The sequence below is a fragment of the Macaca nemestrina genome, chromosome X, assembly GCF_043159975.1.
Source record: "Macaca nemestrina isolate mMacNem1 chromosome X, mMacNem.hap1, whole genome shotgun sequence".
Lineage (NCBI taxonomy): Eukaryota > Metazoa > Chordata > Mammalia > Primates > Cercopithecidae > Macaca > Macaca nemestrina.
In genome coordinates, this window is record NC_092145.1 from 12,157,339 (window position 1) to 12,445,696 (window position 288,358).

The 288,358-nt window shown below is 38.6% G+C and overlaps 3 protein-coding genes, 2 long non-coding RNA genes and 1 pseudogene across 9 annotated transcripts; 4 read left to right on the forward strand and 2 right to left on the reverse strand.

The window, feature by feature from the left end:
- Positions 1-5,834: 5,834 nt before the first annotated feature.
- Positions 5,835-215,782, reverse strand: LOC139360761 (uncharacterized). The gene is made up of 3 exons (XR_011618226.1): positions 215,542-215,782; positions 6,929-7,237; positions 5,835-5,946 (listed from the first exon to the last, which is right to left on the reverse strand). It is a non-coding gene; the product is annotated as an uncharacterized lncRNA (long non-coding RNA).
- On the forward strand, positions 32,212-41,286 carry LOC105485087 (sperm protein associated with the nucleus on the X chromosome N2-like). The gene is made up of 2 exons (XM_011747290.3): positions 32,212-32,383; positions 40,781-41,286. Exons 1-2 carry the CDS (start codon positions 32,306-32,308, stop codon positions 41,204-41,206), a joined length of 504 nt encoding a protein of 167 aa, XP_011745592.2. The 5' UTR covers positions 32,212-32,305; the 3' UTR covers positions 41,207-41,286.
- LOC105485085 (uncharacterized) lies at positions 65,400-105,856 on the reverse strand. Its single transcript, XR_989340.3, has 3 exons — positions 105,622-105,856; positions 98,622-98,713; positions 65,400-66,421 (listed from the first exon to the last, which is right to left on the reverse strand). It is a non-coding gene; the product is annotated as an uncharacterized lncRNA (long non-coding RNA).
- LOC105485086 (heterogeneous nuclear ribonucleoprotein H-like) lies at positions 65,933-67,303 on the forward strand (annotated as a pseudogene).
- LOC105485084 (SLIT and NTRK like family member 4) lies at positions 106,319-117,072 on the forward strand. Of its 5 annotated transcripts, none has more exons than XM_011747286.2 (2): positions 106,319-106,683; positions 111,287-117,072. In XM_011747286.2, the coding sequence occupies exon 2, from the start codon at positions 111,337-111,339 to the stop codon at positions 113,848-113,850; it is 2,514 nt and encodes an 837-aa protein (XP_011745588.1). In that variant the 5' UTR covers positions 106,319-106,683; positions 111,287-111,336; the 3' UTR covers positions 113,851-117,072. The 5 variants fall into 5 exon arrangements, with proteins under 5 accessions (XP_011745588.1, XP_011745587.1, XP_011745590.1 ...); XM_011747285.2 differs by lacking the exon at positions 106,319-106,683 and adding an exon at positions 107,338-107,535; XM_011747288.3 differs by lacking the exon at positions 106,319-106,683 and adding an exon at positions 107,747-108,096.
- Positions 215,783-215,847: 65 nt separating the features above from the next.
- On the forward strand, positions 215,848-223,109 carry LOC105485082 (sperm protein associated with the nucleus on the X chromosome N3). The gene is made up of 2 exons (XM_011747283.3): positions 215,848-216,038; positions 222,682-223,109. Exons 1-2 carry the CDS (start codon positions 215,964-215,966, stop codon positions 223,027-223,029), a joined length of 423 nt encoding a protein of 140 aa, XP_011745585.2. The 5' UTR covers positions 215,848-215,963; the 3' UTR covers positions 223,030-223,109.
- Positions 223,110-288,358: the final 65,249 nt, after the last annotated feature.

Sequence of the window (288,358 nt, forward strand, 5' to 3'; positions counted from 1 at the left end):
TTATGGTAAACGTGTGCAGACACGTTCACTGAGTCTTCTAGAAATGTTTGAATACTGTGTGCCGTGAGTATTGGCCCCATTTCAGGTTCATTTTCAGATGAAAAACAAGTGTCCCTGATTTCTGAATTGCTGCCCTTGCTGGAGCTGAAATCTCCATGGATATCCTGGTGTAAGAGCCTGACATTTCTGAATCAGGATTGTCGAGTCCTCCTATTTCTCTTTCTAACACTGTCTCCCTTAACCTTGGACAAGTTTGTCTGTGGGCTCCAATTTTCTCATGTAAATTAAGGGAGTTGACAAGGAAGGAAAATAAGTTTCACCTTTTTTAGCAATCACCACTGATTGGAAGAAGTTGTTTGAGTCACTGTATTCAGAAAGATTCTGAGTATCCTGGTTCAGTATGGTCACTGTCCTCTATCATGATTGCATTATAACACAACAGCTAGGTCCAGGGGTTAACAGCACTAGATTTGGAGTCAAACTTTTCTGGACCCAGTTATCAACTCTAACCATTATCATGTTACTTAACATCTCTAAGCCTGTAAAATAAGATGAATATTTCCTACATTACAGTTTTTCTGTAAAGAATGCATTAGATAATGCATATAAAGTTCATAGCATAGCACCTTCACACTGTAAGCCCATAGTATGTATTATATACATATATACATATATATATGTGTATATATAGCTAATTATCTTTATGGAAATCAGTTCACTTACAAGCAGAGGATTGTGGAGTGGTGCCTTGCCAGTACAATCTCTACACTGAATACTTGCTAAGGTGCTTTCCATCTCTGGAGTTACACTTTCGTGGGTACCAAAACAGCACAGATTGTGTGATTCAGCAAGTTTGATGGAATTTATGTTAAGAATCAGTGGGCTGTTGACAGCTTTCTTTAGTTAACTATGTCAGTTCAGTTTGTCATCCAACTTTTGGATTTCTTTTAACTAATTGTTTCTCCCCACACGGGAAACAATTAGAACCAGGAGGGATAAAAAAACAAACAAACAACAACAACAAAAAAACCAAGTGATTTTTGTTCAACGAGTAGATTACACAAAATTGATTTATATCAGCTTATTTATAATTAACTGGTTATCTTTTTCTGTGTCTAATGAATCTAGTATTTTTATGGTTTTCAATGAAGTTACAACTTCCATTTAAACATTTCTAACTCTCACTCTTCTGTTGATTCTGGTAAAATAATCATTTAACAATTTTTGTTAATGAATGCTTGTGTGTCAGGCATTTTCATAGCCATTAGAGATACAAAATCATATAAGACATTGCTCTTGGAGCATCACTTCCCTTCCAAGAAAGTCAGTATTAGGCGAAAGTGTCCATGCTCTCTCTTTGCCTAACATTGAAATGGTGGCATCATAAGATGGTGAACCATCCATTTAGCTGTGAACTACCCTACCCACCCTGTCTTACTCCCTATTTGTGTTGAGCATGTAGAGTGAGCAAATTATAAGCCATAGTTGTAATACATCACTAAAATTTTTGGTATTGTTACTTCAGCATAGTATCAATTACATTTATCCTTTTTTATATAAAGGCTTCCCACCACATAAAGATCATACTCTGTCCTATGCACATGAATTACTTTCTCTTCATTTAACCAAATATTTGCAGATAAAGAATATTTAAAACATCATTTATGCAACAAGGGGCACAGGCTATAACACCAAGAAAAATTTAGTCCAAATGCCAAATTTGTTTTATGTGTATTTTATATACAACAGTGCTTTTTACATAATTATTCAGTTTATCTTCTAATGCTAGTGAATATTATGCACTGTGTTTAGTGCATTTAATACAAAAGTGAGTGCATTTTGTGTTATAATAAATACATCCAATTCTTCAAATGCTTTCCAAAGAGAACATACTATTTTTACTTAGTTGTAGAGCTGAGTAATACCTGTGTTGATAATAGAGGGCTTGGTTATGAGAAATTGACTTGGGAGTATAACCAAGTATATAGATGATAACCAAATCCAAATCATGTCCTCTATAGTATGTTATTACATGGGTACTTATAAACTACTTTTCTGGTATTATTAAAATAGTGTAATTATTCCTTCATAATTAGAAAATTTGTAAGTATTCAGAAACTTTGGTCACCCTTTTGCAAAGAAAGAATAGAAATGTATAAATAATTTGTAAATGATAATAAATTTATAGACATATCTATCATTTTTATATACTAACAAGTTAATAAATTCATAGTCCATGTTGATTTCCATGTGCTTTTAATTGATAAAACTCATTATTTCTTTAAGTATCACGTGGAGATATTCTCCATAAAATTATACTCCAGGTTGAAATGGAAACATTCAGTAACATACTTGTGTATTTTGCTTTTCAATACCACCATATGATTATTTAGATATATCTGTGCAACTGGTGACATTCAAAGTTCTCACATTCAACTCATGAAGCTTATAATCTTGTTGTGCACACATAACAGGAAACTAGAAAGCAATTCACAACCTTATACCTTTATTAAAACTGTTATTGCCTTGTATTAAGGTAAACCTTTGTTTATAAGTCTATCTCTGTAAGCAGTGTATGGGCTCCTTGAATTTTGCCTCATATCACTTCCTGCCTGCAGTCCTGTTCCCACCTCACCCAATGTATTATCTCACCCTGCATCCAGTCATCTTCAGCACTTCAGTGGTCTTCCATTAACAACGTGCGTAATATCCAATTTCCTAATCATACCATTCAAGTTCCTCCCAGACCTGGTCCTTGGTACTCAACTTCTCTTCTTTCTTCAACCAAACACTTTATGTGAGGTTTATAAAAGTGTGGTCCACAAATTTACCTTATGAGATTCAGTTAAGATATTACTTCCTCAGAGAATCTTTTTACAACTCCCCTTGTCCCTTCTTCATGTTTTCCCAGTTCCTAACAATTCTTGGTTTGATAGTATAAAGAAATGAGCAGAATCACACCTTATTTACCATTTGATAGCTATAGCCTTAAAACAGACAGCCAATATTGTATTGAAGACAGATCACACCAGCTTCTGAGAGCCAACTGTATTCATATCTTCCTGATTCTTTATAGAGTGACATCATTTTGGTGGATTGAAAGAAGTCAGGGTGACTGAAAATGCCACGCAGATTGGTTAAATGATACATATTTTTTCCTTCTAGAAAGCTTGTCATTTCAGGATACCATCACACCACTGCAAAATGTTTGACTACGTCAGTAACGTGATAAATCGTGATAATATGCCATTAATTCAAACAAATGAAATAGCTAAATTATATCAAAATTCAAAAATGAAATTATTATTTTCTTAATTAAAATATGATGCTTTCCAAGTCACAGCTTCACAAATGGTTTGAGGATAATTGGTATTTTTTCAGTAATAGTTGCCTAAGAATTTGAGTAATTTTGTGTATAACAGCTATGGTAATTTTGTTAATTTAGTCATCTTGATAACTGTATCAGATTAGCTGTGCAGAAATCTCATAAATGTCAACATGTACTTTGGTGAGAGAAGGTTGTTATGACAAATGCGAAAATACATTCATTTAGTCCTACCAAAAAGCAGTCAGTCTGTACCCAACCAACTATTTTTGAAGTTTGCTCCAAAGAGAAGTTTCAAGCCAATAGCCCTTCTACCAGATAGCAGTTTGCATAGATCTTGAAGTACTCAAATCTCCAGCTGTGCTGCTATGAAAATACCAGACTGGGACAGCTCTGATCAGGAGTTTTAGAGAAAATAGTTTTCTCTCTATCAATTTCCATGATATATAAATAGTGTTGTAAGAGGATTCAGATAAAATGCTTGATTGTGAACTATCAAATATATAAGAATCCTTCTAGTGAAACTCAACTGTTAAATATTTGCTATGATGTAGTTTAATAATTCCCAAACATTAATTGATGTTGGCCAGCCGAGATGCATCAAAATCACCGGAACAGATGGTTACAAATACATATTTATGTATCCCATAATGAGAACGTATATATATAACATTATATTTTAACAGGTTCTCTAGATGCTTCCAGTATATTGATTGAAAGCACTAGTGTGGTTTTTGACACTGTGTCCTCTCCCACAAATATTTTGTTCTAGTTTTCAAGTTTGTCTTTTATTTTAAAACATATGCTCTCATATCTGAGTAATGACCATGAAGAGATGCCAGAATTCTTCAGTAATGTCAACAAATAGCAAAAACAATGTTTTCAGTATAGAATACAAAGTATTGTGCTTGCACATGAAAAATGAGTGGGGAAATTTAAGCAATTATCTCTCTAATTTGGCTTGCCTTTCACTTGATAAAATGTTCTTTCTGATGACCTGTCCACATAATTGAGCAATGGGTGCTGTGATCATTGACTTCTCCAGGTAATTTCCTCAATTCTTCTTTTCGAATATACAAGTTATTCTTTAATTGAATATACAAAATCTGGGGCATTGGCTTTTGTTCATTATTGCTCTACAAAAAGCTTTGCTTATTTCCATGTGATAAAACTACTACTTAATTGCTTAAAAGCTGGACACAAACTAGAATGTATTGACAGAATGGCAAGTTAATGTCTCAAAATATATGTGAGTACATAAACAAAAGTAAACCTGCTTTGTTAATTGATAGATTCATTTTCATATATACCCTTCTTTCCCTGAAAAAGATTTTACTTACCTCCTTTGAGTTTGCCTTTGTATTCACCCCAGAGACTGCATGGAGACTTTAAGGACAGCAGATGGACAGCATCACAGCTATGAGCCAATACTCTGCTCATCTTAGTAATGTGTCGTTCATTTAGGAAATACACACTAGTTTTAGAAACACAGGGTGTGTTTTCTTTAGTATCCATGAGTACATAACCATTCTCACTTTTGTATTTGGTTACACATATTTTTATCGGAAAGCCAGAGGTTTCTGTGTTCCATAACCATAGAACTGTTATATTACTCTGTTGTTGAATGCCTCTAAATGTCATTATAACACCATGTAATTTTTGTCTTAATTCATAAAACATTTTAAAAATGTATCTTACCACTTGGAAACCTGGGGAGTACCCTACTTCTGAAAACAAAAATAGTAACACTTAACAATACTACCAATACTTAATACAGGGACTGCTTTGACTGTGTGTGTGGGAGGGTGAAGGTTGGATCTGCGTTACTGACTTTATCATCTTGGTTCTAATGTCTTGTCCAGAACCACTCATTTAATTACTATTTTGAAACACTCATAACACAACATGGCTATAACTGTACATCTGTTGGGCTTTACTTGAAATTATTTTGAAGACCAGTTATAATACATGATCTGGCCTTCTTTTCTAAGTGGTGTCATTAATCCAAATTAAAATACTTAGTTAATGTGCTTTCTGCCATACATGGGAATTAATACGTCTTTTATTGACAGTGTAGATGATTTGGGATGATAGGATCAGGGTAGATTACATTATATTTATTTTCACAAAACTAAAATTAAAGGTTAAAATAATAATAATATGACAAATACGTTGGAACTTAAAGCATCTCTGTTAGACAGTCATATCAAATCATGATAATAGAATGGAGAGATCTCCAGTGCAGAAGTTAAGATCCTTGAGTTCTAATTTAGATACAGTTACTATCAAGCTGTGTGACTTTGGAGAACTTACTTAACCCCTCTGGACATCAGTTTTCTTGATTATGATATAAGGATATTGAATTGGATGTTCTCTATAAGCTTATCAAACTAGTGATTTCTATGGGAGAAAGTGAAATCACTTAAAATTGGTGCACTACAACAACAGGAAGTCATTCAGCATGACAGTTTGAGGCCACAGAGGGCTAGAAACATGACAGCAAATATTTTCACAGATTTATTTTAAAACAAACTGGAAATAATTGTTGAACAGGACATTATAGTGTTAGGTGTATTCTACAGTTTCAGCTGACAAAGCCCTTATAATAAGAGCAAATGTATCTAGAAAGAAAAAACATAAAAGCAGAATTAGTTGAAAAATACTTATTTTAAGTTGATTAGGCACAAAAATACCACTGCAATCCAATCTGGATTTAGTTTACAAAAATAATTGTAATGTGATTCAATCTAAAGTGGTGGTTCCTGCTGGACAAAGCCAAAGGTTAAAAAAAAAATTGATACAACTTTAAAATAGGTCAAGAACTATGAAATGTATTGTTCTCATCTTAGACTGTGAAAGTGTGAAAAATGAATCGGAACGTAAATACAGAAAATGCATACATTATTTGAAGGAGAGACTCAGCTGAGAAACATGAGATGTAGATTGAGAATGTAGCTCATCTTTGAGATTTAAATACTCACAAATTTCCACTAGTTGGGAATAATAGAATGGAGGAGCATTTAATACGAAGAGTCCTTTTAGAAAAATAAATACTTAAACAGTGCTACAGAATGACTTCCATTCAGCATAGACGTATATAATATTTCATCAGTTTGCTTCCCTTCATAGATGGATCATCTTTTTGCTAGGTGAGATTGGTTAGGGAGGGAGAAACCTAATTCATTCAAAATGTCACTGGCCATGTGAAAGACTTTCATACATTTATTCTGTCAGAGAAAACTGCTGGTAAATAAAAGATAGGGAGTAAGTTGAGTAAAAACATGAAAAAAAAGCATAATAAAACAAGTTTGTAATTTATAATTGTATACAAATTAAAAGATGTTATTAAAAAAAGACCTTCATAGATCCCTTTGATAAGAAGATCCACCCTAATTTCAGGAAACAAAACATTGTGAATCTCAAAAATAAAGTGACTGATTCACTTGTTTTCCTCTCTGCCCAAGCTCATAGATTCTATTCAATGTTTTCATTTTATTGAATTATTTCTGATGAGATCTGGGTCACTCTTGACACTCGGGATGTAATTAAGCCTGAACTCACTGTAGTCTAAATAATATTTATCTTTGAACCACATTATTTTACCTTTAAATAATTTTTATCACCATTTGTAGCCACCATCTTTGATGCTTTATGGTAGATGGGAATTGAAAACCTTGCTCTGCCACTGAATAGTTTGATGACCTTGGAAGATCACTTTCTTAGGTCCTCAATTCCCTCAAGTATAAAATGAAGATTCATAAGATCCCATTCAGATGCACAGCTCAGTGGATTTTATCTCCTCTCATGTGGATCAGCTGTAGGCTTTGTTCTGTGTATTTACACTTCTGTAATCTTTTGGAGGATCCAGTATGGATTTACTCATGAGCAACATCCCAAAAGAAGCATGGTGTTCTAAATGAAAAAAAAAAAAAAATCCAGCTATTCAAATTATCCACTATTTAATCATTTTCTCATTTAATAAACATTTACTGAGACCCTACTAATTGTCACTGAGATAGTGGGTTTCAAGTGTAATGTAGGAACAAATAAGAAAATAAACAATTATAATAAAATATGACAAAGGCATGATAGGGATACAGATCCTGAAGAACAGGTACTGCAGGAGCATAGAAATGAAGAAGCCAGATGATTTGCAAGTTTTCTAATTAAATAAAATTTAAGGCTTTTAAAAAAATAACCTATATCAATAATATGTAAATTTCCATTTTAAAAAATCCACAACCAAATGGATGAAGGGTAACTTTCATAGATTTGTTTAAATGGAAGATTACATACACACACACACACAAAAATGCACACATTAATGTGGTAAGGCTACTGTGAATATACAGCAAGCTAACTGGAATCAATATATCATATGTCTTTGAAAGTATCAACCATAAACAAACCAGAATGCACTAACCAGAAGCAATGACAAGAGGAGAGGAAAGAGAGCATGGCTGCACTGTCTCAGAACCACACTGACTATGCCCTTTGAAAGGTATACTGATAATTCATTAAAACCACAAAGAGAATCTTACATTACGTTTGCTGGATTTGACTACCTTGCCTCATGATATGACTAATTACCTGTCAAATTCAAATCTAAAATTATAAAAGAAAAATTACAGGGTACCTCTAAAGAAAAAATGTGGGGAAATTTCCACAGATCTTCCCCCCACTCTCATTTGAATAACTAATAAACAAACACATTTGTAGATCAAGTTAAAGAAAGGAATGAGAACTGAATCTTTCAACAGTTTCTACAGAAGTGAGTGGAATGGAAAACTGAGATAATTAATTAAACAATCTGGGAATAGAGACCTAGAAAGGCAGAATGAGCTTGGGTCTAGGTCACCTGGATGAGTGATCTATGTAATTACACTGTTTGAACAAATGCTCAGTTTTCTATTTCACTCTCCAGTTAATTTTGCAGTCCAAAAATACAACCAAGACAGGGTCCTTATCACAAAAGTAAAGTGTTATATTAAAACAATTTATTCAGATGCTTTCAAGTCACAGTGACTATCGAGGACATCTTTAGACAAAAAAATACTTTGCTTCCTTTATTTTTGTTAAAACATAGTTGTACAGTGTAGCTGATTCCTCTGATTCTCCACATCACATCTGCTCAGCCCACATCTTATTTCACCTGCAGCTTCAGTGGATAATTTCATGTGAGCTCAGATTCACCTCATGCTGGCAGCATCTCCCCTCAAAAATTTGCCACAGTGTCTCTCTACTTTCTTCCCGGGGCCTTCTCCAATAGCACAGGAATAAGAACATTGTTTCCACATATCACAAATGGGAGATTATTAGCCTGAAGAGTAATTTTTAACCAATGAGGGAAAAGAGATGTTATATTGCCTCTGTTCATCAGGTGGAAAGTTCTGGCAGTCATTCTCTGCACTTTTCAGAAAGTCTCAACACAATTGAGCCCCTATTGCCCACAGCGAGGGTCTCAGTTATATACCTTAGATTGGCATATTTATTTTTCCACCTTCCTCTCTTCTCTCTGCTCCCTTACTCCTGCTCCTGGTGACTCCCAAATAAACTACCTGCACTTTGGTCTTTATCTTGGGTTCAGCATTCAGAAGAATTTAAACTAAGATGGTGTGATACATTGTTTTGCGTTCATCAGAATTTCTTCTTCCTGAGTTTAAATGAAAACAATGTTTCTCAGTCTCCTGGAAGTAATGGTAAGGTACCTGTGATAGATTTCTGACTAGTGGAATGTCAACAGAACTAACCTAAGCTGTTTTTATAAACCTCAAAGTATAAGGAGAACAAATTCAGCACTGAAGATCTCTCACCATTCCTGTAGCACCCTGCTTTTCTCAACACTAGCTCGAGCACTTAGTATACACTACAAAATTGTTGCTTTATTTATCTTTCCCCTTACGCAAACATCACTAGATTGTTAGATTTTCACACAGAGCCTGTCACAGAGGAAACTTAGTAAATGTTTTTGAATCCATAAATAAATAAAGCCTAATTTCTGAGCAAAAGCTCACCCAAAATCTTAAGTCACTAAGAAGTTGCAAAAAATTAAATCCCCTTACTTTACCCTACATCCATTCTCTTGAGTATTTAGCCTTTCTCTATGAGCCTTTCTTATCAACAAATATTTTTGCTCAAATATTTTTCCAAAACAAAACCAAACAAAAACCTTCCTGGATTCTTTTTTATAGCATCCAGGTTACAGGTTATCCTTCTTATTCAATTTCACAGCCAGATGTCTTTAATGAGCTGTCTAAATTCAACATCTATGCCTCCTCACTTCCTACTCACTCTTCAACTTACTTCATTTTGGCTTCTGTCTGCACAAGTCTGTTGAAACTCATAAATGTCACTGAAGAATTCTATGACTCTAAAGCAAAAGAATATTGTACAATCTTCGTCTTACTTGACTTCTTAGCAGCAGCCTTCACAGTTGGCTATTCCCTTCTCCTCAAAACAGTGTTTTAACTTGATTCCTGTGATATCGCACTCATTGAAATTTCTTCCTCTCTAATTGCCTTTTCTCAGTCTGTTTTGGGGGCTCATGTTCCTCTCTATGATCCTTGAAATAAGTATTTCTCTAGGCTCTTTCATTTTCTCTTGGTGCACTAGTATTATGTGGCCTCACCTGTCATTTGTGCACTAATTATTCCCAAATTCATAACCATATTTCTGATTTCTCTACCCATTTACAGATATGTATTAGCTTTCCATCTGCTGGATATATATAATATATATTATATATTGCATATAATATATTTATATTATATATTATATATTACATAATATATATATTATATATTATATATTACATAATATATATATACACACAACCCAATACCAAATAGATAAACAAATAACCTTGTCTAAAAATAAGCAAAGAACCCTAATAGATATTTTTCCAAAAAGACATGCATGTGACCAATAGGTATATGAAAAGATGCTCAACACCACTAATCATCATGGAAATGAAAATCCAAACCACCTCACACCTGTAAGGAGGACTGTATGAAAAATACAAGAGGTAAAAAATGTTTGTGAGGGTATAAAGGGAACTTTTGCACACTGTTGGTGGGAATGCAAATTGGCATAGCTATTACAGAAACAGTATGACGATTCCTCAAAAAATTAAAAATACAACTACCATATTATCTAGAAATCGCACTTCTGGGTATATATCTGAAAGAAAGGAAATCAGTATATTGAAGAGATATCTGCATTCTCGTGTTTATTGTAGCATTATTCACAGTAGCCAAGATAGAAAAACAAACTGAATGTCCATCCATGGATAAATGGACAGAGAAAATGTGGTATATCTGCACAGTGAAATATGACTCAGCTATGAAAAAGAATGAAATCCTGCCTTTTGCACCAACATGGATGAATCTTGAGAGCATTATTGTAAGTGAAATAAATCAGATAAAGAATGCCAAACACTATGTGACCTTATATGTCGAAACTAAAAACATCAAACTCATGAAAACAGAGAGTAGGATGGTGGTTTGCAGGGTCTATGGGTCAGGGGAACAAGAAGAAAGTTTGGTCAACATGTACAAACTTTCAATTGTGAGATGAATGAGTTCTGGGGGTCTAATTTATAGGATGGTTACTAAAGTCAATAATACTGCATTATGTACTTGAGATTTGCCTAGAGAGTCGACACTAAATGTTTTCACGACACACACACACACACATACACACACACACAATGGTAAGTATGTGAGATGATGGATGTGTTAGCTAACTTGATTGTGGTAATCATTTCACAATATATACATATATAATCATCATAGTTTATGTCTTAAAGAGATACCAATTTTGTCAACCACTGCTCAGTAAAGCTAGCAAAAAATTTTATCTTCAACACACAAAATGACCTACATAATTTCTTGAGAACTGATGAATAATCTGGTCTTTCAAAATATCTTTTTAAAGACAATCACATCATCCCATTTTTAAAAAGTCTGTTGGTTCAAATAAATACAAGTTTTAAGAAACCAAATATATTTCAGCTACCTTAAGGATATGAGATCAGCCAGCTAGAAAAAAGAAAAATGATAAGTTAATTCTGTCAAACAACTTGAGAGTTTTTTGTTTTGTTTTAACAAAATATGCTAATTTGTTCAAATAAACCAGTTATGTTGGTACTGTCTAGCACAATGTATTTACTAGATGTCTAGTTATTTTTTATTATTTTCCAATGCTTCCAAAGTTTTGCCTTGCTTGCATGTAATCAATACATTATAAAGGTATTTCTTATTAAAGTCGCTTAAGCCTTAATTATTTAATTTTTATAATAATTTAATACATCGTGGACTTAACTCTCCTTTTAGACTCTATATGAAGAAAATGCAATCTTATTTATAATGTTAAAGAAAAATGTTAAGTCATAGTAAACTGCTTAGAGAAACAAATGCTTCCAAGGACTTTTGCAAAATCAACTTGAATACAATGAGTCAATTACAAATTATTATTATCTATTAATTAAATTGAAACTCATTAAATGTTCTATTAAATTATGCTTTCCTGATTATTATTTAAATTAATTAAAGCAAAAAATTCATATAAACAAATTGTAAATACTGAAGACTTTTCACCGATTTAGACTGGCTATCTCTCTAATGAGTCTGATTTAACAATGCTTTATTGTGTCTGAAAAAATACTTTGAAAAAGTAATGCACTCTCTATTGAATCTGTGCACTACAGATTTTTATCTTCAGAACAGTTGGATTTTCTGTATATAGGTATGGGTATACATTTATTTCTATGGAAATACTCAGGCATTTCTACTTAACCTATTTTCAATTTAGTCTGCATCATATATACTAGAGAGACAAACATTTGACCTCTTGTTCATAGGACCATTTTTATTAATAAGAAGTAACTGATTTAAATGAAATTTTCCCTTTTCTTCAGGTAACTCGCAAACATATTTCTCCTTCACAGTTAAATAAAAGAGACAATGAATGTGCCCTGGACACTTAAAAGTATTTGGTTATTCGAAAGTAAGGTGACACTCTTAAAATTTAGAAGACTCTTTCTCTATACTAAGACTTTCATTCTAATAGGTTCGGATCTGATAACATTTGTACATGGATTCACATGAAAATCATTATTAAATATCAACTATATTGAGTAGTTTTGAACATTGTCTACAAGTCACATCTGCATAGTCTGTGGATTGTAGACTTTCTGCCAATAGTTGCTATTTAATTTGACCTTGGAAGAGTTCCGGCACATTAAGCATGACATTTATTTAAGTGTTAAATTTATACTATGCTTTTCTGATCAAAAGTTCAAGGAACCAAGTGCAGTGGCATGATTTGCCATTATAAAACTAGTCTCATTAAAATTGTGATAACATGATACACATTTTTTTTTTCTTCTGTAGTGTCTTTGTCTGGCTTTGGTGTCATGGCAATGCCAGCCTCCTAAAATGAGTTGCAAAAATTATCTCTACTTCGATTTTTGGGGAAGAGTTTGAGAATAATTGATGTTCTTCTTTAAATGGTTGGTAGAATCCAGCAATGAAGCTGTGTAATCCTGTGCTTCTTTAATAGGAGGTTTTTATTGCTGATTCAATCTCCTTACTCATTATTTGTTTAATCAGTTTTTTAATTTCTTCATAATTCAGTCTTTGTAGTGTTATGGGTCTAGGAATTTATCAGTTTCTTCAAGGTTATTCAATTTGTTGGTATATAACTGTTAATATTAGTTTCTTATGATCCTTTGTATTTCAGTGGCATCAGTTGTAATGTCTCCACTTACATTTCTAATCATGTTTATTTTTATAGTCTCTGTTTCTCCTAGTCTAGCTGAAGGTTTATACAAACCTTTATCTTTTATCTTTTTATCTTTTCCAAAAAAGTAACAGTTTTGTCGGTTTTTTCTATTGTTTTTCTAGTCTCTACTGTCTCCTCTGATCTTTGTAAATTGCTTCCTTCTGCTAACACTTGGCTTAATTTATTCTCTTTTTCCAACTCTTTGAGGTGTAACATTAGATTATTTATGATCTTTATTTTTTGATACAGGCTTTTATCACTGTAAATTTTCCTCTTAGGATAGCTTTTGCTGTATCCCATAGTTATGGCGCAATGTGTTTCCGTTTTCATGTTTCACAGAATTTTTTAGTTTCCATTTTCATTTTGTCTATGACCTATTGATTGTTTAGGAACATGTCGTTCAATTTCCCATATTTGTCTGTTTTCCAAGATTTCCCCTGGTTTTGATTTCTAGTTTCATTTCATTGTGATCTGAAAAGATACTTGATGTGATTTCCATCTTTAAATTTTTAAATATTTATTTTGTTGCCTAACATGTAATCTACCCTGGAGAATGTCCAATGAGCACTTCAGAATAATATGTATTCTGCTACTGTTGGATGGAATGTTCTATATGTGTCTGTTGGGTCCATTTTGTCTAACATATAACTCAAGACAAATGTTTAATTATTACTTTTCTGTCTAGATTATCTAAAAGTGGGGTATTGTAGTCTCCTACCATTATAGTATTGCAGGCTATCTCTCCTTTCTGATCATTTAATAACTGCTATATGTATTTAGGTGATCCAATATTCGATGTAGATATACTTAAAATTGCTATGTATTCTTGATGAATTAGCCTCTTTATCATTACATAATGACCCTCTTTGTCTCTTTCTATAGTTTTCAACTTAAAGTTTATTTTGTCTGATGCAAACATAGTGACTCCTGCTCTTTTCTGGTTTCTATTTGCATGGAATATATCTATCCCTTTAATTTCAGTCTATGTGTGTTCTACTGCAAAAGTGAATAAGCAGAATATGGTTGGATCTTGTTTTTCAAAAAATTCAGGCACTCTTATGTCTTTTTTTTTTTTTTTTTTACCTTTTGTAAAATGCCGAAGTCATTTTCTCTTTTATTTTATTCTTTTTTTAAATTTTATTTTATTTTATGTTAAGTTCTGGGTTCATGTGGACAGCATGCAGGTTACACAGGTAAACCTGTGTCATGGTGGTTTGCTCCACCTATCAGCCCATCACCTAGGTATTAAGACCCACAAGCGTTAGCTATTTATCTTGATGATCTCCCTCCTACCACCCCCGCAACAGGCCCCACTGGGTGTTGTTTCCCTTCCCGTGTCCATGTGTTCTCAGTTCAGCTTCCACTTATGGATGAGAACATGCAGTGTTTGGTTTGCTGTTCCTGTGTTAGTTTGCTGAGGATGATGGCTTCCAGCTCCATCCATGCCTCTGCAAAGGACGTGATATTATTCCTTTTTATGGCTGCATAGTATTCCATGGTGTATATGTACCACATTTTCTTTATCCAGTCTATCATTCATGGGAATTTGTGTTTATTCCATGTCTTTTCTATTGTGGATAATGCTGCAATGAACATACATGTGCATGTATCTTTAGAATAGAATGACTTATATTTCTTTAGGTGTATACCAGTAGTGGGATTGCTGAGTCAAATGGTATTTCTGGTCCTATGTCTTTTTGTAGGCAAATTCAATTCATTTACATTCAAGGTAATTATTTTTAGGTGAGGACTTGCTACAGAAATTTTATAATTTGTTTTCTGATTGTTTTGTAAGTCACTTATTTCTTTCTTCCTCTCTTGCTCTCTTCCCTGTGGCTTAATAAATTTTTGTATTCTCTGAATACTTTCTTTTTATATTTTGTGCAACCACTATAGGTTTTTCCTTTGTGGTTACCATAAGGCTTACCTAAAATATATTTTTAACTTTTATGTTAAGTTCAGGGCTACATGTTCAGGTTTGTTACATAGATAGACTTGTGTCATGGGGTTTGTTGTTCAGGTTATTTTATCACTGGTTTTAAGCCTAGTACCCTTTAGTTATATTTCCTGATCCTCTCCCTCCTCCTACCCTCCACCCTACGAAAGACCCTGTGTGTATTGTTGCACTCTATGTGTTCATGTTTTTATAACAGTCCACTTTAAGCTGATAATAACTTTCCTTTAATTGTATACAAAACTTCACATTTTCACTACCTCCCTAACCTTTTATAATATGATGTCAACATTTACACTTACTTTTGTAATTTGTATCTCTTAACAATTTATTGTCGCTATAGTAGTTACTTTTAGGTTTTTCTTTTAATCCTCCTAGTAGGGATAAAATTACTTTTCACACTATACTTATAGAATTAGAGAATTTTGAGTGTGACTATGTATTACATCATTGAATTTTTTTCAAACGTTTTTGTTACTAATTAGCAGTCTTTCATTTAGATTAAATGACTCCCTTTAGCAATTTTAATAAAGGGGGGCTACTGGTGGCAAACTTTCTTCACTTTTGTTTGTCCTGGAAAGTTTTAATTTTATCCTCATTTCTGAATGACAGCTGTGTCTGTAAAATATTCTTGGTGGGCTGTTCCTTCTTTTGTTCCCTTCAGCACTTTGGATATATCACTCTATTAACTCCTGGCCTGCAGGTTTTTTGCCGATAAATTCCCTGAAAGTTTTATTGTGGTTACTTTAAAAGTGATATGTTATTTATCTGTTGCTATTTTCAGTGTTTTTCACCTTTGATTTTTGATAATTTGATTATAATGCCACTTGGTGCATCTTTTGGGTTAAATTTGATTGGTGGCATCTGAGCTTCCTGTATTCGGATGCTGTCGTCGGTCCCTAGATTTGGGAAATTTTCAGCCATTATACACTGAAATATCCTTTTTAGGCCTTTTCTTCTTCAATACCTCTTATTATGCAAAAGGTAAGTTCAATTGATAGTGTCTCATAATTCCCACAGGCTTTCTTCATTATTATATTGTGTTGCTCCTCTGATTGAATAATTTCAGAAGTTCTGTTTTCAAGCTCATTGATTCTTCTGTTTGATCAAGTCTGCTCTTCAAGCTTTCTATTGATATTTTTTTAGTTCAGCGATTGTGTTCGTTATCGTTAGGATTTCTATTTGTATTTTTAATTGTTTCTAATACGTTGCCAAACTTTTCATTTTGTTCATGAATTGTTTTCCAAATTTTATTTAGTTTTCTACCATTACTTTTTATAGTTCCATGAACTTCCTTAATATTATTTTGAATTCTTTGTTGGTCATCTAATAAATCTTCATTGCTTCTGGGTCCATTATTAGAGCTTTATTAATTTGTTTTGGTGGTGTTATATTTCCCTGATTTTTCTTTATTGTTGTGTCCTTATGTTGAAGCATGCACATTTGAGAAAACGGCTGACTCCTCCAGCCTTTGCAGGTGTTCCTTGGTGGTGATAGATCTTTACTATTTAGTCTATCCTAGGTTTCTGTATAAGTTGACAGTAATGCCAAACAGGCAGACCTTGGTGTCAGATTCTCTAGATGGGCTGGACCACCTCCTATGGTCTGAGGTTGAATGGTAATGCTGGCTGTATTCCATGGTCTGGTGAAATCAATGGCCGAACTCTGCCATCAGGTGATATTATTGCCAGTGATCTATAATTTTCTCTGAGCAGGTAAGGTTGAAGGCCGTCATCCCTGGCTCAGTGGTACTGTTGTTTAGAATCTGTAGCTGAGTAGGTATGTGTTGTGGACTTCAAGACTGGTTGAAGTCTTTGGGGTTACTACTCAGCCACATGGGTTGGGAAAACCCAGAGGCTCTGATCCGTGGATATGTTAGACTTGGGCTTGCCTCCTGGCCTAGGGTAGGCTTCAGCATAGCACTGAAATTTGGTGAAGTCACCACTCTGTGTAATTGGGGTTGAGTGAAGCCAGATGCTTTCTCTATGGGTAATTTCTGGCGTTCAGTTGCTTCCCAGTCAGAAAAAGACTGAATGTAAGCATTGGAACTTGGTTGGATTACCTATTCACTGCTAAGATTGAGCATGATCTCATGCTCACCCCACACGTAATCACTGACCTGCAATTCCTTTCTAACCTGGGGAAGAATTAATGTGAGCCCCAGAGCTTAGATTATCTCTTCACTACTAGGGTTGAGTGGGGTCCACATGCTCCCTCTATGGGTAATCACTAATGTACAGTTGCCTGTCAACCTGAGGAATACTTAACAAGAGCACCTAGGTTGTGTGGGGAAGCTTGCTAGGGATTCAAACCTGTAAGATCAATGGACCACATTTCCAGCAGTGTGATGCTGTTGGATAGCTTCTCTAGTGTGGTGCTTTTCTTGGCCAGAAGGCATAGCAATCATCTGGATCCACACACTGGTAACTGTGTGTCTCACCGGCATTCTTTATTTCTAACTGAAATAACTGATCTAGTGCTGCTAGTACGCCTAATGTTCCCTGTGGGTTGAGACATGAGTGACCCTCCTTTGAAGGGGCTCAGCGTGGTAGTGAAGCTTCATGGGCGCCTCCAACTCACTTTTCCCACTGTAGAAACCATAGGACCAGGCACTTTCTTTTTGTGTGGTGCTGCGCTAGCTAGGAAGAAGGGAAGTGTGATCAAAAAGAACCATTTGTCTTATAATTTCATTGTGGCTTTTCTTGGTTTTGCATCCAAGTGTCTCAGTCTCATTGCCACATTCTGGGATATTTGGGATGGGATTCTTGCCTGTGGGTAGTTGACAGTTGAATTTCTGTGCTGGGGAGTAAAGCACAAGAACTCCTATTCTTCCAATTTGCTGACATTACTGATCTTGTTTTGCCTTTTCTTTAATTTTATATACATTGAATAATACATGATGTAGTCTTTTTTAACTTCTTTCATGTAGCATAATTTTTATAAGATAAATTTATGTTGTTGAGTTCACAAGTCGTTTATCACTTTCAATATAGAGTATTTTTGCATTGTATGAATATACCACATTTTTCTTATCCTTTCCCCAATTGATGAAAATGGCTTCTTCCAGTTTTTGGTGATTATGAATACATTTACTCTCACCATTCATATAGAGGTTTTTGTGTAAATACAAGTTTTAATTTTCTTTACCAGGGAGTGGAATTGCTATTGGGTCATGTGTTAAGACTATATTTAACTTTATGGGAAAATGCAAAACTGTGTTCTAAAGTGGTTGTCCATTCTGCATCCCCACAAGCAATCTATGAGAGATCTCTTCACTTTGCATCCATACCAGCATTTGTTATTGCCATGTCTTTTATTTGTAACCATTCTAGTACATATTAGTGATATATAATTGAGATTTTAATTTGCATTTCCTTAATTAGGTAGTAGTATTTTTTTTCCCAGAAATGTGTATTCCATTTCTTTTGTCAGGCTGTTGTTAATACGTGGTGTTGAGTCAATCTAGTCAGTAGTCGAGCTCAAAATGCTTGAAGTATTATTGTCCTGGTAATCCTGTTCCACCCTCAGCTTTTGGCAAGCCTCGTATGCCTGTGCAGCAGAGTGTTCTCACTCCACATGCTTGCATTTTCTCAGCAGTAGACTGCTTTTGCTTGTTACTCAGTAAGAGGCTTGTGCTGTTGGCAGAGGAGGTCCTCATTCTTCAATTGCATCCTCAGTTTTTTACACTGTGCACATGAGTCCCAGAGATGGCGATTTCATAGTGCCCCTGCCCTCTTTTCTGGTGACAGTCAATCTCTATCTTTCTGTCATATCAGTCAGTGTATTGGATGGAAAAAAGTTTTCTGCCCTTTTTCCGGTGGTAGCTTATCTCCTAGGACTGAGAAGGTTTTCTACTCTTTTCCCAAAGGCAGATGAAACTTGTACCTTTCTTCCAGAAATCATAGGACTTTGTCCTGGGGCAGTAGGATTTCCTCCCCTTCTTCCTATAGCAGATGGTTTATGATTGGGATGCGAACCAAGTCCAGGGAAGTAGGCAAGATTTTCTACCTGTCTCTCAGTGGCAACTTATCACCACCTATTTGCCTGCAACACAAATAAAGGGCACCCTGTTAGGTCTTGTTGCTTTCAACTTTTCATATGAGCAGCTAGTGAAGGCCCAGAAAAAAACATACTATGAGTGAGGACAGACTCTCATTTTGTCTGAGTCTTTCAAGTACTCTAGATTAATTAGTAACCCACAGTAGATTTTTAAGAATCCATTAAAATTCAAGTTGTTTTCTATTTACCTGCTTTATGTGGGCCGCCCCTTTCTCCCATGCTCTCTAAAAGGTAAAATAGTATATGTTCTTTGCCTCTCCTCAAAGACAAAGGGACTTGTCACTCTTTGGAATTTAGTTCATCTAGTTGCTTTGAAACCTTTGCAAACTGAGCAACTCAGAAATAGTTACGTTTTGTAAATTATCTGGTTTTTTATTAATGTTAGGATAGAAGCAACACGCTCTTGCAGCTTTCTACATCCTAAGTGGAAATGTAACTTCTTTCAATCCATGCTTTTTGTATTTGGTCACTCAGCTTACACTAGATTTCTTGGGACAGACCATGCTACTTTGCAGGTCACTGCTATGGCTACTGTTATGCTGGGCAAAAGACACTCTATAGCCATCTCAAGTCCTCAATATACTACTGGCGCTTGCTCCTAACTGAACATGTTAACTCTGAGAAGGTTATGAGAACTCTGATGTAAATAGGACTTAATATGGACCATGAAAGGAAGAAAGGCTGGGGATATACCGTCCAGAGGGTATATGTAATGAAAAATGATAAGCTTTCTTCTCACTTTTTCATCCTCTTTATATCTGAGACATGTCAGCATTGATCCAACTATGGCACAACCTTCTTCGGGCACTTCCAGCTGATGAGGAGCGCTCCTCTCTCCACATGGTCTTTTTCCATTTTATGGCTGTGTCTTCATCCAAAATAACTGGCAGTGTAACAACTCCTGTGAGGTAATTTGCATGTGTCCAGAAGGAAACATTGCCAGAGAATCGCCCTCTGGCAAAGCCTTGGGTTATACAAATTGTAGATTTATAACCTGCCAAATATCAACAGGCTTTAGCAGTGAGCTTGCAAAGATGGTGTTTTCCTATGATTTCCAGCCTGTGATTTGTACTAGTCCAAAAACCCATTCCACTTTGAATAAATCCTTCTCCTCTCCCAATTGAGCTGATACCTGATGATTCTCCAGTAATAAAGTGCATTCCTTTGTCTTCTATGAACACATAGATATGTCTAGAAAAACTGATGTTTTGGGCCTTATCAGTTGAAAACATCTCAATGTGAATGAGTATATCATGACCCTTCCTGAGATTCAGGTGAGATAGAAGAGGTGCAGAAGAAAACATTGGTGGGGAATGGGCAGACCTTATGAACATAGAATAAAGAAAGGAGAACAGAAAGAAGAAAATAAACTCATTGAATATGTATTTCCTGTATTTGTGCCCAACCTAGCTGGTCATAAATTACTATGAGGAAGAAATGTTCTAAGTAGACAAGTATCTTGTTAACAACAGAAATGATGAGTCAGTCATTACCTTGCCAAAGATGACAAGGTTTCTGTTTATCCCGTTGCTCTAAAAAGAACTCAAGAGAAGAACTTGATGTGAGGTACTAAGCAGACACCTTCTGCTCTCCACACCTCAGTTTCCTCATCTGAGAAATGATGACATTAAATTTGAATATTTCTCAGGACCCTTCCATATGTACTGTGATAAGTTTCTAATTTGTGGTGCTATTTCATTTTGGTGATATGAAAGTTATTACTGTGGATACATAATATGAGACTGACATTTTAGACTGCTTTTCTAGCTTTGCGTTTGCTAGTTAGAAAACCACATATCAGTGGCATTGATTAGGTATTTCATTGCTTTTCCTTCCGTGATTATTGATCATCTTCCAAGTAAAATTTATTTTAAAACACTAAGGCAATGGTCTTGGAAATGAAATAAAGATAAATTGTAATTCTTTATGAAAAAAGTGGGTTTTATTTCAGACCTGGTTTCTCATCATCTCTTTTGGCACATGCTACAAGGCACTGTGAAGAAAAACTACGCATAGCCTGAGTAAAGAAACATCTCATATTCTTTTTACACTCAACCTCCTTGCCAAGAATAAGAAAAACACATGTGATACAGATGGAATCCTGCACTTTCTATAATAATTTTAATTATAATATCTTAATAAACAGGTTGTATCAAGTCACAAATATGTCCTAAGTACATATTTACCATATAAATATATCGATCTGTCTACTTATCTAATCTTTTATTGACTTTCTTTACTTGCATGGTCACTATCAGGAATTTATTTGATGCAAAATTTACTATAAAATCAAGATCTGAGCTTCCAGTACTGGAGAGCCTTCAATTGGAGAGTTAGGAGCTATGCTAGGCATGTTGCAAACATTATCCCATGTAGTATCCAAAACAACCAAACGAGTTCATTATTATTGTACCCATGTGTCAAATAAGTTATCCAAAGTTCATATAGGTAGGTGAATAAAAAATGATTTGAAAATGGCTTTGTCTGATTCCAAGTTGAGTGTTTGTTCCCTGCTTCCTCTCAGTTTTAATTGGCAGTGTATTTCTGAATCTTTTAAATTTATTTTTTTTTCTGATAACAAAAGTAGTAAATAAGTGTGGTGGGCAGAATTCTAAAGGTGCCTTCCCTCCCCAAGATTCTCATCCACTGGTTATTCAATCAAACATGAATTGAAGTACTACTGTGATGGGATTCTACACATATAATTCAAGTTCCAAGTAAATTAACTTCAATAGATGGAGATTGTCTGAGTGGACCTGACCTGATCAGGTGAACCCTTTAAAAGCAGTGAATTTCTCTGGCTGGTCGTAGAAGTGGAAGAGAGAGAGAGATTTGAATCATGAGGGAGATTCAGTGTGAGAAATCCTGCTGCTCACTGTTGAGACAGGGCCTACGAGAAGGCCCATAACAAGGGACTGTGAGAAGCCTGTAGGAGAAGAGCCTGATACTTCAGCTGAGAAATGGGATTTCAACCCTATAACCATAACAAACGGATGTAATGTAAGTCACATCTGAGCAGAAGTTTTAAATGTTATTGTGTGGTTCAGATTAAGCTCATAGTTCATGCTCTTCCTTTTTAGCACAAGGATAGGAATGCCTAACACAGGGGCTGTTCCTTTAGCCAAGGACCCAGAATCAGAACATGTATGGAACAGAGTAAATCAGAAGTAAGGAAAACTAAGCAGAGTCACAGTAGCTACCAGTGCCCTGAAACTTATAACATGCAATGCAATTTAAAAGTAGATGTTTTTTGTAAGTCATTGAGGTTCTGGGGCTTTTATGGAGAAAAACTACAAGAACAATACACAGTTTTCATCCTGCTTTTTCAGTTAATATTTTGTAATATATCAGTTATCTACTGCCACTTAAAATATCAACACAAGCTTAGTTGATTGAAAGAATACATACTTACCATCACACAGTTTTTATGGATCAGGAGTTTGATAACAGCTTAACTGGATCCTGTCTTTCAGCATCTCACAAAGCTGCAGCCAAGATGTTGGCCAATGATGTGGTCTTATCTGAGGCTCAACCAGAGGAGAATTTCCTCTCAAGCTCCAGTTGTTGCTGGCAGCATTCCATTTTTTGCAGGCTATCAGACTGAGGGCCAGAATTTCTCAATGGCCATCTGCTGAAGATACCCTTCACTTTTTTGCCATGTGGCTTTCTCTATAGGAAAATCTCACAACATGCCAGTTTGCTTCATCAAATCCAGAAAGGGGATTTATGTCCTCTAGCAAGATTGGTGCTATGAACTATGTAGCATTATCACAGTAATGATATTCTGTCACATGTGCTGTATTTTATTGATTGTATGAAAGGCATAGTTACTGACCATACTCAAGGGGAAAGATTATACAAAGGTTTAAACTCCAGGAGGAAGGGATCATGAGGGACCTCCTTACAGCCTGTTCACCGCAGATAGAATTTCTCATGTTACTAAGCATTCTTCAAAAAGGATGCTTTCTGCATTTATTAAAATCTTCATGTATATTTTTCTTTATTTTGTGATTGCCATAAAATATGACAAATGGTTTTTCTAGGGTTCACAAAATACATAAATTTTAGTGTTTACACAATACCTCATATGAATGGATAATAATGTAATTAATCAGTGTATTGTTCAATAATTAGGTGGTTTACTACTTTTTACTATTAGAATTATCTTTCTGATAATTGTGTACATCAATTTTTTCCATATATTTACTTATTTTCTTTATATTGCTAGGTGACTACTAACTAAATCAAAGAATATTACTTCTTTTAATGTCCTTAATGAATACTGTCACAATAATTTCCAGAAATGTATAGAAATTTACAGTTTAAATGCCTATCAGTAATGCATTGTCTTACCATAACTCAGCATGTGTGTGTCTCTTCACTAACAATAGGATTCTATACCATAAAATTGCTAAAGATTCTGCCAAAGTCCTCTAGACCCAATAAATGACTTTGGTAAAGTTTCAGGTTACAAAAGCAATGTATAAAAATTAGCAGCATTTATTTTTTTCTTTCCTTTTTTTAAAAATTTTACTTTAAGTTTCGGGATACAGATGCAGAACATGCAGGTTTGTTACATAGATATACATGTGCCATGGTGTTGCTGCACCTACTGACCCGTCCTCTAAGTTCCCTCCCCTCACCCTCCACCCCCCAGCAGGCCCCAGTGTGTGTCCTTCCCCTCTCTGTGTCCACGTGTTCTCATTGTTCATCTCCCACTTATGAGTGAGAACACGCGGTGCTTGGTTTTCTGTTTCTGTGTTAGTTTGCTGAGAATGATCATTTTCAGATTCTGATTTTTTGAGATATGTTCCATCAATACCTAGTTTATTGAGAGTTTTTAGCATGAAGGGGTGTTGAATTTTATTGAAGGCCTTTTCTGCATCTATTGAGATCATCATGTGGTTTTTGTCATTGGTTCTGTTTATGTGATGGACTACGTTTATTGATTTGAGTATGTTGAACCAGCCTTGCATCCCAGGAATGAGGCTGACTTGATCGTGGTGGATAAGCTTTTTGATGTGCTGCTGGAATTGGTTGGCCAGTATTTTATTGAGAATTTTCACATCAATGTTCATCAGGGATATTGGCCTGAAATTTTCTTTTTTTAATTGTGTCTCTGCTAGGTTTTGGTAACAGGATGATGCTAGACTAATAAAATGTGTTAGGGAGAAGTCCCTCTTTTTCTGTTGTTAGGAATAGTTTCAGGAGAATGGTACCAGCTTCTCTTTGTATCTCAGGTAGAATTCGGCTGTGAATCTGTCTGGTCTTGGGCTTTTTTTGGTTGGTAGGCTATTAATTACTGCCTCAATTTCAGAACTTGTTATTGGTCTATTCAGGGATTTGAATTCTTCCTAGTTTCATCTTGGGAAGGTGTATGTGTCTAGGACTTTAACCATTTCTTCTAGATTTTCCAGTTTGTTTGCATAGAGGTGTTTATAGTATTCTCTGATGGTAGTTTGTATTTCTTTGGGATCAGTGGTGATATTCCCATTATCGTTTTTTATTGTGTCTATTTCATTCTTCTCTTTTCTTTATTAGTCTGGCTAGTGGTCTATTTATTCGGTTAATCTTATCAAAAAACCAGCTCCTGGATTCCTTGATTTTTTGAAGGGATTTTCATGTCTCTATCTCCTTCAATTCTGCTCTGATGTTAGTTAGTCCTTGTCTTCTGCTAGCTTTTGAATATGTTTGCTCTTGTTTCTCTAGTTCTTTTAATTGTGATATTAGGGTGTCAATTTTAGATCTTTCCTGCTTTCTCCTGTGGGCATTTAGTGCTGTAAATTTCCCTCTAAACACTGCTTTAGCTGTGTCTCCAGGATTCTGCTACATTGTGTCTTTGTTCTCATTGAAGAACTTAGGTTTCAGAAGAACTAAGGTTTCAAAGAACTTACTTATTTCTGCCTTAATTTCATTATTTACCCAATAATTATTTAGGAGCAGGTTGTTCAGTTTCCATGTAGTTGGGCGGTTTTGAGTGAGTTTCTTAATCCTGAGTTCTAATTTGATTGCACTGTGGTCTGAGAGACAGTTCGTTTTGATTTCTGTTCTTTTGCATTTGCTGAGGAATGTTTTACTTCCAATTATGTGGTCGATTTTAGAATAAGTGCCATGTGGTCCTGAGAAGAATGTACATTCTGTTGATTTGGGGTGGAGAGTTCTGTAGATGTCTATTAGATCTGCTTGGTCCAGAGCTGAGTTCAAGTCCTGAATATCCTTGTTAAATTTCTGTCTCATTGATCTAATATTGACAGTGGGGTGTTAAAGTCCCCCTCTATTATTGTGTGGGAGGCTAAGTCTCTTTGTAGGTCTCTAAGGACTTTCTTTATGAATCTGAGTGCTTCTGTATTGGGTGCATATATAATTAGGATAGTTAGTCCTTCTTGTTGCATTGATCCCTTTACCATTATGTAATGCCCTTCTTTGTCTTTTTTTTATCTTTGTTTGTTTATAGTCTGTGTTATCAGAGGCTAGGATTTCAATGAGAGGTGACAACATGCTAGCAGCCCTCGCTGTGGGAGCCTTCTCGGCCTCAGTGTCCACTCTGGCTCTGGCAGTGCTTGAGGAGCCCTTCAGCCCACCACGGCACTGTGGGAGCCCCTCTCTGAGCTGGCCGAGGCCAGAGCCGGCTCCCTCTGCTTGCGGGGAGGTGTGGAGGGAGAGGCATGGGAGGGAACCGAGGCCGCGCAAGGCGCTGTGGGGCCAGCCTGAGTTCTGGGCAGTCGTGGGCTCAGTAGGCCCCACAATTGGAGTGGCTGGCCGGCATCGCCGGCCCAGGCAGTGAGGGGTGTGCACCCTGGCCAGCAGCCCTGGAGGGTGTGCGGGATGCCCCAGCAGTGCCGACCTGCCTGCGCTGCGCTCGAATTCTTGCGGGGCCTCAGCTGCCTCCCCACAGGGCAGGGCTCGGGACCCGCAGCCCACCATGCCCGAGCCTCACCCCATGACGCAGTGGGCTTCTGCGTGACCCTAGCCTCCCTGACGAGCACCGCCACCTGCTCCATGGCACCCGGTCCCATCAACCGCCCAAGGACTGAGGAGTGCAGGTGCACTGCACGGGACTGGCAGGAAGCTCCGCCTGCACCCCAGTGCGGGATCCACTGGGTGAAGCCAGCTGGGATCCTGAGTCTAGTGGGGACTTGGAGAACCTTTATGTCTAGCTAAGAGATTGTAAATACACCAATCAGCACCCTGTGTCTAACTCATTTGTAAATACACCAATCAGTACCCTGTATCTAGCTAACCTAGTGGGGACTTGGAGAACTTTTCTGTCTAGCACTCTGTGTCTAGCTAAAGAATTGTAAATGTACCAATCAGCACTCTGTGTCTAGCTCAGGGTTTGTAAATACACCAATCAGCCCCCTGTGTCTAGCTCAAGGTTTGTAAATATACCAATCAGTACTCTGTATCTAGCTAACCTAGTGGGGAGTTGGAGGACTTTTCTGTCTAGCACTCTGTGTCTAGCTAAAGGATTATAAATACACCAATCAGCTCTCTGTGTCTAGCTCAGGGATTGTAAACACACCAATCAGCACTCTATCAAAATGGACCAATCAGCTCTCTGTAAAATGGACCAATCAGCTCTCCATAAAATGGACCAATCAGCAGGATGTGGGTGGGGTCAGATAAGGGAATAAAAGCAGGCTGCCTGAGCCAGCAGTGGCAATGCGCTCAAGTCCCCTTCCACACTGTGGAAGCTTTGTTCTTTTGCTCTTTACAATAAATCTTGTTGGTGCTCACTCTTTGGGTCCATGCAGCCTCTATGAGCTGTAACACCCACTGTGAAGGTCTGCAGCTTCACTCCTGAAGCCAGTGAGACCATGAACCCACCAGGAAGAAAGAACAACTCCAGATGCGCCACCTTTAAGAGCTGTAACACTCACTGCAAAGGCCTGCAGCTTCACTCCTGAAGTCAGTGAGACCATGAACCCATCAGAAGGAAGAAACTGTGGACACATCTGAACATCTGAAGTAACAAACTCCAGACACACAATCTTTAAGAACGGTAACACTCACCGCGAGGGTCCGCAGCTTCATTCTTGAAGTCAGCGAGACCAAGAACCCACCAATTCGGGACACAGCAACCCCTGTTTTTGGTTTTTTTTTTTTTTCTTTCCATTTGCTTTGTAAATATTCCTCCATCCCTTCATTTTGAGTCTGTGTGTCTTTGCACATGAGATGGGTCTCCTGAATAAAGCACACTGATGGGTCTTGATTCTTCATCCAGTTTTCCAGTCTGTGTCTTTTAACTGGTTCATTTAGCCCGTTTATATTTAAGGTTAATATTGTTACATGTGAATTTGATCTTGTCATTATGATGCTAGCTGATTATTTTGCCCATTAGTTGATGCAATTTCTTCATAGTCCTAATGGACTTTACAATTTGGTATGTTTTTGCAGTGGTTGGTACCAGTTTTTCCTTTCCATATTTAGTGCTTCCTTCAGGAGCTGTTGCAAGGCAGGCCTGGTGGTGACAAAATCTCACAGTCTTTGCTTATCTGTAAAGGATTTTATTTCTCCTTCACTTATGAAGCTTAGTTTGGCTGGATATGAAATTCTGGGATGAAAATTCTTTTCTTTAAGAATGTTGAATATTAGCCCCCACTCTCTCCTGGCTTGTAGGATTTCTGAAGGGAATAGTAGTCTGATGGGCTTACCTTTGTAGGTAACCCCATCTTTCTCTCTGGTGAATCTGATGATTATGTGTCTCAGGGTTGCTCTTCTCGAGGACTATCTTTGTGGTGTTCTCTATTTCCTGAATTTGAATGCTGGCCCATCTTGCTAGGTTGTGGAAGTTCTCCTGGATAATATCCTGAGAGTGTTTTCCAACTTGGTTTCATTCTCCCTGTCAATTTTAGGTACACCAATCAAATGTAGGTTTGGTCTTTTCACACAGTCCCATATTTCTTGGAGGCTTTGTTCATTCCTTTTCATTCTTTTTTCTCTAATCTTGTCTTCACACTTTATTTCATTAAGTTGATCTTCAATCTCTGATATGCTTTCTTCTGCTTGACCAATTTGGCTACTGATATTTGTGTATGCTTCACAAAGTTCCTGCACAGTGTTTTTCAGGTCCATCAGGTCATTTATGTTCTTCTCTAAACTGATTATTCTAGTTATCAATTTCTCTAACCTTTTTTCAATGTTCTTAGCTTTCTTGCATTGGGTTAGAACATGCTTTTTTAGCTTGGAGGACTTTATTATTACCCGTCTTCTGAAGCCTACTTCTGTCAATTCATCAAACTCATTCTTTGTCCAGTTTTTTCCCTTGCTGGGGAGGAGTTGTGATCCTTTGGAGGAGAAGAGGTGTTCTGGCTTTTGCAATTTTCAGCCTTTGTGTGCTGGTTTCTCCTCATCTTCATGGATTTATCTATTATTGGTCTTTGATGTTGGTGACCTTCAGATGGGGTTTTTGTGTGGATGTCCTTTTTGTTGATGTTGATGCTAATCCTTTGTTTGATAGTTTTCTTCTAACAGTCAGGACCCTGTGCTACAGGTCTGCTGGAGTTTGCTGGAAGTCCACTCCAGACCCTGTTTGCCTGGGTATCATCAGCAGAGGCTGCAGAACAGCAAAGATTGCTGCCTGTTCCTTCCTCTGAAAGCTTCATTCCAGAGGGGCACCCGCCAGATGCCTGCCGGAGCTCTTCTGTATGAAGTGTCTATAAATCACTGCTGGGAGGTGTCTCCCAGTCAGGAGGCACAGTGGTCAGGGACCCACTCGAGGAGGCAATCTGTCCCTTACCAGAGCTTGAGCATTGTGCTGGGAGATCCATTGCTCTCTTCAGATCCAGTAGGCAGGAACATTTAAGTCTGCTGTATCTGTGCCCACAGCCACCCCTTCCACCAAGTGCTCGGTCCCAGGGAGATGGAGTTTTATCTATAAGCCCCTGACTGGGGCTGCTGCCTTTCTTTCAGAGATGCCCTGCTCAGAAAGGAGGGATCTAAAGAGGCAATCAGGCTACAGCAGCTTTACCAAGCTGGGGTGGGGTCTACCCAGTTGAAACTTCCCTGCAGCTTTGTTTACACTGTGAGGGGAAAACCACTTACTCAAGCCTCGTAGTGGTGGACACCCTTCTGCCTACTAAGCTGGAGCATCCCAGGTCGACTTCAGACTGCTGCTCTGGCAGTGAGAATTTCAAGCCAGTGGATCTTAGCTTGCTGAGCTCCATGGGGATGGGATCTGCTGAGCTAGACCACTTGGCTCCCTGGCTTCAGCCCCCTTTCCAGGGGAGTGAACGGTTCTGTCTCATTAGTGTTCCAGGCGCCACTGGGATATGAAAAAAATATCTTGCAGCTAGCTTGGTATCTGCCCAAACGGCTGCCCAGTTTTGTGCTTGAAACCCAATGCCCTGGTGGCATAGGGACCCAAGGGAATCTCCTGGTCTGCAGGTTGTGAAAAGCATAGTATCTGGGCCAGAGTGCACTGTTCCTCACAGCATAGTCCCTCACAGCTTTCCTTAGCTAGGGGTGGGAGTTCCCTGACCCCTTGTACTTCCCAGCTCACGCAACGCCCCACCCTGCTTTGGCTTGCCCTCTTTGGGCTGCACCCACTGTCTAACCAGTAAAACCAATGAGATGAGCCAGGTACCTCACTTGGAAATGCAGAAATCACCCGCCTCCTTCATTGATCTTGCTGGGAGCTGCAGACCAGAGCTGTTCCTGTTTGGCCATCTTGCCAGCCACTCCCTTTAATTGTTTATTATTCATTTGGATTGAAAATATAATTACTAAAGTTTTCAATAGGAGTTATTTTATAAAGTAAGTTGTAATCTTTCAATAGAAATAGGCACTAGATGTTTTCCTAACATTTGGATTAATTTTCCTTGGATGGTGATATACCCATCAAAACATTTTTGGTAAACAAATTTAGAAAACAATTTTAAAAGGTAATAAGATAATTGAAAGCTGTTATTTTCAACAATTGTAATCAGTTTCTGACCTGCTCTATTTGATACAGCATATGCCTTTTGGTTTTCTGTTTGTTTTGTTTTCCATAACATGATATGACAGGGTGTTATTCTCACTGTTAATTGCAGTCAAGAGTACAAAAAGTTATTAGAAGTTAGCTTGTGAGCATTTAATAAATGGAATTATTGAACTCTAGACAACATCTGGGGTTCACTAAAAATGTATACCTTAATAAGAATCTTCTTTTGATTTGTTAATGTTTAGATGACAGTCATGAGAATGCAATAAATACCTCGTGTCTGGAGGTCAGCAGGATATTTTTCTAGGCCTTTCTTGTTTTTCTGGTGTATAAAATAAAGTTATGTGAGCTTGATGAACAGAGGAACAAAATTCCAGGGTCTACTTCTCTTTTGTCTTATTTTTAATTTGTTTTTTTCCTTATCAAGTTTTGTGACTTCTTACAGAGGATGAGACAAGTGTCAGTCAACCTGTGGGAGAAATCTTGGGCCATGCCTTCTCTATTTTTGATCCTGTTTCTTACTGTCTTTTAAAATATTTTTAGATTTTTATTTTGAAACAATTATAAATTCACAAGAAGTTTCAAAGATATGTACATGGAGGCCTTTTGTACCCTTCAACCAGACTCCCCAAATAGTAAAATCTTCAATACACTACCACATTACACTATCAAAACTGGAACATTAACATTGATACAATCCAGAGCTTTTTAAGATTCAACACTTTCCTTTTGACTATTCTAGGCACTTTATATTTCCATATGAATATTGTAATTATCTTGTCAATTTATATTAAAAAGTCTTTTTTGAATTTTGATTAGAATTGAGTTGAATCCACAGATGAAATTGGAAATAACTGCCATTTTACAATATTGAATCTTCCAACTGAAAATCAAAGTATACATCCAAATTTTTTTCATATGTCATTAATTTATCAATGTAATTTTTTGTAGTTTTAAGTGTACAAGTCATTTACATCTTTGTTTAGATTTATCCCTAAGCCTTTAATATTTTTAGTGATATTTTAAATTGCACTGTTCTTAGTTTCAACTTTCAGTTGTTGAAATTAACTTCCAGTTCATTCTAGGACTACCATTGGTTAAAGCATTGCCTCTTCTAATATAGAAACTTCTCATATATAACTGCTAATATATAAACATACAATCGATTTGTGTGTTGATCTCTTACTTTGTAATTTTGCTAACCTCAATTACTGTAGAACCATTTTTTTAGATTGACTTTTCTACATACACTCTCAGGTAGTCTTTGACAAAAGATACTTTTACTTCTCCCTTCCAATCGGAATGCATTTTTTTTTTTTTTTTGCACTGGACACAATCTCCAGTACAAAGCTTAACTACGCCCACACTGGTGCACATGTTGGTCTTAGATTGTAGTATCCTGCATGTAACAACTTCCAGCACTTGAATATCCATTCCTTCCCCCACCCACATACTGGCAGAATTCATGTTGGGAGACTACATTTACTATGAACATACACCCCCCATTTGAAACAAGACTAGAATACACGGGAAAGAATGTTTATTCACTAAAGTTCTGACAGACTGAAGGCCATTGTTTCAGATTCTACATGGACATTGCGCAAAAGAACATGGGTTGAAATTTGCCTGGCAGTAGCCTAAAAGTAAATCGTCTTCAAGGTGCATTTGAAGGAACTGTAGGAGGGAAATGGGATAATTAATTATTATTTATTATATGTAACTAGTAATTAATAACTAATAACTAAATGTAGCCACACTAGCTTGGAGGGATTTGAGGTGAGACATGTAAAATACTAGGGCATGGTGGGTGCTGGAAGACAAAAGAATGAATCACTTACTAGGAATGGCTGTGGGGAAGGGCTTGAAGGAACCATCCTCTCGCTTCCATGTGAACCATGAACATTAAACATGGAGAAATGAGGAGCGGCGGCAGATCCATTTGGGATGCATCGTCTTCAGGGGATGCTGAAACAACAACAGCATTTGGTTTCCTCTACACCCCTTTCCCCTCCCCCGCAAGCCCAGGGAGTGGGCAGCAGTGGTGCTTTGTGATGCCAAAGCCACCCCAGGACTGCCATTGGCTGGGACGCTGCCTGTATGATCAAACAAAGCTCAAGGGCGTGGCTTTGCCTTGTCACCAGGAGGGTATATATAGGGAGGGCAAGAGCTCTGGGACATTCCCCTGGGAAGCTTCAATATAGCTGTGGAAGTCTGGACTCTACAAGAGCCTACTATAGACATTCTACAACCAACCACAATCATGGAACAGCCAACTTCAAGCACCAATGGGGAGAAGAGAAAGAGCCCCTGTGAATCCAACAACAAAAAAAATGATGAGGTAAGATTGTTAGGTTTTGAAGGGAAGGTGAGGGTGAAAGAAAGACACACTGAGAGGGGGTGGCTCAAACAGCAACACAGGAATACTGCAGACACCTGTGGAAGTGGGGGACCCGCTTAATGCCAGAGCCCACCGTTGCTTACAGGCTGGGGTGCTTGTAGGTATAGGTGGGAGGGGCCTGGGCAGTATGGCTTCCTGCCTGGCAGGATATTGATAAGATGGTTTTATGATCAGGCTGTTTGGTCCTTTTTCCAGTGGGATGTCATTGTGGTGTGTCTTGGAACTTTGCCCAGCAAGATATGATAGGAAAATTTCTTTAGTTGGGCCTTTGTCCGCCTTGTGTTACAATGATTAGGCAAGATTTTTCTCCCAGCCCGAACCCCCATGGAATGTTTCACTTTGACCAAGGTCTGCAAAATAGCAGGGGGCTTACTAAATGGTGGTTTGGACTCACATTCTTGCCTTCTACTTTAGTATAAAAGGAAGAGGGGCGTTGTTGAGTATCTGGCTGCCTCCTGCTGAATAGGGGAGCTGTAATCAGGGTTTGGGTTTTGAAGCAGTGGGTGTTGGACTTCAGAGTGGTATTCCTGGAGGCACTGGTACTGGACTTGGCAGAGGAGAAGGATGGTATCCATGTGTTGCAGGGTGGCTGCGTGGACGAGGGAGTTTGGCCTTCGGGAGATAAAGCAGGATATGAAGGTGAGTATACATGGGCCAATTGTAGTATCAGGAGGAGGAAGATTAAGGGCCCTAAGAAAGGGGCCACCTGCTATCCCAGTGCTGAGTGCAGCAGAGATGTTTAGTTCTGCTAACACTAGAATGAGATGTAGAGCCTGCTTAGTGTGTGTGGAGGAAGATGAGACAGAAGCTACTAAAGGAACCTGGATGGTCTGCTTGTTAGGCAAAATGTCAATGTCTAGACTGAAACACCAGGGTGCATGTTCCTGACCAATTGGCCAGTAGGCAGAGATAAGAGTTTGTGCCATAAAGGAAGAAGACACTGGGGGTGGACAGACAAAAGTTGTAGGTTATGGTGGCAAGCCATGAGAAGGTGGGGGTTGAATTCTGCACAAACCCTTTGTTTTAACTTTTATATTTTTCCAAGTTGAATAGCTGCCAGCAAGGGTAGCCCCTCTGAGGGCCGGATAGGAAATGGTGGTGGGGGAGGAGGTGAAGGCTGTGTGGTTTTGGAGAGAGAGGGGGAAATGGGTTTTTGTAACTATTAGCCACTGTGGTCCTGACAGGGCAGAAAGATACAGGTTGCAGTTGAGGGAATTGTTTGTGGATTTTTTCCAGGGAGCACCTTTGATTTGGATACATGGAGAGCGCCTCCGGCGGAGAGGGGAGGGGTTGGTAAGAGGTGTGGGAGGGGTTGGTAGGAGGTGTTTTATGGAATCCGACTTGTATCATGTTTAGCTAAGAGGCTATGAGACGAAGGAGGGTGACAGCCCTGTGTGTGACAGTGTGGGTGGATTTGATGGATTGGGGGGAAAAGGTGTTTAGCCGAGCAAGATTATAAACAGGTTGGGGAATGAATTGGTCAATTGGGTGAGATGCAGGTTTATTTTGGACCAGGTTTATGTGGCCAGGTTGACAGGAAGGGCTGTGAACTAATGGATTTGTGTGGACAAACAAGTTTAACAGTTGGAAGTAAAAGGGGAGTGTGACTGATTTAACGGGCAATGTGTGAGGCTGATGAAGGGGGCTCAATTGTTAGACATTCAGGGTGGGCACTTAGAATATCCCACAGACAAAGAGGACAAAGGAGAAAAAGGAGATTTGAGTAGGAGTGAAATTTTGGAAGGTGCCCTGCAGTCTTACCTCCTGCATTAGTGTGAGAAACTGGCAGGACTATTCAGGGACATGGGGAAGGGAAACCAGGAAAGATCTGAAATAAAGTAGGAGGTAAAATATTGGAAATTGGCGACGGAGAGTGTTATGGACTAGGGCATTTGTACTGGCAACTTCTGGAATTCTTGTTAAGTACAGTGAGGTTGGTCCTGTGAGGGAAGGAGAATAATTTGGGGGTGAACAAATCTCAACATGTGGATCTGGTGCTCTTTTTAGTTTGGAATGGTGCATTCAGTGTGGAAAGGATGTTAGCTTTGCCCCAGTCAGAGTAGTTAGGATAACCTGGTGAGGACCCATCCACATAGGTTGGAGAGGGGAGGAGGAGGAGTCTGTGATTCAGACCCAGTCCCCTGGTTGTAGGGACAGGGAGGAGTGTTTTCAGGATGGACGTTTAGGCTGGGTCAGTAAGCATTTGCATACTGTCTCATTAGGTGTCGGGTGAGGTGTAACGCCGGCCAAGTATTCCATATAGAAGGGGGAGAGAATACAGGGAGATCCTGGAGGATAAAGGGGCATTTGTACATGAGCTTAAATGGGCGTACACTGAGGGGCTTTTGGGAAATGACTCATAAACGCATGAGGAACAGTGGGAGAAGTGAAGTCCAGGTCATTTTATCCTTTAGGGAGAGTTTGGTTAGTTGTTGTTTTTTATACAATTTTTCCTGAAGATTGGGAGTGGTAAGGAATATGCAAAGCCCATTTAATGTTTAGAGCCTTTATCAGCTGTTGGTTAAACTGTGAAACAAATTGGCCCATTGTCTGACTGGATGTAAGAGGGGAGTTTAAACCGGTGGATAATATGGGTGAAGAGAATAGAAGCGATGGTGTGCGTCTTTTCGGTGGTGGTAGGAAAAGCTTTTATCCATCCAGAGAATGTATCTACCATTGTCAGAATGTAGAGGAATCATTTTATGGGGGGCATGTGAGTGATGTTGATTTGCTAGTCCTGCCCTGGTAAGTGTCCTCAGGCCTTGTGGTTGAAAAGGAGGTGGTTTGATAGCTTCCTGAGGGGAAGTCTGAGTGCAAAGGGAGCATGCCTTAGTAATATCTTTGAGATGGGCAGCTATGGTGGAAGAATGTATATAAGTTTTTAAAAGCTGGAGTAGGGGCAGTAACCGGCATGGAAATGGTTGTGCACATATAAAAGTACAGATAGTTTTTAAAACTTGGGCAAGACACTTTATCATTGAGGTAGAACCATTTTTTCCTGAATGACACCAGCCCTGGCAATTGGGATTTGTTCCTCCTGGGTATATACGGGGTGTATGCTGAGAAAAATGAGCAATAGCGATGGGGTTGTAAGGGCTGCTTGCCAGGCTGCCAAATTCTCGGTTTTGGCATCTGTAGCCTTCCGGTGTCCCTTGCAATGGATAATGGTGGCCATCAGAGGTAGTTTATCCACCCCCAGCAGCTTATGTATAAGTTTGCCATTTCTTATGGGGGTTCCTTTTGCAGTTAGGAAACCCTGTTCCTGCCAGATTAAGGCATGAGAGTGTAGGACATGGTATGCATATTTGGAATTGGTGTAAATGTTGACCCTCTTTGCCTTTGCTAGAGTGAGGGTCCTGGTTAGGGCAACTAGCTTTGCCTGTTGAGAGGTAGCATGGGGTGGGAGAGCACTGGATTCTAGGAGTTTATTTTCAGCAATGATGGCATAGCCAGCTGCTGGACATGGCTGCCTAAAAGAGCTGCCATTAATTAACCAGGTATGTGTTCCCTGCAAATGGGCATCTGAAATGTGCTGGAAGGGGGAGGAGAGGGAGTCTAAGGGGTCCAGACAGGAGAGAGAGAGCTTAGAGTCAGAAGTGTTTACAGGAAGGAGGGTGGCTGAGTTGAGAGTTTTATATCTCTGGAAGGTGATTAGAGGGTTACCTATGAATAAGGCATGTACCTGCTGAAAGTGGGATGGTAGGAGGGATAGAAGAAATTGATGGTTTATGAGGTCCTGTAGGTAATAGGAAGATACAATAGTAATGTGTTGGTAGAGAGGGAGTTTCCGTGCCTCTAAGGCCAGCGATGTGGCCACACCTGAGATTTTTAGTCAGAGTGACCAGCCTTGGATGACAGAGTCCAGTTGTTTTGAGAGATGTGCAGTGGCTCGTGGGGCGTATCCGTATGTTTGGCAGAGTAGTCCAAGAGCAAGGCCTTGGTCGGAATATACATACAAAGTACAGGGCTTGGGATTGGGCAGTCCCAGTGTCAGGGCAATGAAAAGGGCATTTTTTAGTTTTTAAGTGGGATTTGTTGGGGCAAGCTGGGTTTAGGGGTTTTAGGATGGGCCCATGTGAGGCCACGTATAGTGGCTTGGCCAGCAAGTCAAAGTTGGGAGTTCACAGCCAGAAGTATCCCACAAGGCCCAAGAAGGAGGGGAGGTCCTTTTTTTCTGTGGGGAAGGGGCCTGTCACAAATTAGCTCCTTTCATTGTGTTGGGATGGCTCAAGAATTAGGGGTTAGGACAAATCCAAGGTAAGTAACCTTGGTTTGGGCTACCTGAGATTTTGTGGGTTAGGCCCAATATACTCGATTATGAAGGAAGTTTAAAACCTGAGTGGTGTGTTGAATGGACAGGTTAAGGAACGGGCTACAGAGAAGGAGGTCCTTGACATATTGGAGGAGGGTACTAGGAGCAAGGGGAAGTTCAGCTAGGTCCTTGATGAGGGCCCGTCTGAACAGGTGGGGCCTATCCCGGAACCCTTCTAAGAGTACAATCTATGTGTAAGTCCATGTGTAAGTCCTGTAAGAGTACGGGACATGTGAGTATTAGGATTTGACCAAGTTAAAGCAAAAAGATTTTAGTAAGCCGGATTTAAGGGAATAGTGAAACAGTCGTCTTTTAGTTCCAATACAGAGGATTGTGTGGTAGATGGGGGAATATGGTAGAGTATATTGGTTGAGGACCACTAGATGGATTGGTACCACTGCCTGGTTAAGAACTTAGAGATCCTGGACAAAGGGGTAAGTCCTGTCTGTCTTTTGGAAAGCCAGAATAGGGGTGTTGTTGGGAGAGTTGACAGGCTTGAGAATTTGAGCTTGTAAAATTTACAGATAATAGGTTTTAGGTCCCTAAGCAAGGCTGGATTAAGGATATGTTAGGACTGATGAAGGAAACTGGAGGGGTTTTGAAGTTATTTTAAATGGGATGTGATGTGTGGCTATCGTGGGTTTAGAAACATTCCAAACTTCAGAATTAACAGAAGGTAACAGGGTGGATAATGAGGATGAGTGGGGGAAGAGGGAAGCATTTGGGTGTCAGAGTAAAATAAAAGGGGTAGAATTGTAGGAGCCATATTGCATGGAGACCTGGGATTGACTTAATATGTCCCACCCCAAGATAGGTGTAGGGGATTGAGGGATAACCAGGAAACAGTGGGTGAAGAGGGGTGTTGAATAGGTTGTATAATAAAGGACCAGTCTGGAGGCCGGGCACGGTGGCGCACGCCTGTAATCCCAGCACTTTGGGAGGCCGAGGTGGGCAGATCATGACGTCAGGAGATCGAGTCCATTCTGGCTAACACGGTGAAACCCCATCTCTACTAAAAATACACACAAAAAAATTAACCAGGCGTGGTGGCGGGTGCCTGTAGTCCCAGCTACTTGGGAGGCTGAGGCAGGAGAATGGCATGAACCTGGGAGGCAGAGCTAGCAGTGAGCGGAGATCGTGCCACTGCACTCCAGCCTGGGCGACAGAGCGAAACTCTGTCTCAAAATAAATAAATAAATAAATTAATTAATTAATTAAAGGACCAGTCTGTTTGTGCCTAGAGGCGATTCCATTGATTCTCACAATAGAGATCGAAGAACTGAAAAAGGGTCCAGAATATTCTGGTAAAACTGAGTAACGAGTTGTCCTATTGAGTATCCAATAGGAAAGACATGGGCTTACCAGAGACTGAAAGCATTACCCTGGGTTCTGTGGTGGTGATGGCGGTGGGGGCGGTGGACTCCAGGCCCCATCAGACTTCAGGTACAGGTGGTGAAGCAGGATGAAGAGTTTTACTGAGCACAGTTTGACTTCCAGTGTTGCTTGATACCACAGATGGGGCAAGGTTTCCAGAGTGTCCTGGGATTGGGCAGGCTTTTTCCCAGTGTTCATGTTGGACGAACTTACAACAGGCTCCTGGAGTTGACCGTTGCCAAGTTGAAGAATTCTGTATGCCTTGGGAACCCTGTTGAGTGGCAGCTATCAGCATGTGGTATTTAGCCTGGTCCTTTTTTAGGTTTGGGGTTTTTAGTTCTTCCTCTCTATTCTTAAAGACCTTAAAGGCCACTTTGATTAAGTCTCTTTGGGAGGTTTGAGGGCCATCCTCCAGTTTTTAAAGTTTCTTTCAAATGTCTGGGGCTGACCGGGAGATAAAGTGTAAATGGAGGTCGATTTTGCCCTTATTGGTATTAGGGCTTAAGGTGGTCTATTTAGTTGTGACCTTTGAAAGGCGGGAGATGAAAGGAGCAGGGGCAGCTTTATTTATGCCAGCTAGAAGGCATGATATCGTATGGCCCGGTTTCTGTCTGTCTATGGAAGTCGCCTGAAAATTCCAAGTGGGGTCAGTTCTGGGGACAGCTACGGTTCCTATTGGGTTATGAGAAGCATCTTGTTGGTGGAGGGTGTTCTCATGGGCCTGGGTGCCAATAAAGATGTGTTCCCTGTCCTCCAAGGTGAGGGTAGAGGAGAGGATGACATATATGTCATGGCAGGTAAGGCCATAAGATTTAGAGAAGTACAGAAATTCCTTGTGGAAGGAGGTAGGATCCATTGAATAGGTGTCAAGTCTCTTTTCACTATGGGAGAAGTCAGCTAGAGAGAAGGGAACTTGAATTCAGATTATGCCTTCAGCCCTCGCGACCTCCTGCAAGGGAAGGACTTTGGAAGACCTTTGGACACGTGCCTGGTTTTCGGCAAAAGAGGGTTGGGCATGAGACCTGGTTTGAGGTGGAGAAGGAAGGGGGATGGAGGGCTACAGTAAGGGGGTGGAGGAGCCAGATCCGAAGGAGAAGGTGGAGGGAATGGTGGTGGGCAGGAGGCTGAAGAATGGGTGTGTTGGCCAGGTTGAAATTCAGAGGAGGAAGCTTTGTCTGTAGGAGGAGGCCTTTTGGGGGGTTTCTCCTTGAGGAGGAAGATTTGAAAAGGTGAACAAGATTGGCAGAGAGGGAGAGTGAGCTGTGAACAGAGATAAGCAAAGCACTTCAGATCATTTACCATTGTGTTGGAGAAAGTTTTTTAGATTATGTTGAATTTGGAAGTTGAATGTTGTGTTTTATGGAAGAGGGGAGTGTATACTCTGGAAGGCAGTGAATACCCCTGAGGAAAGTGAGTACCCTGGAAGGCAGTGAATACCCCAGTGGGGAGCGAGCACTCCAGAGAGAAGTGAATACCCCAGAGGAAAGTGAGCACTCGATTCCTCCTGGGAGAAGGGACCCGGAGAGTCGGGGCAGCCCCACAACTATTCATGCTCCCCAGAGGCCGGAGCAGCCAGAGTGGCAAATGTTCTGAGGGTGTACCCTAAGAATGTAGGCTGCAGTCATCTGGTGACTGTGGAGACCTGTCACCCAGCACTGGAATATTTTGGAGAACAGGCAGAAATAGCGAGGAATCCAGAAAGGAGGAAGACGGACACTCACCCAATAGTTGAAGCCCAGTGTAGGATGTGATGTCCAGCAATGGCGGTGATCCTTGTTGCAGCTGCCTGGAAAGGGGAAGAAATGAAAAATAAGGTGGATTTTTTGATCAATATCTGGAGGTTAGCCCGGGGCTGGGGAAGACTAGAGAATAAGGGGAATGGAATTGGGAACAGGGAGTACACTCAGGATCTGGAAGCAGACCCTGGTCTAGTTTGTGCTGCTTGCTGCTTTCCAGGTTGCAACAGAAAACTCACCCATTAGAACCCAATCACCATTCCAGGTTTTGGCACCAAAATGATAGGTTTTGAAGGGAAGGCGAGGATGAAAGAAAGACACACAGAGAGGGGGCAGCTCAAACAGCAACACAGGAATATTTTAGACACCTGTGGAAGTGGAGGACAAGCTTAATGCCAGTGCCCATCAATGTTTACAGGATGGGGTCCTTACAGGTATGGGTGGGAGGGAGCTGGGCAGTATGGCTTGCTGCCTGGCAGGATATTAATAAGATGTCTTATGATCAGGTGGTTTGGCCCTTTTTCCGGTGGAATATCATTGTGGTGTTCCTTAGAACTCTGTTAAGCAAGATATGATAGGGATGTTTCTTTAGTTGAGTCATTATGAACCCTGTGGTCAGGTGGTTAGGCAGGATGTTTCTCATGGCCTGAACCCCCATGGAATGTTTCACTTTGACCACGGTCTGCAAAATAGCAAACAGCTTACAAAATGGTGCAGTTTGGACTAACAGATGACCCTACCCATGCTCCTCTTCTTCTTCCCCATAGATCTCTACCCTGATTCCACCTTGTTCTTCTCTGGCACAAACCCCTTCCTCAACCTGCATTCCTCCTCATAAAGCCCCCCTTGCTATCCAGTCTCTATCCTATTCACCCAAAATAATGTCTTTCTGGCCTCTCCCTGTTTTCTCACCAGATGCAGGAGGCACCAAACAGAGTCTTAGCCCCCAAACAGAGCTTTCAAAAGGCAAAAACAGTAGAATATCTAACAGTAATAGTGTATTACTACAGGAAGGGTAAGAAAATAAATTCAAATCAACTGGAGAATGACCAGTCTCAAGAGAACTCCATCAATCCAGGCCAAGAGGAAGAGGACGAAGACCTAGACTCATCTGAATTATCTTCACAGGAGGACGAAGACCTATACTCATCTGAAATATCTTCACAGGAGGATGAAGACCTAGACTCATCTGAAGGATCTTCACAGGAGTATGAAGACCTAGACTCATTTGAAATATCTTCACAAGACGACGAAGACCTATTCTCATCTGAAATATCTTCACAGGAGGATGAAGACCCAGACTTATCTGAAGGATCTTCACAGGAGGGTGAGGAAGACTAGTCAAACATGGAGAAACCAAATTGGACAAATCCTCACCACCAATGGCAATGATTACAATAAAATCAAGTTTGAGGAGCTGATGACTGTGTATATCTCTGCCTGTTTTCTGATGGTGGGGAGGAAGGGAAGGGAAGAGGTAGGCATTTGAGAAGGGAAGGATATGACATCCTGTAGTGTTGGCAGACAGACCCACAGGTTGACAGTTAGCCAGACATTGTAAATAAGGCCTGGGGGAGAACTTATTCCTAGAGACAAATTTTCTTCTTAAAATTTTATCTAACAGGAGAGGAAGAAAAGGGCTTGGTGTTTGGAGCATGTGAATGTGTAGAAGGGCATTTAAAAAGATCTGTATTGGCTGGGCGTGGTGGCTCATGCCTGTAATTCCAGCAATTTGGGAGGCCAAGGCAGACGATCACCTGAGGTCAGGAGTTCGAGACTAGCCTGTCCAACATGGCAAACCCCAGTCTCTACTAAAAAAAAAAAATACAAAAATTAGCTGGGTGTGGTGGCAGGTGCCTGTAATCCCAGCTACTCAGGAGGCTGAGGCAGGGGAATCACTTGAACCCAGGAGGTGGAAGTTGCAGTGAGCTGAGATCTGGCCACTGCACTCCAGCCTAGGGGACAGAGCGAGACTCTGTCTCCAAAAATAAATAAATAAAATACAAAGATCTGTATTGTATGTAGGTGACAGTGACACTCTTTCCAAAATGAAGACATCAAAATCACCACCTCTAGGCCACAGACCTCATAGTGGTTTGGGTTGCAGCTCAACCAATACTGTGAGCAACTGAAGCCCCTCATAAGGACCAAAAACCTCACCCTGCATAAAGTAAGACAGCATGTCACACACACCAAAATAATGGTGTTTGGAGGCCATGGTCCCAATACTAGGGCATTTCCTTGTTAAGAAACTAGTGGCCATTGTCTACTGCAGGCAATAAATGAAAGCATAGTCTACAGAGAATTTGAATATAATGATACAAGTAAAAGTTGGTATTTTTATTACCACTTCCATACACCAGCATTTCCATAGAATGTCAATGATTAAGAATTCTTCCCTTTAAAAAAATATTGTTTTTATTGAAGGGAATACAATAAAGTGGTTTGGCATCAATGTAGAGGGCTGAGTTACATTCTTTGAATTCATTGCTCAAGACCCTCTCCTGTTTGTTTACTCATTCACTCTCCTTTATTTGCATGATCCAGTTTTATTTCTCTTGTCTACATTGGCAATCATTGTAATGCATTTGATGTGTACCCTTTTCTCTGTATGAGTGTCAATACATGTTTTTTTATTGTTTGTGGACATTTGTTTTCAATTTATGTAGCCATTGTCAGTATTTAATGTTTCACTCAGGCCTGTTTTTAAGATGCATCTATTTATGTATAATCTGTTCTTCCCTTGTAAATGAATATATCAGGCACATTTTTGTATTTGGTAAATTTTAGAAAGATATTTTGATATTTAATTTTTGTACCCACCTTCTGGTCCATGTTTTAATTTATACCTTAGTGTTACATTTTCTTTCAAGTGACTGTAAATAGTATCATGTGTTTAATTTTGATTTCCACATGTTCAATGTTAGTGTATAGAAGTGTGATGGATTTTTTATTTCTATTTTAAAGAAATTTTGTTGTGTATATTTAAGGCTTATAACATGATATTATGGGATACATAAAGTAAAATGGTTACTATGATGAAGCAGATTAGCATACCTCTCTTCTTAGTTTTTAAGTGTGTGACAATAGCAGCTAAAATCTACTTATTTAGCAAAAATTCATGATGCAGTTTCATCAGCTTTAGTCCCCCTGTACATTAGATCTTTATGCTTGTTTATCCATATTGTGGCAAATGCCAAGATCTCTTTTCTTTAAGTCTGAATAATATTTAATTCTGTATAACTATAAATACACACACACACACACACACACCACAGTTTTAAATCCATTCATCCATTGATGGGCATTTAAATGGTTTCCATATCTGGGCTATTGTGAATAATGCTGTAATGAATGAGACAGTGCATATATCCATATGAGGCTGTGATTTCATCTCCTTTGGGTATATACCCAGAAGAAGGATTGCTGGGTCATATGGTAGTTACATTTTAATTTATTTAGAAACCTCCATACTGTTTTACGTAATGGTTATACCAATCTACATTTCCACCAAGAGTGTACTAGATTTGTTTTTTCTTCACACTCTCATCAAAATTATTTATTGTTTAATTGATAATAGCCATCTTAACAAGTTTGAAGTGATATTCTGGTTTTAGTAGGCATTTCTCTTATGATTAATGATGTTGAACATCTTTTAATGTATCTGTTAGCATGCCATTGTGAGAAATAATATGAAGAGATACCATACTGTATCTTTTACTCCATTTCCTCCAGTTATAAGATCTTGCAAAAGTACAATCAAAAGTACAAAAGTACATCACAACCAGAAAACTGGCATTAGTACAGTTCATCTGTTCAGATCACCAATTTTGCATGTGTTCATTTGTGTGTGTGTGTTTAGTTATATTCAGTTTTATCATATGCCTACCTTCAAGGGACAACCACCATATTAATATAGAAGAGTTTCATCAATACAAGGATCTCTCATTTTTCCTGTAATAGCTACACCCTAGCTTTCCCATCAAGTTCATAATCCCTAGTGACCACTATTCTCAGCCTATATAATTTTGTTATTTTGAGAATCTTATATAAATGGAATAATTTGAATTTGAGAAAGATGATTTAGGATATCTGGTAGGGGAAATTTCTAAGCAGCAAAGCATTCAAGATGTAACCCGGATTATTCTGAAAGCATTCAGTTATATGCATTCACAAAGAGATGGTTTGCTATTGGAACATACACTTGAAAGGGAAGCAGAGCATAAAAGTTTGGAAAATTTAGCGGCCTGATGATGTGATAAAAGAGAAAACATCATTTTCTGGGGAGGAATTTAGCACACTGCAGATATTTGCATAAGTAATGAGGAGCCAAATGTTAATCACCAAGATAACGGACAAAATGTCTTCAGGGCATATCAGAGCTTTTGGCTGCAGCCCCTCCCATAACAGGCCAGGAAGCCTGGGAAAAAAAAAATGGTTTCTCTGGGACCAGGGCCCCCGCTGCTCTCTGTAGCCTCTGGACATGGCACCCTGCATCCCAGCTGTTTCAGTGCCAGTCGTGGCTAAAAGGGTGGCTTTCCATATGGTTTGGGGCCTGCAGTGAACGAAAGTTAAGAATTGAGGTTTGGGAACCTCCACCTAAGTTTTAGAGGATGTATGAAAATGCCTGGATGTCCAGCCAGAAGTCTGCTGCCTTCTTTATAAAATTATAAAATATCTGAGGCCTTGCCAGCCATGCAGAACTGTAAGTCAATAAAACCTCCTTTGTTTATAAATTACCCAGGCTCAGGTAGTATCTTTATAGCAGTGTGAAAATGCACTAATACAAATACTTAACTGAGAACCTATTTCAGGTGAGTTGGTATATAGTGAGAAAACATAAAACTATTCAAAGGATAAAATAACTAGAATTAGATATTTTTCCTGGAGGTATAGCTTTATTTTTATCATTTGGATTACCCTTTGGCAATCTCACTTTACTGTAGTATGCTGTTCATTCCTATCAAGAGCATCACGTTTAGCTGCTTACAAAAGAGAGAACTTAAGCATAGATATCCATGATTAAAATTGTAACTAAATTGATTATGAAACACATGACAGGGAATCTAAATATTGCTATTGCTGGATTAAACAGGCAATGCATATCCTTAATAAACAACTGTGTTCTTTGATCTATATCTTACAGTCTGTAAAATATATTAATACTTCTACCTTAAAAATAATACATTATTTTGTGTAGTCATATAGCACTAGATGAGTGTCAACTGGGAACACACTACCAGAAATACCAAAATCTCTCACCTGGCTTTCTAGAATATTGATAACCCTCCATTTTCTTTCTTGATCTTTCTACCAGGTTCTTTCCATTGCTCCAGTAAACTAAAAAGTTTTAAAGACTTTCATGGAGTACTGACTTCTCATATGCCCCATTTCCTTGACCTCCAGCTCACCCCAACACAGCTTACAAACACATTATAAGAGGGAGAGGAAGCATAGTACATTGCAGTTAATGGCATGCACTTTGGAACCACTGTCTAGTTTTGTGATTTGGGGCAAGTAATATAGCCCCGTATATGCTTTACTTTCTCCACCTCATAGAGTTATCAGGATAATTAAATTAATGATAACTTATTTGTAAAGCACTTAGAACAATTTCAGGCACGTAACAGGTATTATGCAGAAAGTTTTAAAATCAACAAGTCTCTCTAGGCTTAGCACAGACATTACCACCTCCAAGAATCTTTCCATAATTTTGCTCTCACAAAACCAGGTTACATGCCCCTCCCCTTTAAATTCCTCCTCCGTGTGCTCTAGCTTCTCATTATATTCATCACACTATAATGTAGTTGTCAGTTGCTCTTAGGATTTCCCCATTGGAGTGATAGACAGGGAAGATGTTCTACAGCTGATAAATGGAAGTTTCCTTATGGCAGGAATTTTATCTTTTTTCCATCTATCAGATCCCCAGTGCCTAGGATAGTATCAAGCGCAGACACATGTAACTAAAAAAATTGTTGAGTGAATTGTCTAAATTTTTCATCTGATAAGTTTCTTAATCCTTTTATATGCTCACCTATTATAGTACTTCACATTACAGATACACAATAATAATAACATTAATAGTAATTAATCAATATATACCTGTCATGAACTGCCTTGGTCTGTTTTGTGCTGATACAACTGAATAAGACTGGGTAATTTATAAATACAAAAATGTTTCTCCCTTCAAGACCAGGTCATGAGGATCTGATGAAGGTCTTCTTGCTCTATCCTCACATGGTGGAAGTGAAATTTTCTGATGACATAATCTTACATGATTACAAATTTGCTGATAACATAATCTTACATAAAAAAATCTAGAGACTTTAATGGAAAACTGTTAGAATTAATAAATGAATTGAGTAAAGTTGCAGGATAAAAAATCAACATTAAAAATTAGTAGCATTTCTATGTATTGGTAACAAATAATCTGAAAAGAAAATTATGAAAACAGTATGATTTAGAGTAGTAACAAAAAATTAAATGCCAAGGTGTAAACTCCACTAAAGAGGTAAAATACCTGGATACTGAAAATGTAAAACACTGACAAAAGAAATTTAAAAGACACAAATAAATGGAAAGATTTTTCCTGTTCATAAATATTATGAAAATGTCATAATTGAATCTCTAAAAAGTAGGAAGATTTTTTTGTGAGGATCAGTGTCAAACAAATAAGACATTTATTGACTCTTACCATGAGCCATACACTGTTCTAAGGTCTTTACATATATTACTTTTTTTAATCTTCATCATCATTCTATGAAGCTAGCATAATTATTATGCTCATGTTATAACTGAGGAAACTGAGGTGAAGGCAATTTAAGTAACTTGCCCAAAGTCATACAATGATAAGAGATGGAGAGCAAGTCAGGGACTTTAGATTTTGCATTGCTAGCCATCACATTGCACCTGAAACCTTCTGATACATCTATAGTATGTTTGAAGGGAGGTTCAACTCAATTTTGAAATTAGTTCCACCCATTTGAATATATTCTGAAATACATCCACTTTTCAGTTAGGTTTCCGGGTTTCCTATGGATATAATTAATATTGTTAATAAGATGTAGCTTGTGGAACAAGCTCCCCGTAGAAGAAAGAGTCAAGACGTGATAGTTAAGACTTTTATTTGATTTCTGGCTCTCTCACTTACTGAGCAATTTATTTAATTGTCTTAGCCTCAGTTCTTCAGCAACCAAACCAACATAATTTTATTGGCTTTAGGATTTCTTTGTATGCCATTCAGAGTCCTAGTATGATTCACATGAAAAAGGAGTGATTGGGAAGGTTCAGTGAAGATATTATTTATAAGACATAAGAAACCAGCAAGGCTTCTGATCAGTAATGAGGAGCCATTATCACTCCTCAGCTTGAAGGATCAATGAAAAGGAGATACAAGAACCCAAAGAAATTGTCTTTCACTGTGGATAGTATAAGGCTGCTGAAGTGGAAGCTGGAAGCTTTAGTTGATGGGCACCCACAAGTTCTTGGTGACCATATGGGAGGAAGCCAGGAGAACAGATTCCTGCCCTTTCTCTCCTCCCTTGCTACAATCTCCTGTGTCTTTTCCACTGAATCCAGCAGAAGCCAAAGGGAAAGAGAACCAAGTTGTTGCAGCCTATACAAATCAGACCCCTGGGGTACCAGGAAAACAAGGGTGAAGAAAGGATCCACAGTACACACACTGATAACATTATAAGATGAACATTGCATGTGAAAATGCTGTCATGCAGCATGGGCTTAATAATTATTAATTTACTTTTTTCCTATAGTGGTCATTTTTTGTTTCTGCCAGCTCTGCATTGCATCCTCCTCTTTCCGTAAAATCAGCTTTCCTTTAATAAATACACTAATCCTGGGATAGTAAGAGGGCTCCATGTAAAAATATGTCAGTGCTTGAAAATTTTATATTTAGGGAGAGATTCTGTAGCATAGTGGTTTAAACCAAGGGATTTAGAATGAGAGTGCCTGGGTCTGAATCACAGTTCACTTACTAGCTGTGACCTTGGGTAATTTTTAGGAGCTTGCTGAGCCTCAGTTCTCATTTCTGCATAAATGGAGTGTAATACTAATAGTGACTCAACAGGGCGATTTTGAAAATTAAATAAATCAATATGTATATATAAGTACATTATATGGTGACTATTAAAAATAGATGAGCCTGTATGCAAGACTTACCTATTATTTTTCCATGTGGTCTTGTTAATATTGACGTTCAGGTAATCCACCCACTGCCTTCATGACTGAACCTCCCTTTGGATAGGTATGTGTCTCTGGCTGGGCCGATCTGACTTTTTCTCCTGAGAAGCTGAATTATGTACTGAATGACGCAAGGTTAAAACAAACTGTGGATGCTGAAGTCACACTGACAGCAAGGCCCTTAAGGAACTGCGAATTATTTCTCACTATGCAATCCCTGGAATTATCCTGGTTTTATACTTCCAGATTGGTCACTTATTCCTTCGATTTTTAAACAAATTTTTTTACTTTTTATATTTTAAACAACTTTATGGAGATACAATTCTCATATACTAAAATTCACCCATTAAAGGCATACATTTTAATGTTTTTAGGACATTCATAGAGTTGTACAACCATTGCCAAAATCTAATTTTGGAACACTTTTATCACTCCCAAAAGAAACACCTTACCTTCTTTGGTACTCACCCTTTCATTCCCTTCAACCACCTCTCTCTAGCGCCTGACAATCATTAATCTACATTCTGTTCCTACAGATTTTAGACAAGGGTGCCAAGAAAATTCAATGATGAAAAGGTAATATTTCTAAAATATGGTGTTGAGACAACTAGATGCCCACATGCAAAAGAATGAATTTTTACCCCTACCTCACAGTCTATACAAAAATTAATTCAAAATGTTAAAATACCTAAATAAAGGAAGTGAAACTCTTAGAAGAAACATAAGTACAAATTTTATTCCTGTGATTTGTGAGTCACCTAATATCCTTTCAACAATTTCCTTTTAGCGTTTTGGGTTTGTCTAAAATTCTGTTTTGTTTTATTGTTATTGTTGTTTACTTACTTGCAAGCACAGGACTCTACCATATAGCTCTCCACCCCTGACTCCCTTGCAGTTAGAATATCATAATACTGATAGGAGTAATATAGTGTTTTCTTCCTCAAAAGCATCCCCACTACCACCTACATTTCCACCCCAGCTACATGAAGGTGAATGTATGGCATGATTGAACTAAAACACGTTATCTCAGCTTATGTCTGATTGGATCTGAGAACACCATTGTAGGTATCTTCACCTGCCAAGTGGCAATTGACTATTTTCTTGAGTAAAATGCAACACTGCTAAGAATATTCGTGAAAGTTTTTATTTTGCAATTTGACTGTAAGATTCTTGCCTAATACTTTGAGCAGGACTGTTTTTCTACCTCTTAAGAAACAGACCGGACTTCCTGTGTTGTTGACCCTAGGTTATTACCCTTATTGAAAAACTAGGCCGGGCGCGGTGGCTCAAGCCTGTAATCCCAGCACTTTGGGAGGCCGAGGCGGGCGGATCACGAGGTCAGGAGATCGAGACCATCCTGGCTAACACGGTGAAACCCCGTCTCTACTAAAAATACAAAAAGAAATTAGCCGGGCGAGGTGGCGGGCGCCTGTAGTCCCAGCTACTCCGGAGGCTGAGGCAGGAGAATGGCGTGAACCCGGGAGGCGGAGCTTGCAGTGAGCCGAGATCGCGCCACTGCACTCCAGTCTGGGCGACAGAGCGAGACTCCGTCTCAAAAAAAAAAAAAAAAAAAAAGAAAAACTAAATTTAGGCTTAAACTCAAGAGCATTTTTTCTAAGAGTTTTCCTGAGTCGGCAATGCTAATCTCCATGGTATTTAACTAGTCAGTCTCTGGCAGTGTTTTGGCATGTGTTTTTACAGGGCTAAATGAAGTTGCAATGAACTTAAAATAAAAGACAAATAGAAGTTGACAAGTTGTTCAGTTTGGCACCGTGACCATTAAACTCAATGTAAGGAACCAGACGAGGCTGCTGTGAATTCTGGAATGAAAGAATGGAATTAAGAGGACTTATCACAAAAGAATACTAGTGACTTGCTACTTAGTGATAGTCTATTTATTAGGCATTTCAATTTAACTTGTATGTCAGCAATTTTAATTTTCCAAATAAACTGAATAAGAATATAAAAACCCTTTAAATAGAAAACCCATATATATCTCTCTGTGTCTGTGTGGTGGTGGAGGAGGAGGTGTTGAAGGAAGAAATCGATCTGATATTACCATCAGTAATATGGCATTCTTACCGTAAGAGGGTCAAGGATGAATACGTGTATTCAAAGATCTAAAACAAACAGGTCAAATGACAATGGTGTTTGCTGCTTTGCTGCTTGAATCATAAATGGTAACATTCTTTTACTTTGCACATTACCACAGCTGTTCATTAAATCGCATAAAAGAAAATGCAAATTGCCTTCCCCATAAAGTAAATGCAAGAGTATTCTCAAGGTTGGACCATCTTGCTGAGAAAGTGTACAACAACTGTAGAACTCAAATAATAATAATAACAGTAACAAAGCCTTCTGTTGTATAGGATGGAAGATGCACAGTTTCAACAATTTGCAGGATTCTTTTTTTCTCTGAGCAAGTCAATTGAACCACATGCTTGAGAAAACACATTTTTGATATTCTAGAGAAATAATTACATGATTTTTCACATGAGAAAAGTACAGATAAAAAACAGCAATGAGTGCACTGATATCCATCTAAAGAAGAGAATAAGCTTGTTGTTAAGTGTAGGCAATAAGACAGATAAGGATGTCAAGTAATGTATCAACATATGTGGGAAAAAAAGAAGAGTACGTAAAAATAGGAAGTAAACTAACCATCTCCTCTCCTGCTTTTTTCTTTTATATCTTTTGCTGCTCCTGCAATGAATTGTTTTTTCCTACCTAAGCATAAAATGCTACAGTCTCTTGTTATCCAGCCCCATATACATTTATACTTTACTATACCTTCTTCTTGATGATTCCATTTAGTCCTATGGCTTCATTTGTTATCTATTCCACATATACGTAACTTCTACATGTATAACTCCAGCTCAGACATTTCTTCTGAATTCTAGAACAAGTCTCCATTTGTCTCCTGAATGTGCCTACATGGGTACCTGAAAGGCATATCAAATTCAGCATGTCTGAAACTAAACTCATGATCTTCTTTCCCCAACATGCTCTTCTGGCAACTCCATCTCAAAATGGCACCACCATTCATTTATCTGTGAAAGTCAGAAACCCAAAGCTCATCCTTGATATTCCCATTTCATTCGTATCCCACACATCATTCATTAGTGGCAGAAGCACAATTTAAACCAATATAGTAACTTTCAGTTTAGTACAACTCCACTATTCCACAGAGTAATAAGGACCCCAGAGTCTAATAAGCAAACATTTAATAGATTTAATCTCATCAGACCTATTTTCTCTATATTTAGTCACCAGTATTTGTTCATAATGCATTCCCAGGGGGAGGGTAAGGGGACATGTACTAAAGAAGAATTGTGAAAACTGGGCAATATTCCCAGAGAGCTCATTTTAAAATGTTAAAAGTTCTAAATTACCTTTCACTTTGAAATTTAACTGTTTATTATAATGTTATGGGATACTGAGTGAGACTTTTCTAATTCTCCAGAATGAAAACCTCCAGTCTACAGCTGAGGATAAAGAGGCTCTAAGAAACCTATATTCTTAAGATACCTGTCAAAAATTTTGGCCCAACACTTTCCTAAGGACTCACTAAAATTACCAAGTGGTAGCACATATTGTACTAGTACCTCCAACAATCATCCCCAAATTTTTCCTTCCTCTAACTTATCAGTATATTTTTAAAAACTGCAGAAGAGAGAACAAAATAATCAAAGTCAAGAACAATTGTTGCAGGAGTGACCGGGGTTGTGTGCAGGTATCACCCAAGCAGAATGTACTCTTGCCTTGGTGCTGAATCAGGATACTGGGGGTCTCTTGCTATGCCAGATAGAAGCTTCATGTTTGCTGGATCGTAGAGTTGAGAGGCTGAGTTGGATGCTTCATAGGAGCACTGATGTGAGAGAGGGAGAGAGAGAGGTGATATAAAGTTATTGGCTATTTGCCAATGAGTAAAGAAGTATTTCAGTATTTCAACAATGTTTCTCAGAGAAGGGAAGATATTGGCATTGGGATATCATTATTCTCCAGGGACTGCCCATGCACTGCAGGACATTTAATATCTCTTACTCCTGGAAATTAAATGCTGTTTCAGTCACTCCGAGACAATCAATAATCCCTTCACACATTTTAAAAGGCTCCCTGAGTGGTAGGGCAGTACTCCACACCTTGTGACCCACTTCCATATGTACCACACTAGGGAACTATACAACTAAATAAATCCAGGGAGCTTCTGAAAATCTAAAACATGAGCCAAAAAAGGGAGGCAGCACTTTGATTCCTTTTTTGCAGAGGAAACCTGATGGCCAAGAAGAGTTAACAGAAAAGAAGCAATACAAACAGCAACAAAAATCATCACAGCCAAGAAGTAAAGAGAGACTTGTTAATACATTCATTTGCTCCACTGTCCGTCCTCCTCAACACCCTGAACGAATTAGGTCTTGAAGAATTAGGACAGGAGAAGTATCTACCTCAGATTCTGCCCTGCCACACCTAAACTACCAGCATTCCAGTTTAAGCTTGTGATGAAGGGAAAGGAAGAGAAAGAAAACTTTGGGGATTCAGGGGGAAGTATGCTGCTCAAGTGATGGGGGCACCAAAATCTGACAAATAACCACTAAAGAAATTTGTCATGTAACCAAACACCACCTGTTTCCCAATAATCTATGAAAAAAAATATATATATATACACACACACATGATCATCAGATTCTCCAAGGTTGAAGTGAAAACACAAAAGGTAAATACAGCAAGAGAGAAGGGACAGATCACCTACTAAGAGAACCTCATCAGGCTAGCAAGAGACTTGTCAGCAGAAACCCTACAAGCCAGAAGAGATTCAGTGCCTATATTCAACATTCTTAAAGAAAAGAATTTTCAGTGAAGATTTTAATATTCAGTCAAACTAAGCTACATAAGCAAATAACAAATAAAATCCTGGTGGGACACATTGGCTAGTGCCTGTAATCCTGACACTTTGGGAGGCCGAGGCAGGTGGATCACCTGAGGTCAGGAGTTCCAGAACAGCCTGACCAACATGGAGAAACCCTACCTCTACTAAAAATACAAAATTAGTTGGGCATGGTGGTGCATGCCTGTAGTCCCAGCTACTTGGGAGGCTGAAGCAGGAGAATCGCTTGAACCTGGGAGACAGAGGGTGCAGTGAGCCGAGATCGCACCAGTGCACTCCAGCCTGGGCAACAAGAGTGAAACTCCATCTCAAAAAAAAAAAAAAAAAGAAAGAAATAAGATTCTTTTCATACATACAAGCAAATGCTAAGGGAATTCATTACTACCAGACCTGCCTTACAATGCCTTACAAGAGATCCTGAAAGGAGTGCTAAATACAAAAAGGTAAAACTGTTACTGGTTACTACAAAAACACAATCAAGTACACAGACCTGTTTTATACAGCAGCCACACAAACAAGTCTGCATAATAACCAGCTAATAACATGATAACAGGATCAAATTCACATCAACACTCACCTTGACTGTAAATGAGCTAAATGCCCCAATTAAAAGGCACAAAGTGGCAAGTTGGATAAAGAACCAAAACCTGACAGTATGCTGTCTTCAAGACACCCATCTCATGTGCAATGACACCCATAGACTCAAAGTAAAGAGATGGAAAAAATCTATGAAGCAAACAAACAAACAAACAAAAAACAGGAAAAAAAGCATAAGCTGCTATCAGTTTTAATTCTTTAGTGAGGGATTTTTTGTTTGTATCAGTTTTAATTTTTATTAGTGAAGGTATAGGAAACTGGGTATACTTTTGTTATCCTTGTGGGAACATTGAAAGATTGAAAAAGAAATTCAATCATTCTTAAGGTAAATTTGACATCATATTTCAACAAACCTGAAAGGTACAAGGTAGCTGAGATGATTTCTATTGGTAGGCATTTACCCCAAAGAAATGATCAGAGATAAGCATAAATGTTGTTGAAATATTGTTCAAACATTGATCCAAGTGTTATTCACAAGTGAAGAAATTTAGAAACATCTGAAATGGCTTGGGGTGAATATACAAATAGAGTTTGACCAAAAAGTAACTGTGATATGGCTGTTAAAGATTTTTTTATGGAGAATCATTTAAAGACATTGGGAGATATTCATATGATTAAGCAGAAAAAAAAGCAAAATGTAAACCAGAATATACATTATTATACTAAATTTGCTTTAAAGTGTGTGTGTGTGTTAGTGTGTGTATGTGTGTGTGTTACACATCAGAATATTAACAGTGGGGATGCAATTCTTACTATTTTTACATTTCACTCTTGTAGTAAAAAAATAATATGCTTACAATAATGAATATTTATTACATATATAATTAGGAAAAATAAACAGGAAAATAGATTTATTTTAGAAATACAGAATTCATTAATTGAATGGTGGGACTGGGTGCATCTGGATATGAGGCAATCTCTCATTTAATAATGGTAAGGGTGTCTGGTGTACTGCAGCAAGAAAGAGAAGCTGACAGATGTGGTTGTGAGAAGCAAGGAAAAAGCCAAAGATGCATTTCATACAAACAATAATATTAGCATTAACAGATAGTTAAGGAAATGAGAAGTTAGAGCAAATTTGGGAAAAGATGATGATGTGCAAGATTTCACTGGTAATCTAATGTCTTGGTAACCAGCCATTGGACAGTGCAAAGGCAGTCAGGAATGACAAAATCATGACTTGAGAGACGTTCATCAGGATGTTATAAACAATATGGAAGTAGAAGAGGTTTCAGGGACAGAAATTTGAGGATAAAAACAGAGATATAAGAACTACACCTAAGGAACATGCTTCATTTAAGAGGTTTGTTAAGAGGAACCTATTAAAACAGTAGTTAGTGATAGGTGGAAAACCAAAACAGACTTTAAACTAACAAAGATCCAAAAAGACAAAGAAAGTCATGACATAATAGTAAAGGGCTCAGTTCAACATGAAGACCTAACTACCTTAATTATATACTCACCCAAGACAGGAGCACCCAGGTTCATAAAGCAAGTTCTTAGAGACCTGCAAAAAGACTTAGATAACCACACAGCAATAGTGGGAGACTTTAACACCCCAGTGACAGTATTAGACAGATCATTGAGGCAGAAAATTAACAAAGATATTCAGGACCTTAACTCAACACTTGACCAAATGGACCTAATAGACATCTACACAACTTTCCACCCGAAAACAACAGGATATACATTGTTCTCATCACCAAACGGCATGCACTCTAAAATTGACCACACAATTGGGCATGAAACAGTCCTCAGCAAATTCACAAAACAGAAATCATACTATCCATACTCTTGGACCACAGTGCAATAAAAATAGAAATCAATGCTAAGGAAATTGCTCAAAAGCATACAGCTTAATGGAAATTAAACAACCTGCTCCTGAATGACTTTGGGGTAAATAATAAAATTAAGACAGAAATCAATAAATTCTTTGAAATTAATGAGAAAAAATATACAACATATCATAATCTCTAGGACATAGCCCAAGTAGTGTTAAGAGGGAATTTTATAGCACTAAATGCCCACATCAAGAAGTTAGGAAGATCTCAAATTAACAACCTAACATCCCAACTAGAGGAACTAGAGCAACAAGAGCAAACTGCAAGCTAGTAAAAGACAAAAAAAAAAAAAAAAAAAATGGAGCCAACTGAAGGAAATTGAGAAACCAAAATCATACAATAATTTAATTTTAATAACAAAAAGTGACCAGAGAGTTATGTAATCTGTGCAGTACTTCATTAAATGACAAGAAGTGTAGATTCAATAAGTATGGTTGAAGGCAATAACTAGAGAAAAAATTAAAAATTACTTTATGTTTGTATCTCAACAAGTCCAGATACCACAAAATACTGATTGTAATGCACCTTTATCATCTCATGAATTCCCTTAATTCAGCTCTTTTCCTTCAGATTTAAATATAAAGCTATTAGACCAACATCTAAATAAAGCTAACAATTTATATCTTTTGAGAGACTTTTTCTCCCTGAATTATATAGGCAAATCTGATTTTATTGCTTTTTACTTTTATTTAGCTTTGAAGATATTGCATTTTTTTTTTTTACAAATTAAAAGTTTATGGCATTCCTGCATTGAGAAACTCTATCGGCACCATTTTTCCAACAGCACATACTCACTTTGTGTCTCATTTTGGTAATTCTTGCAATATTTTAAACTTTGTCGTTAGTGTTATAACAGGGTGGTATGTGATCAATGATCCTTAATTTTACCATTGTAATTGTTTCAGGGTACCACAAACCATGGCCATATAAGATGGCAAACTTAATAGATACATTTTCTGAGTGTTCTCACTGTCCCACTTCATCTCTTTCCCTCTCCTCTGACCTCCCCATTCCCTGAGACCTAACAATATTGAAATTAGGCCAGCTAATAATTCCACAATGGCCTCTAAATGTTCAAGTAAAAGGAGGAGTCACATGTCTTCCGCTTTAAATCAAAAGCTAGAAATGATTAAGTTTAGTGGGCAAGGCTTGCCAAAAGCTTAGATAGGCTGAAAGTTAGTCCTCTTGTGCCAAACAACTATCCAAGTTGTGAATGCCAAGGAAAAGTTCTTGAAGGACACTAAAAGCACTATTCCAGTTTCATTGATATGGAGAAAGTTTTAGTGTTCTGTACAGAAAAATTGAACCAGCCACATGACTCCCTTAAGCCGAAGCTTAATGCAGAGCAAAGCCCTTTCTCTCTTCAAGTCTATGAAGGCTGAGATAGGTGAGAAAGCTGCAGAGGAAAAGTCTGAAGCCAGCATGAGGTGTAAGGAAAGAAGCTGTCTCCATAACAAAAAAGCAGCAAGTTCTCATAAAAGTTGGGCAGTAAGTTATCCTAAAAATCTTGCTAAGATAACTGATGAAGGTGACTGCACAAAACAAAATATTCTCAGTAGAAATGAAACATCTTTCTATTGGAAGAAGATGCCATCTGGGACTTTAGTAGTTAAAGAGGAGAAGTCAATACCTACCTTCACCACTTCAAAGGGCAGGATGACTCTCTTGATAGGAGTTAATACAGCTTTTGACTTTAAACTGAAGCCGAGGATTATTTATCATTCCAAAAATCTTAAGGCACTTAAGAATTACGCTAAATCCATTCTGTCTGTGCTATATACATGGAACAAACATAATGTGTTTGCACATCTAATAGACTACAGTGGAATACAAACACAATTTTTGTTTTTGTTTTGGTTTTTTTGAGACGGAGTTTCAATCTTGTTGCCCAGGCTGGAGTGCAGTGGCGTGATCTCGGCTCACCGCAACCTCCACCTCCTGGGTTTAAGCGATTCTCCTGCCTCAGCCTCTCAAGTAGCTGGGATTACAGGCATGAGCCACCATACGCAGCTAATTTTGTATTTTTAGTAGGGATGGGGTTTCTCCATGTTGGTCAGGCTGGTCTCAAACTCCTGACCTCAGATGATCCACCCGCTTTGGCCTCCCAAAGTGCTGGGGTTACAGGTGTGAGCCACCATGCCCGGCCCTGCAAACACAATTTTTATATGAACCAGGAAAACGAAATTTTGTGTTACTCACTTTATTTTGATATTTATTGTGGTGGTCTGTGACTGAACCTTCAATATCTCCAAGTTATGCCTGTATTAAGGTTATGAGACGTGTGCAACAGTATGTATGATTTTCTGTTTTCCTCTCATGTTATTAGCTACATGTTTCCTCTCATGGTATTAGCTATACAGACAGTATAAAATAAATGTAAAAATTCAAATAACTGTACAATAAAACTTGATGTTCACTAAGAATTGCAACACTACTCAAGTTGAGCTGATGTTTGACTGGAAGCATCACTAGGAAGGGACTCAAAATATATAATACAGTACTGATTTTCTGGATGTTTTACATCCATTCAAAATTTGATGGATGATAGACAGTTTAGGGATTTAACAGTAAAATGTCTTAAAGTGTGAATTAGGCAAAATCTGAGCTATGAAATGTGAATTCCATGTTGTTAATAATAACCTATCTGTTGTTGATATGAGAGGGAGACAGCAAGGGGCTCGCCTGCTCTGTTTTACCAGCAATCTATACCCAAAAAGCTGAGGCCTGAAAATTCACTTGAAAGTCCTTATTCTTATAGATCAGTATTGGGATCTCTTTCATTATGCAATCCTCACTATTCAAAGAGTTGCCATAGACTCACCAGTCAGTTAAATCTTAAAGCTTTTACATTTTAAGTTCTAAAAAATTGGCCAATGGACTCCATTATGAGTCTCATTAAAAGTATATACATTCTTTTCAAAAGAATGAACATAGATACAATTTTGATTACAGTTGCTATTCATGGACCAGCTCCCAGACTATTCAACAACCCCAGATAGGATAGATCGTATTTTACAAAAATCACAGCACCAGTAATGATCTCATCCTGCACCTTCCTCTTACAACATGAGGTTCACACTCTGCCATTGAGAGGGCTATGTTCATTCTTTTTAATTCTGGGAAAACCTTTGTAATGACCAAGGAAAAGAACAAATTTAAACTCCTACTTCACAGTATAAACAAAATTAACTTGAAATGGATAGAAGGAACCTATATGTAATAGCCAAAACTATAAAACACTTTGAAGAAAATATTAGTGTAAATATTCATGATGCTGATTAGGCAAAGACTTCTTAGATATGACAACTAAAGTACAAGCAAGCAAAGAACAAATACATAAATGAAACTTCATCAAAATAAAAAGGTTTTGTACATTAAAAGATACCATCAAGAAAGAAAAGAAAACCCACAGGATATGAAAAAAAATTCTAACCATATACCTTATAAGAAACTAGTATCTGGAATATATTCTAAAATTTTACAACTCAATAATCAAAAGACAAATAACCTCATTTTTTAAATGGGCAAATGATTTGAATAGCCATGTCTCTAAAATGATATAAAAATGATCAATAAGCACACACAAAAAATGCTTAACATCATTTGCCATCAGTAAAATGCAAATCAATACCACAAACTTCATATCCACTAGGATGGCTATAACAAAAATACAGATCTTAAGTATTGCTGGGATGTGAGAGAATTGAAACATTGTGCCTTGTTAGTTGAAATTTAAAATGGTACCTCTACTTTGGGAAACAGTGTATAAGAAAAAGAACAGCCAAATAAGCTCAAAGAATGTAGACATAAAAATATAATAATAGAGTTAACAGCAGCAATAAGTAAAATACAAAAATTAAAGGATCACTCCTTAATTACGTGGTGACTCATGCCTGTAATCCCAGCACTTTGGGAGGCCAAGGTGAGATCACTTGAGGTCAGGAATTTGAGACCAGCCCGTGCAACATAGTGAAACCACTTCTGTACAAAAAATTTAAAAAGTGGCCAGTTGTTGTGGCACACCCCTGTAATCTCAGCTAATTGGGAGGCTGAGGTAGGAGGATCCATTTTCAGTTTCACGCAACACAAAATAAAAATCATAAGCAAAGTATTACCAAAGTGCGTAAAGCAATATATTCAAAGGAAAATACATTATAACTAAATTGACTTTATCACATAAATGCACAGTTGTTCTATCATTAGAGGCTGAAATAATGTAAATCGAAATATTAACAGAGAAACAGATTTAAAAAACATGATTTGAATGGCCTTTTAACATTTGGTTAACATCAAATAAAATAACAAATTCAACATCAATTTGTTATTTTAAAAAAACAGTAACTATTTTAAGAAATTGAGAGTATAAGAAAAATCCTCATAGTCTGACAAAGGGATGTGCAAACAACCAAAGTCAATACACACTTATCCGTGAAAGGTTGAACTGCTTCCCCTTTGAGAACAGGATTAAGACAAAGATACCTGGTTTTATCAGCTGTATTCAACATTATATTGGATGTTCTATCCAGTTCAGAAAGCAATCAAAAGGAAATGAGGAATGAAGAGTGTAGAAAAAAAATGTGTAACATTTTTGTGTTTAGAGAAGCCTAACAAATCTACAGATATATCATTAGGATTAATGAGAGTGTAGCAAATTTGTGGGAAACAATCAATATTCAAATATTAATTGCATCCTTTCCTTCCCTTGCTCTTCTTCCTTTTCCCTCTCCTACTCTCCTTTCCTTTTTTTTCTTTATGCACACAGTGGAATACTACACAATCTATAGCCACATATAAACATTAATGAATCATTTCACAAACCAAATGGAGGGCGAATAAAGTAAGACACATTATACACTATTCTATTTAAATAAAGTGCAAAATCTGTTTAAACTAAAGTATATATTTAGGAGTGCAAACCTAGAAGGTTAGACCGCAAAGAAAATCCAAAAATTATAGATACATATTTATTTTTAGTACTTACGCATTTTTAAAAATGTGCTACATAGTACTATAAAATAACAAAAGATCTCAAAAAAAATTATGTATGAGACAGAGTAGCATGGATAAAGAGGCGATTTCACCTTTGGCTCTGTATATTTCTGTGTTGTTTAAACATATTACACAAAGAATACACATTTTCTATGTATCATATATGTAATTTACTTTTAAATATTAATATAGATTTTAAAAACTATAAGAATACCCAAAAATTGTTCATATAAATTTTAAGAAAAAAAATATTTCAGAATGAGAGAAGACACAATGATTAGAGGCAAAACAAAAAATAAAAAGCTAAAACATTTGAGGGCCCCCATTAGTTTGATGAAGCTGAAGTAAAGGGCACATGTGTGGGGACAAAGCAGAGCTCTCTGTAATCTGATCTCTGAAGGGCTAGGGCTATACCACTTAAATGTGGTTTGAGGTCACCCACACTGAACCACATGGCAGTACTCTTTTTACTTTGACCCTGGTGCCCAGACTATGATCTAAACCTCATCATAGCTTGTAATAAATTCCATAATTATTAGCAATTCTAACAACAGAGAGCCAAAGAATTGATGAGGCCAGGAGAAAAGGTCTGCCCTTTAATCAGAAGCTATACATTCAAGTCACCTTCAAGGCAATTTTCTGGGGCAAACCACTGTCCATGCATTTATATGTGGTTAATGAGTAGTGAAAAGCCCTTTGGAATGTTGAGAGGCCCTTTTCATTTGCACACAATTAGGGTAAAAATGAAATGGGCTGATTAACATTGAATGACATTATTCTGTTATCTTTTCCTATCACATCATGCATGAAAACCAAAGGTCTCCTTGTCGTAAAAGGGACTAAATTGCTTAATCCATGAATTTATAAGCTTGCATTTTTCCCCTCAGAGAATTTGTCATGGTTTCTGAGTTCTCGAAAACTCCCAGAAACTGATAATGCAATCAATTGCATATGAAACCTCAAAATTCATAGCGCAAGACTAGTCAAGAAATTTAAGTTCAGAAGAGGAAGTATGAAAGGTAAATGGTAAATGTTTAATTTGGCAATTGAACCTTAAAAGATATATGTTTCCCGGGGATAAGGGCTACTGTGACCAAAACAGCATGATACTGATACAAAAACAGGCACGTAGACTAATGGAACAGAATAGAGAGCCCAGAAATAAGGCGACACATCTACAGCCATCTGATCTTTGACAAAACTGACAAAAACAAGCAATGATGAAAAGACTCCCTGTGTAATAAATGGTGCTGGGATAACTGGCTAGCCATATGCAGAAGACTGAAGCTGGACCCCTTCCTTACACCAAATACAAAAATCAACTCGAAACAGATTAAAGACTAAAATGTAAAACCCAAAATTATAAAAACCCTGGAAGACAACCTAGGCAATACCATATTGGTCCTAGGAATGGGCAAATATTTCGTGACAAAGACACCAAAAGCAATCACAACAAAAGCAAAAATTGACAAATAGAATCTAATAAAACTTAAGAGATTCTGCACAGCAAAAGAAACTATAACCAGAGTAAACTGACAATCTACAGAATGAGAGAAAATATTTTCAAACTATGCATCTGACAAAGGTCTAATTATATCCAGCATCTACAAGAAATGTAAACAAGTTTATAAGAGAAAAACAACCCCATTAAAAAGTGGGCAAAGGACATGAACAGACACTTTTATAAAGAAGACATACATGCAGCCAACAAGTCTGTGAAAAAAGCTCAATATCACTGATCGTTATAGAAATGCAAATCAAAACCACAATGAGATACCATCTCACACCAGTCAAAATGGCTACTGTTAAAAAGTCAAAAAATAACAGATGCTGGCAAGGTCTCAGAGAAAAGGGAACCCTTAGACACTATTGGTGGGATTGTAAATGAGTTCAACCATTGTGGAAGTCATTAGGGTGATTCCTCAGAGAGCTAAAGGCAGAACTACCACTTGACCCAGAAATCCCATTACTGGTTACATACCCAGATAAATATAAATCACTCTATGTAAAGACACGTGCATATGAATGTTCATTGCAGCACTGTTCACAATAGCAAAGACATGGGATCAACTTAAATGCCCATCAATGACAGACTGGACAAAGAAAACATGAGAGAGATATACACACACACACACACACACACACACACACACACATATACATACATATACACACACACACACATATACATATATATACATATATATGTATGTATCATGGAATAGTATGCAGCCATAAAAATGAATAAGATCATGTCTTTTGCAGGAACACGGATGGAGCAGGAGGCTATCAATCTAAGATAACTAATGTAGGAACAGAAAACAGATACTGCGTGTTCTCAATTATAAGTGGGGAGCTAAATGATAAGAACTTAGGAACATAGAGAAGGAAACAGCAGACACTGGTGTCTACTTGAGGGAGGAAGGTGGGAGGAGGGAAGGAGCAGCAAAGATAACTATTGGGTACTGAGCTTACTACCTGGGTGATGTAATAATATGTACAACAAATCCTCATGACGTGTTTATCTATGTAACAAACCTTCACAGTTACCTGCAAACCTAAAATTAAAATTAAAAAAAAAAAGAGTTTTAAAAGACTTCTTAAGCATGGTTTTATATGTGATTCTAGGCAACTGGACATGAACCGTCTGTAACTGTTTGCTCTACAACTATCCTGTTAACTGCTTCCAGCTTACCCACAACTAGGCCATGGGATTCATATAAAAAGCTTCATAACTCATGGAGTTCCTGTAAGCCCAAGCCTGCAGCCTCATTTTTTTTTTCCTTCTGCAGTCTTTAAACCATTTCATGTAGTCTCAGCCTACCTTTGTATTGAGTCTGGAGTTGGCTTCAAACCTTAAGGATTCTGCCTTTGCTGTAAGAGTTATCTCAGTTACCCATCTCCCCAAAGAAGGATGCAGTGCCCTAACCTACACTCTGTCCAGGCTTATGCAGGGAAAGCACTGCCAGGCAGATCTAGAATCACACTAGTCCCCACTTCAAGCCCTAAAGGTCCAAAGAGACAGAAATCGAACAATGTCTACAATTACTTCAAACTTTTGAACCACTGTCTTCTAAAGTGGAGGCCCTCAAACTACAGCCTAGTGTCGAAATCCAGCCCTTTTCCTGTTTTCATATGACCCTTGAGATAAGATTAGTTTCTCTCTATTTAAAGGGTTGTAAAGGAAGAAGGAGGAGGAGAACAGAAAGGAGGAAGAGGAGAAGGCAAAGGTGGAGGAGGAAGTGAAGCAAAGAAGAAAATGAGGCATATGCACTGAAGACCATATGCAGCCTACAAATCCTAAAATGTTTACTATCTGGCTCTTTACAGACAAAAATGTTTCCTGACCCGTGTTCTAAACCACAAACTTCGTCTTTTCAAGCCCTTGCATAAAATGCTCCCATGGCTTTTCCATCACTATCAGGATAAGGTCTATATTCGTCAACGTCTGACCCTAATTATCACTTAGTCCCTGTCAACTTGACCCCAACATACACTCCCTATTCACCGGGCCTGAATTACTTGCTCTTTTGTGAACATAACATAAACTTTCATCCCACTGTACCCTTTTTAAACATTCTCTCCTCTCCCTGGAATGCCCTTTTCCTCTGGCCCTGTTGGAAAACTCTTCCTTAAAGGCCCAGCTAAATTGTCACTTCTCTAAAGCATTCTCTGAGTACCCCAAGCAGAATTAAGATCTTCTCTGCATATCCACAGCATTTAGTTATGCCTTCTATTAGTTCACTTAATATATTACTCTCTGAGCCACCACTCGCAGCTGGGGACTGAAAGGTTTACCATTTCCATCTAGCTGTTTATATCATGCGGACAACCTAAAAGCAGTCCTAGGTTTGAATTTACTTCTGCTTCTATTTACTGTTTACTTAATTTGGGAAAACAAAAAGGATAGATCGACAGTCCCAAATTAGATGAATTGTCACACAGTTGAAAAGAATATAGTGCAGGCCTAGAAAATGGTTTGAGGAAGAATCAAAACCTTACCTGCAAAGTGAGGACACCTTAAAGATATTCTTGGGAAAGAAAAAGTTTTCATTTTATAGATATATGAGGCACTCCATTCCAAGAAAATTGATGCTATGCTAGAAAGTCTACACGCAGTACTGACATGATTAAAGGAATAAAAGGGAAAAATGGGAAAAGATGAAATAAATGGCTAGATACTAGGGGAATATGAAGAAATCCACATGAATGTCTACAGTGCTCTAAATAACATGACCATTCATTTGTAAAGATGAACTCAAAAAATAAAATTAGTTATACTCTACATACACTATTTAATTGTATGAAAATGGTCAATAAGATGAAGTTTTTTTTTGTTTGTTTTGTTTTTGTTTGTTTTGTTTTTGTTTGTTTTTTTGAGATGGAGTCTAGCTCTTGTTGCCCAGGCTGGAGTGCAGTGGTAGGATCTCAGTTCACTGCAACATCTGCCTCCCAGGTTTAAGCAATTCTCCTTCCTCAGCCTCCTGAGTAGCTGGGATTACAGGCAAGTGCCACCCCTCCCAGCGAATTTTTATATTTTTAGGAAAGATGGGGTTTCACCACGTTGGCCAGACTGGTCTCTTATCTCCTGACCTCAGGTGATCCACCCACCTCGACCACCCAAAGTGCTGGGACTACAAGCATGAGCCACTGTGCCCAGCCGAGATGAAGTATTAATATGGAAAAAGGTTCATGGAAAAGAAGTAGGTTGAAAATATATATGGACTATGACTTTTTATGTCACTTATTCGAAATAAAAGATAAAACACCCTTTATGTGTATATGTGTGTGTGTAAATGTCTACAAAATTGTACAAGGTATGCCTGATTAGCAAAAATGTTTCATTCGTAAATAAGAGAGGAGAGTTTGGGGTTGATAATACAAGAGAGTCAAAGGGCATTTTAACTGTTACCTTTACTTGTGAATTGCTTGACTTCTTAAAAATAATGAGCAATTTTTTGTCAATTTAAATTAAAACCAACAAAATGTACATTCACATCACATCCAGATCCTACAAGATATAACATTTCAACAAGGTCTAAAAGAATAGGTGATATATTCTCACTCATTTAGTTTTTAAATTGTCTTTCTTGGGTTTTAAATATACATAATAAAAGAAAATCATAGATGCTGAAATAAGTATTCCAAAGCTCAGACACAAGCTGAGAACATCAGAATTAAAACCACACAGGTTAAAAATTATTTTCTTTAAGAATGTTGAATGTTGGTGCCCACTCTCTCCTGGCTTGTAGGTTTTCTGCTGAGAGGTCTGCTGTTAGCCTGTGCAGCAAGCCACCATGGCACACATTTACCTATGTAACAAACCTGCACGTTCTGCACACGTCTCCTGGAATCTAAAATAAATTAAAATTAAGGAAACACACGAACTAAAGCCATTTCTATTAAAGGTGAATGAAACAAACAATAGACAGAAGTTGGGTTACCATGGAAGCAACAGAAATGAACATGTAGAAAAAAAAAAAAAGGAGAAGATTTTCTGCTCAGTCACGTCAAAGTCAGGTGTCTAGTCTGTTTCAGTGTCGGATCCTGTAAGAGATGATGATGTTGGGCACTGAAGGTGGACAGGGATTCATAATGAAGGTCCAGAGATTGCCCTAGTCTTGCTCAGCCAATAAAGTGCAGTGGATTTTTTTCTGAGTGCAAAATTTAAAATAGGGCTCCACGTATTCATTTCATATACAGCAGAGAAGGCAGACTGAGTGGTGAGACTTTTGCTGAACTTGAGAGCATGAGGTCAAATTGGACTTGAAAAAAGACAAAGAAATTATAAGACACAGATATGTTTCAGTATTCAAGTCAAACAACGTTGAGATGGATGCGGCGCTGAAGCACAGTGGTCCAGATAGTTCTGACACGGCCAATGATGGCTTTGTACTCCCCTTTGAATGTAGCAAGGAAGAAATTGTTCAGTGCTTCTCACGGTTGGAAATCATGCCAAATGGCATAAAACTGATCGTGGATTTCCAGGGAAGGAGTACAGGGGAGGCCTTTGTGCAGTATGCTTCACAGGAAATAGCTGAAAATACTCTAGAGAAACACAAGGAAAGAATAAGACACATGCATATCAAAATATTTAAGAGCAGTAGAGCTGAAGTTAGAACTCACAAAAGCTTATGGCCATGCAGTGGCCAGGTCCCTATGACAGACCTGGGGCTGTCAAAGGGCGTAACAGCATTAGCAGAGGAGCTGACTTTGAGCGGACGGGGTGTGGTGCTTATGGTGGAAGCTATGGAGGCTATAATGATTGTAATGGTTATAATGATGGCTCTGAATGTGGGTCAGATAGATTTGGAAGAAAATTCAATTACAGTTTTTTTAGGAATGTCTGATCATAGACATAAGGACGGTGGCTGTACCTTCCAGAGCACAATGGGACACTGTGTACACATGTGTGGATTACCTTACAGAGCTACTGAGAATGATGTTTATATTTTTTTTCCACTGCTCAATCGTGGAGAGTACACATTATAATTGGTCCTGATGGCAGAGTAACTGGTGAAGCAAATGTCGAGCTTGTAACTCAGAAGACGCTGTGGCAGCTATGTCAAAAGACAAAGCAAATATGCATCATAGATATGTAGGACTCTTCTTGGATTCTACAATACACCAAGTGGTGGTGGTTATGGTAGCCAAATAATGGGAGTTATGGGCTTGTCAAACCAGTTCAGTTACAGTGGTCCAGCCAGCCCACAGCTTCTTTGATGGTTATGGAGGCAGCTATGGTGGCTAGAGCAGCATGAGTGGATACAATCAAGTTTTACAGGAAAACTCCAGTAATTTTCAATCAAACATTACATAAATAGCCAAGGAGCAATGAACAGCAGCTACTACAATAGAGGAAGCCATGCATCTATGGGCGTGAACAGCATGGGAGGGATGTCTAGCATGTCTGATATGAGTGGTGGATGAAGAATGTAATCGATCTGATCACGGACTCTTGGCCAACTTTTCTCAAGAAAAAAACTTCAGTTTAACAGTTTTTGAAATACAAGCTTGTGGTTTATGCTTACTCTGTAAGTGGAAATCCGGATTGTTCTGCAGACTTAATTAAGGCTCATTGTTTTTGAACACAGTACTCCTCTAGGATGTAGCAGTGAAGTTGAGTAAACTATAACTGTTAAAAAAGTTTTCGTTTTTCTCAAGTTAGTTATATTGTACAATGTACTGAAGCAGTACACGTATTTAGGTTAAAGCAGTTGAATTAAGTTAGTCATTACCCTTATACCACGTTACATTGAATACAGTTTGGATGCGTGTTGAAATACATGCCTTTTTTTTTTTTTTTTTTTTGTAAAACTCAATATAGGAGCTGTGTCTGGAATTAAAGTAAAAATTTTTGGCATGTTTTTAAATTCTAGTTTCATTTAATAACCTGTAGGGCATGTATGTTTAAGCTTTATTTAAGTTAATGGGAAAAAATTAGAGATCCAATACCAATACTTTAGGATTTTGTCTTGGTGTTTACATGAAATTCTTAGGCCTTGATTTTAATCTTTCATTGTATTGTGATTTTCTTCTAGCTATACTGTACCACATGAAACTTGCCAAATAAATCTTTCTCTTTTTTTAAAATTTTTTGAGACAGAGTCTTGCTCTGTCGCCCAGCCTGAAGTGCAGTGGCACAATCTTGGCTCATTGCAGCCTCTGCCCACCAGGTTCCAGCGATTCTCCTGCCTCAGTCTCCTGGGTAGCTGGGATTATGGGAGCATGCCACCATGCCCGGCTAAGTTTTGTATTTTCACTAGCGATGGGGTTTCCCCATGTTGGCCAAGCTAGTCTTGAACTCCTGACCTCAGGTGATCCGCCTGCCTTAGCCTCCAAAAGTGCTGGGATTGCAGGCATGAGCCACTGCACCCGGCCAATCTTCCTGTTAAAAACTGATAGAAGAAGAAGGAGGAGGAGGAGGAGGAGGAGGAGGAGGAGGAGGAGGCAGTAGCAACAGAGGAAGAAGAAGAGGGAGAAGGAGAAGGAGGAGAAGGGAAAGGAGGGGGGTATTATGACTTGGCACAACTAGTAATATCAGTTTAGTATAGATCATCAGGGCTATCATATTTTGTAATCCTTGAAAATCAATAAAGTTGAATAGTTAATTTCAGTGCAGGCTAACTTAAAATGTAAAGTAATTTTCTCCTCTTTGATTCATAAATTCATTTATTCATTAATCCGTCAAAGAGTTACTGAGTGCCTAAGATGTGCCAGACCCTGTATGCTGGGTGTGAAAGATACAGAAAAGAAGTAACTCATGCCTTTCTTGTATTTAAAAAGCTCAGTCCAACCAAGGCCTTTATGTAGAGTCAATGACTTGTAAGAGACTCACTGGCTGGCTGGGACAATATTGTTCTCTTTATTTCTCCTTACTGTTGGTTAAGATTTCCCCTAAATATATTACAGATTCAACTCCTTTTATGTAGCAAGAACTGGCAGTGTGGAGTGGAACTGTTCACCACCCGTTCACCATCTCTGCTTTCCGATTTCCAACGCGGAGGTTGGCAAACTTTTAGTGTAAAAGGGCCAGATAGTAAATACTTTAGGCTTTGTGGGATAAAAGTCTAGGGCATTACATAGGTACTTCTATAACCATTTAAAATGTAGAAACCACTCTTAGCTTGTAAACCATATGAAAACAGGGCCAGATTTAACCAATCATTTGCCAACCCTTGTTCTAGTAGAAACATCTGAGGATGAGAGAGGGAAGCAGCAAAGTTGTTATTCCTACTATTTAAGGTCAGATATAATAAAGAGCAAAATAGGCACGGTCCTTGCCTTCACAGAGTTTAAGAGCAGGCACACAGCTAGTCCATAAAGGAGGTCTTCGTATCTAGTAGCAACTGTAATCCCTTGAGGGTGTATGTTTATCCCATTTCTCTTGCATGTCACAAAAAGAGCAGCTGTTTGAAAGCTTCTCTTACACTTACACCATCATTCTAAAATGAACTACTTGCATGTCTGTATCCTCACTAAGTTACAACCTCTGATAAGCCAAGGAGCATGTTTTATTTATCTTTATATTCTTAGTTCCTAGCACTCCCTGTGCCTTGTGCATATGTTATACACTCAATAATTGCTTGTCAGATGAATGGAACTAAACTGTTTTATCACATTATGTGTGTGCCTTTTTAGGTGGTCACTTGTCTTTTGCTAGAGTTAACTGTGTTGTAAAAAAAGACTCTGAATTCAAAGCCTTCACTTTTGAGAATGGAAGGGGGCGTATATTCACTGCAGTTGACATCAACATAAGGTCTAAAAAAATCTTTGTGACATCCTATATTTTCAGCTGGGATTTGCAACAAACTATTGTTTTCCTTTTCTCCAAGAAAAACTCTACCTAACAACAATTTTCTTGTTGGTTTCACCAGGAGACTGTTTGCACACTCCTCTTACGAGATCGATCAGGTCTTACATCTTTCTTTCCTTATTATTTCATAAAGGAAAAGGACAGCTTTTTCTTATGTTGACTGTTCTGTCTCTGTGACCTGTGGGTAAAACTAAATACACAGGTAGTGACTACTCAAAAGCTCGTCTGGATGGCTGAAACTGACATGTTTCTATTTGAACATGTGTGGAGTTAAACGTGCCCTTGTCGGCATAAAAGATGCAAATGCCTTTAAAAGTATACTCTATTTTTACCAGTATAAAAGTAATGCATATTCATTCTAGAAAATTTGAAAATAATAGAAAAATGGAAGGTAAGGGAATAGACTGTGTATATACTCACCATCTAAATATATCTGTTACAATATTTTTCTCAAGTTTAAGCTTTATGTGCCTCAGGTTTTTCATCTATAAATTCATTTATAAATCTATAAACAACAATACCTTCCTTAAAGTGTTGTAATGAATCTTAAAATAATCAATACATGCATAATGCCTAAAAAATATTTTTTCTTTATTTAAAAAACTTGTATTTTAGGTTCAGGGGTACATGTGCATGTTTGTTATATAGGTACATTTGTGTCATGGGGGTTTGTCATACAGATTATTTTATCATCCAGATACTAAGCCCTAGTACCCAATAGTTATTTTTTCTGATACTCTCCCTTTTCCTACCCTCCACCCTCAAATAGACCCCATTGTCTGCTCTTCCCCTCCTAAAGGAGATTTTTACACAGAGTACATGCTCAACAAATGTTAGATAAATAGTACTCCTCATACTGAATATTATCTTTTAGTGCCTTAACTTGTTTTGTTATCATTATATCATAATAACAAACATTCCTTATGTAATTAAAAACTTTACTTAACACATTTGGGAGGCTGAGGCAGGCAGATCACGAGGTCAGGAGTTTGAGATCAGCCTGGCCAACATAGTGAAACCCCGTCTCTACTAAAAATACAAAAATTAGCTGGGCGTGGTGGTGCACACCTGTAGTTCCAGTTACTCAGGAGGCTGAGGCAGGAGAATCGCTTGAACCTGGGAGGCAGAGATTGCAGTGATCTGAGATCGTGCCACTGCACTTCAGCCTGGCAACAGAGCAAGACTCCATCTCAAAAAAAAAAAAAAATTTTTACTTAACATAATTATGGTCCAATGCCTCCAACACATTGTTACAATTAGTAATAATACAGAATATTATATAAAAGAACCCCTAACTCTTGTTTATTTTATAAAACAAACTGAAATCAGTTACAAAATTCATAAATATTAACATTGTTTGAAATGTTGATCCTACTTAACCACAATTGCCAGAATAGCCTAGAAGAGTCTGTTCATGAAATATTTGTAGAAAACAGCTAAGTTTTCAACTATAGGTGACTCTAAGACCACTTATAAAAAGAGCATGCTTCGAAATTGTCCAAAGAAATCTTCATTTTTACTAAGCTTCAAATAGGTAATTGCATATTTGAATACTTATGGGAACTGAATCTGAATATTCGACTCTAAAGTAACCCATCAAACTTGCCATAATTTTCTTATATTTTCTCGAATCACGGACTATAGATTACTCTTCATCAGTTATTAACTTCTTTAGTGATAACATTTTTTAGTTTATTTACTGTTTGTCCTCAACCTTCTCCATACTTTTCCATTTCAGAGACAAATTCATGAGTAAAATAGCCAGTGGACAGGAGTTATTCATTAAAATTGTGTTTACAAATGCAAAGTATGATAGGTAATTCTGGTAACTGCCTAGATGAGAACTACATGAATGAAGAAATAACACCAACTTCCCGGGCAATAAATCAGCAGTTTACTTGAAGTGTCAGTTCCCACAAGAAATACAAATAGTAAATATTCATAACAAATAAGTTCAACTTGGTTAAGGGGTTAAACAAATGCAATATTTAACAAACATGAGGTGCAAATTTTTGTATAGAAAAGAAAAAAAAATAAATGAAATAAGTCCCAATCCTGGAAAAGACTGAAAAGAAATACTCTTATTTATGACTATCATAATCCTTTCAATGAATAATTTGGTGATGTATATCAGGGTAGATAAAATAATTATACCCTCTGGCCCAACAATTCCCCACATGGAAATTTACCCTAAGTGACTAATCAAAGCAGCGAAGCTATGTAAGATTGCTTTATTAACATGCCATGGTGGATGGCAGAGCAAGATGGCTGACATCGATGCAGCTCTCTTCCACAGAATGGAACCAAAATAGCATGTAGATATTCACACTTAAAATAGATTGTGAAAGAGGGAACACTGGAATGCAACAGAGCAGTGATGGGAAAGCACTGAAAGCAAAGAAGAAAGAAGCAAGGCAGCCTGCTTGGCAGAGATGTGCCAGGAGCTGGGACAAGGTCCTGTGTGGGGAAAGGGTAAGTGACAGCCCACCAAGGCTGTACATTTTGACAACAGACTCTTACAATCCTAGCTATGGGGAGAGCCCGTCCACTGTCATGGGTCTGGAGATGAGCACAAGAAGCTGTCTAGAGATCATGCAGGCATTGTTCCAGAGAGGGTACTCACACTGAACCCCACAGGCTTCTGAGCCCTGAGCAGCTACAGCATGGTATCATTGGAAGATCTCGGTCCCCAAAGGACTGTTTCCTATTCTGGGGCACACATTGCTCCTGCCACTGCTGGGGGAAAAGAAAAAAAGGCAGAAGGAGACCAGGCACATTCACATATCCCAAGGACAAATTCCACCACCACCACTGCAGGCTGCTGGGGGACTCAGACACAAGTAAACTGTGCCCCCCACAGCACTGCACCCACTGAGAGTGACCCCACCCTCCTCCTCAGTAGCAGACCCAAAGGGGGCTCCAGTCTCAGAGCCAAATCCCCAAAGGACTGCATCCTGCCCTGGGGCTGATGCTGCCACTGCCACCACCAGGCCAAGGATGGTGGAGAGAGGAGGGTGGGCATGTTCATGCACCCTTACCTCTTCTGGAAAGAGGCTGCTGTGGGACTGATGCTGGAGAGGATATGGAGAAAAGGGAACACTTATATGCTGCTGGTGGGAATGTAATTGAGTAAAATCACTATGAAAAACAGTATGCAGATTTCTTAAAGAACTAAAAATAGAACTACCATCACATCCAGCAATCCCACTAAATCAGTATCTCAAAAGGATACCGGTACTCCCATGTTTGTTGCAGCAGTATTCCCATAGATTTGGAAGCAACGTAAGTGTCCATCAACAGACAAATTGATGATGAAAATGTGGTCTACATACACACTGGAATACTATTCAGCCATAAAAAAGAATGAAGCCTTGCAGTTTGCAGCAACATGGATGAGCCCTGTAGGACATTATGCTAAGTGAAATATGCCAGGCACAGAAAAATACCATATGTTCTCACTCATACGCAGGAGCTAAAAAAGAGTTAATCTCATGGGCATAGAGAATAGAATGATAGTGGGAAGGGTGGGAGGGTGAGAGTAGGGGATGAAGAGATCCTGACTAGTGGGTAAAAACATACAGTTAGATAGAAGAAATAGACTCCAATATTCTATAACAAAACAGGATCAGTATAGTTAGCAACGATGTGTTATATATTTCTGGCAACCATCATTCTACTCTCTATCTCCACAAGTTCAATCGTCTTAATTTCCAGGTCCCATAGTTCAAAGTAGATAAAAGAGAGGGCATGAAATGTTACAAACCCATGACTGGGCACGGTGGCTCACGCCTGTAATCCCAGCACTTTGGGAGGCCAAGGTGGGTGGATGATAAGGTCGGAAGATTGAGACCATCCTGGCTAACGCTGTGAAAACCCATCTCTACTGAAAACACAAAAAAATTAGTCAGGTATGGTGGCACGTGCCTGTAGTCCCAGCTACTCGGGAGGCTGAGGCAGGAGAATCACATAAAGCCAGGCGACGGAGGTTGCAGTGAGCTGAGATCACACCACTGCACTCCAACTTAGGTGACAGAGCGAGACTCCGTCTCAAAAAAAAAAAAAAAAAAAAAAAAAAAAGAGAAAGAAATGTTACAAACACATAGAATTTACAAAAACTCAAGGTGAAGGATACTGTGAATACTCCGACTTGATCATTTCAGATTCTATTCATAAAACAAATGCTTACATATACCCCATAAATACACAAAATATTTGATGTCAGTAAAAAAGTCGTCCATGGTCACGTTATTTATTGTGGCCAAAAAACTGTAAAAATTTAAGTTCTTAGCCAAAGACATGTTCAGTATATTGCAAGAATTAAATTGCTACAACATAATATTAAGCATTTATCATAAATAATACATCTTGGGATCCTTTAAAAGCTTGGAAAACAGCTTGGAGTTAATATTTTGTGAGACATAAAATTGGATTAAAGTAGATACTATACATTTTTGAGGAATTGAATCTAAGACTAAAAATATTTACCTTTTAAAATGCAATAAAATAACTAAAACATCTAACCCAAAATTAAATACCATTTTTTTTCCAATTTCTCTGAATTGTTACCAGGGTGCATGATGAATAGTTTTATGAATTGCTTTTTCTTGTTTCCATACAGAGCATTTAGTAGATTTGTTCATGCCAGAAGTTCAAGTTGCCACTGAATTCACACAATCATTTATTTTGCTCAAACTTTCTATTTTAGAACTAAAGAACATGACTTTATTAAACTCGTCATTTCTATCACCAGTTCTAGCATTTGGCTTCATTTTAGAGGCTTTTTTTTCCCACAGAGAAACTTCATTTTCATAACTCTTTGATAGCTACTATGTGAGTAAGAGTGAATAGAGAAGCACACGACTGGGCAGCAACCTAGGCTCACACACTGGTAAGTGGCTTGCTTTGATTAATCAGCCTCAGAGTGTACATGCTTCAAACGCATGCATCTCTAACAAAACCTTCTTTACTGCATGCGATGGGACAAACATTTGCCATTCTTAAAATGTGCCAACCATTCATGATCTGGGAACTTTTTTTTAATACATACTGCTCCCTCTACTGGGCTATTCTTATCCTCACCTTCACATCAAATTGCTAGTCACCACTGAAGTCAAAGTTGAAGCATGACTTTCTTTACGAAACATACTCTGACACCTCCAGGGATGGCTATTCCTGGTATCTTCTGCGTGATATTGCACGTGAAGTCAGTACACTCCAGTCCTGAACTCTGCTTGCTTATGGCAGTGTTTGATGATATTAAGTATGAAACGTCATGACAGCAAAACCAGGGATCTATTTTCAGTTTCAGTTGAAGTTAAAGGGAATTTCTCACATAAGAGAACCACGCATAGTGTGTGATGAATAGTAAAAGAATTAATGCATCTGTATGCATAGAAGAGATTCTCACACATAGTATGCGCTCAATGAATCTTAGATAACGCTTTCTACTATTGCAGCTTTCAGAGAAAATGGACACCAACCTTGTAGTATTCAGGTTAAGGATGGGGAGAGTCACGGTATCATGTAGCCATCATCAGGGCTGGTAAGCAAGGGTTAAGAACTCTCCAAGATTAGTAATTAATGAAGACAAATCAGATGTAAATATTCCCATGCAAACAAAGCCTCATGGAACAGATGAATTGTTTCAGAAAGGATGGGAACTGTTCCTCTCACCATGCTGTAGACTGAAATCAGGGCCCTCTGCAGCCCTGGCAGAGGTGATTATAGATAATTATATAGACTAAGGTACTGAGATCATCAGTTCAGAGTGGGGGAACAGTTATTCTCAACAGACCTTCTTGTCATTATCATAAAGCTTCAAGTTAAGAAACCCTCAAATTATTATTATAGATATCCAGGTTGAAGAGATCTTACTGGTTACATCCGAGATCTGGTACCAGAAAGGAAAAAAACATGTAAAATACCCCAGTTATACATGGATATATACATACACATTGACAACAACAGAAAATAAAAGCCTGTCTAGATCAGTAACATCTTGTGCTATATCTATCCAGGCACTTCTCAGACTCCATTGTAATAAGTTGTGTACATGTTAATTGACATCTTTGCATCCTCTTTAAGAATGTTGGTATTTTACATAAGGGTAAAGTATTGTTTGTCTTGTATAACTCTATCAAATATAACCTCGTCTATGACTATAGGCATTCACACAATGAGGGTGAAATGGAAGACGGAAAATCAGTTGGTTGGAAGACATTTATCCTGAGATTCGTCTTCCCTGTGAGTTCTCTTAAGAAACTGATCAATTACAAGGTTGGCACCTTAAGTACCTTGTTCTACACTTCATGCAAAACTACTGAAAGCCTGTGGAAACAAAACTATTTTTATTAGTGCCCCACTGAAGGGTTGACAAAGGCCAATATTCCAAAAAGAAATTTACCAAATACCACAGAAGAAAAGGAAAATAAGCTCAATAATCTCAGAAAATGCTAACAGCATCAGATTTCTGAAGCTAGTATAATGTCATTCCATGTGTTCAGTTGTGCATATATATACATATTCAACCTTACTTATTTTTTCTATGATTCAACACAGTTTCAATTTTCAGCTCTCAGTCTCTTTGCCTTAAATAAACCATCTTGAAAATGTTGGGGTTCCCCTTGCCATTGAGTGACATCTAAGTTTTAGAATGCTAAAACCTACTCAAGACATTGCAGGGTAGAGGGCACATATTAACCTTGGTGGCATTTGTCCTTGAAGACACTCCTTTGTCCATGAAGACACTTCTTGAGACATTTGTGGCCTCATCAGTACAGATAAGGTGCTTATGAGATGACCCTTGCTCCACCCATGAAACCCCTTTAGGTCCAGTGTTGGCACACAGGACTCTCCCTGATGCCTTTCTACTACTTTGAGTTGAATAAGTCTCTATGAGGCACTCTCTAAGGCCCCACATGTCTAGACTGACTACACAGCCACTTATTCTCTCGGGTTTTGTGCCTCCCCAGGGCTTCACCTTGGAAGTAGAGTATTGAAACTCTGGCTCTGGAATATGACAATGCCGCCTTCCTCTCTACACAAGAATATATAATCTAACCTCTAGAAAAAACCTGTTTCCTCAAATCCCCAGCTCATATTGTTCTGTTTTCCCCTTGTATTTTTTTTTTTTTTACTACGTCAACAGTCATATTCAACAAAGCCAAACAAAGATGTTACAAAAAAAGAAAATTACAAGCCATATCCCTAATGAAAATATATGCAAAAATCCCCAACACAATACTAGCAAACCACGTTCAACAGCACATTAAAAAGATAATTCACTATAATCAAGTAGTATTTACCTCTGGGATGCAAGGAAGGTTCAACATATACAAATCAAAAAATGGTGATATACCACATTAACGGAATGGAGGACAAAATCTATGTGATGATCTCAATAGATGCAGAAAAAATCGTTTGACAAAATTCTACATGCTTTCATTTTAAAAACTCTCAACAAATTATCTATAGAAGGAATGTACCTCAACACAATAAGGGCTATATATGACAAGCCCACAGCTAACATCATACTCAATGGTGGAAAGTTGAAAGCATTTCCTCTAATATCAGGAACAAGGCAAGGATGCTCACTCTCGCTATAGTTGCCAACAACATGGTACTGGACTAAAGACAGATACATAGACCAATGGAACACAATAGAGAGCTGCAAAATCAATATGAGCATTTACAGTCAATCGATTTTTCATAAAGATGCCAAGAACACACAGTGAGGGGAGGACACTCTTATTATTAAGTAATGTTAACAAAAACTGGATATCCACATGCAGAAGAAGGGAATTAGACCGCATGTTACATCATATACAAAAAGCAAATCAAAATAAAGTTTTGAATATAAGAAAGACTTTACACTGTGAAACTACTATAAGAAGCATTGTGGAAAGACTCCATGACATTGGCCTTGGCAATGATGTTTTGTATATAAACCCAAAAACACGGGAAACAAAAGCAAAAATAGAAAAATGGGATTGTATCCAACTAAAAAGCTCCTGTACAGTAAAAGAAACAATTGACAGTGTGAAGAGACAACCTACAGAATGACAGACAATATTTGCAAACTGCACATTTAATCAAGCGTTAATACCCAAAATATATAAGGAATCCAAACAACTCAATAGCAAGGAAACAAATAATCTGATTTATAAAATGAGGAAAGGATCTGAATAGACATTTCTAAAAAGAGGACATACAGATGGCCAATAGGTATATGAAAATATTCTCAACATCACTAATTATCAGGGAAAAGAAAATTAATACTACAATGAGATATCATCTCCCATCTGTTAAAATGGCTATTATCAAAAAGATAAAATATAACAAGCTTTGGCAAGGATGTGGAGAAAAGGGAATCTTTATACACTGTTGATAGGAAAGTAATTTAGTACAGCCATCGTGGAAATCAGTATGGAACCTCCTCAAATTAAAAATAGAACTAATACATGATCCAGCAATTCTATTACTGTGTGTATATTCAATGAAAATAAAATTATTATGTGGAAGAGATATCTGCACTGCAATGTTCACGGCACATTATTCACAATAGCCAAGATATTGAGTCAACCTAAGTGTCCATCAAGGGGTGAATAGATAAATAAAATGTAGTGTATATATATACACAATGGAATACTATTCAGCCTTTTAGAAGTTGGAAATTCTGTCGTTCGTGATAACAAGGATGAACCTGGAGAACATTATGTTAAGTAAAATAAGCCTGGAACAGAAAGACAAATACCGCATGATCTTATTATAGGTGGAATCTTAAAACATCAAACTCATAGAAGCATAAAGTAGAATGGTGGTTATCAGGGGCTGGGGTGGAGGCAGCGACTGGGGACATGCTAGTCAAAGGATACAAAATTTCAGTTAGCTAGATGGAATAATTTCAAACGGTCTATTGCACAACATGGTGACTATAGTTAATAACAACGTAGTGTGTATCCCAAAATTGCTAAGAGAATAGACTTTATGTGTTATCACAACAAAGAATAATAAATGTATGAGGTAGTGCATACGTTAATTAGCATGATTTAGCCATTCTGCAGTGTATAATTTCAAAACATGTTGTACACCATAAATATATACAATTTTTATTTGTCAAAAATAAGTTTAGAAATAGGGCATATGATTTAGGGTTTCATTAACAGAATAAATATTTTTAAAATAGGCATATCAATTTCCTAAAAGCTTAATTTTTTTGAAAACTCTAGCTAAGAACATTTCATATTCTCTGCTTTCTGCTTTATTAGTCTTCTGAATAGTGAGTTTAAAAAGGGTTATCTACTTGGATTTGGGGTTGGAGATAGAAAGAAAAGTGAATTATTGAGAAAGAGGAAAATCGTAAATACTCTCTTGTCACTTTTTCCAAGACTTCTTCACCCCCACAAGGTTGGCACAACTTTATAAGCATCTGGTTGCCCTTTCTTCCCGTTTTTGTGATAAGTCAGATGAAAAGTTAAATCCTCTAAGAAAATTCACTCTTTCAAGGAATACGGCAGTGAATACTTTTGTAGAATAGTTCTTTGGGAAAATAAATAATTATCTTCTAATTGTTCTTAATATTTGAAAGTTTTCTAAACTACAGCCTATTTTTACCTTTACTTTGTCTGATACTTAGGTAATTGTGTGTGGATTTATCACTGATAACCTGGGTTATAAATTATAATAAAATTGCGTATGTGGGCTTTTTACTTCTATTTTAAAAGGTCAGCTCATTAAAAAAATTAATGCTTTGGCTGGGCATGGTGGCTCAGGCCTGTAATCCCAGCACTTTGGGAGGCCGAGTCGGGCGGATCACGAGGTCAGGAGATAGAGACCATCCTGGCTAACAGGGTGAAACTCCGTCTCTACTAAAAATACAAAAAAATTAGCCAGGCCTGGTGGTGGGCGCCTGTAGTCCCAGCTCCTCAGGAGGCTGAGGCAGGAGAATGTCATGAACCTGAGAGATGGAGCTTGCAGTGAGCCAAGATCGCGCCACAGTACTCCAGCCTGGGCGACAGAGTGAGACTTCATCTCAGAAAAAAAAAAAATTTGTTGATTTTGAAAAGATCAACAAAATTGATAGACCACTAGCAAGACTAATAAAGAAGAAAAAAGAGAAGAATCAAATAGATGCAATAAAAAATGATAATGGGGATATCACCACTGACCCCACAGAAATACAAACTACCATCAGAGAATACTATAAACACCTCTACGCAAATAAACTAGGAAACCTAGAAGAAATGGATAATTTCCTGGACACTTACACTCTCCCAAGACTAAAACAGGAAGAAGTTGAATCCCTGAATAGACCAATAGCAGGCTCTGAAATTGAGGCAATAATTAATAGCCTGCCAACCAAAAAGAGTCCAGGACCAGATGGATTCACAGCTGAATTCTACCAGAGGTACGAGGAGGAGCTGGTATCATTCCTTCTGAAACTATTCCAATCAATAGAAAAAGAGGGAATCCTCCCTAACTCATTTTATGAGGCCAACATCGTCCTGATAACAAAGCCTGGCAGAGACACAATAAAAAAAGAGAATTTTAGACTAATATCCCTGATGAACATCGATGCAAAAATCTTCAATAAAATACCGGCAAACCTAATCCAGCAGCACATCAAAAAGCTTATCCACCATGATCAAGTGGGCTTCATCCCTGGGATGCAAGGCTGGTTCAACATATGCAAATCGATAAACATAATCCAGCATATAAACAGAACCAAAGACAAAAACCACATGATTATCTCAATAGATGCAGAAAAGGCCTTTGAAAAAATTCAACACCCCTTCATGCTAAAACCTCTCAATAAATTAGGTATTGATGGAACGTATCTCAAAATAATAAGAGCTATTTATGACAAACCCACAGCTAATATCATACTGAATGGGCAAAAACTGGAAGCATTCCTCTTGAAAACTGGCACAAGACAGGGATGCCCTCTCTCACCACTCTTATTCAACATTGTGTTGGAAGTTCTGGCTAGGGCAATCAGGCAAGAGAAAGAAATAAAGGGTATTCGGTTAGGAAAAGAAGTCAAATTGTCCCTGTTTGCAGATGACATGATTGTATTTTAGAAAACCCCATTGTCTCAGCCCAAAATCTCCTTAAGCTGATAAGCAACTTCAGCAAAGTCTCAGGATACAAAATCAATATGCAAAAATCACAAGCATTCTTATACTCCAGTAACAGACAAACAGAGAGTCAAATCATGAATGAACTCCCATTCACAATAGCTTCAAAGAGAATAAAATACCTAGGAATCCAACTCACAAGGGATGTAAAGGACCTCTTCAAGGAGAACTACAAACCACTGCTCAGTGAAATAAAAGAGGACACAAACAATGGAAGAACATACTATGCTCATGCATAGGAAGAATCAATATTGTGAAAATGGCCATACTGCCCAAGGTAATTTATAGATTCAATGCCATCCCCATTAAGCTACCAATGACTTTCTTCACAGAATTGGAAAAAACTGCTTTGAAGTTCATATGGAATCAAAAAGACCCTGCATTGCCAAGACAATCCTAAGTCAAAAGAACAAAGCTGGAGGCATCACGCTACCTGACTTCAAACTATACTACAAGGCTACAGTAACCAAAACAGCATGGTACTGGTACCAAAACAGAGATATAGACCAATGGAACAGAACAGAGCCCTCAGAAATAATACCACACATCTACAGCCATCTGATCTTTAACAAACCTGACAAAAACAAGAAATGGGGAAAGGATTCCCTATTTAATAAATGGTGCTGGGAAAATTGGCTAGATGTAAGTAGAAAGCTAAAACATGATCCTTTCCTTACTCCTTATACAAAAATTAATTCAAGATGGATTAGAGACTTACGTGTTAGACCTAAAACCATAAAAACCCTAGAAGAAAACCTAGGTAATACCATTCAGGACATAGGCATGGGCAAGGACTTCATGTCTAAAACACCAAAAACAATGGCAACAAAAGCCAAATTGGACAAATGGGATCTAATTAAACTAAAGAGCTTCTGCACAGCAAAAGAAACTACCATCAGAGTGAACAGGCAACCTACAGAATGGGAGAAAATTTTTGCAATCTACTCATCTAACAAAGGGCTAATATCCAGAACCTACAAAGAACTCAAAACAAATTTACAAGAAAAAACGAAAAACCCCATCAAAAAGTGAGCAAAGGATATGAACAGACACTTCTCAAAAGAAGACATTCATACAGCCAACAGACACATGAAAAAATACTCATCATCACTTGCCATCAGAGAAATGCAAATCAAAACCACAATGAGATACCATCTCACACCAGTTAGAATGGCAATCGTTAAAAAATCAGGAAACAACAGGTGCTGGAGAGGATGTGGAGAAATAGGAACACTTTTACACTGTTGGTGGGACTGTAAACTAGTTCAACCATTGTGGAAAACAGTATGGCGATTCCTCAAGGATCTAGAACTAGAAATACCATTTGACCCAGCCATCCCATTACTGGGGATATACCCAAAGGATTATAAATCATGCTGCTATAAAGACACATGCACACGTATGTTTATTGCAGCACTATTCACAATAGCAAAGACTTGGAATCAACCCAAATGTCCATCAGTGACAGACTGGATGAAGAAAATGTGGCACATATACACCATGGAATACTATGCAGCCATAAAAAAGGATGAGTTTGTGTCCTTTGTAGGGACATTGATGCAGCTGGAAACCATCATTCTCAGCAAACTATCGCAAGAACAGAAAACCAAACAACACCGCATGTTCTCACTCATAGGTGGGAATTGAACAATGAGATCACTTGGACACAGGAAGGGGAACATCACACACTGGGGCCTATTGTGGGGAGGGGGAAGTGGGGAGGGATAGCATTAGGAGATATACCTAATGTAAATGACAAGTTAATGGGTGCAGCACACCAACATGGCACATGTATACATATGTAACAAACCTGCACGTTGTGCACATGTACCCTAGAACTTAAAGTATAATAAAAAAATTAATGCTTTAAGTTAAGAAAATATAAATTAATGAAACTATGCTCAACTACTTTAAATCAATTATAAATTGTATTTATGAGTTCTTTGCTAGGATAACTGTCTACCCTGAAGCTTCCAACTTCAAGTGACATATTCGTAACTATGAAATCTATTATAATATAGCTTTTCACTGATTGAATTCGTGATGAAATACATTATTATTTTTTGTTAGATAGGTAAAATTAGATAGAATTCATCTCATTAGAATACATCTTTAGTTTCATTGTATATTTTCCCAGCAAAGCACATGCCACCTGGTGGCTGAAAGAAGTATGTAACATAATAGGTTTCAAAAATACTGTGTGGAAAACCAAAGCTTCCACAATATCATTTTGAATCCATTTCTGAAACAGTGGCAAACATGTATTTTGGGGCAAGATGCACCACAGTGGCAAATCTTTTTTTTTTTTTTGAGACGGAGTCTTGCTCTGTTGCCCAAGCTGGAGTGCAGTGGCGGGATCTTGGCTCACTGCAAGCTCCGCCCCCCGGGTTCATGCCATTCTCCTGTCTCAGCCTCCCGAGTAGCTGGCACCCACCACCACACCCGGCTTTTTTGCATTTTTTTTTTTTTTTTTTAGTAGAGATGGGGTTTCACCATGTTGGCCAGGATGGTCTCAGTCTCTTGACCTCGTGATCCACCTGCCTTGGCCTCCCAAAGTGCTGGGATTACAGGTGTAAGCCACTGTGCCCCGTTGGTAAATCTTACATGTTCAAGAGCAGACACCCAGTGGTCTGTGTCAAATGGAGACATGAAACAGCAATACTCCATTTTAAGTATTTTTAAAATATCTTTCCAGAATTGTTTTGTATTTTGAAATATGTTTGTTTCTTTATGTCGTGTCCATTTTACTAACAAAAGTAAAATTGTTTACATGCAGAATTGCTTGTTCTGGTACACACCTAGAAAACAGAGGTAAATATCTATTTTTTTCTTCAACTAAGAAGGGAGGTGATTAGCCAATGTGGGAGGCATTTATTTCTTTCAAAATTTTTACTGGAGTAGGCCCTATGTGTTAGATGCCATGCTAACAGAGGGTAAGGTGATAGAGAGGAATCTCCAGAGGAAATCTCATTGTATTGAAAGTCAGAAAATCTGGTTTCTGGCTCACAGCCAGCTGGTTGTGTAAGCTTTGGCAAGCGTTAAGCCACCTGATGCACAGATATGTCACATATGCAAGGCCTACGTTTTAAGGCTTTAAGTGGATTGATTTTTGTGTGTGTGTGGCTACAATGGAAGTTTCTTGCATTTTTCATTTTTAATTATAGTAAAAACACATAATATAAAACGTATCCTCTTAGCCATTTTAAGCATATATTCGGTAGTGCAAACTATATTCATATTATTGTATAACAGATCTCTAGAATTTTTCATCTGCAAAACTGAAGCCATACCTACTGAATCGAACAACTCTTCATTTCCCCCTACCCCAGCCCCTCATAATCACCATTCTACTTTTTGTTTCTATGTTTTGACTATTCCAGATATCTAACTTAAGTGGAATCATATAATATTTATCTGTCAGTGAATGGTTTATTTCACTTAGCATGAAGTCCTCTAGACTCATCCATGTTTTAGCATGTGACAGAATTTTCTTTTAAAAAATGAAATAATATGATATGCCGTTGTATATACCACATTTTATTTATCCATTACTCTGTCAATGGACATTTGGATTGCTTCTACCTCTTGGCTATTGGGAATAATGCTGCAGTGAACATAGATGTACATATATCTCTTCAAGATCCTCTTTTTCAATTATTTTGGAAATACATCCAGAAGTGGGATTGCTGGATCATATGGTAATTCTGCGTTTAGGTGTTTTTGAGGGATCTTCACTCTCTCTTCCATAGTGGCTGCATCATTTTACATTCCCACCAGCAAGGCACAAGGGTTCCAATTTCTCCACATTCTTGCCAACGCTCATTATTTTCTGTTTTTGTTTGTTTTATAGTGGTCATACTAATGGGTATAAGGTGATATCTCATTGTCATTTTGATTTGCATTTCTGTAATGATTAGTGATATAGGGTCTCCTGTAATATACTTGATAGCCACTTTTTTTTTTTTTTTTTTTGAGACTGAGTTTTGCACTTGTTGCCCAGGCTGGAGTGCAATGGCGTGATCTTGGCTCACTGCAACCTCTGCCTCCTGGGTTCAAGTGATTCTCCTGCCTCAGCCTCCTGAGTAGCTGGGATTACAGGTATGTGCCAACACGCTGGCTAATTTTGTATTTTTAGTAGAGACAGGCTTTCTCCATGTTGGTCAGGTTGGTCTTGAACTCCCGACCTCGGGTGATCTGCCCACCTTTGCCCCCCAAAGTGCTGGGATTATAGGCGTGAGCCACTGCACCCAGCCTAACTTGATAGCCATTTCTATATCATTTTGGGAGAAATGTCTATTCAAATTCTTTGCCTGTTTTGTGAGCAGGTTAACTTCTTTGTTGTTTATTTGTAGGAGTTATTTATATAGTTTGCATATTAACCCCTTGTCAGATGTATAATTGACAACTATTTTTCTTATTCTGTACATTGATTCTGTTTTTTTATTCTGTTGATTCTTTTCCTTAATGTGTAGAAGTTTTTGAGTTTGATGTTTGTTTCATTAGTGTATTTTTGCTTTTGTTGCACATGATTTTGGTGTCATATCTAATAAATTACTGCAAAATCTAATGTTATGAAGCTTTTGTCATATGTTTCCCTGTAGGAGTGTTTTAGTTTAGGTCTTACATTTATATCTTTAATCCATTTTGAGTTTATTTTTTATAAGGTTTGAAGTGAGAGTCTAAATTCATTTTTTGCATGTGGCTATCCCAGCACCATTTCTTGAAATGACTGTCCTTTCCCCATTGTGTGATCTTGGCATCTTGTTATATTATTTGACCATATACGTGATAATTTATTTTGGAGCTCTCTATTCTGTTGTATTGGTCCATATGCCTGTCTTTATGCCTGTACCACACTGTTTTGATTACTATAATATTGTAATATGTTTTGAAATCAGCAAGAATGAGGTCTCCAATTCATTCTTCTTTATCAAGATTGTTTTGGTAATTCAGGGTCCCTTGAGATTCTATGCAAATTTTAGGGTTTTTTTTTCCTCTTTCTGAAAAGGGCTCAGAATAATTAACTAAATATTTAGGTTTTAATGTGTAGCTATCAGTGTTTTCTTAACCTCTTGGTTCACTCTAGCACAAAAAGCTGGCTACTGTATCTAATGATTCAACTTCCCTTCACTCCTATAAGAAAATGTATTCTCCACCTACTCTTCCATGATGATCAGAGCAGATTCACCTCTCATTTTCAAAATATCTCCACCATTCATTATTCATACCATCCTGGGCCTATTATAGGAACTTACCAAATCATTCATTTTTAGCCATGGAATCTCCCTGCTGTGAATTACACCCTAGAATCATTGTCCCACTTTATTTTGTTTGTGACTTTTATTCTGTTTAGCCAGCTGTCTCTTCCTCCTTGGGCTTGCCTTGTGCATGATATTCTAGGCCCTTAGCCAAGCACTAATCTTTCACTAATTAGCTAACCAACCACTAACCTGCTGCAGCTTCCTGCATAGGTCTTAAGCTCATCATCCTATCCCTAGCCCCAGGACACCTGATAATTTCCTTCCCTGAGAGTGTCACAAAGTATGCCACACCAAATATACTGGCTGAGAGAGTCACTGAGCTGCACAGTGCAATCTTTAAATGTATAGTCAGTTGAACTTAAGAAACTTTGGACCTTTTCTCAGGACTCAGTGAAGTCTGTGCTACATCTGCTGGCAGCAAGATCCAAAGGCTCACTAAGCCTTATTATTCTGTTATCATCAATAGTAAATGACTTGAGGTTACCTAAGAGGATGCATTCACTAAAAGTGATAATGAAATGACTTACAAATGTGATCAAGAGGTTTAGAAAGTTCAATGTTTTGTGGCTTATGCAACCAACCCATGAGCTGTAGAAATAGCATCTTAGTCCATATTATCTAAAAGTTTACCTTAGTTCACTATTCATTGATGGTTCTGTTACATTCAAGTAGTTTAATAAAATAGATCCACAATTTGAATGTGAAAACGTGCTTAAAAGTGTAAATGAACTGTGATGATATCTACTGGTTGGTGATAAGATCACTAACTGACAAATAGTGTGCTAATAAACAATGGAGAGATTTGAAGCAGCAGAACTGCATCAGTGTTTAAGGATGTGCACAGATTTTTAAATGATTTTTAAAAACACACAAAAATACTACTAAGAGAAATATTCATGGACTTGACTATGAAATTCTCCCAATCACATATATAGACATGTTGTAGTAAACAGATCCAAGGAAACTAGCATGCATTGAAAAACTATAATGTGGTAGGTGCTTTGTACATACGAGTTTACTTAATTATCACAATAAGCCTGTCGTGTAGATGGCATTATTATCCCATTTCATATGTGAAGCTTTTAAAGCTTAAAGAGGTTAAGTGTCTAAGGTCGCAGAGCTAATAGAAGGGCCAACACTAAAACCCAGGTCTGTATGACTGCAAAATTAAGTAGTTTTCTGCTATACCAAGGGTGACATGACAGCTTTGAAGGAAAAAGGATACCTACGTAGCTCAAAGATGACTGAGGAAGTCAGTATGTGAGGATTGAAAATAAAGCTGATATTGAACATTTTGAATATTTGTTTCTCGAAGCTTATATGCTAAAGATTTCTAACATTAATATTTTCATTATAAATACATATACATATGTATATATATCTTGACAGCAGCATGAATACACATGTACAGGTCTTTTACAAAAGTGATTGTACATTTTGTAAACATTCTATATATTTCATCACTCTAGCTTAATATAACTTCTTAAAGATAAGGTCCATGCTTGATACACAATTGACTTGGTTTCTGGCTTGTGTAGAAATGTGTGCAAGTCACTCAAATGCTCATGTTTCCCAAGGGGATAGAGAGAAAGGTAAGCACTTACCATCTATGTACCCCACCCCAGCTCTGGACAGATCTTGGTCTCTGCAAGCCCATTCACTCATTCAGCCAATGTTGTTTGATTACCTGTTGCATGCAATGAACTGTGGTAGGCACAATAGGAGGCATGCAAAGATGAAAAATAAGACAAAAAATGGCCTCTTGAATTTATCTTATCTGATCTACCAATCTGCCTGAAAACATCCTAGCTGTCCTTGGTTTATCAAATTTATCACAGTTATCTTGTCAGAGTGGTTAAGTATTATATTCATTCATTCTCATAAAGCTTGTGGGCTCCACACCTCAACCATACTGTAAGAGTATGGGACTCTAACTTCAACTCATTTAAATTATTATTGCTGTGACAAGAACATCTTAAAATCTCTCATTGAATCACCAGTGGTAGCAGCTTTACTTTTTAACACTAAGCAGCAGTTAGAAAATCATATCAAATATTCTGGCAATCTGTTTTAATACTAATTAGTTAATAATGTAATTAGCAAAGAAAGAAATATATTACTATTATGCTGTATTATGACTTAGCTGAAATTGCACATGCAGATGTATAATGTGGAATTTCTAAAAATTCCATTTAGAAAATTTAGCAGTGTATTTAAATATTTCTTATTCACAGGCACCCAGCTGTGATGGAGGAAGCTGTATTTAAATAGTCAAAATTGAAGGTGCCAGCAGATTTCAAACAGAACACGTGAAAGGGAACTTTTTATAAACTTTGTTTTCCTTCTTGGCGTGGATTATTACAACACACTGAAATTGAGGTGTGAGGTTTATTTTAACCATCTATGTACATTTAAATGTTACATGGTGCACTACTTTCTAAACGCACAACTGTCTGATAATATTCACTGGAAGTACTTGTCGACCTGTTCACCTGTGCCAGACACTATTAGCATAAGTGGTCACTAAATTAGTGTACATATTAGAGTTCACTGTAAACATGGTTTTACCTAAGGTGTGGCCATAGTTATTCAAAGCTAACATGCTTTATATACGATTACATATACATATATAATACATATTATATATATTTTATATAAATAAGATATATGTATACACATATATGTGTGTATACAATACATATATGCATATACATAAAATATATATACAGATTATAATGTGTATATATTATATGTATATGTGTGTACATATATCTCTTTGGGCCAGAATCTGTGTTTCACTACAGGAAACTGTAAGGCCGTTTTTAAGTACATTATAGCATTACTAAGCAATCTATACAAGTAAGAGTTCAAGCTTCCTCATATTAAGGCAGGCATAGAATCAAAAATGCAAGAATTATATGAATATTTTTTTCTTTTTCTTTTGGAAACACATAGTGGCAGAGAACAAAGGATTTTTTAATAGTATCTACTATTTATGGAGGGCCATGTGCCAAGCAAGATATTAGGTGCTTTAACAAGTAGTATCTCCTTTAGTCCTCAAAATAATACCATAAACTATTTTATCATGCCCATTGTATAGAGTAATGAAGCAGGGAGGATGTGTGACTTACCAAATATCACATAACTAGTAAGTAGTGGAGACCAGATTTGAATCCAATCTATTTGGCTCTCACATCTGCACTCTTTATTTTCCGTTATGTTATTTTATTTTATTTTACTTTAAGTTCTGGGATACATGTGCAGGCTTGTCACAGAGATACACATCCGCCATGGTGATTTGCTGCATCCATCAACCCATCATCTAGGTTTTAAGCCCCACATGCGTTAGGTATTTGTACTAATGCTCTCCCTCCCCTTGCCCACCACCCCCTGACACGCCCTGGCGTGTGATGTTCCCCTCCTTGTATCCATGTGAGAACAGAGGATTTTTAGGGTAGTAAAACTACTCTACATGACACTATAATGGTGGACACCTAGAACAATAGGTAAAAGACTCACAATTTACTTTGAATTATAGTGGATTTTGTATATGACACTATAATGGTGTCCATCATTATAGTACAACACCAAGAATGTACAACACCAAGAGTGAACCCTTTTGTAAACTATGGACTGGGCTTCATACTGGTGTGTGAATCCGCTGTAACAAATGTACGACTCTGGTGGAGGATGTTGATAAAGGGGAAGGTATGCATGTTTAGGGGTACAGGGATATGGAAAATCTCTACCGTCTTCTAAACTTTCCTGTGAATTGAAAACTGTTCTAAAAAATAGTCCATTTAAAAAAACACATAATAACAAGTTGTAACACTAGGATGAATAATAATTCAGTCAAATCATCGTTAAAGCATGATGAAGCCGACCTCTTCTATTCACCAATGGATATGAAATTGACAGAAGCATATATACTGTTTCCTTTTTTAAAAGGCATATTCACCATTGAAAATAATTGGAAGTTTAATTTTGTATGGTATTATACCAAATGAATAACATAAATTGCTCTTGGAACCTAGCAACCTATATCAGACAGTTAAAAAAAGAATTAAAAACACAAAATATGGGAACCAAACATAAAACCAAGACATGTACAGAGTAAAGTAACATTAAACACCATTTAGCAGCCTTTTAGCAAAGTACTCTACACGATTAGCTAGATTGCAAAATGTATAGAAGTTTAATCTGTTTTCTACAGGATATTCTTCTAAATGACTGAGGACAGTTAAACTTCTACTTTTGCATCATTCCCTTTTTACTTTTACATCAGTCCCATCAGTGGTTTCTCATCTGACATGGTTTTCAGAAACTCAAAGTTTCCTCCTTGATACTTTCTAGTTTAATATCTCTCTTGAAATATGGTAGCTGGAATTGAATACCCAACTCCAGATATGCTATGTCCAACACAAAACAGAAGAAAATTATTATTATAAACACTTATTCATTATTATAAGGCCATTTGCATGACTAAAGCCTGTTTTCATTTGTGGCAATGACACCCACTATTGAATCACATTGCTCTTGTACTCAGTTAATTCTGAAAATGAATCTATATGCTACAGATATAAGTTATCTGACAAGGTGTTAGGAAAAAGACCAGCCACTAGAATCACACAGCCTCCATGTAGCCTTGAGCAACTCAGCTCACCCTTTTTGGACCTCAATGTCTTCATCTATAAAATGGAGATAATAAAATTGCTTTTTCATAGGGTTGTTGGGAAGAGTAGGTAGAATTATACATGGAAATCTCCTCAAACAAAGTCTGGCAGAAGGCAAATTCAAGAGTTATAAAGAACCAGGGGCAGAGAGAGAGATCATGTCCATAGATGAAGGTTCATTAACCTAGAACAATAGGTAAAAGAATCACAATTTACTTGAATATGGAACCAGTATTCAAATACGGCTAGTAATGTTTTTGAGAAAAACCATTCAGTGCAGAGGCCAGAAACAGAGAAGAAAGTAAGCCTTCTGGGATCTGGAGATTTCCCAGGAGAGAGAAAAGAAATGAAGGCATGCAGGAAGCCACTTGCTTTAAGCAAGGAGATCATAAAAGTAAACTTTAGGTGGGAGAGAGGGACATACTATGAAAGTGATCCTGAAAGAGACTGAAATTTCCGCAAATTCAAAATTACAAATGAACTTCTGAAATACTAATATAGTGCTGGTGCAAGCCTGAATCTACTTTGCACCAGAGTCTAAGTGGGTAAACTTAGCATTGAATATTATATGACTATAAGTTGCAGTTTTTCTGAAATATTTATTTATTTTGAGACGAAGTCTTGCTCTGTGGCCCAGGCTGGAGTGCAGTGGTGTGATCTTGGCAGACTGAAACCTCTGCCTCCTGGGTTCAAGCGATTCTCCTGCCTCAGCCTCCTGAGTAGCTGGGATTACAGGCATGTGCCACCACACCCAGCTAATTTTTGTATTTTTAGTAGAGATGGGGTTTCGCCATGTTGGCCAGGCTGGTCTTGACCGCCTGACCTCAGGTGATCTTCCCGCCTCGGCCTCCCAAAGTGCTAGGATTATAGGCATGAGACACCGTGCCCAGCCCTCTGAAATATTTCTGATATCAAATTGTCTCTCTTAATATCAGACTGGGGCCAATTTTCATTTAGAAAACAGAGACATTATCTTATTCTGGCAAGCATAAGAATTTATAGAGAAAGACAAAGAGTGTAATAACTTTGAAAGATGGTTGAACTCTATATAACCAGTATCATATGATTTCCTAGAACTAGAATCTCCATGAGAGCAAGCACTGTTTAGTTCAACTACTGAAACCATAGGGGTTAGCACAATTCCTGGCATGAAGTAAGTGTTCAATGATGACCTGTTGAGTGAATGAAGGATAGACATTTGTATTAACTTATTAACCTCAATATTTTTCCCCATAGTGATTATGAGAAAAACACTTTAATCAAGAAGGAAGGGTATTTGGGAGGACAAGAAAAAGACCACCTGCTAAATCCTATTTTATAACCAGTCTTACAGTGAAAAGGACCCTCAGGGGCTACACTGTATTGCAGAAATGATAAAGATGAGAGAAACACAGGGTAATATATGGAAGCCTGTATAAAGGAAAAAAGATCCAAAGATCTTGTCTGGACCAAAGGCATTTAATTTGTGGAAGGGCAGTGTAGCTCCCCTAGATTTATCCATTATTAAATTTTAAAATTTCCATTATTAATATTTTCATATTTACCTGTTATACTGTAATCAACTAGACATAGCCTTAGTTTCTTACTATTGCAACTAAAAGGTGAACGTAATCTTAGAAATTATTATAACCGCTTTAAAATTAAATTTAAATATCTAACCAAAATCAGCCTGCTGAGTTCTCCAGATTTTCCACCAGGTACACAGATGTATGCCACTGCCTACGGTCCTTGCCAGTGTGACCACGGCACATCCTATGGTAAGAACAGGCCAAGAGATTTGGAAGGTTGGCATCAATAACTGGTGTAATTTAATAAACTATATTATGGAACAATATGCCTATGAAAGTCACCTGCCGTTGACAGTTTTGTCATCTCAGAAGATGAATCCTGATTACCAAGAATAATTTTTGTTGCTGCTACACAATGTAAATAAAATGGAGTATGTTCGGAACTGCCTTCTTGGTACTTCCACACTGCCTCTTAATCTTTTCATCATCAAGAGAAAAGAGTAATGGAAAACTAACTCAAAAAGGAGGAAGGCAGGACTAAGGAATCAGACCCTTTGAGAATGTCACTGTATAGGGAAGAACACCTACTGACTGAGTCCTGGTTACAGCAAAGAAACATGGCAGGAGTAGCGGAAGAAGGTATTCCTAAGAATTATTTGTAACCTCACGAAAGAAAAAGGGCTGTATCCGCTATCCCTATTTCTTCCCTTGATTTTTGTGTGTGTACACACACACACACACAAACACACAAACATACATAATAATTCATATATATGTATATATACACGGTGTGTGGATGTGTGCAAGTGCACACAATTTCTTTTTTCCTCTCTGCGATTTTCCCCCTTGTTATTTGATATGAACATTTTCGCTAGCAGTTAAGTTTACAATATAAGCTTTAGATTATAAAATGTTTAGGTGGAATTTAAGGCTATTTAATATCAGCCAGAGATGGACCTCATAAATGTTGGAACTTTGTGTTAGGGGAAAGGGGAAAATATCTTTATTTGGAGGAAGGATAGAAAGCATAGAGTTTTGTTTTATAGAAGTTAAATACTTGTAGGAAGTCTACAGATACTAAGTAATGAGAGTAGGCTGTGGTGATTGTTATTAAGCTGTTGTCTCTCAGCTACAAATAAACAATTCTATACATTGTTTTGTGGTGCTGGCACCAGGATGGGACTCTGCATACCACATCTCTCCTTTGCTACGTGGTTTTGCCGGTAGGAGCACTATTTGCCAATAGAGGGAGGCTACAAAATTGAAAGAGAAAGAAGACATCTGATCCTACCGGATTACTTGCTAATCCTGTCGGCCTTGCCCAACCACTGCCCTTTACCCTGCCAGTAGCAGTTAGTTCCAGTCTCAATTTTCCTTCCAAAAAACATGTTTCTGTTCATCCATCATGACTATATTAGTTACCTGCCTTATGGAGTCATCAAGAAAAAATTTTGTGCATCATACTGAGAACCAGGAGACACAGGTTTTTATAATTGTTTTTTTATTTTTGTCTTTTTCTTGTTCCTAACTTACAGACTAAGGTAACCTTAATCAAGTCAGCTTTGTGTGTTTCTTATATTATAAATAGTGATGTGCTTTTTATAATCTACAAGAGTATTGTAAGCATAAATAAGAAAATACCGGTGAAGATCCTTAGATTCAGAAAAGAATAAAATTTTGTGCTAAGATTCAATATGAATCTTGGAAATAATTTTTAATATTAAGCCTTTTGGAAAATATACAGGCAACAATCCAGATGAATGACTAATAAACAGAAAATCAGTCAAATAAAATTACAGCAGCAGTAGCAGGGAAAATATGTTTTTTTCTTCCCAAATAATTTATTTAAAGAAAAATTAAACTTCAAGTAGATTGAATAGCAACAGGGGATTTCAGTATAAGATGCTGAACACCAAATATTTTGGAATGGCTATTTTTTTGGCTTTCATCTATCCTTCTTTCTTTATGGAAGAGAGTACAAGAGGGGATGGGAGGTGTTTGTTTGTACAGTAAAGCTATGGAATTGAGAAGAGTAATGACAAATCTTGACTACTAAATTTCTAATGTAATCTTTGCTCAAACTCCAATGCAAGAATCCCATAAGAACTGTTTATTGGTGCTGGGATGAGGAAAATCACGAGTTAAGTCCTATGTTAGAAATAAAAACCAGCAAAATTTTTAAAAAGGGTAAAATCTCTTGACATCCATAAATAACAATTAGAAGACATCACTGTCAGGCTGAGGTAGAAGTCCCAAGGCTAAACGGCTATAAGAAGTGTATTTCAAGTCTGTTTTGACTTATTAAGACAGTCAAACTATTAAAAAAATCCACATTTTAGCCTTGTTAAAATAATTTTAGTAAGATTTCTCTCTTTCTTGAAATATTTATCAAATGACCCATTTAAATATTGAGGCACATCTGTGTATACTGGTTAAAAATAAAAAGAGATAATGTAAAACTAGACCTGCTTATATTTAAGATACTATTGCCAGCTGCTCTTATTTCCTGAGAACAAGTTTCAGTTTCCTAGTTGTTATTTCTCAATCACCACATATATATATATATATATATAATCCGATCTACCAATCTGCCTGAAAATGTCCTAGCTGTCCTTGGTTTATCAAATTTATCACAGGTACCTTGTCAGAGTGGTTAAGTATTATATTCATTCATTCTCATAAAGCTTGTGGGCTCCACACCTCAACCATACTGTAAGACTATGGGACTCTAACTTCAACTCATTTAAATTATTATATATATGTAGTAGAGAAGATATATATATATGTATATGTGTGTGTGTATATATATATATAGTAGAGAAGATAGTTTTTATTGTATTTGGCTCTCAGTTCCACTTGGGAAGCCAAGTCCCTAACACTATATACACTGTATACAGTTGACCCTCAGTATCAGTGCATTCAACCAACTGTGGACACAATGAGATTGCATCTCACGCCAGTCAGAATGGCAATTATTAAAAAGTCAAGAAACAATAGATGTTGGCAAGGTTGTGGAGAAATAGGAACACCTTTACACTGTTGGTGGGAATGTAGATTAGTTCAAGAATTGTGGAAGACAGTGTGGAGATTCCTCAAAGACCTAGAACCAGAAATATCATTCAATCCAGTAATCCCATTACTGAGTACATACCCAAAGGAATGTAAATCATTCTATTATAAAGATATATGCACACATATGTTCACTGCAGCACTGTTCACAACATCAAAGTCATGGAACCAACCCAAATACCCATCAGTGATAGACTGGATAAAGAAAATGTGGTACGTAAACACCATGGAATACTCTGCAGCCATAAAAACAAACAAGATCATGTCCTTTGCAGGGACATGGATGGACCTGGAAGCCATTATCCTCAGCAAACTCATGCAGGAACAGAAAACCAAATGCCGCATGTTCTTACTTGTAAGTGCGAGCTGAACAATGAGAACACATGGACACAGGGAGGGGAACAACACACACTGGAGCATGTTTGGGGGTGAGGTATGGAACGTATCAGGAAGAATAGCTAATGCATGCTGGGCTTAATACTTAGGTGATGGGTTGATAGGTGCAGCAAACCACCATGGCACATCTATACCTATGTAACAAACCTGCACATGTACCCCAGAACTTAAAATATGAATTTCAAAAGATCTTCATTAAAAAAACAATATAACAATAAAAATAATACAGTATAACAACTATTTACATAGTATTTACATTATATTAGATATTACAAGTAATCTAGAGATAATTTAAAGTATACAGGAGAATGGGCATAGGTTATATACAAGTACTATGCCATTTTATGTAAGGGAATTGAACATCTTTGAATTTTGGTGTCCTGGGGGTTCTGAAACCAACTCCCCACAGATACCAAGAGAGGATTGTAATATTCACATTCCTGAAAACAACATGAGGATCTTTTCCTTTTTCATGATTTGCAAAATCAAATTTGAGAAGACCCTTATTGTTTTGGTACCTTCTTCCATTTTATTTCTTTTGCATATGTGAACTACTTCAATTTCTGGCCCTTCCAAATGATTCAGTTTCTTATTTTATAGAACATTTCCTGTTAATGTACTTTCCAAATATGCCTGGCACATGGTAAATTTTGACTCTCTATTCTGGAGGAATATCAAAAATTTGGACTGTGTCATCTCCAGAAGGACATACAAGTTGTTGACCTTGCCATGTGATGGAAGGCAGTGTTCTGATTTTCTTAATTTCCTTGAATATGTGCCATGGAAGCTTACCATTATTGCCTTCAACTATAGTTATTTCACAACATTTTATAAAACCGAGAAATTTAGTAAAGTCTGAAAATGAGCGGTCAGTAAAGGGCATATTCAATCAATGCATTGTATAGTATTATTTATGATAACACAATACATTATATAGTATTGTTTATTATAACACAATATACATTCTGTAGTATTGTTTATTGTAACATGGTCTCATCTGCTTTATCACTAAACTAAGTGATCTAGGAGGCAGAGGCAGTTTCCTTCACCTTGGCACCCAAAGCCTGATGAATTATAGGCATTCAATAAAGATTTAATAAAGTGAACTTTATGGTTGAGCAGATTTTTTGTAGTCAGTCACCTCTACTAAAACTCCATATATTCTTGAAATTCTTGGAGTTCTTGGAGAACAAAAGGAAAGATAATTTTCTATTACTAGGACAGAATAAAGCATGCTCATTTGTTTTAGGTGTACATTTTGATTCTTCCAATGTGCAGCTATCAAATCAACCATTAGGATGGGGATGGCAAGGTTTGTTTTAATTCTAGAGAGCTTGTTTCTATGTGGTTCACAATGTGATGTGGCTCACTAGGAAGTCTCAGGATTAAATTCGCCCTTTCCCAGAAAAGCTCTGAGTACAAACGTGTTTAATTCAGAATTTTCAATCAGTGATAAAGAGGACAATATGCTTTGTTTTTTAAAAAAGGTAATTACTTGAAGTGGTTAATGAGTTAAGAACAAAGAGCTGCTTGAGAGTTACGTGTAATTTAGATATTGTGTGCACTAGTATGCTAAAATGTCATTTGTTTCTCCTTTATCCATTTTCCCCTCTAGGCTAGTCTGTTCTTGCTACTAGTCTTAATAAATGATAAAATCAGAATCTCAAATGAATTGGAGATACCTTATATAATATTTAATAATGAGCTGAAAAAGAGACCCAAATATATTCACTTTTTGAGCTACAATCCAGTTAACCATCAGTCCTTGCCAGTCCTTTGTTACTATGAAAATACTATGTGAAACTATTCCTTATAGAGTTACCACTGCTTACCAAACTCAACATGTTTTACATAAGACATGCTTACCTCAGAAATTTCTCTTTTACAAAATCTGACAACCTTTCACAAATGCTTTTAAACCAAAGAGAATTTGTCAATATATTTAATTTCGTGTTTAAATTTTGGTAGTAACGTTGAGACCCTCAAACTATCATGTAAATCTTCTGTTTGCAAGACATAATTGGAGAAAAGATCAGCACAACTCTGGCCGCTCACTAAATTTTAGATTGGAAAATGGCATTTCTTTTACCTTTGTCCAGATATCCTCTTAAAGTATACAAGGAGGGGTAGGAAAGAAAGGTAAGATTCCCAGAACCATGGTGCCCTCACAGGGATAGCCTGCCATATGTCATAGAGGACAGATTCTGAAGGAGAAAATCTGAATGACTTTCAACAAAATTCCTCTCCTTTCAAAGCTCAGGAAACTCACATCTCAAAACATAGGCAAAGAAATGAAAGGAATAATCATTATATGGTCCATTTGTGATTTTTTTTTTTTCATTGCCCTGAGTGGCTGAATCCTGTAGTTTGGTTTTCTGGATATTTCTTCATCCATAAAGATAATAAAAATGAAATTTCATAGAATAGCTTCAGCTATAAATGGAAGTAAAATGCCCAACAACTTGAACTCTATGGGGGAAAAAAAGTTGTCTAGCGGCCATCCTTAGAATTTTTTTTTACCTTAGAATTGTTTTACTAGAGAAGGTATAAATAGAATTGAGATGATGTAAGTTAGATGTCACCATTTCCAACAATGAATATTGTAAGAAAAGTCAAATAACAATGGATATAATAGGCACTATATCTGCCTGAATATTTATTGGATGATTGAGATTGACTTACTTTACACATAATTTATCACACGAATGTGATCTTAGGTATAATTGCACCACATCTTGTCAGATCTGACTTGCTTTTCTCTAAAAACAGCATATGCTACTCTTATGACAAAATAATCTTAGATAGAAGAATGCTAGTTCTTTAAGTCATTAAGTTTCTAAAAATATACATTTCCACTAGCAAAATGATAAAATTAGTGCCCCCAACTCACCTGAAATTTTTTTGCACGTAGATTACAAACATTAAAGCTATATACACGTTGGTTCCTTTTTTCCTTTGCTTTCTCTTTTCCTGTTTGTTTCCCTAAAAAAAAAAAAACCAGTGACAGGATTCAGAAAAAAAATATTTTTAACATTCTCTCCAGGGCCATTATGAGGAATTTTGTTGCAAAAATGATAATACCCACTTTTGTGGGTCTGACATGTAGAGAATGAGATTCTAGGTTATTCTGGCAAGCAAGGCAAGTAAGATTATTTTAAAAAATAGTAATGGAATCTGCAATCCTCAATTCTACAGAGATTATTGTTACAATTAACTTTTAAAAAACTAATAATATGTGAAATGAGAATAGAGAAGTAACTAAAGGATACCAGGAGGGGTAAGAACAGATGGATTTATTTTTAAATAATAGTTCTAGCTTTTGAAATAAACAAAAGATACATTGAATTAATCCAACCACTCTCTTCTACTTGCCATCCTTAGACTCAAGAAGAGAAATAATGTATGGTCTGAATTATTATTATTATTATTTTTGTATATGTGGAAGGCTTTTCTGTTTATCAATAGAAGGAAATAAAAATATTCTGCCAGAAAGACACAGTGCTAGGTGTTTCTCAAACATTATACTTGTTAATCCTCATAAACTCAGGAGGATTGAGTTTGTCCTGCCCACTTTACAGAAAGGCAATGAAAGCTCAGAGAAGTTAACCGCCTTAAATCATAGAACTACTAAATAGTGAAGCAAGAAATTAACACCAAGTTCATCTGGTTCCAAATTTCACACTCCTGAAACCCTGATAGATCTAATTTTATGTTTCCTGAATATTTACAAAACAGCAACAATTTCAAAAATTCTGTAATTAATTTTCTGAATAATTCACTGGAGATTCTAGTCTACCCTCAGTGAGCTCCCCGTGACTGGGTGTAGTCAAGCATTGAGTGTTCATCTGATAAAATACCCGTTTTGTGAGTGCTTAAACTAGAAAAACTTTAAGGTTCCTTCAAATCCTGTTTCTAATTGATAACCAAACTGTGCACCTGAAAGAGAAGAAATTCTCTGTGATGACACTTTTTCCTATACCATGATCCCTTTACATGGGACCTGAGGACAGTTTACTCATGGCAACCTTAGGTGGGTAGACATCACTCAATTTGCGTCAGAGTGGGGAATTAGCAGCTCCAAATTCAAACTGAAAAAGAAGGTAGTCAATCACAGATGCATGACACTAGCTTACACAGATGTTCTGCTTTCCTCTGACTCACTCTTTGAGGCTTGGAAAGGGATAAACTTTATTTTAATATAGCAATTGCAATACAGTCATACCATAACTCATATTTTTATATTATGCCTTTTTTTGCCTTGTTTTATGCCTCCGTTTTTGACCCAACCTTTGGATTGTTCAAGAGCCTCTAAAACAAAGGAGGAGGAGCTGAGAACAAGATCAACTTTTTATTTTTAATTTTTGTGGGTACATAGTAGGTATATACAGTTATGGGATACACCAGATGTATTGATACAGGCATGCAATGTGAAATAAGCATATCATGGAGAATGGGGTATGCAGCCCCTCAAGCATTTGACCTTTGAGTTACAAACAATCCAATTACTCTTTAAGTTATTTAAATGTACAACGAAGTTATTATTGGCTATGACCACATGTTATGCTATTAAGTAGCGGGTATCATCCATTCTTTCTAATTATTTTTCGATATTATCTCATCCCAGTTAAGATCACTTTTGGACGAAAGGTTGAAGTGTATATTTCTAAGGAAAAGTAATATTGTTATAAAAGTATCGAACAAAAGACCCTCAATATTTTTGCAAAACAATAATATTTTGCTAGCTAGGGACAACACTGTGGTTCCCAAGATAGAGTTGAACATGGTAAAAACAGAAAGATTTTTATCAACTTACTATCTCTCTGATAAAGCTTCGGTTGGTGTTATGGAACTTTTACAGCCCATAAGAGTAATTCTCACACTAGATTGTTTAGCTATTAACTTCCTATTTTTTTATTTTATGATCTTTATTATCTTTGAGTTGTCTGAGGGCTGTTGAGCTTGTGGCTGGGCCCTAATATTTGACAGTGAGATTTCTTCGAGTTAGAGAATATATAGAAAAAAAGACACTATTTTGTCAGCATCCCTGGCTTAGCAATATTCTAAACCACATAGGTGGTTCTAGTTGGCCATAGGGATAAGTACTCACTAGGGGCCAAAGTTACAAAGATCCTGCAAAACAACATACACCTCTTTATTATTATTCTAAAAATAATAATTTCTGAGTGAAATAGTATTTGAAAAATTAGCCAATGCCTTGCTGCACAGACTTTAATACATTTACAGATAATGCCTTAGTTTCTGAAAAGGACACCAGGTTACCAGCTGTACTATAAAGAAGTCTGAGGAAAATGGAAGGTCAGGTTAATTGATATAACCTAATCAAACAATCAACTAGTCTCACATTTTCCATTTCATTTGGTATCCTATTTTATAACAATTCTTTTGTCTTAACTGGAATAAGTCTAGGGATGAACACTACTGCTTTGCATGGTGTGATGGTTAATACTGAGTGTCAACCTGATTGGATTGAAGGATGCAAAGTATTGATCCTGGGTGTGTCTGTGAGGGTGTTGCCAAAGGAGATCAACATTTGAGTCAGTGGACTGGGAAAGGCAGACCCACCCTTAATCTGGGTGGGCAACATCTAATCAGCTGCCAGGGAATATAAAGTAGGCAGGAAAATGTAAAAAGGCGAGACTGGCTTAGCCTCCTAGCCTACATCTTTCTCCCATGCTGGATGCTTTCTGCCCTTGAACGTCAGACTCGAAGTTCTTTAGCCTTGCGACTCAGACTGGCTTCCTTGCTCCTCAGCTTGCAGACAGCCTAACGCAGGACCTTGTGATCGTGCAAGTTAATACTACTTAATAAACTCCTATATATGTATACACACACACATATATATATATACTATTAGTTCTGTCCCTCTAGAGAACCCTGACTAATACACATGGCTCCATTTGGTAATAGTGAAAGTTATTATCCCTAATAAGGAACATTTGAGACATCATCACAGATGCAGAATCAACTCAGGTATGAGAGTTGAAAGAGCAGAATGGATAGAACAAGGCTACTGTTGGCAAAGGGTAAAATCAGTTGATTCAAGAGACCTTGTCATGCAGAATTGATGTGAACTGTTTTTAATGTCATTTATTTGTTTATTCTTGTGCTGAGTATTCATACTTTAATACTTGAAAACATTTATGTCTCAAGTATTTATCTTTGGAAAACGTATTCTGCTTTCAAATCTATCCCTTTCTCTTTTTTTTTGAGACAGGGCTGCTCTGTCGCTCAGGCTAGAGTGCAGTGGCGTGATGACGGCTCACTGCAGCCTTGTCCTCCTAAGCTTAAGCGATCCTCCCACCTCAGCCTCCCTAGTACCTGGGACTACAGGTGCACCCCACCACGCCTGGCTATTTTTTTTAATTTTACTTTTTATAGAGATGGCTTTTCACCTTGTTGCCCAGACTGTTTGTCTTGGCATCCTAATGTGCTGAGATTATAGGCGTAAGTCACCATGCCCAGCCTGCTTTCAAGTCTATTCTGCTTTCAAAGTTAAAAATTCCCTAGTTCCCCTGTGAAAATGAAAACATGGTGTAGTGGAAAACTTCAAGATCCAGGGTCAAACCTTGACTGTCACTTACTCACCATGTGACCTCGGGCAAACTGTTTACCTTCCCTGAATTTATTTTATTTTATTTTATTCTATTTTATTTTATTTTGTTATTTTATTTTATTTTATGTTATGTTATGTTATGTTATGTTATTTTATTATTTTGAGAGAGTCTCACTCTGTTGCCTGGGCTGGAGTGCAGTGGCATGGCCACAGTTGACGGCGGCCTTGACCTCCTCGGCTCAAGTGATCCTCCCGCCTCAGCCTTCCAAGTACCTGGGGCTACAAGCATGTGCCACCATTCCCCACTAATTTTTGTATTTGTTGTAGAGAAGGTTTTTCCCATATTGCCCAGGCTGGTTTTGAAATCCTGGGCTCAAGCGATCTCCCCACCTCAGCCTCACAAAGTGCTGGGATTACAGGAATGAGCCACCATGCCTGGCCACCTAACCTCATTTTTAAAATAAGTATAATAATCCCTTCCTTGTTCATAGAACTAAGTGAAATATTTGTAGGCAACATAGCAAAGAAGAGGCACTCAACAGATAGTAGCTACTATTGTATGGGTTAGATTATGATCTGAAAACTTCCTTTCATGTTCTGAATTCCACGAAATTTGTAAAAATGAGCTATTAGTATGTTTTTCAAATTGTATAGATAGAAAAAAAGGGTTCCATTGTCATATAAGTTTGTGAAATGCCACATGCCACCCCCCTTTTCCCTTGGTAAACAAAAGTTCATTTAAACATAATTAATTGTGTTGAAAAACCCCAAAGTAAAAATAAAATGTTTAGCTTTATGGAACCAAGGGTCTTTTAACTTATTTGATCATGGAAACATTTCTTCCTAGAAGATATATTAACATCCTAAGAACTTTCTTGTATTCACTTAAAGAAATAGCAAGTGTGTGGCCGGGTGTGGTGGCACATGCCTGTAATCCCAGAACTTTAGGAGGCCGAGATGGGCGGATCACCTGAGGTCAGAAGATCGAGACCAGCCTGGACAACATGGCAAAACTCCGTCTCTACTAAAAATACAAAAATTAGCTGGGCATGGTGGCACATGCCTGTAATCCCAGCTACTCAGGTGGCTGAGGGAGGAGAATTGCTTGAACCCAGGAGGCAGAGGTTGCAGTGAGCCGAGATCACACTACTGCACTCCAGCCTAGGTGACAGAGCGAGGCTCTGTCTGAAAAATAAAGAAATAAAAATGAAAGAGAAATAGCAAGTTTGTGACTGTTAAAATGCCAGAATATAAAGAAATCTTCAATATTAAAAAAACTGAATAATCTGTGATACCTGGATACAAAAATTAAGGCTGATTTGATTTTGAACAGCAGCAAGACAAGGCAAGATAAATGAGGAATACAGTGAAAGTGAAAGATAACTGACTAGGGCCAAGATTTGGCATTATAATCACTTTCAGTTGTTTAGTGTTTTAATGACTTAATTCCAAACTGCCTTTGGAACTAAGGGTATTCAGGATCTTGTTGAAATTCTTAGTGCAGTTGTTTTTTTCCCTGATGGAGGGAGACACAGTATATCAGTATAGACCTACGATTCTGGTTGTACTCCTAAGAAGCCAAGATGAAATAAGGTAAAACATTTGGAGGAAGACTGTGAGGGTATTGCAAAACTCACAATATTTGAATTCTTACATTTTAGGAAGAACATCAAATTTGTTTTTTTTTTCCAATGGCCATAAATAGTGCTGGAGTTTTCTTAACACTTTTATTTATGTATGTATTCACTTCCTTTGTTAAGCTAGCAATTCTGCATCACTTCCTACTGTTCTATTGGGATGTCACCTGTAATCCTAGGAGACAGAAAAGGGACTGCGAGACTAAAGGATTGGGTTTTTAAATTACTTCGAAAGCAAAATAAGCAGAAAACATGGAAGTTGTTACTTCTGTTTTATTTTATGAGCGTCCACTTTATCTTTTTAAGTAGAAAAATATTTTATTTTAAAGCATTCATTTTAAAAAGTTGAACATTAATCACAGACAAGTTCTGAGGAATATTGTGAATTGTAATTTATCGATGATCTAGCTGCGGCTGCTTTCAGATTTGTCTCCATATCCATATGAAAAATAACATTTCACAGTTATTGCAGTTAAATATAGCCAAGTCTCAGAACAGTTTCTAAAGTTGAATAAAGATAGGCATTTAAATCATCTGATATTTACTGTCCAAATCTGGCCTTTTCAGTTATCACAGTACTTAGAATTTTCAGGTAAACTTTTTTTGCTCATTCTATTGACTCTTGTTAACATTTATAGTGAAAGACAAACATTTCACCTATCCGGATAAAATATATTCAGCTTCCTGAATTGTTAACATTTAGAATAAAGGCCACCTTGTTTTGCTACCCATTACTACTTTCAAATTGCATTATACAATAAAATGCAAATATGAGTTATTAATTAACAGGATCTGTTTTGTCCAAACGTGCAACAGTAGAGGGATTTTTCAACATTCTGCAGCTGTTACCTATGAAGGAAACACCATTCACTTTACTAAAAGGAGCTGCACAAGTACATATGTTGTTATAGACGAAAATTTAGTGTTTCCTTAAGCAATGCTATTTCATAATGGATTTCACATTGACTATAATAAATGTTACCAATGCTGCCTAATTTCTGTCTCTAGGTTGTTTTTAAAAGAGAGGATGATTAAAGTTTTCAAGGCAATGTGGAGTGAAGGTAGAGAAAGAGTTGTTCATGAAAGACACAATGTTTAGCAAGGTCATAAAGAAATATGCCCATATATGCATATCTATTTAAATGTTCATTTACATGTTGTATGTGCATCTCTGTATACATGTTGTGCCTGGCCAACATTCCTGTGAATATAACCTGAAGGAAGTACCATAAAATGACAAAAGAAGAAAAACAATAAAACATACATATGAATGACTACGATAGACGGTATAGAAGGTAGGCCATTATTCACAAATAATGCAATAAATCCTTTGCCCATCAGATGTTTTTACCTAGATTTGGGGCCTTTAAAACATCAACCAATTATGGTAAATGTTTAACTGTAGGAGTTCAGGCAGACAGCCAAATTCTGGTTTCAAAGCTGTTGCTAGTTTTAGCTTAAAGGTTTTTTTTTTTTTTTTTTTTCATTTTTAAGCAAGAACATTTCTGGATACCGGTTGTGCTCTATTGTGGCTAGAGCCGCTGGAATTTGAATAAGTGAATTGGGCAGCACATTGGTCCTGAAGAAATGGGCCTGGCAGTATTACCTGAACGTGGCAAATAGTAGGCTACCAAGAGTCCTAGGGAAATACTTCCCATTTATAACTTAGCTCTACTTACCTAAAGCTAGTTTATTCCCACAGACACGAAGAGTGAGTGGTTTTTCTTAGCCAAGCTCCTACAAAAAACAGCAAGGTTGGGGGATGGGAGCACATGGAATGTTTATGCCTTTTGTTTAGGAAAGCCAGGTGTCTGAAATACATACATGATAGCCAACTCCTCTGCTCCCCTCCCCCAGGTTTACTTATTTTCTTAACAAGCTTATTGACGAAATTATCAATCTGCATGTAACTGTTTGGAACATTGGCCCTTCCTTAGAATATCCCTACCCTCTTGTTGAAGCACTAACAGATAGGTAGAAGAAGGGGCCCAGACAATCCACACGTTGGATTTGCAGCCACTAGGATATTTCAGTCAGCTGCTAAAGTCTCTTTGGTATAGACAAGGAGGGGGCGACTGAAGTGACTTTTCTTAGTCAATTTCCTCTCCTCCTCTCCCTCTCCCGAAGGTATTCCTTGGGTCCCTTCCATTTCCCTCTTCACAGTCCCTCCTGAGCGGTCCCAAAGCTTCAAACCTTGTTCTCCAACCCCCTTTCCCTAATGTCTCCCAACTACCACCCCCTTCCCCAATCAAACTCCCCTCCCGGTCACCACCAAAGCCCGGAGAAGTGGAACGCACACAATGCCTCCCTTATAGGGCTTGAGCTGGGAACTGAGCATGCTCAGTAGCCAAAGTAGATTTTTTTTTTTTTTCTTTTGGTCGCAAGTGCGGCATCTCTCTCAGTCCCACGCCTCTCTTTCCTCAACCCCTATCCCCTATCCCCTGTCCCCACCCCCAGCTCCCAAATCATCCGGCTTAACCCGTTCCGCACCAAAGGCCCACGGAGTTCTAAGGTGCGGATAATTAACCCGACTCCTAACCCGGCTAAATAGTCTCACTTTAGGCTAAAGCCTCACACTTTCGCCTTAAAGCCCCCGGCCCCTTACGCGCAGACAGGTAGGGGGAGTGCGAATACTACTGGATCCTAGGAAACTGGTTCCCAAGAAGGCTCCTTCCAGGATCGACCGCTACGGAGAAGTATTCCAGGAGCCCTCTGTTCTGCGGGGTGACAATTAGCCAAAGGTACCGTACCCGTGATACAAAATCCAAGTATGATTGTTGCATTTGAATGTCATTGTTGTTGACTCATTCCTCTCCATCCTGTAATTATTCAATTCCGCGTAGGCTCGACGACCCTATCGATCTCCCTCGGCCCCCCTCCCCCAGGCTCTCCAGTGTTTCTTGGCTTTTCCTGGCTTCTTGGTTGCTCTCTCAAAGGAATGCCCCGTGTGTGTGTGTGTGTGTGTGTGTGTGTGTGTGTGTGTGTGTGTGTGTGTGTGTGTGTGTGCGTGCCTTCGTTATTAGGGGACTGGAAGAGAAGAAAAAGGCTCGAGTGTGTGTGTGTATGTGGTGGGGGGATGAAGGCAAGCGCGCCCTTGTTAGAGGACTGGGGTCTCCACGCCTGAGGAAAGGGGTCGCTCCTCCCTAGGGAATGTTTTAGGCAAAAAGAGGGGGCGGATACCGGGAGGAAAGCGCGCTGTCTTTCTGGGTGTGTGGGTAGAAGAGGAATCAAATGGGCATGTCTGGGTGGGGGACGGGGGTAGGAGCTCAGGAATGTGAGGGGGTCGAAGTGGTCGAGTGTTGGGAGGGAGGACTGCTTGTGTGCGGGGTGAGGGGGGAGTGGAGAGCGGGGGCGGGGATTCAGCGCGTGTATGTAAAGGTGCAGCCCGTGTGCTAGGCTCTGGGTGCGCGCGCGGTGTCTGCTCGGGTGCGCGCGCGCCACTGTCCGCCTGCCCGCCTGCTGGGGCTGCTCGGCGGGTTTGACGGGCGAGCGGGCGCGAAGGAGCTCTGTCCGGAATCACATACAGACCATCGTGGAAACAGCAGCGCAGGTCGCGGCGCCGCGGGCCCTGCACAAGACGCTGGGCTCTAGAGGTGGGTGAATTTCCAGCGGGAGCTGCACAAGCTGCACCGACACGCGCTCTGCCTCTTCCCCGCTCAGCTCAGTAGCGCGTGTGCGTGCGTGTGTGTGTGTGTGTGTGTGTGTGTGTGTGTGTGTGCGAGAGAGAGAGAGAGAGAGAGAGATCGCGCGCGCGCGCACGCGCGCGGAGGGGGCAAGTAGCTTATTATTTTTAGTTTGAGTCCTGTTCGTTTGGGGCCGGTCGAGTGGCCAAAGTGGCCGAGGTGGCTAATCCTGCCCTCCACCTCCCACTTGCCTGCCTACGGCGCGGTCGCATGCCGCTGAGGACCGGAAAGGATCCGGGTGTCCTTGGCATCGCTGCCCCCCCATACCCCGGGCGACCAGGGCGGCGGGGCAAGTGTACTGGTCTCGGGTGGCTCCGGCTGTCGGGCCGCTTGGCTGGGTTGGGCTATATTTTTACGCCCCACTCGCAGCCACTTTCTGCAGACGTGGATCTGAGGCTCGGGGCAGTGGCCCGCGGGCTAGTCGGAGACTGCTAGCGCTCGGCAAGACTAGGAATACCAGAGGAAGAGCCGGTGGGTAACTCTAAAAGCTCTGCAAAGCCAGGCGAGCGCTGCTAGCGCGACTTTGCAAGGTGCCTAAATGTTGAGCTGATTTTTGGCATAGTGAGAACAGGATTTATGTCGCTGGCCGGGGAGGGAGCACAGGCAAGGGGGAGCCTGGGCCGCCGCTCGCAGCCACAAAACCACAGGGTCCCTCTGCCCGTGGCAAGCAGGTCAGTAACACCCTAGTGCCAACGTCTTCGAGGCGGCCTGATCTGGCCATCTCTTCCTCCTCACCCACCGCACGCCTGGGTCTAGAGAGGTCCACTGAAACTCCAGCAGCTGCCCCTTGTGGGACGGGAGCGCGTGGAGAAATGTGTGAGCAGCGGGACTGAAGGCCCCCGCGACATCCCGCGCGGTACCCCGCCTCCGCTACACGGCCCGCCAGGCTGCTGCTTGGGCCCCTGACGCGGAGGGGGCTGCGCGCCGGCTCCGGGAACAGGGATGCGGCAAACATTGCGGTACGCGCCAGGGGCCCCTCCAGCCTCCTCGCCGCCCGCCCGAGGTAGCGCACCGGCGGTGGCAATGGCCGGGTCTCTCCGCGAACCTCTACCACTTCCATCCGAGCCTTAGGCGGGCCAGCGGGGTTTCTTTCCCGAGTGAGCTCTCCGGGAGCCACCTCGGCCCACCGCCCTGCAGCCCATCAGTGGTCTGCCCTCCTCAGGCCGCCTCTCTCCTCCCAGTCGCGGACTGCCAGGCGCTGCACTCTGGTGGATGCAGGATTTGGTTTTGGTAGGGCTAGATTTGTTCAGTCCTGGTGGGTCGTGGGAGCCAAGGGTCTTTCAGGGCACGGAGAGGAAGACGGAAAGACCGAGAGGGAGACGGACAGCTCCCAGCAGCCACAGAGAAGGCTCTTGGTACCCAACTGGTACTTTGTGGGTTTTTCTTTTCTTTTTTGCGTTTTTCCCTTGATGTTTAAATGTGCATGTTTCGGTGGTACCACGCGAGTGTGAGGCTTTATTCGCATGCATTCAGTGCCCCCTTTACTCTCTTCGTAGCTCCCCTCTCGGAGCTCTTTTTCTTCCTTTCTCCACATTTCCATGGTCTCTTGCCCTTTCAGTACCTCTTTTCCTCTCTCCTTGGTGGACCAACTGGACTCTTTCTCTCTCTTGCCTGCCCCTCCAGCTGCTTGTGGCTTCCTCTGTTTCACAAGAGCTGCATTTGGGAACTTCCTGGCTCGTCCTAGTGACTTTTCCCCCCTTGCTACTTAAAGTAGAAATTGCCAGGAGGAGGAGGGCAGCTTCTTATGCATTTTCAGATTTGTTGAGATTCCTGGTTCTTGTTTTTGTACTGAATTAGGATTACAAGGAATTTTTTTTTTTAAATTTTCTGCGTTTGGTTTTTAGTTTGGTTGCTTTTGGGTTTCTTTGTTTTGAGGTGGGTGGGGTGGTGCTTTAGTAACAAGAAATGACTCAACTGAACCAAAATAGCTGTCGAAAACCACATTCATAACAAGGCAAAAAATATCAAGTGAAATTTTGATTTTACAATGAAAGTTGCTTTAGGTGATGTCATAGTTAAGAATTATGACTTCTTTTTTGCAATGCCAATCATGCTCTCATGGTGAATAGGGGAAATGCACGTCTATATGGCAGCCAAATAGCATCTCAGCAGTGCTGGCTGTATTCTGAACCAAACTACTTAAAATGCAAATCCTCCTGGGTCATGGCTAATGGATTGTCTACCTTGAGACATGTTCGGTTTTACCACTAGCTGATTCCTCGTGGGCAAAATAAACAAAGGAGTTTCTGTGTGACACTTCTTTCTTTGCATCATTTCCTTATTGCGTGTCCCTGGGTATTCTACGTATTTAATTAATATTTGGAGGTAACGATATTGAAATTACACCCAGCTTCCCATTCACGATGGAAAAGACTAACGTTGCTAAAATAGCATCAATAAAATGCACGCTGCTTGTGTCGTGTAATCTTTTCCAGGAAGCATTGTGTATATTTGTATATATATGCAGGATTTAAGGACCCGAATACGATGGGTTATTTTGCTAAGCATTGAACTCTACCAACAAGTGATTCTTTATGTGTTTATAGTCAGGGACATGGGGTGGTAATATTAGGAAGGACGGGTGGGTGTTTGGAAGTGATGATTTTAGGACGAAAAATGTGCTGTACTGAACATATTTGGTGCTGTAGAAAAAGCTACTCAAAGATTGTGATGTGTGAACTCCTCTTCCTCAGCAGTTGCAGTCTGTGGTCAAAGTAAAAGAGATAAGCAGTTAAGCCGACCATCAGTCGGACCTGGGTTCAAAATGGTAAATAAAGGTGTGGGAGAGGGCCAGGGAGGCAAGAGAGCCAGTTCTCAAAGTGGAAAGGCTGCCTGGAGATTAGCTAAGCAATGCAGGAGTAAGCAGGTTACTCTGCTGCTTTCAGAGGCTCAAAGACAAAAGGCCTTTTGCTCCCTCTTTGGGAAATGACTGACAGGAAATTAGAGACTGTTTGTTTACCAGAAAATAAAAGTTGGCCATCCCTTACTCAGTTGTTTTTCTAGAACTGCACAGATTCATCTGTGTCTTTGAAGGCAGCAGTGTACAGGAGTAAACTGATTGACAGAAACGAGCTTACCTATGGGGCTATAGCACAAGCAAATCTCTTCCCAGGTCACCGTCCCTTGGTCTTTTAACAGTCCCTGCTACAGCAGCCCAGTCCTCCCATTTCCATCCTCCAGTGAACTCTGGGCTCTAATATGTTTTGTATTCAGCCTCTCTATCTAGCTGAAGCTTAGAGAATAGATATCCACTAATCAAAATGGCTTTGTGGTGCAAACTCGATGGCATACTTGATGGTCTTGGTCATTTGAAGTGCAAATAGGAAGCTTAAGGCCTGTGTTCAAGGGCAGGGTTTGATGGTCCACGTGGAAAAAATATTTTCAGATTGTAAGATTTCAGCATGATTAATAATATATTTTCCTATTGTTGGTTGTGTGTTCTGCACATGTGAATTTTGTATAAACCACAGGTATGGAAAATAAAATGGATGGCAGTTTTGGCGGTTATTATTGTTTGACTGAGTGAGAATATTTGGAGGTTTGGTTGCCTTAAAAATACAACTCTGGTAATTATAGCCATGTGTTCACTATGGTATGATTTAAATACAAGTAATTTTTCAAGTAATGACCATTGAAAAAATGTTTTCTTTTTATTTTTTAGATTATTTCTCTTTATTCAGAAGCATACAGTTGTTTGCTGATTGCAAGAAGATGTTTCTTTGGCTGTTTCTGATTTTGTCAGCCCTGATTTCTTCGACAAATGCAGATTCTGACATATCGGTGGAAATTTGCAATGTGTGTTCCTGCGTGTCAGTTGAGAATGTGCTCTATGTCAACTGTGAGAAGGTTTCAGTCTACAGACCAAATCAGCTGAAACCACCTTGGTCTAATTTTTATCACCTCAATTTCCAAAATAATTTTTTAAATATTCTGTATCCAAATACATTCTTGAATTTTTCACATGCAGTATCCCTGCATCTGGGAAATAATAAACTGCAGAACATTGAGGGAGGAGCCTTTCTTGGGCTCAGTGCATTAAAGCAGTTGCACTTGAACAACAATGAATTAAAGATTCTCCGAGCTGACACTTTCCTTGGCATAGAGAACTTGGAGTATCTCCAGGCTGACTACAATTTAATCAAGTATATTGAACGAGGAGCCTTCAATAAGCTCCACAAACTGAAAGTTCTCATTCTTAATGACAATTTGATTTCATTCCTTCCTGATAATATTTTCCGATTCGCATCTTTGACCCATCTGGATATACGAGGGAACAGAATCCAGAAGCTCCCTTATATCGGGGTTCTGGAACACATTGGCCGTGTCGTTGAATTGCAGCTGGAAGATAACCCTTGGAACTGTAGCTGTGATTTGTTGCCTCTAAAAGCTTGGCTGGAGAACATGCCATATAACATTTACATAGGAGAAGCTATCTGTGAAACTCCCAGTGACTTATATGGAAGGCTTTTAAAAGAAACCAACAAACAAGAACTATGCCCTATGGGCACCGGCAGTGATTTTGATGTGCGCATCCTGCCTCCATCTCAGCTGGAAAATGGCTACACCACTCCCAATGGTCACACCACCCAAACATCTTTACACAGATTAGTAACTAAACCACCAAAAACAACAAATCCTTCCAAGATCTCTGGAATCGTTGCAGGCAAAGCCCTCTCCAACCGCAATCTCAGTCAGATTGTGTCTTACCAAACAAGGGTGCCTCCTCTAACACCTTGCCCGGCACCTTGCTTCTGCAAAACACACCCTTCAGATTTGGGACTAAGTGTGAACTGCCAAGAGAAAAATATACAGTCTATGTCTGAATTGATACCGAAACCTTTAAATGCGAAGAAGCTGCACGTCAATGGCAATAGCATCAAGGATGTGGACGTGTCAGACTTCACTGACTTTGAAGGACTGGATTTGCTTCATTTAGGCAGCAATCAAATTACAGTGATTAAGGGAGACGTATTTCACAATCTCACTAATTTACGTAGGCTATATCTCAATGGCAATCAAATTGAAAGACTCTATCCTGAAATATTTTCAGGTCTTCATAACCTGCAGTATCTGTATTTGGAATACAATTTGATTAAGGAAATCTTAGCAGGCACCTTTGACTCCATGCCAAATTTGCAGTTACTGTACTTAAACAATAATCTCCTAAAGAGCCTGCCTGTTTACATTTTTTCCGGAGCACCCTTAGCTAGACTGAACCTGAGGAACAACAAATTCATGTACCTGCCTGTCAGTGGGGTCCTTGATCAGTTGCAATCTCTTACACAGATTGACTTGGAGGGCAACCCATGGGACTGTACTTGTGACTTGGTGGCATTAAAGCTGTGGGTGGAGAAGTTGAGCGACGGGATTGTTGTGAAAGAACTGAAATGTGAGACGCCTGTTCAGTTTGCCAACATTGAACTGAAGTCCCTCAAAAATGAAATCTTATGTCCCAAACTTTTAAATAAGCCGTCTGCACCATTCACAAGCCCTGCACCTGCCATTACATTCACCACTCCATTGGGTCCCATTCGAAGTCCTCCTGGTGGGCCAGTGCCTCTGTCTATTTTAATCTTAAGTATCTTAGTGGTCCTCATTTTAACTGTGTTTGTTGCTTTTTGCCTTCTTGTTTTTGTCCTGCGACGCAACAAGAAACCCACAGTGAAGCACGAAGGCCTGGGGAATCCTGAGTGTGGCTCCATGCAGCTGCAGCTAAGGAAGCATGACCACAAAACCAATAAAAAAGATGGACTGAGCACAGAAGCTTTCATTCCACAAACTATAGAACAGATGAGCAAGAGCCATACTTGTGGCTTGAAAGAGTCAGAAACTGGGTTCATGTTTTCAGATCCTCCAGGACAGAAAGTTGTTATGAGAAATGTGGCCGACAAGGAGAAAGATTTATTACATGTAGATACCAGGAAGAGACTGAGCACAATTGATGAGCTGGATGAATTATTCCCTAGCAGGGATTCCAATGTGTTTATTCAGAATTTTCTTGAAAGCAAAAAGGAGTATAATAGCATAGGTGTCAGTGGCTTTGAGATCCGCTATCCAGAAAAACAACCAGACAAAAAAAATAAGAAATCACTGATAGGTGGCAACCACAGTAAAATTGTTGTGGAACAAAGGAAGAGTGAGTATTTTGAACTGAAGGCGAAACTGCAGAGTTCCCCTGACTACCTACAGGTCCTTGAGGAGCAAACAGCTTTGAACAAGATCTAGGTCATGTAATCTTACTTCATACAGAGGACATTTATTTAATGATGAAAGTGCCTTTTGTTGACTTCTAACTTCCAAATACTATATTATCAATAGGCATAGAGGCAGGTGTTTCCAAGGGTGTCTCATTAACTGTAGCTGCAAAGATGTGTCAAGTAGAAGCGAATATGTTTAATAGATTTTACTACATAAAACCTATACTGTGGAGTCCTGTGGGGATACTGCAAACTCTGTTGCCAAAGGGATGCTTTATACACGTAATACTGAATTTAACCTTAAGAGGCAAATCTGTTTTGTATCCCAATGCAAAACCTTCGTCTCTTTGTGCTTTGTAAAGCAAACTCAAAAAAACTGGTACAGGTGTTTGTACCTCAGCTGGGTCCTTTATCTTGCACGTAGATTAAGTTGGTGGAACTGGAATAATCCTTTTGATTTGTGGCATTGTAACAACTCCGTGTAAAGATTATCTGAAAAGTAAAAAAACAAAAAAACAAACAAAAAAAAAAGCATGCAAAGAGAGAACATTCGATAGTATTTGTAAATTGGTAACCTTTATGGCCTGCATCTTGAAACTGCTGGATTTATAATGTTAAATTGTGCAAATACTTGTTTAAAATATAACATGCATTACATAACTATAAAATAAATTTGAATACTTTAAGCATTACCTGTCTATACATAAAAATCTAAAAGAAAAAAATCAACGTGAGTTAGATAGCATTTGTGATGATCTGAAGAAATATGTGATGTTTATCAGAATTAAACATGGCTCAAATTAAATTAACACTAGAGTTTGTTCTCAGTTAGGTGAAATACCCACAATCCTTAAAGGTTGTCCAAAATAAGCAGAGTGCTTACTGTGTGAGCGCACCCAAAGCTATTTTTGTAACATAATTCGTATTTATGAAGTACTTTGTATACTAAATAGAAAAATGTGTACTCCTTAATATGTATTTAATATGCCTGACTTGTTTTCCTGATCACAGTGAATTTACCAGTAAGTATAAATGTAGACAGAAAAAAATATACTAAACTGAAACAAGCTGATATGTACAGAAATATTCTGGACTTTGTGATCAGGTGTAACTTAAAAACAAAAAAAAAATTAAAAACAAAAAAAAAGAAAAAATACAAAAGAAAAGTTAACTCTGTGCTATTCTTGTGAATTTAGCATATTATCTTCAGATTTGTTACCAACTGTGCATTTAAAAATAAGTTCCTTAGTTTTCTAGTATTGTGTCTTGGGCAGTTGTTATTTGCCATCAGTTGTCTTGCTTTTCAGGATTCTATGAGCTTAATTCAAATAGTTTTCGCTACAAGTATTTAAAAAATAATGAATAAGGTTAATAGTTATATCTTGTATGCATCAGTATCCTGTTCTTTCATCATTCAGACCACTATCAGATAATCTAGTAGAACTGTAAACATCATGGTAATCTTGGCTATGAAAAAAGCCACACTGTAAAAATGCTTGCATTGGTTTCAGATGAGTTCACAGTCTGCAACTACAAATGATACGCCCCTGTGTTTGCTTTTGCTAAGATCTAAGTCAAAATTTGTTTAAGGAATAAAGTAACTGAGAATGGGTGATTTCGGAACTTTTGTAGGAGCTCCCGATTAACAAAGTGATATTCAGAAACACATTGTCTTCTTGGCCTGCCTGCATATATATATATATAGATATATAGATCTATATAGATATACATATATATGTGTGTGTATATATATATGTGTGTGTGTATATATGTGTGTGTATATATATACACATATGTATGTGTGTGTGTATATATATAGTGTGTGCGTGTGAGAGAGTGTGTGTCCCATCTTTTTTAATTACCTTATAAATCAGTAAGATAACCAAGAAAGTAAACATAGCCATTCCTCATGATTGCAAGTGGCATATTTTTTTGTTGCAGCTTCCAAAATGATATTATGTTTATAGTTGCAGTAGCTGTTCCTTTACTAATCACTAATTTCAGGGCTTTATGTGTTTGTTGCAAGACAAAAAAAAAAAAGAAGCTTGGCTTTCTTGGGTGTGTGTGTATGCGTGTGTGTGAGTGTGTGTATATATATGTGGGTATATATTCATACATATAGATAATTTGGAAATCTTTTTTAAATAGCAAAAATGTCTCCATGTGTATGTGCTGGTGCTCTTAAAACTTTAGTGTGTAATTTTAATTTTTATGATGTCTGTGAAAACTTTATATGAATATAAAATAATTCAAACAAATAATTGCTTTCTGATCTTGAAAGAAAAGACAAGATGTGTGCCCAACAGCTTTTTTCATCCACAGTTTCATAAGGACATTTGATATGCCATTACCATGCATGCACACATCCATGGATTAAAGGGCTCCTAATGTATACTGACAGGATAAAGATACAAAGGCTTCAAAGAAAGTGCTTTAGTTTAGTCTGTCAATAAAGTATGGCTTGAGGGATCTTAAATAGACACTTATAGGAGGAATCAGAAAGTTCCACTCATGATCTGGGGATAATAGGTCATTTGAATGATACCTTTTATTCAGTGTGGTGATGTTTTGAAGATGTTTCAAGGTTTCTGCAGAATTCTCAATGGCAAGAGTACCTGCCACCATCTCAAAAGCTTGCTGTAGCATATTGGCTATCTCATACTCTTCTGCTAAAAGGTATAAATGTTCAACTTTTTTTAAAAAAGTAATTTAACGTACGTGGTTATTTGGAGGTTCAAATTGTAAATGAAAGTAACAAATTCTTGGTTAAGGCTAATATATTTTCCTTAACTGAAGTCATTGTGCCTACATTATATAGTGTATACAATTTTGCACCTGTCTTTCATTAGTTCTAGTTGTACATTTTATGATAATGTAGTTAGGTATAAGTTCTGAGTTGAGTACAAGAACAGTTAAAATACTGTATCTACATTTTGTTGGCTTCAACTATAACCTTGATGTTAGTTTAACCCCTTGAGGTATGATATGTACATCAGTACAACATTTTCAGTGGAACTCGGATGCAAACCTATAAAATCCAAGAAGTGCTCATTTCTAATGTGGTCTGACACATCGTGGGCTTCTTGGCACTATGTTCATGTGTATGGACTATGTTAGAATGATTGCAAACAAATTTAGATCTTATGAAATCAGTGAAGGGGTTGAGATAATATATTGTGTCCATGTAATATAAATCAAGTTTTAAATTATTTTTTTATGAAATCAATAAAGATGATTCAATTCTTTAAAAGTAAGTCTTTGTGTAATTTTATGAGAAAGCAGCTATTAAAGTAGAGTGATTCAAGTCTATAAGGCAATTTATATTCTATATTTAGTTTTTCATTCTGAATAAACTGAAAAAATATATTAATTAGAAATTTATTTAAGACCATCTTCCTTTTGTTGCTTTTTTTAAACACTTTTTTTTTAAGCCATAAGGATGCATAAATTATACAGGACATGACCTTATGAGTAATATCAACAGGTATTTCAGAAATAACAGAACACATCTAGAAATGTATGGTGGTAATATTAATCTATAATATTTTTTGCATGATTTGTACATTGACATTGTATGAAATGAGCACAGTGAGGTTTTTTTTGCTGTTACTGTCGCATCCAAAGAGTTGGAGAGAAACTATGTTAAGAATGTATTTATAATCACTATTTTAAAATAAAGTAAAAAAAATTGTATTGTTTTTACCCTGATTTGATTATTAGTATTTTAGGTTAATTTGTAAGAGAAAAATCAAGTAATGCTGTAAAAGCTAATGTAAATCACAGAAAAGAACTGTTTTAATGACTTTTGTTTGCTTTTAATAACATCAAGGTATTAGAATTTATTAATTGCCATTTTTATGAAAGTATTAATAAAATTGTTTGCTACAATGATATTTCTGAAGCCACAGTTTGTTAAATATATTTGTCTTTCCATTATTTTTCAGAAAAAATAAAGCAGTAACCAAACTGATCATTTCACCCAGATTTGAGGGTAAGATATAGCTTTAGAATACTGTTTGTATTCAACTTAACTGCTAAATCTCTGTTAAAAAAAAAATGCTTTCTTTAGAAACATATTTTCAATCTGTGTTCCTTCCCACTGGCAGCCCCTTTGGAGAAGAGTCAGACAGTGCCAAGATCAACATGCTTTGATTCTTGCCCATTCTTTTGAATCAGTTGGATTCTGACATAACTTCAGATAAGCAAATCTTAACTATCTCAACAATCTTAACTATCTGCTCAAATACTTTTAGAAAACCTTCAGTACCTCTGTATTCCATTGCCAGTTTGCATGGTTACAGGTTAGTTACCCACTTTATGGAGTGAATTGTGATTTGTATTTGGTTCTTTTAAAGATGACCAAAATTATCAATCCGTCACTTTACCAAAATTATTACTGTTGTGGAAAATGAACTAATTGCATTATGGTTAACTTGAGGGCAGAAAGGAATATAATTGACTATATTGCCCAATACAGTGGGTTTAAGGTTCATATATTTATGGTAAGACAAGTAAAGACAGAAACAGAGAAAGAGAATATAAATTAAGATTGTTGTTGCTTTACACGTATACATAGGTATGCTGAAGGTGTGAACAGTATAGATAGCATATACAAGGACTTTTAGACTAAATGCCTTATGCATCTGAGGAGATACACTGCGGGATTGTGTTATTTTATTTATTTATGAGTACTGAGCACAGAGCTTTGGGTTCCAGCCACTTCTGTTATGTAGACAAGTGGCATCAAATCAAGGTTTGGCATCATTTCTCGTGCTCTATCCAATTAGTCACTGTGGTCAGATGGGCTGAACTAAAATAAAATATCCTGTTTGTGGCTTCACTTACCGAGAATAACTGGTGACATATATCGAGTTCACCTGATAATTGTTAACTCTCAATTTCAGATTTCCTAAGGATCTGTTCTTTATTTAAAAGCAAATGGGAAGTCAAATGAATTTTAATAACTTACTTTGTACAAAACTGCCCTTAATCTAATTTTGAATTTTTTTTTTGTTTTATTTATTTATTTATTTAATGTCTTTTCAGTTTCTACTGGTTGATAGGATTGTGTTTTAAAAGGGGGAAATCAAGGAAGGGAAATTGTGTTGTTTTTCTTATATGAAATGACTTTTTTTAATTAAAAAAAAATATTTTAACCTGTTGTTCTTATGTCTGCAGGGGGAAAATAAATTAGGGCTCTGAGGCATTTGAATATTTTAGACCAAATAATTGCTATTCAGAATAAAGATTCAAACTTCTCATTAATTCATAATTAACATTTCCACTGACAAGAGGACCCAGAACCAGGAAAGAATTACTCAACCCTCCACTTTAGTTTACTTTTGTAGACACTGCCTAAATAGAAATAGAAATTCTGGTGATTTCAGTAACATCAAAAATGACAAATTACCTGTTTAACTTAAAAAGGTCATGAATGAGGCCTTCAGAGAAATAATGTTAATAATATAATGAATAACCATAGGGCAGTGCCTTTAAATTAGCTATATGAAGGAAATAGTCTTTTTAAGTTCCTGAACAATATATTTCTCTTAGTTGGCACCTCACAAATACTAGGTCATGTCAGATGCTGCTGGTTAATAGCTGAAGGAAGGCATGTTGTGCAGTGGACATTGCTCATAGAAGTGTTTGAAAATCATAGTAAGCTTTGTTCTCCCTGCTAAGACTTGCTATGTATATTTCCATCATTGTTTCATGTAAACTGAACCATTGTGGTAAACTTTTGGAGTTGATATGGAGTAACTTTAATGCTGTTTTCACAAATAAAAGTTTTTTCTTATAGGTCACATTTGTAGCCATTCAGTGTGTTTATTAGTGTGAAATTAGTAAAGCTCAAGTTCAAAAAGAAATGCAAATAATCTGGTTTTTAGCTGATGCAATCATTGTATTAGTTTACATGTCTAGGCCAGGTCTACCTACACACATACACATGCGTACATATAAGAAAGATAGAGGGTAATATGTGCAAATAGTGAATTATGCACAAAGGGAATTGTCTAGTTAATGTAAACAAAATATTTCTACCTTGACCACCTAGATTTTTCAAATCCAAGTAGATTGGGACCTAAATGTTAATTTGTCCTGTTTTTTTTTTTTTTTTTTCCTACACTTGAAATTAAAACCTGACCACTTTGTCATATAGAGTAGAAATTATGCCCAGTTTATCTCCCAAGACTTCTCTGGATTTCAGTTATGTTTGTTGTCTTCAGATTTTATTTTGATTTTCTTTGTTAACATTTTTCATCACTATCATCCCCAAATTATATGCTTAATAAATATATAGTGCTGTGTACAATTTTCAGGCAACCAGCCCGTCCAGGTGCAAATCAATGCTGCTACTACCTTTCACAAACGTTATTCAGAGAACTGTATAGGGGCATTTAGAACCAAAATAATCAAAGGATGAGGATTGAATTAGAAATTATTGGAACAGGTATGGGTTTTTTTCCCTTAAAGAAGGAAAAGTTGTTTGAAGATTATGACTAAAGAACAGGATGAGAACAAAGGAGTATTAAGGGAAAAAATATTTAATTATCAGATAGAATTCAGAACTTAAATACTGAATAAAAGTATCGCAAAATAAGTCAAATTGTAGATTTCTTTCTCATTATTTACCTCAGCTTTATTTCTTTTAAACAGATATGAAATCTAGGCTTTGTCAACACAATAGTAGTTTACGGTTTTTATAGAACCCACTGGTCAATTAAAACATTTAGTTACCTTTGCAACCCCTATGGATTTTTTTTTCCCTTGATTGACTGACATCAAGGATTGACTGAATCTCAAAGCCTCCCGATACAGTTTTAGCTGTTAAAAAATGATAAGTAGCATTCGTGTTTAATGAGAATAAGAGGTGAAAAATGCATATCACAGAAAACCATCATGATAGGGAGCAAAATAAATGAGTACAAACATTTGCGTTCCCAGATACAAAAACCTGTGGTCAAAAAGCTGCTAGACCTTTTGGGTTGTTTTCAGAAATCTTATTTAAAAAAGAAAATATCAAGTGCCTATTTCAGAAGCTATTTCCTGTACGAATCCCCAGGAAGCCATGTATCTGCCATGGATCCCCTTGTTCCATGGCAGGATGTGTCACATTTGCCAAGTCCTCCCTGCTGGAAATTTTTCTCTTCTGCTGTTACAAACAACCAACACTGTCTATGGCATGGGCTAGCTTAGGGAGAATTTTTTTCACTGTTTTTTGGTAGGTAGTGGTAATACACGCAAAAAATCTAGGAGTCTCAATACAAGCGTCTATTCACCTTTGTAATATTACCATACTAGAGAGCATTTGGGTCTTGTATGTTTTACACATTGCGTCTTTGTTTTTATTCATCAGTTATCCTCTAGCCCACAGAAGCTACTAGTTATTTTATTCATCCCTCTCTTTCAAAGTAGAAGCTAATCACCATCCTGAAATCTCAGTTATTTATAGAAATGATCATCACACTTCTACGTGCCCATTTCCTTCTATAACTTCTAGAAATATAGAAAATTTAGTACAGTAAGTGATGGATTTAAAAGGAAGTCCTACTGACACACAAAAAAATCATGATATGAAGACAGAGTGACTTACCAGAGAAAAACAACTTTAGGAAATCATTTCTTAAGTTTTAGATTTCCTTGCTTTGCAATTAGACTTCAGTGCCTTCACTTTTGAGCTGGACCCAATGAAATCCGTTTTCACTCTGGGGCCACGCAATAACTAGAAATGATATTGCTGACATGTGGGCAGGTTTGCCATGTGTTGCCATAAACATGGCTGCTATTTTCTCCTTGCACTTTCTACTTCAGAAAATATTCATTCTCTCAGATTTGGCACAGCTGCTGAAATGCTGCTGTATCAATTCTCACCATGAAAATTCAAAAAGAATTTTTTTTCTATATGTAACTAAGCAGTTACACAAAAATGCGTATTGGAAACTGGATAAAAACATCAGGATAAAGAAGATAACTAGTGTGTTCATAAGAAAAGAGGGTTTTAAGGAAGCGAAATGCAGGCATTTTATTAAAAATTACATCTACCACCTCCCTTTGAACTTGTCGACTTTTTGAAGACTCCAGTGTATGCATTATAAGGGGAATAGGACTCAGTTTATATGCAGCATTTTCACTCTCTGCTCATTCTTCTTGGTTGCCTAGCCTGTGCTGCAGTGTAGAACGTGTGAACAGTAACTTTTGTTTTTAAATCCCAAATGCATATATGATTTCAGTTGCTCATTTGAATATTAACACATTGGACGTGACCAGTTTCTAACGTAATATTTTTACTACAGCCAATTGAGACTTCACTGAATGACCTTATTTCATCTGAAAGGTTATCAGAGCAGGGGTAAACTAAGAGGCTGTTGGTCAGTTTCAGTGTTTAAAGGCCATCACAGGAAAATGGAGTATTTTAGTATATGTACTCTGAATTTCCAAGTCAGATTATTTGGTCCTAATTTTTCTTCTCTTTTGAAAGAGTAACTAGGGCTAGCGAGGGGAAGTGACTTGCCCAAGGTCATAAAATTATTACGGCCAGTCTGGTCTAGGACCTGATTCTCCTCACTCACAGGACCATGTTATTTCCATTACACTGCTTTGTTTGGAAGTTCCGGAGAGGAAAATGAGCATCTGTGGGTGAGGCTTCAGGCAGACATTCCAATGCAGCATAAGGACATTTTCTGTAAGGTTTTAGAACGCTCTATAACTGGAATGAACTAGATGCAAAATACAGAGCTCTTAGTCCTTAGAAATGTTCAAGCTGAGGATGGTTCTAACAAGGAGGATGGATGTTATTCAAGAAAATTTATTTGAATGTGAGCTTGGACTAGGTGATCTTGGAGGACACTTGAAACTCTAAGACACTAAGGATTCTCTAGTGTATACACTGTAATCATTTACCCAGAAAGTCAAAACTATCAAATATGTTTCATCCAGAATATTTAATTAATTGATCTTTGTAGTTTAATGACCAGCAGATGATCTCTACTAGTAGAATAACAAATTAGTAACCCCCCAAAATACCAGGTAGGTATTAGGCATCATGATAAAAGGGACATAGAGTGAAATCTCCCCCAGTATGTAGTGTTTGTGTTTTAAGTGTCAGCATTTCAAAACGAACAGTCTCTGATGTTTAATTTTTTTACAAAGGAAAAAGAAATTCTTTTGTACATTGCACTGAAGATGGCACTGTAGTAACAACCCCACACTGGAAATGCTGAGACATGCCGGTATATGTTATTTCAATCCTAAATTTCAATTTTGACACTATTTCTTGAGCTTGGCAAGTGGAACACAAAGGTTAATATCTTGTAACATCATCTTTGCTAATTGGAGTGGGGTGCATTTTTTTATAATTTACTCTCAATAAGATAGAACTGAACTTTATTCCAAAGAATTGCAATTCAGGTTGCAGCTCAACAGACTATATTCAGAATAGAAATTGCAAATTATCCGACCAATAAAAAATTATTAGAAATATTTATTTGAATCTTCTTCCATAAAGATAGTTTTCCTTAAAAAAAAATAGTAAAGGAAAAATGAAACCATTCAGACCTCAAGGACTGTTTTGTTTGTTTATTTTTGGGGGATGTTATTAATTTTTAAAGATTGTGGGTACACCCAGGATGACTCTGAAATGCAGTTCCTAGGTTTTCTTTATTCCATCCATATCATTAACTAGAGCTCCATCAAATGTGGCTACCCTGCAATTCCTGGTTCCTTTAATCACAAAGAGTATTCCCTCAGGTACCAGCAACTCATTCAAAATTAGCAGTTTTATACTTTGGAGTCATACTTCACTTTTAAATAGTCACAGTGTTAAACATACAAATAACCTCTGCCCAAGTAATTTTATGTTTTAGTAGAGAAGAATAGAAGCGAATAAAAATACTTACTTTGACTTGACACTGATGTGCAAGGCACGTTGACCCTTCCACCCTTCCCTCTCTCTTCATCTCACGTGCCTTTGCATGATACCACTCTATCTGCCTGCTGCCTGTGCAGCCTCATAGCTCTTCACTCAAACGTTACTTCTTGGGACAGTGGCCTTATGCCCCCACCCTCACTAAAACTGTTTCTGTTTAACAGTGTTTTTCTGAAAATTCACATTCGGATACCAGATTCACATGCCGCTAATTCACAGGCCCATCAAATATGTCAGTACTCTGAGACATTTTCCAGAGAGGACATCAAGGAGTGGAAGACAAGACCACGTTAGTCGAACAAATAATGGTGTTTCAGGCCTGGGACAAGCAGTGGACCAGGGGACCTCCTTGGTATGCTTCAGTTTTACCATGGGTAAAGCTGGTACAGTTCAGACCAATAAGGAGAGAGACTGACTTCAACCTCTCAGGAAGTCCCATCTGATGTCTCCTTAGTGGCTTTCATTCATTCCACATTATTCATATTAGAGTGGAGGGAGTGGGAGCCAGTTAGGTAAGGCTCTCTTGTGGAAATAATATTTAAATGAAAGTCTTGAAGGGTGAAGTTCATATTAATGACTGAGGAGTAGGGTTGAGGAGGGCCTCTGAGGTTGAGAGAACAACACGGGCTTTGACTACAGTGTGGGAATTAACTCATTATGTTGTACTGGTCAGGTAGGCAGTGCCTAGGCCAAGGGTTGGCAAACTTTTTCTGAAATAATTTTCTGAAATAGCAAATATTTGAGGTTTTACAGACTATATTGCCTGTGCTTCGACTAGTTAACTGCTGTTGTCGCACAGAAGCAAACACAGACAACAGGTAAACAAATGGTTGTGACTGTGTGCCAATAAAACTTTGTCGTCCAAAATAAGCTGGGGGATGGATTTGACCTACAGGCCAGAGGTATCAACCCCTTGGCTAGATTCTGAAGGACCCTGAAGGAGTTTGACTTTCAGGTGCTTTGGGAAGTCAATGAAGGTTTTTTTAAAAGCAGTGCAGTGATATGATTAGGTTTGTTTCCAACAGACTTCCTTCTGCTTCTGGAGGCTGGACTAGAGGTGGTGAGGAGCAGAGTATAAGTGGGGAAGCAAGTCAGGAAGCTCTTGCAATAGTGCGGTCCAATAACAAACACAATCCAAGCTAAGATGAAGGAAGAATATGAGTTGTGAGCTATATTTTCAATGTCAACGCCGTAGCACTTGTCAATATACTGGATATGAAGGTCAAGAGTGACAGTGGAATGAAGGAAAACCCTGAGTTCTGTGCCATGAGCACCTGCGCTGATAAAGATGCCATTCTCTGAGATGAGGACCTCTAGGTTAGCGGTGGCTGTGCAGGGTAGGCATCACGAGAGTAAGAGTTTCATTTTGGTGGCCGGGCGTGGTGGCTCACGCCTCTAATCCTAGCACTTTAGGAGGCTGAGGTGGGCGAATTGCCTGAGCTTAGGAGTTCAAAACCACCCTGGGCAACAAACTGAAACATCGTCTCTACTAAAATAAAAAATTAGCCGGGTGTGGTGGCACACACCTGTAATCCCAGCTCCTGAGGAGGCTGAGGCGGGAGAATCGCTTGAGCTTGGGAGGCAGAGGTTGCAGTGAGCTGAGATTGTGCCACTGCACTCCAGCTTGGGTGACAGAGTGAGACTCCGTCTCAATAAATGAATAAATAAAATAAACTTCCATTTTGGACGTGTTAAATTTGAAGTGGCTGAAAGTCTTCCAATTGTCAGACTGGTGACTGACTTTGTTCAACAGGAGCTCTGAGGAGAAGCTTAGGCCACAGACAAAATGGAGAAGTATTATCGTTTTGAAACTGAAGGTCATGGAAGAAGGTCACAGAAGGAAAAAAACAAACAAACAAAAAAACAACAAAAAACCAAGACCCTGAAATGATGGCAGGTGCTTTAGAGCTTTCTTTTTCGGTGTCATCTGTACTGTGCGCATTCTGCATCGGAATCTCCTGAGGTGCTTGTTAACATTCAGACTCTTAGGCCCCATCCCAGACCTTCTGAATCAAAATTTTTGTGGTCAGGACCCAAGGAATGTCCATTTTGAAGTTTCTTAGGTTATTCTTATTCCCATTAAATTGTAAGAGTGTCTGCTGTTTAGGTAACTTAGAAGATAAAGTACCTGCAAAAAAGGGAAAGGGTGACCAGACAGCATGACAGAAAACTAGGAAGCTGTGGGGTCCTGGGAGCAAAGACAAAAATAGCTTCCACAAAGGACTCCGTGACTGACCATGCCCAGTGTTGCTGAGAAACAGCAGTGCTATCTAAGCACGCTTTTCTGGCACGGGCCCCACTGAGATTGCATGAAAGGCTGATGTCAGAACAGCTGTGGGACTTCACTCCCTAACAAGAGACAGAATCTTAGAAAGAAACTCCACAGAGGGAAGGGATGATGGATGAGAAATGGTACAGAATAATCAGGACCACAATACTGGGCAAAGTGAAAGCAAAGATCAGTGCAAGAAAGACTTTAGGATTCCAGAGGTGAGACATGGAAACAGCAAAGCCAGCAGCAGGATTCTACCCAGAGTAGGAGGCCAAAATGGGCACCTAGAGTCAGCATCAGACGGCAACAGGGGTGGGCTGTGGTGGAAGCTCACCACACTCTAGCACTTCATAAATGACTTTATGTCCAGTAGTCCTGCCCCAACAGAGATGAGGAACAAACAGAAGAATCTTGGAGCTGTAGCTGTTTTCTGTGGTCTTTGAACTGAAACAAATTCGGCCAGGAAAACCCCACTACCACCCCTACTCTGCCATGGAAATTTTTCCTTAATAGAGAATGCTTTTTAAATTCAAGTTAATGCACATTCACTGAATGCCTACTATGTGTTTTCTCTGGGCCGGATGATGGAAGAGACAGAAGAGTTATACCAAGTCTCAGCTCCCATGGAGCTTACAATCTAGTGAAGGAGGCAGGTATGAAAATGACTAACTAGAATATCACATCCTTAATGCCATAACATAAAGGGAATGTGGTACTTGAGCAGGCGCTGAGCTATAGGGCACAAGGAAGGCTTCATGGTGGAGGTACATTGTGACCTAACCTTTGAAGGATGGATTCAATTTTGATAGGAGAGGGACGTTCCAGCTGAGAGAATAATGTGTGTAAAAGCAGAGAGGGGTGGGGAAGCTTGGTGTTCTTGAGATATTAGGTGGTTCAGTGTGGCTGGAGCATGTACCTCCTGAGGGCTATATCTACTGCTTACCTGCCATGTCCCTCTGACTCAAAGGGACCCCAAGCTCAAAATATGACATATTGAATTCATCATTCTCTCTGCACAGAATATTATTCTAGTCTTTGCCATCCTGGTACCCATCCCCTCAGCTACCTGGATACTCCAGCCAGAATCCTGGGCATCATCCTCAGCCCCTCCATGTCCTTCACCCCACAGCAGCAAGACCTGGGGATTGTGAGTGCTTCTTACCTACCAGTCATTGTTCTAAGCACTTAGCATGTGCCATGTAAATTAACTCTTTTTTTGCCATTTATACTATTTATTGAACCTCAGATTGATATTTTGTAGTATATATTTGTAACATGTATGACATGATGTTTTGATGTATGTATACATAGTGAAATTATTACTGTAGTCAAGCAAATTCACCTATCCATCACCTACTATCGTTACTGTGTGTGTGTGTGTGTGTGTGTGTGTGTAAGAGCACCTAAAGTCTACTCTCTTAGCAAATACCCAGTATATAATACACCACTATTAAGTATAGTCCTCATGCTGTACATTAGATCTTCAGAATTATTCCTCCTAATAAATGCAAGTTTCTAACCATTTACCTCCTTATTCCTAGTTCCTCCCTCTTCCTGCTCCTGGTAACCAGGATTCTATATTCTGTTTCTATGCATTAGCTTTTTTTTTCTTTTCTTTTCTTTTTTTTTTTTTTTCAGATTCTACATATAATAAGTGAGACAATTTAGTATTTCTTTCTATGCTTGGCTTATTTCGTTTAGCATAATGTCCCCTGGGCTCATTGGCAGTATTTCCCTTTTAAAGGCTGAGTAATATTCCATTGTATGTATATACCACAATTTCTTTATCTACTCATATATCCACAAGCACTTAGATTATTTCCATGTCTTGGACATTATGAGTAATGCAGCAGTGAACACAGTACTGCAGATATGTCTATAGGTGCTGATTGTTTCCTTTGAGTATACACCCAGCACAGGAATTGCTAGGTCATATGGCAGTTCTAGTTGCAATTTTTTTAGGAAGCTTCATTATGTTTTTTATAATGGCTGTACCAATTTACATTGCCACCAATAGTGTACAAGAATTCCCTTTTCTCTATATCCTTACCAGTACTTATCTCTTGTCTTTTTGTTAATAACAATCCTAGCAGGTGTGAAGTGATAGGTTGTTGTATCTATTTGTATTTTCCTGATGCTTAGTGATGTTGTACACATTTCCATATATCTGTTGGCCATTTTTATGTCTTCTTTGAGAAAATGTCTATTCAGGTCCTATGTCCCTTTTCAATCAGGTTATTTTTTTTTGTTCTGCTATTGAGTTATGTGAGTTTTAAAAATTATATTCCAGATATTTACCATTTATCTGAAATATGGTGTGCAAACATTTTGTCCCAGTTTGTAGGCTACCATTTTCACTCTGTCAGTTGTTTCCTTTCATGTGCAGAAGCTTTTTGGTTTGATATAGTCCTACTTGTTTATTTTTGCTTTGGTTGCCTGAGATTTTGGCGTGATATCAAACAATTGTTGGCAAGATCAGTATCACAGAACTTTTCCCCATCTTTTCTTCTGGCAACTTTATGTTGTAGGCACTACAGTTGTCCCTAATTTACAGATTAGAAATGGAAGCAAAAGGAGATTTTAAAAATTTGCCCAAACTTGTACACTGGTACACTTGTACACTGGTTTCAGTGACAAAGCTGGAAAACATACCCAGGCATTTTGGCTACATATCCCACACTTTTCTGCATCATGGTGTATGGCTCCTACAAAATGTAAACTCTTTACCATGGTCTACATAACCAACATGGCTGGGCCTTTGCCAGACTCTCCAGCCTTAACTCACACCATAGACTCCCTTTCTTTCTTAATATTTTATGTGACATGGTGAACTAAATGGACAAGGCAGTTGCATCCCTCTGTCTAAAACAGCCTTTATTCCTCTCTTTGCCATGTTGACTTCTGTTCTTATCTTAGATATCAGCTTATTCACCACCTCCCCTAAGAAGCCCCACCTATATATCCCCATACCACACTGTGCTAACGCATTTCAGCCCTTGGCACCCGGAATCAAAAAGGCATGTTTTCTTATCTGTATCCTACAACTAAAATAAGAGCTTCTGGAGCACAGGATCTATATTCTGTTTATCTTTTATCACCAATGCCTAGCATAGTACCTAGAAGGTAGTATGTGGTAAACAGATATTTGTTGAATCAATAAATATATTAATGGTCACAACAGCAAATGAAATGTGAGATGGTTAGTTTGGAGTCAAATTATTAAAAACTTTGGATGGCATGTTAAGATGTTTGATTTTTTTTTCTGCAGGCAATGGGGAGCCATTGAAGATTTTTGAGAAAGGAGAGACACTATCTGAAATTTTTATTTTGGGAAGATGAGTCTGCTAATTTGTGGAGATTGGAGAGAGAATTTTGAAGGCAAGAAGATAATTAGGATATTACAAAGATAATTAGAAAATTAAAATATCAGTCAACTTTTACTGCCTAAAATACTGCCTTCAAACTCAGCTGCATATGCTGCAGTTTGGCTACTTCATCCTATGGGTCTGTAGGTCCATTGCATAGGCTCTGCTTTAGACTGCAGGTGCAGAGGTTGGCTGATCTAGGCTGATCTGGGCTGTTTTATCACCAAATTGAAGGTTCAGTTCTATATTTTTGCTTTGAAATGTCCAGGGGAAACTGGACATTTAGGGAAAGCTCTTCACTTAGCATTGTCACCAGTACAAGAAGGCAAGCTCAACTACACAAGTATATATCAAGTCCCTGCTTGTGTCTTATCATTGACCAAAGCAGGTACAAAAGGAAGCCCCACATCGATGAGGCAGAAAAAATAAAAGACTCTTCCCATGGAAGTTCAAGGGGAAGGAGTGACTGTTTCATGAGCAATAATCACCACAGATGCTATTGATATAGTACAGACCAGTAGTTGTCAGCTGGGAAATAAAAAGGCATGCTCCACCTTCAACAAGGTGAAACAAAATCTTAGGGAAGGGGTAACCACGTATATGTATTTTAAATCCTACCTTCACCCCTGCCTTTCAGAATCATTTCTAGTATGAATTATTGTTACTAATTAGAGTATCAAATCCATGAAATCTGGTGGGATGGAATAAAAGTTTGGAAAATATTACTGCAGATGATAACTGAATCAGGCCTAGAAGATGAGAGGAGAAACACACAAAAAGGCAAATAATTGGATTCAGAGGATAGGGAACAAGAAAAGTCAGTGAGGTAACTAACATAGAGATGGTTTGAACGAAGATAGTGAGGGAGAAAGGTGTTTATTCATTGAAGAATTAGGATGCATTGATTATGTACAAGCCCCTTATTCATAGACATGGATAAAATGCGGTACCTGTCACACATCTTACAGTCCAGTGAACACAAGACTTGTGCAAATAAGACATAGACACAGGTAAATATTAGGTGTTCTTAAAAGAGGTAAATGCCATAGGGAGAATAAGAAATTGCGAGAGCTTAATTCTACCTGTAGAAATCAACAGTGAAGAAGATGACAATAAATCTTAGTGCTAAAATATAGGTGAATTTGGGAAAGTAGCAGAGAAGGTCAGGGAGACAGCCTAAGCAAAGGTACAGAGATACAAGTGTCTGGGATGCATGTGAGGCACTATGTATGAAGGGATGGTGAGAAATGGTGCTAGGCATGTTGGCATTCTTCAGGCCTCTTGTGATGGCAAGAGAAAAAACCCAAACTGAATTAGGTTAGACAAAAAGGGAATTTTCTAGGAAGTGTTCTAAAGAACTTCAGGAACCTGTGTGAAGGACAGTGTATTAGTCAAGGTTCTGTAGAGGAACAGAACTAATAGGAGATACATATATATGAGTTCATTAAGTATTAGCTCACATGATCACAAGGTCCCACAATAGGCCGCCTGCTAGTTGAGGAGAAAGGAGACCCAGTCCGAGTCCCCAAACTGAAGAACTTGGAGTCTGATGTTTGAGGGCAGGAAGCATCCAGCACAGGAGAAAGATGTAGGCTGGGAAGCTAGGCCAGTGTAGTCTTTTCATGTTTTTCTATCTGCTTTATATTCTAGCCACACTGGCAGCTGATTAGATGGTCCCCTTCCAGATTAAGGGTGGGTCTTCCTTTCCCAGCCCACTAACTCAAATGTTAATCTCCTTTGGCAACACCCTCACAGACACACATAGGATCAACACTTTACATCCTTCAATCTAATCAAGTTGACACTCAGTATTAACCATCACAGACAGGGAAAGTGTAAAGCTGGCTATGATGTAATGACAGGAAGCTACTGAGTATTTCTCTTCAGTTGACATCTCTACTTGTCTCTATTTTTTTCCTTTTCTGCCACTCTTTTGTCTCAAACCAACTGTCTTAGTTCATTTTTTGCAGCTATGACAGAATACCACAAACTGGGTAATTTATAAACCATATAAATATATTTGGTTCATCATTCTGGAGGCTGAGAAGTCCAAGTGCATGGTGCCCACATCGGGTGAGGGTCATGCCATGATGGAAGACATCGCATGATGAAATCTGTGTGTAAGACAGAGAGAGGAATTGGGCTGATCACATCCTCATTATGAGGAACCCACTCCTTTGATAAACTAACCAATTCCCAAGATAAAGGCATTAATCCTTTCATGAGAGCGAAGCTCTTATAACCTAATCACCTCTTAAAGATCTTACTCCCTAACACCATTATAATAGCAATTAAATTTCAGCATTTGTTTCAGAGGGGCATTCAAACTATAGCACCAATCCATCCACAAATTATGTTAATTATGTCTTGAACATATATCCAGAAACTTCCCACTTCCCACTATTCCACAGCTATCACCTAGGTCAAAAGCATCATTTTCTCTTTCCTGTGTAATGCACTGGCCTTCACACTGGTGGTCTCCCTGCCTCTACCCTTGTACTACTTCAGTCTGTTCTTAACATGGTAGGCAAAGGGATATTTTAAAATGACGTCATGTCACTTCTCTCTTCTAAACCCCACAGTGGTTCCCCATTTCTCTCAAAGTTAAAAACTAAAGTTTTTATAATGGGCTATAAGTTCCTATGCAACCTAACCTCCACTACTGTTCTGACCTTACCACCTATGACTTTTTCCTCATTCACTTTGTTCTAGCTATGCTGTTCTTTGAAAATGCCATACATATTTTCATTTTCTGATCTTTATAAGTTTCTTCTTCATGGAACACTCTTCCTCCAGAAAGCCTAATAATTCACTCCTTTATTTCCTTCATTGAGTCTTTGCCTAAAGGTTACCTTCTCAACAGAGCCTACCATGACTGTTTAATTTAAAATTGGGCCAGTTGCGGTGGTTCACACCTGTAATCCCTGCACTTTGGGAGGCCGAGATGGGTGGATCAAGAGGTCAGAAGATCAAAACCATCCTGGCCAGCATGGTGAAACACCATCTCTACTAAAAATACAAAAATTAGCTGGGCGTGGTGGTGGGCACCTGTAGTCCCTGCTACTCGGGAGGCTGAGGCAGGAGAATCACTTGAACTTGGGAGGTGGAGGTTGCATTGAACCAAGGTCACGCCACAGCACTCCAGCCTGATGACAGAGCAAGACTCCGTCTAAAAACTGATAATAATAAAATAAAGTAAAATTACAACCAGACCCCCACACTCCAAATCCTATCTTTACCTTTCTCTATAGTGTTACATGATTAACTTACTATGTTTTTTTTCTCCATCTCTTTTTCTCTAAAATATAAAGTCCACAAGAGCTGGAATGTTCACATGTTTTCTGTACTTTATATTCCTAGCACCTAGATTGATGTCTGGCAAGAAGTAGGGGCTGAATAATTTTGTTGAATGAGTGAATGAAATTGCAAGGTGATAGTTCTAACTTTTACATCATAGTTAGAGGATACATTGGTGAAGGCCATAGGGTAGGGGAGAGACAAAGAGTTAGAAGAAAGGAGGTGTGGTCCTGGCAGAGAAAACGATTATTCCACTAGGCCCAGCTACAATGTGAATTTCCTGTGACACCTACCAGACCCTCAGTTAGTTGTGCTCCTTTGTTTACTGTTCTTTGAACAATCCTCCAGGAGAGCACAAATTTGCATGCTTGCTTAATTGGTAATTTACAAGTCTTTTCCCTTGACGGTGCTGAACTTTACCTGAGCCCTGTGCTCTTGGAAAAGAATAATAGTTAAGAAATACTTCTCCTACCCTTTTGTATTCCCTAAAATGTTTTACTGCCAAAAAACACTTTCCCCATATGACTTAAGACTCTGGTGAATGTACCCTTGAATACCTATGACAAAGCCAGAGAAAGACCCTCCACAGTTCCACCTTGTGTCTCATAATTGATTAGCTGAAATGTTTGTCTCCACTGACAAATCAAAACAAAATGCCCACTAACTTGACTTGACCAAATGTTGTCAGACTTTTGTTTTGTCCATGGGCTGCTGGTCTTTCACCCTCAGCCTGAAAGAGCCCTCCTTAAAGGCTTCCATTGAGACTAGCCTGGATTCAGAGTAAAACCTTATATCCAGTCGTGTCACCCTGACTCACTGATTCATCCCACTTTTCTTCTTTCTTTTTTTTTTTTTGAGACTGAATCTTACTCTGTCGCCCAGGCTGGAGTGCAGTGGCGTGATCTCGTCTCACTGCAACCTCCACCTCCCGACTTCAAGCAATTCTGCCTCAACCTCTTGAGTTGCTGGGACTATAGGCACGCGCCCTCATGCCCAGCTAATTTTTGTATTTTTAGTAGAGACGGGGTTTCACCATACTGGCCAAGGTGGTCTCGAACTCCTGACCTTGTGATCCGGCCGCCTTGGCCTCCCAAAGTGCTGGGATTACAGGCGTGAGCCACTGGCCACTGTGCCTGACCCTCATCCTACTTTTCTACAACCAGTCCTTTCTAGGTGTGTTTATTTCCTCATGTAAAAGAAAAATCTTTCGGCGGGGCACGGTGGCTGACACCTGTAATCCCAGAACTTTGGGAGGCTAAGGTGGGTGGATCACCTGCGGTCAGGAGTTCAAGAGCAGCCTGGCCCACATGGAGAAACCCCGTTTCTGCTAAAAATACAAAAAAAAAAAAAAAAAAACAAAAAAAAACTGGGTGTGGCAGCATGTACCTGTAGTCCCAGCTACTCAGGAGGCTGAGAGAGGAGAATCGCTTGAATTCAGGAGGCAGAGGTTGCTCCGAGCTGAGGTCACGCCACTGCACTCCAGCCTGGGCGATAAAGCGGGACTCCGTATCAAAAAAAAAAAAAAAATCTTTCCAGGCGTGACCATTGAAACACTAGCAGATCTCATGCTTGGAGCCTTCTCCCTATTACAACAGGCCTCCCTCTCTACTGCAGTTTTCTCTTTTCCCTCTCTTCCAACAGTTCTTTCAAGTAAATTATCTCCTTATCTAAGCTCAGATTTTTGCTTTTATTTGACATACTTGGCTTGATTATTTTGTTTTTCTTAAGGACAGTTGCCATGTATGATTCAGCACAGGACCTCAGTACTTAGCACCAGGCCTGCCAGTATAGTAGTTGTTATATATTAGCTGAATGAACTAATCCACACACATACACGAATGAATACATACTGTGTCAGTCGCTTGGAAAGACCAAAAAAAAAATAGACCTCTTCCCCTCAAAATAGACCTCTTCCCCTCCTTCAAAGATTCTGTACCTCAGTTCATTTCAGTAGCTTTTCTCTTAACACAGATATTTAGCATTGTTTAGACAAAAATCTCACTATGTAGCTATGCTACAGAATTAGCCTAAATCATGCATCTGCCTGTGGTTTTGGCAATTAATCCCCAATCTTAATGAGAAAGGAATAAAGTTAAGGTGTTTTCTCAATCTAGTGCAAAAGCTTGTATTTCCTTCTACTTCCGCAAGACCCTGGAGTGAGTCTGAGGTTACTGTTTTTAAAACTTTGAAAGCTGGGATGGTGGTGCATTACTCCTGCTTCTATTGGTGGGTGTACTTCACTGAGCTCAAGTTAAGCTTTTGTTGCAGGAATTTGTATTGTTTTAATTCTTTGCAGGCATCTCTGTGATGAAAAACCTGAGCATTGCAGACTATTTTTTTTTAACAGCTCTGAACAATTCCATTCAAGGCAAAGTCCCTGCACCTTCCTCTGTGAATTCTATATATTGTCTGTATGTGTATTAGTCCATTTTCACACTACTATAAAGAACTTCCTTGAGACTGGGTAATCTATAAAGGAAAAAGATTTAATTGACTAACAGTTCTGCATGGCTGGGGAGGCCTCAGGAAACTTAGAATCATGGTGGAAGGGAAAGCAGGTACATCTTACATGGCAGCAGGTGAGAGAGAGCATGTTGGAGGAACTGTCAAACACAAAACCATCAGATCTTGTGAAAACTCACTATCATGAGAACAACATGGGGAAATCTGACTCCATGATTCAATCACCTCTCACTAGATCCCTCCCTTGACATGTGGGGGTTATGGAGATTACAATTCAAGATAAGATTTGGGTGCAGACAAAGAGCCAAACCATATAATTCCACCCCTGGGCCCTCCCAAATTTCTCATCCTTTTTACATTTCAAAACTAATCATGCCTTCCCAACAGTCCCCCAAAGTCTTAACTCATATCAGCATTAAGTCAAAAGTCCACAGTCCAAATCTCATCTGAGACAAGGCAAGTCCCTTCCACTTATGAACCTATAAAATAAAAAACAAGTTAGTTTCTTCCAAGATACAATGGGGGTACGGGCATTGGGTAAAATACACCCATTTCAAATGGGAGAGATTGGCCAAAACACAGGGGCTACAGGCCCCATGCAAGTCCAAAATCCAGGGGGACAGTCATTAAATCTTAAAAGTCCAAAATGATCTCCTTGGACTCCACGTCTCACATCCAGGGCACGCTGACGCAAGGGGTTGGTCCCCCCCAGCCTTTGGCAGCTCCTTCATTGGCTGACATTTAGTGCCTGTTGCTCTTAAAAGTGCACAATGCAAGCATTCAATGGATCTACTAATCTAGGGTCTGATGATGGTTGCCCTCTTCTCACAGCTCCATTAAGCAGTGCCCCAGTAGGGACTCTGTGTGGGGGCTCCAACCCCACATTTTCCTTCCACACTGCCCTAGCAGAGGTTCTCCATGAGGGTTCCACATCTGCGGCAAGCTTCTGCCTGGACATCCAGGCATTTCCACATATCCTCTGAAATCCAGGTGGAGGTTTCCAAACCTCAATTTTTTACTTGCGTGCACCCACAAACCCAACACTACATGGACCCCGCCTGGGATTGGGGCTTGCACCCTCTGAAGCAACAGCCCAAGCTGTACCTTGGGCCCTTGTAGCACTAATGGAGTTGGAGAAGCTGGGACACATGGCACCATGTCCGAAGGCTGTACAGAGCAGGGGTACCCTGGGCCTAGCCTGGGAAACCATTTTTCCCTCCTAGGCCTCTGGGCTTGTAATGGCAGGGACTGCCATGAAGATCTCTGACATGCTTCTGAGTCATTTTCCCCATGGTCTTGGCTATTACCATGTGTTCCTCATTACATATGCAAATTTCTTCAGCTGGCTTGAATTTCTCCCCAGAAAATGGGTTTTTCTTTTCTACTACATAGTAAGGCTGCACATTTTCCAAACTTTTATGCTCTTCTTCTGTTTTAATTGTAAGTTCCAATTTCAAATATTTTCTTTGTGAATGCATATAACTGAACATTTTCAGAATAATCCAGATCACGTCCTGAATACATCGCTCTTTAGAAATTTCTTCCACCAGAAACTTTTAATCATCTCTCTCAAGTTTAAAGTTCCACAGATCTCTAGGGCAAGGGCAAAATACCTCCAATCTTTTTGCTAAAGCATAGCAAGAGTGACCTTTGCTTCAGTTCCCAAGAAGTTCCTCATCTCCATCTGAGACCACCTCAGCCTGGACTTCATCATCCATATCACTCTCAGCATTTTGGTCAAAACCATTCAACAAGTGTCTAGGAAGTTCCAAACTTTCCCACATCTTCCTGTCTTCCAAGCCCTCCAAACTGTTCCAACCTCTGCCCATTACCCAGTTCCAAAGTACCTCCCACATTCTCAGGTATCTCATAGCAAAGACCCACTACCCTCAATACCAATTTTTTGAATTAGTCCATTTTCACACTGCTATAAAGAACTTCCCTGAGACTGGGTAATTTATGAAGGAAAGAGGTTTAATTGACTTATAGTTCTGCATGGCTGGAGAAGCCTCAGGAATCTCACAGTCATGGTGTGAGGGGAAGCAGGAATGCCTTATATGTCAGCAGTCGAGAGAAAGTGTGTGAAGGAGGAACTGTCAAACACATAAAACCATCAGATCTCTAGATCTCACTCACTATCATGAGAACAGCATGGGGGAAACTGCTCCCATGATTCAATCAACTCCCACTAGGTCCCTCCCTCTACATGTGGGGATTATGGGGATTACAATTCCAGATGAGATTTTGGTGGGGACACAGAACTAAGCCATATCAGTATGTTTACCAGTTTGCCCTAGCCTCTGGCTTCAGATAATAGAAAGGGCATCTTTTCATTTGTTTTTTGCCTTCATTTTCTGTTTTTCCTCTTACTCTGTAAGAAAGAGTCTGTTTTCGTTTTCTTTTCTGTGCTATCTGCTCTACTGTTTGAGGAAGGAGTGTCTTGATGAGTTGTCACCTTTCTGTGAACAGAGCTCATATTTTGAGGGTGGTTTCATTTTTCATCTTAGAAATAAAGCAGCAGTCAGGGTGTCAAATACTACATCGTCTCAAATACTTCGGTCTCAAATACTACATGGGTGTAAGTCAAATATTAATAGTGAAGAGAATGAGCCAAATTTCTAATTTGAGGCTGTATTTCCATCTCTATGGGGTCCAAAATAAAACTGGTTAAAAAAATGCCATCTTCACTATGAAAGACTCACTGTCTACACCATCCCTCTTCCCATGGAGTTTCTGTTGATAGAGATGGAGTCAGTCAAGTCTCATGGGAAGTGGATTTGGGCAGAAGGTTCCCCTGCAAATGATGCTCTATCCCCACAAAGATGCAGCAGAGAAAGGCAGAAAACCCAGTCTTCAATGCAAAATGGCGAGGAGGAGCCTGGCTTAGAATCTCAGCCTGAAATGACAAGTGAAAAAAAGTCTCAATACATTTCCTCATCCTTGCTATTTCACTCCTCTGAAGCGTTCTCTCTATATTTTGCTATTTTGCAAGGGAAGCACAGAAATAATATCTATGCTTTTCTGTGTGGATTTAAAACAAGATGCTGAATTATCAATAAAGAAGATTTAAAGTGCTCTATCATTTGTCATGTTATGGTCAGCAATGGTTGTTCTTTTCTTCTTTCTTCCTTGTATATGCAGATTTACCTGTCACTACTGGCAGGACTGAAAATTGTTTTATAGTCATGGTCTGCTATGTGGCAGCCCAGGATAGGGGTAAACTTTTGGGGATAGGAAGAAACAAAAATGATAATAGCATTTTTAGGCATTAAACGTCATTACCCACTTTATACAGCAAAAAATGAGAAATTTCAAGGGGCATTGAATTTAGTTTTTCCTCACTGAGGAAAGGTCAGAAGAAAAGGAGCAAAATTAATTTGTAAAGAAACTGACTATGAATGACTTGAATAAACAAATTCAAATGACTCATTATAACAGAATAATATTAGAAAAAAATTGTTATCTTATTATTAAAAGATGGAACTGGATTTTTTTTTTTTTCTCTTTTCACCTTCCTTACATCTACCCTCAGCTTCTATATAAATTCACAAATAAACACTTCAGACTTTTTTCTGTGACTTAATGTGTACAGACACTGTTGCTTGCTTGTGGATCTAAAAGATCCACACTTGAAAGGTCAGGTGTGGCTAATGCCTTTCTCCATCTAGTGATAGATCTTTTTCTTTCTTTTTGTTGTCTGTCCATAAGACTGCTGATAAAATACCAAGAGTGATTAAATATACTAAATTGTCCAACTGAAGGAAATTCCAGCATATCAAAGAGCTAATAACTTCTTGGAAAATGTATATGCCTCAGCAAAATGCACAATTTTATCTGGTTGGGAGTTTGAGCTGGAAAAAATTTCAGCAACTTTAGAAAATCTAATCTACTGGAATACTTTACAAAGGCTCTATAGCTCTGGCCCCAAGGATTCTATGTATGCAGTGGCACTAGTAGCCAAGTTGATTGGTTGGTTTTCTGCAGATTAAACAACTGATTGATTAAGCTAGTCCCCTTCTTGTCTACCACCCAACTCCTGTCTAATAATGATCCAAGTTTTGGCAGTTACTGAGTCTTACTATGGGCTAGTTCCTGGACAAATAAGTTCATTAGCATGATCTCAATTAGACATTGTACCAAGAATATTTCAGAATGACTTTTTCTGGAGCTTGTATCCTCATATGATGAGTATTATAATACCAAAAATGTTACTTCACTTTTTATATAACTGAACAAGTAAATAAAGGACAAAGCACTATCATACCTCATGTGTTACTATTAGACTGTAAAGATTGTCATTGGGACTACTCGTTACAGTACTCCCCATCAGGTCTCATTTGTACAGACTGGGCCTCCTGTGATATTTGTATCCTGGAAGATAACAACATCCTGTTTGCTCCCAGAACAAACTACTTTTTCAATTATTATGATGAAAGTTTTGTATCCCCTAAACAGATTTTTATAGCAATGGAATGAAATTTTTTTTTCATTATAAACTCTATTGTACTGTTTGAATTTATTTGGCCATTTGCTTGCATTACCTGCTAGAGAGGCAGAGAGAGAGAGAAACAGAAAAACTATGAGTGAGTTTTCACCTAATTTTCCAACTTAACCTCCTACTGAATCTCATTTTACACATGACAACTCATTGCTTCTCAAAGACACTAAGTATATTCATATTGAGTGTGTGTTTGTTTGACTCACATGTTTTCTGCCTGTAAAAATCCTATCCCTCAAAAGTTCTTCTAAAACAGATTTTTGCATGTACCTCTCACTATTCTTAAGTACAGAAACAATTCTGGACATTAGATCTCCAGAACTTATTCATGTGACAAAACTGAAACCACTTGAATAGAAACGCTCCATTTTCCTCTACCTTCAGCCCCTGACAGCTACCATTCTACTCTGCTTCTATAAATTTTACTATTTTAGATACTTCATATAAGTGGAATCATGCAGTATTAGTTTTTCTGTGACTGGTTTATTTCACTTAGCATAATGCCCTCCAGGTTCATTCATGTTGTTGCATATGGCAAAATTTCCATATTTTTGAAACCAAATAATACTCTCTGTATGTATATATTACAATTTATTTATCCATTCATCTGTTGATAGACATTTAGGTTGTTTCCACATTTTGCCTACTGTGAATAAGGCTGCAGTGAACATGGAAGTGCAAATATCTCTTTGAAATCATGATTTTAATTCTTTTGTACAAATAAACAGAGATGAGATTGCAGGATCATAAAGTCGTTCTATTTTTAATTTTTTAAAGGAATCTCCAAACTGCTTTTAATAGCACCTGCACCATTTTGTATTACCACAACAGTGTACAAGGGTCCCAGTTTCTCAGCATCCTTTCCAATGCTTTTAGTCTCTTTTCTTTTTTCTTAATAATAGCCATCCTAACAGTTGCGAGATAGTATCTCATTCCGGTTTTGATTTGCATTGTTATGATTATTAGTGACATTGAGCATCTTTTTATATAACTGTTGGTCATTTGTATGTCTTCTTTGGGGAAATGTCTATTCAAGTCTTTAGACCAGTTTTTAATTGGGCTATCAGTTTTAGCTGTTGTGTTATGTGAGGTTCTAATATAGTTTGGATATTAACCTCTTTTCAGCTATATGGTTTGCAAATATTTTTCCCATTCCATAGGTTGCCTTTTCAACTATATTGTTTCCTCTGTTTTGTAGCAGGTTTTTAGTGTGATGTAGTCCTACTTGTCTATTTTTTCTTTTGTTGCCTGTGCTTTTAATGTCATGTCTCTTAAATCATTGCCAAGACTACTGTCACAAAGCTTTCCCTCATGTCGTCTTCTAGGAGTTTACAGTTTCAAGTCCTGTATTTAAGTATTTAGTCCATTTTGAGTTTCTTTTTTGTGTATGGTGTAAGATAAGGGTCTGATTTTGTTCTTTTGCATGTGGATATCCAGTTTTTCCAACACCAGTTTTCAAAGAGATTATCCTTTCCCTGTAATTTATTATTTGTACCTTTATCAAAAATCAGTTGACTTCTGTCTCGACTGGAGCAGTGAAACAAATGAACAGAAATCAGTTGACTATATATGTGGGTTTTTTTTTTTTTTTTCCGGACTTCGTATTTTGTTCCACTGGTCTTGTATGTCTGTCTTTATTATGCCAGCACCATATTGTTCTGATTACAGCAGCTTTGGAATATATTTGCAAATCAGAAAGTGTGATGCTTTCAGTTATTTTCTGCTTTCTCAAGACTGTTTTGGCTATTCAGATTTCTTTGCATATGTGCATGAATTTTAGAATTTTTTTTTCTGTTTCTGTAAATATTGCTATTGTGATTTTCATAGGGATTAAATTGAATCTGTACATCACTTTAGGTAGTATGGTCAATTTGACAATATTAAGTCTTCCAAACCATGAACACAGAATGTTTTCCCATTTGATTGTGTCTTCTTTAATTTCATTCACCAATGTTTTGTAGTGTTCAGTGTACAAGTCTGTTTACTTCTTTAGTTTATTCCTAAGTATCTTATTCTTAAGTATCTTATTGTTTGACAGTATAGTAAATATAATTAGTTGTCTTCCTAATTTTCTTTTCAGATTATTTGCTTTTAGTATATAGAAACAAAACTTTTTTTGTTGTTGCTGTTGTTCATTGTGTATCCTGCAACTTCACTGAGTTTTTAGGTCAGTTTTAAGAGATTTGGGGTAGTGCCTTTAGGATTTCTATGTATAAGAACATGTCATCTGCAAACAGAGATAATTTCACTTCTTCCTTTCTGATTTGGATGCATTTTTTTTCCTCTTACCTAATTGCTCTAGCTAGGACTTCTACTACTATTTTCTGAGTCCATTTCATATTGCTATAACAGAATATCACAGATTGGGTAATTTATGAAGAACAGAAGTTTATTTGACTCAGTTCTGGAGGCTGTGAAGACATCAGGTAAGGACCTTCATTCCACATTATCCCATGGCAGAAGATATTAAGGCAAGAGAGGGTGAGAGGGAGAGCAAGAATTAAAGGGGGTGGAATTTATTCCGTTTATCAGGAAACTACTCCCAAGTTAACTAGCCAGCTCCTGCAATAGCACCATTGATCTATTCACAGGGCAGAGCCTTCATGACCCAGTCATCTCTTAAAAGTCCCACTTCTTGACACTGTTGCATTGGGGATAAAGTTTCTAATACATGAACTTTAGAGAAACACATTTAAACCACAGGAACTATGTTGAATAGAAGTGGCAAGAGTGGGCATCTTTGTCTTGTTACTGATCTTAGAGAAAAGCTTTTAGTTTTTCATCATCGATAATGAAGTCACCTGTGGGCTTGTTATATATGACCTTCATTGTGTTCGGGTACATTCCTTCTTATACCTAATTTGTTGAGAGTTTTTATCATAAAGGGATGTTGAATTTTGTCAGGTGCTTTTCTTGCATTTATTGAAATGACCATATGGTTTTCATCTTTCATTGTGTTAATGTGGTATATCACATTTATAGATGTGCATATGTTGACCCATTCTTGTATACCAGGAGTAAATCCCCCTTGGTCATGGTGTATAATTCTTTTACTGTGCTGTTGAATTTGTTTTGCTAATATTATAATGGAATTTTAAACATAGTATTTCTTTAATTAAAAATATGTTATTGTTATAAAAAATAAAATAAATAACAGTGAAACTGAAGTCTTTCTCTTATCTGTGACAAGAAGAGTCCCTGAGGGTCAAAGGTAAGAGGGATAAGAAAGCTGAAAGAAAACTGAAACTGAAACAGACAAGGGTCATGGTTCTTACTCAACTATTAATTATCTCCTTGAACTCAGTGTGTCCCTTCATTTCTCCAGGCCTCAGTCCCCTGATCTGTTGAATGTGGGTATTATTTTATTTTATTCTTCCCTTAAAAAGTTAAGTGCCTTTGTAGTTATTACTCAGTCAAAAGTAATACAGGTGAGAGATAAAGACAAAACAAAACAAACAAAAACAAAGAGAGAGATATATATATATCACCCATATTAAGTCTTCCAATCACCCACAGTCTTATCCCTGCTCCCTACTGACAACCACTGCTCTCGGTTTCTTAGATATCTTTCCAGGACTTTTGTAGTCGTATCCAGGCATATGTACATATTTTCATTTGTGTTTTAATCAAAAGGAAGAACACGGAAGGCTCTATTTAAGAAGAGGAAGCAAAGCATAGTAGTTAATATAGTGCAGTCTTGGAAGCCAGACTCCCCGGGGTTATATCTCCTAGTTCTTTTGCTGTTTGAATTTGGCCTTGTCACTGAAACTTTTGTCTCAAATTCCTCATATGTAATATGGGGGTGATAATACGGCCTGCCTCATAAGTATTGATATAAAGAATAAGGGAATTAATTAATAATTTACTAACACATTTACTCAGTAAGTGATCATTAAATATGAATTAATCTACACCTTCTTAATTTATTTTTATGTAAGGTATAGCTACCTCGGTTCTTTGTAATGGCTTTATATTTTTACAGGGTAGCATAATTTATATGACCAGTCTCCTACAGAAAAACACTGAAGCTTTCAGTCTTTTGTTATTAGAAGCATTACTGTAAGGAAAATCCTTTCCCAAACTGCATTTGCCCACACTTATGAACATATTGATATAATAATTTTTGACAAGCAGAATTTCTGTGTTAAAAGGACTATGTACTCAAATGTTGATTAGTATTGCCAAATTTACCTCCAATAAGTTATACCATTTTATTCTTCCATTAGCATTATATGGGAGTCCCAGTTTACCCACACCCACACAAACTTTGTATGCCATTAATTTTGTTTTATATGTTTACCATTTCAATGGATAAAAAATAGTATCCCATTACTATATTAATTTTTACATTTTAAACTATAATTAAAGCTAATAATCTTTTCCTGGGGGTACAAGCTATTTTAACTACCTATTTATGTTATTTGACAATTTTATGATTTTAAAAATTAATGATCATTTCAAAACTATTTACACTAATCCCATTGTTTGGAAGCCTTCAGAATTTTGACTCAAAGTTAATAAAAAACAAATAACAAAGCAAAATAATAGGGGAAAAAACCTCTCCTGCAATACCCATTTCATAGAGAAGAAAACCAATTCTCAAAGAATGTAAGTAACTCATAAGGTTAGAGCTAACTAGTGACAGAGCTTGCATTTAAAGCTCCCTTGCTTTTGTTCTGTTTTGTTTTCTTTTATGGGAGCAGCTGCACTGCTTTTTAGACAATATGTTCTAGCTTGGCTTTGCTAATATATAGCTATAACCATAATCACCTCTCTACCACCCTTTATTTCACTGTATAGCAGCCATATGTTTTAGATGTGGAATGGCCTATTAACTTGGCTTTCCTGTAAAACTGTAGAGTGCTAATGAGTCAGTAATCTTACCAGCAGTTTCTATTTACTCAAGTCACCACTAGCTATTTCCCCTTGGGAAATAGTCACCATTTCCCAAGGAATGTCTTTTCACATAGCATACAAGTTCTTATAATAGTGTCTTCAGCATCTATGGCTAACTCCACAAAGTTTATTTTGTTTTAGTGCTTCTTCATTTATCATGTCTTCTTGAGAGATTAGTATCCTCACATTGTATTGTATTATTCACTGTTCCAAAACTAACATACTAGGGAATAATAGGGTCAATAGATTTGTTCTTATTAAAAAGAAACTTATCAGAATGCTAATTTCAGACCAACATGGATTTGCATAAGTCAGACATGAATCTGGTGGGATAGCACTGGGGAAAGGGGGAAGTTTGTATATGGGGGTGGGGTGCAATGGGGTGAATACAAGACAGGATTTCCTTCCTTCTTTATTGAAACTAAGCATTTTGCATTCTCATCAGTGAATGAAACGAATACTGCCATTATTTGAGTGTTACTGTTCTGGACACTGTGCTAAGCTTTTCACATGTATTATCTTACTTCTCAATATGCCTTTTGAGAAGAGTATTATTATCTTAATTTTGTATATAAAAAAAGAATGATGTTCAGGAAGCCTAAATAATGTCTGAAGTAATATAGTTAATAGTTGGTAGAGCCAAGATTCAAACCCAGGACTTCTGACAGTGAATTTCACGTGCATTTCAGTCTGTTTTGTTGTCTCTATGTATAAAGTATGTGGTCTGAGCTAAGGTGATACAAGAGACAGAATAAGATATGCTGATGTATATGTGAACAGAGGTGGCAAAAATGGAATTATTAGCCCCTAACTCTAGTAAGTTCTTGCCAGAAAACTGGATAAGGTATTCATACATCAGATGAACAATGCCCAAGATCGTTGTTTCCCAAAATTATTCCAGAGAACACTAATTGTTTAGGCTAATGGGTGATATTTTTGAAGGGTTCTGTGCTCTAATAATTTTTTTTGGTAGATCCATTTATTTTTTAAATACAAGTATAATTCTGGAAGGGCTATTTGACAAATTCAGCATTAACTGCCAACTCTATAGACAACAACAAAAAACAAGGCATTTACTCTTGGCCCTTTTAGTACAGGCCAAATGTCCTATCGCATTACAAGTGCTAGTGATGGCCGGGCGTGGTGGCTCACGCCTGTAATCCCAGCACTTTGGGAGGCCGAGGTGGGCGGATCACAAGGTCAGGAGATCGAGACCATGGTGAAACCCCGTCTCTACTAAAAATAGAAAAAATTAGCCGGGCGCAGGGGCGGGCGCCTGTAGTCCCAGCTACTCGGGAGGCTGAGGCAGGAGAATGGCGTGAACCCGGGAGGCGGAGCTTGCAGTGAGCCGAGATTGCGCCACTGCACTCCAGCCTGGGCGACAGAGCGAGACTCCGTCTCAAAAAAAAAAAAAAAAAAAAAAAAAAAACAAGTGCTAGTGATGCAGTAACAGATCCAAGGGCAAAATAGTAAAGATTTTGTTTTCCAACTGCAATTCAGTTGAAAAATAATATAATACAAACATATATTAATGACTATCAAGATCAGCAGTGATCTGCAGAATACCTAGAGGCCTACCTACTTAGAATTCTGAAACTAGTAAAAGAGTATTAAAATCATACTTTTTAAAAGTATTAAATTTAGTAAAATTAAATAGGATTATTTATGTAGGATTTCTCAAAGTAGTCATTGTGCTAATGTGCATGTTAATACACCAAGATACATGATATAATATTCCATGTTTCCCAGTCTAATTTAACTTAGTAATTCCCTTTTTAAGAGTCCCATGTGCCAGGGAAATAAGTCCTAGCCTGGGCCCTGGGGAAAGCTTGGAGTCCTGGTCCACGAACTTGATCCCTACCCAGGTATTTTCCAGTGGGGCGGGGGCAGGGAGGGCACTTGAGGGCCAGTGTTTGTTCGAGGCAGGTGTAAGACACCTCAGAGGGAGAACTGTACTGCTTCCTCTTTCCCACCTGCCTCTCATCTCAATCCTTGACTGGCGAATTCAAAGTTCTTCTGGAACCATGTAAATCTGTCCTTCTTGTGCAACTCCAAGGAGCTTGTGACTCTGCAGCCACCCTTGGGCCCCTGCCAGGCTACCATGAATCAGAACTCTTTCCCAGAATGTGGGCCTTTCTGAAGTTTGGGGGAGAGCCACTGGGACTCATCCAGTGCTCCAGAAGGTGGACTTGCTTCTGGTGGGTTTTAAAGGAGCCTCCAGGAGATATACTTAACCAATCACAATGGATTTTGCCCCAGCTGGACTCAGCAGCTTCACGTGGAATCCAGGTGCAGCCTCCAGTCTGGGAAAGTCACCCAACCTAGCATTTGTCATGTGGGCAACCTCAGGCACCTCTAAGCCTGTCCTGGAAGAATGACCAGCAGCTCCTGCAGAGCTCTGCTCAGGACAGAAGGTGCCTACTGGCTCTGGGTTTGGAAGCTGGGGTGGGTAGCAGGTAGTAAGTACTATATATGGCTCTGGAAAACCAGCTGCTACTGCCAAATATTGTCCATAATGGTTTCTTTCTGAGGTTGCTTCTTGGCCTCAAAGGGCCCCAGGGGATGTTTGGAAATAGCCTCTCTACCCTTCTGGAGCATGGTTTACAAAAGCCAGCTGACTTCTGGAACTGTCTCTGGAGGACAGTTTGGGTGCAGGTTACTGATGTCTCACCTGAATAGCTTGTGTTTTATAAGCTGCTGTTGGGTATTCTGCTGGGGGGAGTCTTCTTTTTATACATTGTATTTTTGTATGCCTTTTGGAAAGTGGTGTTAACTGTTTTTGTACAAGAAAAAAATCTCTTGGGCAATTCTCCTGTTGCAAGGGTCTGATTTATTTTGAGGGGCAAGTTCACCTGAAATTTTGTATTTAGTTGTGATTACTGATTGCCTGATTTTAAAATATTGCCTTCTGGGACATCTTCTAGTAAAAGATTTCTCAAACAAACAAACCAAAAGAGTCTTGTGTGCCATAGATCATACTGTGGGAAACGCTGACTAATTGGAATCTCAAGCCCCTTCTAACACTGAACACTTACAATTACATGATTCTGTTACAGGCCATGAAGATAAAGGAGAATACTGATATATATATATTTACACACACACACACACATATATATGTATGTGTATATATGTGTGTGTGTATATATACACATATATAAAAGATATAGAATACTGATATATATGTGTATATACTGATATATATGTATATACTGATATATATATGTGTATATATATAGATCAATACTCTCCTATATCTTTTATATATGTATACACACACACACACACACACACACACACACACACACACACACACATATATATCCTGTGCTCTTGGATTAATCTGTGATTGGTCCACTGTGTAACTGCCTAATTATCCTCAGTGTGATGTTTTCTATAAAATGTCTTGGCAAGATTGTTGATAGGTCCAAGCATTCAATAGAAGGTTGAACTGGACCTAGCTGCACATTTGACCTAACTAAAGTATTTGTTGTAAGTGCAGATTTCTGAGACAAATTCCCAGGATTTCTGATTCTATGATTTGAGGGAAAGCTCTAGAAACAATTTTTAATGGTCATTCCACGGGTTCTGGACCATATTTGGTTCATATGACAATATTAGAAACAAGCCTAAGATATAAAGTCAAGAAAGCCTATGAGGATGCTACAGAGTTCTTCTCAATCCTGTCCATGCACCAGTTCCTGGAGTTCTACCCAAGACCTTGGAAACTTGACCCAGTAGATCCAATGTTGCTGGGAGTGGGACCTGTGGATGTTAATACTTAATAAACTCTCATATATATGTGTGTGTGTGTGTGTGTGTATATATACACACACATATATATTCCATTAACTCTGTCCCTCTAGAGAACCCTAATACACTTACTATGTGAAGAGAAACATGGTGTGAGGCTGTTTGTTTATAGTCCCAACTGTAACCTATGCTGATGAGGCTAGAATTGAGAGCCTGTGCTCAGATATGGTTATCACTCTAAATTAAAGAAGCAGAGACAAACCCGAATAAAGGTCAGAGAGGAGGGATGAAAATGATAAGAGTATTCAAACACACGGCATATGAGGAATCATTGAAGGAACTGGGGTGTTTAGCTTGGAGAAGAGAATAATTGTGTGCAGATAGGAATATTATCTTTAAATATTCAAAAGGTTGTCCTGTTGAGGACCTATTAGGCTGGCTGTTTAGGATGCTATAAAAAAAGAAGACACCTCTAACAGACAGAGGGGAAAATATTATGCTTGAGCACCTGTTAGGCCAGGGATGGTTCTGGGTATTTTAAGCATGTTATTTTATTTAACAGTCATACAAAATATGCAAAACAGGTACAGCTGACCCATTTTAGAAATTAGGAAATAGGCCCAGAAATGGTAACTTATTCCATGGTCCTATGAATATATGGATAATATGGTAGTTATTAAAGCTGTTCACAAATATTCCATTTCCTCTTCTTCCAGAAACATGGTAGGACTATACTTCCTAACCTTCTTTGAAACTCAGGGTAGGCATGTGGAATTTTGTAAAGCCATTACATGATTCACCACATTCCCTTCCCTCTGTAGTGGTGATAAAACCATATGCCAAGATGAAGCAGAGGTTCCCTGCCAATATGGATTGGACATATAGCAAAAGTGAGAAACAAACTTTTTTCTCCTGTCATGAAAATCCAAGAGAAGCGGGCTAACTATATACATTCTTAGTCTATGTTCTTATTCTACGTCATAGGTTGTATACATTTCTATTTGTCACTGGGAATTTGGAGTTATTTGTTACTGTAGGATAACTCAGGCCTCCTTGCTGATAATGGCAGAAGGAGAAGAGTCAGAGTTAAATCTAGCTTATTCTGCTTCCCAAATCTGTGCTCTTCCCATTGTAATATAAGATCTCACAGATAACCAGTGTTAAGCTCTATAGCAATGAAAGAGAGTATTACAGTTCATTCATGCAAATATTTGATAAAAACTTGTCGGGATTGATAAATCTAATGGCTGAATTTTAACCACCCAATGAGTTTACCTTGCCGACTGCCTAGACAGAGCTGATTTATCAAGAGAAGGGAATTACAATAGAGAAAGTTTAATTCACATAGAGCTGGCTATACGGGAGACTGGAGTTTTATTGTTGCTCAAATCAATCTCCCTAAGAATTCAGGGATCAGAGTTTTTAAGAATATTTTGGTGGGCGTGGAGGCCAGTGAGTTTGGAGTGTTGATTGGTTGGGTGGCAGTTGAAATCATAGGGAGTCGAAGCTGTTCTCACACACTGAGTCCCTTCATGGGTGGGAGCCACAAGACTAGATAAGCCAGTTTATCCATCTGGGTGGGGACAGCTGACCCATCAGGTGCAGGGTCTGCAACATTTCTAAAGCACTGATCTCACTGCAGTACATAGCTAGTCAGACATGAGCAGAGCAGGAAGTGAACCCCACCACCACCAGTAACGTCAGGCAACCATTAGGGGATGGTCAGGCAGTTGCTAAACCATCTCTCTAAAATAATATTTGGTCACAGCCAGTGACAGAGAAAGGCAGTCCTCCAATAGATAGAAAATACCTGAAACTTATAATCAGCAGCTTCCCAGTAGGATCTCAGGATTTGGACCAGTGGGCTTAAGCTTGTGCATTAAGAGGCAAAATGGCAGAGTTTAACTGGTGTGTGACCTTCTAGGGACACTGGACTGGTAAGAGAAGAAAACCTCTAGTGAACATGTGTACAACTCCAATAAACACACTGTGCATGCAGCCATTTCCAAGTGCTGGCAGGCCACTGAGCATGCAGACAGCCCACCCCAAGAGAAGAATCAGGGGAGAAGGGATGCAGGACCCTGGAAGTACACCAACATATAAAACCCTAAGTCAAAGGTCAAACATGGCACTTGATTTCTCAGGTCACCTGCCTGGCCCTCTTGCAAGTATACTTTACTTCCTTTTATTCCTGATCTAAAGCTTTTTAATAAGCTTTCACTCCTGCTCTAAAATTTACCTCGGTCTCTCCTTCTACCTTATGCCCCTCAGTGGAATTCTTCCTTCTGAGGAGGCAAGAATTGAGGTTGCTGAAGACATGTACAAATTCACCATCAGTAACATACTTTGGTGCAAGTTTTAGAGCGGGGTGAAAATTTATTAAAAAGCTGTCAAGCAGAAATGAAAGGAAGTAGAGTACACTTGGAAGAGGGCCAAACGGGTGACTTAAGAGATCAAGTGCACGCCTTGACTTTTGACTTGGGGTTTTATTAGTTGGGATTCTTCTGGCATCTGAATTTTCTCTCCCCTGATTCTTCCCTTGGGATGGGCTATCTGCATGCACAGTGGCCTGCTAGCACTTGGTAGTGTCCCCATGCACAGTGTGCTTAATGGAGTTCTATACATGCTTCCTTGAGGCATTCTTCCCTTACCAGTCCAATGTCCCTAGAAAGTCATACACCAGTTAAACTCTGCCATTTTGCCTCTTAAGGAGCATGCTTGAGCCAACTCGCCCAACTCCTGAGATCTTAGTAGGAAGCTCCTGATCACCAGCTTCAGGGTTTTTCTATGTATTGGGGGACTGCCTTTCCCTGGCACTGGCTGAGACTATCAACTGCCTGACTATCCCTTGATGGTCCCCTGATATTCCTGTTTTGGGGGCGCTCTCCTGCGCTGCTCATGTCTGACTAGCTATGTACTGTAACAATCTTAGGGTTTACCAAAAGTGATGTTATCCCCAGGAACAATTTGGTGAGGGTCAGAATATTGTAGCTTCCAGCTGCGTGACACCTAAACAATAGTTTCTAATCTTGTGGCTAATTTGTTAGTCTTACAAAGGCACTCTAGTCCCCAGGCAAGTAGGGGGCTTGTTTTGGAAAGGGATATTATTATCTTTGTTTCAAAGTTAAACTATAAACTAAGTTCCTCCCAAAGTTAGTTTGGCCTACACCCAGGAATGAACGACAGCTTGGAGGTTAGAAGTAAGATAGAGTCGGTTAGGTCATATCTCTTCACTGTAATAATATTCTCAGTTGTAATTTTGCAATGGTAGTTTCAGAATGGTCTCTTCCAACTCTAGTATTCTATGATATCCTGATTCTGTGACATGTTGTAGAACCCAAGTGCAAAATCTGTGCTCGTAAGGCATATTCACTTTATGTGGACCTTTCCCAGCCCCATCTCAATTGGTCTTTTTAGGAAAAGAGAAGTTCTGCTTTTTTTTTTTTTTTCCTAACAGCCATGAAATTTGGCATCAAGTCACAATGACCTTTTATTTCTAATGACTTCCCTGAGCCACGGGGAAAAAGCATTTGCATTTCAGCTCATTCTTTCCTGGAGCATAATGCATTCTTAGATTTATTTATAATTTTGAGGGTTTACCTCTCCCTGCTGGTTCTCAAAGTTTAATGCTATCCCAAAATATGTTTATCCATTTCATGTCATAATGGGGACATGGGGATGATTTCCAGTTTGAGACCTCCCCATCACTATAATCATTTTCATGTCATCATTGAAGCAGATATGCTCTTAGGAGTGACCTCATTAGAGTCAAAATATGATGGCAACGAAGAAACATATGTATCATACTCTTATCCTCTTATACTTTAAATACTCTTACTTCTTATATTGGCTCTTACTTATGTAAATCATCCAATTGCAGAGACACTTGAAAGGACTGTATTTAAATAAGCTTTACAAAAAACAGAAGCCACAAAATTATAACATACATTATTGGCAACATCCTTAAAGATGACTTTCAGTGCATAGGACAGGGAATGTCTACAAACAAAGACTTATTCCTATGTCTTTGGAACAAAATCTGAAAATATCACCCTAAAACTGAACGAATTCCTCTTGGGCAATATGAGACATCTTCAAAATAAACTACCATGATTAATAGCATGAAAATCTGGTATTATTGAGGAAAGGCTACACCTTACATCTCTACCATGAAGATCAGAGTATTTCTTTATCAAACACAAAAATCAGAGTGCCTTTCAATCTAATTAATGTCACCAGAGTATGTGTGAGCTTAGGAATGTAGATATACAGTTAGCCAAAATATGTTTGGTGCTCTTGCTGGTAAGGCACTCTGAGAAAAACAAGTCCTATGGTCAAGTTGCTAAAGCATACCTCCCACTCAAAGCTTCAAAAGGCATATTAGTATATGAAAGGTAATAAAAAGACCCATAGAAAGGACACTTCTTTAGCTTTAACCCATCTTTCACCAAATGTATTTGCTGATAAATCCTTTAAAAACTAATACTTGTTGAAACAGACCAAGAAACATATTTTGGCAAATACTGAGTTAAGGAAAAAGCAAGTCATAAATAAATTGTATTTCATAAGTGTTAAAAGAGTAATAAATAGACTTGGCATGAAAATTCTGCTTCAGACTTGTATTATCTGTAAGAGCTTATTGATTTTTTTTTTTTTTTTTCTGTGAGCCTCAATATCCTCTTCTATAAAATGGAAATCAAAATGGTGAGTGACGTAATGAGAGGTGAAGCCAGCTGGGCTTCTGGGTTGGGTGGGGACTTGGAGAACTTTTTTGTCTAGCTAGAGGATTGTAAATCACCAATCAGCGCTCTGTGTCTAGCTAGAGGATTGTAAATGGACCAATCAGCACTCTGTAAAATGGACCAATCAGCAGGAACATGGGCCGGGCCAAATAAGGGAATAAAAGCTGGCCACCCACGCTAGCAGCAACAACCTGATTGGGTCTCCTTCCATGCTGTGGAAGCTTTTGTTCTTTCGCTCTTCACAATAAATCTTGCTGCTGCTCACTCTTTGGGTCCACGCCACCTTTAAGAGCTGTAACACTCACTGTGAGGGTCTGCAGCTTCATTTCTGAAGTCAGCAAGACCACGAACCCACTGGGAGGAACAAATAACTCTGGATGTGCCACCTTTAAGAGCTGTAACACTCACTGCGAAGTCCATGGCTTCATTCTTGAAGTCAGTGAGACCAGGAATCCACCAGAATGAAGTAACTCTGGACACAGTAAGTTATTCAGACTTAGGAAGGCAGTAGCACATAGTGATTAAGCCCAAAGATTCTGGCACCACACCTACTGCATGTGAAATCTGGCTTGACCTCTGCTTACTTATGTGATGTTAGGCAAGTTATTGCAGCTTACTTTTACTTTTTTTTTTTTTTTTTTCACATTTAAAATGGAAAAAAATAGTACCTGCCATCAAAGAAAATGACCAAGGCAAGTCTCAATCATTTTAGGAGGTTTATTTGCCAAAGTGAAGGACATGCACCTAGGAGACAAATCTATGCCTTTCTCCAACTATGCTTTTGAGGGTTTCAATATTTAAAGGGGAAAGGCTGAGATATTGAGAAATACAGAATTTTAATTTGAGAGGGTGGTATAGGAAAATAATCTTACATGCCATTGTCTGGCTCAGAGTATCCATAATTGTACATAATATAGAAAGTAGAAAAGTTCCTCTTCAAAGCTCATCTTGGTTTAAAAATAAAATAACAGACACTAGAAATAATAGCTTCTTACTCTAAAGCCTCCTATCAACTATTAGTTCTCACACTTTAGCCCAGGTAGTGGCTTTGGCTTACTCAGATATGTCTGGACAGGCCCAGGCAAGTCTTAGCTCATAGCTTATGCCCCTTTCTCATTTGGAAATGTTATTGCTTCCTTGAACTTTTCGTAAGCAACTTCCTCTCCTTCTTTGTTCTTCCTTGCACTTACCTATTTAGGGAAGTTTTGGTTATTAGCAAATCGGATATCAGTTTAAGACTATGAGGTCCAGCTGTAGCCAATGGATGCAGGACACAGCAGTAAGGATGACCCAAGCGTGTGAGGGATAAATATGTCTGCTTTTCCTTTGTTCAAGTGTGCTCTCGCCATTGTTCCATCTCTGTGGAGCACCCTTTCTGCAGAAAGTAAAGATGGCCTTGCGAGATAATTAAATTTATGCTCAAGTGCTATTTCTTTGTGGCACTGTGGAACAAGCATTTCTAACACATAAGATAATGTAGACAATAGGACAGAGGAAACAATCAGATATGTATTTGTCTCAGGTAGGCAGAGGGATAACTTTGAATTCTGTCCTGTTTCTCAACAGCTGTGAAGATAAGCTATCAATTTACATTGCCATGGTAAACTTTAACAGAAACACTTTAGGGTAAAGATGTTGGGGCCCACAATAAATTTCCCTGTGGGAAAAAACGTGAGGGAGGTATGTCACTTTTCATCTTTGTAGCCATCTTATTTAGGAACAAAAATGGGAAGCAGGTTTGCATGACCTAGATTCCAGCTGGAATTTTCCCTTTGGCTTAGTGAGTTTGGGGTCCCAAGATTTATTTTCCTTTCACACTGCCAAAGAGGTTTTCTCTGAATATTAAATAGTATTAAAGTACTTTGAGTGAACATTCCACTCAACATAAGCTGGGGACTAAGCTCTGATTTTTTATTTTTTTAATTTTTTTATCTTTCCCAAGTTCCTATCCTAGGGGTCTGGGGAGTCATACCCTACAAACGATTAATTATCATCAGATGGGTTTTATTTAACCCTGTGTATCATGACTTACTTTCCAATCTGACTCTGGCATAACATTATGTGACAAAGAAGAAAATCAAAATATTTTACCCAAAACATGTTTCTTTGCCGTGTTTTGAAATGGCCCTGCAAGACCTTCCATTGTGGGGGAAAATTTGCATCTGTAAAGATTCTCTATTAATATAGCTGGATCTTTTTCTTCCAGGCCCTCCCAATCCTGAAGAGATTAATTGAGAGTTTAGTAACTTTTAAAGGTCTAAATAGAAAACACTTTTTATCTATTGTATCTAAGGCAACCACTATGAGACTTCCAAAGAACCTTGGTCTCCACAATCTTTTATCTTAAGCTGAACATTTCCTTTCCATTAATTCCAGACAAACTCAACCAATTATAAACCAGAAAATGTTTAAATTTACCTATTGCCTGGAACCCCCTCCCCATCACTCTGCTCGAATAGTCAGTCCCACCTTTCTGGACCAAACCAATGTATTTTTCAAATGTATTTGATTGATGTCTCAGAATCACTTTAGGGTAAAGACGCTTTAGGGAATGATGTCTCATGCCTCCCTAAAATGTATAAAACCAAACTGCACCCCAATTCCCTTGAGCACATATTCTTGGGACCTCCTGTGGGCTGTGTCACCGGCCATGGTCACTCATATTTGGCCCAGGATAAATCTCTTCAAATATTTTACAGAGTTTGACTCTTTTTGTCAACAAGCTATTGTTTTAGCTTTACCAAATACCTGGGTCATTGTAATTGCTCACGTATTTTAGTTAAACCTCAGTCAGAGAGAAACATGTTGATAGAAGGGAAGGAGTCTGTATGAAATTGAGGGGAAAATGTAGAGAGAAAACCCAAGAGAAGAACAGTTCATATTTATTCAGCAGCCTGGTATATGGCTACTTTGATCACTGCCCACAAAGATTTTCTTACCCTTGACAGGCTAGTTCATAGGGCATCAGTCTGCCACAGTTGAAGGACACTGTTAAAATTCTCAGTGTTTCACCTCCTGGCCAGCTTCACCCTCATCAAACACTCCTCTATGAAACACTCCAAGAATCATTCTTATAAGGTAGAGACACAAGTTAGGATAATTTCCTCTACAATATTTCTGCATCAATACTAGTTCCTAAGGTGCATCTAAATATTATTTGTAGTTGCCTATTTCAAACAGAGGTTGATGTGAGAAAACTCATAGTAAAAATACATTGATAGAGTGGCTTAAATATCAAGAAGGGCTCAAAAACCAAAGAAAGATGGGGAAAATAATTGTACCAGGAAAAGGGAAAGATATAATTATTGTAATTAAGCACTAATTTTAGCTCTGAAGACGTTAAGATCTGAATTGTGCTTACTTTTCAAACTCAGTCACTGTTCTACATTTTAATCCTTTATACAATTTTATACCTTTATACAAGTTAGAATTATATTGGTAATTTATTCTAATCTTCTTTTATCAGCATTCTCAGTTCCCTTAAGCCCAATATTTAAATGTTTAAAATGTCAATCCCTGCTAGTGATTTTTTAAAGGAACCAATATGCATTTTATGTTCAGTACACACACACATACACACACAGAGTTTCCTCTTTAGTATATGTCCTAGATCAATGTGTCTGGTTACTATTACTCTTGGATCTTCTCAACTCTCCTCACCCCACTGTAATATCACATCTTTCCCTTCCATCACATTGAAACATCTGAAACCACTCCCATTAGGAAAATCACAGCATACATTTTGCCAAGCATGACTATCTTCATCCTGCTTGACTTCAAAGCACAATTTGACATCGCTGACCATTTGCTTCTCTCCTGTCCTGGCTTCTGCTTGCATGTTTTCTTATTTTTCTTTCTACCTCATTAAAAGTAACTTACTCACTCTCCTTCATCTTTTCCAGGCCTCTAAATATGGGAGTTTCTCAGCATTCTGTTCTAGAATTATGATTCCTTATATTTCTAAGAGTAAAACACAAAGGCCTCCAAGACTCTAGGTGATATGCACCCCATTCCCTTTCTGACCAGGTAGATACATTTCTAGGTACATCAGTACTCTCCTCTACATCAATACTCTGAAATATTTGTCTCCACTTACCAACTCCATTTTCTTTCTTCCTATTTGAACCCACCATCATCATGTTTTCATCTGAAGCATGCCACACCACTGAACAGCTGTTGTCAAGGTCACAAGTTACTACCTAGTTGCCAGTATAAAGCTTGATCTTCAGTCCTCCTCTTATCTGACCTGTCTGCAGCATTTGAAAAGTTGATCACTCTCTTCTTTGTAAAATACCGATTCACGTGGTTCTAGGATACCACTCATTCTTGTTTCTTTTCTTACCTTCCTGGTCTCTCTCGTTCTGTCTCTTTTGCTTATACCTTCCCCATCTTCCAGACAACTAAACATTGAAATTCCCCAAGATCGGTCCTGGATCTATTTTCTTCTCTATTCATACTCATTTCCTGGGTGATCTTATCCAGTCACGTGGCTATAAATATCATCTATATGCTGAAAACTTCCAGATTTTATCTCTTCCCTGGACTTCTTACCAGAAATACAAATTCATATATTTAACTGCCAACTACACATATGCACTAATATGCATTTCAAATGTAGTATATCCATACCAAACTACTATTACTCTACTCAGAAACTCGCTCCATCTACGTTCTTCTCCGTTTTAGCAAATGGCTTTTCCTTTATTTTTGTTCAGTTGTTCAAGCCAAATGCTTGGGAATCAGCTTTGCCTCCCTTTTTATTCCACACCACATACCAATATTTCAGTAATTCCTGTCAGTTTCTACCTTCAAGAAATAAAAATCAAATCAAAATAACAAGAAAACTACAGCAGAATCTAATATGGCCACTTCTCACCATACCATCTCCATTGCCTCCACCTTGGTGCAATCATGACCTCTTGCTTGGATGACTTCCAGAGCCTTCTAACTAGTCCACTGGCTTCCACTCTTGCCTTTCTACAAACTACTCTCTATATAGAAAAGTGATTCTGTTAAAAAATAAGTCAGACTATGTCACCCCTCTGTTCCAAACCATCCAAGGGAACTGCCCTCATTCAGAGAAAGAAAACGAAGTCTTTATACCAGCTTTTAAAGATTTACCTAATCCAGTCCTTTGTTTCTCTGACCTCATCTTCTATACCTCCTTCTCTTGCTCTCTTTCCTCAGTTCACACTCACCTCCTTGTTGTTCGTTGAATGTGAAGGTATTAGGCATGCTACTGCCTTACGATATTGTCATTTTTGCTATTTTCTCTACCTGTAATACTCTTCCCACAAATAGTCACATGTCCCACTCCCCTTCTTTCAGGTCTTTATTCAAATATCACCTTCTCAGAGAGACCTTCGCTGATGATTTTATATTAAAAGCATCCAGTTACTTTCTAACCCTATTATGCTGCTTTATATTCTTCATAGCATTTATCATCAACTGAAATATTACATGTTTATTTGTTTATTGTCTTTCTCACCTAACTAGAATATAAGTTCATGGAGATGGGATTGCCACTGTTTTGCTTACTGATATATCCTCAATACCTAGAATTCTCCCTGGCATATCGTAGATGCTCAATAAGTACTAGGTCAATGCATGAAATGGGCTTTCTTTTCAGTCTACAGCTCTGTTCATAGATTCAAATACCTTCGATGGCACTTTGAAAACAATTCATTTGTCTCATTAAACCATTTTAGTATTTGCTGAGCTAGGCGCTGAAGCAGCAATAAGAAAAAAATAAAGTATTTCTTACTCTCATTAAGTTAGATCAGTTTCTCACTTTCTTCTTCCCAGTTTCCTACCCTTGCCACCACTCACATTGAAATGCAGTCCTTCTGTGTTATACACCTTAATACAATGCTATCACTCATTATGTGGCCAGCCAAGCTAAAACCAGAGTGGGTAATTTTATCTCCTTTTCCCCTATACCTTCAAATCCGGTCACTTATCCTGTCCAATCAATTCTTATCATTCCATTTCACTTCTACTGACAAATAGATTCCACTTTCTCCAGTCTCACCATGACCTTCTTAGGCTCTCATAATATTCTTTTACTTAAAAACTAGTTTAATAAAATGTCCTGCCTCCTTGCCTGTTCCCCTTCCCTCCAGTCTATTTTCTACATTACAGCTAGGGTGCTCTTTCTCAAATGCAAATGTGACCAGTCTCTCCTCTGCTAACTTCCCTTTGATGGTTCTCCATTGCTCACAGGACAAAATTCCAGTATCTTAAAATGGTGTTTAAGACCTTAAATGATTAGGCACCTACTTACTTCTCTAGCATTGTATTTTGTAATTTTTTAAGTCCAGCTCACATATGAGCTTCTTTAAGCATCTTCCCAAATCATCATCTACTCCATTTACACCACCAGCATAACCTGATCCCACCGCATTAGAATGAGTAGTGTGTCCAGGAGACTGGCAGTCTTTTCAACTGCCAGTCAGCTCTAGATACTCACTGTGCAATTTCAACTATCTCCTCTGCTGAAATTGTGTTCTCTTCCTACCCTGAACTCATTCTGTGTTTTCTCTCTTTTCTCTGACACCTTTTATTCCAGCTAGTGCTGCACTGCTCTCCCCACTATAGACTGAGAGTTCCTGGAGGGCAGGGCTGTGTGCCTTCTCCCATAGTCAGGTTTCCAACCTGTATACCACTGATCCTGGTGGTTTGCTCAGAGTAGTAGGTACTCAGTCAGTATTTGTTAAATGGGTAGATTGTGCCTATAACCATTTGTACTCATATTGCATTTCTGTCTTTTCCTTTTGATGATATAGTTTTATCATTTACAAGATGCTGTTATGATATTTATGTCTATTAGCCTTTCTGCTAAAGAATTGCTTGGCACTCCCTGTTTTTCTAAATTTGGTAACAATATCATAAAAAAGCATTTGGTAAATTTCTCACAAAAAGCCAAACACTTTTATTATGTGAGGGACTTAATTGGTTGTATTTATATCAAGTCAATATAGGTTTAATCTTAAATTCACCATTCACCATCCTTTTTGTTTCTCTTTATCAAAACTCATTTTTATGACTAATTTAATCACTGACTGAACTCACCCAACAGTTGCCAATAGTTACTAAAATATACAAAATGATACCGTTTACAAGTGTTTAGGTCAAAAATGTTCAAAAGAAAAATCAACTACACTGATATTTTAAATTAGTATTTTGAGGGTTGAGGATTTTTTAAAATTTGTTTTTCATTGAAACTGCTTTGGTAAAAATGAGTACAAAAACAACTGATTTTTTAATTGTCTGATTTGAAGAGACATGTTGGAGTAACAGAAACAGTCACAACCAAATGCAGCTTCTTCTGATGGTATACTTAGTTCCATGATGTGGATCAGTTCTAAATATCATTCCAACTATTCTTAGATTCAAGTTATGATACTATTTTGTTCTTTATGTTTGGCTCTGTTTGTAACTCAACAAGTGTCTTGGGTAAGTCCCATGAGTAATGGAATCTGAGAATGAGCTAGATCAGAAATACTGGATATGGACGATCATTATAAAATGCACACATTGACTTCTCAAATTATATCAAGTGACAAGGCTCTTTTTGAAACATTAAAGTGATCTTCTCTCTTCAGTACTTAATTTACTACTAAGGAGGGACTGCAATTGCTTCAAATTAAGTAGCCTACACTTATCATAAGATCTGGCACATTTCTACTTCTGCTTTTAAAAGGATATTTGAAATTAAAAATGTAGAAAATTAGATGCATAAAAATGCATTGTCTAATCAATAACCATAATCATTACCAGCTGTCAAAATATATCTTAAAATGTTTAATAAGCTAAATTATGCTGTAAAGACATGTATATTTTTTTATAGAGATTTAGCTGTATTTGTTGACCCATTGATCTCACTCCAGTACAGCATGAACCAAGGAAACAAAGAGGGAACAGAACATAATGGAAGAAAGAACACTTATCCAGGAGACAAGAAACTCAGCTTAACCATTTATTGGCTGTCTAAATTTGGGCAAGTCACTCTCCACTGTATGTTTCCATTTTCCCTCCTGTAAAATGAGATGGTTGGACCTGAGCAAAGGTTTCTGACTGCCTGGTAACCCATGCTGATTCCATGTCCACAAAATTCAATTCAGTTCTGTTCAAGTCAGTTCAATCCAACAATCTTGAGGGACAGCTATTGAAGCAGAAGTTAAAAAGAGAAAAAACAAGTTTTCCTGTACTTGGCAGACTCACTCCAAGGCCAGCAATAGGCAGGGCCCTGGCAAAGTCTTGATGACACTATCTGGAAAGCCAGAGCCCAAAGGAATGAGCTCCAGAGACTCTCCCAACAAACCCCTCCCCAGAGCAAGGATAAGAAAAACAAATTCCTTTACTATCTCCTCTTCCCCCTTACCATTACTCAATTTCTCAAATTTTGTAAGTTCCCTTCGATGCAGCTGTAAGGTCACAAGCTATGCTTAGGTTACAAAACCTGTCACAGTTTGATTAACTGCCTTTGTTCTGCTTCTGTAAGCCTGCCTGCCTGCCTCACAGGTTTCATGCCCTCAATTTCCTGCCACTCCATTAAAACTAGCCAAGCCCCTTTCAGAAGTGTATATAAAAGTCAAGCCCTGTGTTTGTTCAGGGCTCAGCCTTTGGATGTGAATCTGCTGGGCCAGTGGCCACCTAAATAAAATCCTCCTGTTCCACCCACTGGTGTCTCTGGTCTTCTGCTTCCCACAACACTATAGCACCATATTATGACATAATACTGCCAAATGTAATATAATATAATATGAACATGATAAAAATGTTTAAAATCAGGTAAGAATTTGACTCAACTTACAATCTATGATCATAAAAAAAGCCAATTCAAGGGAGGTAGAGGAATATGGTAGAATAGAAAGCTTCACTGATACTTCCCCCAGCAAGGACATCAAATTAACAACTATCTGCTCAGAAAAAAACACCTTTATAAGAACCAAAAATAAGGTGAGCACTCAGTACCTGGTTTTAGCTTCATATCACCAAAAGAGGCACCAAAAAGGTAGAAAAAACAGCCTTGAATTGCTGATGCCACCCCTCCTCAATCCCTGGCAGTGGAATCCTGGTGCAGAGAGTATCTCTGGGCATGGGGGGAGGGAGAACACAGCAATTGTGAAGCACTGAACTCAGTGCTGCTTTGAGAGTAGAAAAGAAAACCAGACCAAACTCAGCTGATGCCCTGCCCACAGAGGGAGCATTCAAATCAGCCTTAGCCAGAGAGGAATTTCCAATTCCAGTGGTTCAAACTTGAGTGCCTGCAAACCTCGCCACCCAGGGCCAAAGTACTCTTAGTCTCTAAGTAAACTTGAAAGGCAATCTAGCCCATAAGCACTGCAACTCTTAGGTGAGTTCAAGGGCTTAACTAGGCCCAGAGAGAATGGATTAGAAGGTCACATGACATACTGTGACAGCAGCTTTGGCAGGCAGAATGTGCTGTCATCACCTCTCCCTTAATCCCAGGCTGCACAGCTCACAGCTCCAAAAAAGATCCTTTTCTTCCTCTTGAGGAGAGCAGAGGGAAGAGTGGGGAGGATTGTTTCTTGCGTCCGAAATATCAGCTTAGCCACAGCAGGATATGGTACCAGAGTCAAGAGGCCCCCATTCCAGGCCCTATCAGCCAGACAATATTTATAGACACACCCTGGGCCAGAAGGGAACCTATTTGAAGAAAGGGACCCAGTCCTGCTAGCATGGGCTCTGAATAACCAACAGTAATACCCAGGTGCTATGCCACATCAAGGGTTTTGGTGAGCCTCTGAGACTCGCTGGCTTCAGGTACCAATACCACTACAGGGGTGTAGAGCAGCAAGTCAAGATTGTTTACTCTTGAATGACATTTCTGGACCTGCCCTGTGACAGAGGGGAACCCACTGCCCTGAAGGATGAGTCCCAGGACAGGCAGCACCCACCACGAGCTGACTGACGAGACCTTGAGACTTGAGGGAAAATCAGTGGTAGTCTGGCGGTACTCCTTGTGGCCAGGGGTGACTCCTCTGTCTTTGGAAAAGGGAGGGGAGAGTGGGAAGGACCAAAGCAAAAATAGACAAGTGGGATCACATCAAGTTAAAAAGCTTCTGCACAAAAGTTACAATCAACAAAGTGAAGAGACAACCCACAGAATGGAAGAAAATATTTGCAAACCACCCTTCTGACAAGGAATTAATAACCAGAATATATAAGGAGATCAAACAGCACTATAGAAAAAAATCTAATAATCTGATCAAAAGATGGACAAAATATTTGAATAGATATTTCTCAAAAGAAGTCATACAAATGGCAAACAGACATATGAAAATGTGCTCAACATTAGTGATCATCAGAGAAATGCAAATATAAACTACAATGAGATATCATTTCACCCCAAATGTCTTGGATATGACTTATATCCATCAAACAGGCAATAACAAATGCTGGCAAGAATGTGGAGAAAAGGGAACTCCTGGACACTGTTGGTGGTAATATAAATTAGTATAGCCACTATGAAGAACATTTTGTAAATTTCTAAACCAATTGATTTTAGAATCACAATGACCAAGAGAGCAATTTCAACTTGGAGACTCAGCGGAAGACGCATATATTCTTTCAGTGATCATTTACTGAACTGCATTGTGCTAAGCAGGGGTAAAGTGATAGATAAGAAGAAACACTTGCCTTTCTTCACAAAACCAACGAAGATATTTTTAAACATTTTTATTCATAGACTCCCTTTAAAAAGCTGATGAAAAGGCAAGACTCCATCCCTAATAACATGGGCACATAATTTTGCATTTAAGTTTAGAGAGTTCAAGAACCCTTTGGAAGTTTATTCTTACATCCCTCAGGCACATGGACTCCAGATTCAAAACTCCTAATTTAGTTGGGGGTTTTATTTAAAAAGGTAGCATTTGAATAAAAGTCCTGAAAAATGGTTAGAAGTTCAGATGGGAGCAAAGAACAGTGTTCTTGGACTTTGAAACTGTGATGGTTAATATTAAGTGTCAACTTGATTGTAATACAGGATGCAAAGTATTGGTCCTGGGTGTGTCTGTGAGGGTGGTGCCAAAGGAGATTAACATTTGAGTCAGTGGACTGCTAGAGGTAGACCCACCCTCAGTCTGGGTGGGCACCTTCTAATCAGTTGCCAACATGGCTAGGATAAAAGCAACAGTACGTGGAAAGACTAGACTAGCTATGTCTTCCGGCCTCCATCTTTCTCCTGTGCTGGATGCTTCCTGCCCTCAAACATTGGACTCCCAAGTTCTTCAGCTTTTGGACTCTTGGACCTACACCAGTGGTTTGCCAGGGGCTCTCGGCCCTCTGGCCACAGACTGAAGGCTGTACTGTCGGCTTCCCTACTTTTGAGATTTGGGACTCAGACTGGCTTTCTTGCTCCTCAGCTTGCATAATACCTATTGTGGGACTTCACCTTATGATGGTGTGAGTCAATATTCCTTAATAAACTCCCTTTCATATATACATCTATCTTATTAGCCCTGTCCCTCTAAAGAACCCTGACTAATACAGAACCAGTCTTCTCCAGTCTCCTGGTTCACAATGACCACTTGCTTTTGCATGTTTGTTGCCTTGGGACAATGTGCCTCATTTCTTTTCTTGACATTACCTGTGTGCTCCTTGAATTCTGGCTGCTTGCCTGTCTTCTGAATCCAACTCTTTAGCAACCTCAGGCCTCTGTGCTATCCTAGTCTGCCACCCTCCATCTATGCATCAATGTCCTCATATCTAGTTCCTACTTTTCATTGCTAACAAAGTCTTTGGTCTCCCATTCTAACTCCTATGTTGACTCTATGATGCACTGTCAACAAATGGCCCAGTGGGACAAGTGAACATATAGGGAAGAGGTATGTGTAAGCAGAAGACCTCTCTCAGATCCAAAGCATATTCTTAAAAAGCTAGCCTGGCCTATCAGTTCTGCTTTTGCACTGCCCCAGGTGTTTATCCCTTATATCTGTATAGGACTTTATGGCTCACAGAGTAGTAGAGTAACTAGTCACAAATAAATCCCCAATCTAAGTGGGTTACATGTTTCTGTCTAATGCAGGTAGGCAGAGAAGGGGCTCAGCTCTAAGCATCTTTTGGGTACAAGTCTGACCACATTCCACACATGGCTCCCAAGACTGCTCTGGGAATTGACATTGAGATGGCAAACAGGGAAGAGACAGTCAGTAGCAAGGAAAATCTGGAGGGAACTAAAACATATCCTATTTCACTGGCCAGAACACAGCTATGTGGCCTTCCTAATTGCAGTGGGGAGGCCAGGAAAGGCAGTCTAGCTATGTGCTCAAGGGGAAAGTGAAAACTTGTTAACACATATCAACTCTGCCACACATGGCCACTACCGTTTTGTTTTTGTTTTTGTTTTTTAGACAGAGTCTCGCTCTGTTGCCCAGGCTGGAGTTCAGTGGTGGGATCTTGGCTCACTGCAACCTCCACCTCCCGGGCTCAAGCGATTCTTCTGCCTCAGTCTCCTGAATAGCTGGGATTACAGGCATGCACCACCATGCCCAGCTAAGTTTTGTATTTTTAGTAGAGATGGGGTTTCACCATGTTTCCCAGGCTGGTCTTGAACTCCTGACCTCAAGTGACCTGCCCACGTCGGCCTCCCAAAGTGCTGGGATTATAGGCATGAGCCACAGTGCCCAGCCACCACTCTTATTTTATCCTCCTAAGAATTCTGGGAGGTACATGGCAAAATTTATATCTTCTGTTAATAGATGAGGCAACAGGATTCAATAGGTGAAGTCGTTTGCCCAAAGCCACACAGCTGGCAAATGGCAGAATCTATGGTCAAATTCAGTCTGTCTGCTCTAGCACTCAAACTCCTCTTATACAACGTGACCTATAGGTTATATGAAAATATAATGCCTGCGTGTCAGAGGAATTATATCAAAGTGAAATTTCGGGATGACTTACATCAGAAATATTTTAAGGAGTTGTAAGAATGCAGATTCCCTGGTTCCAATTTATACCTAATCACTGATTCAGCATCTGGAGGGGTCGGCTGGAGAATCTGCAGATGATTCTTATATACTTGATATAGTTTGAGACCTCTCTGCCTTAAGACTTTATATGATTTTTTCACCTGTATATTTAAAAGAGAACAAATTAAAGGTGGTTATAGACAGAAGCCTTTTCACTACTTTTTAATTTGGTCTCTGATGGAAGACCTCCAAATCTGACATTGATGATAAAATATTCATTTGTATTTCAATGTTTAAAAACAAATGGATGTCTTTCTAAAAATAGCCATGTAGGGGTAGGGGAGGGCAAGGGTCTATAGCAAAATCATCATTCAGGTGGAGAGATGTTTAATAAAACTAGCTATCTCCATTGGCAAAGTGACTAGAGACGTGAATCACATTCTTTGGCAATTCAAGTAAAAAAAAACTTTCCTTCTTTTGAATTTAGAGCTTTATGTGTAATTCTGAGATAATGCTTTAATTTAAAGATAATTTTAGAATCAATTTAGGGAATAGGTTCTTTCCCCTGTCACATTGCCCAAATATTGAATACAGATTTTACTTCACACATAGCATAAATATTATATGGTCTATGACATCAGGAGTATAAATATTTTATAATTAAGAAACAGATATAGTAATCACTCATCCAGTTTAATAAGCTTCTCAATTTGTAGCTTAGCATTCCATCCCCAAATTGTGAGACTACTGATAAGCCTCTTATATTTTATAATATTTCATTTTAGTGTAAAAATTATCCATAATATTTCACTTTCATTTAGAAATCATTATTAATTTAAGGACTGTTAAGTAAGTTACCTAAGAGCTTTATAAATTATTTGGATAATCAAAATATTTGCTTTTCACACTTCAACGTGGTTTTACACATTAATTGTATTAATTCTAACTTTAGGCTTAAAACATCCTTCTAGTAATTATAACTTAGTGTGAATTATTTAGTCTTTAGAAGAATCACACATAGAGAAATGTTGAGTCATGAAATGGTACTCATGACTTCTTATGGTAGTGACAATCATTAACAAGTTGCCTCGAATGGTTCTATTTTCTGCCTTAGTAGATATAGGTGGGTTATTGATACAATTGAGGCCACATTGCGGGTGTGGAGGGCCCACTCTTCATCTTTTCTGAAGAGAGTGAATGATTGGACATCCCGATTTGCAGAAGACTGAGGCCAGAGTTTATTTGTAGCACAAGCTAAAACCCCAGTTGTCTGCTTGGTCCTGCCTCTTACAAATGAGGCCTTAGCACTTCCACTTGGCTTCTAACAGCCTGATGATTTTGAAGGGGTTTTGGCATGGCCTGGTTATTTCCGAGTCAGCGTTTGAGGATATCAGGTCTGTTTGTCCACTTCTACTCTTGCAAAGATACACCTGAATACAAATGTAAATATTTCAGTAGATTTTATAGCTGAGCTTGATTTGGTTCCAGTTTATTTGAATCTTACGTGAAGTTGGAGAGGGTACAATCTAGGAACTGTACTGTAGTAAAATGTAATAATCAACAGTAAATATTTTTAAATTAAAAAGGCTTGGGTTCAAGTCATGGTTCTGTCATTTATGAACAAGGTAACCTTGAACAATTAATCTCTCTGAGCCTCCTTTTCTTTGTGTAAATATAAGTGATGATAGAATCATAATATTTATCTAATAAAGCTATTCCTGCAATTAAGGATCTGTCTTATCTCTTAAGGAATCTATCCATACACACATAAAACATACACACACATACAGTGCTTCACATAGTACTTGGCACACTATAAGCACTAAAGAATGAACTATGGCCAGGCGCGGTGACTCACGCCTGTAATCCCAGCACTTTGGGAGGCCGAGGTGGGCGTATTACATGAGGTTGGCAGTTCAAGACCAGGCTGGCCAACATGGTGAAACCCTGTCTCTACTAAAAATACAAAAAAATGAGCTGGGTGCAGTGATGTGTGCCTGTAATCCCAGCTAATCTGGAGGCCGAGGCAGGAGAATTGCTTGAATCCGGGAGGTGGAGGTTGTGGTAAGCTGAGATCATACCACTGCACTGCTACAGAGCAAGACTTTGTTAAAAAAAAAAAAAAAAAAAAAAAAAAAAAAAGAATGAACTATGATTACATAGGCTAAGTGTAATCTTGTGGACCAGAAGAAGGAAGGTCCAGGACAGTAACTTGAAGCATAACCTTGACTCAGCTTATCACTCACTAGCTCTGTGACCTACGGTAAAAATAATTAGATTATCTGAGCCTCTTTCTCCTAGCTGTAAAATGGGGCTAAGAACAGTATTGATTACACAGGTACCTAAGATACTTAACATAAAGTACTTAGAATAGCACCTGACACATTCTTAGGACTCATTAGGTGTTAGTACAGACCCAAGAGAATGTGCTTTAGAAGGAAAAAATGGGCTATGGTATCAAGAGGCCCAATTGAATACGAACTGTGAAGTATCCATTAGCTTTAGCATCAAGGATGATGTTGATGACTTGGGAGGAAACTTTTTCAGTGAAGGGGCAGGCACAGGGGGAAGAATGAATGAATTGGCAGAAAGGAAGTACAAACCGTAAGTATAGCAACAACAACAACTACTACTACCACTACCATATATGAGGTCTCACCATGAGTCAGACTTCCTTACGCATTCCTCAGGAATGATCTCATTCACACTATTTCTACATCTTACAGATGAGAAAACTGAGGCTCGGAAGGCTTAAGTAACATGGGCAATGTTACAGTTAGCAGGTGCCATAACTGGATTACAAACACAACTTCTTTTCACACCCCCATGCTAGCATAGTGAAATGCTAGAAAGCTTTGAGACATTTATTTAACAGCTTCCACAGATTAGGAGATACTGTGTATTTTAGTTTCCTTAGCACCAGGGCAAGGAGAAAACACATAAAAAAGTAACCTTCTAACTCAAATAGCTGCATTTCAAGGCTGGGGCTTTGAACCCAGGGCTCTACACATATGCTGGGGTGACTAAAACTTTTCAGATTCCCACTAATGACGTGATTGAAAGACAGTGCTACTTTAGCTGTGTTGCCCCAAACTGACATGTTTGAAACACTGCCAAACGTTTAGTTGGAACCACAGAGAACAGTCATGGGAAAAAAAAAAAAAAAAAACCCCTCGTAGTAAAGATTTTGCAAAAATGAGGCGCAGAGTCAGGAAACAGCTGTTTTACACATTTATATGCACTCCTGCTTTCTTAATGTGGATGGATCTTTCTATTTGAACTTCCTTATGCAGCTCCTTCCCAGTTGACTCTAGTCACTGTGTCCATTAGGTACCCAGTCACAGCCTTCTAGTCACAAAGGTCTACAAGGATGCAATTACAATGACAAGCAGAAAGTCACTGGGATGCTGTAGAAGGAGAGGGCAGAAGAGCTGTGGTGAACTGGGCACAGCCTTCATTCCACTTTATCCACCCACTATCATGCCACACCCTAAACCTCATAATCACCCGCAATTGCCAACTTGAAACAATAGCTTCAAACCTTCCTCTGTGGCCTGTGTCAGAAAGTAGAGAGAAGCAGAGACTGAAATCACACTGACCACAGTCCCGACCTTGCACACACAATTTGACCATTGAGTGTCTTAGTTTCATCCCATATAAAATATTTAAAAAAACAATATATACTATTAGTGTTATTCTTAGCTGTTTGCATAGAACAATGGCTGGATTATAGTGAGTACTAGCTCTTGCTACTATTGTTCTCTCTCTCCTTCAACACCTGCTTTTTATAACCCATTTGATACCTCCCAACTTTAGACTTTTCCATTTTCTCCCAAACCGTCAGTTTTCTTCAGGTTTCACTCCATCTTCTATTTTAATCTAGGTACTAGATTTATCTTCTCAATTAGTTACTGTCTAAACCCTTCACCTCCTTTGATCCTTCACTGTCCTGCATATCATATGGCAACATTATAACCCTGGATCAATCCAGCTGTTCACAATTGTCTGGCCTCCTGTTCCATGCCCTTCCTTCCTCAATCATAGTCCAAGAGGTCTTCAGTCTGAGGCAGATCTCAATTCTTCTCCCTCTTCAAATAATTTAATTCACAAATGATCCCATCTTCTGTATCTTCAACTTGTTTACTAATTTTCTATTTCTTTCTCATCAGCATTTCCAATGGCTTAGTTTCTCCTGCTATGGAACAAAGTGCAAAACAAACACCTTTCCCACTACCATGTGGGGAAGTCATTCCCCCAGGCCACAGAGGAAGGTTTGAAGCTATTGTTTCAAGTTGGCAATTGCGGGTGATTATGAGGTTTAGGGTGTGGCATGATAGTGGGTGGATAAAGTGGAATGAAGGCTGTGCCCAGTTCACCACAGCTCTTTTGCCCTCTCCTTCTGCAGCATCCCAGTGACTTTCTGCTTGTCATTGTAATTGCATCCTTGTAGCTACCTCTAGCTACCAACCTAGGACAGCAATACTTCTAGATTTCAAATTTCTAGATTTCTAGAATCTAAAAAGAGCAAGTTACACAATGTTGCATTCACATTCTCATTAGCATTAGTTCCTCAGTTAACCGTAGTGTGTATCTTGCCTTTCTTTTCTACTGATGTGGCAAAGTCACCTGTGCCTTATGATGGTATCGAGGGTAAATCGATATGGAAAAATGTTTAATCTCCCCAATAGGGTACGGTATAACACCTGGCATGCAGTAGAAGCTCGGTAAATGCTTCTTAGTAGGAAAGAAGATGCACAGTCAGACTTATTATAACAAAAATAACTTGCAATATTTTTGTCTTGAGCCCAAGTTGGCATATGAAATCCAGGAAGAAAAAAACCTCTCATTGGAAAGAATGGGGAGGCTGGAGCTGACTTTTATTAGGTAGCAACAAATGGTGGCAGTTGGCATTTTAACGCTATTTTCATTGTATATTCACGAGTAAAATGCTAATTTCTTTAGAAACAGAAGTATAGAGAGTGGCTTATAATCAAGTTGAATGCATTAAGAGGGATGCCCAGGAAAGTTTGTAAACCAAAGCTGAAGACAGACTCCTTGAAAGCTCTAAAATTTTGTGGGGGATGCGCCATCCCCTTTCCCCAATTATTCCTCTCTATCTTCTCTCCCTTGCCCCCTTCTCAGATTTGCTTGCTTCCTTTGTATTCATTGACATTCATGAGTATTCATCCATCTATTCATGGAGAGGATACCTAGACTCAGATCCCCTGTGCCCGTGCCACCCCAGCTCCTGGGAATTTTGGCTGCTGGCAGCTCCCAGATGCTTTTCCAGGTCGGAAATTGCTATAGGCCTCCCAGACATGCTATGCTGTGGGATACTTCCTTTTTAGGGACTGGACGACTGAGTACATCTGAGATACAAAGACCAGTCAACCTGATACAAAGGATGGGTATTTTTGCTTCAATTTGAAACAACTTTAAAGGGCCATCCCCGCCCTAGATCCCCCAGTGAATCAGATGAGGCACTATTTGCAACCCGATTGCAGGTCAGAATCTCCCACTGCTAACCCTGCCTTCCTCACCCTTTACAGGCCTGTCTTTTGTCAGTGACATAATGCACTCGGCAATTAAGAAGATGCCTTTATTCAGGCTATTAAAATAGCAAATGTTAAAAGACAAAATTACAAAAAATATATAGTTTTGAAGACCTTAATTGACTTTAATTGTGAGTGCATAATCAGACCCTACTGAAAATGGTTCAAAATCCTCCACCCTACGACATGCGCAGGTCATATTTATACTCAGAGTAAACGAAGTGAGATACAAAAATAACCTGATTGGCTGCCCTCTGCAGTTGCCTTATATGGTCATATTTTGGCAGCTCTCAGCCTCATTGGTTGGCCATTCAGCTGCTATGATTGACTGAGACTTGGTTACTTGTTGCAAGAGGGTGTGTCCAGATTAGGCTACAGTCTTTTTACACATCAAGCTAGGTTACATTTCACTATACATGGTAAAACCTTTAGATCAAACTTAAAATACTATGGAGGCAGCTTTTAGGCAAATCTTAATTCAAGTTAACAAGGGACTGTGTATTAATAAAAAAGTTCTCAAAGCCAAAGACAGTGTTTTATGGAGGTAGGAGACAAGGAAATCATCTGCATCATTCAGGAGTCCTGTAGGGGCAAGTGAAAGACAGAGATGGGTCTTGTCTTCCAATATGTAAACATGTGAGGGTGGGGTGGTCCTCAGTGGTTAGCCATTTCCAGAACAGGAAAGGGTGGTGATGGTGTCAGTAGTAGAGGTGGTGGGTGATGGTGGCTGTGGTGGTGGTGGTTGTGGTAGACTTTCTATCTTCCACTGCCGTCTGAAACTCATGGCTCAGGTACAGTTCCACACTGCCACTCTCAAGAGCATTCCCTAATCAACCTCCTGCAAGCAACTCTCCATCCCAGAGTCTGTTTTCAGGTAACCCACTCTAAGAACTCTCTGCCATCTGGCAGTATGAACCAGGTTTGAACTTCTCTGCTTAGAGGCCTGAACACCAGAAATCTACAGAACTGTATGTTTATGAGATGATCAGTGAGATCCTGGGTAGAGGTTGAGATTCTAGCCCAAAGCCTTCACATTTCTTTGGGTGCAATGAAACTGTGGCTGTGAGCTGAGCTGCTTCACAGTCAAGTTGGGACTCTAAATTGGAATCTTTATCCCAGCAATGCCCTAGCACTCTGAAGATGATAAAACATCTAGATGTAATACCCTTGGTTCTTGATCTTTGGTTTGGACCTTGGGCCTTGTAAGAAGGGCCGTTGATGACAGTGAAACCTCTTGCCACTGGCTTCAAGGGTGGCAACCTGGGGAAGATAAAACTGGGAAGAATGTAGTGGATCTTGCTCGAAGCCTGCAACTAAAAGTCTTGTGGGGAGCATTAGAAAAGCTCCCCAAGATATACAAATAGGACATTTTGGAAATTGTGATTTAATTGCCAGCAGTCAGGCTGATAGAGGTTTGAGCATCCATGCTTTGGTCATGAATAGTAAATGTAACCTTTCAGGCTGGTGAGATCTGGGATATCGGTGTTACATTATGGTATCTTTAAATAGGACTCATTAAAATAATAATGTTGTTTCTTGGCAAGTATGGTCACACTTAAATAATATCAAAGATGAGAAGACTGTCATAAAGTACACTGTAGTTTAGTAATGTCAAATTTATTTTATTTTAAAGTACCAGGGTAAATGTGCAGGATGTGCAAATTTGTTACACAGGCAAATTGTGTGCCATGGTGGTTTGCTGCAACTATCGGCCCATCACCTAGATATTAAGCCTAACATGTATCAGTTATTTTTTCCTAATGCCTTCTGTCCCTCCACACCCTGCCCCCATCTCCAACAGGCCCCAGTGTGTATTGTTCCCCTCACTGCTGTGTCCATGTATTCTCATTGTTCAGCTCCCACTTATAAGTGAGAACACGTGGTGTTTGGTTTTCTGTTTTTATTTTTGAGATGGAGTTTTGCTCTTGTCACCCAGGCTGGAGTCCAATGGTGAGATCTCAGATCACTGCAACCTCCGTCACCTGGATTCAAGTGATTCTCCTGCCTCAGCCTCCTGGGTAGCTGAGATTACAGGCACCTGCCACCATGCCCAGCTAATTTTTGTATTTTTAGTAGAGACAGGTTTCCCCATGTTGGCCAGACGGGTCTCGAACTCCTGACCTCAGGTGATCCACTCGCCTCGGCCTCCCAAAGTGCTGGGATTACAGGCATGAGCCTCCGCACCTGGCCCAGTGTTTGGTTGTCTATTTCTGCATTAGTTTGCTAAGGATAATGGCTTCCAGCTCCATCCATGTCCCTGCAAAGCACATGATCTCATTCCTTTTTATGGATGCATAGTATTCCATAGTGTATATGTACCACATTTTCTTTATCCTGTCTATCATTGATGGGCATTTGGATTGAATCCATGTCTTTGCTATCGTGAATAGTGTTGCAATAAACATACATGCATATATATCATTGTAATAGAATGATTTATATCCCTTTGGATATATACCTAGTAATGGGATTGCTGGGTCAAATGGTATTTCTTGTTCTAGGTGTTTGAGGAATTGCCACACTGTCTTCCACAATGGTTGAACTAATTTACATTCCCATCAGCAGTGTAAAAGTGTTTCTATTTCTCCACCACATTGCCAGCATCTGTTATTTCTTGACTTTTGAGAAGTGTCTGGTCATGTCTTCTGCCCACTTTTTAGTGGATGATATGGTATGGCTGTGTCCCCACTCAAATCTCATCTTCAGTTGTAGTTCCCATAATCCCCATGTGGCATGGAAGGAATCCAGTGGGAGGTAATTGAATCATGGGGATGGGTTCCCCTATGCTATTCTTGTGATAGTGAATAAGTTATTATGAAATCTAATGATATTACAAGTGGCTTTACCCATCGCTCGGCTCTCATTCTTCTCTCTTGTGCTACCATGTAAAGAAGGATGTGTTTACTTCCCCACTTCTGCCACAATTGTATGTTTCCTGAGGCCTCTCAGCTATGCAAAAGTGTGAGTCAGTTAAACCTCTTTTCTTTATAAATCACCCAATTTCAGATATTTCAGATATGTCTTTATTAGCAACATAAGAATGGACTAATACAATGGGGTTTTTTCCTGTAAATTTGTTTAAGTTCCTTGTAGATTCTGAATATTAGACTTTGTTAGACGCATAGATTGCAAAAGTTTTCTCCCACTCTCTAGGTTGCCTGTTGACTCTGATGATAGTTTATTTTGCTGTGCAGAACTCTTTCATTTAATTACATCGCATTTGTCAATTTTTGCTTTTGTTGCAATTGCTTTTGGCGATTTTGTCATGAAATCTTTGCCCGTGTCTATGCCCTGAATGGTATCATCTAGATTTTCTTTTACGGTTTTCATAGTTTTGGGTTTTATATTGAAGTCTTTAACCTTGAGTTAATTTTTCTATAAGGTGTAAGGAAGGGATCCGGTTTCAATTTTCTGCATATGGCTATCCAATTCTCCCAGCACCATTTATTAAATAGGGAATTATTTCCCCATTGCTTGTTTTTTGTCAGGTTTGCCAAAGATCCGATGGTTGTAGATGCACCATTTTGAGTTTTTCTATTCTGTTCCATTAATCTATGTGTCTGTTTTTATACCAGTACCATACTGTTTTGGTTATTGTAGCCTTGTAGTATTGCTTCAAGTCAGGTAGTGTGATGCCTCCAGCTTTGTTCTTTTTGCTTAGGATTTTCTTGGGTATATGAATTCTTTTTTGGTTTCACATGAATTTTAAAATAGTTTCTTCCAATGCTATGAAAAATGTCAATGGTAGTTTAATGGCAATAGCATTGACTCTATAAATTACTTTAGGCAGTATGGCCATTTTCATGATATTGATTCTTTCTATCCATGAGCATGGAATGTTTTTCCACTTGTTTGTGTCCTCTCTGATTTCCTTTAGTAGTGGTTTGTAGTTCTCCTGGAAGAGGTCCTTCACTTTCCTTGTTAGCTGTATTCCTAGGTATTCTATTCCCTTTGTAGCAATTGTGAATAAGAGTTCATTCAAGATTTTGCTCTCTGATTGTCTGTTGTTGTGTATAGAAATGCTTGTGATTTTTGCACATTGATTTTGTATCCTGATACTGTGCTTCAGCAGCTTATCAGCTTAAGAAGCTTTTGGGCTGAGATGATGGGGTTTTCTAGACATAGAATCATGTCATCTGCAAAAATGGACAATTTGACTTCCTCTGTTCCTATATGAATATCATTTATTTCTTTCTCTTGCCTGATAGCCCTGGACAGAACTTCCAATACTAGGTTTAACAGGAGTGGTAAGAGAGGGCACCCTTGTTTTGTGCCAGTTATCATGGGGAATGCTTCCAGCTCTTGCCCATTCAGTATGATATTGGCTGTGGGTTTGTCATAAATAGCTCATAATTTTGATTTACCTCTTCAATACCTAATTTATTGAGCGTTTTTAACATGAAGAGATGTTGAATTTGATTAAAGGCCTTTTCTGCATCTATTGAGATAATCATGTGTTTTTTGTATTTAGTTCTGTTTATGTGATGAATTATGTTTATTGATTTGTATATGTTAAACCAGCCTTACATTCCAAGGATGAAGCTGACTTAATCATGGTAGATAAGCTTTGTGATGGGCTGCTGGATTCAGTTTGCCAGTATTTTATTGAGAATTTTTGCATTGATGTTCATAATAAATATTAGCCTGAAGTTTTCTTTTATTGTTGTATCTCTGTAAGGTTTTAATGTCAGGATAATGCTAGTCTCATAAAATGAGCTAGAGAGAAGTTCTTCCTTTTCAATTTTTTTGAGTAGTTTCAGAAGAAATGGTACCAGCTCATCTTTGTACCTCTGGCAGAATTCAGCTGTAAATCCATTTGGTCCTGGGTGGTTTTTTGTTTGTTTGTTTTGTTTGTTTTGTTTTGTTTTTGGGTGACAGGCTATTTATTACCACCTCAATTTCAGAACTTGTACTGGTCTATTCAGGGATTTAACTTCTTCCTGGTTCAGTCTTGGGAGGGTTTAAGTGTCCATAAATGTATCAGTTTCTTCTGGATTTTCTAGTTTATTTGCGTAGAGGTGTTTATAGTATTCCCTGATGGTTGTACTTTTTTGTGGGGGGTAGTCAGTGGTGATATCCCCTTTATCATTTTATATTGTGTCTATTTGATTTATCTCTCTTTTCTTCTTTATTAGTCTAGCTAGTGGTGTATTTTTTTTTTTTTTTTCAAAAAAACAGCTCCTGGATTCACTGAATTTTTTAAATTTTTTGTTTGTTTGTTTCTCTATCTCCTTAAGTTCTGCTCTGAGTTTGGATATTTTTTGTCTTCTGCTAGCTTTGGGATTTGTTTGCTCTTGGTTCTGTAGTTCTTTTAGATGTAATGTTAGGATGGTGATTTAATATTTTTATAGCTTTTTGATGTGGGAATTTTGTGCTATAAATTTTCCTCTTAACACTGCTTTAGCTGCATCCCAGAGATTCTGGTACATTGTCTCTTTGTTCTCATTAGTTTCAAAGAACTTCTTGATTTCTGCCTCAATTTCTTCCACAACTTGAGGTATCACCAGTGAAGGCTGCCAAACAGCAAAGGTAGCTGCATACTCCTTCCTGTAGGAGCTCTGTCCCAGAGGTGCAATGACCTGATGCCGGCAAGAACTCTCCTGTATGAGGTGTCTAAAGGCCCCTGTTGGGAGGTCTCACCCAGTCAGGAGGAATGGGATCAGGGACCCACTTAAATCAGCAGTCTGGCTGTCCCTTGGCAGAATGGGCGTGCCGTGCTGGGGTGAATCTCCCTCTTTTGGGCTGTCCTGACTCTCCATAGCTGGCAGGCAGAGTAATGTAAAATTTTAAGACAATTATTATTGTTCCTGTAAAGGCTACTAGGAGGTCAACTTTGTGGTCAGGAATTTTTATTTTGGAGTCTGACAGATTTGTGTAACTTCAGACTAGATTTTCATCCAGTGGGGAAGCCAGGGAGAAGAGAACAATTTCTAGGGACTTCAGTCCCCCACATATGATGTCTCAACACCCCTATGGTCCACAATCCAACCCATCCTTAAGAATTAATGAAAACTAATTGCTTGATATGTGAATGGAACCTCAAGGCAGGTATTCTAATCCAGAGAAAATGTTATTAAAAATGTACAGGAAAATATATGCATACACTCACACAGGCAACCCAAAATTAAGACACAAACAAACAAACAAACAAAAATCACTGAGTAAAAACAGTAGATTTTCAGACAACTTTAGCTTCAAACTAAGAAAGTCCTTTAGCCAACTTCTATCCCCGCAGCTTACTCAGTATTGTGTTTCTTCTCTACTCCCCTACCCCAAATACACTTTTGCACAGGAGAGTAAAGGTCTAAACCCTTCTATATGCAGATGTGGTCTCCTTAACTAGCTATAGGTAACTTCTCTATGCCCCAGTTTTCCAATCTGTGAAATGGAGAAAATAATAAACATTTAATGAGATCTTACACATACGGCGCTTAACAGTGGGTGACCCATTGTGAGCATGCATGTATATGGAAAAATACATTATTAGAATTAGATTTTTATAGGTTTTATAAAATACCTGGTAATGTACATCATTTATACTAAAACATTTGTTGCAGTTTTTGTATACTTGAAGGTAGAGTGAGAGGAAAATATTTCTGTCTGTCTCTTCTTCCATGTGAGTCTGGAATTCCTTCTACCCATCTGAATCTGGAATCACTTGATTGCAAGGAACAAAAACAGAAACCCTTCAAAAGAGCTCAAAAGAGAAGAATGGATTTATTAATAAGGAAATCTCCTGGAACCCATTTTAGGATGCATGAATTTTACCTGGATTAATTAATTTAATGGCCTAAAATAATTAGTCAATATTGTTTCCATTTTAAAGATAAGTAAAATGAAACACAGAGAGGAAATATAACTTATCCTTTAAAAAGAATCATTTCCTTATTGTTGGAATTTTCAATTAATTTCATATGTTTGTTATTATTTTAAAAACTTCAGGAAATATTTATGTGTGTTTTGATTTTTTATTTTGAAGTAATTTTGTGAGAATAAATCCTGAAGATATATATTATTTAGACAAAGGGTATGAGCTTTTCAACAACTCATTATGTGTTCTGCTTTTTATTTCATGTGATATTTCCAGTAACTAAGAAATATCCTATTATTTTGCCAAAGTAGAGATGCTATTGGCAGCACTTACTATTACTAATTGTTTAACACTAGAATATATTGGATGATAAATATTGGTATTGAATTGTCTGTGGGCTTTTCATCTTGTGCATCTATTTACTCTTCCTTATTATCTTGCATACCTCCTGCGTACAGTTCTTATCCTTGCATGATTCATATGGTCAGCTCCTAAGTCAGCCATCTCCAATCTCTGGAGTCAGAGATCTGCCCTCTCATTGTGATAGATTATCTTCTGAAGTTTTCTCACAGACACTTTTAGGAAATAGATCTGACTGGAAAAAAATTGAAATTTTCCACTTGCTCTCTCAGCTGGTTTTGATTAATTATAAGGTAGAATGATTATAAGTGTAATTAGGTTATTTTGTCTCTTTGGAACAAAGGTGCAGTAGGAAGAGGAGTGCAGTAAGAAGAGAGAAATGATAGCAGTGATAACAATCATAAAGTTGGTGAATACTGGGTTGGAAGTGAGGGGTGATTACATTTCTTTCATTTCTCTAGCTGAGCTTCATTCTGGAATCAGATTATGAATGCTTGGGTTAATCATTACACATGAGAAGCAACCATTCAGAATATACTAATTTGCCATTCATTCAACAAGTATTTATTAAGTACCTCTGTTGTACTAGGAGTGTGTTGTGGGGAGGGAGGGAGGAAGGGACGGACGGAGGGAGGGAGAGAGAGAGAGAGAGAGAGAGAGAGAGAGAGAGAGAGATTGCTCTAGCACACACAGTATGTCCAGACTTAAAATGAAGAAAATAATATTTAACTGCTTATAGCAGTCTCTATTAGGAGGATAAAATTAAGGAATAGCAAGGTTAGATGACATGCCTAAGGTCAGACTGCTAAAAGGTATTAGAGTTGGGATTTTAAATGAAATCTATCTGACTTCCCCTTTTCCCCTAAAGGACAGTAACTCCTAGTGTCATGAGAAAAATAATATATAATTAGAGGGCTATGAGAGTTTAGCAGAGGAATTGATTAATTCTTTTCCAGGGGTCAGGAAGGGCTTGGTGGGAACATTTAAATGGAGCCCCTGATGGATGAGTAGGCTTTGATTGGCAAGGGGTAACATGTAGCTGACGGGGTGAAAAGGCTGAGGATAAAGGTTGAAAAGCAGTATGAGCAAAAACAATGAAGTATTATTAATGTGTCTGAGGTTTTCAAAGCAAGAGGAGTGGATGGCCCTTGTGGGTGGTCCACAGTTTGGATGGGGCATAGAGGGGTGGTGATAGGCAGCTTGGAGCTCCAATGTAGAGAGCCTTGGAATGCCATGCCAGAAAGTTCAGATTTCATTTTATCTGTAGTAACAAATGATTGCAAGGACAAATGTGAGTTGTAAGAGCCTGAAACATTGGCTACAGCAATGAAAACAAACAAAAATGATTGGCAAGATTCCAAAGATAGTTTAATGGCAGAATTGGCTGACTTCCATTATCTTTTTTTAGAGAGAGGAAGAGATCGAAGATGCTGAGGTTTCAGTTTTGGTAAAGAGATTCACCACATTTAGTTTTATTCAGTTTATCCACCATTTGCTGGGTACCCCTGTGGTATGGAACCAGAGGAAAGGGAAGTTTGTTTTTACAAAGACATTCCTAGTACTGGAAGGCTCAAGGTAAATGTTTTGACAATGTACTTCCTCTAATCAATATAACTCTATAATTTAATAAAGCACTCCACAGTTTATCTTACCAGATTTTCTGGCCTTAAAAAAAAGAGTTTCTTATTTCTTGTACTCCATGAAATCAAGGATTCTTTCAATGGATGTTGCCCCCCACCACACACACACACACATTTCACACTTTGACATCTCCATTAATCTGAAGAAATGATTGATACCAATTCAAAACCTTAGGCTGGCTGTACCTGCCTTTTAAAATATATATTTTTGGTAGTACATATTCAAAGTACGTTGTTGGGTTTTTTCATCTCTGAAAAACGTGAAGCAAAAAACTCTGGCTGAGCAGAAGAGTGGGAAGAGGCGAGGCTACTGCAATGGAGTGGAAATTTGCTGAGCATTTTCACAAGGCCCTTGTTCAGCAATTACCTTTGTCTGTACCATTTATATATGTTTAGAATAAGCTCTACTGGATTACCAAACTCAAAGAAAGCCTTTTTTTTTTTGTTTTTTTTTTTTTTTTTTTGAGACGGAGTTTCGCACTTGTTGCCCAGGCTGGAGTGCAATGGTGCAATCTCAGCTCACCGCAACCTCCGCCTCCCGGGTTTAAGTGATTCTCCTGCCTCAGACACCAAGTAGCTGAGATCACAGGCATGCGCCACCATGCCCAGCTAATTTTGTATTTTTAATAGAGATGGAGTTTCTCCACAGTGGTCAGGCTGGTCTCCAACTCCCGACCTCAGGTGATCTGCCCACCTCAGTCTCCCAAAGTGCTGGGATTATAGGCATGAGCCACCGCGCCCAGCCTAAGAAAGCCTTCTATGACACTTGGAATCATCAGCGGGAAACTATCTTAACACATTAGAAATCTGTAATGAAAGTGGACTAATATTTTGGTCTTCAGAGAATGCTAAATGAAGTGACCATCTGGTTATCATTTGTAAATTTAGTGAACCTTGTAGGATGAAAGTTTACCTCATACCTGGCCATGGATTACATACTTTTAACATTTATTGACTGCTTACTATATTTTAGGCACCATGATGCAAGGTTTTGTTTCACATCTTATTCGATGCTCAGAACAGCTCAGTGTGGTGGTATAGTTATTCTCATCTCCGTTTTACTGATGAGAAACTGGGGCTAAAGACATGAAGTGACTTGCGCAAGGTCAGCCTGACTCTACTCTTTCTATGCTGGCTGTGGCTTCCTGTGAGCTGATCTATTAGGCAGTAGTTGAAATCTTCACTTACCTTGAATTTCTTCTGGCTTTCCACTACTGGTAAATGACTAAGTCTGTGAATTGAGTAATGGATGAAGTCAGGAATGAGTCTATTGCATGCACGCATTTATAGAAGAAGCTGCAGTGCCAAGACTCCTTTGGTTTTCAGTTTGCACATTGTGTATGGATGAGGCTACGCCAGTGTTCTCTATCTTTATTGCACATAAAATGCAGAGGATTTCAGGCCTGGGTGTAGACCATCATCACTCATGTGTTGTTGTTGCTACGTTTATAGGCAACAAAGATAGGTTTAGACCAAGCTTGTCCAACCCGCAGCCGATGGGCCACATGTGGACCAGGACAGCTTTGAATGTGGCCCAACACAAATTCGTGAACTTTCTTAAAACATTATGAGATTTTCTTTTATTTTTTTAAAGCTCATCAGCTATCATTAGTGTTAGTGTATTTTATGTGTGGCCCAAGACAATTCTTCTTCCAATGTGCCTCGGGGAAGCCGAAAGATTGGACAGCCCTGGTTTAGACAGTGTTATGGGTTGAATTGCGTCCACTAAAATTCATATGTTGAAGTTTTAACTCCCGGTACCTCAAAATGTCTTTATTTAGGCCTACAGCAGCTGTTCCCAACTGTTTTGACACCGGGGCTGGTTTCATGAAGACAATATTTCCATGAATGGGTGGAGGGATGGATTCAGGATGAAACTGTTCCACCTCAGATCATCAGGCATTAGTTGGAGTCTCATCAAGAGAGCACAGTCTAGATCCCTCGCATGTGCAGTTCACAATAGAGTTCATGCTCTTGTGAGAATCTAATGCCACTGGTGATACTCGCTCGCCACTCACTCACCTCCTGCTGTGTGGCCTGGTTTCTAATAGGCCACGAACTGGTCTGCTTCATGGCCTGGAGGTTGGGGACCCCTGCTTTACAGAGTTAATCATGTTAAATGAGACCCAATGTGATGGATGTCTTTATTAAAAAATAAATAAATAAATAAATAAATAAAGGAAATTTGGGTAGAGAGGAATGCATAGAAGGAAGACGATGTGAAGACACAAGGTGAGAAGACAGACATTTCCAAGCCACAGAGAGAGACCTGATACAGATCCTTATCTCAAAGCCAATTTATAGTCTTGTGTGCACTTGTACAAACACAAGAGATGAATAACATGGGCGTGGCTATTATTAATTTGTGAGGAAGTGGCAGGAAGGAGGTCCAGGGAAGACTGTCTGGAAATAATGACACCTACGCTGCAGATTTATGGAGGAACAGATGTTAACCTGGTGATTGGGATGCAGTGTGGGAGAAGGGTATCCCAGGCAGAGGAGATAACTTGTGTAATGTCAGGAGTGGGTAAGAGAGGATGGTATGCATGCAGGACTCCTTCCTGCTCTGACCTTGGGCCTGGCACTTCATGTTCCTGGTTGTCCATTACCTCTCCTAAGCATCGTTTTCTCTCCCACTACTCATGCTAAGCACTATGCAAAGTTCAGTTTCTGGCCCAGTGATATTCTCCTACTACAACTTTAGAAAAATTTTTAAAATGCCATTACATAAAATATCATCCCTCCCTGGACGCCCCCGTATGAAACTCCAGCTGAGTGGCAGTTCTTGTCTCCAGCATTTACATTTGCATAGCCCAGCTTCAGCTCAGGTCTGAGATGCCAAAATGACACCTTTCACCTTTCCTTCCAAATTGTTGTCTAGATTCTGTATTTTAAAAAACACTCATCATCAATAAGTGACCTGGTCCTAAAACCTGGAGTGATCTCTGACTTCTCCTGCTACCAAACACCTTGTCCGGATTCAGGGCCAGACAAACAGTGTTATTGTATACATCCTCAATTGTTTATTTTTCTTGAAATTCTAAGCAACCTTCATGTCTCCCCATTCTGTGAGCATCTCTCTCCAGTTATACAAGCCATGTCAAAAATTACTGACAGTGACTGAAATTATACCTGTAAGGTCTTTTCACACTGGGAATTTCATTAGGCTGTGTCCAAGGGCTTACATTTTTAGTAAACAGTCAGACAATCTCTTGCTACTTTTTTGTTGATCTGGGTTGGGAATTCCCCTCTTAAATTGTCTGTTCTATCCTTTCTAATTTGAAGAACGTTACGTTTCCTGAATAAAATAGGCACACAACAGAAAATTAATAGTTGGAACGTTTTCAGATAACATGTGCAGAACGTGCAGTTTTGTTACATAGGTATACACGTGCACATGGTGGTTTGCTGCACCCATCAACCCGTCATTTACATTAAGTATTTCTCCTAATGCTCTCCCTCCCCTAGCCCCCCACCCACCGACAGGGCCCGGGAACATCACACCTTCTTTTGTCCTCATTCTGTCTGTCTACAGACAATTTTGCAGTCATTGACACTGTGACTACCCTGTTCTTCATACGACTTTGTTCTTGTTTATGTGACACCATTGTCTCTTGGTTTTCTGTTTCTCTCTGAGGTCAATTCTATTTCAAACTCTGCTACGGAATCTACTTTCTTATGTTTCCTAGTCATTTGCCCGGAATCCACTTGTCATTTTTACTCTTCAGATTTTACCAGATCTTGTAATTTATTGGCAGACCTCCACTGCCACCAAACCCACACATCTGAATCTACAGATCAGATCTCTCTTCTAGAGATTCAGATGCCACTTCAACACCCCTACTTGGATTGCCTAATAGATTCCTTAGCCTCAATCTACCAAACACTGATCTATTCACCTATTTCTTCTTTTAAGGGGGACTTATATTGTTACTAGGATTGGGAAAACGTATAGCAAACTTTATTTCCTGAGATGTTAAAGTGATTTGTATCTGTTCCAATTTGGTTTCTGGCCACTATATTTTAGGTAGATTAAATAATATTACCTAAAATGTTTCAGAATAGTCAGGGAAGGAATAAAAGCGGGCACAACAGACTTCGGTACTTATTCATTCAGTCTACAAATGTGTAGTAAGCACCAACTTTGCTCCAGGGATGACAGTCATCACTAGTGGTACATGGCTTTAAGGTATGGTCCCTTTCTTAATGGAGCTTAGACGGTGAGATATTGTGTAGACTTTCCTTAAGAAGCATCACAGTCTTTCACATACGAGATATCCTCAACTTGAGTCTTACCTGTGTGATTATCTGTAATTAACACATTGTACAATTAATGTTTGTGCATGGACATTTTATGAATTATAACCCATGTTTAGATTTATGTAACTACAAAACAATCTGGATACACAACAGTTCCATCACCCCCTCACATTTTCTCATGTTGTCTTGAGAAACTTTTTACTGTTAAACTCTCCGCACACCCCAGAACCCATGGCAGTCATGGATGTGTTCTCTTTCCTATAGTTTTTGCTTTTAAAAATGTTATATAAATGGAATCCTACCGTTTTTTTTTTTTTTGAGATTGTCTTTTTTCATTCATCATCTTTCTCTAGATAATCATTCAAGTTGCTTGTATTAGTAGTTTTAAAAATATTTAATGCTGGGTATTATTCCATTATATAGATGTACTACATTCTGGTTATCAATTCTCCAACTGAAAGCATTTATATTGTTTACAGTTTTTGGTGAATTTGAATAAAGATGCTACTAAACATTCATGAACAGTTATTTTGTGAATATCATTCACTTAGGTAAATTCCTAGGGTAAATATTATAGGGGTAGGATTGCTGGTCTATAGAGTGAGTGTAAACTTAACTTCTAGAAACTGCCAAACTGTTATCAAGAGGGTGTAGCATTTTGCATCCCCATGAGCAATGCCTGAGAAACCCAGTTGTTCTGCCTCCTTGCCAGCACCTGATATTTCCTGGTTGTTGTTATTGTTGCTCTTTTTCCATCTTAACAGAAATGTTGGGGTATCACTTCATGGATTTCATTTGCATTTTCTTAATGACCTCTTTTTATATGTTCATTTACCATCCACATATCTTCTTTGTTTGTGTCTGTTCACGTATTTGCTGTCTGAATGTTTTAATTGATTTCTAAAATGTCTTTACATGTATATGCCAGGTAAAAGTTTTCTGTCAGATTGGCAAATATTTTCTTTCAGCTCATTGCTTGTCATTCAGTTTTTAAATGGTAGATTTCTCAGAGAAAATATTTCTTTTTTTTTTCTTTTTGATAAAGTTGTTATATTAGTTTGTTCTCACTCTGCTATAGAGACATACCTGAGACTGGGTAATTTATGAAGAAAAGAGGCTGAATTGACTCACCGTTTTGCGGGCTATACAGGAAGCACGGCTGGAGAGGCCTTAGGAAACTTACAATCATGGTGGAAGGCGAAGGGGAAGCAAGCATATCTTACTATGGAGGAGCAGGGGAGAGAGAGAGAGAGAGAGAGAGAAAGAGAGAGAGAGAGAGAAAGAGAGAGAGAGAGAGACATCTCTTTCAAATTCAAAGTTCCACAGATCCTTAGAGCAGAGGCCCAGTGCCACCAATCACTTTGCCAAAGCATAGCAAGAGTGACCTTTACTCCAGTTTCCAATAAGTTTCCCATCTCCATCTGAGACTACTTCAGCCTGACCTTTATTGTGCATATCACTATCAGTATTTTGGCCACAATCATTCAACAAGTCTCTAGGAAATTCCAAACTTTTCCTCATCTTCCTGTCTTCTTCTGAGCCCTCCAAACTCTTTCAACCTCTGCCCGTCATCCAGTTCCAAAACTGCTTTCACATTTTCAGTATTTTTATAGCAATGCCTCACTTGTCTGGTACCAATTTTCTGTATTAGTTTGTTGTCACACTGCTATAAAGACATAGCTGAGACTGGATAATTTATAAAGAAAAGAGGTTAAATTGACTCACAGTTCTGAAGGCTGTACAGAAAGCATGGCTTGGGAGACCTTTGGAAACTTACAATCATGGTGGAAGGTGAAAGGGAAGCAAGCACATCCTACCATGGTGGGGCAGGAGAGAGAGAGAGAAAAGTGGAGGTGTTACACACTTTTCAAACAATCAAATATCATGAGCACTGTATCACAAGATGACACTGGGGGCATGGTGCTAAACCATCAGAAACCGCCCCCATGATCCAAACACCTCCTATCAGGCTCCTCCTCTAACACTAGGAATCACAATTCAACATGAGATTTGGGTGGGGACACAGAGTCAAACCACATCAGCTATGTTTACCTATTCTTTCTTTACAGGTCATACTTTGGTGTCATATCTAAGAACTCTTCACCAAGTCTTAGGTTACAAACATTTCCTCCTGTGGTTTCTTCTAAAAACCTTTATAGTTTTATGCTATACATATTAGTCCAGGTACAATTTTTAATTAATTTTATAAAATGTATGAGGTTTAGGTTAAGATGGGGTTTTCTCCACTTATGAATATCCAATCATTCCAACCAAATTTGTTGAAAACAATTGGCCTTTGTTCATTGATTTGCCTTTGCACCTTTGTCAAAAATCCATTGTCCATATATGTGTATCCATTTCTGGACTCTCTGTTGTCCTGTGTGATATTTAACTTGGCTAGTAATAGCAGCTGGTGTTCGGGTCCTACTGACCGGTTAGAAATGAACTGCCCCTATTCCACTAGAGGGCTACTTAAAGGATGGAGCTGATTCTCATTGGTTGGACAGTTTTCTCTTCTGATAGGGGGATAGGAATCCGAACTAAAGAAGGATTTAGGAGAAGTTTTGTTGGAACTGCTGGTAGTAAGCCATGAGGAACTGAATATATACCAACTTACGGTGTATACATTGCTTGGGCTTTTTTCTTTTTCTTTTTTTTTTTTTTTTTTTTGAGCATATAGATCTGTCAGGGAAAATTGACTTCCTAAATTGCTTTATGCAGAGAGGAACTTTCAAAGGAGTTGATTAACTCCATTTATCAAAAATAACTCTTTCTGCCGCCCTCTATTCCATGTGCCCCTGCTTACTTTCCACTGAACAAATGCCTTGTTCCCTCCATCTCAGCAGCATCTCCCTCTACCTCCTGGCTCCTCATGGAGGACTAGTGTTCCCTCCCCAACATCCCACACTGCCTTAGGGAGCTCCTTCCAGCAGGAGTCTGCTCCATCCCTGAAGCACCTGGTCCTCTGTAGTTACTCTGTGTTTATTATACTTGAGTTTCTTCCTGATTATTTTGGAAGAAAATAAGCAGGATGAAATGTTTAGAAAGCATTTCGCAGAAAGAAAGGAAGACTGAATGATGCCGTAAGGGAGCTAAACTAGAAGTTGGACACCTGAGTTCAAATCCCACCTACCAGAAAGCAGCTGTGTAACTGTGAGTGATTTTTTTTTTTTTTTCATCTCCATCTCAGCTTCCATGTTCTTATCTGGAAAAGGAAGAAACTGGATGAAAACAGCAGTTAGAATACCAAGGCCTATAGAGATCAGACAGGCAATCTAAATTAGTGCAATATGATGTATATAAGAACAGGTAAACATAGAAGCACATTGATAAATGGCAATTAGTGTTCTGCCTCTCTGAGGGATGGAAGGAAGTAGTGGGACTGGGGGTAACTCAGACTGAAGCCCACCTAAAGTGCTCACAATCACATGGCTGCAGCTGAATTTTGACCTGAAAGCTCAGTGTTGACATGTCATCTGATTTTTCTGAAAAAGCCAGAAATTTAGCTTTCCATATGAAATCTCATTTTAAAAAATATCTGCCTCATGTTTTAAAAGGTTGTCATTCAGGTAAAAGAAAATCTCAAGAAAACCGATCTGGGGGACCATATCTCAGATACATCACCTCTGGAGTAAACTCTATGGCTCCTATGCTGCAAAATTCTGGGGCTCCAAGGTTCTGCTAAGAAAGTAAGAAGTTTGAATAAATAATCAACTTCTACTATGGTCTGAAAGTTTCTGTCTCTCCAAAATTTAAGTGGATACTTAATCCCCAATGCAAATGTTTTAAGAGGTGGGGCCTTTAGGAGATGATTAAGCCATGATGACTCTGCCCTCCTAAATAGAATAAGTACCCTAATAAAAGGGCTTTAGAGAACTAGGCAGCCCCTTGCCCTTTTACACCATGTGGGGACTCAGTGAAAAGATGTCATCTTTCCAGCAAAGAGCCCTCAACAAACACAAAATCTGCAGATCCTTTGATCTTGGACTTCCCTGCCTCCAGAAATGTGAGAAATAAATTTCTATTATTTATCAATAGTTGAAATAAATTTCTGTTCCTTATTTTGAGTGTAAGCTATTTTATTATAGCAGCTGGAATTGTGTAAGACAACATCTTAGCTGAGGGTACACTTAATGTGCTTTTTATGTTAGCCCCTTTGAAAGTTAAATATTTTGTTAAACTAATAATAGCAGCTTGGTGTGCTATTAAAATAATACATGATATTTACATTAAGGAGGCTGTATAAAAGTCATTTGTTCAAACATTTGTTGCAATAATAAGATCATAAAATTATTTGTTACCAGAAGTGCTTTGTTCATCTTTTCGTTGCTTATTTCAGTGCAGAATCTATCTATAGCCTGGTGGCTCATAGCCAAATGTAAGAACACTGCATGATACTTCTCACTTGAAAGTGCTCCAAATGGGACACTACATGAATGAATTAGGCACTGACCCTGTTGTTCCTTCCACTATTCCCTACTTTTGTGACTACAAGGGGAAACACCTACTCTTGAATCAGCATTTACCTGGAAGCTGTAGGTAGCCCCATCAACTGTTCAGCCCCAGGGCTGCCTCTCAGCCTAAATGGGCATCCTGTGCCTTCCTCTTTTCTTTCTGCAGGTCATGAGGGCTCTTCTCTTCTGCAGAGCTGCCCATGTCCACTCCCTCTTCCAGGTGCCTCTTCCTGACAAGACTAGCCTCTGAATTGGATGTAGCCTCTTGCCTCCCACTCCCTTAAAAGCCCAAAATACAAGCACACAGAGCCCATAGTGTACTTGGTTTTTCTGTTAATCACTTTGGCAAAAGACAAGGGTCATAACTTTTACCAACCCAGTGTAACAGGGTGTCCTGATTTCCTGATTCTTTAGCATCCTTGTCCCAGGACTCTGATTTATTGCTGTCTTTACCCAGTGTGTTTTGACCCTCAGCCTTACTTTAAAGAAATATATATTTTTTCCCAGTCAGGCATAGTGGCTTATGCCTGTAATCCCAGCACTTTGGGAGGCTGAGGCGGGCAGATCACGAGGTCAAGAGATCAAGATCATCCTGGCCAACATGGTGAAACCCTGTCTCTACTAAAAATACAAAACTAGCTGAGCGTGGTGGCGCACTCCTGTAGTCACAGCTACTCAGGAGGCTGAGACAGGAGAATTGTCTGAACCCAGGAGGTGGACGTTGCAGGGAGCTGAGATCATGCCACTGCACTCCAGCTTGGTGACACAGTGAGACTCCATCTCAAAAAAATATATATATATGTATTCTTTCAATAGCTTTTGGGGTATAAGTGGTTTCTCATTACATGGATGAATTATATAGTGGTGAATTCTGAAATTTTAGTACACCAATCACCCGAGTAGTGTATATTGTACTTAATGTAGTTATTTTTATCCCTTGCCCTCCTCTGCACTTCCCCCTTTTGAGTCTCTAAAGTCCATAATATCAATCTGTATGCCTTTGCATACTTATAGCTTAGCTCCCATTTATAAGTGAGAATATATGGTTCTTGGTTTTCCACTCCTGAGTTACTTCACTTAGAATAATGGCCTACAGCTATATCCAAGTTGCTGCAAAGATATTATTTCATTTTTTATAGCTGAGTAGTATTCCATGGTGTACATGTACCACATTTTCTTTATCCACACATTCATTAGTCAATGGAAAATTAGATTGATTCCACACCTTTGCAATTGAGAATTGTGCTGCTATAAACACACATGTGCAGGTGTCTTTTTTATATAATGATTTATTTTCCTTTGGGTAGATATCCAGTAATGGGATTGTTGTATTGAACATTAGATGTATTTTTAGTTCTTTAAGGAACCTCCATACTGGATTCCATAGGAGTTGCACAAATTTACATTCCCACCAGCAGCGTATAAGTGTTTCCTATACCTCGTATCTACACCATCATCTCTTGTTTTTTGACTTTTTAATACTGCCCATTCTTGGAGAATTAAGGTGGTATCTCATTGTGGTTTTACTTTGCATTTCCCTGCTGATTAGTAATATGGTTTGGGTCTGTGTTCCTGCCCAAATCTCATGTCAAATTTTAATCCCCAGTGTTAAAGGTGGGGTTGGGTGGGAGGTGATTTGATCATTCTGGTGGATTTCCCATTTGGTGCAGTTCTTGTGATAGTGAGTGAGTTACCATGAGATCTGGTTTAAAAGTTTGTAGCACTTTCACCCTCTCACTTACTCCTGCTCTGGCCATGTAAGATCAACCTGCTTCTCCTTTGCCTTCTGCCATGATTGAAAGTTTCCTTACCCCTCCCCCACCACCCCCAGCCATGCTTCTTTTACAGCCTGTGGAACTGCAAGCTGATTAAACTTTTTTTCTATACAAATTACCCAGTCTCAGATATTTCTTTACAGCAGTGCAAGAACAGCCTAATATAGAAAATTGGTACCAGGAGTAGGGTACTGCTATAAAGGTAACTGAAAATGTGACTTTGGAATTGAATAACAGGCATAGGTTGGAAGAGTGTGGAGGGCTTAAAAAAAGACAGGAAGATGAGGGAATGTTTGGAACTTCCCAGAGACTTGTTAAATTGTTGTGACCAAAATGCTGATGGTGATAGTAACAGTAAGGTGTAGGCTGAGGGAAGATGAGAAACTTATTGGGAACTGGAGCAGAGGCTGCTTTTGCTATGCAATAGCACAGAGGTTGGAGGCATTGTGCCTCTGCCCTAGGAATCTGTGGAACTTTGAACTTAAGAGTAGTGATTTAGGGTATTTGGTGGGAAAAAATTCTAAGCAGCAAAGTGTTCAAGAATTGACCTGGCTGCTTCTAACAGCATATGCTCATATTCATTCTCAGAGTGACGGTCTGAAATTGAAACTTATATTTAAAAGGGAAGAGAGTCTGGAAGTTTGGAAAATTTGCAGCCTCGCCATGTGAAAGAAAAGAAACATCCATTTCCTGGGGAGGAATTCATGCTGCCTGCGGAAATTTGCATGTGTAAAGATCAGCCAAATGTTGATAGCCAAGATAGTGGGGAAAATGCCTCAAATGCATTTCAGAGTCTTTCCCAGCAGCTCCTCCCATCACAGGCCTAGAGGCCTAAGAGAGAAGAATGATTTTGTGGGCCAGGCCCAGGGCACTGCTGCCTTGTGCAGCCTTGGGACATGGTGCCCTGCATCCCAGCAGCATCAGCTCCAGCCTCGATTAAAAGGGACTATGGTGCAGTTCATGCTATTGCTTTAGATAGTGCAAGTCCCAAGCCTTGGTGGCTTCTGCATGGTGTTGGGCCTGCAACTGTGCAGAAGGCGAAAGTTGAGGCTTAGGAGCCTCTGCCTAGATTCCAGTGGGGCAGTGCAAAGGGGAAAGGTGGGGGATTGGGTCCCCCACACAGAGTCCCCATTGGGGCACTGCCTAGTGAATCTTTGAGAAGAGGGCCACTGTCCTCTGGCCCACAGAATGGTAGATCCACTGACAGCTTGCACTGTGCACTCAGAAAAGCCACAGGAACTCAACACCAATCCATAAAAGCAGTCATTAGACTTGTACCCTGCAGAGCCATAGGGGTGGAGCTTTCCAAGGCCTTGGGAGCCTACCCCTCGAGTCAGTGTGGCCTGGTTGTGAGACATGGAGTCAAAGGAATTATTTTGGAGCTTTAAGATTTAATGACTGCCTTGCTGGGTTTCAAACTTGCATGGGGCCTGTAGCCCCTTTGTTTTGCTTGATTTATCCCTTTTGAAACAGGTGTATTTACCCAATGCCTGTACCCTCATTGTATATTGGAAGTAACTATCTTGCCCTTAATTTTACAGGCTCATTGGCAGAAGGGTCTTGACTTGTCTTATCTCAGATGAGACTTTGGACTTGGACATTTGAGTTAATGCTGGAATGAGTTTGGGGGACTGTTGGGATAGTATGATTGTTTTGAAATGTGAGAAGAACACGAGATTTGGGAGGGGCAAGAGGTGAAATGATACATTTTGGCTTTGTCCCCATCCAAATTTTATGTCAAATTGTAATTCCTAGTGTTAAAAGAGGGGCCTGGTGGGAGTTAATTGGATCATGGGGGCAGATTTCCTTTTTGGTACTTTTCTTGTGATACTGAGTGAGTTACTGTGAGATATGGTTGTTTAAAAGCGTGTAGCACTTCCCCTCTCTCTGTCTTGCCCCTGCTTTGGCCATGTAAGATATGCCTGCTTCCCCGTTACCTTCTGCCATGACTTCAAGTTTCCCGAGCCTCCCCAGCCACGCCAAACCATGACCCAAGTAAGCCTCTTTTCTGTATACGTTTCCTAGTCTCAGGTATTTCTTTATAACAGTGCAAGAATGGACTAATGCAATTAGCGAGGTTGAGCATTTTTAAATATGTTTGTTGGCCATTTCTATATATATATTTTGACATAAAGTCTTGCTCTGGCACCTAGGCTGGTGTGCAGTGGCATAATCTCAGGGGGTTACTGCAGCCTCTAATTCCTAGGCTCAAGTGATCCTCCAGTGTCAGCCTTCCAAGTAGTTGGGACTACAGGTACAGATACTTTAATTATAACATTCACAGCTACAGAACTAATTATATTTTATATCCCCTTTGAAGCAACTAACACACCTATATAACTTTTATATTTTTTGTTAAGATAGGGTTTCACTGTGTTGCCCAGGCAGGTATCAAACTCCTGGGCTCAAGCCATCTGCCAGCCTGGACCTCCCAAAGTGCTGAGATTACAGACATGAGCCATCATGCCTGGTACTTGTATTTCTTCTTTTGAGAAATGTCCATTCATGTCATTTTTTCACTTTTTATGGAATTATTTGTTTATTTCTTGCTGATTTGAGTTCCTTATAGATTATATGGATACTCCTACTATTGCAAATAGAAGAAAATATTTGCAATATTTTCTTCTATTCTGTGGGTTGGCTATTTACTCTATTATTTCCTTTGCTGTACAAACCTTTTTAGTTTAATTAGGTTCCATTTATTTATTTTTGTTTTTATTTCATTTGCTTTTTGGGTCTTAGTCATAAATTCTCTTCTACATTGATGTCTAGAATAGTTTTTTTCCATAATATATTCTAGAATTTTTATGGTTTCAAATCTTATATTTAAGGTTTTGAAACATTTTGAGTTGATTTTTGTATAAGGTGAGAGATAGGGATCCAGTTTCATCCTTCTATGCGTGACTTGCCAGCTTTCCCAGCACCATTTATTAAACAGGTTTTCCATTCCCCCACTTATGTTTTGGAATGCATTGTCAGAGATCAGTTGGATGTATGTATTTGGCTTTATTTCTGTTTCTTATTCTGTTTCAAAACTAGGTCTGTGTGCCTACTTTTACATCAGTACCAAGCAATTTGGGTAACTCTAGCCTTGTAGTATAATTTGAAGTCTGGCAATGTGATGCCTCCAGATTTGCTCTTTTTGCTTAGGATTGCTTTGGCTAATCAGGCTCTTTTTTGCTTCCATGTGAATTTTAGAATTGATTTTTCTAATTTGGTAAAAATTGATGTTGGTATTTTGATGGAAATTGCATTGAATCTGTAGATTGCTTTGGGCAGTATGATTATTTTCACATATTGATTTTTTCAATCCATGAGCGTGGGATGGGTTTCCATTTGCTTGTGTCATACATGATTTCTTTCTGCAGTCTTTTAGTTCTCTTGTGGGAATCTTTCACCTCCTTGGCTAAGTATATTTCTAGGTATTTTATTTATTTCCAGCTGTTGTTAAAGGAATTAAGTGCTTGATTTGATTCTCAGTATGGTAATTGTTTAAGTATAACGGTGCTACTGATTTGTGTACATTAATTTTATAACCTGAAATATACTGTTTTTTTAATTAAATATAACTTTTTTTGGAAGCATCTTTAACATTTTCTAGACATATTTAAAATTTTCTAAATTGTACCATATTACATGATACAATCATATCATCTACAAACAGTGATAATTCGACTTCATTTTTCCCCCAATTTGTATACCTTTTATTCTTTTCTCTTGCCTGATTACTCTGATTAGGACTTCCAGAACTATGTTGAACAGGAGTGGGAAAATGGGCATCCTTGTCTTGTTTCAGTTCTTAGGGGGAATGCTTTCAACTCTTCCCCATTCAGTATGATGTTGGCTGTGGGACTGTCATATATGGCTTTAATTATTTTGAGGTTAGTCCCTTCTGTGCTTAGTTTTTTGAGAGTGTCTGTCATAACAGGATGCTGGATTTTTTCAAATGCTTTCTCTGCACATATTGAGAGGATCATATGGCTTTTGCTTTTAATGTTGTTTATTTATCACATTTATTGATTTGCATATGTTATACTATCTCTGAATCCCTGGGATGAAATGACCTTGATCATGTTGGGTTATCTTTCTGATGTGCTATTAGATTTAGTTAGCTAGTATTCTACTCAGGTTTTTTGAATCTATGTTCATCAGAGTTATTGGTCTATAGTTTTTTTGGCGTTGCTGTTATGTCCTTTGCTAACAGGACATTTTGGTAACAGGGTGATACTGGCTTCATTGAATTATTTAGGGAGGATTCCCTCTTTCTCGTTTTTTTTTTTTTTTTTTTTTTTTTTTTTTTTTTTTTCTGTAGGATTGGTACCAATTCTCCTTTGAATGTGTGGTAGAATCAGCTGTGAATCCATCTGGTTGTAGGCTATTTTTTGTTTGTTGGCAATTTTAAAATTACTGGTTCAATATTGCTGCATGTCATTTGTCTGTTCAGGGTTTCTATTTCTTCCTGATCTAATCTAGGAGGGTTTTATGTTTCCTGAAATTAATCCATTTCCTCTAAGTTTTCCAGTTTGTGCACATAAAGGTGTTCATAGTAGTCTCAAATGATCTTTTGTATTTCTGTGGTGTTGTAATGTCATCAGCTTCATTTCTAATTGAACTTATTTGAAGCTTCTCTCTTCTTTTCTTGGTTAATCTAGCTAATGGTGTATCAATTTTATCTTTTCTAAGAACCAGCTGTTTGTTTCATTTTTCTTTTGTATTTTTGTTTGAATTTAATTCTCCTCTAATTTTGTTATTTCTTTTCTTCTACTATCTTTGGGTTTAGTTTGTTCTTGTTTCTCTAGTTTCTTCAGGTATATCATTAGACTGTCAAGTTGTCCTCTTTCGGATTTTTTTTTTTTCTTTGAGACAGAGTCTCATTCTACTGCTGAGGCTGGAGTGCAGTGGTGTGATCTCCGCTCACTGCAACCTCCACCTCCTGGGTTGGAGTGATTCTCCTGCCTCAGCTGCCAGAGTAGCTGGGACTACAGGCGCATACCACCACACTGGCAAATTTTTGTATTTTTTGTACAGATGGGGTTTCACCATGTTGGCCAGGTTTGTCTCAAACTCCTGGCCTTAAGTGATCCACCTGCCTTGGCCTCCCAAAGTGTTGGGATTACAGGAATGAGCCATGGTACCCAGCCTCTTTCCGACTTTTTGATGTGGGCATTTAGTACTATAAAATTTCCTGTTAGCACAGTTTTTGCTTCATCACAGAGGTTTTGATAACTCATATCATAATTATCATTCAATTAAAATAATTAATTTCCATCTTGATTTTTTCTTTTTCCTTTTTTTTTTTTTGAGATGGAGTTTCACTTTTGTCACACAGGCTGGAGTGCAATGGCATGATCTCAGCTCACTGCAACCTCCACCTCCCAGGTTCAAGCAATTCTCCTGCCTTAGCCTCCCACGTAGCTGGGATTATGGGTACTCGTGACCACCCCCAACAAATTTTTGTGTTTTTAGTAGAGATGGGGTTTCACCATGTTGTCCAGGCTAGTCTTAAACTTCTGACCTCAGATGGTCTACCCACCTTGGCCTCCCAAAGTGCTGGGATTATAGGTGTCAGCCACCGCATGTGACTTCAATCTTAATTTCTTTGTTAACTCATAAATCATTCAAGAAAAAATTATTTAAATTCCATATATTTGTGTAGTTTTAAGGATTCCTTTTGGTGTTGGTTTCTAGTTTTACTCCATGGTGGTCTGAGTAGATACCTGATATTATTTCACTTTTTTCTTGATTGAGATTTGTTTTGGGGCCTATCATATGGTCCATCTTTGGAGAATGTTCCATGTGCTGATGAGAAGAATGTATATTCTATGATGATTGGGTAGAATTTCTGTAAATATCTGTTAAGTCCATTTTTTTCTACTATGTCATTTAAGTCCATTTTTTTGTTGATTTCCTGTCTTGATAATCTGTCTAGTGCTGTAAGTGGTGTATTGAATTCTCCCACTATTATTGTGTTGCTGTCTATCTCATTAAAGAGGTGTAGTAGTAATTGTTTTATGAATCTGGGTATTACAGTGTTTGGTGCATATAAGTTTAAAATTGTGATATCTTCATGTTGGATCGATTATTTAATCATTTTATAATTACCTTCTTTGTCTTTTTTAACTGTTGTTGCTTTGAAATCTGTTTTCTCTGATACAAGAATAGCTACTTCTGCTTGCTTTTGGTTTTCATGTACATAGAATACCCTTTTCCACCCCTTTACCTTGCGTTTATATGAATCCTTGTGTTTTAGGTGCATTTCTTGTAGACAGTATATATTTGGTTTGTGATTTTTCATCCATTCTGCCATTGTGTACATTTTAAGTGGAGCATTTAGGTCATTTATATTCAACACTAATATTGAGATATGAGGTAATGTTCTCTTCATCATGTTAACTGTTAGCCAGACAGTTTTTTTTTTTTTTTTCATTATAATATTGTTTAATAGGCCCTATGAGTTTTAAGCTTTCAAGCATTTGTATTTTGGCATATATTGAACTTTTGTTTCAATATTTAGAACTTCTTTTAGCATTATTTGTAGTGCTAATTTGGGAGTGACAAATTCCCTAAGCATTTGTTTGTATGAAAATGACTTTATTTCTCTTTCATTTATGAAAGAGCTTTACTGGATACAAAACTTTTAGCTGACAATTATTCTGTTTAAAAAGGCTGAAAATTGGACCTCCATTTCTTCTGGCTTGTAAGGTTTCTGCCGAGAAGTCTGCTGTTAGTCTGCTAGGTTTTCCTTTACAGGTTACTTTATACTTTTGTTTTATTGCTCTTTGAATTATTTCCTTCATGTTGAGTTTAGATAGCCTGATGACTGTGTGCCTTGTGAAGATCTATTTGTCATGAATTTCCCAGGAGTTCCTTTAGCTTCTTGTATTTGAATATCTAAATCACTAGCCAGGCCAGTGAAGTTTTCCTCAATTATTCCCTCAAGTAAGATCTCCAGCCTTTTTTTTTTTTTTTCTCTTCTCTCTCAGGAACACCAATTATTCTTAGGTTTAGCCTTTTTACATAATCTGATATTTCTTGGAAACTTTGTTCATTTCTTTTGATTATTTTTTCTTTATTTTTCTCTGATTGTGTTAATTTAAAAGCCTTGTCTTTGAACTCTGAAATTTTTCTTCTAGTTCTTCTAGTCTGTTGTAAAAATTTCCCACTACATTTTCTAATTCCCTTTGTATTTCACTTCCAGAAGTTTTAATTAGTTTTCCTTTATGATATCCATCTCTCTAGAACATCATTTATTCATATCCTGAACTGTTTTTAAACTCATCTATGATTGTTTTCACCTTTCCTTGGTATCTCCTTGAATAGCTTAATAATGAGCCTTCTGAATTCTTTATCTGATATTTTAAAGATTTCATCTTGATTTGAATCCATTACTGGACATCTGGTGTGATCTTTTGAAGGTGTTGTAGAACCCTGTTTGGTCATATCACCAGAATTACTTTTCTGATTTTTTTTCTCATTTGGGCAGGGTGTTTCTTATAATTATTATGGAATTTAAGTTGATTTGACTGTGTTTGTTTTTAAATTTTTTTCTCTTAAGTATGCTACTTTAATGCTTATAATTAAACATAGCCTAATTCAGTTATTGGTTCTTTCATGGGTGGAGACTCTGTAAGGTTCCTTGGTTATAGAGAGTCTTTGTATAATAGTTTTCTCATATGTTGGTTGTAGTAGGAATGTGTTCATTGTGTGAGCGAATTTACTGTCTCCTATAAGGTTGGAATGATAGAGGACTCTTGAAGCTTATTTCATTTCCCCATGGTGTACACTTTTTTACATATGTATTTTTCCCCAGTATTTTCTTTAAGTCTTTTCTTATTTAGAAAAAAATAGTGCAGCTTGCTGCCACCACATTTTACATAAACACGCTCTCTGAGGCTGAAGCAAATCTGACTTTCAATGTAAAAATAAAATATAAACTCTTGGAGTTATTTCTAAACAGAACAAACATCAGAATCATCTCAGTCATCAGATTGTCTATGTCCAAAAAATCAGATTCGTCAAATAAATCTTTAACCAATAACTGTTCATGGCTGATATTAACATCATGCAAAGGAAAGCTATATTTTCTAGGATTTGACATTTTCAGCAGTTGAGAATTACTATATTTTTAAAATGGAAATACCATTTCTATAAACAGAATGCTATAAATAGAATTATGTCTTTAGTTTCCAAAGTTGATATACTAGAGTGATGTGAAAATAATAATAAAAGTAAGATATTTCACAGCAAAGTTACCTCATAATAAATGCTTCAGCCACAAGCACCACCAATGAGTATTCTTGGGGCAAAAGGGAAAAGGGTTAATGATTTGATGGTTCAGGTTTCAGGCCAGTAGGGGAGGTTTCCCTGAGTAAGAATCAGTTGTGGCTAAAGCTGGTGGGTAAATGAAATACTCAGTGGTGGACAGAGGTCCCTGTCTTGACAAAGGTGGCTGGAGAAGCTTTCAGCGAATCACACTGAGGTCTCGTCGGAGGAAGGGTTAGAGCCACCTCGACTCCCCTGGCAGGTCAGCAGGGAAGCTGTCCACTTCTCAGACACAGTCCTGTTCCAGTGCTCCAGCTATTCAGACCACACAGACACCTCTTTTCATCTGTAGAAATGTAGATTTTTCAAGTAGAGAGGAATTGTGACTCTGTCTTGAAAGCCTGAACCTTTACGGTGTCCTCCTGCAGGGATGCTGTCACCCTGAAGTGTTCCAGAAAGGTCATCTATAGTTGCAGCCATGCAAAGCTCCCATGGGAGAAGCCCCAACTGTGCTCATGGTGGTGGGCAAAGGAGGAAAGTTGTTTCCTTCTCCAAGGCCCTTCACATACACTAAGGCTGTCTGATGGTTAGATTAGAGCTGCAGACATTACTTGCTGAGCCCAGCACTACTCCTGTTCCTCTGCTGAAACTGCCCACCAACAGAAGGACATGGTACTCAAGGCCTGTCATCTGTACTCTTTTGTTTCATGGGCTGGTCCCTTGATGTGGTGCACTCCCTCTTCCCCTAGGAGTCGAAGTCCCTGGGAGCCAGATTTCTGTGAGTATTGTTGCTCTGCTGGGTCTAGCTGCTTAGTGAAATTGCCATACTCCAGGCTGGTGCTAGGGAATGAGATCAAGGGATCCAGTGATGTGACCTGTTCTCAAGCCTCCCAGAAGTGGGTGGTAGCACCAGCTTTACTGCGGGTAGCAGGGGACTGACCTATCCTCTGTGGGATTCCTTGATTTTAGAAAGCCTTAGTGTGTTGGCTTTCTCAAATGCCACTTGTCTTAGTAATAAGCTGATCATTTGGCCAGAATCAGGGCCTCTTGATTAGCCAGAGTGGTGCAGGCAGTGGTGATAGCTTAGGTCACACAGAAATTTTCTCTCCTTCCTAGACTCACTTTTATTCTACCAGGAGATGCTGTAATGGACTGTGTTGGTTGGCCTCCAGCCACAAGGTGGCACTTGCCAAACAGCACCAGCGGTGGCAGTAGCAGTGAGAGTTTTGCTTGCTTTGTGCTGCCCAGAGTGGGTATTCCAGTTTATCAGGCAATGGGTGAGGCCATCAAGTTCCCAAATGTTTCTGTCCTTTGGGTTAAGTTACGAGGGCAGGTGGCAGGGCAAAGCCAGGTATGGTCTAGGTCAGGCGGGTTTGTGAACTGAATTTCCACATGCAGGGCAAGCAGCAGTTCCTGTGGGTGTCAGAGGAAGGGGGTGGTTCTCAGGCCACTGGGTTGGTGTTAGTTGGTCACTGCTTCTTGAAAAAAATGCTCCAGAGGGGAATGTTGCTGTTTCTGCTGCACAGAAGTTTGCGTAGGGAGTGGGGAGTAGCAGACTGCAGTAAGCCCCACACTGATCCCACGCACTTGGTGAGGGAGATCTCACTCCTACTGTGTTCCACTAGCAGCAGCGATCTAAGTTCCAGGCAGCCTGCCCTTAGAATTCGCAACTGCCCCAAGTTGCCTCCATGGCTTTCCCCATGGAGATAGCAACTGCATATTTCAGGCCACGCCCCTCCAGGTCCATTCACAAAGCCAGGCACCCAGCCCCTGTGCTTGTGGCTGTGGCCTGTGTTTCACCTGAACAAGTTGGCCTTGGCCAAAAGGGTTCGTCCCCACCCAAGGCTACATCATCAAATCCAGTTTGGGGCTTCTTTCCACCTGCGACCACTGCCTGAACTATTTGGCTGACCTCCACAGCGTCCCCTGTGAGGATCAATAAGGAATGGCTTTCCTTGCTTTGCACTGGAGACTGAAAGCGCATACAAGGGTCTTCGTGCTGCTGCTCCTACCTTTGTTCCACAGCCCTCCCCAAGTCAGCTTCTGTGCTGGGTAGGGTTGAGGCTTTCCCCATGGCCTGGACTTTCAGGCTCTCTGGTTAGGGTGTGAATCTGAGAAGCAGTCTCTCCCCCTCATACTTTGGGGACTCACAGCCCTTCGCCTGACTCAGTGTAGGCTGCAGCCTGCTGCTTCCTTCGAAGGCTGTGTGGGTTCCTTCAATTTTCCTGTTCAGTTCCTGCATTGCTTCTTGAAAAAAAAGTTTGTGGTGTGAATCTCTACACAATATTTTCCAAGTAGGAGAGGTATGCTAACAATTCCTCTAGTACATCATCTTAGGAAAAAATTAAACACCTCAGCCTCACTTTGACTCTTGGTTTAGATGCAATAAGGCCTGGAGAAGCAATCAGCCCAGATGGCTGTTGCTCCCTACCCCCATCCATAGGAACAACTGGCATGTTCATGGAAGAACTGGAGCTTGGGATCAACAAGTTCACCAGGTACCTGCCCTGCCCAGAAATGAGCTTCTTTTATGCTTTCTTTACTCACACGTTTGTGGATGTGTAGGAGGGTGTGGCTATTTGTCCAGTGGTAGTTGGGTACCCCTAGCAGGTACCCCTCTGAATGATGGATACTCCCAGAAGGATCTGTGGGAAGGACTCAAAAACTTTGATCTCTTTACCTTGTGAGTCTCTTTTATCATCTGTGAAATGGGGATGACCACAGTGCTTCCTTCACTTCGTGGAGCTGTTGGGAATTTCAAGGAGATTCATGCCTTTAAAGCTCCTGGCACAAAGGGAGCCTCCATAGGCCAGCCCAAGTTGTTATCATGATGACTAGGAAGAACTCAGTTTGTGCAGTGTCACAGCACTCTGGGGACAGCTTGGGAAGAAGGGGCTGCGGTGTGGAGCAGAGAGTCTGGCCCTGGTCCTTCTGGAGGGCTCTGTGGCCTTGGTGCTCATGGTCATCTCCCTTAAGCCATCCCCTAGTTCGTGAATCAAGAGGGTTCTTTGGAAACTCAGTGTGTGGTGCTCCAGAACTCAGTCCCATGCTTGTCTGAGTGCAGATGCACGTCCTATAAGCTAGCGGGACTGCAAAAATAGTGAACACCTGCAATGGCATGGACCCTGACAGATTGGAAAAATGTGTACTGCAGAGAACCCACACTCTACCTCACCTACAACATTCACGTGCAAAATCCAATCTTATGACCAAGTCCTCACTTTCCCAGTGGCAGATTCAGGCACACGCTAACCTTGATTGAATCATTATACAGACCCCACTCCATGTTAAGTCATAACAAACACCAAACTATTGGCGAGTGCGCACTCCCCATTGCAACTCCTGCCTAAGGAGCTCCCTTGCACTCCTCCACCTTGAGTTTGGTTGGGGAAGGACGTACACATCTGTTTGAGTAATTGGACCTGACATGGACAGCATGTGTAGGTCACAGGCACTTCTTCACTGGCTCTTGTTATTCACCACGGTGACTCTTCACAGCACACCGCTGGCATTATTTCCTGAGGAAACAGGCTGAGAGTTAGTGAATGTGCCCCAAGTTACGTAGGTAGCAAGTAGCCCTGCTGGGACTCGAGCCTAGTTCTGTGGACGTCAATGCATCATCCTGACTTCCCCTTTGTTGTAGGTATTATGCACCTTAACCCAGGCAATTGCTCCATTTGAACGTACAGCACAGATATGGGGGGATGTGAACACTTGGCTGTCTCAGGATGCCTCCTGCTTCCCCCCTAATTAAGACAGCCCCTTTCTCCAATCCATAATAAAGCAAACAGTGAGTGATGATCAGGTGCGATGTTCATGATTTCTATTCCACGTGGCGGGAAGAGGTGATGCTTCATAACTTCTCTCTTCTAGTATTTGCTCTGCTTCTCAGGGGCTCTCACCACATAGTGTTTTAAATCCCAGGATTTGGAGTTAGTCAAACTTTGGTCTGGTTTCCAGCTCTTCCACTTCCTAAGTGTGCCTGGCCTGGGGCCACTCACTTTCACCTATACATCCATCCGTTGAACAAATATTGATGACTCTCTTGATTGTCAAATTGCCACATGTTATTTTATGCTAGAAATGGGGCTAAGGAGATGAGAACATGGTGGATTCTACTCACATGGAGGTCACAGTGCTGAGACAGAGACCGAGCAGTGAGCACATGAGGGTGGAGGAGTGACGTACGTGTGACATGGGCAGGGCTATGATGGTGCAGAGAGGAGTCAGCCTGCCCCATACCCTTTTCCCCCGTGCTGTTGCTTCTTGAACAGCTTCCTTCTTCACCACTAAAGAAGAGCTCCTCCATCCATAAAAGCCCTTCCAGATACAACTTCCTCCATAGACCCAATCTGTCTTCTGAGATCTGTCCTTCTTTGAGCCTCAAAGACATCCTGTACCTTCCTTAAAAATGCAGTCCCTTGGTCATGCCATATCTCACCTTATTTTCCACAGGGAATCCACGTCTGACTCATCTCAGCGTTCCTCACAGTTCAGTGGCTGGCACAGAAAGAAGTTCAGTAGATGTTTACAGGTTTCAACTGGGAATGCACTCAAATAATTCTGCCTTTCCCAAATGCTTCCTCTGGTATAGAAATTAAATGCAGGGCCTGGAAGAATGCATTCTGGTTAAAAGTGCCACTGAATGTCCATTAATATGATACAGGAGTGTTCGTGACTCTAACTGGTGACCACATGGGATGGTATTGCTGTTTCTAATCCTAGTTACTTAGAAATGCACCCACATTTTTTCATACTGATAAGATTCATCTAGGGAAATGTAAGCATCTTCCTGTGTAATGACAAAATAAATTTAACTCCAAATACTTGCTGAAACAAAACGTTATTAGTGAAAATCATATTTTACTCTATTATTGCCAGTGGCTAAGTTTCACTTCCATTGCCAAGCTTAACAAGGTGGAAACTTTGCTAATTCTAGGCCATTTTTTGGAAACCTGGAAACCTCTCTGCCTCTGTTTTTCTCCTCCTCCTAGAGTCCCCCCCAGCAAGGAAAGTGGTAACCATGTTCACCTCTAAGACGTCCTTCAAGCTTTTGCAGATATTAGCTTTTGGTTTCCATTGAACAGAAGGGGCTTCGGAGGCAATGTGATGACTCACAGGTGAGAGATGGATTGTGTCCTCCATGGTAGAAACAGAATGGCTGTTGGAAGTGGAGATGTGTATACGTTCATGCAACTGTACCCAGCAGCACATTGTTCTGGTGAATGTACATGTCAAAGGTATTTCCATCCCCTTTCCGTCCTATATTTTCCCAGGCTAGAAATACCTGCTTTATAAAGGGTAAATGTTCTGTAAAATACAAAGCACAATACAAAAGAAGATAGCAGATGTAGGAGTAAGTAAACAGCAGGAAAGCGTTGTTTATGATGAAATGATTGAAAAGCCCATTCTAAAACAAAATTGTCAATGCATCTTAAATATTTATGTTACTGTGGTAATAATTACCTCAACAGCCTTTAACCAAGGTTATGCTTTAGAAATATGTTGATATCTGCAAAGTGTGAATATTCAAATTGCCATGAGTTGGGAAAAGGAAAGTAAAACATGCTAAGTTTGAGGAGCTTTTTCCATGGAATGTGAACTGGAAGGTGGTGAGAAGGGGTTAGGTGTGATGTTGTGAGATCATTTTTAGGCCAGTGTGTCTATTATCAGCTTTATAACACTCCCATTGGGCATTATAATTTCCTGAAATTCATCATTTAATTAAGTCTATGGGTTTTGATTAATTTTTTTTAAAATTTCAAACAGCATAATGTTTATAGTGAAAAAGAAAACTGCTTGGTGGATGCACATTGGTTTGCGGGACGAGGCACTTTAGGGATTCAGCATGGAGTCACCTGTGAATGGGGTTTTAGTTTCTGTCTTTCAGATGACCTTCAGGTAGTGCCTATCTGTTGAGAGTTCAGAGGATGTTGGAGAGATAATTAGGTAAAACAGCAGGATCTTCTCAGGATACATAAAGGAGTTAAATAAAAATGCAGGAGCAATTACAATTTTACTTATTTGTAACTGCTAAGTCATAACATTGTCACAGATAACATGAAAAAATAAAATATACTAAATATTAATAGACAAAAACCAGTTTTCTTTTCTCCATCCAAATACCTAAATACCTCGCACTAACATCCAGAACAAAACCCCCCAAATACCATCTTTGGAATAAAAGAATATTCTTTCAACTTATCAAGGCCACAAGGTAAAAACAACAACAAAAAACCACAATGCTTTCTTTTCTTACACTTTAATATGAGCAATTGAAGGTACTTCTCATTGCAAACTAATATTTCCATCCAGCATGTGACATTAAAGCATTTTCATATTAGGATAGTAAAAAGGGATCACACTTTTTAGCCTTAGGCATTTCAGGGGAAAAAAAAGAGAAGGTGAGAGAGGCGGAGCAAGAAAAGCAGAACAGAAGGCTGCACAGATCAGCCCCCTCGCAAGGACACAAATTTAACAACTATCCACACAGAACGAAACACCTCCATAAGAACCCAAATCAGGGGAACTGTCATAGTACCTGGTTGTATCACTGAAAGAGGCGCTGAAGAGTTAGAAAAAACAGTCTGAAATCGCTGAGCCCACCCCTTCCCTACCCTAGGCAGTGGCAGTGTGCTGTAAAGAGCGTCTCTGGAAGCCGGAAGAGCAAGAGCACAGTAGCTGTGAGACACTGAACTCAGCGCTGTCTCTTACAGGAGAAAGGAAAACCAGTCCAAACTCAGCTGACTCCCACCTCGGAAGGGAGCATTTAAACCACCTCTAGCCAGAGGGAAATTTCCCATCCCAGTAATCAGCGGGGCTGTGGAGGGGTGCACATGACCTACCGAGATACCAGCTGGGGCAGCCAAGGGAGTGCTGGCATCGCCCCGCTCCAGCCCCAGACCGCACAGCTAGCAGCTCCATAAAAGAGTCCTTCCTTCCGCTTGAGGACAGGAGATGGAATAGTGAGGAGCCCTTTTTTTCTTGCATCTTGAATACCAGCTCAACCACAGCAGCACAGGGCACTGGTCAGGGTTGTGAAGCCCCTGCTCCAGGAACTAGCTCCTAAACAACATTTCTAGACACACCCTGGGCCAGAAAGAAACCTGCTGCCTTGAAAGAAATGACCAAGCCCTGGGAGCATTCATCACCAGCCAACTGAATAGCCCTTGGTTCCTGAATAAACAGCAGCGATACCCAGGTACTACATTGAGGACCTCGAGTGAACCTCTGAGACATACTGGTTTCAGGTACCAGCATGGTAAGAGGGCAGTAGAGTAATAAGTGGGCTATTGGGGTCCCCAATTCCAGGACTTGACTCTTTGACAGCAATTCTGGACCTGCCTGTGACCAGACAGGTGCCCACTGCCCTGAAGGGTGAGTCCCAGGCCTGGCAGCATTCACCACCAGCTGACTCAAGCACCCTGGGGACTTACGGGAGCATCAGTGGTAGTGTTGCTGTACTCTCCATGGCCTGTAGTAGGGATGGCTACAGGGTGAGGTTCCCATGCCTTTGGAAAAGGGAGGGAAGTTGGGAAGAACTGCTTCTTGTGGTTTGAGTTGTGGTTTGAGTGCCAGCTCAGCTGTGGTACAATAGAACACCAGGTAAACTTCTAAGGTCTTTAACTCTAATTCCTGACTCCAGGATGGCATCTCTGAACCCACCTGGGGGAACTCACTGTCCTGAAAGGAAAGACACAGGCCTGGCTAGCTTTGCCACCTGTGGATTATAGAGCCTCAGGGCTTTGAGCAAATAAAGGCAGCAGCCAGGGAGTGGTTACAGCAGGCCTTGGTCAAGACCCAGAGCTGTGCTTGCTTCAGGTCTGACCCAGCACAGTCATAATGTTGGTGGCCAGAGGAGTGCCTGTGTCACTCCACCCCCAGCTTTAGATGGCTCAGAACATGGAGAGAGAGAGATATAGTTTGTCTGGGAGAAAGTAAGGGGAGAGAACAAGAGTCTCTGCCTGATAACCCAGAGACTTCCCCTGGCTCTTGTCCAAGACCATCAAGGTGGTACCTCCACAAGTATGCAAGAATTGCAGCATTATTGGGCTTGGGTGCCCCCAAAAGCAGATACAGATTAAAACGAAACACTCAAGTATTTGCAAATATCTGGAAAACATTCTCAAGAAGAATGGCTACAAACAAGCTCAGACAGTGAAGACTACAATAAATACCTAAATCTTCAATGACCAGACAACGAAGAATATCTACTAGCATCAACACCATCCAGGAAAACATAACCTCATCAAATGAAGTAAATAAACCACATGGACCAATTCTGGAGAAACAGATATGTGACCTTTCAAACAGAAAATTCAAAAGAGCTGCATTGATCAAACTCAAAGAAATTCAGTATAACACAGAGAAGATTAGAAGATTTCAGAATTCTATCAGAAAGGTTAACAATGAGTTTGAAACAACTGAATCAAGCAGAAATTCTGGAGCTGAAAAATGCAAGTGATAGGTTGCAGAATCTATCAAATTCTCTTAATAGCAGAATCAATCAAGGAGCAGAAAGAATTAGTAAGCATGAAGACAGGCTATTTAAAAATATACAGTCAGGAAAGATAAAATTAAAAAATAGCAGACAGCAATGAAGCATGCACATAGAATTAAAAAAATAGCTTCAAAAGGACAAATCTAAGAGTTATTGGCCTTAAAGAGGAGGTAGAGAAAAACATATGGGTAGAAAGTTTCTTCAAATGGATAATAACATAGAACTTTCCAAACCTAGAGAAAGGTATCAATATCCAAGTATAAGAATGTTATAGAGTACCAAGCAGATTTAACTCAAAGAAGTCTACCTCAAGTCATTTAATAATCAAACTCCTGAAAACCAAGGATAAAGAAGGGTTCTTAGAGCAAGAAGGGTTCTTGGAGCAAGATAAGAGCTCCAATATGTCTGGCAGCAGACTTTTCAGTGGAAACCTTACAGGCCAGGAGAGAGAGGCATGACATATTTAAAGTGCTGAAAGATAAAAATCTTTCACATTAGAAAAATATATCTGAAAAAGAATATCTTTCAAATATGAAAGAGAAATAAAGATGGTCCCAGAGAAACAAGAGCCGAGGAATTTAATCAACACCAGCCCTGTCCTATAAGAAATGCTAAAAGGAGTATTTCAGTTAGAAAGAAAAGGATGTTAATTACAAATATGTAATCATCTAAAAGCACAAAACTCAATGGTAATTGAAGTACACAGAAAAAATAGATTATAACAATGTAAGTGTAGTGTGTAAACTACTCTTATTCTAAGGAGAAAGACTAAAGGATAAACCAATCAAAAATAATAACTACAACTTTTCAAGACATAGTCAATACAATAAGATATGAATAAAAACTACAACTTTTCAAGACATAGTCAATACAATAAGATATGAATAAAAACAATGAAAAGTCAAAAAGCAGTGAGATGAAGTTAAGATGCAGTTTTTATTAGTTTTTTTTGCTTGCTTCTTTGTTTATGCAAATAGTCTTAAGTAGTTATCAGATTAAAATAATGGGTTATAAGATAGTATTTGCAAGCCTCATGGTAACCTCAAACCAAAAAACATACAATGGATACACAAAAAATAAAAGGCAAGAAACTAAATCATATACCCACAGAAAAATCATCTTCACTGAAGGAAGACAGGAAGGAAAAAAAGAAAAAGGAGAAGAATCACAAAACCATCAGAAAATAAATAACAAATGACAGGAGTAAGTTTTCACTTATCAATAATAACATTGACTGTAAATGGGTTAAACTTTCCAATTAAAAGACATAGAGTGGCTGAATGTATGAAAAAACAAGACACGTTGATCTGCTGCCTACCAGAAACACACTTCATCTACAAAGAAACACATACACTGAAAATAGAGGGATGGAAAAAGATACTCCATGCCAATGGAAACCAAAAAAGAAGCAGAATTAGCTATATTCATAGCAGACAAAATAGATTTCAAGACAAAAAGTACGAGAAGAAAAAAAAGGTCACTATATAATAATAAAGGAATTGGTTCAGCAAGAGCATATAACAATTTTACATATATATGCACCCAACACTGGATCACCAAGATATATAAAAGAAATAGTATTAGAACTAATGAGAGAGAGAGAGAGAGAGAGAGAGAGAGAGAGGTCCCAACACAATAATAGCTGGAGAATTCAATACACCACTTTCAGGATTGGATACATCTTCCAGAAATAAAATCAAAAAAGAAACATCAGACTTAATCTGCATTATAGAACAAGTGGGTCTAATAAACATTTACAAAATGCTTTTTCCAAGGGCTTCAGAATACACCTTCTTTTACTCAGCACATGGATCATTCTCAAGGATAGAATATATGTTAGGACATATACCAAGTTTCAAAACATTTAAACAAATTGAAATAATATCAAGCATCTTCTCTGATCACCAAAAAATAAAACTGGAAATTAATAACAAAAGTAATTCTGGAAACTATACAAATACATAGAAATTAAATAATATGCTCCTGAATTACCAGTGGGTCAATGAAGAAATTAAGAGGTAATTGAAGTTTCTTAAATGATAACAGAAACACAACATACTAAAACCCATGGGATACAGCAAAAGCAGTATTAAGCAGGAAGTGCCTACATTCAAAAAGAGGAACAACTCCAAATAAATAATTTTATGATGCATCTTTTAAAAACTAGAAAAATGAGATCAAACTGAACCCAAAATTCATAGAAGAAAATAAATAATAAAGATCAGAGCAGAAATAAATGAAACTAAAATGAAGAAAATCAATACAGAATATCAATAAAACAAAAAGTTGGTTTTTTGAAAAGCTATACAAAATGACAAAACTTTAGCCAGAGTAAGTAAGAAAAAGCAAAGAAGATCCAAATAAATAAAAGCAGAGATTAAAAGGAGACATTACAACAGATACTGCAGAAATTCAAAGGAAAATTAGTGGCGACCATGAGAAACTATATGTCAATAAATTGGAAAATCTCCAAGAAACGTATAAACTCTTACCCATACAACTAACCAAGTTTGCATGAAGATATCTAAAACCCAAATAAACCAAAGAGATGTAACAAGATAAAAGCTGTAATAAGTAGTCTCCCAGTAAAGGAAAGCCGAGGACTTGATGGCTTCACTGTTGAATTCTACCAAACATTTAAAGAAGAACTAATACCAATTTTACTCAAACTGTTCCAAAAATAGAGGAGAAGGGAATACTTTCAAAATCATTCTAAAATGCCTGTTTTACCCTGATAACCAAAACCGGACAAAGACACATAAAAAAGGAAAAACGAAAACTATAGGCCAAAATGTCTGATGGATATTAATATGAAAATCCTCAATGAAATACTAGCAAATCATATTAAACAACACATTTGAAAGATGATTCATCATGATCAAGTGGAATTTATCATTGGGATGCAAAAAGGTTTCAACATGCACAAATCAGTCAATGTAATACATCACATCAACAGAATGAAAGCTAAAAACCATGGGATCATTTCAATTGATGCTGAAAAGACATTTGACAAAATTCAATATACTTTCATGTTAAGAACCCTGAAAAACACTGCATATAGAATGAACATATCTCAACGTAATAAAAGCCATATATGTCAGACCCACATCTAGTATCATACTGAATGGAAAAAAAGTGAAAGTCTTTTCTCTATGATCTGGAACATGACAAGGATGCCCACTTTCACCATTGTTATATAGTGCTGGAAGTTCTAGCTAGAATAATCAAAGAAGAGAAAGAAATAAAGGGCATTTAAATTGGAATGGAAGAAGTCAAATTATCTGTGTTTGCAGATGATACTGTCTTCTACTTGGAAAAACCTAAAGACTCTACCAAAAAACTCTCAGAACTCATAAACAAATTATTTAAAGTTGCAGGATACAAAATCAACAACATACAAAAATCTGTAGCATTTCTATATGCCAATAGTGAACAACCTGAAAAATAAATTTTAAAAATTATTTTATTTACAACAGTCACACATAAAATGAAATACCTAGGATTTAACTTCACCAAAGAAGTGAACAATCTGTATAATGAAAACTATAAAACACCGATAAAAGAAATTAAAGAGGACACCAATAAATGGAAATATATTTCATTTTAATGGATTGAAAGGATTAATAACTTTAACATATCCATACTACCCAAAGGCGTCTACAGATTCAATTCAATCTCTATCAAAGTACCAATGAGATTCTTCACAGAAATAGAAAAAACAATCCTAAAATTTATATGGAGCCACAATAGATCCAGAATAGCTAACACCATCCTGCACAAAAAGAACAAAACTGAAGGAATCACATTAACTGGCTTGAAACTATACTACAGAGCTATAGTAACCAAAACAGCATGGTACTGTTATAAAAAGAGACTCGTAGACCAATGGAACAGCATAGAGAACATATTTACACATCTACAGTGAACTAATTTTCAACAAAAGTACCAAGAACATACACTGGGACATAGACATTGTCTTCAATAAATGGTGCTGGGGAAACTGGATATCCATATACAGAAGAATGAAACTAGACCCCTATCTCTCTCCATATACATAAATCAAATCTAAATAGAATAAAAACTTAAATCTAAGACCACAAACTGTGAAACTGCTACAAGAAAACATTGTGGAAAATCTCCAGGACATTTGTCTGCACAAGAATTCCTTGGGCAATATCTTATATCTTACAAGTGCTGGCAACCTAAGCAAACATGGAGAAATGAGATTACATCAAGTTAAAAAGCTTCTGTGAACAATTAATAAAGTGAAGAGACAACTCACAGGATGGGAGAAAATATTTGCTAACAAGCTGTGTCACAAGGGATGAATAAACAGAATATATAAAAAGCTCAAGCAACACTATATACAAATATAATACAAACACTAACACAAATATAATAATCTGATCAAAAAATGGGCAAAATATTTGAATAGACATTTCTCAAAGGAAGACGTACAAATGGCAAACAGGCATATGAAAAGGTGCCTGGCCTCATAGCATATTTTTAAAAAGTGACATTTGTTGTTCCAATTTACTCATTCTACAGATGAGGGATCTGAAGCCTACAGAAGGTATGCAGTTTACCCAGAGTACCAGAAAGAATATGAGATTTAGGGCAGCTTGAACTAGGCTTGAACACTGTTTCACAATTATTGAGTTATTGAGCTTCTCTGGGCCTCAGTTTCCTTATCAGTAAATCAGACCCCCGTGATGATATCTACCTCCTGGGACTGCTGTGAGTATTGCATCTCTGCTGAACATCTTCCCTCTGCCTTTCCAGATCCACTCACCACCATTCTTTGCCTGTGCTGTTCTGAGAGGCTATTTAGGAAGGATTCTCTCAATGGGCTCCTGAACTCTCTGGTGTCCACTGGGTTTGGCTAATGAAAAGCCCCAAGGAGAGTTGGAGGTAGGAGGGAGAAAGGAAGGAGAGTGAGGGCTGTGGACCTATTCTCCTGGCTCCATCCCTGTGAGTCACCTCGAGCTGGATGAGTCTCTTGGTGGAGGTCACTGTACTTCTGAAGATAGCAATTTCCTCATGATTTATTGATTTTTCCAGATTCTAGTAACCACTTCCTCCGTGTTCTCATTCCTTTGGGTTTGGAGTGATGGCAGCTGCTACTAGCACAATATCTGATGTTCCCCCTGCATCTACCTGTTTATAAATGGTTCCTTTGAAGACAAATATTTGTCAAATATTCCATTTTGGATGTACCATCTGTTTGACCTAGATACTACATGCTTAGAACAGAGCCTGACATATAGAATATTCTTGGTGTATAGACTCTCTTGCTAATTGTAGCATTAATATTAGTGTAGAGGTAGTAGTCATTGCAGTGGAGGCAATGGTGCTGGTATTTTTCAAAGCCACTCATTCAGTCACATGCAAAGCCAGTAGTAGGATATATTCCTCTTTCATACTCAACTCTTTCTCAATGATTGCTTTTCAACTGTCTGTGCTCCAAAGCGAAATATACGGTTGGCTTCTAACTCCTTGCTCTTTGTGGCCACGGAGTGCTGCAAATCCCAGACAGATCCTATCCTATATCTGGTACTTTGTATGGTGTTTAAACCTACCTTAGACAGATAAAAATTGTAACAAAAATCATTAAGAATGTAGCTGAGGGTTATTATTATAATTAAACTAATGTCAGTCTATAATATCACTTGTACAAAGGTCCAAAAACAAAAGGTGAAAAGGTTTCAAGAAGTCCCTGGTTCTAGCCCTGGGTCCATCTCTGACTTACAGCATGACATGGGAGAGTCACTTTGAGTAGTTCCTCAACCTGATATGAAGAAGAAGAATATTCTTGAAAAGTGAACACATCAGAAATTTTAAAAAAAATCAATATGATGAACTCATTGTACACTAATGACCTTTAATTTTTTATTATTCATTTTGGTAGAAAATACAACATAATCATTAAGTTTTTTAATAGGAGTTATTTTGTAAAGTAAGCTGTAATCTTTCAATAGAAGTATGCACTGAATGTGTTCCTGACATTTTGATGAATTTTCATTGGATAGTGATATACTCATCCAAATATTTTTTGTAAACAAATTTAGAAAACAATTATAAAAGGTAATAAGATAATTGAAAGCTGTTATTTTCAGTAATTTTAATCAGTTTTTGACCTACCCTATTTGATGTGGCATGCCTGTTGGTTCTTGCTTGTTTTTTGTTTGTTTGTTTTTTATAACATGACATGACAGGGTGATGTTCTCACTGTTAATTGCAGGCAAAAGTCCAAAAGAAATAAATACTTAGATGTTAGTTTGCAATAATTTACTAAATGGAGTTGTTAATCTCTAGACAACATCTGGAGTTCACTAAAAAAGAAAAGTATACATTAATAACAGTGTTCTCTTGGTTTGTTAGTGTTTAGACGGCAGTAATGGGAGTGCTATGAATTATGTGTTTCTGGAGGTCAGCAGAGTATTTTTCTAGACTTTTTATTGATTTTATGGTATATGAAATAAAGATATATGAACCTGACGAACACTGGAACAAAAATCCAGGGTCTACTTCGCTTTTGTTCTATTTTTATTTTTTTTCCATTATTGTGTTTTGTGACTTCCTATAGAGAATGGGACAAGTGTCAAACTATGGGAGGAATCTAGGGCCATGCCTTCTTTATCTTTGGCTCTCTCTCTTGTTCTCTTTCAAAACATTTTTAGCTTTTTATTTTGAAACAATTATGAGTTCACAAGAAGTTTCAAAGATATGTACATGGAGGCCTCATGTACCCTTCAACCAGTCTCTCCCAATTAGTAAAATCTTCAATATACTACCACATTACACTATCAAAACTAGAACATTAACATTGGTATAATCCAGAACTTTTTAAGATTCAACACTTTTCTTTTGGCTATTCTAGTCACTTTATATTTCCATGTGGATATTATAATTATCTTGTCAATTTCTATTAAAAATCCTTTTTAGAATTTTGATTAGAATTGAATTGAACCTACAGATGAATTTGGAAATAACTGCCATTTTACAATATTGAATCTTCCAACCGAAAATCAAAGTACACATCTCGATTTTTTATGGCATTAATTTATCATTGCAATTTTTTCTAGTTTTAAGTGTACAAGTCATTTACATCTTTGTTCAGATATATCCCTAAGACTTTAATACTTTTAGTGATATTTTAAATTGCACTGTTCTTAGTTTCAACTTTCAGTTGTTGAAATTAACTTCCAGTCCACCCTAGGACTACCATTAGCTGAAACATTGCCTCTTCTAATATATAAACTTCTAATATATAAACATACAATTGATTTGTGTATTGTTCTCTTACTCTGCAATCTTGCTAATCTCAATTACTGTAGAAGCATTTTTTTAGATTGACTTTTCTACATACACTCTCATGTAGTCTTTGACAAAAGACACTTACTTCTCCCCTTCCAAACTGAATACATTTTTTTTTCTTTTTGCACTGGACACAATCTCCAGTACAAAGCTTAACTATGCCCACACTGGTGCACATGTTGGTCTTAGATTGTAGTATCCTGCATGTAAACACTGAGAACAACTTCCAGCACTTGAATATCCACTCCTTCCCCCACCCACATACTGGCTGAATTCATGTTGGGAGACTATATTTACTATGAACATACACCCCTCATTTGAAACAAGACTAGGATACACGGTAAAGAATGTTTATTCACTAAAATTTTGACAGACTCAAGGCCATTATTTCAGATGGGAAATAGGAAATTTAAAAGAACTACATGGACATTGAGTAAAAGAACATGGATTGAAATTTGCCTGGCAGTAGCCTAAAAGTAAATGGTCTTCAAGGTGCATATGCAAGAACTGTAGGAAGGAAATGGGATAATTCACATCTCCACCAATAATTAAATGTAGCCACACTAGCTTGGAGGGATTTGAGGTGAGACATGTAAAATACTAGGGCATGGTGGGTGCTGGAAGACAAAAGAATGAATCACTTACTAGGAATGGCTGTGGGGGAGGGCTTGAAGGAACCATCCTCTCGCTTCCATGTGAACCATGAACATTAAACATGGAGAAATGAGGAGCGGCGGCAGATCCGTTTGGGATGCATCGTCTTCAGGGGATGCCGAAACAACAACAGCATTTGGTTTCCTCTACACCACTTTCCCCTCCCCCGCAAGCCCAGGGAGTGGGCAGCAGTGGTGCTTTGTGATGTCAAAGCCACCCTAGGACTGCCATTGGCTGGGACGCTGCCTGTATGATCAAACAAAGCTCAAGGGCGTGGCTTTGCCTTGTCACCAGGAGGGTATATATAGGGAGGGCAAGAGCTCTGGGACATTCCCCTGGGAAGCTTCAATATAGCTGTGGAAGTCTGCACTCTACAAGAGCCTACTATAGACATTCTACAACCAACCCCAATCATGGAAAAGCCAACTTCAAGCACCAATGGGGAGAAGATGAAGAGCCCCTGTGAATCCAACAACAAAAATGACGAGGTAAGATTGTTAGGTTTTGAAGGGAAGGCGAGGGTGAAAGAAAGACACACCAAGAGGGGGTGGCTCAAACAGCAACACAGGAATACTGCAGACACCTGTGGAAGTGGGGGGCCCGCTTAATGCCAGAGCCCACTGCTGCTTACAGGCTGGGGTGCTTGTAGGTATGGGTGGGAGGGGCCTGGGCAGTATGGCTTCCTGCCTGGCAGGATATTGATAAGATGGTTTTATGGTCAGGCTGTTTGGTCCTTTTTCCAGTGGGATGTCATTGTGGTGTTTCTTGGAACTTTGCCCAGCAAGATATGATAGGAAAGTTTCTTTAGTTGGGCCTTTGTCCGCCTTGTGTTACGATGATTAGGTAAGATTTTTCTCCCAGCCCGAACCCCCATGGAATGTTTCACTTTGACCAAAGTCTGCAAAATAGCAGGGGGCTTATTAAATGGTGGTTTGGACTCGCATTCTTTGCCTTCTACTTTAGTATAAAAGGAAGAGAGGCGTTGTTGAGTATCTGGCTGCCTCCTGCTGAATAGGGGAGCTGTAATCAGGGTTTGGGTTTTGAAGCAGTGGGTGTTGGACTTCAGAGTGGTATTCCTGGAGGCACTGGTACTGGACTTGGCAGAGGAGAAGGATGGTATCCATGTGTTGCTGGGTGGCTGCCTGGACGAGGGAGTTTGGCCTTCGGGAGATAAAGCAGGATATGAAGGTGAGTATACATGGGCCAATTGTAGTATCAGGAGGAGGAAGATTAAGGGCCCTAAGAAAGGGGCCACCTGTTATCCCAGTGCTGAGTGCAGCAGAGATGTTTAGTTCTGCTAACACTAGAATGAGATGTAGAGCCTGCTTAGTGTGTGTGGAGGAAGATGAGACAGAAGCTACTAAAGGAACCTGGATGGTCTACTTGTTAGGCAAAATGTTAATGTCTAGACTGAAACACCAGGGTGCATGTTCCTGACCAATTGGCCAGTAAGCAGAGATAAGAGTTTGTGCCATAAAGGAAGAAGACACTGGGGGTGGACAGACAAAAGTTGTAGGTTATGGTAGCAAGCCATGAGAAGGTGGGGGTTGAATTCAAACCCTTTGTTTTAACTTTTATATTTTTCTAAGTTGAATAGCTGCCAGCAAGGGTAGCCCCTCTGAGGGCCTGATAGGAAATGGTAGTGGGGGAGGAGGTGAAGGCTGTTTGGTTTTGGAGAGAGAGGGAGAAATGGGTTTTTGTAACTATTAACCCCTGTGGTCCTGATAGGGCAGAAGGATATAGGTTGCAGTTGAGGGAATTGTTTGTGGATTTTTTCCAGGGAGCGCCTTTGAGTTGGATACATGGAGAGCGGCGCCGTCAGAGAGGGGAGGGATTGGTAGGAGGTGTGGGAGGGGTTGGTAGGAGGTGTTTTATGGAATCTGACTGGTAACATCTTCAGTTAAGAGGCTATGAGGCGAAGGAGGGTGACAGCCCTGTGTGTGACAGTGTGGGTGGATTTGATGGATTGGGGGGAAAAGGTGTTTAGCCGAGCAAGATTATAAACAGGTTTGGGGAATGAATTGGTCAAGTAGGTGAGATGCAGGTTTATTTTGGACTGAGTTCACGTGGCCAGGTTGACAGGAAGGGTTGTGAATTGCTGGATTTGTGTGGACAAACAAATTTAACAGTTGGAAGGAAGAGGGGAGTGTGACTGATTTCCAAGGCAATGTGTGAGGCTGATGAAGGGGTCTCAACTGTTAGAGGCTAGGGGTTGGAACTTCGAGTATCCCACAGACAAAGAGGACAAAAGAAGAAAGAGGAGATTTGAGTAGAAGTGAAATTTTGGAAGGTGCCCTGCAGTCATACCTCTTGGATTAGTGTGACAAATTGGTAGGACTATTCAGGCACATGGGGAAGGGAAACCAGGAAAGATCTGAAATCAAGTAGGAGAAAAAAGATTGGAAATTGGAGACGGAGAGTGTTATGGACTAAGGGTTGGCAACTTTTGGAATTCTTGTAAGTACAGTGAGGTTGGTCTTGTGAGGGAAGGAGAATAATTTGGGGGTGAGCAAATTTCTACATGTGGATCTGGTGCTCTTTTTAGTTTGGAATGGTGCATTCAGTGTGGAAAGGATGTTAGCTTTGCCCCAGTCAGAGTAGTTAGGATAACCTGGTGAGGACCCATCCACATAGGTTGGAGAGGGGAGGAGGAGGAGTCTGTGATTCAGACCCAGTCCCCTGGTTGTAGGGACAGGGAGGAGTGTTTTCAGGATGGACGTTTAGGCTGGGTCAGTAAGCATTTGCATACTGTCTCATTAGGTGTTGGGTGAGGTGTAACGCCGGCCAAGTATTCCATATAGAAGGGGGAGAGAATACAGGGAGATCCTGGAGGATAAAGGGGCATTTGTACATGAGCTTAAATGGGCGTACACTGAGGGGCTTTTGGGAAATGACTCATAAACGCATGAGGAACAGTGGGAGAAGTGAAGTCCAGGTCATTTTATCCTTTAGGGAAGGTTGGTTAGTTGCTGTTTTCTAAAAAAAATTTCCTGAAGATTCTGGGTGGTAAGGAATATGCAAAGCCCATTTAATGTTTAGAGCCTTTATCAGCTGTTGGTTAAACTGTGAAACAAATTGGCCCATTGTTTGATTGGATGCAAAAGGGGAGTTTAAACCGGTGGATAATATGGGTGAAGAGAATAGAAGTGATGGTGTGCGTCTTTTCAGTGGTGGTAGGAAAAGCTTTTATCCATCCAGAGAATGTATCTACCATTGTCAGAATGTAGAGGAATGTATGGGGGGCATGTGAGTAATGTTGATTTGCTAGTCTTGCCCTGGTAAGTGTCCTCAGGCTTTGTGGTTGAAAAGGAGGTGGTTTGATAGCTTCCTGAGGGGAAGTTTGAGTGCAAAGGCAACATGCCTTAGTAATATGTTTGAGATGGGCAGCTATGGTGGAAGAATGTATATAAGTTTTTAAAAGCTGGAGTAGGGGCAGTAACCGGCATGGAAATGGTTGTGCACATATAAAAGAACAGAAGGTTTTTTCAACTTGGGCAAGACACTTTTATCATTGAGGTAGAACCATTTTTTCCTGAATGGCGCCAGCCCGGGCAAGTGGAGTTTGTTCCTCCTGGGTATATACGGGGTGTATGCTGGGAAAAATGAGCAATAACGATGGGGTTGTAAGGGCTGCCTGCCAGGCTGCTGAATTTGTTGAAAGTTTTTTTTTTGAGTATGCATCTTTAGACTTTTGGCGCCCCTTGCAATGGATAATGGTGGCCATCAGTGGTAGTTTATCCACCCCCAGCAGCTTATGTATAAGTTTGCCATTTCTTGTGGGGGTTCCTTTCGTAGTTAGGAAACCCTGTTCCTGCCAGATTAAGGCATGAGAGTGTAGGACATGGTATGCATATTTGGAATTGGTGTAAATGTTGACCCTCTTTGCCTTTGCTAGGGTGAGGGTCCTGGTTAGGGCAACTAGCTTTGCCTGTTGAGAGGTAGCATGGGGTGGGAGAGCATTGGATTCTAGGAGTTTATTTTCAGCAATGATGGCATAGCCAGCTGCTGGACATGGCTGCCTAAAAGAGCTTCCATTAATTAACCAGGTATGTGTTCCCTGCAAATGGGCATCTGAAATGTGTTCGAAGTGGGAGGAGAGGGAGTCTAAGAGGTCCAGACAGGAGAGAGCGAGCTTAGAGTCGGAAGTGTTTACAGAAAGGAGGGTGGCTGAGTTGAGAGTTTTATATCTCTGGAAGGTGATTAGAGGGTTACCTATGAATAAGGCATGTACCTGCTGAAAGTGGGATGGTGGGAGGGATAGAAGAAATTGATGGTTTATGAGGTCCTGTAGGTAATAGGAAGATGCAATAGTAATGTGTTGGTAGAGAGGGAGTTTCCGTGCCTCTAAGGCCAGCGATGTGGCCACACCTGAGATTTTTAGTCAGAGTGACCAGCCTTGGATGACAGAGTCCAGTTGTTTTGAGAGATGTGCAGTGGCTCGTGGGGCGTCGCCATATGTTTGGCAGAGCAGTCCAAGAGCAAGGCCTTGGTCGGAATATACATACAAAGTACAGGGCTTGGGATTGGGCAGTCCCAGTGCCAGGGCAATTAAAAGGGCATTTTTTAGCTTTTAAGTGGGATTTGTTGGGGCAAGCTGGGTTTAGGGGTTTTAGGATGGGCCCATGTGAGGCCACATATAGTGGCTTGGCCAGCAAGTCAAAGTTGGGAGTTCACAGCCAGAAGTATCCCACAAGGCCCAAGAAGGAGGGGAGGTCCTTTTTTGTGTGTGGGGAAGGGGCCTGTCACAAATTAGCTCCTTTCATTGTGTTGGGATGGCTCAAGAATTAGGGGTTAGGACAAATCCAAGGTAAGTAACTTTGGTTTGGGCTACCTGAGATTTTGTGGGTTAGGCCCAATATACTCGATTATGAAGGAAGTTTAAAACCTGAGTGGTGTGTTGAATGGACAGGTTAAGGAACGGGCTACAGAGAAGGAGGTCCTTGACATATTGGAGGAGGGTACTAGGAGCAAGGGGAAGTTCAGCTAGGTCCTTGATGAGGGCCCGTCTGAACAGGTGGGGCCTATCCCGGAACCCCTCTAAGAGTACAATCTATGTGTAAGTCCATGTGTAAGTCCTGTAAGAGTACAGGACTTGTATTAGGATTTGACCAAGTTAAAGCAAAAAGACTTTAGTAAGCCAGATTTAAGGGAATAGTGAAACAGTCATCTTTTAGTTCCAATACAGAGGACTCATAAAGATGTGTTCTCTGTCCTCCAGGGTGAGGGTAGAGGAGAAGATGACATATATGTCATGCCAGGTAAGGTCGTAAGATTTAGGGAAGTACAGAAATTCCTTGCGGAAGGAGGTAGGATCCATTGAAAAGGAGCCAAGTCTCTTTTTAATATGGGAGAAGTCAGCTAGAGAGAAGGGAACTTGAATTCAGATTATGCTTTCAGCCCTCGCGACCTCCTGCAAGGGAAGGACTTTGGAAGGCCTTTGGGCATGTGCTTGGTTTCTGGAGATAGGGGGTTGGGCGTGAGACCTGGTTTGAGGTGGAGAAGGAAGGGGGGATGGAGGGCGACAGTAAGGGGGTGAAGGAGCCGGATCCGAAGGAGAAGGTGGAGGGAATGGTGGTGGGCAGGAGACTGAAGAATGGGTGTGTTGGCCAGGTTGAAATTCAGAGGAGGAAGCCTTGTCCGTAGGAGGAGGCATTTTGGGGGGTTTCTCCTTGTGAAGGAAGATTTGAAATGGTGAACAAAATTGGCAGAAAGAGAGAGAGAGTGAGGCATGAAGCAAAGCACTTCAGATCATTTACCATTGTGTTGGAGAAAGTTTTTTAGATTATGTTGAATTTGGAAGTTGAATGTTCTGTTTTTTGGAAGAGGGGAGTGTATACTCTGGATGGGAGTGAATACCCCAGAGGAAAGTGAGTACTCGATTCTGCCTGGGAGAAGGGACCTGGAGAGTCAGGGTAGCCCTGTAGCTATTCATGCTCCCCAGAGGCCAGACTAGCCAGAGTGGCAAGCGTTCTGAGGCTGTCCCCTGAGAAGGGAGGCTGCGGTCACCTGGTGACTGGGGAGAACTCTCACCCAGCACTGGAATTTTTTTGGAGAACTGGCAGAAATAGAGAGGAATCCACAATGGAGGAAGAGGGAGACTCATTCACTAATTGAAGCCCAGTGTTGGATGTGATGTCCAGCAATGGGGGTGATACTTGTTACAGCTGCCTGGAAAGGGGAAGGAAGGAAAAATAAGATGGAGAGTTTGATCAATATCTGGAGGTTAGCCCAGCACTGGAGAATATGAGAGAATAGGGGGAACAGGACTCAGAACAGGGAGTCCACTCAGGATCTGGAAACAGGCCCCAGTCTAGTTTGTGCTTCTTGCTGTTTGCTGCTTTCTGCTTTCCAGGTTGCAAGAGAAAACTTACCCATCAGAACCCAATCACCATTCTGGGTTTTGGCACCAAAATGTTAGGTTTTGAAGGGAAGATGAGGGTGCAAGAAAGACACACAGAGAGGGGACATCTCAAACAACAACAGAGGAATATTGCAGACATCTGTGGAAGTGGGGGACCAGCTTCATGCCAGAGCCCACCACTGCTTACAGTCTGGGGTACTTACAGGTATGGGTAGGAGGGAGCTGGGCAGTATGGGTTGCTGCGCAGGAGGCTATTGATAAGATGTTCTTATCGTCAGGTGGTTTGGCCCTTTTCCCAGTGGAATATCATTGTGATGTTCCTTTGCAGCTGCCTGGAAAGGGGAAGGAAGGAAAAATAAGATGCAGAGTTTGATCAATATCTGGAGGTTAGCCCAGGGCTGGAGTATACGAGAGAATAAGGGGAACAGGACTTAAGATAGGGATGTTTCTTTAGTTGAGCCTTTGTCCTCCTTGTGGTCAGGTGGTTTCTCCTGGCCCGAAACCCCATGGAATGTTTCATTTTGACCAAGGTCTGCAAAATAGCAGGGATCTTACAAAATGGTGCAGTTTGGACTAACAGATGATCCTACCCATGCTCCTCTTCTTCTTCTTCCCCATAGATCTCTACCCTATGATTCCACCTTGTTCTTCTCTGGCACAAACCCCTTCCTCAAACTGCATTCCTTCTCATAAAGTCCCCCTTGCTATCCAGTCTCTATCCTATTCACCCAAAATAATGTCTTTCTGGCCTCTCCCTGTTTTCTCACCAGATGCAGGAGGCACCAAACAAAGTCTTAGCCCCTGAACAGAGTTTGAAAAAGACAAATACACCAGAATATCCAATAATATTTGTGTATTACCACAAGAAGGGTAAGAAAATAAATTCAAACCAACTGGAGAATGACCAGTCCCAAGAGAACTCCATTGATCCAATCCAAAAGGAGGAGGACGAAGGCGTAGACTTATCTGAAGGATCTTCAAAGGAGGATGAAGACTTAGACTCATCTGAAGGACCTTCAAAAGAGGACAAAGACCTAGACTCATCTGAAGGATCCACACAGGAGGATGAAGACCTAGGCTTATTTGAAGGATCTTCACAGGATAGTGGGGAGGATTAGTCACACATAGAGAAACCAAATTGGACAAATCATCACTACTGATGGAGATGATTACAATAAAATCGGGTTTGAGGAGTTGATGACTGTGTATATCTCTGTCTGTTTTCTGGTGGTTGGGGGGAAGGGAAGGGAAGAAGTAGGCATTTGAGTAGGGAGGGATATGAGGTCCTGTAGGGTTGGCAGACAGACCCACAGGTTGACAGCCAGACATTGTAAATAAGGACTGGGGGAGGACTGACTCCTCAGACAAATTTTCTTCTTAAAATTTTGTCTCACAGGAGAGGAAGAAAAGGACTTGGTGTTTCTTGGTGCATGTGATTGTATAGAAGAGCATATAAAAAGATGTATATTGGCCGGGCATAGTGGTTCATGCCTATAATTCCAGCACTTTGGGAGGCCGAGACTGGCAGTCACCTGAGGTCAGGAGTTTGAGACCAGCCTGGCCAACATGGTGAACCCGTCTCTACTAAAAAATATACAAAAATTAGCCAGGCATGGTATCAGGCACCTGTAATCCTAGCTGCTTAGAGACTGAGGCAGGAGAATCGCTTGAACCCAGGAGGCGTAAGTTGCAGTGAGCTGAGATCATGCCACTGCACTCCAGCCTGGGGGATAGAGCAAGGCTCTCTTTCCAAAATAACAAAAATAAAATAAAATAAAATAAAATAAAATAAAATAAAATAAAATAATCTGTATTGTATATAGGTGACAGTGACACTCTTTCCAAAATGATGACATCAAAATCACCACCTCCAGGCCACATACATCATAGTGGCATGGGTTATAACTCACCCAATGCTGTGAGCAACTGAAGCCCCTCAAATGGATCAAAAACCTCACCCTACATAAAGTAAGACATCATGTCACATACACTAAAATAATGGTGCTTGGAGGCCATGGTCCCAATACTAGGGCATTTCCTTGTTAAGAAACTTTAGGTGGAGCAGTAGCCTACCAAGTGTGGGACACTGGGAGTGGCCATTGTCTACTGCAGGCAATAAAGGAAAGCATAGTCTACAGGGAATTTGAATACAATGATACAAATAAGAGTTGTTATTTTTATTGCCACTTCCATACACCGGCATTTCTACAGAATGTCAATGATTAAGAATTCTTCCCTTGAAAAAAATATTGTTTTGATTGAAGGGAATACAATAGAGTGGTTTTGGCATCAAGTTTAGAGGGCTGAGTTACATTCTTTGAGTTAATTGCCAAGACCCTCTCCTGTTTATTCACTCATTCACTCTCCTTTATTTCCATGACCCAGTTTTATTTCTCTTGTCTATATTGGCAATCATTGTAATGCATTTGGTGTGTATCCTTTTCTCTGTATGAGTGTCAATACATGTTTTTTTTATGGACATTTGTTTTCAATTTATGTAGCCATTGTCAGTATTTAATGTTTCACTCAGGCCTGTTTTTAAGATGCCTCTATTTATATATAATCTGTTCTTCCCTTGTAAATGAATATATCAGGTACATTTTTGTATTTTGTAAATTTTAGAAAGATATTTTGATTTTTAATATTTGTACCCACCTTCTGGTCCATGTTTTGTTTAATTTATATCTTAGTGTTACATTTTCTTTCAAATGACTGTAAATACTATCATGTGCTTAATTTTGATTTCCACATATTCAATGTTAGCATATAGAAGTGTGATGGATTTTTTATTTCTATTTTAAAGAAATTTTATTGTGTATGCTTGAGGTTTACCACATGATATTATGGGATACATAAAGTAAAATGGTTACTATGGTGAAGCAGATTAGCATACCTCTCTTCTTAGTTTTTAAGTGTGCGACAATGGCAGCTAAAATCTACTCATTTAACAAAAATTCATGACAATTTCATCAGGTTTAGTCTCCCTGTACATTAGATCTCCATCTTTGTTCATCCTACATACCTGCTATTTTGTGTCCTTTGACCTACTTCTTCCCATTTCTTCCCCTACCCCCAATGGTTCATTCTCTGCCTCTGTCTACTTGAGCCCCTTATTTATATGGTGCACATATGAAATCATCAAATCTTTTTCTTTCTGTCTGGATTATTTAACTTACGGTGATGTCCTCCAGGTTCATCCATGTTGTGGCAAATGCCAAGGCCTCTTTATTTTAAGGCTGAATAATATTTAATTCTGTATAACTATATATAACTACACACACACACACACACACACATACACACACACTCACAGAGAGAGAGAGACCAAATTTTAAAATCCAATTATCCATTGATGGGCATTTAAGTTGTTTCCATATCTTGGCTATTGGGAATAATGCTACAATGAACGTGAGAGTGCATATATCTATATGAGGCTGTGATTTCATCTCATTTGGGTATATACCCGAAAGAAGGATTACTGGGCCATATGGTAGTTACTTGTTAATTTTTTTAGATACCTCCATATTGTTTTACATTATGGTTATACCAATCTACATTTCCACCAACAGTGTACTAGGGTTCTTTTTTCTCCACACCCTCATCAACATTTGTTATTTATTGTCTTTTTGATAATAGCCATCTTAACAAGCATGAAGTGATATAGTGGTTTTAATAGGCATTTCTCTTATGATTAATGATGTTGAATGCCTTTTAATATATCTGTTAGCATGCCACTGTAGGAAGTAATATGAAGAGATACCAGTGTATCTTTTACTCAGTTTCCTCCCATGATAAGACGTTGCAAATGTACAACATTACAACCAGAAACCTGACATTAATACACACCATCTATTCAGATTTCACCAGTTTTACATGTGCTCATCTGTGTGTGTGCTTAGTTATATTCAGTTTTATCATATGCCTAGATTCAAGGAACAACGCCCATAATAAGAATACAGAAGAGTTTCATCAACACGAAAGATCTCTCATGTTGTCCTTTAATAGCCACCACCAACCTTCCTCTCAAGTTAATAACCCCTAGTCATGACTATTCTCCACTATATAATTTTGTCATTTTCAGAGTGTTATGTGAATCTTTCAGTATGTAACCTTATGGAATTGGTGTGTTAGTCTGTTCTTGCCTTGCTATAAAGAAATACCTGAAGTTGAGTAACGTATAAAGAAAAGAGGTTTAATTGGCCCACAATTTTGTAGGCTGTACAGGAATTGTTGCCAGCACCTGCTTCTGGTTATGGTCTCAGGAAGCTTACAATTATCACAGGTAAAGGGAAAGCAGACACATCACATGGTGAGAGCAAAACCAAGAGAGGGAGGAGGTGCTACACACTTTTAAAAACCAGATCACATGTGAACTCAGAGCAAGAACTCACTCATCACAAAGGGGATGGTGCTAAGCCATTTATAAGAGATTCACCCCCAGAATCTAATCATCTACCACCAGACCCCACCTCCAACACTGGGAATTACATTTCAAAATAAAATTTGGAGGGGACAAACATCCAAACCATTTATTTTGTCACTCACCATAAGTCTCTGAGGATTCATTCATGTTGTTGCATATATCAATAGTTTATTCTTTTATATTCCTGAGTGTGATATTCCATTGAATAAATGTACCATAGTTTGCTTAATCTTTCTACCTGTTGAAGGGCATCTGGGCTGTTTCTAGTTTTTGGCTATTACAAATAAAGCTGTTACAATCATTCACATGCAGGATTTTGTATGAATGTAAGATTTCATTTCTCGGCAATAATTACCCAGATTATGAATAGTATGGTAGTTGCCCTATTTGGTTGTGTCAGGAAATTCCAACCTTTCTAATGTGGCTGTATCATCTACATTCCCAGCAGCAATGCATGCATGATCCAGTTTCTTCGCATCTACACTAGCATTTGGTTTTGTCACTTTTAAAAAGCTTGGCTTTTCTGGAAGGTGTGTCCTGATATCTGATTGTGGTCTTAATTGGCATTTTCCTGATGGCTAATTATATTAAATATCTTTTTATGTACTTAATTTGTCATCCATATATTCTCAGCCCTCTCTCTTTGACAGATTCATGACAACGGGTTAGAACAAAGATGTCGACAATGTATGTATTAAGTCTGAAAATGACACAAAGATTAGAAGATTTTTCTAATAACAAGATTTAAATGCAGTAAGAGTTTAAACAGGCTAGACTGTGGTCCACTTGAACTATGATTGTAATCAGACAAGAGAAATTTACTAGAGAACATTGGTATGCTGTGATCTTGGAATCCCAAAACTAGTATCTTGTGAATAGAACGAGAGACATTTGGTTTAACAGTAGTATCAAAAAAGCAACTTAGAGGTTTTCAATTGACAGTGAATAGATTGTGAACCAAGCATGTGAAAAGGCTGTTCAGAAACTACAAGTATCTTTGAGTAACTTCCATGGAAATGTAACTAAAACAAGAGGTGACTTTCTCTTCCTGTCCTGTGTTGATCAGACTACACTTGAAGGAGTAGTTCCAGTTGCGGACCTTTAAGAGGAAGAGAGACAACTTAAATAGTCACCTGAGGAAGGAAGAAATCTGAGTGATGTTGAGACCTGAAATGGTGTCGTGGGGCAAATGATGAAAATAACTGTATCAGGTACTGTTCTGATGGGAAACAGACCGTACACTCGAATAGGAAAATTAGAGGAGGGTTTAATAAATGTCTAACACTTAGTGATTACAGAGGAATGGGACAGTACAGGGAAACCAGAAGAAATAACTTGGAGTTGGAAACAGGAGGGCAACTGCTACTAACCCTAAGTTTGACAGGGAGAAGGAGGAGACTATTACTGGAACCTGGAGAATTAGGGAGCTGTGTGTAGAGAACTGTCAGACAAAAAGTGATCATCTAGGTCAAGAAATGAAACAGAAATTTCAGAAATTACAGAAATTCTGCAAGGAAGGAGCCAGATAAAGAAATACTCTGACTTCATTTTCCTCCTCCTCCAATCGTCTGCAGGGACCTACCATTCACTAAAACTAACCCGAGGCCAGAGAACAAGACAGCCCATTGTCAGGCCTCTGAGCCCAAGCCAAGCCATCATATCCCCTGTGACCTGCACGAATCCATCCAGATGGCCTGAAGCAAGTGAAGAATCACAAAAGAAGTGAAAATGGCCCTTTCCTACCTTAACTGATGACATTACCTTGTGAAATTCCTTTCCTGGCTCAGAAGCTCCCCCACTGAGCACCTTGTGACCCCAGCCCCTGCCTCCAGAGAACAACCCCCTTTGACTGTAATTGTCCATTACCTACCAAAATCCTGTAAAACGGCCCCACCCCATCTCTCTTTTCGGACTCAGCCCACCTGCACCCAGGTGATTAAAAAGTTTTATTCCTCACACAAAGCCTGTTTGGTGGTCTCTTCACCCGGACGTGCGTGACACTTATTAATACAGTCCATGGTTTATATGAGTCAGATTTTTAGGAGCACAAAGCAGAGTGAAGAAGAGTGGAGAACGGATCTGGTGAAGCAAATAGACGGTATATTAAGAACACTGAACTCAGAGAAGCAAAAGTCTCAGGAGAGATCAGTGTCTTTCTTCAACTCTTTCATATGGCGTCATGTGGAATCAGGTCAGACTTACACTTTTTGAGTGTCATGCCTATGATTAGTAGGGCCACAGTAGGGAACTTGGGGGAAAGTGGCATAAACTCCCTTAGGCAGTTGATGTGGATGAGTTTGTCCTGGAAAAGCTGTTTACAAAATGATCAACTGTAATTTTGCGCTTTTGGAGCTCGGAAAATAATACCCCAAAATGAAGACCTCAGGAGCAAAAGTCTTTCTTTAATCTTCTCCTACTCTCTTGTCTCTCAGTCTCATTCTCCCCCAAGGCTAGCCGTAGAAACTAGAATCCTTCTTCCCTAAGGTGTGTCACAGAAACCAAAACATATTTTCCCCAAAGGCAGCAATGAAACCTAAAAATATTGCTCTCATTTTCACTCCACCTTTCTGTGTGGAAACTGGCCATGAAGAAATGGCCTCAGTACCTTGTTTGACTGTAGGTCAGAAGACCCCCATTTCAGAGGGGTCCCTGCCCCACCCCCAGAAGGAAGGATGCTGCCCAAAGAAGCCAAGAATAATCTAGACATACAGGCCTCTCTGTGTTTCCCCACTCAGTTCATCAGTGTTAGTTTATAGCCTTTTTGTCCAATCCTATTTCTGCACCTCTGTCCATACTTCCTTAAACCTAGGCATAAAATACACAATTTCCCCTGTCTCTTTGGGTCTTCGTTCTGCAGGCTCCCATGTACACCCATTAAACAAATCTGTATACCTCTTCTGCTATCAAGCTGGCTTTTGTTGGTGATATCTAGTGAGCCCTCAGAGGGCCTTGCCCGCTACAGCTCTTCCCTGTGGGTGCGAATATCTCACCATGCCTGTTACTCTCTACATCAAAATGTCTAACACTTGCTACCATATTTCCCTGGCGTAAAGCAGAAAGTTGTTGTGTTTTTGAAACTTGATATCACTTGGAAAATAATAGTTGTATTATTTAAAAACTTGAACAGTGGCAAGGATGTGTGGTAGCTTGACTGCTAATTTCCTGGAAGTTCAGACTTGACCTTGTTTGCTGTGGTACCATCTGGAAATAGCATGGAGCCCGACACACAATAGGCAATTAGTAAATATTTGCTGAATGATGGCACAAGCGTGGAAAGTAAAGTGTAGCACGGTCACGAAAAAAAAAAGACTGATAGTGACTCATAAAATGTTCTAGCCCCAGCTGTGGTTATAACTAAAAATATAATCTTGAGCTAGTTAAAGAAACACCCTTTAAAGGTGATATCCAATCATCTAATTCCATGAATTTAGATTTAATCACTAAATGTTTGGGTCTATGTATCACATTAATCTAGTACAAATATATCCAAAGTATCCAAGATAATGGAATGAATCTCCCTAGCTGAGATTTTAATAGAATACTGAGGCTGATATCTACTCTAAAAAAAATTGAGGCTGATATCTATTAAAAAATAAAAATTTCTATGCATAGACAGTATATATAATGATCTTAATTATTATTTTCATTTTACACAACCTTAATTTTTTTCTGGAGTTTTATTTCAGATACGGGGGTACACATGCAGGTTTGTTGCATGAATATATTGCACTTAGGTAATGATTCTAGTACCCAGTAGGTAGTTTTTTCACACATGCTCTCTTCCCTCCCTCCCCCATCTTGTAGTTTAGTATCTATTGCTTCTACATTTATGTCCATTTGTGCTCAATATTTAGCTACTGTTAATAAATGAGAACATCTGGTATTTGGTTTTCTGTTTCTACATTAATTCACTTAAGATTATGGCCTCCAACTCCATTCATGTTGTTGCAAAGGACATAATCCCATTGTTTTTAATGGCTACATAGAATTCTGTGGTGTATATGTACCACATTTTATTTATCCAATTCACCTATTGATGGGCACCTAGATTGATTCCATGCATTTGCTATTGTGAATAGTGTGGTGGTGAGCACACGAGTGCATGTATCTTTTGATATAATGATCTATTTTCCTTTGAGTATATATCCCATAAGGGGATTACTGGGCCAAATGGTAGCTCTATTTTAAGTTCTTTGAGGAATAGCTTAATTTTTAAAAGATATCCAAAGATAATTTTACTTTAGTAAACTTTAAATTGGTGCACATTTGGGTGGGCACAGTGGCTCACACGTGTAATTCCAACAGTTTGGGTGACTGGGGTGGGCATATTGGTGAGGTCAGGAGTTCGAGAGCAGCCTGGGTAACATGGCAAAACCCAATCTCTACCCAAAATACAAAAAAAAATTAAAAAAATAAAAAAATAGCCAGGCATGGTGTTGTGTGCCTGTGGTCTCAGCTACCTGGGAGGCTAAGGCAGGAAAATTGAGCCCAAAGGCCAGAGGTTGGAGTGAGGCAAGATTGTGCCACTGCACTCCAGCCTGGGTAACAGAGTGAGACCCTGTCTCAAAAAAAATAAATAAATAAAATAATGCACATTTAAATGAAGAGTTTGCATTGAAATGCTTCACTAAATGTGAATAACACTATTAATACTACTAATAATATTGAACATTTTCAAATAATTATGTCTAACATTTATTTAGCATTCACTAAATATCAAGCACTTCATATGCATAAGGTAATTTAACCCTCACAAGCAGCTTATGGTTCTGGTAGTTTGGCTATCAGCATCCTTAGGGAATGAGGGATGGAGGCCACATAGCAAGCAGTGAAAGAGAGATTCAAACCCAGGCAATCTTGAATAAAGAGTCTGAATACATATCCACTCACTATAAATATTATCTCTTGACTTTTCCTCAGAAAGCTCATGGTAAATGCACGTTTTCTGTTACATAAATTCAAAGATACCATGACTGCATATTAACATGGTTTGGTTCTGTGTCCCCACCCAAATCTCATCTTGAATTGTAATCCAAATTATAATACCCACATGTTGGGAGAGGGACCTCATGGGAGTTAACTGGATCATGGGGGACATTTCCCCATGTTTTTCTTGTGATAGCGAGTGAGTTATCATGAGATCTGATAGTTCTATAAGGGACTCTTCCCTCTTTCCTCATTCTTCTCTCTCCTGTAACCATGTGAAGAATGTCATTGCTTCCTCTTCACCTTCTGCCATAATCGTTAAGTTTCCTTAAGACTCCTCAGCCATATGGAACTGTGAGTCAATTAGACATCCTTTCTTTACAAATTACCCAGTTTCAGGTATTTCTTTACAGCAGTGTGAGAATGAACTAATACAGTAAATTTGTACTGCAGAGAGTGGGGCACTGCTATAAAGATACCCAAAAATGTGGACGTGATTTGGAACAGGCAGAGATTGGAATAGTTTGAAGGACTCAGAAGAAGACAGGAAGATGTGGAAAAGTTTGGAACTTCCTAGACACTTGTTGAATTGTTTTGACCAAAATACTGATAGTGACATGGATAATGAAGTCCAGGCTGAGGTGGTCTCAGATACAGATGAAAAACTTATTGGGAACTGGAGCAAAGGTCACTCTTGCCATGCTTTAGCAAAGAGACTGGCAACACTTTGCCCCTGCCCTACAGACCTGTGGAACTTTGAACTTGAGACAGATAATCTGAAATTGAAACTTATGTTTAAAAGGGAAGCAGAGAATAAAACTTTGAAAATTTGCGGCCAGATGATGCAATGGAAAAGAAAAACCCATTTTCTGGGGAGAAATTCAAGCCAGCTGCAAAAATTTGCATAAACAACAAGGAGCTCCAAAGCAATGGGGAAAAGATCTCCAGGGCATGTCAGAGGTTTTCATGGTAGCCCCTCCCATCACAGGGCTGGAAGCCTAGGAAAGAAAAAAAAAAAATAGTTTCCTGGGCCGGGCCTATGGCCTTGCTGCTTGGTGCAGTCTCAGGACTTGGTGCCTTGCATTCTAGCTGTGACAAAAAGGGGCCAATATACAGCTCAGGCTGTTGCTTCAGAGGATGCAAGTCCCAAGCCTTGGCAGCTTCCATGTGGTGTTGGTCCTTCCAGTGCACAGAAGTCAATAATTGAGGCTTGGGAACCTCTACCTTGATTTCAGAGGAGGTATGGAAACTCCTGAATGTCCAGGCAGAAGTCTGCTGCAGGGGTGGAGTCCTCATGGAGAACCTCTGCTAGGGAAGTACAGAAAAGAAAAGAGGGGTTGGAACCTGCACACAGAGTCCGCACTGGGGCACTTCCTAGGGGAGCTGTGAGATGAAGGCCACCATTCTCCAGAATTCAGAATGGTGGATCCATCAACAGCTTGCACTCTGTGCCTGGAAAAGCTGCAGGCACTCAATACCAACCTATGATAGCTGCTGGGAGGGGGCTGTACCCTGCAAAGCCACCTGAATGGAGCTGCCCAAGACTATGGGAGCCCACCTCTTGCATCAGCTTGCCTAGGATGTGAGACATGGACTCAAAGGAGATCATTTCAGAGCTTTAAGATTTAATGATTGCCTCGCTGGATTTTGGACTTGCATGGGGCCTGTAGCCCCTTTGTTTTGGTCAATTTCTCCCATTTTGAACAGGTGCATTTATCCAGTGCCTGTACCTTCATTATATCTTGGAAGTAAGTAACTTGCTTTTGATTTTACAAGTTTATAGGTAGAAGAGACTTGCTTCATCTCAGACGAGACTATGGACTTGGACTTTTGGGTTAATGCTGAAATAAGTTAAGACTTTGTGGGGGTATTGGGAAGGCATAATTGCATTTTGAAATGTGAGCAGGATGAGATATGGGAGGGGCCAGGGACAGAATAATATGATCTGGCTCTGCATAACCACCAAAATCTTGTGTTGAATTGTAATCTAAATTGTAATTCCCACATGTTAAGGGAGAGACCTGGTGGGAGGTGATTGAATCATGGAGGTGGTTCCCTCATGCTGTTCTGGTGATAGTAAGTTCTCATGAGATCTGATAATTTTATAAGGGTCTCTTCCCCCTTTTCTCATTCATCTCTCTCCTGCCACCATGTGAAGACTGTCCTTGATTCCCCTTTACCTTCAGCCATGATTGTTAAGTTTTCTGAGCCCTTCCCAGTCATATGGAACTGTGAGTCAATTAAACCTCTTTTGTTTATAGATTACCCAGTCTTGGGTATTACTTTATAGCAGTGTGAGAATGGACTAATACAAATACTTTAGTTTTAGGGCCTGCATTGCAGCAATTTACCTTTTACTGCACTGACATCTAATGATACTTTAATGCATTTCTGATATTGCCTAGAAGAATGTACATGCATCTGAAAAATTCTATTGTAGAATGTAGCAGCTGGGTTGAGAACAGTTACCACAAACAGATAGACATGACTATAAACTAATATAGCAATACTTCTGTCAATTAACAATGTGCACCTGGGTCAATCTGTGGCATGCTCTCCAACTTATGACATAGTACACAGGGCAAGCTTTAGTCATCACAAGGGTTGTATGTCTTCCAGTTTGTGTGCTCTCATATGTGGGATTAATTTGCTTTTGATCATTTCTCTGAAAAAGATATTTTTAAATTAAAGAATATTATTAATTTCCTGTATACTTTTTGGTGTTTTGTTTGTTATTTGGTGTTTAGTTGGAAAACCAAATGTTTTTTTATTGGTGTTTGGGAAAGTGAAATCTTTCAAGTTTTTTAGGATAAACAAGATGGTTAATTCAGTTAGCACTCAACACTTGAAGAGCTAGTATTAAATCAAGTATTTTAAAAATTTATATCAATAATAATGGTATTAAATTTTAATTGTCTGTTCCTAATGACCTGTGATAACATTTTAGGGCCCCAATGTACTATTTCTACATAAATTTAATTGGAAACACGAGGAAGACCAAATTAGACATAGAGGCTATTTAGCCTTTGGATCTCAAACCCTACGCAGGAAAAGATGCTGAAAAATCTAAACGTTTTCTTCTCCCTTCAGTTTCTTTCTTTTCAGTAATATTCTCTATTTAAGTAAAAATATGTTTCACATAGTATATCATAGTACAATATTTACCAACTAAACCTATTGAGTCTGGCACAGTTGGGATCACATCTTTGAGCAAATATCTGAGAGTTGATTTTCTTATCTGTATAAATTAGGCTACTAGTTCTAATTGTTTTTCTCTCTGAGGATTAAATGAAAAAAAAAAACTTCTTATCCATTTCTTAATTACTAATAGAAGCAATGGCTAGAAAATTCCTTCTTGCATGTCAATTGTGCAAAAAAGAATGGGAATTGTTTCGTTTCTCATTAAAAAATTACCATGGGCAAAGGATATCTTATGGAGGTATAGCTGAAAGATTCAGGTGTACCTGCAAAGTAGCTGTATGACTACTACAGATTTACAGACCCCCAAATGTATTCATGCCTAGAGAGTAGGTGCTCCCTTTTCCTAGTCATCTTTCTCATATAATGAAGAGTTTAATACCAGCTAGAGCTACTCATCCAGAAAATCAAAAAGGAAAGCAAAAATAGCAATGATATTATGCATCTCGAGATAAAGACGAAGTGACATCAGCAAAGATTGCAGAGTAGGCAAATTAAGAACACCATTTCTCATCCCCTCACCCTAAAAAGCAACCAATAACTGGCAAAAACTTAAGTGAGAATCAATCGTATTGAACTCTGGAATCCAGTTAAAAATTACGAGCAGGGGGAAATTTGGTGAAGAAAGAAGCTACTGCTTTGTAGTGAGAAAGTGCTGTGGTATTTTAAATTGCCTGTCTACCATCACCCACACTACAGCTCTGCAGTAGTAGTAAGAACAGCAATGTGCACTTCACTCCTGGGGTAGATTGCTGGTGCCAGAGGAAGTAATAGAGATTTTATTCTCAAACAATGTGGTTGTCAGTTGCAGGCTGTCTGGAAGTTTCTGTAAAGACTTGCATGATAGTTTTCTTTCATTTTGTCTAACTTTGACCATTTCCAGGTCTGAGACAGCTTACTGAGTTGTTTTTCCTAAAAGCAGTTAAAAACATACTGATTCTTGAAGCCTAGGAAAAGTGACACTAGGTATCAACATAGACAGACCAAAATTCTGGGAGAGAAGAGATGAGAAAGGAGATGCATGTGAGAATAAAGGGCTTTTAAAGCTTCCATGTCTATGGAATAAAGGAGAAAGCTACCTTCATGCCAAAGGTGAGACAAATGCTCAAAAAGACCTGAGAAGACCCTATGCATTTACCTTTGCCTAGCTCCAGTCTCTGCACAAGTAAGAAGTGAAGGCTAAGGTAGAGTTGTAAACACCTTGGGAAATTGCTGAAAGAATGGCACAACAAAAATCCAATTTGCAAAGACTGGGAGAATATATATATATTTTTTTACTTTTTATTTCTGTTGATTCCAGGCACTTAAGGGAACAATGGAAAACTCTGTCAAAGCTGACTACTAAGCTAACAGAACACAGAGTTGAGTGGCCACACATTAAAAAGGCCACACTTTATAAAAAGAGCTTAGAAAAGTTAGTGGACAAGCAAACAATAGTAATTCGAAACAGGTATTATAAATCCCACAGATGGAGAAGAATCATTGCCATAGTTGACACATTATAATATTAAAAACGTCTAGTTTTCAACAAAAATTATGAGACATTCAAAAATAATAAGAAAGTATGGTTCTTTCACAAAGAAAGAAAATACAAACTGTTTATGAGGAAGTTCAGATATTTGACTTTTAGACAAAGATTTTACACCAACTGTCTTAAATATGCTCCAATTGTTACATTAAAAACACAGAAACTTCAAGAAACTAGGAGAAAAATGTCTCAAAATATACATTAGTAAAGAGATACAAATTACAGAAATCAACTCAGTATTAATTATGGTGATAAAAAGTACAAAAACGGAAATAAAAATTTACTAGAGGGGTTCAACAGCAGATATAAGCAGGCAGAATAAAGAAAAGTCATTGAACCTGAAATTATATTAATTGTGAATATTCAGGATGAGGATAAGCAAAAGAAAATAATAAAAACATGAAGAGAGCCTAAGAGACCCATGGAACTCTATCAAACATATTGCATAATGAAAATTTCAGAAGAAGAGAAAGAAAAAAATCAGAAAAAAATATTTGAATATCCTCAAATTTGATGAAAGACATGAATCTCTAATTCCAAGAAGCTTAATAAACTTGAAGCAGGATGAACTCAAAGATATGATATCCACAATGAGACAAATTATAGTCAAATTGTCCAAATCCAATAGCAAGGAGACAATCTTTAAAACAGCAAAAGAAGAGCAACTTGTCAAGTCAAGTCCAAGAGATGTTCAATAAGATTACTATCTGATTTCTTTTCAGAAACCACAGGATTCAGAAGGTATTAGGATGATATGTTTAAAGTGCTGAGAGAAAAAATAATTTGTCAATGAAGAATTCCATATGGGTCCAAACCATCCTTCAAAAATGAAATAGAAATAAAGATATTTCCAGATAAACAAAAACTAAGGGGGTTCATTACTTGCAGACCTACCCTATAAAAAAAATGTGAAAAAGAGTCTTCCAGACTGCAATGAAAAGTCACTAGACCATAACTAAAAGCCATATGAATAAATAAAAAACAGGTAATGATAAAAGTTAACTATGTATGTAAATATAAAAATTAGCGGTATTGTGCAGTTGGTTGGTAACTCATCTCATCTTCCTTTTTATATGATTTAAAAGACAAATGCATAAAATAATTTAAACCTATGCTAGTGGGCACACAGTATAAAGATATAATTCATGACCATAAGAACATAAGCAGGGATGGAGCTGTATAAGAGCTGAATTTTTTGCATACTATGGCAGGTACATTGTTATAATTCACCTTTATTAAAAAATTAAAATGTTAATTGTAATCCTTATGGTAACCACCAAGGAAGAAAAACTAAAATATTATGTCAAAGAATAAAAAGAAAGGAATAAACATGCTATGCTAGGACAAAATCAATTAATCATAAAAACACATAGAAAACAATTAGGAAAATGGCAAAAGTAAGACCTTTCTTATCAATGATTGCATCACATGTAAATGGATTAACCTCTTGATTTAAAAGGCAGAGACTGGCAGGATAAATTTTTAAAAATGATCCAAGTATATGCTGTTTACAAAAGATTTAACTTAGATTCGAAGACACAAATAGGTTGAAATACGAAGGGTAGAAAAATATATCTCATGCAAACAGTAACCAATAGAGAGTTGTGGGTTCTTATACTAATATTAGACAAAATAGACTTCAATATAAAAATACTTATAGGGAATTAAATGTTGATGAAAATGTCAAATCATGAAGAATTTTATATGTGTGTGTGTGTGTGTGTGTGTGTGTGTGTGTATCTGTTTTTAATGCCAGTACCATGCTGATTTGGTTACTACACCTTCATAATAAATTTAGAAGTCAGGCAATGTGATGGCTCCTGCTTTTTTTTTTCTTTTTGGTCAATATTACTTTGTCTAGTCAGGGTTTTTTGTGACCTCATATAAATTTTAGAATTTTGTTTTCTTTTTCTGTGAAGAATGTCATTGTTATTTCAATAAGAATTACATTGAATCTGTAAACGGCTTTTGGTAGTAATGTCATTTTAACAGTAGTCATTTTCCAATCCATGAACAGGGATTATATTTCCATTTTTTGGTGTCCTCTTTAATTTAATGTTATTAGTATTTTATAGTATTGCTTGTATAGATCTTTTCACTTCTTTGGTTAAATATAAAAGGTATTTTATATATATTGTAGCTATTGTTAGTGGGATTGCTTTCTTCTTTTTTCTTTTTTTTTAGATTGTTCACTGTTGGTATATATAAAATGCTACTGATTTTTGTATGTTGAGTTTCTGTTCTGCATCATGGCCAGCTTATAAGAAAAACCGCAATGCACACTAAAAGGCAAAAAGTGCAAGAAGAGAGAAAGCAAAAATCAGAACCAGAATCAGATAAGACAAAAATGCTAGAATTATCAGACCATCAACTTAAAATAACTATGATTAATACTACTAATTCTAATTGAAAATAGACAACTTGCAAGAACAAGTGGGTAATGTAAAGCAGAGAGGCAGAAATTTTAAGAAAGAATAAAAAAAATTAGAGATTGAAAACAATGTAATGGAAATAAAGAATGCTTTTAATGAGCTCATTAGTAGACTGGACTTGGTTGAGGAATGAATCAGTAAACTTGAGGTTATATTAGTATAAGCTTTCAAAACTTAAAAATGAAGAAAAAAAAGGAAAGCAAAAGCCAGAAAAGAATATCCAATAACTGTGGGACCCTACAAAATGTGTAGCATATGGATAATGGGAATAGCAGAAGGAAAAGAAAGAGAAAAGGGAAGAAAATGAATATTTGAAGAAATAATGACTGATAATTTTTCTCAAGTTAATGTCAGAAACCAAACCACTGATTCAGGAAGCTCACAAAACACCAAGGAGGATAAATGCTCCCCCAAACCCTACATTTATGGTTATCATATTGTGCAGAATATCAAGATGATGAAAAAAATCTGCAAATAAACCAGAGGGAAAGGGGGACAGCCTCCCTACAGCAGAGCAAAAATAAGAATTACTTGGGACTACTCCTTAGAGACCATGAAAGCAAGAAAAGAGTGAAGCGAAATATTTTGTGCTGAGAGAGAATAAACACCGATCTCAATATTGTATCCTGTAAAATTATCTTTCAAAAGTGAAGGAGAAATAGACTTTCTCAGACAAACAAGAATTGAAGGAATTTGTTCCGAGAACCCCACGGATTCAAAAATTCACACACACTCAAGTCACGTAGTCAGCCCTGTGGAACCTGCAGATACAAAATGTTGTTCCTCTATATATAGACATTTTGTGTCCTGTATTTTCATTCTACATTTGCTTGCAGATGCGGTAGCTGTTGATATGGAGAACCTACCATATTTACTAAAAAATATCTGGGTGTAAGTGGACCCAAGCAGTTCAAACCTGTGTTGTTCATGACTCAACTGTAATTAATAGGCTAAGCGACGAGACAAAATAGAATTATGTTCAACTAAAACCACAGGAAGCAAAAAATAGTAGAAAACAAAAATAGAAACAAATAATAAGGGCAATGAAGAAAAAAGTAACATAACTGTTAGGTATTATTCCAACTATGTCAATACTCAGTTTAAATGTCAATCATCTAAATACACCAATTAGAGGCAAAGACTATCAGATTAAAAACAAGACCCAATTATATGTTGTCTACTATAAAGCCACTTTAAATACAAAAATATATACAGATTAAAAGTAAAGGGGCAGAGAAAGATATGCCATGCTAACACTATCAAAAGAAAGCTGGAACTGCTATATTAATTACAAACAAAGTGGACTTTACAGTAAGGGAAATGATCAGGAATAAAGAGGGGTATTATGATATAGTGATAAAGTGGCCAATCCTCCAAGAAAACATAACAATCCAAAATAGCTAATTTCATAAAAGCAAAAGCAGATGAGTGGTTTCCAGGAGTTGGGGGAAAAGGGCAAAAGGGAATGCAGAGTGGCTGCTTAATTTCTACAGAGTTTCCTTTTGGGGTGATGACATGTCTTGGAACTAGATAAAAGTCATGGATGAACAGCGGAAGTATACTTAATTCTACTGAATGTGTACTTTAACAAAATTTGTAGTTCATTGTATGTCATGTGAATTTTTCCTCGATTAAAAAACATGAGGAGACAACAAAAATATTCATTTTCAGAATATTACTTGTTGAATAATTACTACTAAACTAGTAACTGCCTGACATTAGTTCTTTCTCACCCCATCTCTTGTCCAAGGCAGACAATAATTGTCTGATTGTAGAATATTTCCTCTTCCAATCACTGACTCGGCCTCATAATCCTTCTCAGTACAGGACTCCAAGAAATCACTATCAAGAGAAACAAAAACAAACAATCTGAATGTGTGCTAAGATGACTTTTCCCAATATTCACCTTCAATACTACTTTCATTTGCTGGCTAATACCTGCAATTCCACAATCAAGGCTTTACTCTTTTTGCTATGACCTTTGACCTTTGCTAAATATTCTACTGAGATTTCTTGAAGGCTGGTCTCGCAGCAGACATATCCTACGACAGAGATTTGTGTGGAGGAGGTCTACTTTGGAATGACGCTTTTAAGGAAGACAGAGAAGCAGGGCTGGGCAGAGGATGATGTTAAACTGCCGTGCAGTAGAAGTGGATCCTGCAGCTGAGATCACAGAAAGCCCCTGAGCTGGGAAGACACCTTTGAGGTATCTTCAAATGAGGCAGTGAACTTGCATTCCCACATGAAACAGTCATTATATTTGGGCTGCTCTCATCGAAAAGGAGTGACCTTGGAAAGAGAAGGGTAATTCACATGGAGGGACTCAGTTCTGGGCTGTCAGGAGCCAACAGTCTAGCAGTCAGAGAAAATATGTATATTGATCCAAAAAGGGGAATCTGGGTGGCATACCATAGCAGAGGTGCACCAGTTTAAGTTATTAGCCAAATTTATACATAAGTATAAATTGATTTAATCTCATTATGGAGGCAGGGAAAGAAAGTCAGCCCATCACAGGCCCAGGATTGTATGAGGGGTTATGGAGAGAGACTATGTTGAGGAGAAGACAAACATTCTCATATTATGAAGTAACAATGTCCTCCAAACCTACTTTCAGCTATTTTGTCCTTAATAGAAAACATCTGTATAATACCATTTTGGGAATAAGCATGGTAGTGGGCCTTCAGATCACTATTTGGAGGAGAATCTGAACTTAATTGTATATTTGTGGGGCTTTGTTTGCCTGTTAATTTCACAAATTTTCCCCACTGGATAGTCATCTTCCCATGTGTCTCGAAGGTCAATTGTCAGTATCTTCAGGCAATCTACAGCCAGCTTGTGTGTTATTTGTTTTTAAAAAAAAAAACACTTCCCACAAGGCAGCTTATACCTAAAAGGGGATAATCAAGGAATGGAAGAGTTCTTCACTACAAGTTACTTTAAATTTCTGTTTTATTGGCTATGTATGTATTACAAATTACTGCAAAACTGAGTAGTGGAAACACAATTGTTTAGGATGTTAACATTATCTGGTTCAGGTAGTCAGGCAGAGCACAGCGGGTACAGCTTGTCTTTGCTGAATGACTTCCGGTGCTTCAGCTGGAAGGTTCAAACAGCTCAAAAGTGGAATCATCTGAAAGCTTGCTCACTCATATGTTTGACAACTGATGCTGTATGTAGGCTTACACCTTAGCAGGAGTTGTTACCACCATTCTTACATTTGATTTCTTCATGTAGCCCAGCGTTTCTTATAATGTTGTGACTGTGTTCCAAGGGTATGTGCCTCCAGAGAAAAAAGCCAAGTAGAAGCTTCATGCATATTATACCTAGTGTTAGAAGTTAGAGCATCATTTCTGCCATAGTCTATTTTTGGGGGCAGTCACAAGCTTCCACTCAGATACAAGGAAAAGGGGGAGTATCATTCACATTGTAAGAAGGACATGCAGTACGAAATACATATATTGGTGTTGCTGTCTTTGGAAAATACGGTCTGCCACTCTTCCTTTTTCCTATAAGCTCTTTCTTTCAATTTTCAAAGACAAAGATATTTGGTCAAATATTCATTTCCAGATAAATATAATTTCAGAGTGCAACTTCTGGGATAATAGGAAGGTAAGATACTTATGATAGTTCTGATGACTATTTAATCATATATCTTTCATTTTTGACAGCTGCTCTATAAATGAATGTTCTACATACTGATGAAAAAATTACTTCCCCTTCATATATATTATGAGTTTCAAAATCACTGACCCAAAGTAAGACCACATAAAAAGTTGGAATATTCTTCTTAATGCTTTCTCAGTAGTTAGAAAGATCAACAGAAAAAAGAGTACCTAAAATGGATTTAATGCATTATAGGTTTTCCAATCCAGATGGCCTAGATACAATACTTGCCTATTTGTACAGAATATACATGTTTATTGCAAGTACCACATTGAAGATGTTTTTAAAGTATGACTCAATATCATACATTCTTCATTTCTGTAAAATTTAGCTTCTGAAGGGTAAGACTATATGTGTTGTTTGACTGTATAGACTATAAAAAACGCAAAATTATTTATACCTTCCTTACCTATAAAACTAAAGTTAACATCTCTGTAATTTGTTGTAACTACTTTATTTCACATGCCTGGTGTCATCAATTCTTTTTTCTACCACAAGTTTAACTTCTTTTTTTCTACATTTTAATTATTCACTGTCATATTTTCAGTATGTTGACTCGTGAAAGATAAATTCAATCCATTTAGGATTAAGTGGCAGTACCAGTCTTGATAACTGTATAGTTGCTTTGATGTATTTCAGCAATGGTGTGAAAAATGTTAATACTAGCATTTATTGGGAACCTACTGTAGTCTAGGCACTATTCGAAGTACTTCATATTATCTCATTTAATCTTCACAACAACCCTATGAGGTCTGTCATATCCCTCTCTCCATTTCACAGGTAAGAAAGGTGAAGTTGAGGAAAGAGAGGAAGCTTGTCCTGGTGAAGCTGTTTGAACCCAGGTGGAATCCAGAGCTTTCACTTTTTTTACTGCTATACTGATATGGTTTGGGTATTTGTCCCCATCCAAATCTCATGTTGACATGTAATCCCTAGTGTTGGAAGTGGGTCCTGGTGGTAGGTGTTTGGGTCATGAGGGCAGATCCCTCATGGGTTGGTGCTGTTCTTGCAATAATGAATGAGTTCTCTTGAGATCTGGTCATTTAAAAGTGTGTGGTAACTCCCATTTCCCTCTTGCTTCAGCTCTGCTGCATGAGATGCCTGATCCTGCTTTGCCTTCTTCCAAGTGTAAATGTGAGCCAATTAAACTTCTTCTTTTTATAATTACCCAGTTTCAGGTATTTCTTTATAGCAATGCAAGATTGGTCTAGTACACACACTATAGATGGAATAAGGAATATACTTTGGTTTTGAACTCATATAATGGCCACAAAGTTTCTATTTGTTTTGTGAGGAGCTTTTGATGGGGGGAAATGGCAGTGCCATATCATTTTGAAATTGATCTTAATTATATGAGACATGACTATGTCATAGCTTTTCTCTTCTTTGGGTACTTTTGTTACTCTGCTGACATAGTTTCAAGGAAACTGAATTAATTGAAAAAATACCTGATGGCTTTTAAATAAAGTGCATGCTTTTATTCAGTAGCAAGGTAAGCAAGTGCATCGTCTTTCCAAAATAATAATGACATGAAAATTTGTAATTGTATATCTTATCAAACTTCCAGAGCAGCTGACATGCATACTAATGATACGCTGAGTGTTTTAGGATAACCAAGGTTTATAATCTGGTTGGCACCGCTAAAGCAAGGAAATTGCTATGCAAGTTGTATCACATCATTGGCAACACTTGTCTTGGAATTTATTCCAGAGGCATAGGAACTTACAAGGATACGTGAAGGGAGTCACAGGAAATAGAGGCCTGGGAATTTTTGAAGGGCAAAGGGATTGTGAATGAATGGCTGAGCAGAGGTTAGGTTTTTTGCAGACCAGACTTTGGGGAGAGAAAAAGCTGAGGGAAATAGATACCTAAGCATGGAGACTGTGTTACTCCATTTTTCAGAGGATTAAAGTAGGGCTTAGATGTGTGCAGAGATACTAAGAGGCAAAGAAATAATGTTCTGGAATGATCTAGTGTGCTCCAGTATGGATGAAGTTATCTTATGCCCGGTGAGGGAAACTGTGTAGACATTAACCAGTGGTCTGTAGAAGGGAACCGAGACCATGCATCAGCGTGCAGCCACAGCGTGTGGAGAGTTTGGCTAGGGGAGGGACAAAGGAGCCAGGTCTTTCCAGCTTATTCGGCATCTCTAAAGCCCAGTAGCAGCAATGAAGCTTTAGAGATAGGAGGCAGAAATGTGATTCGAAAAATAAAAAGCTGATAAATTCAAATTCCTTGCAGGATTTGGTTCTACTTCATTATTTCATTGTCACAGCAACTGTTAATGAGAATCAATGGGAATAAATGTATCTACATTCCCATTACCCAGATCAGTTGTTTCCATTTCTTCTGTGTCCATTACTCTTGTTGACAATATGTGTGCATATTTTACATTGTTAAAACATTTCCCAGATACGCCTTTGCATAGTGTTTTTGTCATTGAACACTGCAACACAATTATTTTTTCATGCTGCTAAAGTCTCCAAGATAACATTTTTAAATTATTTTATCATAATTCCATGAATAGATCAATTGCTTAACTATTTCTCTATTAGTGAGCAAAGATAATCATTTCCTGTTATAAATAAGCCAATTCTAAATAACTTTTGTTTTCAGAAGGTGTGTGTGCCCAGAGCAGAGTGAGAGAAAAGCAATGTGGTCAGTAAAATTTCACTTAATAAGATATTTCATGGTGCTTGCAAAAACTGCAGATTATCTTTTTAAAGATTGTACCACAACTTTACACTGTCATAATCAGAATCTGAAGGTACTTTTGACATCATTTTTGAATATGATCATTATGTTTTAAATGCAGTTGGTTGCGTATTGCTTTCACAAGAAAGCATTGCTTGGAGTATTTTGAGGCTTCATTTAGATAGTCTCAGAAAAGTTTGGGACTTTACTATTATATTATAAAACTAGATGAAAATTTTACATCTTCCACAACGCATTGAGGTTGTGGTTGATGGAAAGACCTGTGATGAAGACTCAACTCTGCAAGCTTATAGAAATTGGCAAATTCAAATCAAGGCCTCCAGATCTTAGGTACTTAAAAATGATTAGGAAACTTAGGAAAATCAGGCCTTATGATTGTTTGAAGTGTTTTCCATTTTAAAGCAGATGTCTTGAATGCACTAGAGTAATTTAGGCCATTTAAAGTATTTACATAGCTGACAAAGTGAGAGCATGACTGCCTGATGTGCAAACAGCTAGTCAGTTCAGTTACAAATCACGTTTTTTCCAGTCTTCACTGTACAGACTTGATATTCCAGTATTAGTTGGTAAGAAACTGCAATAAATTTATAGATGTAAGCAACAATTTTGAATATTTATTGAGTGTAAAATATATGCTAAGCATGAATCTAAGCATTTTATACCCATTTAGCTTAATTCTCCCAATAGCCACCATTTCCTACTATACAGATTAAGCATAGAGATGATAGATGATATGTATTTTCATGATGAAAATTTTACCATTAGCTGTTATTATTGAGTGTTCATTTTTTCCAGACATTACTTTTGTGCAGTCCTTGTATCCAATTCATGAGATAGATAAGTGTTCTTATTTTAGAGATGAGGTATCTGAGGTTAAGTGACTTTTCCAGTTCACACAGGTAAGAAGTGAGGAAGTTGGGATTCACTCTAATGTGAACATAGCTGGAGGTCTATGTACACCAGAGCTCATGCTACCTTAACCAAGATGATCCCTACTGTTTGAAAGACCACACAAACTTGAAGCTTTGATCTGAACGTATGTTTTCTATTTTCATACATTCTTTTAATAATTATGATGATTATATTGACACTGCAATTATTCAACCATGAACGTTCTATTTGTACTGAGTCCAGAGATTTGCATGGAGAAACAAAATTAACCTCTTGTATAGGCTGAATGAATTATCTGTCAAATAGAAAATATTAGATCTTGAAGTTAAAATGTCAAGATCTATCTCTGAAGATTTATTACAGTGATGAAGACTGAAGGTTTATACTAAGTGGGTTGGAACCATCCTTTATTCTATTTCTAGACCGTATTTAGGATCCTAGATTGCCAGAGATAGAAAGATATTAGGGGGCAACCAGTTCTAGTTTCTTATTTTACAAATTAAAAAGCAAACAAACATGCAAACCAACTATGACTCTATGTTTTTATTTAAAAAATATTCTTCTAAAATTTTTAGGAATCTTCTAATTTAAATAAGTAAGTTTAAGATTGAGCCAATTTAGGCAAAATATATTATTTATATGCATAAAATTGGACTCTGAAGGACTACTTTTGGTTCTACAAAGATAGAATAGCCTTACTATTCTATAACTAAAAAGGTTTACATGTAACACAACAAATAAGCATAGGACGACTCTGAGAGGTGAAAAGAAGATGCCAGACTTCATAGGGACTTTAGGACTTGGGGAACAACAGGATGATGAGTTCCCAGGGTTTCCTTTTTATCTCCCATACACCCTGGTGAGAGTGCTGCAGTGACCTCGAACTCAGTACTGACAATAGATGTGGTCTATTCTTTCAAGCAGTTTTATTTATAATTGCCAAAATCTTTCAAGCAACCAAGAGATCCTTCTGTGAGTTAATGGATAAATAAACTGTGGCACACTCCAACAATGAATTAAGTGCTAAAAGGAAGTGAACTGTCAAGCTATCTAAAGATCTAGAGGAACCTTAAATGTATATTGCTAAATGAAAGAAGACAATCTGAAAAGGATACATTTATTGTACAATTCTGATTCTATGACATTTTGTAAAAGACAAAACCATATAAACAGTAAAAAAATATCGGTAGTTGCCAGGGGTTAGAGGGAGGAAGAAATAAATAGGCAGAGCATACAGAATTTCTATGGCAGTGAAACTACTCTGTATAATTTTATAATTGTGGAGACATTTCATACATTTGTCTAAGTCCATAGAATGTGCAACACTAAAAGTGAACCCTAATGTAAACTATGGACTTTTGTGATTATAACAGTATCAATGTAGGTTAATGAATTTTAACAAATGTATCACTGTGATGGGGAAAGTTATGCATGTGTGGGGACTGAGAGTATATGAAAACTCTGTACTGAGCTCCATTTGCTGTGAACCTAATACCGCTCTAAATAATAAAATTTATTGATTAAAAAAAAAAACAAAAAGCCCAGAAATAATCTAATTAGAAAATAGGCAAACTAAATAAAAAATTTCATCAAACAGAATACATAAATGGCAAATCAGCACATGAAAAGATACAGGTCCTCTCTTGCCTCCATGACCACTTCTGCTTATGGTACACAGAAAGCACACAGAACTGTGCCTGCCACTGAGCCAACACCACCACCAGTGTGACCACACGTACATTCGCCAGCAGGGACCCCCCAAATCCCACTCCAAGCTACACTGCTTCTGCCACTGCAGTGAATGGCTGCAGGGTGGCATACACCCTGGCACCCGCTAGCACCCTGACAAGTGTGCACCACACCATGCTGTCATTACCACTGCTGCTGGCACATGCAAATGAGGACAGATTCTGCTTTTACTGCACTACAAAATGCTTTGGCTGACACCACCCATCAAAGTACAGTGTCCAGTGTTCCAAGAGCACCTCAGCCCCCTTTCCAGTGCAGTGGATTCGTAACCTCAAGAAGCCACAAAACAAAGTTGGGGCCCAATACAAGTTCCCCAAAGTGAGAGCACACAGTCCAGGAGTTGGGCGCTGAGCCTTGGTCCCTTGGAATCTTCCAGAAACAAAGCCAGCTGGCTGAGTCCACCTTATGCTACAAACACGCAAGGTCATCAAATAGGATTAAAACATAAAATCCAAAGGTCAGCAACCTCAAAGATTAAAGGAACATAAGTCCATAAGATGAGAAAGAACCAGCACAAGAACCCTGACAACTCAAGAAGTCAGAGTGCCTTCTTTCCTCCAAATGACTACATAACCTGTACAGCAAAGGTTTAGAAGCAGGCTGAGATGGCTGAAATGACAGAAATAGACTTCAGACTATCAGTAGGAACAATAATAATTGAGCTAGAAGAGTATATTATAACCCAATCCAAAGAAGCTAAAAATTATGATAAAACAATGCAGGAGCTGACAGACAAGACAGCCAATATAGAAAAAGAACATAACTGACCTAATAGAGCTGAAACACACATTACAAAAACTTCATAATGCAATCACAAGTACAAATGGCAGAGTAGACCAAGTGAAGGGAAGAATCTCAGACAATGAATACTGCCTTTCTGAAATAAGACACTCAGACAAGAATAGAAAAAAAAAATAAAAAGGAATGAGCAAAACCTCTGAGAAATGTGGGATTATGTAAAGATAACAAATCTATGACTCATTAGTGTCCCTGAAAGAGATAGGGAGAATGGAACCAACTTGGAAAGGATATTTTAGGATATCATTCATGAGAACATTTCCAACCTAGATAGAGAGGCCAACATTTAAACTCGGGAAATGCAGAGAATCCCAGTAAGATACTTCACAAGAATGTCATCCTCAAGACACATCATCATCAGATTTTCCAAGGTTGAAATGAAAGAATAAATGTTAAAGGCAGCTAGAGAGAAAGGCAGGTCACCTACAAGGGAAGCCATTAGACTAACAGCAAACTTCTCAGCATAAACTTTACAAGTCAGAAGAGATTGGGGACCAATATTCAATATTCTTCAAAAAATTCCAACCCAGAATTTCATATTTGGCCAAACTAAGCTTTATAAGTGAAGGAGAAGTAGGATTTTTTTCAGACCAGCAAATGCCAAGGAAATTCATTACCACCAGACCTACCTTAAAAGAGCACCTAAAGGAAGCACTAAATATGGAAAGAAAGGCCATTACCAGCCAGTGCAAAAACACACTGAAGTACACAGACCAATGACAGTAAAAAGCAACCACCTAAACAAGCCTGCAAAATAACCAGCTAACAGATGACAGAATCAAATCCACACATGTTAATATTAACCTTAAATGTAAATGAGCTATATGTCACAATTAAAAGACATCGAGTGGCAAGCTGGATAAAGAACCAAGACACATTGGCATGCTTTCTTCAAGAGACCCATCTCACATGCAATGACACACATAGGCTCAAATTAAACGGATGGATAAAAATCTAACAAGCAAATGTGAAACAGAAAATAGCAAGGGTCACAAGCCTAGTTCCAGACAAAACAGACTTTAAATGAGCAAAGATCAAAAAAGACAAAAAAGGCATTGCATTATGGTAAAGGGTTCAATTCAACAAGATGACCAAACTGTTCTAAATATATATGAACCCAACACAGGAACACCCAGATTTATAAATTAACTTCTTGGGGATGTTCAAAGAAACTTAGACTCCCACACAATAATAATGGGAGGGTTTAACTCCTCACCAACAACATTAGACAGTTCATTGAGACAGAATATTAATTAACATATTCAGGATCTCAACTCAGCACTGGATCACATGGATCTGGTAGACATCAACAAAATTCTCGACCCCAAAACAACAGAATATACATTCTTCTCATTGCCACATGGCACACACTCTAAAATTGATTACATAATCAGAAATAAAATATTCCTCAGCAAGTGCAGAGGAACTGAGACAGCAACAAACAGTATCCCAGACCACAGCACAAATTACAAATAAAGACTAAGAAATTCACTCAAAACCACATAATTATACTGAAGTTGAATAACTTGCTCCAGAATGACTTTTGTGTAAATAATAAAATTAAGGGAGAAATTAAGAAGTTATTTGAAACTAATGAGACTAAAGATACAACATACCAGAATCTCTGAGACACAACTAAGACAGTGTTAAGAAGGAAAATTATAGCACTAAATGCCCACATAAAACATAGAAAGACTGCAATTTGACACCTTAAAATCACAACCAGAGGAACTAGAAAACTAAGAACAAACCAACTCCAAAGCTAATGTAAGACGAGAAATAAAATCAGATCTGAACTGAAGAGGATTCTGATGGTTAATACTGAGTATCAACTTGATAGGATTGAAGAATACAAAGTATCCTGGGTGTGCCTGTGACGGTGTTGCCAAAATAGATTTAACATTTGAGTCCATGGGCTGGGGAAGGCAGATCCACCCTTAATCTGGTGGGTACAATCTAATCAGCTGCCAGCAAATATAAAGCAGGCAAAAAATGTGAAAAGGAGATACTGGCCTAGCCTCCCAGCCTACATCTTTCTTCTGTGCTAGATGTTTCCTGCCCTCGAACATCGGACTCCAAGTTCTTCATTTTTGGGACTCGGGGTGGCTCCTTTTGCTCTTCAGTTTGCAGATAACCTGTTGTGGGACCTTGTGATTGTGTAAGTTAATACTTAATAAACTCCTCTTTTTATACATATATATCTATTCTATTAGTTCTATCCCTCTAGAGAACCCTGACTAATACAGGCATTCACACACACACACACAAAACCATTGAAAAGATCACTGAATCCAGGAGCTGCTTTTTGGAAACAATTAATAAAATAGACTGAAAGCTAGACTAATAGAGAAGAAAGTAGAGAAGATACAAATAATCACAATCAGAAATGACAAAGGGGATATTACTACTGAACCCACAGAAATACAAATAACCATCAGAGGATATTATGAACACCTCTATGCACATAAAACGGAAAATCTACAAGGAATGAATAAATTCCTGGACACATATACACTCCCAAGACTGAACCAGGAAGAAATCCACCTAAATGCCCATCAATGAGAGATGAGATAAAGAAAATGTGGTGCATATACACCACAGAATACACATAGCCCTAAAAAATAGCAAAATTATATCCTTTGAAGGAACATGGATGGAGCTGGAGGCCATTATCCTTAGCAAACTAATGCCGGAACACAAAACCAAATACTGCATATTCTCACTTATAAGTGGGAACAAAATAATGAGAGCACATAGACACACAGAGCAGAGCAATAGAGTGGCCTATCAGAGGGTGGAGGTTGGGATGAGGGAGACGACCAGAATAAATAACTAATGGATACTAAGTTTAATGCTTAGGTGAGGAAATAATCTGTATGACAAACCCCCATGACACATGTTTACCTATATAACACTACATAACAAACCTACATATTACTCCTGAACTTCAAATAAAAGTTAAAGGAAAAAAAGTAATGACGACCGGGCGCGGTGGCTCACGCCTGTAATCGCAGCACTTTGGAAGGGCGAGGCGGAAGGATCACGAGGTCAGGAGATAGAGACCATCCTTGTTAACACGGTGAAACTCCGTCTCTACTAAAAATACAAAAAATTAGCCGGGCGTGGTGGTGCGCGCCTGTAGTCCCAGCTACTCGGAGGCTGAGGCAAGAGAATGGCGTGAACCCAGGAGGTGGAGCTTGCAGTGAGCCGAGATGGTGCCACTGACCTCCAGCCTGGGCGACAAAGCGAGACTCCGTCTCAAAAAAAAAAAAAAAAAAAAAAAAAGTAATGACAATACCAAATGCTGGCAAGAATCTAGAGTAACTGAACCACTTAGTTATAACCGATTAAAATATTAAAAGGTAAAGCCACTCTAGAAAGCAGTTTGGGACTTAAAAATAAATAAATAAATAAAAAGTAACAACAAAAGCTATACATTCAACCATGCATTTGTACCAGAGAAATGGAAACATATGTTCACATATATTTCAGAATATTACTCAGCAATAAAATAGAATAAAACATTGACACATAAAACAACCTGCATAGACTCCAAAATATTATCTGGAGTGAAAAAAATCCCAAATGTTACATAGTATATACTTTTATTTATGAAATGTTCTCGAAATAAAGAAATTATAGAAAATACGAGTTTCATGGTTATGGGGGTTACTGAGGGAATGGTAGCAGTAGACAGGTGTGTGTGCCTATGAAAGAGTAATATGAGGTTTTACTGTGGTGATGAACTAATCTGTATCTTGACTGTACCAACGTCAATATCCTGGAGGTGATACTGTAGCATAGTTTTAAAGAAGCTACCACTGGGGGAAAGCAGGTAAAGAGTACAGTTTGTATTATGTACTACAAGTGCATGTGAATTAAATGTTATTTAAAAATGAAAAAAAAAAAAAAAGATCTAGTTTAGATATTTGTCCCTGCCCAAATCTCAGGTTGAATTATAATTCTCAATGCCTGGTTGGAGGTGTATGGATCAAGGGGATGGATCATTTATGGCTTGGTGCTATCTTTGTGGTAGTCCTCATAAGATCTGATCATTTAAAGGTGTGTGGCAACTCCCTCCCACTCTCTCTTCTCCTGCTTTCACTATATGATTTGCTTGCTCCCCCTTCACCTTCCATCGCGAATAAAAGGTCCCTGAGGCCTCCTCAGAAGCCAAATTATGTCCGCACCATGTTTGTACAGCCTGCAGAACTACCAGCCAATTAAACCTCTTTTCTTATAAATTAACTAATTTTAGGTATTTCTGTATAGCAATGTAAGAATAACCTAACGCAGTTAATTAAAAAATACTGTAGACAATAGCATTATTAAAAATTACCAAAAGGTAGAAGCAACTCCAATTCATATCAACTGATGAACAGGTAAATGAAATGTGGTATATGTTTCAATGAAACATTATTCAGGCATAAAAGGAATGAAGTAATGATATATAGTATGAATGAATCTTGAAAAAATTAAGTGAAATAAACTAGTCATGAAAAATACTATATGATTACATTTATATATATATAATAATATTTTACATATATATGTTACTGTTCAAAATAGGCAAATACATAAAGACAGAAGGCAGATTAGTGGTTGCCAGGGCCAGGGGAGAATGGGGAGTGATTAAGTGATACATTAGTTTTGGAATTTCCTTTGTAGTGATGAAAAGGTACTGTAACTAGATGGTATTGATGGTTGCACGACATTGTGAATATAATCAATGCCACTTAGTTGTACACTTTACATTGGTTAATTTGGTAAATTTCATGTGTATTTTAAAACACAATAAAAAGAAAAAATAAAATAGAAAATGAGACATCAATATATTAAAATGTTCATTTCTGGGTAAGTGGGTCATACACTTTTTTTTATTTTCTGTTTTAAACACTTGTACTTTCTGAATATTTTAAATGAGTCTATATTAATGTTATCATCATAAAAACTTAAAGAAAACTGGCAATGCATATGCACTAATACTAAACCTAGCATTTAAGGAAAGTTGAAGTTAGTGAAGTGAAAAGAAGAAAAGCTATTTAAAACATACTTTTTATTATGGAAAATGACAAACACAAACAAAACATAGAATAGTGTATTTAGCTTCCATTTATCCATTGCCCAGCTTAAATATTCATCAACTCATGAGGTATATTATTTGTTTTCATCCCCACCGAGAAAGCATTAATAAGTGTTGTTGTGCTGTGGGTGGAGAGAACATGGACCTAAAGGTAGAAGTATTTGTATTTTAATCTCAATTCTGTCATTTATTATCTGACTTGGGAGTCCAGACACTTAGAATAAATGCTAGTTCTCTTTACTGATCTGTGAGAGTTTTTGACTGCTTGCATAAACTATTTCCTCCTCTGTCAAAAATGATAATGTTTGTGTGTCATAAGTAAAATGACATGGGGAAAAAGAAACAAAAAAATATATGTATTAGTCTCTTCTTACACTGCCAATAAAGACATACTCGAGATTGGGTAATTATAAAGGAAAGAGGTTTAATTGAATCACAGTTTCACATGGCTGGGGAGGCCTCACAATCATGGTAGAAGACAAATGAAGAGCAAAGTCACGTCTTATATGGCAGCAGAGAAGAGAGTTTGTGCAGGGGAACTTCCTTTTATAAAACCATCAGATGTCATGAGATTTATTCACTATCATGAGAAGAGCACAGGAAAGACCTGTCCCCATGATTCAATTACCTCCCACTGGGTCTCTCCTTTGATGTGTGAGAATTATGGGAGCTACAATTCAAGATGAGATTTAAGTGAAGACAGTGCCAAACCGTATCATTCTGTCCCTAGCCCTTCCCAAATTTTATGTCCTCAGATTTCAAAACCAATCATGCCTTCCCAACAGCCCTCCAAAATCTTAACTCATTTCAGCATTAACTCAGAAGTCCACAGTCCAAAGTCTCATCTGAGACAAGGCAAGTCCCTTTCACCTATGAGCCTGTAAAATGAAAAGCAAGTTAGTTCCTTCCAAGATACAAGGGAGCACAGGCATCTGGCAAATACACCCATTCCAAATGGGAAAAATTGGCCAAAAAAACTGGCTGCAGGCTCCATTAAAGTCTAAAATCTAATAGGGCAGTGAAATCTTAAAGCTCCAAAATGATCTCTTTTGACTCCATGTCTCACATCCAGGTCACACCAATGTAAGAGGTGGGGTCTCATGGCCTTGAGCAACTCCGTGGCTTTCATGGTACAGTCCCCCTCCTGGCTGCTTTCATGGGCTGATGTTGAGTGTCTGTGTCTTTTCCAGGACCATGGTGCAAGCTGTTGGTGGATCTACCATTCTGGGGTCTGGAGGACAGTGGCCCTCTTCTCACAGCTCCACTAGGTAGTGCCCCAGTGGGAACTCTGTGGGGGCTCTGACCCCACATTTCCCTTCTGCACTGCCCTAACAGAGGTTCTCCATGAGGGCTCTGCCTCTGCAGCACACATCTGCCTGGACAGCCAGGTGTTTCCATAAATCCTCTGAAATCTAGGCAGATGTTCCCAAGCCTCAATTCTTGACTTCTGTGCAACCACAGCCTCAACACCACATAGAAGCTGCCAATGCTTGAAGCTTGCACCCTCTGAAGCCACGACCCAAGCTGTACCTTGGCCACTTTTAGCCACAGCTGCAGTGGCTGGGATGCAGGGCACAAAGTCCCCGGGCTGCACACAGCAGTGGGGCATCTAGGGCTCAGCCCAAGAAAGCATTTTTTCTTCCTGGACCTTCAGGCCTGTGATGGGAGGCACTGCCACAAAGGTCTCTGACATGCCCTGGAGACATTTTTCCCATTGTCTTGGTGATTAACATTAGGCTTCTTATTACTATTGCAAATTTCTGCAGCAGGCTTAAATTTCTCCCCAGAAAATGAGATTTTCTTTTCTAAAGCATAGCCAGGCTGCAAATTTTTTGAACTTTTATGTTCTGCTCCCTCTTGAATGTTTTGTCAGTCAGAATTTCCTTCTGCCAGATCCCCTAAATTATTTATCTCAAGTTCAAAGTTCCACAGATTTCTAGGGCTGTGGCAAAATGCCTCCAGTGATTTTGCATAGCAAGAGTGACCTTTATTCCAGTTCGCAACAAGTTCCTCATCTCTATCTGAGACCACCTCAGCCTGGACTTTATTGTCCATATCACTATCAGCATTTTGGCCAAAGTCATTCAAGAAGTCTCTAGGAAGTTGCAAACCTTTCCACATTTTCTTGTCTTTTTCTGAGTCCTCCAAACTATTCCAACCTCTCTGCCTGTTACTGAGTTTTAAAGTCGCTTCCATATTTTCAGGTATCTTTACATCAGCATCCCACTCTACTGGTACCAATTTACTGTGTTAATTTGTTCTCATGCTGCTAATAAAGACATACCTGAGACTGAGTAATTACAAAGGAAAGAAGTTTAATTGACTCACAGTTCCACGTGGCTGGAGAGGCCTCACAATCATTGCAGAAGACAAACAACGAGCAAAGCCATGTATTACATGGCAACAGGCAAGAGAGCTTCTGTGGGGGAACTCCCATTTATAAAACCATCAAATCTGAAGAAACTTATTCACTATTATGAGAACAGCATGGGAAATACCTGCCCCCATGATTTAATTACCTCCAACCAGGTACCTCACACAACACATAGGAATTATGGGAGCTATGACTCAACATGGGATTTGGGTGGGGACACAGCCAAACCATGACAATATACAATACAGGTCATCAGATTAATTGTATTGGCTACCTATCTTTTTATAACCTGAATGAAAGTTAACTAGGAATCTGGATGTTTTTAAATCAAATTTAACTATGTAAAAGTTGATGAATATACATTTGTGTAGAGGAACATTATGTCTCAGATGGCCTGAGGCAGTCTATTTGTTCCTGTGATCAGCCAAAAGTATTGTCACAGCCCTCTTTACCTCTCAATGATTCCCAGTTTAAATGATGCATTTTAAGAGTACCCTATATTTAGAAAATGTAATTTTAGGAAAATAACATTCAGGAGGTTTTTAAAATGCAGTACCATATTTAAAAAATTAGTATTATGTGCTTTTTAAAAGCACGAACTTTTCAATATTGATGAATAATTTTTAAAATAAGCATTTTTATATGTTAACTGAATTTATCTGATATTCAGCAATAATTTCATTTATATTTTAGAATAGACTTTATGATTCTGGGCCATTCCCAAATGACTGTAGTTTGGCATAAATATAAAGCTCTACAGGACTTAGCTCTTTTTACAGAGCTGTGATTGCATCCGTAATGCCCCTGTCTTCCTATTTGCAAAGGCAAGCAGGTTAATTCCCTCATAAAAGAAGGACCCTTAAAGCCACATGAAGGAGCGCTTGTGGACAAATCAGATTGCTGAACTAACCATAGTACTAATGGCTACTCCACTCAAATAAAAATCTAGCTGCTATCGAGCATGGCCCTAGTGCCCGAAAACTGTAAAGTGTTTTACAATCACCTTTAACAAGCCTGCCTCACATCAACCCAGGGGGCACAAGTTGAAATAGCTAGTTTTTTTTTTTTTTTCTAATATGAAAACATACTCATTCATTCAACGTTTATTGAGTATATTACCCATCCCACTTCTATACAAGGCATTAAAGATACAAAGATGCATAAGGCAGTGTCCAAAGCTAGATGAGGAGCTCAGTGTGAACTCACAGATTCTGGCCATTCAAAATTTATTTCACCAGCTACAAGTATAAATTACAATTTATCATTAGTTTTCTAGAATCTGCCATTGTGTTCTTCTATTTCTTCAAGAAATACTGAGTACTCACACTGTTCCAGGCATTATTCTGGGTACTAGAAATACATGAAGGCCCTGTTCTCATGAAGCTAACAGCTTAGAGCGGGGACGCAGAAAATTTAAAGAAACAAACATACAACATGTCAGGTGGTAATAAGTGTTATGAAAAGAAACTGACTCAGAGTAAAATGAGATGGAGCTTGATGAGAGTGAGGAGTGAGTTATTCCATATTGGGTGGTCAGGGAAGACTTTTTTTCAGAAGAAGCCTGAAAAATCTTCTTTTCTGAGAAGAGACCTAAAAAAAGATGATAGAGATATCAAGAGAATTCCAGGCGGAAAATATGGCTTGTATATTCCCCAGGATATCAAGGAGGTCAGTGTATCTGGACAGTGAACTGGGAAGATGGTGGTAATCTGGTGGTGAGGTCAGACGGAGAGAGGGAGGCAGGACAAACTATGCATTGCCTGTGAGGGATTGCATGAAAACTGAATTTTGTTCTAAGTGTGCTTCAAAACAATTACCTGTTTTTGAGAAGAGAAGTGAGATGCTTTAGGGTTTGAAAGGGTCACCCTGGCTGCTGTGTTGAGAATGACTGTAGGAGGGCAAAGGTTGAAATAGGTAGATCAGTTAGGACATTTGGGGAATAACTGAGGCGAGTGATTGATGGTGGCTTGAACTAGGATACTAGTAGTAGAGTTGGAGAAAAATGGTTGAGTTGGGGATAGAATCTGAAGATAGAGACCACATGACTTGCTTGACAGATTGGACATATTTGTAAAACTACATTTTTCCTTGAGAAAAATGAACTTGCCACTTACTGAGATGGGGAAGACTGTAAGAATAGAAGGCTAGGAGACAGAAATCAGGATTTGGATGATGGATATATTAGGTTTGTGTTCAGACATTGAAATGGAAATGTAGAATAGGCAGTTGACTATGTGCGTCTAGAGTTTGAGTGAGAGATCTGTGTTAAAGACAAAGATTTTAGAATCTTCAACATAGACATGGCATTTAAAGTCATGAGACTGGATATATTTAACCAGAAAGTATGTGTAGATAGATGCTTGAAATACTGAAAAGAAATAGCCATTAATTTTATAAGAGAAACCAGGAGAAAATAGTTTATCAGATGCTAAGTAAAAAAGGTATTTAAGAAGGAGACTGTAATCAGTTATGTCAAAGGCCACTTCATGTATCTAATAATCACTTACTAATAAGTCTTTTTTTTTTCCAGGCACTCTTCTAGGTGCTTGAGATCTAAAGCTGAAAAAATACAGTTGTTATCCTGGGGATGCTTCCAGTGTGGGAGATGGCCACATAAGCAGACCATGCTGATATATTGTGAATAGTGCTAAAAGAGTCACATGCAAAATTTACCAGGGGAACATGTGCCTTCTGTTATGTGGCTTTCCTATTAAACCCTCACAGGCAAGTGATTGGAGTTAATAAATCTTTTGTGTTAGTATACTGCAGTGACTGATTGCTGCAAAGGATGTACTGAATGACAGTCTAGGTTTTATTCCCTAAGAGGCCAGTTAAATATAAGCCAAGTTTCTTGGGAGATATTTTTCAGACTAGGCAAGGTTTTGTTATAATCAGGAAAGAGATTGGTATTCATACTCTTTTACTTTGTATTCAAGCTAGAATTAGACATTGAGAAAAAGTACTAAAATATATATTGGTATAACTATATGGAAGCACCAGACTAGCATTCTTTATCTAAAGCAATTGTGGTACCCTAAGGACACTTTCCAGAGGATGTGAGAATGGACCAGCAGAATTAGCAATACACACAGCTTCCAAGGTAAGCTGCTTATTTGCTTAAGTAACTTGACTATTTCGGTTCAGTTCACTCAAATGATCAATTCAGTTATGAAATAATCATTTGCTTGTCTTTTATTTGCCCATAGATAAAAGGACAACATGATTGACTTAGTGGATTTGTTTGATTAAATAATCCTTTGCTTGGCCTTCAGGTCACAGTGCATACTCTTTAGTGTGACAGAGCTTTTCATCAGAGAGTTGAGTAGAGGATTTCAAATGACACACTCTAGAGTCATGCTGCCTTGTCTTGAATCCTGGTTTCATTGTTCACTAATTGAGTGACCTTGGAAAAAAATTACATGATTTCTCTATCCATTAGTTTCTTCATCTGTAAAATGGGGGTAATAATAGAACAAAACTCAGAGGGTTATTGTGTGTAGTAAATCTGCTACTTACATGCATTGTACTTAACAAGTCATTTGGGGCATAGTAGTGCAATCTAAGTGTTTGCTATTATCATCTGGCTCAAATCCACTGGTCTGGACTCACCAGCTGTCACTTACAAACATCCAGCATCCCTCCAGCCAATCAAAGCTGCTTAAACAGAATAACAGAGAGAACAGCCAGGAGGCTGTTTCACTGATCCAAGCAAGAGTTGATGGTGCCAGTGAAGATGGAGAGAAGTAGATTGATTTGGATTATATTTTGAAAGTTGAGCTGACAATATTTTCTAATGAATTGCATGTGTAGGGTAAGAGCATGAGAAGTAAAACAAACCAACAGATGAAACAATTCCTAGCGTTTGGGCTGGACTAATTGTATGGAAGTCTGGGAGAGGAGCAGGAATTCTACTTGGAACATGTTATAGATTTTGACTATTTCCAAGAAGAGATGTCAAGTAGCCAATTGGATAACACATCTGGAGTTCAGGGGAGAAGTCAGTGCTGCAGACATAAATTTGGGAATCGTCAGTATATAGATACTATTTAAAATACAAAGCCATAGGAATAGCTGAGGTTATGTAGGGGCTGGTATAGCTGATGACTCTCATGAAGATTATATGAGTAAGCTAATGTGACATATTTGGCAAAATTACTGCACATAGTAAGTGTGCAATATATAATTATTATGATTGTGATTATTATTAAGGATAATTTATTGCAATGACAGAAATTATGGAAAACCTCCATTGTTATTTAGAGATGCATTTCCACACCTTTCTTCTATCCTGGCACACATAGAAAATGATAACATTTGCACAACTACTGGGGTGAACATCACTGTTTGAAGTACCTGCCTCAGGTCTTGCCCACCTTCCCCCATTTATGTGAACTTAAGTATCTTTGGCTATAGTATTCCATTCTTACTACAGCACTGCATCAAACTATTTGAAGACCTCTAGTCTAGAGCCTTGATACTTAAAGTATGGTGCACAGACTAGCAGTGTGGGTTTTGTTTTTTTCATGCATAATCTTGGGCCCAGTAAATCCGAATCTGAATTTTTACAAGATGCCCAGGCGATTCCAGTGTATGTACCTTAAAGTTTCAGAAGCTGATTTATGGGATTACTGTGCAAATCATAAGTAATTTACATTCACTGAAACTAATATATGGAATGCCAAACTTGAAATGATTATTTCTTCTTTTCTTCTTCCTTTCCACACAAAGGAAGGCTATATATTGTGTCGATTATGTGCTGGGCACATGGAGACATTTGCATCAGGGTTGTTTTTGCATGGCTGGACTTATTTGTAATGTGCAATAACTGTGGGGTTCACTGTTTAATTAAGTAATTTCCATTTTACAAGGGCACTTTATACCCACATTGTGGCCATGCTTATATGTGATGAATAACCTGGGACTATCTTTTAACCTTGCAACTATGACAGTTGATATCAGGGATAGAGTTCAGGGTGGGAAACCTAACACCTCACTTTGGGCCACATTAATGGTTGCTGCTGAAATGAGTAAATTCCATTTGGCCTGGGATAGTGACTCTGAAGCACATTGATGAAATAAGGCTATCAGCTAAATTTGATTTAGATAGAAGGGGAATATGATTAATTCAAGCCTCCACCCAACCTAATTTCTTCTCTAATCAAGGTTTTATTTTTTTAATTACCCACTTAATTTTATTATTCAACTTTTAATTTGTTCCATATAGATAATGCCAAAGGCTAGGTTAACTTGTATGAAAATGACCCACTTACATTTTTAATATGTAAAACACTTTTAAAAATTAAGCTAATAAATAGGTTTAAATTATTATTAATATTTTTATTTACTTTGGGAACATCCAAACTTGCTACTGTAGCAAGTGGGATCCTGGAGTTCTCACCCATTCTTGAGTGGGTGTGGCCTGACTCACCTCACAACAGTGGGTATTGAGCCAAAGAAATTCTTCCATTAGACATTCCAAAGAAAAAGGACAGGTTCAAGAACCAAAGAGAGTTCAAATGAAACATTATCCCAGAAGGAGAGATGGAGGCTCCATAGAAGGTTCCTGGTGTGTAACTGAAAATAGCCCAAGGGGCAAGAAGGAAAGATATCTGTTAGAGAATATGTCTATGTGGGTTGAAGCAGAACTTGGAGACACATCTTATGCTTTCAATCTTAAGATCAACTATACCACTGTAATACCCACAGCCTTGCCCATATATGGCCAATGGGTTTTCAGAGGGCAGAGAAGGTATTAATTTAAGACAGAACTAGTTCATCTTTGAGCTTAGTCACTCCAGGGTTTAATCTATGATATGATTTTGCTGTGTCCCTACCCAAATTTCATCTCAAATTGTGGTTCCCATAATCCACATGTGTTGTGGGGGAACTTGGTAAGAGGTAATTTAATCATGGGGGCAGTTTCCCTCATGCTATTCTCGTGATATTAAATTCTCATGAGATCCGATGGTTTTATAAGTGCCTGGCATTTCCCCTGCTTTCACTCGTTCTCTCTCCTGCCACCCTGTGAAGGGATGCCTTCCACCATGATTATACATTTCCTGAGACCTCCCCAGCTATGCTGAACTGTGAATCAATTGAAGCAGTTTTCTTTATAAATTACCCAGCCTCAGGTATATCTTCACAGCAGAGTGAGAATGGACTAATACAGTAAATTGGTGCCACAGAAAGTGGGGTGCTGCTATAAGGATACCCAAAAATGTGGAAGTGACTTTGGAACCTGGTAACAGGCAGAGGTTGGAAAAGTTTGGAGGGCTCAGAAAAAGGCAGGAAGATGTGGGAAAGTTTGAAACTTCCTAGAGACTTGTTGAATGGCTTTCACCGAAATACTGATAGTGATATGGACGATGAAGTCCAGGCTGAGGTGGTCTCAGATGGAGATGAGCAACTTGTTGGGAACTGGAGTAGAGGTCATTCTTGCTCTGCTTTAGCAATGGGACTGGTGGCTTTTTGCCCCTGCCTTGGAGGACTGTGGAACTTTGAACTTAAGAGAGATGATTTAGGTATCTGGCAGAAGAAATTTCTAAGCAGCAAAGCATACAAGAGGTGACAGAGCATAAAAGTTTGGAAAATTTGCAGCCTGAAAATGCAATAGAAAAGAAAAACCCACTTTCTGGGAAAAAATTCAACCCTGCTGAAGACATTTTCATAAGTAAGGAGGAGCCAAATGCTAGTTGCCAAGACAATGGGGAACATGCCTCCAGGGCATGTCAGAGACATTCGTGGCAGCCCCTCCCATCACAGGCCTGGAGACCTAGGAGAGAAAAATGGTATTCTGGGCTAGGTTTGGGCTTCCCTGCTGTGTGTAACCTAGGATTTGGTGCCCTATATCCCAGCTACTCCAGCCATGGCTAAAAGGGGCCAAGGTACAGCTTAGGCCATTGCTTCAGAGGGTGCAAGCCCTAAACATTCACAGCTTCTAAGTTGTATTGGGCCTATGAGTGCACAGAAGCCAAGAATTGAGATTTGAGAACCTCCATCTAGATTTCAGAGGATGTATGGAAATGCCTGGATGTTCAGACAGAAGTTTGCTGCAGCAGCAGGGCCCTCGTGGAGAACCTTTGCTAGGGCAATGCAGAACAAAAATGTGGGGTCAAAGCCCCTACACGAGTTCCCACTGGAGTACTGCCTAGTGGAGCTGTGAGAAGAGGGCTACCATCCTCCAGACCCCAGAACACTAGATCCACTGACAGCTTGTACCATGAGCCTGAAAAAGATGCAGATACTCAATGCCAGCTGTGAAAGCAGCTGGGTGAGGGCTGTACTCTGTAAAGCCACATGAGTGGAGCTGCCTAAGGCTGTGGGAACCCACCTCTTGCATCAGCATGACCTGGATGTGAGATATAGAGTCAAAGGAGATTATTTTGGAACTTTTAAGATTTAATGATCACCCTATTGGATTGTGGACTTGCATGTAGCCTTTGGCCCCTTTCTTTTGGCCAATTTATCCCACTTGGAATGGGTGTATTCACCCAATGCCTGTACCACCATTGCATCTAGAAAGTAACTAACTTGCTTTTGATTTTACAGGCTCATAGGTGGAAGGAACTTGCCTTGTCTCAGATGAGACTTTGAACTTGAATGTTGAGTTAATGCTGGAATGAGTTAAGACCTTGGGAGACTGTTGGAAGGGCATGATTGTGTTTTAAAATGTGAGGACATGAGATTTGGGTGGGGCCAGAGGTACAACTGTATGGTTTGGCTCTGTCTTCACCAAAATCTCATTTTGAATTGTAGTTCCCATAATTCACATGTGTGATGGGAGGAACCTGGTGGGAGGTAATTGAATTATGGGGGCAGTTTTTCTCGTGCTATTCTTGTGACAGTGAGTAAGTTCTCACAAGACCTGATGGTTTTATAAGGGGCTTCCCCCTTCCTTTGGCTCTCATTCTTCTTCTTCCTGCCACCCTGTGAAGAAGAACATGTTTGCTTCCTCTTCTTCCATGATTGTCAGTTTTCTGAGGCCTCCCTGGCCATGCTGAAGTGTGAGTCAATTAAATCCCTTTCCTTTATAAATTTCCCAGTCTCGGGTATATTCTTATAGCAGTGTGAGAACAGACTAATACAATCTGTATGTTCCATGCAGTCTTATGGCTATCTGCCATATAATGTTTGTGGCACTATATGGGAGGGTTTAAAGGATCACAGGTTGCATGTGAAAGGAATTGAGAATCATATATCTGGTTCTTGTCAGGCTGATACATGATATATTCAGGTGAGTTTGCATGAGCAAAACTTCCCACTCCCAATATTGATGAAGGAGGGTTACTGAGCAAAGGAAAGTAAGCAAGAGAGGGCTCTGGACAAAAGAAAAGTCAGCCACCAGCTCACTATGTGACTGTGGACCAGGTCCTCCTTCTCTTAAGCCTCACTTAGCCTATTTGTAAAAAACAGTATGGACTGAATGAATTCAAGTGGCCCTACTGGTTTAGACATTCTATAATCCTAGGCAAGCTGGCAACGTTAACCTGAATTTTAGGAACTGTCAAGTCAAAAAATTGTAAAAATTGTTATACAACCTGATATGGTTTGGCTGTGTCCCTACCCAAAATCTCATATTGAATTGTAATCCCCATAATCCCCACATGTCAAGGGTGAGACCAGGTGGAGGTAATTATATCATGGGGACAATTCTCCCATGCTGTTCTTATGATTAAGAGTGAGTCTTATGAGATCTGATGGTTTTATAAGTGTCTGGCATTTCCCCTGCATGCGCTCATTCTCTCTCCTGCCACCCTGTGAATAAGGTGCCTGCTTCTCCTTTGCCTTTCATCATGACTGTAAGTCTCCTGAGGCCTCCCCAGCCATGCAGAACTGCGAATCAATAAACCTCTTTCCTTTATAAATTATCCAGTCTTGGCTCTTTCTTCATAGCAGTGTGAGAACAGACTAATACACAACCAAAATCTCAACCAATATTATTCTTAAAAATTTTTTTTGAAGCATTCACTGAAGGAAAAGAGATGCAGGGTATCAGAGTAATAGAATTCTGAATTGGGAGACTTTGAGAAGAAGAAATCAAATAAAGTCCTGGGTCTGGTGCTCCATCCCCCTGAGGCACTCCAGGATGAAACCTAGAGAATGTGAGGGGAAAATTATGAGAGATGGTTCTTCATGTTTACTTTACAGTGTTCTGCAGACAACCTTCTGTCACCATGACCAATTAGAAACAAACAGTAATCAGCATTATTGAGAGGAGAAAAAAATATTTCCATGTTGAAAATATACACAATCAAATAAAAACAAGGCATTTTAAATTACCTGTAGGAATTTCAAGAGAGTGGTTGTCATGCTCCTTAATTGGCTATTTTGTTCACTGTACATGGTCAGGAAATACAATGACATGGCAGTAATTTCCATTTCTGTGAAAATATTGTTGTTGTTTTTTTTCAGGACATACAGCCCCAATTAAATTTTTTCCCTCCAAATACTTAAAAAACATGCATTTAAATCACTGAGTAAATTTCTCATTTCAATTAATATTCATACAAGTGAGAAATCATAAAACTATGTGAAATTGAATAACAATAAAATGACTAAGATCCAGTAAAATGAAATGTAAATATTGAACATGCTTCAGTTTTTCATATCCAGTAGTTAAAGATAACATTAACTCATAATTATGGTATGAACTACAAAGACCTATCAGCTAAAACATTGGGTAAGACTTGAAATAAATAACATCTGTTTACATAATCTCAGTTTCAGAAAGGTGTTGGAATTCCAGGAAAAACTGCACCATCAGCATTTTTATATTGGCCTTCTAAAAGTTCTTTACTCCTAGATGGGCAATATAAATAGGCCAATTTTTGGCCTGAAATTGGAAGATCTGTTTGAATTTCTGCTCCACCACTGATCCTGGCTGTGTGACCTCTGAAAGATCACTTAGCATTTCAGATTTTTCATTTCCTCAGCTATAAAAGTTGGGATAATATATATTTCATGGGGCAGTTATTTATTAAGATATATTAAAAAGTGTTTCTATAGAGTAAAACATAAGAAAACCATTGAGTAGTGAATCTGTTCTCTAATACTGCATAACAGGCCACACTGTCTTAGTGGTTTAAAACAAAAATGATTTTACTCTTTCTCACTGTTTCTGAGCATCCAGAATTTGGGAAGGGCTTAGGTAGGCAATTCTGGCTTATGATTTATCATGTAGTCTTAGCATTTCTCCATGTGTTATCTTCATATGGGCTAGTTGGACTTCCTAAAAGTATGCCAGCCTCAGAGAAGTTCCATTGTTTACATGGTTGCTAGCATCACCCATATAAGGCAGAACTGCATGGCATTTTTATAGCTTAGTTTTGGAAGCTGCATAACATCTCTAGTGGTCAAGGCAGTCACAAAAACCCAAATTCAAGGGAAGGGGTCATATACCATATATTTACTTTCGAAGAGTGTTAAAGTCATTTAGTAAGAAGAGCATGTGCTGCTGTGATCATTCTTGGAAAATACAACCTGTCACATATGATATTGAACCACAATTTTGTGTCATTATTGCTAGTCTGCTTTATAAGATACTTTTTTTTTGAGACAGACTCTCACTCTGTTGCCCAGGCTGGAGTGCAATGGCATGATCACAGCTCACTGCAGCTTCGAACTTCGGGCTCAAGCAATCCTCCCATCTCAGCCTCCCAAAGTGTTGGGATTGCAAGTATGAGTCACCATGCCTGACCGGATTTATAAGATACTTTGACTACTCATTCTCCAATGAAACCACTCCCTCAAGGTCATTATTTCATCGATTAATTTAGAATAAAATTAATCTATGGCAGCATCCTCTTTCAGGAAGCAAAGAATAATATTTAATACCATATAGGATATTGGTTCTTCATCAGACAATATTCCAGGTGTGTTACGGATGTTATTTAAATCCTTAATTTGATTTTGTAAAGTAGGAAATATTTTCATTTTATTAAGGAGTATGAGATTCAGAGAGATTCACTTGCCCAGGTCACGGAAGTCAAATTTGGATCTGTTACTCTTATTACTACAGTGCATGGCCTCTCTATTAGCAAATACTTAAATAATGCTTGACACGTTCCAGGCACTCTGACACACACAAACACAGAAACACACACACACACACACACTTAATCTTCACTCAACTTTATACAGACTAATATTATGTCCATTCTGTATATGAGAAAACTGAAGTACAGGGAGATGCATAACTTATCAAAAGCCAGATTGCTAGTAAATAGTGGAGCCTGATTTCACAGTAAGACCTATGTGACTCCAAAATTGTTCTGGAATCATTCATATATTAACAATTTAGCATCAATTGGCTTCTCAACTTATTTCTCTTTTTTGCATGGAGAGATGGGCATTTGGCAGGAGAGGAGAGCATAAGGAGTTTAAAGGGACTCTTTTGCCTTTTGCCTGAGGGTGATCACTGTGTTGGTAGTGGCATCGGAGGACAGGCAAAGCACAATAGCCAAAATCTGCCTACTCCCCAACTTTCCCAGGGTGGATCTTAATAAGACGTTGACTATAAAACTCATCTTAAATTATTGTATCAGCAAGACACATTTTCCGTGGTAAAATGGAAAAATACAGATCTCAATCAAACATGGGGTGTTTCTGCTACTTTCTGTCAGACGGTAGCCAGACATATGCATTTACTGTCATTATGCAGGTATTTATAAATCAAGTTCCAAATCTTTTTGCTTTATTTGAACAAAAACAGTATCACATAGCAGGTCCTTGTCCTTTATTGTTTGTAATGCAGGGTAAGGAAAAAGTCAGTATTTGTATACTTTTATTAATACAAGAAACCTAAAATTCAACTAGAAAGTAAGCAACTCACTGGATGTTGTATTTTTCTGCATATTCACAGTAACTTTTCTCAGGATGTGTGACACTGCAACTGTACTAGTTTCTTTTAGAAACATCTTTCAACAAAGGAATTACGCTTATGAGCTGTGTAATGTCAGACAAAGCCCATAATTGTCTGAATTTCAACTTACTCAACTGCGAAATAGGGTTAATAAAGCCATAGGAGGCCAGGCACAGGGGTTCACGCCTGTAATCCCAACACTTTGGGAGGCCAAGGCGGGTGGATCACCTGAGGTCAGGAGTTCGAGACCAGCCTGGCCAACATGGTGAAACCCTGTCTCAACTAAAAATACAAAAAGTAGCTGGGCGTGGTGGTATGTGCCTGTAATCCCAGCTACTAGGGAGCTGAGGGAGGAAAATCGCTTGAACACGGGAGGTGGAGCCAAGATCACACCACTGAACTCCAGCCTGGGTGACAGAGTAAGAGTCTGTCTTTAAAAAGAAGCCATAGGAGTTGTATAAAAAGAAAGCATAAGCAATAAGGTGCACGTGGCTTGCAAGCAAGCTTTGTTATTATATTGATTTCTATTAGAAGATTTATCTTCATTTGGTAAGTATACACAAATATTACTATTCACGCCAAAGAACATTTATTGTTGCCTACTATGTGCCAACTGTAGTTCCAGGTGCCCAAGATAAATAATGAGCAAAAAACAACAGTTCTATTCTCATTGAGTTACTATTTCAGTGAGGAAGGTAGAATGTAAGTTAACAAGCATATCAGATGTTGGTGATGGGTAGCAGGAGGAAAACAAAGGATAAGGAGAGTATGAAGAGAGTTGTGGTGATGAAGTTATATCTGTGGACTGGATGAGGGAGGGGTACTTGTTTATATAATATAATTCCTGAAGACCTCTATGGTAAGAAACCATTGGAAATCAAGAAAATCTGAGAATTTTTTTTTATCGTGGTCTTAAGATGATCCCAAGTAATGGAAACAATACTTATCATAAATTATTATTATAAAGGCATGCAGTATTGGTTTAAAAAAAAGAATTTCATCCAAAGAATGGTCACTAGTTTTACATTGGGCTTCTTTAAATAGTAAGAATTTTTCTTAATCAATCATTTTTTTTTTCTCTTTTGCTTATTTAGAACAGGCATGGTGTTTTCTTTCCTCTTAATAGTGAAACGGGAAAAGTTCCCTTACCCCCCTCACAGGGTGTGCGACAGGGGGAGTGGCTCACTTCTTTGGTGCCCTGCAGCTCAAACCACTACGGGGAGCATGCAGACGGGCAGGTGGTGGGGAGCCTGGGCTCTGACCCCACAGCAGCGTCTAGGGTTGAGTGTTTACGGCTCCCGCAGCCCCAGTGGGCGTGTGTTACACTGTTCTCTTTCAGCTTAGCCACTTGCAGGCAGCTTGTGTTAATTAACTCAATTAGACCCTCTGCCCTATCTCAGTAAGGACAGAGGGCTTTCTGTAGCCCAGGTTCTTGAGTTGGTGCACCAGAAAAATCGGATCACACGTGTGGTTGGAGGCTGGGTGCAAGGTTTAATAAGTTTTATAAGTGGAGGTAGCTCTCAGTGAGGTGAATGGAGAGGCCAGAAGAGGAATGGAGAGGGAAGGTGATCTTCCCCTGGAGTCAGGACATCCAGTGGCTGGACTCTCCTCTGACTCAATTCTCATCAGCGTCCCTGTTGTTCTGCCCTCAATGGCCTGCTGGCAGCTGTCAGTGTGTTCTTCTGCTGGTGTGTTCACTTTGACATCCAGCTGTTTGTGTCCGTGCCCGCTAGGGTCTTGGGGTTTTTATAGGCACAGGATGAGGGCATGGTGGGCCAGAATGGTCTTGGAAAATGCAACATTTGGACATAAAAAGAGGAGTGCCCGTCCTCACTTAGGTCCCTGGTCACAGGCCCGAGAGTGGAGCCTTCACCAGGAACCCTGCCCTTTTTTACCCAGCACTTCCCTACCACACTCCCATATCAATAGTTATGATTTGCTTAGTATCTTCCATGTACCTTACATTTTACATGTATTATCTCTTGAACCAACAATAACCTTGAAGGATAGGCATGGTTATATTCAGTATACGTATTTCCAAAAACTATGTTTAATTATCAAGTTTCATCCTTACAACAACCTGGGACTGAAATATCTCTAAATTAATTTTAAACAACAGAAAATACTTGTAGCAATCATGTGCCCCAAGGTTGCACACCCAGTAGGTGGCAGAACCTAAATGTGAAGATAGCTTTTTCTGCCTCTAACATTGCTGTGTCTTTCCTCTACATCATGCTGCCTCTCATCCCTAGCTAACTAAAATGAAATACTTATCTATTGGAGTACGTTACATCAGTTCCAATATCCAGCCAGTTTTTCACTCCCTGCTTTGTGGCTTCTGAAACAGGTTTAACAAGATTTGAGACCTAGCCATGGATAATTAAACTATAATGGTTAATGAAGGGGAACTTAGGGCTTTCCGCATTCCAACCAGAATCTTTGTACATGACATCAATTAAAGAAACTACTAGAGCTTCTTCAATATCATATTTCTTATTTCTCTTTGATCAGTACAGAATGTCCTTTCTGATCTTTGCAAAATGCAGGAGGCTTTCTCTTGATGATGATGGGAGTCTGTAAAGTCATATGAACACACACATATACGCACACACACACATATACATATACATGTTATATTTATAATATGCAACATTCTTCCTCATGTTAAGAAATGTGTTCAATGACATTTGTTAAAGATGACAAAGGCAGACTTTAATCAAGTGGGGGTTTGGGAGAGGTATAGGGACTACAGCAATGTGATCTTGCATTGGGGAAGGCAGATTAGACTCAACTTCTGATCCAACAAGTTCAAGTGGGGATTTATAACCAAGAAGCAGAGTAGAAGTCAATGGATGGAACACTATTAAGAGGAAACATTAGAGGTGAGACAGATTCTTCCCAGAACAATTCAATAGAATTCTTGCTTAAGGCAGGTCAGGTTGATACAATAAGAGTTGTCAGATACCAAGGGTGGGGGATTTTCTCCAAAGTGCTTTTGCAGAGTTCTTACTCAAACTGGATTTGTTAAAGACAGAAGGAGAAGCCCAAGATTGGGCTTAGTCAAGCAGAGAACTCAGAGGAGAGGAGCCTGATTCAAGTTTTGGGTGAAAGAGATAGTCTTTAGCAATTACCATCATCCCCCATATTTAATCATTAAGTCCTGCCAATTCTGCCTCTAAAATATTATTTCATTTTCCACAATCACCACCTTAGTTAAAACCATCACCATATTTTCTTGACTACTGCAGTAATCTTCTTCCTAACTGACCTTCCAGTTTCCCCACACATCCTTTTCAGTTCATCTTTTACACAGCAGCCAGAATGATCTCTTGAAAACACAAATCTAATGACGAAGACTTTAATGTCACTTATGAAGCTCTGGGTGCTCTGAACCCTACTAACCCGTTAGCACCCTATGCAGACATTTTGCATCGATGTGGCTATTTTTATTCACCATTGCATTCCCATTGCCTAGCTTAAGTCTTGACACAGAGCACATACTCAAAGCACATACTTTTTAAACAATTCTTAAATGATTTTTTTTTTAACAATTTACTATTGAATACAAACAGGCATTCACCATGTCTGTCAACCTGGTGGTCATGTTGGAATAAAAGATGGGCTCTGTCTCCCTGATTACTAGGAAAAATGTGGAGAAGAGCAACTTTAACACACAAAGCCATAAGGCAAGTGAAAATAATAAGTCAAGACATCTTTAAAACCCCAATTTTGCATATTAATTAATTTAAAACATTTTCTAGGTAGCACTCTACTCCACATTTAAAAAGAATTGGCTTGGCCAGGCACGGTGGCTCACGCCCGCTATCCCAGCACTTTGGGAGGCCAAGGTGGGTGGATCATGAGGTCAGGAGATCGAGACCATTCTGGCTAACACTGTGAAACCCTGTCTCTACTAAAAAATACAAAAAATTAGCCAGGCATGGTGGCGGGTGCCTGTAGTCTCAGCTACTGGGGAGGCTGAACAGGAGAATGGTGTGAACCCGGGAGGCAGAGCTTACAGTGAGCAGAGATCATGCCACTGCACTCTAGCCTGGGTGACAGAGCAAGACTCTGTCTCAAAAAAAAAAAAAAAAAAAAAAAAAAACAACTAAAATAAAATAAAATAAAAAATAAAAAGAACTGGCTTAAGTCAGGTTGGGTCTAGAGGGGCATTTTTACGTGGCTCAAACTATATTTGTGAGAATGCAGCCAGACATTATTGAAAACCAGTCATTATCTTTCCCTACCCTGGACACTTTAACCAGTACAACGCATCTATTTCCAGCAACATTACCTCCAGTATTTGCCCCGCGCACTGTCCTGTCACTCATGACTTGCTGTCTCTTGCTCTAATCTTCCTAGGAAATCTGAAACCTCTGGTTCCATAATGTAGCTCTGAGTTGAGCTTGTGGCCTTTCATGTTCTCATTACCATTAGAGATGTACTCCTCTGGTGGTAGACTGGGAAGGGTCTTCAGGAGCCTGTGTGGTCATTGTCCTCTAGCTCCATACATGACAGCTCTGGGCAATACTCTGCCCTGCTGTTTTACCCTGAGAAAGTGACTGATAGGCAGCTATAGCATCTAGATAGCATTCACAGCTTCACCTAGTTTTATTCATGATTATAAAGATAAAAACAACCTTGATTGAACAGTGCATCTGATGATAAAATCACCAAATCCTAACGAGCAACCCAGTAGCTAATGTAGTGTTAATTAATAAAATATTTCACACTCTTCAATTTATTTGGAAATTAACTTATATTAGACAGAAATAAGAGGTGTAACTGAATTTCCTTTCAATTTGACTTGCAAAATCACTAAGTTTTCCAAGAAAGTGGCTCCAAGAGTGGCTCTGGTTTAAGTATCCTATTTAATATTCAAAACATATAATTTTTTCTATCTTCATGGAATCCAGGTAAATAGAACTCGAGCTCCTTTTTCACCAAGTCCTAGATTATTCTCCGAGGAGCTCTCATAGTCCCAAATCCAGCTGTGTGCACCTACTCCTGAAATGGCCTACTTTCAACCTCTGCATTTGTGATCCCTTAGGGAGAGATTCCTCAGGTCAGAAAGACACTAGTGAATCTACTGGAAAGTAACTCATATCTAAGACTTCTACTTATTGCTGCCATTTTGGATCTTAAGATGATTTTCTTAGCAATCTGAGAGATATTCTGACAGAAAACCTGTGATACAACATTTCCTTTTCTTGTTTTGGCATCCATCACCAGTCTTTTCAGAACACAAATTGGAATTTTCCTTCAGGCATCAGCTTCCTCTTCTCACTGTTCATGTGGACAGGTCAGCTTAGACATATTCAGAATACTGGAGTCCCTGGGTATTGATTTTGATTCAAGGATGGGTACATAACTCAGGCCAAGCAAATAAAATACACTCTTCGGACTTTTGTTACTCCCAGTGAGAGAAACATGCTGACATTTCTTTTGGGTTTAGATATGTGAAGTATATAAACAGGGTGGTGTGGAGAGCCCGGCAACTAGAAAAGCAAAGGCTGAATAAGAACAGAGCTGATGCAACAGAAGAAGCCACAGCCAGGAGATGGAGTGAGTCTCTGCAGGTAACCTGAATAAGCCAAGTCTCAAGCTAGGTTGACCCCTAGAGTTTTCAGTTATGGAAACAAAGGCAGTCCCTTTATTTGCTTAAGCCAGTCTGGGGTGAGTATTTTTCACCTGGAATTGCAAGAATCTTTACTAATTCAAAACTATTTTATCTCTTTGAATCCCTCCAATGCATTTTGGAACAGGGTATTCTTTGCATAAGAGTCCATATCGTTATCTGCCTGGCGTGTGAATACCACCATTTATCCATGCATACATCAGACTTACTATGAGGCATCTATCTCTAATTTTGTTCACTTACTAGCTACATAGAGTTGCTGTAATGTTCAAATGTTCAACATTTTATTATGAAAAATTTCAAACATACACAGAAGAGTTGAAAGACTTTTAGTGAACGATCATAAATAAACTCACCATCTAGATCCTATGATGAATATTTTACTGCACTTGATTGATCTCATATCTATCCCTGTATCTATCCCTCAATTCATCTCATTTTTTGATGTATTTCAAACTAAATTGCAGACGTCATTATACTTTTCACTAAATAGCTTGCATGCATCTCAGTGCTTAACTCAAGGAAACATTTGGCAAGGCACCTTCCCTGGGCCTAGGTATTTGCACATGAAAAAAATGCAGGTGTTGTTTTAGATGACCTCCTAGTGCCCTTCTTTAGGGCTGTGACATTATGTAGTTCTATGATATTTACCTTTTTAACTGATTGACATGCTTGTATAAAAATGCCTTATTGTTCGATTCAAAAAGGATTAACACGGAAAATATACTTTGCTTACCTGTGGGATATTTACCTAACCGAAGTCTGTTTGCTTTACAATAACCCCATTAACCAATCCTTGGTGATTCTGAGTCAAACAGATGTTTTCAGGGGTAGAATGGAGAAAAAAACAAAGTATCAGATGGATATTTTCAAAATTAGGGGAAGACTGGAGTCTTACCCAGAAAACAAGAGAAATAACATGCCGTTGAAAATGACTTCTAACGAAAGTTAAACTCTGCCAGTTCTGCGGGAGGGAGATCAAAAGTGTGAGGACTAGACGGCAGAAAAGTAGAAGTCAGAGGTCTGAAGCAGCTGAACCTGATACCATTATCCCTTGTTTAATTCATGTTAGGCCATTTCTGCCAGATAGCCTTTTACACTGATGGTCTTGATGGACGAAGAAAATGGCTTGAAACAAACGAAAAAAGTGCATAAAAGCCTGTCTGACAGAGAAGAGGCTATTTCCGGGAACAAGGAGCAAAAGGAACAACACTCAAAACGTGGCTTATTGTGGGAAGCAACAAAACCAAATAGAGACTGCAACCCTAACTCACTGCGGACAGCCTGCTCTGCTAGGCTATGTTGTATTGAAGCAGTTTCAACTTTCCATTCCCTTGGGGACCCCTAAAATGGCCCCTTCATCAGGGATGCAACTAAGTCACAGTGGCTCTGAGGAGTGGGGGACTTTTGCCATCTTCTGTAAGTCTAATTACCACTGAAGCAACCTTAGACTGAGCCTCCTTCCCAGATCCTACTCTTTTGACTATAAAGATTGCTCTGGATTATTTTAAATAATTCTGGCCAAAATGAGAATATAAGTGAAATTCTTCATAACTGTAATCAGCTTCCATAAAAAGGCCTCTTTCACACAACTTTCAACATTTACCTACAAGTGTGAAATAGAAGGGCCATAGAGCTTTCTTGGGATGACCTTTATGCACACCAGGTGGCCAGTACCATTAAATGCTGAACAGAATGGAAATTCTTATGTGCGTTTGGGATGAAAGAATCTGGATTAAGATGTGATGTCTGGTTATTTGGTCACAGTTCATCAGTCTCAGATCTAAACTAGGAAGAAGTAACTATTCACATGCCATTTGCATGAGGGAAATAATACTGTGGAAAATCTAAAAATATTCAAGAAAACTGCGTCTCAAATAGTATTTTTCCTTTTCGATTCCAACACTCTATTGCTTATGATGATGGCTCGTTAAACATTTTAGAACCTAATTCTCAAGCTTATTTGAAAATGGCTACTCTAATTTGGCATTAAAATACCCAGTTACTAGAGGCATGCCTACATTTGTTAACCTTGTATAGACGTGGATCAGGCAATTGTCGTTTTTTTATAATCCATATTGGTCCAATGGTGTGCCTGTGAATATATTCCATTTTTGCCTTAACAATATTTCTGGGAAGTGGAGATAGAAATTGAGGATTGTGTGAATCCACCATGATATAGGATTTCAGAATAGAATTATGTTCTAGAATTGCAGCCAGAACATGCAGTATAGATTATGGAAATTAGCAGCTGTGTGGTCTCTTCATTTGATTATTTATTATTAGCAACATTCTTGATTAGCCCTATACCCTTTTAAATGGAATGACAAAATAATTATATGTTCTGCCTCCAAAGCTCTTTATTGAGAATGACAATAAACTGCCCAATGTTCAAATCAGTGCATAATACATTTATATGATTATTAAATGCTTGTAAATTGCCATTTAACACTGCATGTGTTTACTACCTAGTAAAACAAGTGTTAACCCATGTATTTAAACAACTGGAGAGCATTCATCTTTGCTGAAGTCATTGTTTTATCTTGGGAAAACTCTGCTAACATACCAGTCAGCCAGTCAGCCAGCCAGCCAGCATATCATCTTTCGTCTGCATTTATTAACGGCTTAGAATGTCCATCTGTTGTCCTTAGTAAATGGAACACTATGAAAAAAAAAATTCATTGAGTGTATCTATATATAACTGTTCCCTTTATGGAGAAAAGCTCCTTGGAATGTTCTCCATAAGCTAAAAACTTGGGACAAGTGTTGGTCAGAGAGAAATCATCAAAATTGGCAAACTTTCAAATGACCGGCAACAGATTCCTCTCGTTTTGGGAGAAGACAAATATATTTGCTTTAGATCAAGAGAATGTTTTCTCAAAATGTGTCAGATCACATTTCTTTAGACTTTGGTGATGGTTTGGTGAGTGATATAGAATACAAGAGTAGAAAAGCTAACAAGTCTTTTACATGTATTTGCGTTCAAATAGCCTCATGTACTGATTTTATCTTGTTTGTGGTTGGGGTTAGAAGTGGAATTCAGGAAACCTACAAGGATATCAGGGAACTACAGTAGTACTTCCAAGAACTTTAGCAGAATTGTTTGTGACCTTGCCAAGGTAAAATTGCAGTTAAAGTGTGACCATCTGATGACATTCCAGTTAAGAGAACAGAGGGAAAGTATGAAGGCTCCAAGCACATATAAATAATTCAGATGGAAGTGCTCATAGTTTAACCTTGGATGAAAATCATATAACACATTCAGTAGGAAATACAACTTTTACTGGTGCTAAAACAACTCTATGTTAAATTAGGGCCAGGGATTAGGGTTAATAGAAATGCGTAGTTTTACCATCTCTTCTTGAACATATTGTTTTGATATAGTGTACATAGGAAGAAGAAAACTATAAAAGTTATTGCTTGGAAGCCATAATTACATCACCTCAGTCTGATGCCATGGAGTCTAATGGCAATATAATTTGTATAATCATTTTGATCATGGTGGTGATATTAAGGGCTACATTTCTGGGAATGTAAACTGTTGACATGCAACACAGTATATCAATGTAAGAATAACATCTAGGCATATATCATATGGAAAAAGATCGGTTGGATAAAAATATATTGTTTCTAGTAGAAAAGAGACAAATTTGATTTGGAGACATTAGTTGCAAATTTACCATAATAAGATTCTCAATTCATGCTACATACAATAATTCAGACTGAAGTATCCTTGACAAATTAGTAATGCCTCTTTCTGGTTGCTTATTTGACTTGGAAAGATAATGTAATAAGTATTAATTTTAATATAAATTATCAAGGATTCATGTCTGCAACTTGCCTACAAGTTGTCTTCTGTGTTTAATTTCTTTCAATTTCTACCTCCATTCATCTCTTCCTCTGGGTGGTTAAACAAAGGGAAAACTAAGTCATGATAAAGAAGGTATTTTATTTTACTTTGTCAGCTTTGCAACATCTTCCAGTTTTAGATAGACTTTTTTTTTTTTCCTGATAATGGCTTTACAATTGATAGTAAATAACGATGGAAATGCAAATCAAGATTCATCTTCCTTTGGTAAAGGCTTGAAGGCTCTCTATTTACGTATAATTTGAGGACATTTAAATCTCAATATTGGTAAATATTTACACTTCTGTAATCATTGTGAACCCTCATCTTCACTGCACTACATATCACTGTGCCTGTGGAGAGAATAAATGACTTAATTTAATTTGCCCTAATCTCGCATCTTCCCCACAGGATACATTCATTACCACTGGCAGACTTAGATAACATAGAAGAAAATGGAACTAAGTATATGTGTCAACGCATGGTAGTAATCTTTTAATGAATGTCTATAGACATCTTATCCATACTACGGAGCTGTATCTTTAGTGAACAATAAATAATGGGAATAATGGAATGAATTTGTGTTCTCATTTTATCTTGGTTCATCTTGTTCTCATTCACTTTGCTAGTAAAATATATACATACATACATCTTAGCCACAGCACGGCAGGTTCTGTGGCCTCCTGGGAGAAGAAATTGATTACCCAACCAATGTACTGAAACTGGTTTTGTCCTCTGAAATTGACTTTTCAGGGCGACAAGAAGCATCTTGTGTTAGTTTTTCATATATTCCATTTCACTGAGCAGCTCTAATTTTCCCTTAGCAAATACCTAATGAATTTAAATTCAATATAGGAATCCAGGTTTTTCAACCAGCTTCTTCTTCTGTGTTTTTTTACCTCAATCCAGAAACAACCAGAAACCTAAGTCAGTTATCCTTGAATGCTTTACCCCATCCTTTGTATCTCAACCAATCACCAAGCTCTATTGGTTCGGATCCTTAAACATTTCTGGAAACTGTTCTCTTCATTCCATCTCGACTACTGAATATCTTAGTTCAGGCCTCACCTCACCTTCTCTTATATCTAGTACTGCCACAGTTTCCTGAATGGTCTTTCTATCTCTGATCTTGTCTCTCTCCAATTTATCCTCATGGTACTGAAAGGACACAAAGATAGATGTGTACCCGCCCCCCACCCGCTACACCCTTGTTCTGCTCTCTAATCTTTGCACATACCAGAGATTTCGTAAGTTCTGTGAGTACTTGGTTTTCTGCACGTACCAGAGATTTTGTTTTGCACATACCAGAGATTTTGTAAGTTCTGAGGCAAGGTCACAAGACGTGTTTAAGTAAGATAAACTCTTGCTGCCATAAACCTGCTCTCCCGCCTCAAAGTTTGAACCAAAATATCAGAAATGGCAGGAACCAATCATAGTTAGCCAAATCGCCTTGTTCAAACACTAGCCAATCATATATCTGATTTGTATAATAACTCTATGCCCACTTTTCTTAGACTATATAACATTGTTCGGAGCTGAGTGGGGAGCTCTCCTGCCCGTCTCGTTTCACGAGCGAGGGAGAGTTCCAGGTTCGAACCTGTAATAAAGATCCTTGCTGCTTAGCTTTGACTCTGGACTCTGGTGGTCTTCTTCGGGGAATAAACGGTCTGGGCATAACAGTACCAGGATGATCTACTTAAAAAAAATGCTTCTGCCACTCCCTGGTTTAGACATTTAAGGATCTGTTCAATACCGTAGTAAGAGGAGCAACATAAATTGTCTATAAGGTCTAGGCAGGCAATAGAACATTTGGCCCCAGGTGGATCATGGCAAACATGAGAATCCATGGCCTTTCTAAAGGAGGCAACCACCACTCAGCTTCAGTTAAATTTTGGCAACTAATTTATTTCTTTAATCCTTTGGGGTAGGAAAAATAAGAGAGATCCACAGGTTACTGGAATTATGGACTACCAGTTTGCAACTTCTATTCTCTAGGATAAATTCTAAGTCCTTTAATGTGTTATACAAAATCCTTTGTTAGCACCTTCAGGCCTACACCTTGAGCCTCATTTCTCAAAGCTCCTGTCAGTTCGACCTACAAAAATATCTCTCAACATCCTTGCATTTTTCTCTGTCCCCAGTGCCAGCCCTCAATTTCAGGCCATCACAATTGCTTCCCTGGATGACTGCAATAGCTTCTTCACTGGTCTCTCTGTCTCGAATCTCTTCTTACTCAAAACAATTTTTTCAAACTGTGATCTTTAAAAATGTAGCAGTGTGATTCATTGGAAATTTCATATCAGAGTGTGACCTGCTGAGAAATTACCTAGTGCTTTATTTTCTTATTCTGCAATTCATTGGGAAGGGATAAAAGGCATTTTTCCATCTCCTAGAAAGAGAAGCTAGGACTATGTTTTCCAAAGAGACAGGAAACAGGACAGTTCTCAGTGGAATGCCTCTGCTGGCATGGCTAGGAGGCTGGGCTAGAGGATACCCTATGCCTCCAGGGGACTAACTTTATGGAACACTATGAGGAACGACCAGTGGGGAGTCAGTGCCTGCAGAGCAGGAACTTGCACATCTGTGAACTCTATTCGGCTGGTGTCTGTTTTATAATTATCTCTGTACCTCAATTCAAGTACGGTGCTTAGTATTTCATATAGACTCAGTGGATATTATGGAGCTTCATGAGGGATTAAGCCAAAAACCTTTCATTGCTCTTCGGAAAACTATGGATCCCCTCCTTAGATATTTTAACATAGTTTTGGAACATTCATGACAATACCTCCAAAATAATCTATATACCTGTCACAAGCTTAGCTTTCATCCAGGAAGCTAGTTATTAAACCTTACAAATCCCTGTATGTTAACTTAGGGTTCTCCAGAGGGGCTCACAGTCACAAGGCAAAGTCCCACCATAAGCTGTCTGCAAGTTGGGGAAGAAAGCAGTTAGTAGTGGCTCAGTCCAAGTTTGAAAGCCTCAAAATCATAAAAGCCTACAGTGCAGCCTTCAATCTGCCGAAGGCCTAAGAGTCCCTGGCAAACCACTGGTATAAGTCCAAGAGTCCAAAGGCTGAAGAATCTGGAGTCTGATGTTCAAGGGCAGGAGGAGCAGAAGGAAGCATCCAGCATGGGAAAAATCAAGAAAGCCAGGAGACCCAGCAAGCAAAGTTATCCCACCTTCTTTCGTTGATTTATGTTTGTTCATGCTGGCAGCTGATTGGATGGTGACCACCCAATTCGAGGGTGGGTCTTCCTTTCCCAGTCCCCTAACTCAAATGTCAATCTCTTTTGGCACTCTCATGGGCACACCCAGAAATAGTACCTTACCAGCCATCTAGGCAGCCTTCCATTCAATCAAGTTGACACCTAATATTAACCATCATACTGTGCAAAAGTAGCAGCATGTACTTATTGATGACAGTGATTTTTTTTAATGTCCAAAAGGGACAAAAACTAGAGAGAGATCAAAGTAATCAAACAAAAAGGATTCTGTTTTGTGCAAGATAGCAAGCACCTAAGAGCAAATATTGTTTAAAAGAAAAAATCAAATTTGCTTTCTCATTTCGAAGAGGTCATTTCAGTTCTCTCACCGTAAGCTGTAAATTAAGTACAAGTTTTCTTAGTACTTTATAACTTAGAACACCGTAGCTTAGAAACATGTACCTTGCTTATGTCAACTTTCAAATCTTTCTCAGAGATAAGCAAATAGTTACATTTCACATGCTAATTCTAAAGAGAGCCCTGTATTTCCTACTTGAGGGACTATTTATTGAAGAATTTTGAGCATAAGCTCAGATTCAGTAGGAAAAATTTCATGATCACAGTATAATGCTGGCCATGGATATAGGACTGCAGATTGGCTGATGGGACTTGGGCCACATATCTCATTAGGGTCACATATTAAGATTTCCCTCAGACCACATATTCTTCTTGGCCAAATATCCTTTCATGAGCCACATACCTCCTTTGGTCTATATAGGATACATGTATTCCTTGGACTTCATATTCCCCATGCTACTTTGATTAAGAATTCCTTGCCTCTTTAGTTTATTTACTCCACAGATGTTTGGGAATAAATTATCATTTTATTTGGTCCCTAGTAAACCTTTTGGCTTCAATTTATAGATAAAAACAAAGACCTTCTTGGGACGTGAGGGACTTGCTGCTTACCCAAGACTTGTAAATCACCAGCCATTTCAAAGATGAATCTACTCATCATTTCTACCTAAGCCTAAGACTGTGGAGTCTAGTAGTTAATTCATGGGTTCTGGAATCTGATAGAGTACGGTTTAGGTTTAACTGTCACTTACCGATAGAATGACTTTTGGCTAAATTACTCTTCTCCAACCCTCCTTCTTATGTGGAGAGTAGAGATAGTAATTCATACCTTAAAAAGTTGTTTTGATAATTAAATTGAATAATAAACAGAGTTCTTAAACAAATACATAGCATGCAGTAAGTACTCTAATAATGAAAATAGTAATAATAACTATTTTAGAATCATTTTACAGGTATAGAAGAAACAGAATAATTTGGACTGCTCTAAGAAGATTACCAAATTATCAAGCAAGTCAGAGATCATTAGATTAATAGACTCAATGCTGTCTTACTTTCCAAAGTGAATGTAAAGCATGAATTTATAATATAAAAACATATTTTATCTATTGTTCTCTTAATTTTTCATATAGATTCTGGGCTAAATAAAATCTGCTCTCACTTTATTATGAAATTATTATGTTCAACATTTATCTTAAGTCAGCCAGATCTTAAATTTATTTTAAAAACATAGAGGCACTTACAATTATTATTATTATTATTATTATTATTATTATTGAGATAGAGTCTCACTCTGTCACCCAGGCTGGAGTACAGTGGTGCGATCTTGGCTCACTGCAACCTCCGCCTCCTGGGCTCAAGTGATTCTCCTGCCTCAGCCTCCTGAGTAGCTGGGATTATAGGCATCCTCTACCATGCCCAGCTAATTTTTGTATTTTTAGTAGAGACGAGGTTTCACCATGTTGGCCAGGCTGGTCTTGAACTTCTGACCTCAGGTGATCCACCCACCTCGGCCTCCCAAAGTGCTGGGATTACAGGTGTGAGCTACCATGCCCAGTCCAATTATTTTTTTAAATGTGTCAAGATAAGACCTTTAGGTAGATCATTTCGGATGAATTGGTTGCTCCTTCATTGAAATTAGTGACTTTGCTTTCTTGTTTTTTTCACTTACAGGATTCATGAACTTGAGATGTTTCCTAATTTATACTTAAAACTACCATGAGAGGTCAACGTGAGTAGGCTTCTTTACAGCTGAAGAAAGGAGGTCTGTCCCTGGTTTTACATTCTCTCCTTTATATCTTCAAGGTAACTCTGTAAACAACAAACTCAGCAAATACATTAGTGCTGAATGGGGGAGTGAGTGAGCTAGAGCTTTGAGAATGCAGGTGACTGATGGTCTACAGATGGGGACTGTAAGTCTGCCAAAGAGGACATTTCATCCATCCCCTGGTCTTTGGTTAGGGCCATACTTTAATCTGCCCCTACTGAGAAAACTCTTCTGATTTGGGAGACTTCAAGAGAAAGCTTTTATTTATTTATTTATTTATTTATTTATTTATTTATTTATTTTTCAGTTTCACTTAATAATGCTTCCAATAAAGAAATGGCTTTTAAAGATAAGAACAGCTACTATTGTAAGAAGAAAGGAAAAGAGCAATTTTTCTATATAAAACAAGAATAAAAATGAATTTACTATTAGTAATAGGAAGTGTCCAGTCACCTGTTTTGAAGCCAAAGCATCAGTTTCTCATCTGTACGTTGAAGGTAATGGTCATCCGTGCCTTGCAATATCCTCAATGAGACTGAATAATGTACATAAAAGGCACCTAGTGTCTAGTTATTTGTAACATGGCAGGGGTTCAATACATGTTAGTATACCTTCCTCGACATCTCATTGGGCAAAATCAAAATGGCAAAATGATCCCTAGGGGGAAAAGTCAAAGAGAAAAATCTCATTCAGTTATGGGAAAAAAATTAAAGCTGTAAACATTTTCTAAGTAGTTTAACTGGAAAACCTACAGAAGCAAGAGAGCAGAAAAGAAAAATGGAACAGCCAAACGATATGTCTTTCAAACAAAATAACATCCTTAATAAACAGTATCTGTTACTCGCAGTCAGGAGGGCTTTCAAAGGTATCACTAGTCTCAATTCTTTGATAGAATTGATCAGTATTAATTGCACAAATGTGGGCACACACAGACACACACATCCAGCTGATAGGAAACTATTTCGTTAACTCAAATAGACTGTAAATATTTTATTTGAAGTTCCAATCTTTCCCATGGATCTCCTCCACGATCACACTATATGGTACAAGAGTTTTCATGATACCCAGTCATTTGAGGCAGCAGCTACTCCCAGTCTTTAGAGGCTGCTGGATCCCTGGTAGTATAAGAAGAGCTCTGGCCTGATATACAAGAAATACAAGGTATTCATTATACTAGAGGTAATATTCATGGCCAGGAGGCTTTACATGCAATGTACACACAGAATCTCTGTTTTGTCTTTAGACTAAACGATTGTTTTGTTTTGTTTTGTTTTTTCTGCCCTGTATGTGTTGCAAAACTGCCATAACTACATGGACAGCTACATAAACCAACATGCAAAACTAAAACAGAAAAATCAATTAAATACATTTCATAAACAACATTCAAAATGAGTCTAATCTAATTAAAATGCTCTACTAATTGACTTAGATATCTACATGGAGACATTGATTGAGAGAGATTTCCTTCCTGTGCTACTTTAGTTGAAACAGAGAGGTCTTGCTTTAGAGAAATCTGCTATAACAATTCCAAGTTATAGCTTAGAAAATGGAGTGTTCATATTTTAAATATTTTTTATCACTATGGAAATCTGCTGTAAAGAATATAGAAGGTTGGGCCACGTACGGTGGCTCATGACTGTAATCTTAGCACTTTGGGAGGCTGAGGCAGGTGGATTGCCTGAGCTCAGGGGTTTGAAACCAGCCTGGGCAACGAGATGAAACCCCGTCTCTACTAAAATACAAAAAATTAGCTGGGTGTTGTAGCATCTGCCTGTAGTCCCAGCTACTCGGGAGGCCGAGGCAGGAGAATTGCTTGAACCCGGGAGGCGGAGGTTGCAGTGAGTCGAGATCATGTCTCTGCACTCCAGCCTGGGCAACAGAGCGAGAATCTGTCTCAAAAAAAAAAAAAAAAAAAAAAATATATATATATATATATATATATATATATATATATATATATTTATTTATTTATAGAAGGTAGTTCTTAATATTCTGTAAGTATTTTAGAGTTTCCAACGTGCTTTCTCTGACATAACATCATTGGATTATTACAGGAATCACATGAGAAAGTACAGCTAGATTTAATATCCTTTCAATATATGAGGCTTCAGAGGTCTCTAGGTCATTGATTTCATAAATGGTTAAGCCAGGACAAGGGGAGCTCCATCAGTTTACTCCCAGTTAAGGCTCATCTTTATTGGACAGTACATTTGGCAAGAATTCAGTTGAATAAATGCAAAGCCAATGGACTTTACCAGGAACACCTTTGGCATCAAGTCAAGTATGCCTGAATTGTGTATGCTTTATCAGCCCTTAAAAGATAGATCGGGACCAGGAAGAGCCATTTTATCCATTTGGTATGGAAGGAACTGAACATGGGACCTGTGAGCTTTGCATGACATTGTGGAAATGGTTGATACCTAAAAACAAAATTAGCTCCAGAGTGGGGGAAAAAAAAAACCCAAAAAGTAAAAATGAATAAATGTCTGATTGACTCCTTAACATGATTACATCTAGTCTCATGCATCTGAAGTCTACCACTGTACATAGATATTAAGAGATTAATTTGGATAAATGTAAGTATGTATGGTACAACATGGGATGAAACTTCCAAAACTTCCCATGTCTAGTGCATATTAGGTTCTAAAGTTGTCTAGTTGAAAGGGTTGGGGGTTAGAGTAGAGTCACTGGTGACTGAAAGGGTATTCCGGGAAAAGTTTATTTCATTTTTTTTTTCTTTTTTTGCCTGGAGTATATCAGGGGTTGTCTTTTTACATGTGTCTTAGCAGCTTGATATACAGCAGGTCAGGCTACTCAAGGGATGGGAATGAAGGTGGGAGCATTAAATGTTATTTGATTATCAACCCACATTCTCTTGAGGCTAAAAGTTGCCAGATTTAGCAAATAAGAATGTAGAACTCACAGTTAAATTTGAATAACTGATGAGTAGTGATTTATCGTTGGTACTTCAGCATAAGTACACATTTTTTGGTATATGTATATCCAATGCAATATTTGAGACACATTTATGCTAAAATATGCATTGTTTATTCGAATTTCAAATTTAACTAAATGTCTTATATTTTATCTGACAACCCTACTTGAGGCTTTTAAATCTGATTTACTTCATAAGAACACTTATGCTTTGAGAGCCCTAGAGTCATGGCCAGCTTAGATTCGTCACTTAGTTTCTGGTAGATTTTTAATAAGTAGATGTTTAAAGATGGCTCGGTTTAAGAGGAATATCACCCAAAGTGTTAATTTGCTGTCTTTAGTACCCTTCCCTTGTCCCTACACACTGCTTACTCAAGCCTAAGAAACTCTAACTCCTCAAATCTGTGAGGAAGGTACATGCATCAATAATGTGCAGATGACAGCAAAAGAAACTATGAGCAGAGGGAACAGATAACCTAAAAACTGGGAGAAAATTTTTGCAATCTATCCATCTGACAAAGGTCTAACATCCAGAGTCTAAAAGGAACTTAAACAAAGTTACACAATAAAAACAAACAACTGCATTAAAAAGTGGGCAAAGGACATCAACAGACACTTTTCAAAAGAAAACATTGATGTGGCCACCAAACATATGAAAAAAAAGCTCAACATCACTGATCATTAGAAAAATGCCAGTTAAAACCACAATGAGATACTATCATATGCCAGACAGATGGCGATTATTAAAAAGTTAAGAAACAACAGGTGCTGGTAAGGTTGTGGAGAAAAAGAACACTTTAACACTGCTGGTGGGAATGTAAATTAGTTCAGCCATTGTGGAATATAGTGTGGTGACTTGTCACAGATTTAGGAGCAGAAATACCAGTTGACCCAGCAATCTCATTTCTGGGTATATACCCAAAGGAGTATAAATCATTCTATTATAAAGATACATGCACACATATGTTCACTGCAACATTATTCACAATAGCAAAGACGTGGAATCAACCCGAATGTCCATCAGTCACAGACTGGATAAAGAAAATGTGGTACATATACACCATGGAATACTATGCAGACAAAAAAAGGAATGAGATTATGTCCTTGGCAGGGACATGCATAGAACTGGAAGTTGTTATCCTCAGCAAACTAACGCAGGAACAGAAAACCAAACACTGCATGTTCTCACTTATAAGTGGGAGCTGAACAATGAAAACACACGTACACATAGGGGGAACAACACACACTGGGGCCTGTTGTTGGGGGCAGGGGGAGAGAGAGCATCAGGAACAATAGCTAATTGGTGCTTGGCTTACTACCTAGGCGATGGGTTGATCTGTGCAGCAAACCACCATGGCACACGTTTACCTATGTAATAAACCTGCACATCCTGTACATGTACAAAATAAAAGTTGAAGAAAAAAAAAAGAAAATGAGAAAATGTGACATTTATATATACACAATGGAATATTCTTCAGCCATCAAAAAAGAATAAAATCCTGGCCGGGCGCGGTGGCTCAAGCCTGTAATCCCAGCACTTTGGGAGGCCGAGACGGGCGGATCACGAGGTCAGGAGATTGAGACCATCCTGGCTAACACAATGAAACCCCGTCTCCACTAAAAATACAAAAAAATTAGCCGGGCGTGGTGGCGGCGCCTGTAGTCCCAGCTACTCGGGAGGCTGAGGCAGGAGAATGGCGTGAACCCGGGAGGCGGAGCTTGCAGTGAGCCGAGATCGCGCCACTGCACTCCAGCCTGGGCGACAGAGCGAGACTCCGCCTCAAAAAAAAAAAAAAAAAAAAAAAAAAAAAAAAAAAGAATAAAATCCTGTCATTTGCAGTAACATGAATGGAGCTAGAGGTCATTATATTAAGTGAAATAAGCCAAGCACAGAAAGACAAATGCTGCATGTTTTCACTCACATGCGGGAGCTAAAAATGTGGATCTCATGTAGACAAGAGTAGATTGGTGGTTACTTGAGTCCAGGAAGAGCTGGGTGAGGGGGAATGAGGATAAATTAATTAATGGGTACAAATATATCGTTTGACAAAAGAAATAACACCTGGTGTTACATAGATCCGTAGGGTGACTATAGTTTAAAATAATCTATTGCGTATTTCAAAATAGCAAGAAAAATGCAGATAGTTGTAGCATAAGGAAAATACAAATATTTAAGGTGACAGCCCAGATATGCTGCTTTGATCTTTACCAATTATACGAATATGTTCAATTATCACATGTACCCCAAAACTATGTACATCTATTATATATCAATTAAAAATAGTGCTTTGTAAAAAAAAAAAATAATAATGTGCAGATGAGTTTGACGTGGAATGGGGAGTCTGGCCATTTTTTCAAATTGTGTTGCTGGTGGTTTGACTGAGAGAGGCATGGTTATCTTTAGTACATAAAGGACTCCTGATTGTCCTTCTTTTTTTTTTTTTTTTTTTTTTTTGACAGAGTCTCGTTCTGTTGCCCAGGCTGGAGTGCAATGGCACGATCTCAGCTCACTGCAACCTCCGCCTCCCAGGTTCAAGCAATTCTCCTGCCTCAGCCTCCTAAGCAGGTGGGATTACAGGCGTCTGCACTATGCCTGGCTAATTTTTTGTACTTTTAGTAGAGATGGGTTTTCACCATGTTGGCCAGACTGGTCTTGAACTCCTGACCTCAGATGACCCACCCACCTTGGCCTCCCAAAGTGCTGGGATTACCGGCGTGAGCCACCGTGCTCGGCCTATAATTATAATCTGGACTAGTATTTGTAAGGCCAAGGCAATTTCTAATTTATCTTTATATACCCAAACCATTATACAGTTTCCAGACTTAGGACAATATGTACTGTGAAGTCACACACACGGATTTAAATTCTGATTTCTATTTCCTACTTGCATGACCTTTGTAAGATGTTTTTATGTAACTACATGCTTTTATGTGTAAAATAAAAATATGAATACCTAAAAGCATGCAGAATTTTGTCACGGTTAATTCAAACGGATATATGTGTAGCTTCTGATAAATTACAGTTAGTCAATATGTAGCTGTGACCTAATGGGAGCATTCAT

Bases quoted from the DNA above. Each gene is read 5' to 3' on its own strand.
- LOC105485087 (XM_011747290.3), top strand. From the start codon at position 32,306: ATGGAACAGCCAACTTCAAGCACCAATGGGGAGAAGAGAAAGAGCCCC. The intron at 32,384-40,780 runs GTAAGATTGTTA...TTTTCTCACCAG, and splicing joins ACAACAAAAAAAATGATGAG to ATGCAGGAGGCACCAAACAG.
- LOC105485084 (XM_011747284.3), top strand. From the start codon at position 108,838: ATGCAGGATTTGGTTTTGGTAGGGCTAGATTTGTTCAGTCCTGGTGGG. The intron at 108,992-111,286 runs GTACTTTGTGGG...TTTATTTTTTAG, and splicing joins AGGCTCTTGGTACCCAACTG to ATTATTTCTCTTTATTCAGA.
- LOC105485082 (XM_011747283.3), top strand. From the start codon at position 215,964: ATGGAAAAGCCAACTTCAAGCACCAATGGGGAGAAGATGAAGAGCCCC. The intron at 216,039-222,681 runs GTAAGATTGTTA...TTTTCTCACCAG, and splicing joins CCAACAACAAAAATGACGAG to ATGCAGGAGGCACCAAACAA.